The sequence below is a fragment of the Elgaria multicarinata genome, chromosome 2, assembly GCF_023053635.1.
Source record: "Elgaria multicarinata webbii isolate HBS135686 ecotype San Diego chromosome 2, rElgMul1.1.pri, whole genome shotgun sequence".
Taxonomy (NCBI): Eukaryota; Metazoa; Chordata; class Lepidosauria; order Squamata; family Anguidae; genus Elgaria; species Elgaria multicarinata.
In genome coordinates this window covers 82,892,557-83,129,120 of record NC_086172.1, presented here as the reverse complement: position 1 = coordinate 83,129,120, position 236,564 = coordinate 82,892,557, and the positions used below count along the sequence as shown (strand labels likewise).

The 236,564-nt window shown below is 43.8% G+C and overlaps 4 protein-coding genes across 4 annotated transcripts; 2 read left to right on the top strand and 2 right to left on the bottom strand.

Moving 5' to 3' along the window:
- Positions 1-5,253: 5,253 nt before the first annotated feature.
- Positions 5,254-46,285, bottom strand: LOC134391904 (thyroid peroxidase-like). Its single transcript, XM_063115828.1, has 13 exons — positions 46,257-46,285; positions 21,377-21,552; positions 21,150-21,282; positions 18,970-19,099; positions 16,872-17,078; positions 15,665-16,022; positions 14,116-14,276; positions 10,741-10,999; positions 9,012-9,182; positions 8,675-8,912; positions 7,039-7,250; positions 6,039-6,203; positions 5,254-5,420 (listed from the first exon to the last, which is right to left on the bottom strand). Exons 1-13 carry the CDS (start codon positions 46,283-46,285, stop codon positions 5,254-5,256), a joined length of 2,406 nt encoding a protein of 801 aa, XP_062971898.1.
- LOC134392586 (acyl-CoA (8-3)-desaturase-like) lies at positions 28,568-219,716 on the top strand. Its single transcript, XM_063117026.1, has 13 exons — positions 28,568-28,572; positions 177,525-177,752; positions 194,972-195,082; positions 197,674-197,871; positions 199,930-200,031; positions 200,585-200,713; positions 207,721-207,778; positions 208,059-208,135; positions 212,206-212,303; positions 215,529-215,625; positions 219,043-219,122; positions 219,315-219,440; positions 219,600-219,716. The coding sequence occupies exons 2-13, from the start codon at positions 177,531-177,533 to the stop codon at positions 219,649-219,651; spliced, it is 1,350 nt and encodes a 449-aa protein (XP_062973096.1). The 5' UTR covers positions 28,568-28,572; positions 177,525-177,530; the 3' UTR covers positions 219,652-219,716.
- Positions 43,903-81,139, bottom strand: LOC134392581 (acyl-CoA 6-desaturase-like). Its single transcript, XM_063117022.1, has 12 exons — positions 80,499-81,139; positions 73,560-73,670; positions 70,092-70,289; positions 67,898-67,999; positions 62,868-62,993; positions 56,087-56,147; positions 54,628-54,704; positions 54,310-54,407; positions 52,163-52,259; positions 50,709-50,788; positions 49,740-49,865; positions 43,903-48,985 (listed from the first exon to the last, which is right to left on the bottom strand). Exons 1-12 carry the CDS (start codon positions 80,700-80,702, stop codon positions 48,934-48,936), a joined length of 1,332 nt encoding a protein of 443 aa, XP_062973092.1. The 5' UTR covers positions 80,703-81,139; the 3' UTR covers positions 43,903-48,933.
- On the top strand, positions 110,034-133,641 carry LOC134392580 (acyl-CoA (8-3)-desaturase-like). Its single transcript, XM_063117021.1, has 12 exons — positions 110,034-110,284; positions 117,465-117,575; positions 118,774-118,971; positions 119,642-119,743; positions 119,889-120,017; positions 123,356-123,416; positions 125,302-125,378; positions 126,911-127,008; positions 129,776-129,872; positions 131,022-131,101; positions 131,703-131,828; positions 132,743-133,641. Exons 1-12 carry the CDS (start codon positions 110,060-110,062, stop codon positions 132,792-132,794), a joined length of 1,356 nt encoding a protein of 451 aa, XP_062973091.1. The 5' UTR covers positions 110,034-110,059; the 3' UTR covers positions 132,795-133,641.
- Positions 219,717-236,564: the final 16,848 nt, after the last annotated feature.

Genomic DNA, 236,564 nt, shown 5'->3' with positions numbered 1-236,564 from the left:
ATCCTTTACAAAAAGCCATGAAATTCAATGAACAAAAAACCTACGGTTTATAAAACAATGTTAAGGCCCTACACTTTTCCACCAAGCACCAAAAAGCGGGGAAATTGGGAGTTAAGGCTCGCCAGCCTTAACGCCACATCCTCCCTAAGGAGGCAGAAAGTACCAGTGAAATTCTCATTCTGCCAAAGCAGATAAACCATGAGGACAGGATGGAGAATAGGATATGCAGAGGTGACTGTGGGGTTGTGGAAAACTGATGACGAACAACTTAGAGCCACCTACTTCTTTTTTTGTTTAGAGCAGCCCTTCCCCAACCTGGTGCCCTCCAAAGATGTTGGACTGCGACGACGGAGCAGGTAAGAAACCCCACCCCCTCCTGCCTGGCTCTGCTGCCAGGTAAGCCCCAACCCACTTACGTGTTCCATCGTCACTGGGCCTGGACTTGAACTGAGCACCCTGGTCCATCCAGAACCTCAATTCAAGCCTGGGCCTGGGGACGATGGAGCAGGTAAGCAACCCCCTCCTGCCTTGCCCCTTACCTAGACCCACTGCCACTGCTGTGCAAACTGCAGCAACGGCTCCAGGCAAGCCCCCACCCCAGCCCACCCCACTTACCTGCTCCGTTGTCGCTGGGCGCCGGCTTGAATCGAGTGCCCTGGTCCACCCGGAAGCAAGTCTGCACCTGCAGCCTTGCTTCTGGGTGGACTCAGGGGCTCAATTCAAGCATGGGTCAGGCCATGACGGAGAAGGCAAGTTGTGGGGTGCGACAGTTTGTGCAGTGGCAGCTCCAGGTAAGGGGCCAGGCAGAAGGGGGGTTGGCTGGAGCTGCTGCACTTAGTGCAGCGGTGGCAGCAGGTCCAGGTAAGGGGCCAGGTGTGTGTGTGGGGTTCTTACCTGCTCCGTCGTCACCTGGCCCAGGCTTGAATTGAGCCCCTGGGTCCACCCAGAAGCAAGGCTGCAAGTGTGGCCTTGCTTCTGGGTGCACCAGGGCACTCTGTTCAAGGCCGGGCCCAACGACGACAGAGCAGGTAAGCAGGGTGAGGTGGGGGGGGGGCTTGCCTGGAGGCGCCGCCCTACGTTCCCCATCCTGCTGTCCCAGCATTCCTGACCATGGGACATACTGACTTGCAATGATCAATCGTTGCAGTCCAACACCTTTGGAGGGCACCAGGTTGGGGAAGGGCTGCTCTAAACAAAAAAAGAAGTAGGTGGCTCTAAGTTGTTCGTCATCAGTTTTCCACAACCCCACAGTCACCTCTGCATATCCTATTCTCCATCCTGTCCTCATGGTTTATCTGCTTTGGCAGAATGAGAATTTCACTGGTACTTTCTGCCTCCTTAGGGAGGATGTGGCGTTAAGGCTGGCGAGCCTTAACTCCCAATTTCCCCGCTTTTTGGTGCTTGGTGGAAAAGTGTAGGGCCTTAACATTGTTTTATAAACCGTAGGTTTTTTGTTCATTGAATATATAATGTGTCCTGGGCCCAAACAGTTGTCAAACCCATTATAAACTCTTATACAGCAGTAGTGTAGATCCTGCCACAGTCTCTCACAAAACGAGAAAATATGCGATTGTCAAAGTGCTTGAATAGAAAAACTCTAGGAGGTTCCTCGGTGAAACAGATAACACGCTAAGCCGTGGTGGTTAAACATTTTGAGCTAAACATTATGGCAACATGTCTCATGCGAACCATGACTTAGTGTGTTGGGTGAACCATTCCTAACCATGATAGCTACATAACCATGGTTTAGACAAATTCACCATCTGCTGCAAAAGTGTTACCGGCCAAACCATGGCTTAGCATGTTGTCTGAACAGGCCCAATGCATGCCTGAAGCTGGCATAGTCTGCTTTCCTTGTGCCTATCATGTGCTAAGTGGATGGGTGGATTGGCCATTAATTCCTCATAGGGAAAGCGAGAATAGTAATGGCCTTCACATTGCTTAGACTAAGGGCAAAACAAGTCGAGCTTTGCAGTGATATATATTGCTTTATGGAACTAATTTCCTGCTGAACTTTATGAAACTAATTTCTAAGGAACCACATACACGGTTGTAAAGCATTTTGCAGTGTTAACACTCATTATAAATAATCAACAAAAAACAAAACAATGACTTAGAACAAACGCCAGTGTCAATACAAGTGAGTTGTTTTCCAGATCATAAGAGGATTCATGCAAAGCAAAGAGTGCTTTGATTGTGAGCTGCTGATTTGATTCACTCGGCAGCTTTAGGCAGCTTCAGTAAGAGAAGAATGAGCAGTGATGTGTCTTTATGTTTGCCCCATGCTTTGTCCTCTTTGTTGGCAGTATTACAATAACTCCATTGGGCCAGAAATAGAACTATCAGCTGTTCTAAGGATTTCTAAATGCAACTCCTGCATGCCACTCTTTTAGGTCCAAATGGCATATTAGGAGGAACATGCAGGAGGTTTGCAATCTCCATGTCCCCCTGATAACATTTAGGTAAAGGCCCACAATGCAGATGTCCTTGTGCTGAGAGTTTCCCACCCCTTGCAAGAAGCAGCCAATGAAAGAGAACAGGGGTACTGAAACTGTCTCCTGTAAATGAATGTTGCCAGGAAGAGGATGGGGAGGGGATGTGGCAGCCACACATTTCTCACAACATGTAATCTGGATCCACGGCTGCAACGTATTAAACAATGAACATGCATCCCACTGACATCCATGCAACTTTGAGGAAAGTTCTGATACGCAATGTAAGGGCATGCGTTTGGCAGCAGTATTCATTTCCTCTCCCTGCACTGGAGAGAACATGCCTCTCCTTCCTTTGAGGGAGACCCAGAGGGGTGGTGAGAGGAAGCACAAGCCCCTCATGTTCTCTGGAGCGTCAGACAAGGCCAGAGGTCCGCTTATCCCACTAGGAAAAATCACTGGAGCAAGAAGTGGCCGACGGAAGTAAGAGTGAAGAAATTCAAAAGCCACAGCAGGCTTTTATTGCCCATGTTACCTTTATGTCAGTAAAATGTCCGTCGTTGTCCCCGGTTGTGGAAAGCCCCTTCCTTGGAGGCCCAACTGGCACTGATGTTGGCCTTGTTTTGGCACCAAAACATGGGTTGTTATCAAAGCTTCTGAGAGCTAAATGTGCCTAAAAGCTGCACATGCCTTAATTGTTTTATTGCTTTTAACTTTTCTACTGGTTTTAGCTTGTTAATAATTTAATATGTTTTTAGCTGTGTAAATTATTTATTGTGTTTTACTGTTTGAATTTATTTTATTTGTATGCCGCCCTGAGATCCCAATGATATAGGGTGGGATGCAAATGTTTTAATCCATAAAAAATAAATATAAATAAATAAAAATTAAGTGTCACAAAGTTGATCTTAATAAAGGAAGTTTTAGCCCGCTGTGGCTTTTGGACTTTTTTCTTCTCCTCCCAAATGGACCAACATGGCTACCTACAATTTTTAGAAGGCAAGACATTTCCAGAGGTGAATTCCGTCATACCTTCGGTGTACTGTCACAGCTACAGTGATGAAAGTAATGGCTCCAGCTACAACAGCTGCAGATATAGCCAATGACGTGGCACTGAAGACTTGACTCCCTAGAACAGAGAACAGCAGCGCTTTTAGGGCTGATTGTATGAACTTTCTGTAGGTCCACCGGATACAAAGAAAAGACCTATCCATGAACAACTAGGACCCCCAAAGGGTGCTGTTGTATTCATACCATTTTGCTACTGTAAGTCTAGGGTCACTGCAAGAAAGATAGTGGAGATATACTGGGAATTTACACTTGATCCAAAAGTGGGTTCCTAAAAGAACTGTTGGTCCTTTTATGGTGCATCTAAAGACAAATGTGCACAATTACGGTGGAATTTCAGGGTGCTTCCAGACAAGGCTTTTACTGTGCAATTGCCCTGCATCATTCATGGAATCTTATGGGTAGGTGGATGAACAACGTCTTCCATTTGTAAACCTCCCATGTTTTCCCACTGATTCTTCCACCTTTTTTCTTGCCATGAGATATCCATGAAGGAGAGAAAGACAGACTTGCTGCACAATAACTTTTTGGTAGAGCTAGGAGCCATCTGGCTGAAAGTACCCTTCATCTTTACAACAGCAAACCTACAAGAGGAGATTGCAACTCCAGCCCACGGCTTTTGGTACCTAACAGGGATGCGAAACCTCCAGCTCGCAGGCCTAATCTGTCTTGCGAGTTTCCCTGGATTACTCCAGGGGGGCAGAGCTTGGCCAAGTCCTTGGGTGCAGTGCCCCCACATGGACAGTGTCTCCTGCATAAAGTCAGGGACTGGGCCAACACTGGGAGGAGTGGCACCTCCTCCTAGTGCCAGCCAAGTCCCTTTCTCTGTGCTGAAAGTGGCATGGAACTTTGCACCTCTGCCAGCTCAGAGAAAGGCACAATGGGCAGAGGTTGGGGGTGTTGACTTCAGTGGAGATGGTTACTGAAGACATCCAGCCCATTTCAGGACAGGTGGGAGGCTATTCGGCCTCCCACCATGAAATCATTCTGCATCCCTGGTATATGGGGTGTTTCCATTGGGTGAAATTATCTGGGGATATGGGGTAGGGTGCTATCAGTACAATACCCAGCTCTCACTCATTCCCATTGTCCAATCCTAGAGAGGCAGTAGAAACTCTGAACCCTTGTTTGGGGGCAGTTTAGGATGGGATGAGGCTGAACAATCTTCTAAGAGAGTTGCATTTAGAAGGGTAGTGATGACTATTGTTGTATCAGGCCTTTCAGCAATGATTTTAGTAGTGTTGTCCTTGGATATATATGAATATATAGGTATTTGGGGGATGTTTTTATGCTGTATAATTTATTTCCTGTGAGTCACATTGGGTGTTCAAAAGTGCAGAAAGGTGAGATATAAATATTACTACTACCGTCACCAAAGTCCCAAGTGCTACTTTTTGCTGGCACTATAAAAAGCAGTACGCTGATAAACATAAACCTGGCATCTGCACAGAGGCAAAATAAGGGAAGGCGTGAAGCTGGTCTCTAACTGTAGGTTTTATCACACACACACACCCCCTAGCAATTCTTGCTGTGCAGGGACTATGACCGCTGAAGAATGGCTGGCCAGTGATGACCTTTATGCAGCCAAGTGTATGATTGTCTTCAGCAATACTGGCATGGAGTGTTACGCAAAAATAAAGGAAGAATGGAAAGCAAAGCTTGAATGAGGATGTCGGCCTCCAACTGGCATCCCCAGAGGAGGAAATGAGGTTTAGGGTTCTATTAGAATGGTCCATTTGCAAAACCTTCCGGCTTACCCACAGCCTGGCCCCTTGACCCCAGACCTACTAATGCAGGTGGTGCCATCCTGAGACAGGGTGAGGGAACCCTCACAGGCACATTCAAAGCCCCCTGGTAGGTTCACACAAATTCGCGAGGAGGGGCAGGGATTCACCCGGCTGGGCTCACATTCATCAACATCTGAAATGACATAATGGGTGGCAGAGAGAAAGATTCAGAATGCTGGTAAGAAAAGCAAGACTACTCAAATGAAGAGGAAGAAAAGCTCCAAAGGTCCTGACTTGGAATAGCATCATTGGAGCTTTTTAATTGGCATTTTTAATCCCTAAAGAAGGGCTCCTGTATTTTTCATAGCTGTGTGACATGGAGTTGTTGGACAGAGGCTCCAGCAATGGCAGAAACTACACCAGTAGAACATCTCTGCGACCCACAACTGTAAAGCATCCATCCATCTTTTCATTTCATTACATTTTCTTGATGAGTATCTGTAATCCAGCCTTCCCCAACCTCCAGACGTTTTGGCTGACAATTTGCAACATTTCTAACCATTGGCCCTGCTGGCAGGGGCAGATGGGAGTTGAAATCCCATCTGAAATCCCATCTGAAGGCCACCAAGTTGGGGGAGACTGTCTTAATGTATGTGAGGAATCAATGGAGGGTGGGGAGAGGATAGCAAAACTGTAAACAAAAATGGGGAAGGGCCATGAATTTAAGTGTGGGTGGAGGGTTAAAAATGTGTGTAGAAGTGTGACATGCTTTACGGATGGCCCTCAAGGCTTTTCTTGTAGCAGGCCTCACCTTGGCAAACAGGCAACACGGTGCTCCACTCTCTCGTCTCTGCATGGCAGGTAATAGAGGAAGGGCCCTCCAAGACATAGCCAGGGCGACACTCAAAGAACACAGAAGCTTTACAGTGGACGAAGAAAGCACCTTCAACCAGAGGGACTGGCCCACAGGGTGTGTCTGTGGTGAAAGAAGCACACAGCCAAGGAACTTAGCAGGAAACATGTCACTTTGAAAGCAGCTCAGTGTTGGAGCTAATTCCCAAATGCAGGCTTGCTTCTTAGGTGATATGTTCAGAAATGGGAATGACTGAATATATTACGGAAGAAGTGGGTGTGGGTGTAAATGAAGACAGGACATACAGGTGTCTCCATAAGAACATAAGAAAAGCTATACTGGATCAGGGCAAAGGTCCAGCATTCTGTTCATACAGTGGGCAACCTGCTGCCCACGGGAAACCCACAAGCAGGTCATGAATGCAACAGCACCCTCCAACCCCTGTTTCCCAGTAACTGGCGTACATAGGCACACCGCCACTGATACTGAAGGTAGCATATGGCCATCAGGACTAGCAGCCATTGAGAGCTTTCTCCTCCAGGAATTTCTCTAAACTAAACCTCATTTAAAGCTGTCTAAATCCAAGGTAGGGATCTCTCTCTCTCTCTCTCTCTCTCTCTCTGTTTGTTTGTTATATATTATATATATTTGCTACATGTCTGAAAGCAACTGTTAAAAAATATTTTCCCAAGTTACTCTTTACAAAATCTGAGTGACCAAAGATCTCAGACTGGCATTACTTGTTCATTGGAAATATTTCATACCACCTCTCCTTAAAAATCCCCAGGGCAGTTTACATTAAAAAAAACAAGAGAAAAAATTATAACATTATGAATTATAAAATTATATTACCTTCACTCCCCTCCTTGCCTCCAGGATGCTACTCAAGTTCCTGAATATCGCTGAGTGAGAATGGGCTTTTCCCTCTAGTTCACAAACAAAGAACTTCAGATTCTACCTGTTGGGTCCTCCTTCCATGCGGTCAGGTCCACATTTGAGATTTGGGGGCTCTTGCAGGATATGAAGTCATCTGGGAAGTGACTGGTTGAGAAGACATCTGCAGGTAGGAGATGGAGGTGGGTGTTCTCACAGAGGATCCCGAACAAAGTCACCTTTGCCAGCTCGTCTCTCTGTCGAGGGCTGAATACGCCTTCTTTCTCCCACCAGAACCTGCAAAGGAAAGGAAAACACACACATTGGGAAGCCAGAGCCTGTTCACGAACACATCATCTGGCCAAAAGTATTTATTTATTAAATCCCATGCAGCTTTCCATAAAGCTGTTGAACTGTGGCAGAAATCAAAGGAAGCTTATAGTAAGGGGCCTTCCCCACCCCCCACTCAGTTTTGAAACTGTGAAATCAGTTATGTGCATTGTAGGATCCTGTCAGGATCACCAAAACAACAAACCAGCTCCATAGTGACAACGTCACGCACATATACCAAGGAGTGCAGAACCTCTTTTAGCTTAGGGGCCGCGTTCCATTCTGGAGAAGCTCTCGGGGGCCACATTCTAGTGGTGGGTATGGCTGAAGGCAAAAGGGCCGGGGCCAAAATGCCAGCCTATGGTGGCTTAAAGTTCTTGCTGCCAGTAACTAAGCCTTAAGAAAGGCAGTTCAGCCTTCTAGAATGGGGTAGGGTGGGCGGCGGTGGGGCGGTGGGGAATGCACACAAGCCAACAAAACACCAAACTGTCAGTGGTTAGGGGTAACGGGGTGGAACCACATTCGGACAAATCTTGTAGCACCTAGTAGGGCCAGATTTGGCTCCTGGGTCTGATGTTCTGCACCTCTCTTTTAAATTACTATTACTACTTTGCAAAGCAGTAAACTGTTTGAAGGTAGACCTAATGAATGTTATTTCAAGGGAACCACTCTCAGCAACTGCATTCTTCCTTACCTGGTGCTAGGGATGGGCCCATTCGTTTTATTTGCAATCCATGTTATTTTGCCAAATATTCACCCATAAGTCCATTCCATTCTGTGTCCTCATTAATCTGCTTTGGGTGTTTTTCTTTTTACAAAAAATCTGCACGAACATCCACATTTAAACACATGCTAAAATATGTATACTTCCCCCCCCCCCCATACATATTTTTCATACTCTTTTCAGCTATGAATTTTGTAGGAACATTCAAGAAATGCCAGAGTTAGTGAATAACTAAGCACTGATCCATATATTAGGCTGGGGGCTTTTCTACATGAGTAATTTGTTGCACACTCCTGATTGGTCACTCATGGAGGTTTGCGCCGGTTCCTTTACATTACGGCTTCAGCCTCCTTTATTCCACTTTCATAAAGTTCGGAGATAATGCGAAAAGGAACATTCTTCAGATCTATCGGCTGTTTGAAATTCTGGCGTAGCATTATAATGACAGCACCATCTATCTAGTGGCTGTAAATTGAAACGCACAGAAATGTATAGAACTTTCCTCGATTCAAACCATGTGTCTGCTGTGTAAAGGAGCCCATGTAATCCCGCAAAGAAACCGAAAGCAGAAAGCCCTGTTAAAGATGCATTAAGAAGCTCTGAGAGGTGCAGGCTAAGCGCGTTCATATTAGAATGTGAAAAGCTTAAGTCCCTCCAGGCTCCCTACCTGTCTCCATCTCGCAGGGCCTGCAGCTGCCTTCCCAGCAGGCAAGCAAGCAGTTCCCCCACTCGGGCACTAGGTAGGAGAGGTTCCGCTATAGCACCAATCCAGACATCGATGTTCTCGGGCGTCCCATACAGCTTGAGCAGTTTGTGAGCCAGGTAGCTGCTGTTGAGGATGTGTCGCAAGTCAGAGAATGTGTGAGCCTCTTGGAGACCACAGAATCTCCTCCAGGAGTTGTAACCTGCAACAGGAAAAGGCATTTGAAGAGCTCTCAAGTGTCCCTTCTAGGGAGTGGTGTCCACTGCCATTGACCTCCCCTTCCCCCGGCATGGTTACACACCTTGAAGTCCATGGTCTCGGCCTCTTTGAAGGTTCAGAGCAGCCAGATCAAGGGAAAGTGCCTGTTTGGGATGGAAGAGCTTCTCCGTCAGCTCAGCTGGCATCATCTGAGTGGGTGTTTGGAGCTTGGCAAAGCTGAAGATCTCTCCCCGCAGGATAGGATCAATCCCTCCTAAAGTGGGAGATAGCACTGGAACTCCAAAGTCGGTGGAAACAGAGCAGTAGGCAATCATTATGACAAAGCTCTGGAACAGCCTTCCCCAACTTGGGGTCCACCAAGTGTACTGGACAACAACTCCCATTATCTCCATCCAGCACAGGCAAGCTGGCTAAAGATGGTGGGAGTTGTAGTCCAACACATCTGGAGGGACGAGCTTAGGGAAGTCTGCTCTAGAACAGAGTGACTTTTCACAAAACTTTTGGTATTCTGACATAGATATTGTGGCACAAAATAGATGCAGCCAGTCTACCACATCTGTTGTTAAGCCTTCTCAGCAGCACACAGATACACCCTGCTGATACTTTGTGGCCTGCTATGTCTGTAGGTAGGACATGAATGAGCAGCTTACCAGGTAAGGACCTCAACCTATGTTCACTTGCCCCAGTTTTTAGAAGGAACAATGGTCACCTAGGAAGGAGACACATGGTGGTGCAAGTATTGTCTCCTCCTACAAGGTCTTTCACATGGCCTTGGTGTGTAGGGAGGAGCCAGTCTAGAGCAACATGTGAAAGCACCCTAGGGAGAAATGTGCACCATGGGAACTCCTCTCTTGGTAAATGGTTGACTATATTTACCCACGGAATTCAGAAGTAGCCGTTTTATGTGGAATCCCTGGCAATGGCAATGTCTAACACAAACAGTATGCATTTCCTCACATCATTTCTTAATGTTGTCATCTGGGAGGGGGAGGCGAATCTCTTGACAATCTCTACAATACCATTCCTGGGAAAGGGTCTTATATAAATGTACTCCAGGATGATCTTCAGTCCTGCTCTCTGACAGGAGTCCCACGCACCCTGGCTTCTTTTCCTCATGCTGAGCTGCATTTCCCTCAACAACAACAACAGCTGAGGTATGTGTGTGTAATACCCAAACTCTCTATTTACATAGCGTATTCCTTTGGGTTATTATTTTTCCCAGAAATGAAAGGGGGGGAAATGCTCCCCCTATGATAGCCTTGTGACTCACTTGCCAGACTCCTGTCATGTGGAGAGTCTCTGGTAATTATCTGAAAATGTGTCTCTCTGGGATCTTAACAACTAACAAATGTATTGTGACATAGGCTCCCATAAGCTATGGAAGGAGTAGGTCACCTAATGTCCTCCAGATGCTATAGACTGCAACTCCCATAAGCCAGCATGTCCAATGCTTAGGGATTATGGGGATTGTAATTCAAAACACCAGGACACTTAGCCCTAGGCATAGCTGTACATCAGCTGTAAACTAGCCTTCAGGAATCAAAGTCACAACATATGTAAGATCCTACAGGGACACTTTATTGATTTTGCTGCAATAGACCAATTTTGCTGCTTTACTGGAATTCATAAATTTGAAAAATGGCTGCACTACAACCCTATCACTGTGAGGTAGTTCTCAGATGTTGCTGGTCATCGGGATGCATCTGGTTTCATTGGGGGTAACACAGGGTAATCTGAATAACTGTCAGTTGCTGTTACTGAAGTCAAAATGCCCTCACCACCCCACCCCAGCTGAGTTGTCCATTCTGTACCTTCCTCGACGATCCTCCATGGAGAGAAGAATGACTGATGAAGAGAGAGGCTAGGGTGTCTGGGGTGCTCCTCATAGTTTTCATCCAGGCGGGAGAGTAAAGGATTGATGGTGACGTGGGCAAAGCGAAATGCAGCTGTGGCAAAGACATTGGAGATACGGGGGTCAACAGACTCATTGTAACCAGAGTATGGCGGCAGGAAGGCCTCGGTGGCTTCTGGGCCAAGGATCTTTGGGACATAATCCCTCCAGTTTATAATCTACACCAAACATAAAAAGGAAAAATATACTTAAAAACATAAGTAGAACCATTCCAGGTCAGATCGAAGGCCTGTGTAGTCCAGCATTCTGTTCACACAGCAGCCAACCAGCGGCCTGTGGGAAATCCACAAGTAGGACATGATTGAAATAGCACGCTCCTGCTCATATCCCCCAGCAACTGGTATACATTGGGATACTACTTCTGATATTGGAGGTACCCTATTTCTTCGATTCTAAGATGCACTTTCCCCCCCCATATAAACATCTCTAAAAATGGGGTAAGTCTTAGAATCGCGGGTGTGTCTTGGTTGTTGTTTTTTCTGTTGGTGGTACTGAAATTAGTGTGCGTCTTACAATCGAAGAAATACGGTAATATATAGCCATCAGGACTAGTAGCCATTGACAGCCTTCTCCTCCATGAATTTGTCTAATCCCCTATTAAAGCCAAATTGGTGGCCCTCACTACGTCTTGTGGTAGGGAATTCCATAGTTTGTGTTCAGTGGGCTTGATCCCGTGAAACCAATGAAAGATATTTCAGCCTGCTTGGTACTGTGCTGAAAAATTAGATGAGAGCGTACTACATGGAGAAGATGAAGGGAAATGATCACTTCTCTGCCACAGAGACCTGGTTTGCATGACAAAAGCCCACTGTATCTTAATTCACCCATGGGGGCTGTGATGTCATGCCAGGTGCCCATGGCTGCCATTTTCACATGGTGCTCATGGGTGCCTGGCTTGCTGTACCTTGGAGTCTAATGTGTAGTGTGTAGTGTAAACCCTGACTTCCGGGTTTACAGTACACAACAAGTCATGACAAGTGGGCACCTGCAAGCACCATGCAAAAATGGTGTCTGTGGGCATCCGGCCCTGATGCAACAGCCCCTGTGGGTAAATTAAGCCATAGCAGGCTGTCATGACGTGTGAACAGGCTCTCTGGGTGCAGATAAGGGACGGCCATTTATGAAGGCATTTCCCCACCCCCTGCAGCAAGCATTGTAGCTGCTTGATAAAACGGTTGCCTGTTTTAGGAGAATTTTACCACACAACCTGTGCAGATCTGTGGTGATACAGCTTTGCGTATCCATTTTGAGTGCCTTCCTGAGCAGTGCCACTGTGACCTATCTGATGGGTGTCAGAGCAAGAATCTCAGACAAGAGGGCTATGTGCAGATGTTCAACTGAAGCAACAACCAAACAATTTACTCATTTGTGCTGAGGCTAAAGCGGAAGAGGAGCAGCCCCATATGGCAGCTCATTTACACAGTTGTACCATCAGAGATGCAATTTTGCTGGGAAATTAGCCAGTTGGTGAAGGGCCTCAGCCAGTGCAATGCATTAAGTAGGGTGACCATATAAGAAAGGAGGACAGGGCTCCTGCATCTTTAACAGTTGTTTTGAGAAGGGAATTTCAGCAGGTGTCCTTTGCATGCATGCAGCACCTGGTGAAATTCCCTCTTTATTGCAACAGTGGAAGCTGCAGGAGCCCTGCCCTCTTTTGTATCTCGTCACTGTAGTATCGCCCCTGTATTTACTCTATTGTATTTTTATTGCTGTGCAACACTGGCCCAGAATCTGTTGGGATGAAGGACAATCTGGAATTGTTTAAATCATATCATATCATATCGATCGGGGATGGGTAGGGCTGGGATTCAAGCCTGGGGTCCCAATCTAGCTTTCTTGGTTTCTCCAGATGGCCACGCTTCCTTACCCTGCCCCCTTTCCCTCAAACATGGTGTAATTTCCCAGCTTTGGTGCAGTTCCCCCCCCCAATTCTAAAAGGTTGTCCTGCCTCTTCTAAGGCTTAGTGACTGCCAGTAAGAGCTTTAAGCTACAATACCAGGGTATTTTATATTTTGGCCCCACCTCTTTTGCCTTTGGACCTGCCCCTTTTGCCTTTGGCCACACCCACCAGTGTAATGTGACCCCCAAGAACTTCTCTGAAATTCAATTTGGCCCTTGGGCTGAAAAAAGTTCCCCACCTTGAAACAGATGATCCATTTAAAACTGGATTTTTAAAAAGTCATCAGGGCCAGATCTACAATAAACAGGATATAACACTTTGAAAGCAATTTGAAAACGGTATATGGAATATGTCCTGGGCCCCAACCGTTGTCAGTGCACTTCAATGCCTTTATAAAGCAGTAGTGTAGATCCTGCCCTGGATTTATGAATCTGTCGGTGTTTTCTCTTAGGGTCCGTCATATTTGGCAGAATTTCACGCCCCACCCCCACCCACCCCCGTTCCTCGTATCAAGCAGCTGCAGTTCCTATAGAAGGAAGCGTGAATCCCAGGAGGGAATGACGTGTTTTGCAAGCTAAAGAGCTTTTCTATTTTCTTGCCAGCTGCAAGAGAATCCGATAAAAGCAGGTTCAATGCAAGGCAGGGCAGTGTGAGCCAAACTAGACGTTACACCCACCCACCAAACACATGGCTGATGCAGAAAATACCAGCTGAATGTTTAGGTCCCTTTCCTCTCCGTAACGTTTAGTAAAACTTATATCCTGACATATAACTTATAAACTGACATCACAATCATTGTGTATTTTCCCATCCCTGTGCTATATTATTGGCTATTCATGGGGGAACATGGAATATCATAGTGTCGGGGAGGCTCAGAGTGGCAACAAGGGAGGGAGGCTTCTCAGTGCTATCTCCCCAATTGTGGAATGATCTCCCCACTGAAGTCTGCCTGAAGCCAACATGGGTATCTTTTTGGTGCTAGATAAAGACTGTCCTCTACACCCAGGCATTTGATGACATATGATGGGATTGTAAAATCCGTTGTTTTATCAGGACCCAGTATCTCATTGTAACTGTTTTTAGCTGTTTAAATTGTTTTATTTATTTTTTATATAAAAAAGTTTTAATATTATAATATTATATTTTGTAACTTTTGTGAACCACCCAGAGAACTTTGGCTATTGGGTGATATACAAAAGAAATGAAATAAATTAAAATCTACCAGGTATTATGCAGGGGAGAGAGGAACCAAACACATGGCTGCCATTTTCAGTGACAGGCATGCATTTTCCATGTCATTATAGTTTCTCCCCCCAGAGGAAACTGGAGCCCTCTATTACAGGAACATAGCAGTGCCATGTTTGATGTCCTGACCTGGAGGTATGCACCAATGATTTTACGTGTCTCCTGATACAGAATTTCCCCACTCCATTGGGGGTTGAGCTGGTGGAGGGTGGCAGCAATTCTGTTGCTCTCCCTCAGGAACACCGTATGCAAAGCTTGCATCCCTAAATGCTCATTCGCCCGCGAGTCTCCTAGAAAGGAAAAGACAGAGTAAATGAGATAAAACCCATACATCTTTTTTTGACAGATTTAAGAGCTCTGCAAAATTAAAAAAGATGTTACACATTCAGAGTGATGAGACACAGCAGGAAACGTAACTGAATGTTTTGATTTCACTTTCCCACAGATGGAATTTTGGTTTTGCTTGGTTCCCTCATCGCCTTGGCAGAAGTCACTCTTCTTCCCAGCCCTTTCTATCACTGGCATTCTGATGACTCACTTCCAAAATAGCCTGATAGGCAAAGCAGGAGTTCGTTCCGGAAAGGGGAAGGAAACCCCTCTACAGCTATAGCCAGTAGGTGGCACTATTGGATTTATTAGAGTATAGAAAACACGAACTTGGGCATAATCACACCACTAATCTAGGGAACTGAAACACTCTGCACAAGGAGGTCCGTTCAGGTCTGCCCTCCTGGACATCACACATAGCCTTAGACAAAGCTAAGACCAGCTGCAAAGGAGGATGGGGCTCCTATATCTTTAACAGCTGCTTAGAAAAAGCTATGTTGTGTGAATGTCATGTTTTCCTGTTGCTGGTTTCATTTATCTGTTTAGTTGGTTAGATTCTGTTTGATCACTCTTACTCTTGTGGATTGTTTCTGTGGTTTTTAATTTTTATGGTTAACCGACCAGGGACATCTAACTGGGCTATGTACAAGTGACGAAAGCACATGCATAAAACAAAGAAGAGATTTTTGGCAATTGCAGCTCATCACAAAGGGGAAAGAAAAGTGACCTATGCCAAAAATGTTAACTTCTGTTAAAGAAACAGGAGTGCAGGGGGTGGATCCATTTAGTCATATCTAAAGGTAAACCCATTGGAATCCATGGGACTTGATTTAGTCATGACAAATGACTTCAATGGGTCTCCTCTAAGAATGACTAAATATGGATCCAAGCTCTGCTTTCTTTCTCATCTGGTCACAGCATAAAGCAAAGCCAGTGGGAGGACCTCTCACAATGCACCTAAGAACATAAATAGGGCCCTGCTGGATCAGACTGAGGTCCATCTAGTGCAGCACTCTGTTCACACAGTGGCCAGCCAGCCATTGGCCAAGGACCAACAAAGCAGGACATGGTGCAACAGCACTCTTCTACCCATGTTCCCTAGCAACTATTGCACACAGGCTTACTGCCTCGGATACTGGAGGTAGCACATAAACCATCAGGGCTAGTATCCATCGATAGCCTTCTCCTCCAGGAATTTATCCAACCCCCTTTTAAAGCCATCCAAATGGGTGGCCATCACCCTGTCTTGTGGTAGTGAGTTCCATAGTTTAACTATGCACTGTGTGAAGAAGTCCTTCTTTTTATCTGTCCTGAATCTCCCACCAATCAGCTTCTGAAGCCTTCCTCTTACCTGCCACAAAACAGGGCACATCGGATGCATTGGCAAGACAGGAGTTCCTTGTCAAGGCACAAGGGTTGGGGAATTTCTTTGCAGCAAAGGGCAGGAGTGGGAGGGCGCCGTCGGAGAACTCCTGGTTGACAGCCAGGAGCCCCAGCTCCTGGGTGAAATTGCGGAGCTTCCTGGCGAGGGAGGCCGCACTGCCATAGATCATGCTGCCGTCCACAAAGGAGGTGAGGCTATTCAGCTGCTCCCGAGGCTGCAACTGTCCCAGAAGAAAGCTGGACTCGCCACTGCCACAAGCTGGTGAGGAGCGGATAAAGGGCAGGCACTTCATACCCCTGCCCAGGCGGGTGTCACCATCTGGGATCTGGCACACAGAAGAGGCACTGTGTTGAATGTCTGGCTACTCAAGGCTGTTTAGAGAGATTTATTTATATTTATTTATTTATTACATTTTTATACCGCCCAATAGCCAAAGCTCTCTGGGCAGTTCACAAAAATTAAAACCATGAAGAGCATAAGATGTTAGCAGGGACCACATGACCTGCTCCATATTTAGAGAAGTTCATTTATCAAGTTCTCACAACTCTCCGTACAGAATCCAGTGAAGGCTGGTGGCTCCAAATTTCAGTGGGGCTGCGAATCTGCTCTAGGTTTCAGTCAGAACTCTAAAGGAGCTATCCAAGGTGCTGAACTTAATGGGCCCAGCGCCTTGGATAGCAACCCATCAGTTCAGCATTTTGGATAGCTCCTTTAGAGTTCTGACTGAAACCCAGAGTGGATTCGCAGCCCCACTGACATCCAAACCACCAGCCTCCACTGATAGAATTACAAGCTGAAGACAGCAACTGTGGTTGTTTCCCCCTCCAGAGCATTGAAGGTGACATGTTAACATGATAGACAGGAGCTAACCGTGTGCTTGGCAGCTTTCAGTCCTACTACCATCTCTTTTTGCAGAATTTTGCGGTGCTTCAAAAACCTGTCAAACAGTGGAGTAGTGGTAGATGTTGGAGTGCAGGCACTCCTCAGGGCAGCCCCCATAGCCCCACCTCCAAGAATGTAGGCAAGAAGCCAGTTTTCATCTCCACCAGGAGCAGGACTTTGGTCCTGAGTCCTAGTCCAAGACACTGACCGCTACACCAGACTAGCTCTAATATTCTTCTTCCTAGCTGAAGGTGAAATATTCTTTCATTGACTTTCAGCTTCATTTTGTTACCTGGATGGGGAAGCACGGGCTGCGGTTGAGGCAAGAGTGGGAGCAGTCTGCTCCACCCATGAAGGAAATGGTGCTGCCACTTTGGGGTGTGAGATCCATGTCGTGATCAATCCACTGGCCCCACTCCACCAGCATGTGGGTGTAGGAACTGTCCAGGGAGATGTTCTCATTCCGCGTGTGCAAGATTTCATGGGATACCTGGCGTACCTTGAAGAACAGAGGTGATTAGAGGCTTAGGCAATTCCTGAGGTGCGCTTTGAGCACAGGTGACAAGCTACAGCCGTGGCTTTTTATCCATTTAAATTTCAATCACTTTGAACAAATTGACACGAAACAGTCATGTGCTTGCATCAATTCAACTCAATAAGATGAGAAGTAAAAGTAAAACACATTAAGATGAGAAGTAAAAGTAAAACAAACATCAGAGTGCAGGAGTAAGCGTTGTGGGATTTTAAAAGCCTGCACTGCATAGTGCCAAGTGGTCTCCTCCAAAACTGCACTTCACTGAAGCTGTCTCCACTTTACTTGTGGGCAGAAAAATTGGAGAGACAATTTCACCAAATTTCTCCAGTGGGAGGACAAATTCTCCAACAGTTTCTTCCAGGAAGCGGTCACAATCGGCAGGGACTGCAGCACAGCTTCTTTCTTCTTTCCTAAGATAATTTTTTTTGCAGGGTAGGTGGGTAGGTTGTACTATCATTAAAATTGGCTGTCTGCCCCCTATTTTGCATCCTCCACAATGTCCCATACTTATTTGGGGGGATTCTGGATCATTTTGGAGGGGCAGGGGGAGGGAACACATATACACACACACACGAAAATTTGGAGAAAATTCTGCAAAATGGCCAGGAAGGGGGGAAAAAACTCAGAACATTGAGAAATATGTCTTCTGAGAAATTTTGGTTTGGCTCTAGTTGTCAGAATGTGGATATAATTTATCTCTCTAATGCAGGTGCTTGTATTACTGCTACATCCTTGAAAGTCCTGTAGCAAGTGTGAGGGGGGAGTGCAGAGTCCAGTTCCTGGAGTGGAGCTAATACTGCATCAAAACCTGTGCTCCAATTTCCTGAAAAATGTCTTCCCCCATGAAAGAGGCTTCCATTGTTCTGCCTCATTCTTGTGATGCTTTAGTATTTATTTTAAGAGAGCCAGTGTGGTGTAGTGGGTAAAGTGTTGGACTGGGAGTTGGGAGATCTGGGTTCTAGTCCCCACTCAGCCATGGAAACCCACTGGGTGACTTTAGCCCAGTCACAGGCTCTCAGCCCAACCTACCTCACCGGGTTGTTATTGTGAGGATAAAATGGAGAGGAGGAAGAGGATTATGTACGCTGCCTTGGTTTCCTTGGAGTAAAAAAGGCGGGATATAAATGCAATAATAAATAATTTTATTATTATTATTTGTTTTTAGGATGTTTTTAACAATGTATATTATGTTTTAATTCAGTTTTATGTATTTTATCATTTATTGTTGTTCCCCACCTCGATCAGAATGGAGAGGCGGGTGATAAATAAATAAATAAATAAATAATAATAATTATAAATAAATATCTCTCCATTGCTCTGCAGCCTCACAGGGTGCCTGTGCTTCCTGATCTAAAAACCACCTATGGAAGGAATTACCTCACAATGTTTTCCCCGGGTTTTAATTGAAGTGCAGGAAGCTGAGGAGGCTACTGGTTGCCGGAGAGCCGATTCGACAATGAAAGACAGGACACTTGCACACATTCCTCAGCAACCTCGTAATTAAAGTACGCACAAAATTCAATTTTCAAAAAGCTCTTTCAGGCCACATTCCAGTGGTGGGTGGGGCCAAAGGCAAAATGGAGTGGGTTGAAAATATGGAATGTACCAGCCTATTTTAGCTTAACACTTTTACTGCCAGTGAGTCTTGCGAGAGACATTTCAACATTTTGGAACGAGAAGGGAAAAGGTAGAGGAAACAAAAGCTAGAAAACTCCCAGGTAGACAGAGGAAAGGCAATGGGGCCAGGGGAAGGGGGTGTGGCCATCTGAGGAAGCCTAGAGGACTGGATTGGTATGACAGGCAGGCCAGTTTTGGCCCATGCTCCTGAATTCTGCATCCCTGCACCGTCACATACCAAAGGTAATGGGAAGCCATTATAGGTCTTGGATTCATTCCATCCTTTAGGCACAGAGAACCCATCTTCATAGTCTGCAGGGAGCCAGCGGGTGTAAGCTGTGTTGGCTGCTCCCCAAAGAGGGTTTTTCCTGCAAGGGGAAATGTTATCTCATGAATTGAAACAGGAGAAAATGGGGAAATAGAATTTTAATTCACATGAACAATAGGTGATGAGGAAAAGTTATTCCTTGATTCTACCACTTGAGAGCACAGGTGAGTTGAATCATAGGACTGAATATTCCTCCATATAAAAAACTGCCGTTTCACAGAACACATACATGTCAGGGAGGAAAAAGATTTCTACCCTTCCCCTAATATCCAGTTTTGTATGCTTTCTTCTTCTTTTTAATTCCTTTTAAATAGGAAAACTTTCAACCCTGAAATCCCAGATTTCTAAGTGGAGACATCCCGGTCTGGAGCAGTTTTACCACCTCATGTGTGTATGGTCACCCTAAGCGGAGAGGCTGGGGGAATGTATTGTTTGATATGGAGAGTTTTCTAAGTAACAGTAAATAGACACCTTTCTGTAGTGCAGGGGTGGGGCACATCAGGTTTACGGCATCTCAGGCGAAGCTCCAGCACGGAGCCCCCTGCCCCTCTGAGGAGGGAGAGGGGGTGGGAGCGACTCTGCCTCAGCCTCAAGGAGTGCCCCTCTGTGATAGGGATGGGCAGAAAGGAGCTTCGGCCATTGGGCGGTATAAAAATGCAATAAATAAATAGATAAATAAATAAAAGTAGCTCTCCAGACTTTTGGGACTTCAACTCCCAGAAGCCCCTGCCAACATGGTGCATGGTCAGGAAGGCAGGAAACTGAAGTCCAAAACATCTAGAAATCTACTTTCTGCCCACCCTTGCTCTAGGAAACAGCTCGGTCTCCCCTTTGCTCCTCCCTCATCTTCAAGAGCTGGTTGAGTAGGTTTGCTTCCTCCCTCACCTTCTCCAATTGGGGATAGGACCCTGTAGCTGGCTTCACCTGCTTCTTGACGGCCCTGGGCCCACTCAACCAGATTCACTCTTTCTCTGTGCAGAGAGAGCCCACCCAGAGACAGGCTCCGTGCCGCTTCCCACTGCCCAGAGAATGGGAGCAACTGATGCCAGGGGCAAAGCTTCAGAGGAGAAGCTTTGCCCCACCCCCTAATGTCATCCAGCCCTCCAGATTGGTCCCAGGAGGCAATCTGCCCCCCAGCACCAAACTGTTTCCCCACCTTGCTGTAGTGTATTGGTTTGCTGCCTATAGGAACAATAAAATGACTCTTCTCTCCCACCCCAAATTATACAGCTGAAATGAAAAACGCTTTGGGGAACCAGGAGGGGATTTTTTAAAAAAATGTCAAAGGACTGTGACTTGTTCAGTTCTGATTCTCAGAAAGTAAATCAATCCTGGGCTCAGAATTCTTCAATTCTAAGTATGTCTTTTGCACCAGCTGTGATCGCAAGATTGTTCCTGTTGCTTTTGCACTAATGCTGCTTTAAAATTAGCACGGAACGGAACCACCTGGCTGTGTGGTCTCTCGCTCCTTTTCTCTACCTATATTTATTCATATATAAACAGGTATTACGAAAAGAAGACAGGAGTCTCCAGTATTCTCTCTTTACCAAGAAAATGACCCTGTGAACATTTTCCAGAGGGGAAGAATGCAGGGAATTCGACGCTGTCACCTTTATTTTGAATTGAGATAGTGGGTTTTCTCAACACAGGTTGTGAAAAGGAGCAAATGAGCAGGCAGACAGGTAGTTTCATGCTAATTTTAAAGCAGCATCAAACACCACTGCTGCACACCCAGTTGATCCTGCCAACTGTGAGGGTAACATTCCATGCATCTGATGAAAAAGACTGTGGTCCACAAAAGCTTGTGCTACAACAAATTTGTTAGTTTTGAAGGTGGCACAAGGTACTTTGTTGTCTCGACCATGTAAAGATGCCCTGGAACAGCCTATTGCTAGCAGAGGGTGAAAAGTGTGAAACCATCTCTATGCTCTGTCTAGTTACTGCTCTGCATATCTGCTACGAAGAAGATGCAGCCAAATACGGTTGAGTTTCTTTGCAGTTGGCAGGCTAATGGGGCATTTAAATGCCCCATCTTGGTTATCATAATATGGCCAATGTTTCTGCGCATTACTGGACCGGGCCAGAATTACCTGTTGTTGCACGTCCCATCTATAGATCTGTACTTGTCAGCCAAACAGGTGTCTGAGCATTGGATGGGCCGGAGCTGAGCAGCACAGCCAGTTACATCCGCCAAGGTGGAGAGGTGGTGCCCACTCAGGACGCCTTGCAGAAGAAAAGAGAGAAAGAGGCTGCTCAAGATGGTCATGAGTGGAAGACTGGGACCCTTTTTGCAGAAGGGTGGGAATGTGACACACACCTGACATGTTGCCGTGCCGCTTCTCCTGGCTGTAAACAAGCTGCCGAATGAGTTCTACCGTTGTGTCCATCAACTCAGCTGCATGAATGGCCACATTGGTCTCTGCCTCGGGGCGTTTAAACAGGCTCAGCAGGTCGCTGGCACTCAGTGATGCCTTGGTCAGCGCTGCTTTCCTTCTATGGTTTTACAGAATGAAAAATGAGCATGGCTGAAGTCAAGAGGCTGAAAAATCCCACAAGGCCTGGGACATAGGCACAATTGTAGGGGGCATGAGTGCATGAGTAGGGAAAGGAAACGGAGTTGCCCTCACTGCTGCTTGCATCGCTGGAGATTTTTGTACCTGTTTCTAGAGCGACTGTAAGCTGAGGAGACCAGCTGTTTGGCCCGTGTCAGAACCTCATTCACCAAGAGGCCTTCAGGTTCGCTGTCATTTTCTGAGGCTGAGGGGAAAATAATAGTAGTCCTCAAATAAAAAGACATCCATGTGTGTTTCTTTGGACTAACTCAAACCATTTTGCTTCTGGGTTGAAAACAAGGTGCTGGTTATTGCTTTTGAAGCACTTCGTGGGTTGGGTTCAGCATAGCTGAAGGACGGCTTAGTTCCAGGTGAATCTGCCTGCCTTTTGAGGGCATTGCAGGCAACTCTGCTTCACACTCCATCACCACCTGAAGTGAACCAGGTAAGTTCATGGACAGAGCTTTCTTGACAGTGGTGCTAGGACTCCGGGACTCCCTCCCTTTCAAGGCAGGTTTTGCTTATTTTCTTACCATTTTCTGGTGGTCACTGAATGGAACTTTATTTTGTCAGGGCTTTAACAATTAATTGTTCCTTTCAGTCCCAATGGGCTTTTACTGTCTGCATTTGATTTGGTCTCTTAATTGATTTGTATCCATTCCTGATTTTAATCTTTGGATGGCTTCTTTTTAAAGAGGGGGGGTTTGCTGTGTGTGTGCGTGTGAATTTTGTTTTTAACTGCTGCATACTGCCTTAAGGCAGGTATGTGGCATAAAAAATAAACTGCAATAATGTTCCAGCAGTGCTAGATCTTTGCAGGGTATCAGTTATCAAAGTGGACTACAGATATTTGACATGGGCATCTGAAACACACACACAGGGTATTTGATTAGAGGTGAATGTTATTGTGAATTTGGGGGGTAGGTGGGCTGGATGGCCTTTTGGGGTCCTTTCCAACCCTGTGGCTCCATGATTGTAAGAGTGGGATCTGCCAAACTGGTCAAACCATTAGGACTGGTGGAGATGAACAGTCTTGAGGAGAATCTTCTTTTGTGGGTAAATCGCCCACGGCGATTAGGAATGGGCAGAACGTGTTCTAGAAAGAGGGGCTGCCTCTTCTTCCCAGCTTCCAACTGGAGCTGCAAGGAGTAATCTGTGTAAAGGAAAGTAGACTGGCAGTTTGAGTCAGACAGAGGGAGACTGAAAGCGGCAGGGGCCAGATCACATGGCATGAGGGTGGTTAATAAGCCACAGTTGCTTGTTAACTACCCTGCGTGTGCCAGTTGCATGCCTGCCCAATTTGCATAATTACCCTCACCAGGTGTGGCTTCTCATCTTGTCCGAATGTGGTGAGGGTGGCTGGTTGGGGTGTTAACAAACCACCCAGAACACATGGCCTGTTGTAGGTTTGTGGGATGTTTTGTTAACCACTCCAACAAGCCACCCTTGCTGGGTTTGGATGACACAAAAAGCAGAGGCAGGGATTTGAATTGGCTCCAAAGTGAGCTGCGGTGATTGTGCGAACCACATCAGAGAGGCAGCTGAGTTGCTCTTTGCAAGAATTGTATGATGATGGCTGTTCCCTTAGGTGAGAACAGAGAACTTCCTCTCTCTCTCTCTCTCTCTCTCTCTCTCTCTCTCTCTCTCTCTCTCTCTCTCTCTCTCTCTCTCTCTCTGTGTGTGTGTGTGTGTATACGTGTGTGTGTGTTAGTAGTGTTGGAGAATATCTTCTAGTGTCTAATACTGTACCTCCGCCCACTCTCAACTTGTATATATGTAAATAAAGCACCAGTAAACCGAAGCCCTGACATTTTTCACCTCTTGGAGAATTGAGGGGAGTGCAACAATATGAACACATAGGTCTCAAATGCACTAATAATACAGTATAGGTTACCTGCATGGATGAGATGGGCATGGGAGGTGAGCAGTGATGCAAACAAGATTGGCACAAGTCCAGGTAGCATCACTTGGACTGGGGAAACTACCATAGAGTGCTGTAGAATGAACACATACACAGGTTAAAAATGACAACAATGGTCAATCAGTCCCTTTTAAAGATATGATGCAGGCTTTATGTGGAGGATATGAAACTCATTTTTACGTATAATTAAAATATGCACATAAACATGGATAATTTAAAAATGTGATGTATGTACTGAAAAGATAAGATGCTTGAAACCAATGTTTCTAGAAGAAAGCTCACTGGGTGTACTGTCTAAAAGAAGGGGAGAAGAGAAGGGTGAAATAAACAAAACAAGGAAACAAAAGAACTGAGGGTGGGTGCTTTGGATTCAGCTTAATCATAAACCATCTGTTATTAGGAGTGAGCAGCGAAGTGGCCAAGTTTGCTTATGACACCAAATTATTTAGGGTAGTGAAAACAAAATAGGATTGCAAGGAGCTCCAAACGATCGCTCCAGACAGGCAGAATGTGCATCACAGTAGCAAATGAAATTCAATGTAAGTGTAAAGTGATGCACATCAGGGCAAAATAACCAAACCCAACTTCAAGTATAAATTGATGGGATGTGAGATATTGGTGACTGACCAAGAAAGAGATCTTGGGATTGGGGTAGGCAGCTTGATGAAAATGTCAACACAGTGCATGGCGACTGTGAAAAAGGCAAACTCCATGTTAGGCATTATAAGAAAAGGAATTGAGAATAAAACTGCCAGTATCTTACTGCCCTTATACAACTCTATGGTGCGAACTCATTTAGAATACTGTGTACAGTTCTGGTCACCACACCTAAAAGAAGATATTGTAGAACTGGAAAAAGTGCAGAAAAGGGCAACTAAAATGATTAAAGGGCTGGAGCATCTCCTCTATGAGGAAAGGTTACAACAGCTGGGATTGTTTAGCTTGGAGAAAAGGAGGCTAAAGGGAAGACATGATGGAAGTATACAAAATTATGCATAGTGCAGAGAATGTGGATAGGGAGGTCTTCTTCTCCCTCTCATAATATTAGAAGTCAGGAGGCATCCAACCCAAAATCAAAACCCTACATGGCTACTCACCATGGAGCAAAAATCCTGGGTGGAGAGGGCTATAAAACTTTGGGGCTTTGCAGGATCGGGACAAAACTTCACACACGGCTTTTCCTAATCATTTTTGCAGTAGTGAAAGTGCACAATTGCCCCCACAGGCTGCTTGCTTATTCACTTTTACTTCTCCCATTACATTCAAGGGCTGCAGCACTTGAGCACTGAAGCAAAATTGCACATTTCCCCACTATATAAAATTGTGCAATTACCTCCATAGACTCGTGGGCTTATTCGCTTTTACTTCTCCCAATATGTTAAAAGCCCAAAGCAAAATTGTGCATTTTCATTTTGTTTTAATGTGTTCCCAAGTGTTTATGGTGGCAAGCAGCAGAGCGGCAGCAGTTTTGACAAGTGCTGTGCTGAAAATTTCTCATAAATTTTTTTTGGCCATTCTCATTCAATTTGATAGAAAAGAAATTGCTTTCAAAAAGAAATTCTAAGGAGGAGAATTTTTGGAGAAATTTCTATCCATTTGATTCAGGATTCTCGTGCTTACCTTACTTATGAGATGCCTGAGGAGTGTGTGTGAGCATCCTGTCTTTCATCTGATAGCCTGTAGCTTTCTTGGCTTCCTCCTCTTCATGCCTAGGGGAAGACATCATGGAATTTTATTCTTCCCATAGGGCCTTTTCAGATCAGGAAGTGCAGGCAGCCTAGGAGACCATAGAGTGCTGGTGAGACGTGTAATAGAAAGAATAATACAGACAGTACCCTCAGCCATCTCACAGGGATTAGTTAAGGTCAAAAATAGCACTGACACATTCAAATAAATTATAAACTGCTCTGAGAATGAGGCAGAAAAATGGAAGCTCCTTTCATGGGGAAAGAAAACTTTCAGGAAATTCCTGAGAATTTTCTTTTCTTACCTTCTAGAAATAAAAGGACACTTTTCAGAATTTTCTCAACATTTTCTTCACCATTATATTTTTGTGGTGGCTGCATTCCCTCCCCTAAGCACCCTGGGTGATGCAAAATGGGGGCCAGGCTGCTAGCACAGTTGATGCTGTTGCCACTTACAGTGGCAGTGCAAAATCAAAACAAAACAAAACAAAAACTCTTTGGGAAAAGAAAGAAAGAAGGTGTTCTACTACCCTTGCCAATGGTGATGCTTACCTATGAGAAATGGTTGGAGAATTTCTCCTCCCCCTGGAGAAATTTGGTGAAATGGTGTCCCCTCCCCCAATTTCTCTACCTAAAAATAGGGTGGAGAATTTTGAGAGGCCACTTGTGACAAACTCTAGGTTTGACCAATCTTGCCGCACAAGTCTGTAGGCTACTGAAATAACCCACAGTGACTACAAAACACGATAACCCAAATGGCTTAAATAACCCACTCTGCAGATTTTGGCTTGTCAGAATGGGTTATTTTGGCCAAATAAGCCATCGTGGGTTAAAAAAAATCCAACCAGACAACACAATAACCCATTGTGGGTTATTGTTATATCTGAACCCAATCAGTATTTCTGTCCATAAAAAATAAACATGGCACACTATTGATCTTTAGGCTTCTGCATTCCCACGTAGCCATTTAACTTACCACTACTCTCTGTCCAGTCGTCCATATGTTTCTCAAAGCCTTTGAAGGCTTTCTAAGGTCTGAGGCTCTTCTTCACCATCTGCCTGTCTTTTATTTGGTGCTTTCTAACGAGGTATTTCCAGAATGTTATCACCTTGCCAGAACAAAGCCCTTTCAAGGTGACTTCAAAGAAACCTAATTAGTTTTAAGGAACACGGGCATATTCTATTAAAATTGGTGGGGGGCTCTCTTTCCAAAGAAAGCCATCTCTCTGGATTCAGGATAAAACAGCCCAAAGTTCAGAAACCCACTTCATATTTTAAAAGTGTCAGGTTTCAGATGTACCTTGTCCAAGTAGAAGAGGAGTTCCAGAGCCTCATAATGGCAGTCTCTTTGTAGTGCCAGTTAGTAGGAAGAGATTGAGCCAGCAGGGGTTAGAACACAAACAATATCATTCCATCCCAAAAGTATTAGACCTTGAATGATAGAATGTTAGAATTGTAATGGGCTACCTTGGAGGTCATCTAGGGTAACCCCCTGTTCAGTGCTGTGGTGCTGAAGCTTCATTTTTGTGAACCGCCCAGAGAGCTTCGGCTATTGGGTGGTATAAAAAGGTAATAAATAAATAAATAAATAAATCCTTATCTTTGCTTCTATTGAACCAAGATATGATGCATCTTTACACTTTGTGCCTTCACGTGTAAGTATGCATAGGGTGATATTCTCCCTGAGCTGTTGCTGGCATGTAACGAAAGCCAGGAAGATCCAGCAGTTAGCACGAGATGATCATTTCACTTAATAAGCTTAATAAGAAGTTGGTCTTAGGCTACAAGTTTTTAAGATTCAGCCCACCCCTGCCATAAATATTAGGACTTCCTCAAATTACTTCTGGGGATGCCTCCTTACTGAGGAGAATATCCCGTGAAGGACTAAGTTAAATTTAATGTAATAAATGGAAGTTTGAAGTGTGAAAAAAAGAGATTGGAGTTTTCTGCTTAAAATCCCAATGTAATGTAAACCTCTTTGAAATAGGAGCCTTTTTAGTAGCTAAAACAATGTTCAAAAGGCACTGAGCCCAGTGCTCTACTGCAGAAAAATGAGAGCTCAGTGAGAAGCCTGAGAGATAAAGAAAGGGGGATTATTTAGAAGTGCAGACAGCTGAGCTCTGTGAATGGAGGCAGCATGTTCGAAGGAAGCAGGTCCTGCTGTTAAAAGGAGACCCCAAGTATGTGAGCTGGAGCCAGATTAAAGGACCATTGGCACGTCTTCCTTGGACAAAAAGCCAAACACACAGGTGTTAGGACTTAAAGCAGCATTTTCATGCCCTTCCCCAGTGGTGCTTTTCACTATGGGCAGCCTCTTCCAACTTGGTGCTGCCAGAAGTGTTGAATTAAAACTCCCATTGGGCACATTGTCTGGGGAGGATGAGAGTTGTAGCCCAACACCAGGTTGAGGAAAACTGCTTAATGGAAATATTCACTAGGTGGCCAAATCCACTCTTTTTCCTGAGACCTCAAAGGTGTTAGGATGCAGGTTGGCACTGACTGCAGCTGGGCATCAGCATAAGGTGGGTGAGGTTAGCATTGGGTGGGCACGAGGAAGCTGTATCCACATGCTGGCCTACGAAGGGGCAAGGAAGGCAAAGGTATTTCATCCCACACCTCTTCTTTCTTGGTCTCCGCGTTCAGCTACACTCCCTGCAGGTAATCCTACAGCAGAGATGGAGAATGTGTACTTGGAGCACAACTCCCATGATCCCTCAGCATTGGTTATCCTTGCTAAGTATGATGAAAATTATGGTCTGACAACATCTGAAGGGCCACATGTAGGGATTTTGTAAGATCTGTTCTGTGTTTCTCAGAGTGCCCGGTGCGTTTCATTCTGTTGTTTGCTCATTGAAAGAACTGGATATTTTTCCATTTCCCGAATTTGTGCAAATTTGCACTTCTGAAAATATGCAAATCCCTCAAAATGTGCATCTTCATGCTTTAGCCAGTGGGAGAAATGCACATTTCAGCTGGTTACATGCTTTTCTACAGCTGTATTTACGTAAAATTCTGGAAAAGTAAAAAACAAGTCAATGGCTACCAGCCCTGATGGCTATGTGCTACCTCCAATATCAGAGGCAGTAAATCTAAATACACCAGTTGCTAGTGCCAAATCTCTTCTGCCATTTCATTGGCCAAACAGCAGTACTACTCAACGCTGATCCAGTCAAATGCTAGGCATCCTCAGCGGCTCTTTGCGTCCTTCAACTCTCTTCTGAAGCCTAATCCGCCATCTCTCCCCGCCTCTCTGTCTGCTAATAACTTTGCCTCTTTTTTCAATGCTAAAATCCAAACTATCCGCTCTGATCTGGCCAGCTCTGCTCCTCTTCCAGTTCCTGTTCCTCATCTGTCAGTTCCTCCTGCAAATTTCTCTGCGTTTCCTTCGGTCTCAGCGGATGAACTGTCTACAATACTGCGCTCTTCGAAGCCTTCCACTTGTTCTCGTGATCCGATTCCTTCTCGTGTCTTTATTAATCTTATTCCTGCTATCCTCCCTTCCTTGCTTCATATTATTAATCTTTCTCTGTCCTCTGGTTCATTTCCTTCTGCTTTTAAACATGCTACAGTCTCTCCCATTCTCAAGAAACCTACACTTGATAGACTATCTCTGTCTAACTACCGACCTGTCTCTTTGTTGCCGTTTGTTTCAAAGATCCTGGAGCGGGCGGTCTACTCTCGCTGTCTTGACTTTCTTTCTAGTAACTCTGCTTTGGATCCACTTCAATCTGGATTCCGTCCTCTGCATTCCACCGAAACAGCCCTTACTAAGATCACCAATGATCTCCTTACTGCCAAGTCTAAAGGCCATTATTCCGTTCTTATTCTCCTTGATCTAACTGCAGCCTTTGACACGGTTGATCATGATCTTCTCTTAGATTCCCTTCATGACCTTGGATTTTGTGGCTCTGTCTATAACTGGTTTGCCTCCTATCTAGCGGGTCGCTCTTTCAGCGTGTTGGCTAATGGCAGCTCGTCTTCCTCCTTTCCCCTTTCAGTAGGGGTCCCGCAAGGCTCGGTGCTTGGCCCGTTGTTGTTTTCCTTATACATGTTGCCCTTGGGCAAGCTTATTCAATCTCATGGCCTCCAATATCATCTGTACGCCGATGATACACAACTATATCTGTCATCTCCGGAACTTTCTCCTGATGTTCACGATCGTATCTCGGCATGTCTTTCAGATATCTCAGCTTGGCTGCTTCATCGTCGCTTGAAGCTTAACATGGCAAAGACTGAATTGCTTGTTTTTCCTCCTAAACCTTCTCCTCATCTCTCATTCTCTCTTACTGTCAATGATGTTACGCTTACTCCGGTCAAGGAAGCTCGTAGCCTTGGCTTTATCTTCGACTCCTCGCTCTCCTTTATTCCTCATATTGAGGCAGTAGCTAAATCTTGTCGATTTTTCCCGTATAATATTGCCAGGATTCGATCATTTTTGTCTGTTTCTTCTGCCAAGACGCTTGTTCATGCACTGGTTATTTCACGGTTGGACTACTGCAACCTTCTTCTCTCTGGCCTTCCTTCTTCTCACATCAGTCCGTTGGTTTCTGTTCACCACTCTGCCGCAAAGATCATCTTCTTGGCTCGCCGCTCTGACCATGTTACTCCGCTTCTGAAATCTCTTCATTGGCTTCCAATTCACTTCAGAATCCAATATAAACTTCTCCTGTTAACCTTCAAAGCTTTTCACGGTCTAGCTCCTTCCTATCTCTCCTCTCTCATCTCACACTATTGCCCCGCTCGTGCTCTTCGCTCCTCTGATGCCATGTTTCTCGCCTGCCCAAGGGCCTCTACTTCCCTTGCTCGGCTCCATCCATTTTCTTCTGCTGCCCCTTACGCCTGGAACGCTCTTCCAGAACATTTGAGAACTACAAGTTCAATCGCAGCTTTTAAAGCTCAACTAAAAACTTTTCTTTTTCCTAAAGCTTTTAAAACCTGATGTTGCGCAGACTTTATACTGTTAGTTTTACCCTACCCTGTGCCTGTTTGCATTCTCTTCCCCTCCTTATTGTTTTACTGTGATTTTATTAGATTGTAAGCCTATGCGGCAGAGTCTTGCTATTTACTGTTTTACTCTGTACAGCACCATGTACATTGATGGTGCTATAGAAATAAATAAATAAATAATAATAATAATAATAGGGAACATGGGTGGGAGGGTGCTATTACACTCATGTCCTGCTTGTGTTTCCCTAGTTGGCAGCTGGTTGGCCACTGTGTGAACACAATGCTGGACTAGATGGACCCTTGGTCTGATCCAGCAGGGCTCTTCCTATGTCCTTACGTCTGTGGAATCCATGCGACTTGAGAAAAGCTGTTCTGCTGCAGAATCCGCAGGTCGGATTCATAGAACTTCAAACTCATCTGTTTCCATTGTGGATTTCTTCGACTTCCCCAGCCACGCGTTCCCCATTTCTCTCCTATGGCATGGGATTACCAGAGGAACTGAGAAGGATTTCTTTTAGCCAGTAGACCTCCCCTCCCCCAGCGCATTTCTCCTCAGCTGAGTGACTTCCAATACCAAAAGTGTCCTCAGCTCAGCTCAAATCTTTGGGGAGTGAGGGGGATGGGGTCATAGGATGAAGCCAGTTCTGCATCCTTCTGCTGTGAAAAACGGACCTCCCACATCCTCGTTCTGCTTGGCCATGGCACATCTGTATTTAAACCCATGGAAACTGCTGCCATCACGCGTAGTTTGGCCCTACAAGCAAAGCCCCCCTTGCTGTAAGAGTGAAGCAGGCCTCTAATTTTTTTTATTTATTTATTTGAAAACAAGCATGTTCCTCAGCTGTCGAAAGTTCGAGAAACGGGCTCGGTCTCACTAGAAAGGGTTCTTTAATTCATTCTACGGCCAGCAGGCAAAACCAACAGGAATGCCGGCTTTGTTTTTTCTCCCCTCTTAACAGGCTAATCTTCTTTCCCTGCCATAAAGAACATTCTTATCAAGATTTGTCATTAAGATTGGGGTTATTATTGCTTTCTGTAAACCACATTTTATGCCACCAAGTTTGCCCACTGTTGAGCTTCTTAATAAAGAGAATTTGGGGTGGAATCTGCTTTGTTTAACCTCTTCCTAACAGAATTATAACTTTCTCTATTAACTTCATCATTTTTATCATCATCAATGTGCATTGTGTTTTACAAAGTACAATAGGATAGATTCCTTTCCCCCAGGACCTTGCAATCCAAAAACAATTCACCCTTCTTTCCTAGTAGAAAGTTTCTTGTTATTTAATACATTTTTATCTTGCCTTTTCTCCAAGGAACTCAAGATGGTGGTACGTGGTCCTTCCCTGCCCCTCCCTATTTTAACTTCACAACAACCCTGTGAGGTAGGTTAGTCTAAGAAAGAATGACTGGCCCAAGGCCCACCAGTAAACTTCACAGCTGAGATGGGATTTGGACACAGTCTGAATGTAGCACTCAAACCACCAGACCACACTGGCTTTTCTATCTTCGAAAAAAGGAATTGCTCTACTTTTAGAGCTACCTTTAATAGCAGCAAAGAGAAGACAATTTGGGCAGCTGCAGCTTGTCTTGTTTGGGTGAGAAAAGCTGCCAGAACTAATTCCAGTGGAGGCGTTCCATTTTATTTTAATTTTTAAAAGAAAATATTAAAGATGTGTTTTGAACAATGTGAAAACATTTTATGTATTAGCTAACTTTAAAATGGTGTTGGTGCATTTTAGATCTTTGCAATGCGGTTAACTTTTATCTTGGTTTTTTTTTTTTTTTAAACTTTCATTAGGATGGCTTTCATATTATGTTTTACTATTTTTTGAGGGGGCATTAACTTTTTTCTTGTGAACCCTCCAGAGAGCTTTGGCTAATGGTTGGTATACAAAATGAAATATGTAGTAAATAATATAAAAAAATAAATTTAATACTGCTCAGTGGCCAAGCACTCACTTATCATGCAGAGCTTCTGCATTTGATCCCTGACACCTTCAGCTCAGAGAATCTCAGATTGCTGGATTCTTGGCCTTTGACTATGGCTGGCTAATGCTAGAAGTTGTAGTCCAGCATATTTGGAGGGCACCAGGTTGGAGAAGGCTGCTTTATGGGTTTGGGGCCTTTAACGGTGCTGTGACATACAGAAATTCAACAGGTGAAGTTTCTCCATCACTGTGTCTCCCTGCCAGCAAACACTTCACCTGTTAAATTTCTTCTGGTCGTGACAACAATGGTAGTTCATATTCCTCAGCCCGTTCCCCAAGACCTATTTCCATCAAAAAGGTGAAGACACACACAACTACTTACACACTCTGTAGAGGAATTTTGCAAAACTGTTTCCAGCTGATATATGTTTGGATAGGGGTGGAGTCAGAGCTTACACGGCTTTGCATATTGGAATTCCTAGGTTTGAAACCTAATATCTTCAGCTAATAAGGGGCACAGGTCATAGGGATAGGAAAGACTGCACCCTGGACCAGTGTACTGATGCTGTATAAGATAGCCTCATATGAAAATCTTCCAAAATGGCATTATTTAGAGTACCCATATGGAAAGGAGGGCAGGCCTCCTTGTATCTTTAACAGTTGTGTAGAAAGGGGAATTTCAGCAGGTGTCATTTGTATGCATGCAGCACCTGGTGGAATTCCCTCTTCATCACAACAGTTAAAGCTGCAGGAGCCCTGCCCTCTTTTGTATCTGGTTACTCCAGTATAGCTCTTGCAACTTTAACTGTTGTGATGAAGAGGGAATTTCACCAGATGCTGCATGTATAAAAATTACAACTGCAGAATTTCCCTTTTCTATACTACTGTTAATGATACAGGAGCCCTGTCCTCCTTTCCTCCCACTGCCCAGATTATTCTTACCAAATTTAGGATGGTTCCTGCCAGTTATGTTATTCACACTTAAAAAAAAATCCTTGTTTAACCTGGCCACCTTTTTTTCTTTTTCTTTATGGAAACAAAAGTACCTGCAGGACCTTTATCTAGAACATGCTCCTTGTCTGGATGGGGATTCACACCAGTTTCCTGTTGAAAATCTCTCCCTCTCTCACACAAACACACACACAAACAGCGTCATTTGCTCCAAAGGTGCTATTTCCTACAAATAGCACATTTGGAGACAATGGCTGAGTTTGGATGACACTCTAATCAACGGTTGTTTCCCATTCTGTTCCTATCCCCCCTCCCCACTTGATTAGCATGTCGTCTGAACTCAGCCAATGTAGGAGACAGAAATTGGGTGGTTTTCAGCAGGAAATTAGTGCTGCTCCTCATCTCTCCTGTAACATTTATCCATATTATAAATACCCCCCTTAGGTTTCATGAAATGATCACTGCTGGATAATGAGGCTGCTTTGCTAGCAAGTTATGGTGTTGATAATAATTAGCATTTGAGCCTGGAAGCAATTATCTCACCTGCCTTGCCTCCCCGGCTCCCACACAAACACTTTCCCCTACATGTGGTTAGCAACCAGGGAACACTTTCCCTTTCTTGTGAACTCAAGCAGCTTTACAGAACAGGTGGAACATGGAAACAGCCTAGTCTCTTCAGTCCCTACTAATCCATTATTTTTTATCTCAAGACAGAGATTTATTTCTCAAAGGCAACAAAAATAACAGTCCTGAATGTGAAGAAGGTAATGTCCCCCTAGTTCATTGCCCTTGGCATTTGGGAATCTTTACTTCAAACATTTTTTTAAAAAATACTATGTTTATGAATTCTTGTGTAGAAAAATACTTTTGAAATGTGGTATTTAAATATGCCATAATAATTGAGTCTATAGAAGTGAAATTATTTAAAAACATAATGGGCCTGTTTGGACATAATGGTAGCAAATCATGCATGCCACCACCATTTTGCATATGCAATATATGATCAGGCCGATTGGAGGTTGTTCTGTGATATCCAAACTGAGGCACTATGGATTCATCTTAGGTTAAACAACCCAAAGTTATCCCAATTACTAACTGTAGGTTAACTGTGGGTTTTAAATTATTTTCCCAGATTACAATTGAACTGTAGTCTTACAGTTGCCACATCTCTTTTGGCATCATAAATAGGATGGCATTGGGGAAGAAGCCGGGGGGTGGGTGGGGGGAAGAAGCCCTTAATAGAACATCTATCTGAAGTCATCTTTCTTTACAGTAATACCATTCAAAGTTACACTGGGTTTGCACCTGCTTATTTAATGTCTGGAAGAGGGGAGAGATTACCAGCTGATATACTCCCCCAGCCTGATTCAGATCTGGATTTGGGATTCAGAAGAATCCAATGCTCGCCTCAAGTAACAGTTCTGTATGGAAAATAAGGCTTGGAACTGGACCACATTGGCTGTGAGAAATTAACCTCATTGCTTAAATATGGGTGTGAACGCTGTGCAAGGGAGCCGAAGGGGTTTGTTTTTGCATCGTGTGAGTATAGTGTGTGCATATGTAAACATGTGCTTGCCTATATATTTAATGTAGGTTTTAAATGGGATTCCAGGCCTGGATGTAGTAGCTGGTCATTGACACTAATCTTCCAGAACTGCCTTAGCTGCCCAGACTTCTCCCTCTAAATGATGCTGACGATTTGAATAGATTCTAAAGCAGGCAAGCTTTGCAAAAATAGGTCAGGTTGTCCTTGGAGACGCAGACCAGAGATTTGTGTTGCAAGGAAGCATCAGGGAAAGCAGGCTTGAAGTTTAGCTTATGGTGAAGGTGGGAGTGTGGGGGCAGGCAGAGGGAAGAAGAGGAACTCTGAATACTAGTAATAGTCATCAGTTGCTGCTGCTAAAACATGAAGGCTAGGTACAGGCTAGTTTTGAAATTGGAAAGCTACTAGTGCCTAAATTGGTGACTTTATAGTATCTAAAATATGATACTTGTTTGTGCTAGACATGTAACTCGAGCTGGGATGGCCAACCTCTGTATACTCATGGGCTGTTCTGTTCCCTAGACCAGGGGCAGGGAGGAGCTAGATTGGAATCTAATGGTAGATCTTTGGGTGATTTTCAATGGACAGGCAAAGAGTTTCTGATCCTCTAATGTTTATGGCAACAACCAAGAGAGGTATTAAAAATAAATTAGGCTGCTGAAATAAGACAACTTGATGGAAAACTACGGCTGGATTTTTATCTGAAGGGACAGTGAGCTCAGTTCTGGAACTGAAAACGAATTCCTGGGCTGAGCATGTGCTCAAAGGCCCTCTGTTCTTTCATTCTAAAGGTGTACCCAGACTCCCTGAACTACTATTTTGCAGCACCTGTCCCTGGTTGGTAGATCTCCAGATTCTAGTAAAAAAAGAAAACAAAATAGACCCTGTAAGCCTGAAGTCTGCCCACCTCAATGCTACTCTAGACAGGCAACCATTTTGAAGTCACAGGCCATGTTTCCTTGTGGGAAAGTACTCGGGAGCCCCTGACTGCTTGCAGGCAAGGCTGGAACTGGTGATGGGTGGGCCAATTCTAAGTGTAGGCGGGACAAAGTTGGAGGGAACACACCTTCTCCCTCCCTCTCCTTTCCACTTCTTCTTTCTCCCCCTCTCCCTCGTTCTCCCCTTCATCAAACATCCATCCATTCATTCACACACAACGCCATCCATCCATGTATCCTCTTTTCTATTCTCACTTACTCACTCAGAAACACAGAGAGGCACATCTTTCTCTCTGTCTCTCTCTTTCTCATCCCAACCCGCTTTCCATCTATTTCATCAGTTATCTGGTGGGTATCTCCAGCAACCAGTCTCTGGATCAGGCTGCCCGCTCTTTTCTTTCTCCAGCAGAAGGAGCAGCACATGAAATGGCTGCACGAAGGACCAGAAGGCATCAGACGCCAAACGACTGAGCATTGTGCTTTGAATGCTATTTTGGGAGGGCCTCTGCCCTGAGTGGTTGCCTGGAAATATTATAAATGACTGACTGACTGAATATTTTAAATAAAACAAATGATGTCACTCTAGGGGTCTACATTGTGTGGCTGGGCTATGTGTGCACCTGCCTACCTGCCAGCTCTTTCTCTGGTGGCATTGGCATGAAGATCTGGAGAGCATTGTGGGGCACACACACAGAGGCCTAGGGTCATGCCATGGGTTGCCCACCTCTGCTCTGAACAACAGGGCTCTGGAGCATTTTCCTGCCTTCTTGAGGCTATTGTATGGACAATCCGAAGAGAGATGCCACAATGGTAAGGGTGGGGTGGAATCTTTATGGGTGAAATAACAGGCAAGATGTTTACCACAGCTTAGTTAAATGTGGTTGAGTCACTTGCTTTATTAGGTCAATGCAGATCATGGAGTCCTAATAGCTATTCTTAATGCAAAAGTATTATAGCATTTAACTTGAAAGTGGATGCGAAGACAGAGATGTACATAAAAATGCATTAAAATGTGGGCTTTTGAATGTACGTGTGTCTCTGTAGCATATCAAAGCAATTGAAATATGTTGACTACACCATGAATCTTTTTTTGATGGACATCTGTCTCTTGCCCCTGAGTTGAGCTGTTTGTAGAAAAGCAAATTAGGGTACAATCCTATTGATTGCATCCTCACTGATTGTAAGCCCCCAAACTCGGAGGCTGACAGTCAGAGCCAATCTTTGCCTCCATGTCCTCCTGCCCTGTATTATTTGCTAGATGGGCTTTTTGCCTGTCTAGCTTCAGTGCTTTGGGGTGGGGAGGAGACTAGAGAGGCCTCAGGATTTCTCGTATCCTGGCCTCTCTAGTTTCCTCCCCTCCCTGCCCACTGTAATGCCCCCCTTTCGCCCACTCTGAGGTTGTTTGTCCAACCTTGGGCAGCAGCCAGTGTTCTGTGCCAGCTGTGAGGAGTCAGGGCCAGGATGTTGGATATTTGAACGTTGGAGCGCAGTCTCCGATCTTGGAGGGGGAGCTCTCAACAATCCTTTGGCCCCTCAGATGCACGGCTGGGGAATGCTGGGAGTTGTAGGACCTTTTTCTGGCTTCATATGCATTGGATTGTGTCCTGATTTTGTGAATGCAAATTGCACAAAGTTGGTCATTTTATTCCAAAGCAGAGCAGAGCCGCATTTAATTTCAGAAGAAAAGATGTCTTACAGGATCCAAAAATAATGCAGTCTACGCCGGTAGCAGCTGGTTGTTGCTCTTGAGGGAATTGTGTTTGGGTTAATGTTGTCCTGCTTGAAAAGAAAGATATATGAGTGTTGTAATAGTATATGAGCTCCCCTTTTCCTTCATTTCCAATTGAAGAGGTTTTTGATTGGGTTTGCTACTTAATCTACTCAACACATGCGGAACTCTGATGGAAGCTTATGCAGTTGCAACAATGCCATGGGGTAAAAAAAATGTTGGTGCATGGACTGCTGCAGCTACTGTGATTCAAGGTACCCTGGCTGCATTGTGTCTTAAAACAATGGATACCTAAATGAAAGGAGGCAGTGGTTGGGAATAATGCGACAAAAGCTGGGGTGGGACACCCTCCAACCACAAATAGGAATGAACCAAACAATTATAAAATCTTTTTGAATATATGTATATGTGAACATAGTTTGAGCAAGTGTAACATAACTTGTCAATAAAAATAAGAACAATGATATATACATATATTCAAAAAGATTTTATAATTGTTTGGTTCATTCCTATTTGTGGTTGGAGGGTGTCCCACCCCAGCTTTTAAAACAATGGATGCCATCTATGGATAAGCAGCAGTAAATATTTTGTCCTCCAAATCAGGGGACAGAGAAGTCCATGCCCAGAGTGAAAAACAATTGTAAGGGAAGAGGAAACAGATGGATGATTCTGTGAAAGAAAAAGGCTGCTGTATGTTCTGTCATGTTGGGAGGTGTGGTTAGCAGGGACACTAGACGGGGCCTTTCTGGTTGCAGCACCCAGCTTTTGGAATGCCATCATTACAGAGGTTCAGTTAGCCCCCCTTGGGCTTTTCTCTGACGACCACTTTGTTCTGCCAGGTGTTGGTTCTGCCTTGAATTTCTCCCCATTGTGTTGATGATGGTTTTAATGTTTATTGTATTATTTCTTTGATTTGTAATGTTTAATTTAGGCTCCCTGACCATTATTAGGGCCTTACAATGAGAAAAACCAGGATATAAATGGTTATATGAAGCAAACGAAACAAAAAAAATTTGAGCTGGAGGCCAGGAAGGGACAAACTCAGTTCCATGTTCACTAGGTTTAAGGATCCAGTGGCCCTGGCCCTTGTACTATCACTCTCCGTTGGAGGGAGAGGTTGATTTTCTCAGATTGTAATCTGGCATGTTTGCAAGGTGTTTAAAGAGGGCTATTGGTTTATTTATCTAGTTGATAAAAGACTGATTATTACCACGGAAATAGAAAGGCCACAGTAATGATCAAAGCAGCTGGATTTTGTGCTCTCATAACCTGGGTGGTTAAAATTAACCACTGTGAACTGGAATGTACATGAACAGGCAGTCACCCCATCCAAGTCAGCCAACAGCATCCATGCAAACGAAAGACAACTATGAGCCACAGTAACCTTCACGTTAGGATCATCACAGCAATTAAGTTGTTTTCTAAGAAGATAGAGAATTTAGAACTGGACAAGTTTGCTTACCATTTCAATTTATCTTCTGTCCCCCCCCCCCCCTCTGAGATCAGAGGTCAAATACAGATAGTAAAACAGCAACAGTACCATTCAGCACTTAAACTCACTGACCCTGTTCAGCTAGGGTGACCATATGGAAAGGAGGACTGTGCTCCTCTCTCTTTAACAGTTGTAGAGAAAAGGGAATTTCAGCAGGTGTCATTGTTATGCATGCAGCACCCTTTGAAATTCCCCTCTTCATCACTGCAGTTAAAGCTGCAGGAGTCCTGCCCTCTTTTGTATTTGGTCACTCTACAAAAGAGGGCAGGGCTCCTGCAGCTTTAACTGGTAAGCCTTGGTGGTTAAGCATTTTGAGCTAAAGGAATTGGAAGACACCAGGTTGCCTACTTCTGAAGTAGGCCTTCACAAACTGTGCAGGGTTTGTGAATGGGCGAATCCCATGGCTAGTACATCCCCTTGTACTAGCCATGGGATGACCTCTAGAACTTTTCCAAAAGTTATATTCCTAACTCTCGGGAAATCTCCTGTAGAGCTTTACACACAGTCTGCTACACAAAACATAGAAAACTTCTCCATGCAAGGGCAGCGATAATGTTGTTCAGGAACAGTCTTCCCGTGTCTTGAGCTCCCTTGTCACAATGTGATAATCGTTCTAATTTAATCGTCTTAAGAGAGTTAACCTTAAGATTATTCTTCAGTGGAAATGTCAACTGGGATTTAGCTGAATATGTTACCCTACTTCACTTCATGAGTAGGAGAAATATGTCCCATTGCTTCTAATAGCCTTCTCTACCTAACCAATAGAGAAACGTAAAGAAACTGAACGTGGCAACCCGCTGTGGGGTGGTGGCAACTGGCTTTCGGAACACAAGCATGTTCTGGGAAATGAGTGAGTTGGAGAAAACCCGAATTTCCACATTCAATACAATATTGACATTTTCTCCAGATGAATGATTTCACTCACAATTGATAATATATTTGGCTATTTTGCCTTATTCAATTGACTGCTAATTCATAATATTTAGGAAGTGGAAAAAATTGGACTGATATGTTTAATATGATACTGATATGTTTCACATGATATGTATACATCGGAATTGATATGTTTAATATGTTATTGATATGTTTGACATGGTGTTTATCCACTGGAAATATTAACTTCCTTTGTAATTTGGTGTGCACAATTAATTGCTTCGTATTTGTTTATATGCATGTTTATAAGCCACTATAAAATTACTTCTTTTATGTATTAATTAAGTGCAGTTTGGTAAAGTCCCTTGCACCTTGTGTTTTTTTCTTGAGTTCTAATTGGGGATCCTGTCTTTTTTTTCTTTTGTTACATTAACAGCAAAACAACCTTTCACTGTGACAGAATTTTAAACTGACTCTAAGAGCATTCCCATAAGAGGATTTTAATGTGCAATCGCTCTGCCTCATTCACAGAATTTTACAGTGTTGTTTGGACCCCCCTGTAAAATTCTGTGAATGAGGCAGAGTGATTGCACATTAAAATCCAATTTCTGTTGAAACTGATGCAATTCCTGTGGAAATTGATGCAATTTACAATGCAACCATAACCCCACTGAACTTCAGCTGGCTCAAAACTGATCTGTTCAAATACTCCAAATTAGCTCCAAAGTTCTTTTTTCTGATTGTGGCAGGATCAGCTCTAGAATTAAGGGCATCCTGCTATTATGACTGGGTTCACACAACCCTCTAAACCCCACTCAAGGCATCGCTAGACAGGGCGATATCCCAGGGATCTTCCCTGTGCGTCCACATAATGCACAGCAGATTCCGGGAGCAGGGAGGGATGATCCCTCCCTTTCCCCAGGTTATGGCCCTACACTTAAATCCCGATTCTTCCTGAACTCCCGGGATGATCCCAAGACCACAGGAGATGTGGCTGGACGTCCCGTTTTAATCATGGCTCCTCAAGAGTAACCGCTAGGAGCCGAGAACCAGGCATGGAGCATGGAACTCCTCGGGAGCTCCATGCCCATCAGGGGTGGGGTGGGGGGAGTGGGAGGTTGTGTTTTTTTTTAAAAAAAAAAACCATACCTTTTTTGTTGGAGTGCTCCTGCCCTCATTTTTGATTAAAAAAAAATGGTGGGCGCGAAGGCCTCTTCCTCCCGGGACATCACACTCATGTGTAGACTAAGGGGGAGGATCTCGCAATCATCATATCGCGAGATCATCTCCCTCCACCCCCCTGGTCTAGCCATGCCCTCAGTGGTTGTGTGTGTGTTACTTGTTGAACTGTCTGAACCCAGAACATTTTCTGCAGGGTGGCTTGTTTTTCTCGAAGAAGCCCCCTTGAGAACACCACAGCGTGTTCCTGGGTTGTTTAGGGTGATTAAAACGCCACATCACATGGTTAACAACCACCCTGCAGAAAATGTCCTGGGTTCAGACAACATGCTATGCCACAGTTCAAAAAAACCAACCCACACTCAACCACTGAGTGTGGATTAGCGTGTTTTGTGAACAGCCCCAGTGGCATGGAAAAAGCCCTTATTAGGTTAGTTAGGTAGAGCAGATCAATTCTCCCTAACTGGTTGTGTTAGAGTGTTCCTAGATGGAGGTCTCTTAGCACTAACCATTACAAGGTATTGTGCATCTATTCTATCTTTTCTTTCTCAATGGATTTTCTGTGGCAAGAAAAAAAAAGAGAGAGGAAATGGTGGGGAAACATGGCAAGATTACAAGTGGAAGACATCACCATCTCTGGATTCCCCATGAAATTCTGTGAATAAGGCAGGCTGATGGTGAAATTAAAAATCCTCATCTCAAAGTGAGGAAATCACAAGAGGCACATATATTCCTGTATTTTGGTATGTACATTAGATATTTTAATGTGGATAATTAAGGCACAAACCACCTTTTCTATTCAATGGCTATGATTTTATTGAATAGTAGATACTAAAAAAAAAAGGTAATTTGATATCCTAAAAATAGAATAGAAAAAAAAGCATTAAGGACTGATGCAACTTGATGCTTTTGTGTATAAAAAAATCCTTCTTAGACTTCAATTAGACCACACTGTAGGTTTAAGGGCATTGCTAGAATAACTGTCATTTAAACAACAACCTGATGTACAGGATTTAATGCGATAAAAATTTGTTGCCAAGAAAGGAAATCTTGCTTTTGCAGAGCATTTAATGATGCAGAGGCTTAAAATGTGATTTACCCACTGAAAGCTAACATTTGCATGGAAATTTTATGCTTAAACATGGGAACTGGATTTGGACGCTAGAACTATTAATAAAATATTATGCCAGCCTGCCAAACTCCTCCTGATTACAACTGACATTGTATCACACTTTTAGCCATATTCAAGAGATCTTATACAATCGATGTAAATACATCAAGAAATGGGAGCTTTTATATGTTTACTTATTATATTTATGTACAGATGGTAACACTAAAGGAGGGGAACTTCTTTCCTACATCTGGTAAGCTTTCTCTGTGCAAGAATGTTTTTGATGCAGAGAAGTAAGCAAATATAGAATCCTCCACCTGAATTCTGAGGTACTGCAGTCTTAAAACCTCAATGTGTCGTAGGGTTATGCAAAGAGTATTTAACACTTGCATAACCCCCAATGGCCAAGTTCAGATGACATGTTGCAACCTCATTGGGGGTTGCATATTCAAAATGGCGCCTTGCACATGCTATGACTCATTGTGGGTTAAATTACCCAATGTGTCATGTGAACCAGGTGTATACCATGGGTGTTTTTTTTTTTAGTTTTGAACTGGCTCTCAGAAACACAAGTTTATTGAAATCAGTGAAAACTTTTTTTACTTTATTAAATACCATGGTGTGCAGCTCTGACAGCGCTGGTCACCTGCTTGGGAAGTGGGGGACTGAATTTGAGCTGAAAGACAAGATCATCTGTTAAGACTTAGCCCCTAAGTAGAGTGGTATGCAACCTGCTCCTACGTAAGAGGAATTCTGGATTTGAACCATCTAAAACAGAGAATGCAACTGATTATTATATATATTTTTAGAAGTACCCTTTTTTTTTCTCAAGTGCATCCTTGCAACATTATTCACTAACTTGCTTGGCCAGAATTTGAAGCAATTTTGCTTCTCGCTTGTTCCTGTACTTTTCTTTTACTTTTTTCTCACTCACATTGCATCTCCCTCTCACATGCTCCACCTGGCTTCCCCCACACGTTCTTTGATCCATTTCCCCAAGGGTTCTAGAATGGAATGCTTGCATGTATTTAACTTTTGAACCCTCTGGCAGCTGCAAAAGCAGTAACTCACAGAAATTTTTCTTTTGGTAACATTCCATTACCTAATCAAATGGCTGAAGTATGGTAAATTTTCCATTCTCTACTTATTTAATAATTCTTCATGAAAACAAGTAATTAAAAAAGGGGGAGTATTCAATATGCCATTACATTGTATCTTTACTGGAAGGGAGATAGGGTGTGATCCCTCCCCAATGCATTTTACTTCTGTATAAACCAACCCTAAAGAGCCCAATGCCAGGGTTGAATTTACAAATACATTCAACTCGGTTAAAATCGCTTACTTCTGCCCGGTTAATGATCAATCCATTTGAAAGCTTGGAAGTCCTACATGGCTTAAACAAGCCCAGAGTCATATTATCCTAATCATTTTGGCAAGTCTCAATGAACATTCTAGGAAATCGAGCTAGAAAGACAAATGCAGTGTGGAAATTGCATACACTTCCACATATCTTGATTTCATCACCCAGCAATGGATTTGATCTTATACTATGCAGTTCTTGATGCTCAGTTTTCTTCAAGTGGAAGACTTTGAAATTAGAAAAACCAGAGGTTGATATTTCACTGGAATTGGGAAAATTCATGTACTTGTCGTAAGGAAATATAGTTTTCACACCATGTGGCTAAATTCAAGTAAACTTTTATGTTAACGATATGCAAGACTAGTTTAACCCAAAGGAAATGCCCAACTTTTAGAACATAACTGGATTAATAGCACCATGTACGTTGATGGCGCTATATAAATAATAATAATAATAATAATAATAATAATAATTTGAGAGGCAAACCAGACAGAAAGTGAACACAGGACTCCCAGAACATTTGGATTTACAAATTTACATGTGTGTGTATTACTAGAGTTGCTGCTTTGATCTTTTGGGAGAAGAAGGTTGTCTTCCAATGAGAGCAATGAAACAGAACACTCAGAATATATCCCAAATGCAAAAGCTAATGTTTATTTCAATTAGTTATTTTTATTTTTTTGCTTTTTCATGAACAAGAATGGTTTCAATAGAAGCAGCCATTGGGCTTGTCTTAGTCAAGGGAGGAAGAGAATCTATGATCATTCTCTTAATCGCTTGTTACATTTTCACTTCAAACATTTCTCTGTACAACTGAGTACTGGCCCATGCATCTCTGGATTGTCCCAGTAACATTGTTCTTTGTTCTAAATCAGCTTTCCCCAACCTGGCACCATGGTGGGAATTGGTGGGAATTCCCATGGTGGGAATTGTTACACTACAATTCCCATCATCCCCAGCTAGCATGGATACTGGAGGGCACCACTTTGGGGGAAGTCTGTTCTAAATAATGCTAACCAAAAGATGCAACTGCCATTTCCCAAAGACATTGGCAGCACAATTTATTGACATCTGACTTTTAACAATACACTAAAACTTTCCCCAAGCTGATGAGCATAAGGCTACTGACTTAAGAATTCCCAGCTTTCCAGGGCTCCTGCAAACTAAGCAAACAAGCAAGATAGGATACAAGGTTAGTCAGCTCGGGTGATCCAAGAAAGATAGAAAATTGCTGCAAGTTACCACAGGGGAAAAACATTGCTCAGGAACCAAAGCTGGGAGAACATCAAAGAAATCAGAAGACTTTAGATCAGATGAGCTGTTTGCTCGGAAGACTGCATAGGAGATGCTACAGTACACTTTTTTTGGTGCTCATTCTTGCTAGAGCAGAGAAAATGAAATACATTCACAGAACCAGAAAGAGGCAGATGGCATGACTCAGCCAAATTTAAGCACTTACAGGAGTCAATATTAAATTATGTGCCGAATTTTTTTTTACATTTAAATCAATGACTTAAAAATGCTTTCACTTGCCTAGGTCATGCCCACCGAGATTAAGGCAATATGTAATTGTGTTAACCCACAATGTCATTTCAATTCACTTCCTATATTCTATTCCAAAAAGCTTACAAAATGTGGAATGTTCTGGAATTCACAGTAGAAATGCTACTGAGCGAGTGTGGTCTAAAGCTACCATTATGGTAGCTACATACATTACGGCAAGCAAGATTTTATATTACTAGCCAAATAGTCAAGAGGCACTGGACAGGTGTTAGGAGCAGATTAGGAGTAATAGCAATTTCATTTATTAACATCTAGTCACCAAGGGCTAATCCACAATGTCTCTGTGTGTGGGCAGCAATAAGGTGCTTTTGCACTCCTGGTCCATTGAGATTTGAATTTGGTCTTAAGTCATATGAGTGAATGTACAATGCACTTTATTTATAGTTTTGGAATAGTTAGATGCATCGTGGAAAAGGTCCTACTAAGGGCTCATCTACACCAAGCAGGATATTCCATTATGAATGCAGTATATAAAAGGCAGGAGCCACACTACCGCTTTATAGTGGTATTGAAGTGCACTGACAACTGTTGGGGCCCATGGACACATACTGTATACCACTTTCATAGTGGAATATCCTGCTTCGTGTAGATGAGCCCTAAGATTCACCTCTCCTTCACACATGGAACTGTTCTGACACATCCCAGAGCTGGCTCAGAAGAATAAACATGGTTGTCCATGAGAGCTTATTCACATGGGCACATTTATTCTATTTCTATCTTGCACTACCTTCAAACTCAGGTTGGTATACTTGGACTTCTTCTATTGTTTCCCCTCAAAGCAGTCCTGTGGGCCAAGGTAGCTGAGTGAGATGACTCACCCATTGAGCATCATGGCTGAATAGGTGCTTGAACCAACATCTCCTCAACTTTCCCCACTAAATTGTTTCCAGCTCTGTGATCCCTCAAGTCACTTTTTGTCTATGCAGATGTCCTCCCAGAAAGGGTGTAACTCTCAGTATGGATAGGTGAGAAATATCTTCAGCCATTTCTGGAGCAGCCCAGGGTGAACACTCTCATTTATTGAAATGGGTGAATGGAAGAAGCTATCCAAAAAGGTGGAAGGATACTGCAGCTTTAACTGTTGTGATGAAGAGGGAATTTCACCAGGTGTTGCATGCATACAAATGATACCTGCTAAAATACTTTTCTATACAACTGTTAAAGATACAGGAGCCCTGTCCTCCTTTCCATATGGTCACCCTACATTTGTAGACAATAAACTACCAACTAGATGAAGCTGCCAAGGCCAGCATGATCATTTCTCTTTTTCTAGGGTTCCAGCAAACCTTGTGCCAAGTGTCTTGCAAATAATTGACAGTTGCTCAATCTTCTATCAAAGAAAACGGATGATGAAAATATTTCTGAAAGGATTGTGGAATTTCACATCAGATATAAAGCCAAAGAGAGCTTGTTCTCACTTACTTGGGAGTGGAGATGGCAAAGGAAGCCATTTCTCACTTTTTAGAAAACACCCCTTGCGCTTTCAGGCAGGTAAATGAAATAGATTGGTTTGAGACAAAGGCCTTAGCTAGACCAGGCTATATGACGGGGTGAACCCCCAGATCATCCCTGTGCATCCAGATGACGCACAGGGGATCCCGGGATCAGGGAGGGATTATTCCTCCCTTGCCCCGGGATATAGCCCTCCCCTTTGGGCCCACTTTTTCCGCGGTCTTGGGAGACTGCGGAATGTCTGGCCTGTTTCCACAGGATGTACCTATTGGGGTTAGGGTGGGGGGAGTGGGGAAACCAAATTAAATTTTAAAAAAGACTTACCTTTAGCACACGAGCATTCGTGCGCTACATTCTCTTTAAAATATAAAAAATGGTGGCCGTGATGCCTCTCTTCCTGAGGCAGTTACGCCTTACGTGTAAATGGGGCAGAGATCTTGCGTTAATCCCAACGTGAGATCTCCCCTCCTCTGCCCCGGAACAAAAGGTAGGTCTAGCTAAAGCCTTAGACATACTTGGAGTAAAACCCACTGAAATCAATGGGACAAGCCATAGAAATGAATGGAACATGTCATAATTGACTGAATTCCCTTTGATTCCAATGGGCCTACTCTAAGTCTAGTTCCAGTCCAAATACTGGCAGCATTGCTTGGAAAAAATGTTTTCTGTTTTCAGGCCCTTCTGTAGCCCTTTGCATGGACTAGAAGAAGCAAACGTCCTAAAAATCTGAACCCCATTCAGATAGTAACAGAGAAGGGAAATCTTGCAGTCTTGCAAAAAAGAAGGGAGTTAAATCCCATATGTTGGATGACTTCAGTTCTATATGGTAATAGTATACAAGAATTAGCAAGAATCTTATAACTGACTCTGAAACCAATCTTGATCTTTAAAATAAATCCCTGTCTTCAGCAGAGATGCCTTTCTATTTCATGCCAAGCCCTTATGAAAACTGGGGCTACCGGCAGAATGATAATGCAAGCTGCCAAATTACTGACCCAGTCCAAAATTATGTATGCACAGCCTTGGTTGGAGATTATAAACAGCACCAATCAGCTGTTCAGGCAGGAGAGAGTAGGAGAAGGCTAAATAGAAGCCACTGCTGTGGCCCATTGTGAAATCCAGTCTGCAACTGGAGCTGCATATGTTGGTGAATCACAGATGCAGCCTCTATTTATGTGCATGATTCCCTACCCATTCAGGGATGCACACATCTGCTTCCATGCATGCACAGCCCTCAGTTGGATCAGCCTCGCTGATCCATGGTGAATGGGCACAGCACAGATTTGTGCAGCCCCATTATAGAGAATAGGAACGGACCTGCAGAAAGTTCAATGCAAGCTCAGTACATGCTGTTGTGTTGAAGCATTGTGGCAATCAGAAAGAGGGAGAAGTCAGGAAACACACGCATGTGCAAACACATGTGCACACCAACACACACTTCCACATGTATGCAAAGCCCCAGCAGTGTAGACAGGCATAGGCTCAGTTCAGACAACATGTTAGTCAACGCAGTGTGAAAACTCTCCCCTGGTCCTCCTGATGGTAACCCATCAGCCATTGCTGCAAAAAAATAATAATAAAATAAATCCTGGCGGCTCTCCTAGAGCAGCACTCACTCCTTTTGCTGCTCTTGCCAGGAAACTCTGTAGCCAGTGGGAAATGTCAACTCAACGGAAAAGTCCACAGAGCCTGCCACACAACGGTTGTGTAGAAACTCATGGATATTCTGCGTGGAGTTTTCCCGCCAGGCAATAGTTTTCAAAAGTGGTGTAAAAACTCCACCGTGGAGTTCTAAAACCACCATTGAGAAATGTGTTGTCTGAATTGAGCCATAGACTTGCTGCTTGTAGCTGTGCCTTTGAATTCTCCGAAGAGTAGAGAATTTCCCCCAAGAGAATTCTCCATTAGACGGGTGACAATACTTTGTTCTGCAATTATTATTATTATTTTAAAAGGTCTATTTCTGGCATTTTTGGTCTCCGACTGTACGCCCTCAGGTGGGGCCTGTATTTTTCTGTATTGTTTAAAGCATCCACTTTTGTGTTTTTTAGGTGTTTCACAAATAGTAATTCTTATTATCATTCAACTTATCTTGCCTTTCCATCCTCTCTTATGCCAGCATTATTCAGGGGAATGGGACCGAAGTTCATTTAAGCTTATTTCTTTAAAGGGGCCATCCATGCTTCTTGTATTCTTTTTCTGCAGTTCAAACAGATGCAGAAGCTGCCTGAAGCTGGACTGTTTCTGAAAAAGCTGCACATGTGAACCTAGCGCCTGAGAGACTAAAGATGGGACTATAGTAATAAGTCTCAGGAAGGGGACCACGGGAGTCTCTGCCAATTTGCTTATTCACTCCCCTATCTGCCTCCCCTAAAAGCATCCCACCTACTGGGCCAATGTTCAGACATCAAGTGTTAAGAAGACTAGTGTTTTCAATTCATCCTCTATTGACAGTACCCCAATCTGAAACCCTCTCTGATTTTAAACAGGTCCCCCGAACCCACCCCAGCATCAATTTCACAATAACAGGAAATGCCCTTCAAACTGTGTACACCGATACAGACTGAAATGCAACAATAAGAACAGACATGTGATCCCACCCCACCACCCCTGCCCATTGCTAACTCCTTCCCCCTCCTTGAGATCTTCATTTATGGAGGTAGGCGTCCAACCAGAGTGCACCAGATTTCTTTAGGGACCTGAAGAAGAAGAAGAAAGGCATGAGATTACACCATTATCATGGACTCTAGGCTAGAATATTCACCCAGATCCGGCCCCAACCCCTTCTGGAGGCCAATATGACAACCCTCCTCCCAAATCTGGATTTTAAAAGACATGCTTACGGTCACTGCTATGGTGAATTCCACTGGTTCTTTAAAGAGCAAGGCCCATTCACTTGTCTTGAGTGACATCTTTTTTGGGAGTTCTAGTGTATTGTAAAGGGCCACCCATCTGCTAAAACGATTGGCATCAAGCAGTCCATGAGCTGCTTCTCTCTTCCTTTTCTCCTTGACATTCCTTTTATTAACAATGTATTTGTTGCATTTGTATCTTGCTCTGCCCCCCAAAACCTCAGGATAGTACACACACCATTCTATTATATTTTCCTCAGGAGCTCGGTGCCCATTGGAGGTGGGGTGGGGGAGCAAGGAAATTTAGTTATTTTAAAACATTACTCACCATTTTTGCCCGTACACTCCTTCGTCTTTAAAAAGCAAAAACAAAATGGTGGCTGCAATGTTGCGTGCAAACCGCAACGGATCATCCCGAGACCACGGAAAAAGCAGGGTAGAACTGTAGGGCGATATCCCGGGGCAAGGGAGGGATCATCCCTCCCTGCTCCCGGGATGCCCTGTGAGTCATTTGGGATGATCTCGGGGCGATCACTAGGATATCGCCCCATCTAGCTATGCCCTAGGTGGTCAGATGGACTTTCCCTACCATGGTTCTTACCCAACAATATCTGAGAATGCTTTCAGAAGAGATTTTTCTTCATATGGGACTTCATACTTTGCACATAGTGACTTCACCAATGGTGCTATCTTGTGGTAGTTGTGGCGCGGCATTGTGGGAAACAGGCTAAAATAAAAGGAGAAAGCATGAGGAATCCCCTGGAGCAGCAGTCATGGGGGAAATGACTGTGCCCCCTTGCACTCCTGGTCTACACCAGCAGCAGAAATGAGGCAGCAGAGTCCTGAGGTGGTAGCATAGAGTGTACCACTTTAGACTGTGGGTTGTTTATCATATGTTAGAATGCTGTTCTGTTTAAAAAAGAAAGAAAAACAATGTTTGCTAATACAAAACTAACACTGTAAGGGGCATTCTGGGCTAGAACATTTCTCGCTGATATACTAGTTCTTGTAGGGAAGTGTTTTTACATGGGGAAGTATTCAAAAATGGCACCCTTCCTGGAGCCAGGAATAGAACAGCCCAGTCCACCACCTTCACCACCCTATTCTGCTGCAGGTGTGCATGGCTAAGGGAAAGGGGCACCATCAATGGAGGCTGATGGCTCTGATGCCAGTGGGGCAGTAAATCTAGTCCAGGTTTCAGTCAGAACTCTAAAGGAGTTCTGACTGAAACCTGGAGTGGATTCACCCACTCCATTGACATCACAGCCCTCGGCCTCTACTAGTGTAGACCATCCAGCATTGAAACATTAGCAAAAGTTGTCCCATGCTGTGATGTCCTGAGCAACTGGTTTCTATTTTCTATGGCAAACACCTAAACTATGTGTAATGTGCTTTTTTATCGTATTTGTTGTTGGTTTGAGACACTTTGGGCACCCAGTGCAGAAAGGTGAGATAGAATCCTCCTCCTCCTCCCACTTTTGGGGTTCTGCAGTTTCCCAGAGAATTATGATTTCATCGCATGTGTCTACTCTCACTGAGAAAGCTTCAGCTCCAAACACTGAATACTTACTGGTGCTCTATTTGAAAATTCAGGTGCCCACTGAACCAGTCATTGAAAAAAGACTGTTCAACATTGCAGGTAGCTGCCAACTGCAAAAGGCAAAGAGACAAAAAGTTGAATTTTTATAAGGCCCAGATCAAGTGGACTTCACAAGCTCTGCGCTTCTGGCATTATCTGTAGTTCTAGTAGCACACTCTGCAATCTAGTACTCTAAGGCTGCAATCCAAAGATGTTATTATTATATTTATTTATATCCCACCTTTTCCCCAGTGCTGGGACTCAAGGCGGATACCTTTTAGATGTGCACAAAGGCTTCCATGGGTCCACCTGATTTAAAGGTGACAGAGGTCACATGAAATGCTTACACGCTAAGTGTTCTTCACATGGCCACTGTAATGTTTTAAATTGGTTTAGTGGGTTTTGAAACCCAAACGAAGAAATGTATTGTTGGAAGTGGTTCTGATATGTTAAATCCGGAGCCACTTCAAATGTATCTAGGCTTTTGATCATCAGGGATGATGGTGTCACCTGCCACCCACCTCAGACTTCTCTGTTCCCTCTGAGCTTAGCTGAAATCCTCACAGTAGCACCCGAGAACATGGATTTTCCCAGCAACAATATATTATTGTGAGCTATCCCTGTTGATGGCAAATTATTTGGGGGTGGCTTGATCTTGAATGGGTAATTAAGGTCCATTAGTTTACAAAAAGCATATGTAATACACAGACAGAAGATTCAACACAACTGCTTGCATTTTTGGACTCTCCTTGGATGTGTCATTACGAGCACTTGCACTTCAACATTCAGCACTGCTTGTAGTTGGCAGCAAAGAACTCCCAGGAAGGTTGTAGTGAAGTTGTCCAAAATCTCACACTGATCAACACCTGAATGGGGAATGCTCCAGTTTCCCTCAGAAATGAAATGTCAAAGGTTAGTTCTGGCAGAGATCGGGCTTTCCAGCTTCTTAGTTAGTTTTACTTTGTATGAAGAAGGTATTTACAGAGTTGGGCCTCATGGTCAGATATCCTATCTATGATCCTATCTATTCAACTCAACGGAAGACAAGTTTAATAAGCATTAAAGTTACCTTCTGTTGAGCTGAAGCCAAAGGCACCGTTACTCTCAGAGACTGGGTTTGCACATCACAATAAGCCATGGTGGGTTGTGAGCTGTGTTAGTGTCAGCATGGTTTATCATATGAACCTGGTGCAGGTGTTTCAGCATGGATTGTTTTGCGTGAATAAGACACCCTGAGAACCTATGGTTTGTAGTAGTGTTGTTAAGAATAGCTGATTCTCAAGACTTGTGCCAAGTGGCTACAGAGCTGCTTGGCAAGAGTGTGCCACTTTTTGCAATCTTGCCAGTGCCACCTCCAGCCTCCCTCGTAAGTGACTGTCCCCAATCGGCACTTTGGAAGGAACTCAGACTATATAATCTCTAGTAACTCAGACTACAAAGTTTACCTGAGCGGTGAGCCAGTCTCTGTGCTTCTCATTGTCAATTTCCATTGGAATATGATTCATCTGTGTGACCCAAACAAACCAGTGACTTTCCATAAACCTTTATTAAAAAAAGAAGACACAAACACACATAAGGACTCAACCTTATACATCTGGACATATTAATCCTGAGTAGTGATAGGCTCAACAACGGTCAAGAAAGAGGTTAACTGTATTTTGTCTCCTGTAGCTCTGATAATGTTGGCTTCTATAAGCTGCAGTCCTAAGCATATTTAGACAGAAAAAAGTCCTACAATTCCCACCACTTTTTCTGTTTAAACATGCAAACATACATAGGATTGCGCTTTTAGTTTCCTTATCTTTTTCACTTGAAAAGTATCTGGTCCTTTCTTCTAACTTTGTATGTCACAAGCCATTTTCATCCATCTACCATACTTAGTCATTTACACATTTACATTCTGTCTTAAATAGAGAAGAGGCAGCTGCCCAGATTGGATAAAATGCAAGAGAAGAGAAAAATGCCTTGAGTTTCATGTCACCTGTTTCCCCACTCACCCCCACCCCATGTTGGGAAAAACTTGATTGTTGTCTCTGAGACATGAAAGGAGCTGGGGGCACTCTGGACTCAGTCTGGTCAAGTTCTGCCCCACACTCCTTTATTCCTCTTCTCTTTTGCATCCGACTTAACAGAGGACTTGTTTTCAGACAGAGATGTATGTGTGAGGCTCTTTCAAAGCCCCACCTCTTCTCACACAGCAACCCTCATCATTCGTAGATGATCCAAGCCTTTTTTTAACCAGACAAACCTATCCACTACAAGGATACTTTCAGTGACATGTGAATTCCACTGAGCTCTAAATACCAGAGATATTGACCCTTCTATTAATGATGATTATGGATGCTGATTAGCCTTCTCTCTCTCTCTCTCTCTCTCTTTGCATTCTAAGGGATTTCATAATGGTGACAGAGATAATTCTGGTAATAGAAAATGTGTAGGGTTGGTTGTTATTGTTATTTCAATTTATACCCTACCTATTTACAAAATATCCTAGGTGGTACAGAAAGTTAAAACAATTTAAACAAGATAAAAACAATAAAATATTATAGGTAACGCAAAAATATTAAGAACAATTTAAAAAGATAAAACCATCAATAAACCCGTACGGCATAAAAATAATATATAATGGTCAGCAATAAGATTCTAAAAAGGGAAGGCCTGCCAGAATAATTGAGTCTTTAATACCTGGTTCATACATACTTGCTTCTTCACTTGGTAAGTTCAGCAATAAGTGATAAATGGATCATCACATATTGCTGAATGGTTCATCACAGATATAATATCAGAAAACAGGCTTTCATGTTGCCTCAAACACAGTGCTGTTTAATGGCGCCAGTTCAACTGATTCAGAGGACACTGCACAGTAAACATCTACAGAGAAATCCAGTGGAAGGTTTGCATGTGCAAGCCAGCCCTCAGGAAAAGAGGGCTAAATGGGTGAGACGAATATAAGGAAAAGGCGGTAGGTTGTAGGAGATGTTGAGGTAGGAGAACTCAGTGATGACTCCAGGGCAAAGCTGGAGGGAGGCAAAGACCACCTTAGGCTCCTGTTCCAATTGGACTGCCCCCCCCTTGGGGATTCTACCACCAGCTACCCTGTGGAAAGGATCCTTATCAGTTGCTGTATTTTAATATTATTGTGAATTTAGTAACGTTTCTTAATGTTACTTGTAAGCCGCCTTGGAAGGATTAGTACCTTGAAAAGCAGGTTATAAGTACACATGAATTAATAACACAGTGTAGCAAACCAGGGGCAGATCTATACCAGGCAGGATATAACACCGTGGTTTGAAAATGGTGTATGGAATGTGTCCTGGACCCCAACAGTTGTTAGTGCACTTCAATACCATTATAAAGCAGTAGTGTAGATCCTCCCCAAGAGTTCTGGCTATTGGGAAGTATAGAAATATTACTAACAAACAAACAAACAAACAAACAAACAGCTAACAGGAATGGATCTAGGGGTATGAAGAAGCAGGACATGACAAGAATGCAATTAGGTTACTCTGAGAGCACACTTCAGTTATGATGTATTCAGCCCACTGCTAGAAGAAAGGGGTTCAGAAAGAGGGTCACTTCTCCTCAATCCTACCTGACAAAGGTGAGGAGACACAAGGATCCCAAAACTCCATAGAATGGGATGTATGTGATGAAGTAGCGTATGTAATAACTGAAGGCCCAGGCCAGGTCCTAGGGAGAGAAGGAAGAGATTACGCATGGCAGGCAGTACATCTCCCCCTGCTTGCGCCTGGGCTCACTTGCACGCAATGTGCAGAGAGATACCTCTGCACATTGCGTAGGCATCTTCTCCTCCCCCAATAAGATTTTCTTGAAATGGCCCAGAGAATTAGGCTCCTGCGAAATGAGGTGTAATGAAGGCAATGCAGGACGTGGGGGATCTTTCACTTACCACCCATAACTTGTGTTTGAACATGGTCGTGAAGATTTGCATATGGAAGTAAACTGGAATGAGGAGAGGTGGAAAAACTGAAAGGAGAAGCAGAAGCATTAGAGGAGGCAGGCAAGCATGGGGCACAAAATGGAGGCCTGGGGAATAATAATAATAATAATAATAATAATAATAATAATAATAATAATAATAATGCCTATAGTGAAATTCTCTCTCAGGAAGAGATTCTGTTTGGGTCTGTGTTCTCTCCAACAGTTCAAGATGTTAAAGAGTTTAGGTTACCGCTGGACCATTCCAGAAAGGATTGCAGCTTGTATAGCTTCAGAAAAACAACAATTCACCCTTCTGGGGCTGTAGCACTTCAAAATGCAGGTGGGTGATGCCATGCTTGAATATTTTACTATATTAAAAAAAAGCACCTCAGAGAGAAACCTGTAGTCTAGCTTTCTCTTTGACATACTAGCTTCCCATGTACAGAGAATTTTTGAGTTGTGTGCTTATTTAAAGATGGAACCCCCACCTGAAATACTACCGTACCAAGTGAACTCTTGTCACTTGCTTTTTCTGAACTTTGGGATCAGCTCTTACATCCATTCACTTGATTTGCTTTGACTTGCTTAGCTTTCAAATTGCAACAACCGCTCTTGAAACCAGTTTAATTACGGGTTATAAACCAGCTAGATTTATTCTTTACATCTCAAGGACAACAAAAGAGCTGCATGACAGCCCATGTGACATAGTAGTTCCTGTTGGCTCAGGAAACCCATATTCAAATCTCCACTCAGCCATGGATCTCACTGGGTGACTATAGGCTTGTCACTACGTCATAGCCTAAGGCCTTAGCTAGACCGAAGGTTGATCCTGCTATCATCCCATGTAAATGACACACAGGATATCCCGGGAGCAGGCAGGGATGACCCCGGGATAAACCTTAGGTCTAGCTAAGGCCTAAGCTACCTCACAGGATTGTTGTGAAGATAAAACAGGAGAAGGGAGGAGAACCATGTATGCTGCCTTAAGCTTCTTGGGAAATGTGTGGGATAAATATGAAATAATGCTCTGAAAATATAAAGAGTCAAGAGAGAAATACATGGCATGGTCCTGACTGGATTCGGTGAGTTTTTAAACATGGAATGCCATGGAAACTCACAAGTGATTGAAAGGAACATTACCCTATTGCTGCATATTGGATATTTGCAAGGAGGGAACTTAATATGCACACCCAGAGTGGCTTGCTAGAATAACTATGGCCCTAGCTAGACCAGGCCTATATCCCGGGATCATCTCTGTGCATCCAGATGACACACAGGGGATCCCAGGACCAGGCAAGGACGATCCCTCCATTGTCCTCAGATAATCCTTAGGTCTAACTAAGGCCTATGTTTAAGCAGGAAGGAACTGTAAACATGCCCGCTGCCTTCTGCTTTCTCTACATGTAGGGAAGTGGAAAGATACTCACCTAAAAAGAAATATTCATGCTGGTGGTTGTAAGGGAGGAATCTCAGCTTCTTCTTTCCGTACTGAAGGAGAAGAAAGAAATAGGACCTTTTCAGTGGGGGCTCTGATCTCACTCCCTAGGGAGATTTGTCAAGCCCTCTCCACTTCCAGTTGGGGCAGGGTGGGGTGGGGGTGGGTAAAAAGTGACTAGATGGGGACTATCTGAAGACTTTTCTCATATTACACCTTGGGAGTAGTCTGAAGTAGTCTGATGTGACATCACTATCTAATCACTTTTTCCCCTCCCACCCCCGACTTGCCTTTTATGGCATCTTGCCAGATGAAGAGATCTGTGTATCTCAAAAACAATTTTGGTGTGTGTGTGTGTGATGTTTTGGTTAGCCTATTTATTTATTATTTATTTTATTTAATAATTACATTTCTATACCACCCAATAGCCGGAGCTCTCTGGGTGGTTCACAAAAATTAAAAACATTCAAAGTATAAAACAACAGTATAAAACCATAATATAAAATACAATATAAAAGCTCTCAAAAGGGTATTACAGCAACATGGATTTTGGAGATTTTCTTCTGGCTGTTTCGGCTACCTTTGCTTTGTTTACGTGGTGAAAGTGTGTTTGCTAAAACATTTCAGAACACCAGCATGTCTTATTACAAGTCTTTAGCAATCAAAAGGAAGGCAGGAGAATCAGAGGACAATAAGCAGCTGTTGTCCTAAGACCAATAAAAATAAATTATAAGTATAAACCCTGCAAGGTATGCCAGATCAAGAGCAGATAGCAACCAAGTGTTTAATCGTGCCGGAGGGCTTAAATGTGTTAAGAAGGAACCTGTCTGATTACCTAATACATGAATAAGGAGTGTACTGTATACAGGCCTCATGTAATCTTAACCCCATTCTTTCTGATGCTGCTGCCCTGATTCTTTCTACTTCCCTCATGGCACGTTCCTCCTCATGGGTCCCAAACTAAGCTATTTCCGAGGACCCCAAAGCGGTTTCCAGAAAGAGGGCTCTTTGCACTACCAAGCATTTGTTTCCCTGTAAACTACGAGCAGAATTGCCATTAGCTGCCCACACTTCAGGGGGTCACATGCTTTTTGGGGTGTGTGCATCTCGCTATGCTCCATCCCTCACCCACTCCTTCACTCGACATTTTGAAGCAGCTGTTTCTCAGCACTCCTGCGGAGAACCTTTCACCCATGCCCAAAGACCAAGCCCTTGGCATGGCAAATGTGTGCATCTGAGCAAAGGTAGCTTTTCAGTCCCGCTCTGGGCAGTGCCGCCATCTTCTCCTCCTCTGATCTTTTTGCAGTGAAGGAAGGAGCCAGAGTGGGTCTCTCCAGTGGGTTCTCCCCTTCTGCCCACCACCCGTACTAAACAACACTGGCTCCTTTCGCTCTTGGTGCGGATTCTTGCTTCTTCCGCTCCTGGTGCTGATTCTGGGAAACCTGGATTTCCCCTCCCTAGAGCACTGCCAGCCAGATAAAGGTGAACAACTTCAATCTTCCAGGTGTGTGTACAGTGTTTGAATGCGCATGCGCACACACACACACATATATATATGGTTAGTTGCGCACAAATAAAACAAAACAACTGCCTTGGATTACAGCACAAGCATTGCAGCTCTGCCTTATACACAAGGGCTTCATCACACCTCCTTTTTTTTCATGGTTTGCCTCAGTGATTTCCACCTCTGTTTCATTAGTGCGTCAAGCTAATGGCCCCTTTCACATGTATCTGTGGTATCGCCTTTTGCTTGTTTGCTCTCCCACTCCACCCCGCCCCGCCCCTTCTCCTTCCCCCTCCAGTTCATTGGGCGCCTCCCCACCCCTTGCTCTGACTTTGTTGTCTTAGCATTTTACCGATTTAATGTTTTATCGGCTGGGTGCTGTTTCTGTGGGCAATGAGAGTGGGGTTGGAGCAGCAAAAGATACAACTGAGTCAGCACAAGTCCGTTTGTTCAACATGGCAAGCTGAAGGAAGAGAACCGCCCCACCCTCCTCTTTCATCAGCAGAACACACACACACAGCAAAGGACATAGCATGAGGATGGCAATACACGGAGGCGGAAGGGCACTTTAATCCTGCATGGACTTTCCCCGCTCTAGAAAAACACAGAAAATGGAGGGGGAAAGGCGGGGTGACTGCAGGACAGACACGGCGTCATGTGAGTACTGTGCTGCAAAACGGCAAAGCAGGCATGATGAGAGTGCAATAAAACACTGGTGTGATGGAGCCCTAAGATTATTTCCAAGAAATAAAAGCAGTAGACTGCCTTTTCCTCATGTCCCCGGCTGGAAGACTTCAGGAGTAGGGAATTGCTTCCCTTCGTTTGCACTTGTGTTTTAACAGAAAGCCTCAGTGCATGTCCTTCTGCCCCCCACTGCATCTGCACACATACACTCAAGAGAGCACTAAGCAGTCACATATTAACGTTTCTCCCACAATACTTGTATTTCATTAGATCAGAATTCTGCAGCTATGCAATTGTTTTTAACACAAACAAGTAAGCGGCATAGTAGAATCCCTTAAGTATCTGACTGTAGTGAGGGAGTGTGTGTGATTAAGACAAATCTGTTCATTTCAGGAGAGAACAAAGGGTCAGGAAGCAATTCATTAAGGAGGGATTGAGAACCAGTGTAGAATGGGCAAAAGCAGGAGCTACTTTAAAATGACCTCAAATGCTTTCAATTCCATTATTTTTGTGAAGAAAAGGTTTAGAAGACGAAAAACAGAAAGAGGCAAAAGGTAGGGAGGGAAGTAAAAGCTCTTTAGAGAATTCGCTGTGCGAGGCACAAAATAATAATATTAATAATGACGATAATAATATATTTGTTTCTTACCCGCCTCTCCCTCTGCATCGAGGCAGGGTACAACACAAATAAAAATACCATAAAATACATACAACTAATTCAAACGTTTAAAACCAGTGCATCATTAAAAGCAGCACACCATTAAAAAGGCATCTTAAAATTCAACTGGGTAGGCCTGCTGGAAGAGATCAGGCTTTATGGCTGCAATCACCAAGTGGCATATTTTCTTATCCTAGGGTGACCATATGGAAAGGAGGACAAGGCTCCTGTCTCTTTAACAGTTGTAGAGAAAAGGGAATTTTAGCAGGTGTCATTTGTATGCATACAGCACCTGGTGAAATTCCCTCTTTACCACAACAGTCAAAGCTGCAGGAGCCCTGCCCTCTTTTACCTCTGGTCAAATGGTCAGGGCTCCTGCAGCTTTAACAGTTGTTATGAAGAGGGAATTTCACAAGGTGCTGCATGCATACTAATGGCACCTGCTGAAATTCCCTTTTCGATACAACTGTTAAAGATACAGGAGCCCGGTCCTCCTTTCCATATGGCCACCCTACTTATACACTCCTGCAAAAAGATTATGCTGGTATTCCGCTCTTTTCCTCCTTAACAGATTTTCTGGGATAAGAACAAAGATGGAAGCAGCTGTGGGAAATATGGGAGGCCTACAAATGAATGATCACATGGTCTGAAACCTCTGTACATTCCAAATTTGAGACCTGGCCACTGAACATTAAAACCCTCATCTAGAAGCACTCCATTGTTCAGAGAGGCCTTTCTGTAAAACAACGACAAAGCGGAATACAACAACTCTCTCCCTCTTTCTTCCTGCCCATGCAGGTTGCCAGGGAAGGGACAAACAACTCTTGCCAGGGGGTGAACTAATCATACATAGAAGGATTTTGAACTTAGACTGAGGGCCACAAGGAATTAGGCCCCATGTTGCACACCCCTGCTTTAAAATAGCTAAGTAGCCCCCTGCTCCCGAATTCCACCCCTGATCTGGTGTGCGTAAGAACCTAAGAATTGCTATGCTGGGTCCGACCCATACTCATCCTGGCCCAGCACTGTGTGTCTGCTAATGGTCAGCCAAGTATCACATGGAAACCCACAATAAGGGCATGATGGGGACAACCAACTTCTTTTGCTTCTCTTGGTCATTTGGGAATTAGAGGTAACCTTGGCCCATGAAACCTTAATTTCCAACTATTGTGGCTAATAGCCAATGGTAGACATATTCTCCATGATTTTTTCTCATCTTCTAAACAGTTTGGTAACCATCAAATGTTGTAAGGTAATAAATGCTGCAAGGGTGCAATCCTATGCATGTTTAGACAGAAAAAAGTCCTACATCTCCCAGCATTCCCCAGCCAACTATGCTGGGAGTTGTAGGCCTTTTTTCTGTCTAAACATGCACAAGATTATGTCCCAAATTAATTCTGCATTGTGGGGGGGGGGGGAGATTCAGTTCATTTCTAGAAACTACTGCCAATACGTTTCACAAGAAATCCTCTTCCAGAGGTTGTAGCAAAAGCAACATGGTCTTGTGGCACCTTAAGGCTGACAGATTTACTGTGACATATGCTTCTATGGAAAAAAGTCTACCGATAGTATTTTGAGAGTGATTTCTCTATCCTCCCTTTCATCAGACAGTTTGTCATTGTATAAAACACTATCATGCCTGCTTGGGTTTTTCCCTTTACTAAAAAACTCCAACTAGGTTATCCCCGCTTCATAAGAAAGATGCTTTGTCCTCCCAGTTACCTTAGATGCCCCTTCCCTGTACCTTCTTTGGCTCGACTCAATCCCAGGGGGTTTGTGAGGATGTGCAAATATCCCAAAGCATGTATGTGTTTTGGATGGGAACATCATTGCGTGAATCGGTCAAGGAAAGCTCCGAAGAATGATTTACTTCAGGGATCCCACACCATAAAACATGCATATTAAACAGTTATTTCAGACTGCATATTGAGAACGAACATCTTTCCTTTCTAAACTTGAGGATGTGCTGCCTGGAAATGGCACCAAAAGCATCTTACGAAAGGCTGACAGCATTTTTAAAAACAACTAACTGTTGTGTGGGGTGGGGGAGGTTTAATTCTTCCCTCTTATCCAAACCAGGGTCGCACATGTTTTGTCTTTTGTTTTACACTAAAGTAAAACAAAACATCATTTCTTTTACACTAGAGTGGGACCTCCCAGAGTGCTTCGGTTATTGGGCGGTGTGGAAATGCAATAAATAAGTAAATAAATGAATAAATAAGACAAAAGACAAGCTGCTGTGTAATTCATGTAACATACAGTTTGGATCTAAATGAAACAGCACTGAAGGTTGGCATAACTCCATTATTTATTTTGTTTGGACATGCTGAGTCAAGCCAAATCAACCTGTTGTTGAGGGCAGCTCGTTCTCTAGAAGCAACGATCAAAGAGCTTTCCTGCCCATCACAAAATACAGGTTGCATAAGGTTGCATCAGTTTTTTTTTATCATCCCTCAGTCTTGACTAGCTAGCTTCAAGCCTGTGTAAAAATGGTCAAAATATAACAAAGCACATACAAAAATCGACCACCCTCCCCACTGTTCACTGAATCTGGGTTTCTTATGTGGATGTGTCACATTTTGGGCATTCCTTCCAGGACAGGCCTTGAATAAGTTTTTCCATGCCAGAAAGGTCGGCTGAGACACTATTATTATTACCTTGCTTATTGTAGTTGTTTTAAGTCTTCTTCACCCACTGGCTGCTCTAGGATATTTTTATCCCAATCGTTGTGGAAAGTATGACACACGCTTTGATATGTATTAATTATTTACTTCCCCCAGCCTTTTAAAATATTCAGTATATCGCTGCTGAGATGTTGGATTCAATTGCAACATTTTCTTCCTGTGCACTGTAATGGCATGTGTTGCGGACTCAAGAGTTGCTGTGGCAACCATAATGCGGGTTTCCAGGGGATGCAAATCATCACAGAGAGCTCTGCTGAATGAGTGGAGGCTGGTGGCTCCAATGTCAGTGGGGCACCATGGATAGCTCCCTTAAAGTTCTGACTGAAACTTAATTAATTTAAGTTTAATTTGATTAATTAATTTGAAACAAATTAATTTTTGTGAACCGCCCAGAGAGCTTCGGCTATTGGGCGGTATAAAAATGTAATAAATAAATAAATAAATAAATAAATGAAACCTGGAGTGGATTCACCACCCACTGACATCCGAGCCACCAGCTTCCAACCCTAAATTTTGTATTTGTTTTCACCAGCGGGAGCTCACTGCACTTCTAGGCCAAGCCAACACAGACCACCGCATACTGCTGCGGTGTTCCAGCAACTTCCACAGGAAGTATCCAAGGACCAAAGCGTTACATGTTATTACCTATTCTTGTAGGTACCCTATTCTTAGCCAACTACAAAAGGCATAGATTTCCTGTTGTAAGAGCTGGTTCCCACATTAAAACCATGTGTGCTGGTTCAAACTGTGCATGTGTAGCTGAAGATAAGTGTGTGTGGTGCCTAGAGTGTTGGACTGGGAGGCAGGAGATCCAGGTTCTAGTCCCCACTTGGCCATGGAAGTTTACTGGATGACTCTGAGCCAGTCCAGAGGTTGCATCACCATTTGGCAGTAACTAGAGATGACAAACTCCACACACGAGTGCAACCGAGGTGAGATTGTAAGTGGCCACCACATGTCTCTGGGTCCAATATTTAATTGTTTAATCTGTATCTCCACAAAGTTCAGAAATTGACACGGTCACTATTACACCATAGAATGTGAATGCCAGCTGTTCACTACAGAACATGATTGATGTCACAAAATCTAGATGAAAAGGTAGACTCTGCCCCATGAAACTGACATGCCATTCTGTTTGCCATAGGACTCTGCTGTGTTTGCCATCGCAGATTACTCCTCTGAAATCTTGAAACTCAGGTGCTCCAACGTAAATGCAACTTGACTTCACATCCCCTCTTCTTACCTCAACAGGCTGTGTATCTCCCAGGACAAAGAGATGCCGCATGTTCACATCTGGGTCTTTCTCTAAGATGTTTGGTTTGGCGTGATGCTGGAAGTGCCGGTGATTCCACCAGTTTGCTGAGGCACCCTGTAGAAACATGTGGACAACTCTGATTTCTGTCAATGTCACATCTCCATACTGTAAAAGCCATTCATTCACACCCAAACAGAAGCTGCAATATAATAATATATATCCAACATATTTGTGGAACCTATTGAAAGAGTTATGAAAGTCCCTTAACAGTCTTCACTTAAGAGCTCTGCTGCCATGGTCAACAACTAATACTGGTGAGAAGTCAGGTGTGAATAGAAAAGCCAAGACGACACCGGTACGTTGATCAGGAGGAAACAAAGTAAAAACAAAGAGAAAACTCTCCTCTACTTCAGTGAACAAAGGAAAACAACTAGTAAGGAAACATTGACCATCCCTTTCCTAAGGAAAATTCACTGCTTGCTTTGAGGATTGTACCTTGGCAGAAGTGCTGGAGTCTCTTATAGGGATATTTTTCACTTGACTTGAGAGGACTCACATTAGTGAAACATTTTGTCACACATCTGCACCTACTCCATGGTAAAAATCTTCTTTCCACTTGGCTAGATGATAGACAAATGACCAGCCTATTCTGGGGTGAGAGAGAGGTCATTTTGGAGTGTTTAACATAATGGGATGTCTGGAAATACTATTTTTCACTTTCTAAGGGATAATTTAAACCAAAGGGTGGGCAACCTCATTTGGTCTGGGGGCTGGATTGCCCCTCCGAATGCAACTGGCAGGCTGAATGACCTGGCCCTTAAGCCCCTCCCATGGTATCATCAGGCCCCACCCACTTTTCCTTCCTCCATATCTCTCTGTGTATGGAGAAATGAAATTGGCACTTGCAGGATCCATCTCTTGCAAGCTCTGGCTGAGTTGGGCACCCCCTTCCCATGCCACTTGTGTCCCAGTTGGAGTGTGAATGGCATGGGGAGGGGCTTGGCAGACTCTTTCAGGACCAGCTCATGCAAGTGCCTGCAGACTAGGAGGCAGTGCCTCTCCCAGGGAAATCCCCATGTCATCTCTGATCTTTGATCAGAGACATGGGGATTTCTCTCCCTCGCCTCCTCCCCAAGCCCGCAGTAGCATCCAGGCCAGGGAGGTGAGGCTTGGAGAGGGTCCCCCCCCCACTAGAGATTTGAATATTTAGAAGCAAGCATGGAGGCTGGGAATCCTCACCACCATCTCTCTGTAGGGAAGTGGTACCATGGGAGAGGGACAGCTTGCCATTCAGAGGCAGTGTTAACCCCTCTCCCTGTCTGCTGCTTTTCCCCTGCCACCCCCTTCCCCCAGATGTTTGCTGCATCAAGGTGGGGAGAAGCAACTTAGGGCTACTTGTCTTTGCATGCATATGGGAAAAGCAGCATCAGGGGAAAGGTTTAAGCATGTGCTTCACTTCTCTGCAAGCTGTCTTCCCAACAGCCCCATGTTTGCTGCTGAGTATTGAAAGTGGCCCTGAGATGATGGTCCAACAGACCAGCCGTTCCTAACCTGGTGCCCATGCTGGCCAGGGAATATAGGGGTTGTAGCCCAGCACATCTGGAGGACACCGGGTTGGGGAAGGATGTCTTAGACAGTGAAAATGATTTCGGAAGAGTGGAGTGAGGGATACGCAGAAGAACATTATTCTGTTTGCTCCCTATAATCCTGCTGTTTTTCTCTCTCTCTCTTTGTGAGCTGAATACTAATTTGCCCCAGTGCCAGGGCAGAAAGCCAATTGGTTACTTAATCCAGGCACAGTAGATAGCTGGCTGTTCTTGCTGCTCCAGATTGCTCCCAAGAACTCAGGTCAGACAAGAGAGCTTTCCCTTACAAAGAGGCCTTCACCCTAGGCTGTGTTTATCAAAGGCTATTACAATGCCTTACTCATATTACCCTGAATGCTAGACTGAAGTAGGAGAGGCTACAGCTTGGAGCAAATGATGAGGGCATTGTTGAGAAGCTGGCACTCATCCGGGTAGCCAGCCCCAAAAGGCATGAGCCGTTGCTTTGATAAATTGCTCCAGGCTTCCATGGCCAGTGTCTTTGAGTTATCATCTGAAAGAAGGCACTTAAAAGGCTATGAGCAGGTTAAAGGTCCCTGAATGTTCATGCCTGGCCATCACAAGTATGTTAATCCTGTCATGTGATGCTTGCCTTGATTGCTAACCTTACTGCTCCTGTGCCTTTAACGTAGCCTTGCATGCAGCAATTAAGCAGGCAAAGTGTTTCCTGCAACTTCATCTCCATGCCAGGAGAAGTTTAATCTCTATGCCAAACTTGCCTAATTTCTGTGTGTCAGGCTGTTGCTAAAGGCACGGGAACAGTAAAAAAAAAAGTTGGCAACATTAAAAGAGAATTATATTAATAGCATTTCCAGGCCAGCGTTTCTTAGTAGTGATGGCTTAGGGCCATATGGTGGCATCTGTTGAATTTCTACCTGCCAGGCAAAGCACCTCTGCTGGGTAAAAAGATGGTAACTATTCTTGTCTCTGTCCTGGTCTTCTGCCATGTTCTTCTGCCCATCAATGGCTTCTTGAGAGATCTGATTTCTTGGATTTTGAACTCTTGCTCCTCTAGCAAAAGGTGGGCAAGTAGTGGTCCTCCAGATCTTTTGGCCTACATCTCCTATCAACCCTCACCATTGGCTATGTTGGCGAGAGTTGATGGGGGGTCTAGCCTGAACTCAAGGTGTTTACTGCCAACTCCCTTGGATTCAATTAGATTTTTCAGCTTCTGATTTCCTAATGCAATTCTTCACTTCTACTACAAGTACCTACTATCAGCTTCGGCTGATATACCAGCTGTGCCCCTTCCTAGAGTTGGAAACCTAAAGATGGTAGTGCACGCACTGGTAACTTCAAGGCTCGACTTCTGCAATGCGCTCTACATAGGACTACCTTTGTGCCTAGTCCGGAAACTTCAACTAGTTCAAAATATGGCAGCCAGATTGGTCACCAGTACACCTAGAGGTGATCATATTACACCAATTTGAAAATCACTCCACTGGCTGCCAATTAGTTTCTGGGTGAAGTATAAAGCATTGGTTATTACCTTTAAGGCCCTACATGGTTTGGGTCCAAGTTACTTGTGGGATTGCCTTCTCCTGTATAATCCGCCCAGCACACTCAGGTCCTCTGGGAAGAATTTACTTCAGCCAGTCAAAATTAGATTGACAACTGTTACCCAGAGGACCTTTTCTTCTGCTGCTCCCAGACTGTGGAATGGCCTGCCGGGAGAGATTCGCCAACTTAACAGTCTTTCTGAATTAAAAAAAGCTATAAAGACTGATCTCTTCCGGCAGGCCTACTCAGTCAAATTTTAAGAAGTCTGGCTGTTATTTGAACAATGTATTGGTTTTATATGTTTTAATCAATTTTATGTTTTTTATAATATTTTTGGGTTCTATGTTGTTCCCCGCCTCGATCTGGAGGAGGCGGGTAATAAATATATATTTTTATTTATTATTATTTATTATTATTATTATTGATTAAACAAGTGGACTTACTCCTGCCTAAACTTACAGTTGGCTTTAATTCTGCAAAGTTTGTCCATGTCCTGCTTAACAGGCTTGAAAGGAATAATAATAGTCACTCAGATTGGTGGCTAGAATTTACTATTTTTACATTTGAAGTGTGAAATCCAGTCAACTACCGGTGTGCTTGAACCTTGCCCTTCATGGCTCATTACACTGAAAAGGAGGGGATCGCTGGCTGGGTCCAGAAGGTTGTAAATTTGTCCCTGAGGGAGGGAGTGGTGCTGGATTCTTTAAAAGAGGTGGTAATCAGACCACTCCTGTAAAAGCCTAACCTGGACCAAGAGGACATTAACAATTACAGGTCAGTGACTAACATCCCCTTCCTGGGCAAGGTACTTGAGTGGGTAGTTGCAGGACAACTCCAGGCACTCTTGGATGAAACGGATTATCTAGATCCATTTCAATCAGGCTTCAGGCCTGGTTTGGAACAGAAATGGCCTTGATCACCTTGTGATGACCTTTGCTGGGCGAGGGACAGGAGGAATGTGACCCTGTTGATGGCAAAGAACACCTTTTATCTGCTTAGGCTGATATACCAACTGCATCCTTATCTAGACAGAGATAGCCTAGCTACAGTTGTCTAATAACCTCCCGTCTGGATTACTGCAATGCGTTATACATGGGGCTGCTTTTGAAAATGGTCCGGAAACTTCAGCTGGTACAAAACAAGGCAGTAAGACTGTTAACGGGGACTGGCCAAGAAGACCACATTATGCCAATCCTTTTCCAGCATCACTGGTTGCCAGTCCATGTCGGAGCCTGATTCAAAGTGCTGGTATTAAAATTCAAAGCCCTAAACGGCTTGGGACCAGGTTATCTGAAGGAATACCTCCTCCCATATGTACCTTCCCGGACACTAAGATCATCTTCAGGGCTCCTTCTTTGTGAGCTCCTGCCAAAGGAAGTGAGGCAGGCGGCTACCAAGAGGAGGGCCTTCTTTGCTGTGACACCCCAGCTGTGGAATGAGCTCCCTAGAGAGGTTCGCCTGGCACCCATGTTATACGCTTTTTGACACCTATGAAAACCTTTCATTTTCCAGTATTTTAACAGTTTATCATCTTAAACTTTACTGTTTTAAATCTGTATAAATCTCTGCATTGTTGCTCGGTTTTATCCTAGTTGTGCTTTTATATTGTACTTTTATATTGTGTTTTTATACTGTTTGTTTTATAATTTGAATTGTATTTGATGGTTTTAACTTTTGTGAACCGCCCAGAGAGCTTCAGCTATTGGGCAGTATATAAATGCAATAAGTAAATAAATAGAACCCAGCAGGCCCCCAGGTAAGATTGTCCTGTGCCTTTAATGCCACACGACAAGCAGACATTCAACAGGTCTATAGCATGATCTCCTGGGGTTTTCACCTATTAAAGGGGCAGGAGCCTGGCAGAAACAAAGATGATAAACCTTTCATCTCTTGCTTAATGAGAACTGGCCTTACCTTCAAGTGTCCAATCACAAACTTATGAACTATATGGTTCCATACAGACTTCTTAAATACAGAGAGGTGTCCAAAGTCATGCTGTAACCATCCAGCTTGGGCCTTGGGAGGAAAGAGAATGATCATAAACCAGATAAAAGGCACACCTAAAAGAAACATTATATCTAAACCTCCTCGTCTTCAGCTATAAGGGCTTTCTCCTCAATTTTCCTTATATCATTGAAAATCTAGACGTCCGCATTCGTAATCCAAACAAACATGAGCAGTACTACTATTACTGTAGCAGCTCCTGTCAATGCGAAGGAGAATGCCTGGAATACCAACGGCCATTTCATAAGTAATAGTTTTTCTATACAAACTGCAAGGAGGAGAAATAGCAGTTATTCCTCTCCCCTCTCAACATTCCAAGCACCATATTATGAACTCCCGTAGGCTTTCATTAGCAAATAAAAATATTTTTTAAAAAAGCGAATTGAAATAAAGAAAAGAAATCCCATTTCACCAACTACAATAAAAAGGGGATAAGAAAACAGCAATCTTTAAAAATAGAGAGCCTATATTGTTTTTACACATTATGGGCACAAAGGTTGCTAACACATGTTTTCAGGAACACCTCTGTGTGCCCGAGGTTTTTTTGTTTCTTTCTGTTAACTGCCCTTTCTCCCTCAATTTTTAATCAACATTCCTGAAATTTTCAGGTTATGTAAAATAGTTATTTCTTTCTGGCACATGCAATTTTCAGAAAGATTGGTGAAATCCTTTTGATTTTATTAAGGTTAGAACAACCCACCCCCTGATTCCCATTTAACCTTATGGACGCCTTATTTTACTGATGATCTTCTGAAATACACCTAATTGATTTAAAAAGAATAAATAAAACCAATGTCTATGCTATTTGAACCCTGCTGCTGGAATCTCAGTTTGGGGTGGGTTTCTGCAGATAGCATAGAAACTTCTTGGTCTGATCCAGCATGGCATTTCTTATGTTCTTAATCCCTTAGGGTCTGTTTCAGCCCATCCAATGCCTGGGCATTCCATCACTGTGCTCTAACGTGGAAGATGCCTGGGCCTTGACTGCAGTGGGCCCCTCAACTAAAGCTTTACAATAGGGGTGAGAAGCCTATGGCCCTCTAGATGTTGTTGGGACTCCAGCACAGCACATGGTCAGTGATGATGGGAGTTGGAGTCCAACATCAACTGGAAGGCCACCAGTTCCCATGCCTGCTTTAGAATTCAATCCACAGAGAGAAGGATTGCAGCAAGAGGTCAAGGTACAGAGGTTCTGAGCTAGTGACAGGGACAGAGGCTGGACTGGCTCACTCCTCTCAACCTTTTCCTTTGTGAGCTGATCAGTACATTAGGCAGAGAGCCCCTCCCACTACTCACAGAATGGCACTTTCTTTCTAAAAGTGACTGGCAGCTTTTGCTTATTAAATTGTATGTTATTTGGCTTGCACTTTGGTACTCTCAAAAGATACATTAACATTGAGATTTTGATAAAATGCAAGCTTGTTTAAATAAATTCAATATATGAATGAACTAAGAGACAGTGACGCACTTTGCATGAGCACTGCAGCTCACTGCGGCATGCTGGGTGATTTTTGAATATTCAATCTGCAACTATGGCTTGACATGATGTCCAAACCTCGCGAGGGTGGGTTCCTGGCATGGTTAATAAACCACCCAGAATCCATGGGCTGTCTTAGAGTTGTGGGTAGTTTGTTAACCATGCCAAAAAACCACCCTCGTCAGGTTTGGATATCATGACAAGCTGTGGTTGTGGCATGAATATTCAAAATGGCCACCTGCATGCTTTGCAGCCCAGTGTGGCTTAAATAAGCCATGCTGGGCTGCTTGATCATGTGAACTAGCCCAAATAAAAGATGATTCATTCAATGGGTCAGTTCGGACAATCAAAATAAGCAACCGTGGCTCATTTAATTTGTGGTGTGTCCTGTTGGAGGTTTGCTTCCCCCTCCAATAAGTCATGCGGAGGGAGAGGCGAGTAATAAATATATTATTAGTATTAGTATTAGGCCACCCAGGTTTGGAGGACATGACAAGCCACACCTGGGTGATGACTATGGAAATTGCACCCCTCATACTCCCAGAATGCACCATAATTTAAAGAAGTAACTATGTTGGCTCATTTTGATCATTCTAACCTGGTCAATATTTATGGATAAATTTTCACCTGAGAGACTGCAAGGATGATGGAAAGGATGAAGGTAGTGCTCCAGCCTGTACCACAGTATGAAACCATTAACCAAGCCAGAGCTTCCATCACAAGGATATGACCCAAGCAAAGGGAAAAAAATACAGGGCTAGCTTTGAATAAGTCCATGTCCTCTGCTGTCTTCCTCAGGGCACGGAAATCTTCCAGCAACTGAGCCTGCAAAGTGGAAATACAGAATAATGAAAGAATCCTGAAGATGCCAAAGGGGCTTAGGCACACACATTTTCTCTGTATTGCACCATGGGAGGCTATATTATATTCAGTTCCACTGTTCTACCCCACCCACCCCATCAACACAGAGCAACCCAAATGATGAGCCAAGGGGTCCCAGTTCTTAACTATTTGGCACGCACTGTGTAAAATAAAACCAATTATGTAAAATAAAATCAGATTCTGATTTTTAAAGAATTTGGGAGCATTCTGAGCAAAAGTGAGATAACAATAACTGTAATAGAGGGAAATGAAAGCCATGGAAGACAGAGAAAGGGATTAAAGGCATCCCTTGAGTTTTGTCTATTTTTGCTTCCATATCTCAATCTTCAAAGAATAGGTCTCAAATATACCCATGCGTTTCTATAGAATCATGATTGAAAGAAGGGCATTGTATAAAGAAACACATAGGATTGGAGCCAGATTTAGGCATACTTAGGGTAGACTCAGTGAAATCAATGGGACTTTAACTGAGGTGCCATTACTTTTAACAGGTCTACTCCAAGTATAACTAAATCTGGGTTCAATCCATATGGTGCAGAATGATGATGAAACAAGGCACTGGCCAGACCCCAAGATGTCAAGGCCATGCCCCATCACACAATTAGCCCACAGAGGACTGGTTGGGAAGTCATTCATCCACCCCCCCCACCAAATCACTTGCCCACCCCACCATAAATAAATAGATTCCCAGGATGCCAAATCCTGGATCTACATGCAGAATCTTTCATGCCCTTTTTTAATATTAAGAGTTGGATCTGAAGTGCAGTGTCACAGACTGTGCATAGCAAACCTGTGTTGGCTAACAAGTGTACACTTGACCGGGAGTTGCAGTGAATCCTGGCTTCCTGGTGTTTGCAAGTAAATATTTGTCACATTCACACATCTTTTGATGTCACTATACCTAAAACATGAAAAGCCTCGAAGCGAGAGCAATCCCAAGAAATAGGGAGAGTGAGCATTTGCCATAAAGCAATCAGAACACATCTGTATGCCCAGTCCACAACACACTCCAAACTGTAATAGGTGCAGTAGCTATCGGGTTATGGGACGGGGGACTACAACATGCAACAGAATATCACAGAAACTGAATTTTGAGAAAATGTTGTGGTGAAATATCTGTTGTGATTTTGAAGGAAAGCAAAAGAATTTGGATATTATTATTATTATTATTATTATTATTATTATTATTATTATTTATATAGCACCATCAATATATATGGTGCTGTACAGAGTAAAACAGTAAATAGCAAGACCCTGCCGCATAGGCTTACATTCTAATAAAATCATAATAAAACAATAAGGAGGGGAAGAGTTTGTTACTTCTCCTCTCATTGAGGTTTTGCCCATCTTTTTTTTTTTTAAACCTATTTTCTAATGAATTTCTAATTGAATGTTGGGAACATACAATTTCCCCTGCAACAGACAAGTAAGCTGGGAGAGAGGAAGACACTACGATCCCCCACAAGCCACAACTGGCAGCTTATTGCATGACAAAACAAATCCCTGGAAAGGCTCATAGTGGAAATTGTAGTGGCTGCACTGAAATCGACACAACCGTGGCAATTGAGACTACTAATTCTGGCTAAAACTCTTTTGGTTCATCAGATGTCTGTTATGCTTCTCTGTATTCCTCCCTAATTAGTCTCATGTGGGCTACAGGAGACAATTAAGGCCACTTAAGTATCAGCTGGCGCTTGCCCCCACCCCTGTCATTCTCCTTGGGATGTAAAACACTGCGCTGCACAGAATACTGTCCCTCAGGAAAGCAGCTAATGAGGTATCTGCAGGTTAATGTTTAGGCGCTGGCTAGCTGTCATAAACCCAGTCGCCCAAGAACAACAGGGCCTGGAAAGGGCTTCCCCTTGGAATCAGCCAAGCAACACAGAGTGCCTGAATAATTGACAACTTTAACATCTGGGATTCGAGAGATCCCAAGTGACATGGCGACAGGGAGGGCAGATGGGAAAGTTGGGGCAGGGTCTTGTTTGCGAATCTGCTCTCTGAACCGGAACTCACGAGGCCTTCAGACTATCAGAGGCTCACGCATGGTTTCCTATCAATCAGGGTAAACTAGGTCTGGTCCCAAGAGGTGGGGGAATATATGACTGGCTTGATAAACAGACAGTTGTCAGCAGTCTGGAGAGCAGAATCCTGGCAGGCGGAACGGAAGCCCATGAAAATTCTCTCAATGTTTTCTCCTTTGCCAATCTACCTTTAGTACTCCTCATTTCTCTGCAACATGCCCCCCAACGGCAATGTCGCCTCTTCTGTACCAAGGCCCTGTGTGAGGTTTTCCCTTCAGAATATTCTGTGACACGAAAGCAACTTAGCTAGTATTTTGGGGTGAGAAGAATCAAAGGTGTATTTCCAGCTGCTCCTTTTATTACAGCTTCAGTAGTTTACCCTAATCCCACCTTCCCTCAGAACTGTGTCCTCTCCCTCCATCTTTCTCTTATTCCTTGCTTCCCTTCTCTCTTTTCTGAGATCCCCCCTTCCCTCGATCTGTTTTTTCTTGCACTTCCTTCAGGCCCTCTTTTATCTTCACATTAAAGGCATTGTGAAGCACCCCCTAAGCTTCACATCGCTCGACATTTCCCAATTTCCCTTCCAGGCTTATGTGATAACAGCTCATCTAATAGCTATGTGCCCCCTTTTTCTATTAAAATCAAGTTTCCCTTCTTTCTATATGATTTGGGTAGATCTGTATTTAAACAGATCTGGCACTGTGATGGCTACTTTGGCCTTAATGAAGTGGTCAGTGCTTCTCATCTTCAAATTCCCTAACCTTTGCTTGCTTTTGGCCTATCTAGTTATACACAAGGAAACAGCTGAAAGAGCAGAAACAATGCTGAGCTGCATACATTGAGTAGCAATGAGGTGGCTGAACTGATCTGGAAAGATCTAACTAAACATGCATCAACTTTACACAACTATATAGAGGCATGCAAACAAAACGTACATCCAAATTCCCCACAATTCTCTGGTAGAGCAGGTGTGGTGGGCAACTTGTAGCCCTCCAGATGTTTTTGGACTTCGATTCCCATCATCCCTCTCCGTTGGCTATACGGGATAGGGCTAATGGGAGTTGAAGTCCAACAATATCCAGAGAGCCACAAGTTGTCCACACCTGTATGTACAGAGTGGGGCTTGCATATTACAGATGTTTGCACTGCCCACAAGAACAATGTGCAGCTAAATGTCGCTTTTACTCACATTCTTGCCTCTGTCTTGACTGGGTTCTCCTGGGGCAAGTTCTCCAATCAATAATGGCTTAAGAAACTTCCGCACAAAAGTTATATCAGGGTGAAAGGCTCGAAATGCATCCTAGAATGAAGAAATACAATTCAATAACAATTGCTGTCCAAAGAGCTTTTAGCCGCTTCTTTATAGCTTTCACATTCATCTCTGATTCTCCCCTCTGCCTCTATACTGCAGCAGTTTCTTCCCACATGTAGAATGTTTCTGTCTACCTGGAAGATCCAAAAGGCATTCAAGAACCTAACCACCAAACTCATCAGTGCTGATCTACAACCTAGATTTTCAATTAGCATATTTTAGCAAACCAATTAATGAGATGTTCATGAATTACTGAAGGAAACAAAACGAATACTTTACAGAATCCCAAAACATCTACAGGTACTAATAAAATATGATAAATTATCTTCAACTCCTAGCAATATTATATGCAGATAAGCAAAGTGAACTGCGGACTGAACAACATGATATTCTCATTGTTGAATGGTGAATGGCTGGTAGAGCTAGGAATCTTAATCTTGCGCTTCTCTATTCCTGGGAATTGATCAGATTCAAATCACTGGCTGTGTGAGGACTTCACAATAAATTATGGTAATACCCCTGGGCTCATGCACTCCCCTTTGCTCCCCCTCAGGGATAGCCATGGAGAGTTTGGAAGCTTTTTCTTCTAGTTTTGATTAACCATAGCTTGTTGTGTTATCAGAAATCTGTCAAACTGCAGTTAATCTTAACTATGGTTTGTTTGAAACAAGTCAACTTCAAGTCATGAGTTATGTTGTTAGCTTGTTTCAACAAACCATGGTTAAGATTAACCACAATTTGGGATTCAGATGACAAGTTAATCAAAAACTGAAGTGACAGCCTCACAGCTGTGTCGGGGAAAACATGAAAGGGGAGGGGCGTGTGAACCCGCAACTTGTGTGGCTAGGCTCATTCTTCTCATTATAAACCATGGTTTATCATGACATTTGACTACTAGCATGAGCTATAATGAGCCTTTTGTTGTCCTTTACTTATGGAAAAATGGGAGAAAGCTGTGTATAATCAGTGAAAATCTGGGAAAGGAGTGAAGCTGTTAGTCATCAAGTAATGAACATGTATATGCATAACTCAGGCCTGACATGATTATGTGAAAATGGGGGAAATCTCCTTTTGTCTACCCCAGATCCTCCCTGTACTTCTAGCAGATAAATCATCCACTGTCCCAATAATTATGAGTTGCTAATTTCCTTCGGGGTGATATAATCTGACATGGTTAGGCCTCATCTTGAGTATTGCATCCATTTCTGGGCACCACACTTCAAGAAGGATGCAGACAAGCTGGAGCGTGTTCAGAGGAGGGCAACGAGGATGATCATGGGTCTGGAAACAAAGCCCTATGAAGAGAAACTGGAAGAACTGGGCATGTTTAGCCTGGATAAGAGAAGATTGAGGGAAGACATGATAGCACTCTTCAAATACTTGAAAGGTTGTCACATAGAGGAGGGCCAGGATCTCTTCTCGATGCTCCCAGAGTGCAGGACACAGAATAATGGGCTCAAGTTACAGGAAGCCAGATTCCGGCTGGACATCAAGAAAAACTTCCTGTTAGAGCAGTACGACAATGGAACCAGTTACCTAGGGAGGTCGTGGGCTCTCCCACACTAGAGGCCTTCAAGAGGCAGCTGGACAGCCATCTGTCAGGGATGCGTTAGGGTGGATTCCTGCATTGAGCAGGGGGTTGGACTTGATGGCCTTATAGGCCCCTTCCAACTCTACTATTTTATGATTCTATGATTCTATAATACCAGCACCATATCAGGAGTGTGGGCAACTGTTATGCAGTTATGCCTTTCTTTAACATTCCCTGCCAAATCTTTCACCTTTTTTTAGAGAAGTATAAACCCACCCTTTCTTATAGCCAAAGAAGATTGTGGGGCAGCTTATAAGAATTAAAATTTGGGGGAAAGAAACTGTGGAAGTTTGATGCTGGCTCACACAACGCTCATAGTGATTTGGCACAAGCTATTGGCAGGCAAGGCCAACAAAAGAAACAGGCAAGCTTTTAGGAGATCACAATGAACCTTACAAAGGATGTTACAACAGCATCATTTAATGCTGGGGAAAATATGAACTTTCTGGGAACTGGCTCATGCCCTTTACTACAACTCAGTAACTGCAGGAACTCCAGCAGCAAATTAAAGGGCATAGAAAGCTCTTTGTTGTCATCATATTCTGGGACCGTATGCTTTTGATTTATATGCCTGATTGATGCAAACACACACTATACTGTGTTTTAGCAGTTGCATGTCATGTTTCAGTTGCAAGGTGGTTTATAATGCAGTGAATAGTCATCCCTTTTTAAGTTCTTGAACACCTAGTAAATTATGAACAACAGGTGTCCCAGGATGGAGATTGAAAAGAACAGTTTGTGCAGTTTAAATTTGGCCAAGGAAAGAGGAAACAGTTCTGTGTTCTTGGAACTGGTTGTCACTAGCACTATCTGCTTGCTTGCTACCTGCTCAAACAGTATATTTATAGAGAAATATTTACTACACAAGGCACTTTACATGTGTGATTATAATGACATCATTTTAAGTGTGGCCATGCAGATACTGTTGGGCTATCATCAGCACTATCCAGCATAGCCAATAGTAAGAGATAATAGGAATTGCAATCCAACAACATAGAATCATAGAATAGTAGAGTTGGAAGGAGCCTATAAGGCTATCGAGTCCAACCCTCTACTCAATGCAGGAATCCACCTTAAAGCAGATGGTTGTCCAGATGTCTCTTGAAGGCCTTTAGTGTGGGAGAGCCCACGACCTCCCTAGGTAACTGGCTCCATTGTTGTACTGTTCTAACAGTCAGGACGTTTTTCCTGATCTCTAGCCGGAATCTGGCTTCCTTTAACTTGAGCCCATTATTCTGTGTCCTGCACTCTGGGATGTCCGAGAAGAGATCCTGGCCCTCCTCTGGGTGACAATCTTTCAAGAATTTGAAGAGTGTTATCATCTCTCCCCTCAATATTATCTTATACAGGCTAAACATGCCCAATTCTTTCTGTCTCTGCTCTTAGGGCTTTGTTTCCAGACCCCCCTCATTGTCCTCCTCTGAACACACTCCAGCATGTCTGCATCCTTCTTGAAGTGTGGTGGCCAGAATTGGACACAATACTCAAGATGAGGCCTAACCAGTGCTGAATAGAGGGGAACTAGTACCTCACGTGATTTGGAAGCTATACTGGAGGGCAACACATTCCCCATCCCTGGCATAATCCTATACATATCTACTCAGATGTTAAGTCCTATTGAGTTTCTGAGACTTACTCCCAGGTAAGTGAATTTAAGACTATAGCTCAACATTCCTCCATCCAAAAGAAATTCAACCCTGTAAAAGATTGCTCTGGAACATCTAAGGTATGTGACCAAATCTGAGAACTTCAAGATCCCTGAAGACCAAACACAAGTATTGTGACAAGCAAGCAATGAATATTTACTTTTCACAATACACTTCAAGGAAAAATATGCTGCTGCTGCGTTCATCCCCACCACCACATGGCAAGCATGGTAATGTAAACACTAACACTGGAGCAGGTGCCCATGAGATCAACAGCCATATAGTGGACATACAGACAGTGCAGGAGTACACAATGTCTGAAAGAAATGGCAGTTCATGGAATCCTATAGGCAGGTGGAAGGGACCAAAAGGCAATGTAGTCAAGACAGGGATAACTGACAGGAGTCACCAGTCCCCTGACCCCATAGATCATTCTGTAAAATGAAAAACATGCTACACTTTTGCAACTTGGCCAGTTGTGATTGTCATCTCCCTCTGTGCTTGCAAGATCACTATTTATCCTGGGAGCCAGAGTAACTTTAAAGCTGTTAAAGTGGCTCATTAATGAATAAATGCCCATGAATCTGCAGTTTTGGACAGGACTGGCTATTGGCAAATGCTGGAAGGTACACTTCTCCACTCCCGCTAGACTAGATTCTGATGTCCCAGGACCTGGCAACATTGCCTGATCTATCCTGGCCAGTTCTATGGCTTGCTGGATATCAGCAGTGTCTTCTGTCTCTTCCTTCTGCAGCTTGCCAGATAGACACACCCACCATATGTCCAGTTTCACACCTTCCCTCCACAGCTTCCTGCTAACAAGCTGTTGCTGTGGCTCACCCACTCCTCATCTTTGGCTCCAAACTTTGGCTTTGCCCTGGATTGCTTCAGAGTTGCAGCTGCATCATGTAGATCAGCTGCCGCCACTCCGAAGCAACCAGTGTAGATGAGCCCCCAGTGCTGGTGACTTTTTTCCACACCATATACTAAAACTGATCGAATAGTAAATCTCTCTCCCCTAAGAACTACAATTCTTGGGTGGGTAAGGGGATTCAGGACCCTCACCCAATTACAATTCTAAAGATTTGTGGGGAAATGTTGGAGGGAGCTATGATCCTCCAATGTATCCATAGCATAGATTTTTTTAAAAAAAAGCAGGATGGGAAAAGTGAGTAAAAACAGCAACTCTCTTTGGTGGCAGAATATCATATAATTTAGGGAAACTAGGACTGGCAGATCCCCCTTCCTTTAGGAGCATCGTGTGTTTCAAAGCGTGCTCCCTCCATCTCCCCCTCTCCAAATTAAAACCCCACAAAAAGTAAAGAATTACATTTGTTTTAAAATCCTGCTTCTCCATAGAACTTTACTCCAGCCTAGACACTTCTTCTCAGTGTATCTCTTCAGGGTTTTTGTTTTTTTTTGAAATGTTGCTTAAGAAAACCTCAGTGTGATTTGAAGAAACAAAGACAATAGAGTCACTGTGTGTTTCCCAGTTCAGACATCAGAGATGAGTGGAACATGGAAAGTGCAATTTAAACAATTTAACAACTGAAGTTGCAGATTGGGGGGACATCCGGACCAATGTATTTATCACACACGCTTTTTCAAAAACAACAGCTATAATGAAGACCTTGTTTCCTTCATCTGAAGACCAACTCCACCGCCATCACCTTAGAAGGTGCAGCTGATTTGAAAAGAAGCATGTCTTCTGAATTACCCAGGGGGCAGTGAGCTCTTTATGGATGCAGCCCAAAAGTAACCACAAAGCCAGAAGGCAAACTGCTCAAAAGACTGGTTCCAACAACTCTTAATGATTCTTTACAACACACGCACACACCCCGATCTGCTGAGAAGTTCCTCAAAGGCTTAAATGAAGCCAACACTCGGTGTGGATTCACATGTTCTCTTTATGGTAGAAAGCTGGCAGTTGCTTCTGGCTAGCATGCTATCCACAGTTATGTTCACAAGAAAGATGGATCATACATGTTACCAGTGCATGTGCATATAATACGTTTGTGTAAGAGTCAGGAACAAAATGTATAGCCCCAAATGTGGACTTTGGTGTTTCAAGTGAATGTGTGAATCCACCCAGGCATGTATTAGTTACCAGGGCTTAGGTTTATGAAGTATGAATGATGACAATGACCCTGAGCATCTCTAGAGCAACCACAGCCAGTTAACACAGCCAATGAGTCTCCATGCCTTTTATGTAGGGGCCTTATTTTGTGCTAGAGTCCAACCTTAGAATGGCATTTCTCCCTCCCTCCCCTATTCTAGCGTTCAGCTCCTTCCATCTTTTCTTCACCACTTTGTAACCACTGTCTGCCTTACATCTGGGCCTCAAGGAAAGGGCTTCTGTGAGGCTGTCACCTTTCATCCCAGTAGGCCCTGACGCCCAAGGGGCTCATCTCCCTGTGCTTTCCACCTCCAAGAAGAGCCCTGCTGGATCAAAGGCCTATCTAGGGGAAGCCCCACGCCAGGACGTGAGCGCAACCGCACCTCCCCCACCCCAGGGTTCCCCAGCAGGCTAAGTGAGATTCACAGGCACTCTGCTCCTGAAGCCGTGCTTAAATACTGTTCCTCAGGCCCTGCTGGTGCCCTCAGGAGAGTGAATAATATGCCCTCTGGCTGCTCTCCTGGAGCCCGGGGCTTTAGAAAGCGTTCAGATACTAATCTTACACAAAGGCAGCCTGAATTTGCTCCTTTCGGCTCAGCTGCAGCTTCCCCTCCCTCCCCCAACTCCCCCTCCCCCGTTGCTGAAGCTGAAACTGAAACAGGAGGCCGGGAAAAGGGTGGGGGGGGGAATCAAGCAGGCCAACCGCGAATGGGTGCAGAAGCAGCAACTGGCCGGACAAGAACAAGACGCGGCCGGCTCCTTTGCTTGCACAGCAGCGCCTCCGAGAGCAATCCAGTGGAGGCTGGTGGCTCCTATGTCAGGTGGGGCGGTGACTCTGCTCTGGGTTTCAGTCAGAACTCTAAAGGAGCTCTCCCTCAAGTAGGTTCAGCACCTTGGGTAGCTCCTTTAGGTTTCTCCCTAAAGCCCAGAGCGAATTCGCCTCCCCCTGACATAGGAGCCACCAGCCTGCACTGGAGCAACCGGCTCGGAGAAAGAGGCGCCCGAGGCGAGGGATAAACGTCTGCAACCACAGCTTCCCTCGCGTCTCCGCCGTTTGCAGCGAGTGCTTCCCCTCCGCCACCCCCTCTCCCGGGTCCACGCTGCTGCAGCCACCTTCCAGCTTCCAAGCGCCACCTTCTCGACCCCGACGCCAGCCAGTCTTTTTGCATGGGGGGGGATACCCCACCCCACCCCGCACCCCTTGCAGGGCGCACACAACGTAAAACGCGGAGCAACGTGGAGCGGCGGCCCCGTGCCATTCAGTGCGGCTCCAGCGACCTCCCAGCCGAGGTGGGGCCCCGCGAATACGACCCATTTCCCGGTGCAACGATGCATTTCCTCCCCCCTTAAAGCAGCAGGTGACAAGAAAGGGCAAGGCGCGCCGTGCAGCGACCGGGCCAGGGGAGCAGCCCTCGCCCCCGTCAAGAAAGAGCCGCCGCCGCCGCCGCCGCCGGACGCCTTACCGTGGCATCTTCCCCGGCGTAGTGGCTGATCACGCGCAGCCCCCCCGGGTGCCGCTTGACCCACTGGCTGATGTTGTACACCTTCCGCTCGATCACCAGCCACTTGTCGGTGCGCAGGTTGTGCTTCTGAACCTCCTCCCAGGTGTACGCGCAGGAGGGGGGCTGCGCCTCCCGCTCGCCGCCTTGCTCGCCGCCTTTCCCCATGAGCGCCGAGCCGCTTCTTTGTCCGCCGCGTCGGGCTTCCCGCGGATCCTGCAGGGGGCCGCCTGGCTGCAACGCGAGCGAGCGCCTCTCTCCTGCCGCCGGCTTTAATGCATAGGATCTGGCGCCACCTTTGCCTCCCCTCGGCCTTCTCTTTGTCTGCCTCTCCTTCCCCCCACCCGCGCCAGACCTGCGCCGGCTGCTCTGAAGTGCCCCCTAGGCTGCGGCGACGGTCTTCTCCCGCTCGCCTCTAATCCCTACGCCCGGCGCGGGAACCTCGGCGTCTCCATCTCACACCATGAATCACCGAGGTGGTTTCCCGAGTAATCAGCAGAGTCCGTCCGCCAATCCCCGCGCGCCCACGGCGAAGGGCTGCTCTGCCATTGGCTGGCGGTAATCTTTCGAAGGTGAAGGCCGGATGACTTCGGCTTAAACTTGAAGAAGACCCGATGACCACCAGCGTGGATTGGTGCTGGGCTGGCCCGGGGCGCTGCAACCGACGACCCTTCCGAGGCGCCACGGGGGCAGTTCTCGCCAGGACGTGTGCTTGAAATAACCGTGGGTGTGTCCTCCCCCATTCAGTTTTTATTTCTAGATTGCCGCCCTCTCCCAAAAGCCACTGTTAAACTGAAGGGAGCCGGTTCCTTAAAGGATGTTTTCCCCCCACCGCCCCGATATGTGATAAGGATTTGTCCAAATTTGCCTACTTCATTTCTTGAAGAAACCGAGTACCAATTACACACACAGACACGCAACCGAATGCCCTACGGAGGACTTCACAATTCTTCCAACCCATAGAATTTTCACATGGCCAGGTCAAAAATGCCAATTTGTAATATTTTCTGCAGGGTATAAGGTTCTTTGCTGGATTGAGTATCTGAAGGCGCAAAATGGGGATGACTCAGGCTAAGATACAGAGTGAGATTAATGAGTCCCTGCCAGAGAGGCAGGTGGCTACCAGAAAGAGGGCCTTTTCTGCTGTGGCACCCCTGCTCTGGAATAAGCTCCCTAGAGCCGTTTGCCTGGCATTGTACTCCTTTCGGTGCCAGGTGAAGACTTTTTTATTTTATTTTAGCATGCTAATCTTTCAGCTCAGTTGTTTTAAATCTGAACTTTATATCTCTGCATTGCTGCTAGGTTTAATTTTAGTTGTACTTTTATCTTTTTAAGCTTCCATATTTGTGAACCGCCCAGGGAGCTTCAGCTGTTGAGTGGTATAAAAATGCAATAAATAAATAAATAATGTTTATATTTTATGCTGTCCCTTATGGTTTTAATTTTTCTGACCGCCCAAAGAGGTTTGGTGGTATGAAAAATGAAATAAATAAATAAACAAATAATGTAATCATATTAGACTAATCTTTTGTCAATGTTTGCAAAACCAAAATAGGCAAGACAGGTTTTAATGAAACTAATTTTCAGTATGTTCTTAGACCAATAAAACAAAGAATTCTTCTTCCTAGTATTTTTTTTTCATACGTAGCTCTCTGTATCATGTACTTGTATCAGATATCTATGATCACCTTCACATCTACTCCCCCCCCCCCCCCGGTGGTTTCCTCTTCCATTTCCTTAGTAAGTTTAGTACTGGGCACTTTCATGTCTGTGTTGTTGCACTATTTCAGCTAATGTATCTTTTCACCTGTATCACTACATCACTACTGTGCCAGCAAAAATTCCTGCCCCGCCCCCTACGTTCTCCTTCCCCCTGTAGTTATTTTTAAAAATATATTTATATTTTCTTTCTGTGCAAATACAATGGTACGGCAGCCTGAAACTGTGCAATTACAGTAAAACAACAGACTATGCTTTCCCCTAAGATCATATAAACAATATAAGTGAAGTGAAAGTATTGCAATTAGTTTTTGGAGAAGTCTGTGGTCAATATTGGCATGGCAACGGGAAGCCGATATTGTATTGGTCAGAAAACCTTGACATGCCTACTCAGGAGTAAGAACCATAGAGTTGAATGGGACTGAGTCCTGGGTACAGGCGGCGGTGGCAGCCACACTTTCTTCTCCGCGGGGTGTTTGGGCTTTCTCTCCCCCCCCCCCCACCTTCATGGCTTAGCAGTTGAACGGAGAACCACCCCACCCTCCTCTTTTGCCAGTGACACTGCCCTTCGACACACACACACCCAACAAAAAATGGGATGGTCTGATATAGCACAATACACGGGATGGAGGAGTGGCTTTATTGTGCATGGAGGGAGAAAAACAGACTTTCCCTACTCCAAAATAAGACAGAAAAGGGAGGGGAAGAGGCGAGATGAGCACAGGACAGGGACAATGTCATGTGAGTACCACACTGCAAAAACACATATCAGGCAAGGTGAGAGTGCAATAAATCGCTGGTGTGATGGAGGTCTAAATGCTTCTTTTCTTTCCTTTTCTTTTTAAATCATGGCCATTAAAATCTCTGACCAGAAGTCTCTGCCCATAGGTTCTAGTCTTAAACTCAACACACAAGGGAAGAGATTATGGTTGGGGAGAGGGGGAGGTAATAAATGAAGTGGAGACTGTCAGAGAAAAGACATGAAGTTGAAAATATTTCCTAAAGTTGACTCTGGAAACCTGCAGCACATTGGGGTAGAGCTCTTCTCATCTGCAGGTGGTTTCACACATTCACTTGAAGCACCAAAGTCCACTTTTGGTTGGCACATTTTGTTCCTGACTCTTACACATGCATATTAGATGTGTATGCACTGGTAACATGTGTGGCACTTTCCCTGTGAACCTAACTGTGGATAGCTTGCTGGCCAGAGCAACTATAGACTCTGCCACTATGCTCTGCTTTAAATCCTGCATCCAGAGCAGTCCTGGACAGAAAATTTGCCCCTATTTCAGCATCTGAGAAATTAATCAGTAATAGTGTCTCCCAGATGCTGCAGGGGGGGCAGTAATGACAATTCCCCAAACATTCTTCCTGAGCCCCCAAGCCATTCCCCTAGGTTGGAGGATGAAGCTGTGTGCAACACAGCCTATCTTGTCCCCCTACCATATCTCCTAGTTTGGGGGCTCTGAACTAGTAGGGAGACTCAGATTCAGACAGGTCACAGGTTACCTCATGTCAAGGAGAACCATCAGCACCCCTTTCTATGCGGTCTCAACCTGAGGACATAGCAACCCCATCATCTGACTCTGAGGCTGACTTCCCTGCAGCCTTTCCTGTCCTCAGCCAAGTAGGAGCATGAGACTGAAGAAACAGATACTGGCTCTTTAAGAACAGCAATCAGCACCCACCAAGGATGGAGCCACTGAAAGACCAGACCTTCTTAAGGCTCAGTTGACCACAGTCCTTTGTTGGGTCAACAGCTCCTTATGGGGTAATGTTTCAGTCAATACCTTCTGTAATGTGCTATCCAAGGTCCTGATGTGACCAAGAGCAGACGAGTATTAAGTTGTAGTCTGCTTCCCCTGGCCCTGTTGTCTAGTCAGGCGAGGCCCTCAAATGCATTGGAAGATGCTACACCATTGTCGAAGTAAGATTCAGTGTTCAGTTAGCTTCTTACATGGAATGGAATGAGGTGGGGTTGGGAGGGGAGGGCCATTCTCTTTTCCGTTGTTTCAGGCAGCAAACTGTCTTGGTCCAGCTCTGTTTCCAAGACATCTGAACTGTGCCTTTACTTTTTTCAATTTGTCTTCCCCCTTGGTAACCATTGCATGTAATCTGGGCACTCCATACTGTAATGATCTATTGATTCCATATTAGCTCTTTTGCAAGAAATTTGAACTCCTGTGCTCCAAGGAAATCCAAAGCTCCAGTAGTGACGTGTCTTGAGAGCCAATGTGGTGTAGCAGCTAAAGTGTTGGGCCTTTGTTAGACCTACCTTAAAAAGTGCAACGGAGGAGGGGAGAGACCGTGATGCAACTATCATGGGCTGTCACGCTAGTCTATACGTCAGGCACGACGAGAGCCGTCGCGCCTGCCATTTTTTTTTGTTCTTAAAGGGTTGGATGTGCATGAACGCTTGTGCACCCAGTTAAGTTTTTTTAATTCATTTTCCCTGCTCCCCCCACCTGTCCCTGATGGGCGTAGCCTGGGTCAAGCCACAAAAACAGGCCACACGCTCTGCGGTCTTGGGGTCAGCCTGAGACCGCAGAAAATAGCGGGCTCAAAGGGGTAGGCTATATTTTGGGGCCAGGGAGGGTTGATCCCTCCCTGAGCTCGGCATCCCCTGTGCGTCATCTGGATGCATAGGGGCGATCCCGCGTATCAGCCTGGGATATAGCCTGGTCTAGCAAAGGCCTTGGACTAGGAGTTGGGAGATCCAGGTTCTAGTCCCCACTTGGCCATGGAAATCCACTGGGTGATGTTGGGCCAGTCACAGGCTCTCAGCCCAACCCAGCTCAAAGGATTGTTGTTGTGAGGATAAAATGGAGAGGAGGAGGATTATGTACGCTGCCTTGGGTTCCTTGGAGGAAAAAAGGCGGGATATAAATGCAACAACAACAACAACAACAAATAAGGAATCTGTGTTTTCAATAACTCCGCCTGTAATGCTGTATGGAAGTGTAGTCAACAAAATGCTGTTTTGTAACTTAATATTGCTGATACAAGAGAGAAGGAAAAGGCAAGACAACAATGTTGAGGACAGCAACCTACTTCACAAGGTTGTTGTGAGGATAAAATGGAGAGGAGGGAGATCCTGTACAAAGCCCTTGGCTCCAGGGAGGGAAAGGCAGGATATAAATGTAAAAAAATGAATGTAATTATATGTAGCACCTCAGTGTATCCCAAACATCAATTTTCCATGTAATGAGATGTTACTTATGCTGAGGACTTTGGGTTCAAATGCTAGGAGAAGACCACTGATTACCACCATACATTGTAACCCAATACACTCTTCTAGATTAACAGGTCTTTCCAATAAGCATTTTTCTGAAACATGGCTGTAGTATCCACAATTCTCTCTTGCTGGTACCATTGGCAAAAAAGCATCACTTGGGTCCATAGAGTTGATTTCATCAGAAAAAGCTGGAGAATGTCCCTTTTTCTGGCATTCTTACAGAGGAATAGTATTATCAGAGCCATTATACAATCCAGGCTTCTGGCTGCATTTGGGAAGCATTTGCAGCTCTCTCCAGTGTCAAAGCCTTCAGTTTGGCACTCATCCTCAGTAGCAGAAAGAATTAACAAGAGGAGGAATGAATTCACCTTATTTACTTTTGAGCAGGGTTTCAGTGGCCAATTAGGCAAAAGGGTACACATTGTAACTGCAGCTTGGGAAATGAGTATGGTCTGGAATAGCTTTAATTAAATAAAAGACTCTGTGTATTACAGAGGAGGAAAGGGATACAAAGTTGGAGGGTTGTGTGTGTGTGAAATAAACTGAGAATTACAAATAGAGACAGAGAGAAAGAATGAAAGATACAGAGAGGAAACAAAAAGATTAAAAATGGAGGAAGCCAAATACTGAGAGGTTTATTGTTTACAACACAGAGAGATATTCTATACAATATGATCTTTCCCCATATGAATACAGATTTGTCTGTATAAAAAGAACCCTGCTGGATCAGATGGAAGGCCTAGTTAATCCAGCTTTCTGTTCTCACAGTGGTCAACCAGATGCCCATGGGAAGCCCAGAAGAAGGACATGAGTGCAACAGCACCCCCTGACTCATGTTCCCTAGCAACTGGGATTCAGAGACCTACTGCTTCTGATACTGGAACGAATATATAGTGGAGAGGTGCAGTGATTTATGTGGAAGGGGAGCAGTGCCGGCACCAGAAAAAAAAAATCAGTGGGGGCACAGAAGGGGCAAATTATATTTCACAGAATCATAGAATAGTAGAGTTGGAAGGGGCCTATAAGGCCATTGAGTCCAACCCCCTGCTCAATGCAGGAATCCACCCTAAAGCATACCTGACAGATGGTTGGGCGGGCTGTATTCCACATGTTAAGATGTCTGAAAGAAAAATAACGGTGTATCTCACACCAAAACTGCCATCCTAACCATATATTCTAAAATAAGTCATATATTGATAAATTTAGGGTTTTTTGATTGTTCGTTTGTTTTTAAATATAGCATGTATTAGCCAAATTCAAATTACTGTAAGAAAAAAGGCTTCCAAACAAGGTTGAGTCACTACACAAGCATTTCCTTGACATACAGATTAAAAAGACAGAACACTTTCTTTTAGAAAACAGTTACTTTTGAACCAGTGCAGGCAGAACCAGGCCTTAGCTAGACCTACCTGTTATCCTGCAATGGAGGAGGGAAGATCTCGCGTTGTGTTTAACACGAGATCCCTCCTCTGTTTACACGCAATGCGCGATGACTTCAGAAGGAGAGGTGTCGCGCCTGCCATTTTTATTTTTAAAGGGGCAGCAGTGCACGAATGCTTGTGCGCAAAAGATAAGTTATTTTAAAAATTAAATTACTTCCCCCGCTTCCCCCACCCTACCCCCGATGGGCACAGCGTTCCTGAGGAGCGCTGCGTCCCATGTGTGGGTCCGGCTCCCCGCGAGGAATCGCACAGAGCTGGGTCAACCCACGGCACTTGGCCACATGTTCTGCGGTCTCAGGCTCAGCCCAGGACCGTGGAAAAACCGGGGCCAAAGGTGATGGCGAGATCTCGGGGCAAGGGAGGGATCATCCCTCCTTGATCCCGGGATCCCCTGTGCATCATGTGGATGCACAGGGACAATCCAGGGGTTTTCCCTGGGATAAAGCCCTGTCTAGCTATGACCTGTGTGTAAGGAAAGAGCAAACTGAGACACCTGGGCCCTGTACACCTAGGAAACCCAGTGCATGTGAAGTACTAGTCTAAAGATCCAAAAGACGTATCTTTTGAAGATGAAGCTCTTGATGAAGCTGGGTGTTGTTGTTTATTGCAATCCATTGCCGTTGTAATAAGGAATAAAAGAAATAACAGACATTGAATATGGTACAGATTAACTGAGGAGTAAACATTCGTAGGCTTGCACTGTGAGCAAATTCTTCCCACCACACACTCCTGTCCTAATTCTCTGAGGAGGAAAAAAGGAAGTCATGGAGAAGGTACAGATTAATTCTTCCCCCCTCCTCTCATATTTCCTGACCTACTGTCCTGAGGAAAAAAAGGAAGAGATCCATGGAATAAGCAGATTAATTCTTCCAAGGGTGTTCTGGCTGCTCTGGCTGCTGGTGCAGGAGAATAGTTTGGAGAACTGCCAGGAATAAGTTCAAGCATCAGGGGTTTTAAGTGTGATACAGTTATGAGTGCCCTCACCCCAAACCTCAGTTACCTAACCCTAATTGGTGGGGCAGAAAGTGGTTTCAGTGGAGGCAGAGCCAAAGGGATCACACACCCTCCCAGATACCTGTCCCGAATAACACAGCAAAAGCAGTTTGTGGCAGAGCCCACTTATTGAAAGCAAATGGAAGTGGGAAAGGAAGAAGCCCATTTCGCACAGGCAAGCTAAGGCAGTAGGCAAATAAAAGTCAATGACTGCAAGAGTGTGTGTGTTTAGGTTACATAACTACAGCATACTGAATTCCCAGAACCAACAGAGATCAGGCCCAGCAATACCTTAAAATTGCGGCCTGGTTCTCAGATGTGGCATCGGTGATGGCGAGGGTGGCAGGAGCAATGCAGTGGTGATGGCAGCAGGAGTGAGGAGGAGGCAGCGATGGTGGCAGGAGCAAGGCGGCAGTGGCAATGGCAGCAGGTGAGCAGGGAAAGCAGCCCAGTGCATCTCCGAAGTGGCCCGATGTACCCCGAACCTTTGGTGCCGATCAGCGTTGAGGCGCCTCGGGCTGACCCAGAACCGACTCAGAATCAAGGCAAAGCAGCTGCAGGCCAAATCAGCCCACCTCGCCTCGGTTTCAGGGGCTCGGCCCAAGGCGGTGCACAGCCTTACTCTTAATACCTATTGGCAGTAACTTCTGAGTAAACATGTATAGGATTGTGTGATAAATCCTAAAAGCTGGCACAAATGAAACTCTCTGGTCAGTTCACAACAATTAAAACCACAAAGCACATTATAGATTACAATATAAAATGTAAAAGTGTAAAAGTTTCCCCCAAAGTTCTGCCTTTTATTTTATTTTAAAAAAAATGAAAATAAGTGGAAAGTTGCAATTAGGGAGGAAGGAATCTTGGTAAGGGGTGTTTACACTGCCAGCTATTGTTCCTCTAAACCAGTCTTCCCCCAATCTGCTGCTCCCCAGAGGTTTTGAACTTAAACCCCCATCAACCCCAGCCAGCACAGTCAATAGTTAGGAATGCTGGGAGTTGTGGTCCAAACCATCTAGACAGTGTCAGATTGGGCAAGGTTGCTTTTAAAGTTATTCTCTAGCAGCTACCCCCAACCAACCCACCAAACATGGTGGTGGTGGGGGGAGAGAAACTAGTCCACTTTGTATGTTCACCAGTGAGGGCAAAAGGCAGGGTTTGGGGCAAGGGGGTGGGGTGAGAGCAGCAACGGCTGGGGAGCTTTACAAATTCTTCCCCCACTACTAATTTCAGCATGGGATTTTACTGGGATTTAGTAACAACATTTTTTAAAAGTCTGTATATAGCTTGTAAGTGGAAAATACTAATAGCCCTAACAACTTTTTTAAACTAATGATGGAGTATAAAAAAAATACTATTACCTGTACCTGGAAAGTGTAGATGATTCTCAGCAAAAATCAACTGGCGTCTGGGTTTGCCTGGCTCCCTAATCATGAGTCATGGGGAAAGGGCTCTAAGAGGCTGAAGAGGTGCTGCTCTAGCCTCGATCCTCTAAAACAGCTGAGATTTGCCTTCGAGAAGGCAGCCGCAAGCCGGGCCCACGTGGCTCCTTCTCCCTCCTTCTCTGAAACCGGAGGAGGCAACAGCGCAGGCGCAGGGCTTCGGCCAGGCTAACTGTTAACCCTTGCCGTGCCTTGACAAGGCTGCCTTGTTTGGGAGAGCCCTCCTTCTGAAGCTGGCTCTGCCAGCAACTGGGGTGACAAACTCTTTGTTTGGGGGGGGGCGCATGCCCCCCATGCCCCCTCCTGGTGCCACCACTGAAGGTTTGGGGTGGGTGATTTGCTTCCCTTCTGTTTATTTTTTTTGGGGGGGGGGGGCAATTTGTATGAAAATTGCACACATCATAGAGATGTCTCCAGACAAGAAAACTGCATTTTCAGAAAGATAGGTGCAGCGGCTAGATAGCAATGTTTATTGATAACCAGTTTAAGACTCCCCCCACCCCCTCATAATGAAATATGGTGGAATTGAAAGAATAGCCATCTTATGGTCCCATTCTTGCCCTCCCCTCAAGCACAGTGATTTTGAGGGGGCCCTGGTAAATTGGGCCCTATGATCAGAACATGGACCTATCAGTCATTCCATCCATCCCTCACATCAGAATTATGAATATTTGTGAATATTTATGCCAGTTCTAATTGTTATGAAAGATTGACCTCAATGGAACATATGTGAATGTAATCGCACAAGACGACAGCCTAAGGTCATAGTTGAGCACAGACATGAATCCAGAAAAAAGTGGACCCAATCTAGATGCATTCAACCCATTGCACTATACTGGCCTTGCAAGGCCAGGCAGGAAAGGAAGGAAGGAAGGACAATAAGTGAAAAGGAATTAGATACCAATGATGGATCATAATACATAATAGATAAAATGCAATCTTAACATGCTTTAAACCAGGGATGGCGAAACCCAGCCTATGGGCCAGATGTAGCCCCCAAGGTTGTCCCATCCAGCACTAAGCTTCTTTTGATGTCATCACCAATTGCAGGTCAGATATAAGAGAGTATTAAAAGTTAATAAATCTTTAAATACCCTGCAAAGAATCTAGCCTAAGATTTTTGAGGTGTTCATTTTGCAGGCAGCTGAGCTGCTGCATGGACCTAACGCGAGGATTTGGTAGACAGGTAACACGCTTGCTTGTGACTAGACATGGTATTTGGAATGCTCTTTAAAAGTGCTGCTGAGTGATTCAGCCCTGAGCAGGCTTAATATGGAAATTATCACAATTGTCCCCACGTACTCTGCCTTTGACCCCTGGAACCTTTCCCATTTTGCAATTTGGCCATCAGGCTAAAAAAGGTTACCCATCCTTGAAGGGTTGCCAAAGCTCATAAAGCCCATGGACACCCTTTTCTTCTCATTCATCTGGGAACAAATAATACTGCCAAGTGGAGATATCATGTCAGACTTTGAAGCTTTGGGAATAGGGTGACCATATGAAAAGGAGGACAGGGCTCCTGTATCTTTAACAGTTGCATAGAAAAGGGAATTGCAGCATATATATGGAGAACCTGATGAAATTCAATCTTCATCACAACAGTTAAAGGTGCAGGAGCTATACTAGAGTGACCAGATTTAAAAGAGGGTAGGGCACCTGCAGCTTTAAATGTTGTGATGAAGAGGGAATTTCACCAGATTCCCCATATATACAAATGACACCTGCTGAAATTCCCTTCTCAATACAACTGTTAAAGATACAGGAGCCCTGTCCTCCTTTTCATATGGTCACCCTATTTGGGAAGGAAACTCAATAACTTTGGGGCCCAGATAGTTTTCTCATCCATCCTCCCAGTTCTTGGAAGAGGAACAGAAAGGGAAAGAAAAATACTCTGAGTGAATGACTGACTATGAAGGTGGTGCTGACATGAGAGATTTGAATTCTGGGACCACGGGCTACACTAGGGTGACCTTATGAAAAGGAGGACAGGGCTCCTGTATCTTTAACAGTAAAGTGGAAAAGGGAATTTCAGCAGGTGTCAATTGAAGAGGGTGAAATTCCCTCTTCATCACAACAGTTAAAGCTACACTAGCTATAGTAGAGTGGCCAGATACAAAAGAGGGCAGGGCTTCTGCAGCTTTAACTGTTGTGATGAAGAGGGAATTTCACCCTCTTCAATTGACACCTGCTGAAATTCCCTTTCCTACGTTACTGTTAAAGATACAGGAGCCCTGTCCTCTTTTTCATATGGTTACCCTAGGCTACACTATTTGGAAGATGGACTACTGGCAAAGGATGAGTTGCACCTCACAAGGGCTGGGAAGAATGTGTTTGGCCACAGCATGAAGAACTTTATCAGGAAGGCTTTAAACTAAATCCTATGGGGGAGGGAGATGTAAACTTGGAGGCAACAAAGGCTTATGCACCATAACAGAGAGAATGGATCAAACAGTGCCCCCAAATAGTCTTCAGAATAGTATAGGAATGAAGCCAGACTATAAAGCACATGGTCTTCAATGTCTGTATACTAATGCACAGAGTATGGGAAACAAACAGAACGAACTTGAACTCTTAATACATGAAGGCAAATACGACTTGATAGGGATAACAGAAACTTGGTGAGATGACTCCCATAAGTAGAATAAAGCAATTGAAGGGTATAACTTGTTCAAAAAACCTCCAGAAGAAACAGAAAGAGAGGCAGAGTTGCACTATATGTTAAAAAGACTTATCCCTGCTCAGAAATACAGGAGGATGAGCCTGGTAGCCCCATTGATAGCATCTGGATAAAAAATTAATGGAGCAAGGAATAAAAGGAGCATGATAGTTGGAGTCTACTACCAACCACCCAATCAAGGAGAAGACGAGGATGAAACTTTTGAAAAGCAAATTGCCAGTGTTTCAAGAAAGTGTGATGTAGTAGTGATGGGGGATTTCAATTACCCCGATATCTGTTGGGAGACAAATTCTGCCAAAAGTGGCCCTTCCAAAAAATTCCTGACATGTTTGGCTGATAACTTTCTCCTACAGAAATAGGAATGACTTAGTAAAGTGGCAGTTGTGGGAACTCTGGGGGAAAGTGACCATGTCATACTTGAATTCTTGATTTTAAAGGAAGCAAAAGTGGAGTGTAGCCATACACATACTCTAGATTTTAGGAAAGCTGATTTTAATAAACTCAGAACTATGATAAGTAAGGTCCCATGGCAAGTGGTCCTAATGAGAAAAGGAGTCCAAGATGGGTGGGAGTATTTAAAAAAGGAAATCTTAAAGGCACAATTACAAACAATTGCAATTAGGAAAAATGATAGAAGACAACAGAAGAAACCAATGTGGCTCCACAAAAAGCTTAGAGATGACCTAAAAACAAAAAAGGACACATATAGGAAGTGGAAGGAAGGCCAGGTTACAAAAGAAGAGTACAGACAGGTAGCACAGAAGTGCAGGAATGGCATCAGGAAGGCTAAAGCTGAGCATGAGCTGAGGCTAGCGAGGAAGGCTAAAAGCAGCAAAAAAGAGAGAGCTTTCTTCAGGTATGTGCATAGTAAAAGACAGGAAAGAAATAATGGTTCAACTGCTTAATGAAGATGGAAAATTGCTAACAAATGACAAAGAAAAGGCCAAAATGCTGAATTCCTACTTTGGCACAGTCTTCTCCCAAAAGCGGGGTCTATGCCCCCCTCCCCCCGGCAAAAGTACAAGCTGAAGGGGAAGGATTGCAGTTTGAGATTGATAGACAGATGGTCAAGGAACACCTAATTTCTTTGAATGAATTCAAATCTCCAGGGTATGATGAACTGCATCCTAGAATAGTAAAGGAGCTGGAAGAAGAACTCTCAGAACAATTGTCTATTATCTTTGCAAATTCATGGAAGATGGGTGAAGTTTCGGACGACTGGAGGAGAGCTAATGTTATCCCTATCTTCAAAAAGGGCAAAAAGGAGGCACCTGGGAACTATAGACCAGTTAGTCTGACATCAATCCCTGGGACATTTTGGAGCAGATTATAAAGAAGTCAATCTCTAAGCATCTTGAAAACAATGAAGTGATTACTAGAAGCCAGCATGGATTTGTCAAGAACAAATCCTGTCAGATGAGCAGCGTCTCCGAGAACTTCAAGAATTCAGAGCATTCTAAGTGTTTTTTCAAATATTTTAATCACTTTTAACTAATGACTTTGTCCTTGAGGTGAAAGAGCTTTTCAACCGCAGTCTTATCTGCCAGCCGGACTTTTGTTATTATTTTATCCCCTCCAACAAACTCCCAAGGTCTTTTGGTGACTGGCTGAATTTTTGATTTAATGACTATCAACTGCGCTATTTTGCCATTGGATTCTTATCGAAAACGGACGGTAAAGTCAAAATGAATAATTGCCTCCAAACTGGAACCTTCTCTCCAACCTTCTCTCCGACCTAAGGAGCCGTTTGGATTTGGTTACCTGTTATTTACTACCCGAGGAGTTTATCAGGGTCTCGACCTGTTGGACTGTTTGTTGTTTTACCTCTGCCAAGCCAAGCTGCCTGACACCATTTATCTTAACTACGACAGGACGCCGAGTAGAGGGGGTGAATTGACAAGACTCTTGGCTGTTTTATGCCAATGCCTTTTGAACCCTCATGCAGTTTACTCCTTGGAGATTAAGTTACAAAGTTATCCATCTGGAAGCTGAGAAAATTCCTTCCTGAATTTGCATCGCTGGTTTCGCACGGGTCAGTTTTGACTCCACACTTGTAAGTTAATAGTAGCCCTTGGGATAGGACAGGCCTGGCAGAATTTCTGAATTTCACTCCTGCTGGACCTTTCCTCAAGAAAAACTCAACCATTAAAGGAAGAGGGAAGTGAGCCAATCTAAGAACTATTATTGCTTCAGGATGCTTCATACCCGTCTAGGACTCACTTCAGTTATAATTGTCAGTTTGCGAGTATGGAAATAAGGTTAATGTACACTTAGAAATGCATTTTTAATTTTTAACTTCATTTTACATGACATATTCCTAAGATTAGAATTCGAGTTTTAGCTGTGTTAAGACTGTGCTAAGGCTATTATTATTATTGATTACTGATATTATTGATTCTGTTTATTTTGGGGTTGTTTTTTTTTTTATCGGCCACGCCCCAAACTTTGAATTGTTAGTGTGGTCGTGGTTCAAGACTTTCTAGTCCTATAAATTGTCCCTATTCAGCTCCAATTCAGAAGGTTTCTAGTGTTGTTTTCCCTTCTCCCCTACTTCCTTCTAATACTGAAAGTTGATAACTGATAAATCAGTATTAAAATACCATCATATAACATGGTCAACACCCGAGCCCAGCTTCAGAAAGCCTCATGTAAGGAACCTCTGCCCAACCTAGTCCAGAAATCAATATTGGATTATTATGACTTTAAGTCAGGAGAAACAGAGTCAGCTGAGAATGAGTACTGGATAGATCCAGATACCGCAGCCTCATTTTTAAACGAAGAAGACGGTACACCAAATGGTGCCTTCAGAGAATCAATGGTAGGGGACATTACCTCTCAGGAGGAAGTCTCAACCGTATATTCCTCTAACGAGTTTTTAATAAATGAGACAAATGATCCCGTACTCATAGAGAGAGGAATAGAGGGTATTTCACCCTCAGAAATACAAGCTCCCTTATATAAAGAGGCATTAAACACGCTCAGAAAGAGTTTAGGCAAAGCTGACTCAGTAAACCCAAAGAGTGACTCCACCACCTTGTGTGGGTTATTAAGAGATCAATGTTTTTTATCTAAACAAACAGCAGAGAAAATATTCCTCAGAATGAATGTGCTAGAACAGGAAGTCTCTGGCCTGAAAGCCATTATTGGAACTTTGGTTGGATTAGTAGAGCTTGGTATTCTGGCTGCAGCACCCCAGACGGGTCAGACGTCCCAGGGAAGGCAGATGGAAGACAGCCTGGAGGACTACCAGGGCAGAGGCAAGCAAAAGGATGACAGGCTCACCACCGACTTAGTGACTAAAGAACTAAATAATATATTTCAAGATTGGAAAACCAATGCAGAAACATTTTCCCACCCCAATCAAATGGAGCACGAGGCCAGCTCTGATAGCTCCTTCTCCATTCTCCATTTAACTCCATCCGATCCAAGACTGCTGCTAATTGATGAGTTTCCCGGTGAGGATTTAGACATTTCCCAAGTGAACAACAGTACCATGTTGCTAGATTTGACTCAATTAGGCCCAGATCATACATCATTAGACTTGGATATTTCACAGGAGCCTCTCTCCTTCTCAGCCGAGAAGGTAGGGCAACCAGCTATACCTCAAATCTTAGAGAATAGGGGGACAAATTCTCCCCTGGAAAATGGCTCTCCTCGGGAGAGATCTCTAGATGATCTGCAGGTAGTCATACACAATTGGCCACTCAGGAGCTCAGGGCGGATAACAAGATTAGAACAAGAACTCATAGCAGAAATTCAGTCTATTCTGGGGACATCACTGGACATAGGAAGTAATGTACGTTGTAAACGTTTGTCACAATATGGGGATAGTGGCAGTTTGGAATTAACTTTTTCGGACTCTGATATCCGGAGTAAATTTTGGTTCTTACTGCACAGGTTCACTGACAAGGAGCTATTGTTTGAACTAAAACAACCTCGATACGATTCAGGTGGGCTAGAAATGAATTTCACACCATCTCTACAAGAGAGAGGAAGAGAAATCCACCCAAGAGCTGGAAATGAGGGGTTCAGGAGCTGGGAGAACCACAGATATAAGATCCCTTCCTTTATCACCTACCCAAATAATATACAAATATACGACTACAGAAATGGAAGGAAGATCACACATTCCAACTCAAACACAAGCCATGGGAGATATCTGAAGAGACCTGAGGATCAAAATCATCAGCTCATATCAAAATCTTCCCACAGAGTCTGGGCTGATCCCCATAGGCCGAAACCTCCAGGAAATCCCAGATCTTGGGATAGTTACAAAAGAACAAACTTTCAAGAGCCAGAGACTTATAAATCAGTCCGAAGACATCAATTCTGACTAGGCACAAATCAAAAAGGGCTGAATATACTATCTTGGAATTTAGCTGGCTGGGGAAATAAATTGGTGGACAAAGAATTCGTTAGAATGCTCCAACAATATGACATAGTCTGCCTGCAAGAAACTTGGTGCCGCGAACATAACCCCCCTCATCTCCAGGGCTATATATCCTTTAACCAACCAGCCATAAAGACAAGCAAAAATGGCCGAGGGAGCGGGGGCTTAGTAACCTTTATTTCGACAGAATTGGCAGGAGAATCTCAGATGGTGGACTTTGGAGTACAAAATAATCATCTTTTACCCTTACAAATTAAAACCGAAGATGGAAATATCCTCCTCTGTATAAATATTTACTTCCCCTCTACAAACTGCCTACTGGTAGTCGACAAAACATGGAAGGATTTAACATTCCTCCTGGAACAGATATCCCAGAAGGTTCCGAGTGCACTTATCTTCATCTGTGGGGATTTTAATGCACGAATAGGAGCAGTCTCAGAGGGGCTCCTGCAACCACTCGGTATAGAGTTGGAAGATATTTTTCTAACAGCTCACAGTTCCATCGATAGTAAATATAACAAGCAGGGAGTAAAGTTCCTAGAATTCCTATATCATCACAACTTCTACACTCTCAATGGGAGCCCCTTGGACAAATCAAGAGGCCACTTCACTTACCTGTGCAGAGGAGGAGGCAGTGCCATTGACCATGTAATGGTCTCTCCAGCATTGTTCCCTTCAGTAAGCTCTTTCGAAGTGCTGGACTGTCCTGAAAGTGACCACCTCCCAATACTAGTATCATTATCCCCACTAATTGAACGAGCAGCATTGACCGAAACCGTAACTCTAACTGGAGAATTGCTGGGAGAGAGAAGACTAAAATGGTCCATAAAACTGAGTAGTGATATCCAAGAAAAATTACACAGTCAGCAAATGATAAACCTATGCCAAGTATTCTGGGATAAATCTGCAAATCATTTAGATGCTTTCCAACAAATTACTACAGAACTGAGGGCTTTTCTGGTAGCACCGGCAAATAAAAGCCAACCGACAGCCTACACTGGCTGGTTTGACGCCCAATGTAAAGCGGCTAAGAAAAACCTGTCTAGGGAAATAAGGGAATTCCGCAACAAACCACCTGAAGAAGCCTTAGGAAGCCTTATAAAATGTAGGTCAGATTACAAAAAACTGCTTAAAAACAAGAAAGAACAATACACTAAAACTCAATGGCAGAAACTAGAACAGGCAATTTCAGAGCGGAATGAAGGCAAATTTTGGGACCTAGTTTCTCGGGGCTCAAATGAGATAAGGTCAACACTGGACGTATCTATCTCTGCACCAACTTGGGTCAAGTATTTTTCTAATATATTTGATGCCCAACCCTGGCAACTGGGTGAGCCAGGGGCACATCAAGAACTATCTAACCCACCTGAATGGCAACCAGTCACTAGCAGGGAAATAAAGACTCTTGTCTCACGTTTGCAACTTAAAAAGGCTCCTGGGGAAGATCTCTCACCTCCGGAGCTTTATAAAGAACACTCAGAATGGTGGATACCAATCCTTGCTGCTCTGTTTACCAGGATTAATAACACTGGACAAATGCCCCCTGGATGGAAAGTGAGTATCATCTCCCCAATTTATAAGAAAGGAGACAGGAATGATCCAAAAAACTATCGGCTGATCAGTTTGCTGGACGTCTCCTCAAAGTTATATGCAAGACACCTACTTCAAAAATTACTTGATTGGCTAGAAACGAACCAATTTATACATGAAGAACAAGCTGGTTTCAGAAGCGGATATAGCACCATCGATCAGTGTTTTACTCTGAATTACATCATCAGGAAATATACCAAGAATATCAAGAGTCATCTATATGTAGCCTTTATTGATTTTTCAGCCGCCTTTGATTCAATAAATAGAAGTAGATTATGGGAAAAACTACAAAACACCAATATTGACCGTAGACTATTGATGCTGATAAAAGAGCTATATAGTAACACTGAAATGAGGGTTAGAGTTGGCCTAAATGGCTTTCTAACAGAATCCTTTAAAACAACCCGGGGAGTTAAACAAGGATGTCTCCTGGCCCCTTCCCTCTTTAACATCTATGTTAACGACCTAGTGTCACAGTTAGCCCAAGTAAACTCCCCTTCCCCAGTAATCATGAACAGAAAGATCTTTACTCTAATGTACGCAGACGACATAGCACTAATCTCTCTCGCGTGTTTGGGCCTGAAAAAGCTTTTAGGTACTCTCAGCTCTTATTGCAAATCTGAAAACCTGGCAATAAACTATACTTAGACAAAGATAATGGTCTTCGGCAGCCGCAGACCTACACACAAATGGACTTTGGACCAACACGTCATTGACCAGGTCCGCTCATTTAGATATCTGGGTATTCTCTTTAGTGAGTCCCTCTCGTGGAAAGGGCATAGGGAGGCAGCGAAATTGAAAGCACAAAAAACTATAGGGGCTCTAATGAAGTTTTATTATAATAAAGGGGGACAGTTGATCGAACCTGCCCTAAAAATCTTTAACACCAAAGTAATAACGCAGCTGCTTTATGGGTCTGAAATCTGGGGGTCTGACAACACCACGACCGAAGCCTTGGAGATTGTGCAGAACAACTTCCTTCGAAAACTTTTCTCTCTTCCATCTGGTACCCCTGCAGCTTTTTTGCGCACAGAAGCTGGTAGTCCTTCAGTTAGGGCAAGAATTGAGAGTGCGCAGCTAAAATATTTTAAACGAATCGCCATCTTGCAAAATGAGCATCTTCCTACCAAGTGTTTTCTAGAAATGGATAACAATTGTCATTGGACAGTAATATTCCAAAAGCTCTTGTATAGTTATCATCTCCCTGAATTGAAGTTTGCTCTAAGCATGGATAAGAAGCAACTAAGGGATTGGTGTTTTTGGGTAGATTCCAGGAGGGACCTGCAACTTATTAAAAATTCTAAATTCTCTCGGTGGTTCCCTCTTCTAAAAACAGAACACTATAGAGCATGTTATCTGTCCAAATTGAGGCCACTGCCCCTGAGAAATGCTTTTTATATAGCACCATGTACATTGATGGTGCTATATAAATAAATAATAATAATAATAATAATAATAATAATAATGCTTTCATTGAATTGAGGTTTCAAGTGATGCCAACTGCAGTACTGGATGGACGCTACCACAAGGTACCATTTGAATCGAGATTATGTATCTGTGGTCAACAACAAGTGGAAGACATAACACACTATATGTTAACTTGCCCTTTGTATAGGGACCCAAGAGAGAGACTCCTGAAACCGCTGCTGACATATGGAGGCATGAATGCCCAAGCAGAAACAGTTCTCTTCCTCCTTAGCGATTCCAACAGTTATGTCACTGGCAGCGAAAAAGATTAGGAAGAGAGAACTAGATAAAATTGCTATAAACTGCCACGGAGACTCAAAGTGCTGAGTGGAATGAGAGCTTTAGTCACAGTAAATTTAAGCTTGTCTGTATGATTCTCTTGGCTATTTTAAACTGTTGTGTACTTTTATAGTTGTATGCTTTTCTATGGATGTATTTGTCATGGCCTTTGGCTAGCACAATAAACTGATGATGATGATGATGAAATCCTGTCAGACTAATTTGATCCCATTCTGTGATCGGGGAACCTCCCTTGTGGACTGTGGGAATGTGGTTGACATAATATATCGTTACTTCAGCAAAGCTTTTGACAAAGTACCACATGAAATTCTGATCAGCAAACTAGTTAAAAGTGGGCTACATGGAACAACTATTACTGTGATTCCAGTAATAGCCAGAATTCTGTAGCGATTCTGGCTACAGAATCGGACTCAAAGAGTGCCAATCAATGGTACCTTCTCAAACTGGGGGAAATTAACAAGCGGAATACCACAGGGCTCAGTCCTGGTCTCAGTGCTCTTCAACATTTTTATTAATGACTTGGATGAGGAGGTTCAGGGAACACTTACCAAATCTGCAGATGACACAAAATTGGGTGGGATAGCTAATACCCTGGAAGACAGATGCAAACTTCAAAGTAATCTTGATTAGCTGGAGCACTGGGCTGAAAACAACAGAATGAAATTTAATAGGGATAAATGCCAAGTTCTACACCTAGGAAAAAGAAACCAAAGGCACAGTTACAAGATCGGGGATACTTAACTCAGCAATGCTACAAATGAGGAGGATCTTGGAATTGTTATAGATGACAAGCTGAATATGAGCCAACAGTATGATGTGGTTACAAAAAAAAGCAAATGCTATTTTGGGCTGCATTAATAGAAATATAGCTTCCAAATCATGTGAAGTACTGGTTCCCAGCTATTCAGCACTGGTTAGGCCTCATCTTGAGTATTGTGTCCAGTTCTGGGTACCACACTTCAAGAAGAATGCAGACAAGCTGGAGCATGTTCACAGCAGGACAATGAGGGTGATCAGGGGTCTGGAAACAAAGCCCTATGAAGAGAGACTGAAGGAACTTGGGCTGTGCACCCCTTACCTGAACTGCTTTGGAACCCGATCCAGTCTTTCTGGATTGGGCCCGAAATGGTTCAGGTCGATCTGAACCTCCCTGATCTGCTCCGGAACCAGATCTGGAGCAAGATCCGGAGGTCAGGATCGATATTCGGCTCCTATTTTGCTCCCCTTCCCCACTTACTTGCCTCCACAGTGGATGGCGGAGGCAGGTAAGTGGGGAAGGGGGGACAAAATGGGGGACAAATAAGCCCCCTCCCCCCTTACCTGGCTCCGCTGCCGCTGTATGGACTGTGGAGGTGGAGGCAGCGCCAGGTACACCCCTCTCCCCCTTCTCCGGGTCTGCTGCCATCACTGCACGGACTGCGGCGGCAGTGGACAGGGGAGCCAGGTAAGCTCCCCTCCCCACTTACTTTGCTCTGAAGCTTCGGAACAGTCTGAATCGCTTCAGATCATTCCAAACCACTTCAAGCCGAACTGGACCTCCCCCGATCCGCTCCGGAACCGGGCTTCAGAGGTCCGGATCGGCCTGCTCCACTTTGGATCCGGGGATCCATAATGGGGTGGAGTACACCCCTAGAAAGAACTGGGCATGTTTAGCCTTGAGAAGTGAAAGCTGAGGGGAGACACGATAGCACTCTTCAAATACTTGAAAGGTTGTCACACAGAGGAGGGCCAGGATCTCTTCTCGATCATCCCAGAGTGCAGGACATGGAATAATGGGCTCAAGTTACAGGAAGCCAGATTCCAGATGGACATCAGGGAAAAAATTCTGACTTTAAGAGCAGTATGGCAATGGAACCCATTACCTAGGGAGGTCGTGGGCTCTCCCACACTAGAGGCATTCAAGGGGCAGCTAGACAGCCATCAATCAGGGATGTTTTAGGGTAGATTCCTGCATCGAGCAGGGGGTTGGACTTGATGGCCTTATAAGCTGCTTCCAGGAGGGGATCTACACATTGTCGTGAAGGCGCTTGTGTGCGCCTCCAGTGCGCCCCAAAACGTATTGTGTAGATCCTGCCCTACCTGGCCAGAAGAGGCGGCGGAGGAGGAGGCATCGCCCCTCGCGGGGACGGGGTGAAAAGTTTCTGGGCTCAGCGGCTTCGCTGGGGAGTCCTTGCCGCCGCCTCCCCCCCCCCCGTGAGGGGCGATGTGGGGCCGCCGCCGCCGCTGCCGCCTCCTCCTCCTCTTCTGGCCAGGTAGGGCAGGATCTACACAATGAGTTTCGGGGCGCACTGGAGGCGCACGCAAGCGCCTTCACGACGCTGTGTAGATCCACCCCAACTCTACTATTCTATGATTCTATGAACTGCTCTAAACATAACCTCCTACATTGTGTTTATTTAAAGCACTTTTAACCTGCTCTATGGCTGGAAAGGGCTTCTGTAGAAGCTTACAAAGATCAATACTACAACCATCTCTGCCCTCAGCCTTACAACCTAAAACACACAACACAAAAGGAAAAGGGATTTGGAAGGAGGAGGAACAAAAATCAAACTCAGGCACTAGTTCTTAGTTACAAAGGTATTATGCTGTTCTTTTTGGCAAGGAAGGTTGAAGCAAGCACCCTGCAGGCACTCCTTTTCTTGCTGCTGTATGGCGCCATGTTTGTCAACAGGAAGGAATGCAACTCCAAAACTCCCTGCAGCTTCTCCTTGTCTGAAAGGTGTATGGGGCCATGTTTCTACATGCCGCAATACAGATCAGCCACAAATATTAGGGAAGCTTTCAGATGAGGCTTTTTCGCACCATCACCCTGCTTCATTCACAGAATTTTAGGGTGGTTGGGCATTCCAGAGGGCACTGTCTGCAGTTCATAGCCCTCCTGTGTTTTCCCACCATTTCTTCCGTCTTTTTTCCTACTGAAAAGAAAAAGTCAAAGAAAACAATGGCTGCATACTGGTGTGTGTGTGTGTGTGTGTGTGTGTGTGTGTGTGTGTGTGTTTTGGTAGCCCTAGGAGCCCTCCATCTGGAAGCAGCCTTGGACAATAAAGCAACAATGGAGTAACTGATATTGGATACAGTTTTATGAGTGTGATGAGAATCATCTCATGGAGAACGCTTAATCTCCAAACAAAACTAAAATTCCCAGGGGGAGAAGTCTTGGTAATCTGGTTTCTGTTTAGAATAGAGAATGTAGAAATATGACTTTTGATCTGGAGCAGTTTAAAAATCTGTGCTGGCTAGCATGGAAATTTGATTTAAAATAACTCTGTTCACATTAATAACATCAACACATTCACACAAATAGCATGTGGGAAGCAGGATTTCAAGGAGGATTTCTAAACAGTCTTTTCACAAACATCAGCAAAGCAGTGCACAACAAATCATATAATACTAACACCAAGACATAAAAATCAACAATAAAATATATTAAAACACTGAAACAACATTAAAACCACTAAAAGCAATTTAAAAGGCCTAATTACATATTTTTGGGGTATGTGTAAATGAATTTTCAGAGCCAGATTTATGGGAAACATTATCTGGAAGGCAGTCTTTTCTTTTACATGGAAATACATGCTATTTCAGCAAATGTATGTGTCCTGTCCCCTCCCTCTGGTGAGGGGAACAGCTGTGGAGTGTTAAGTGGTGGGTTCAAAGCACCCATCCACAAGCCTTTTTTTGTTCCCTGAATCATCTGGCCATCCCTTTATATGTGATTAAGCAGACCTGTACTTTTAAGAGACATCTTTATCACCACCATCTCAACACACACACACACACACACATACATACATTTTTTTGCCCTGCAATTGACTCTGGTCAAACAGTTTTTGCAGATCTTTGAAGTGCAACAAAAATGTGCAAATTCTATTTACCTGCGATTGTGATGCAAGTTCACATCATGGGTAATAGTACTTTTATCCCACCACTCTGAAAAAAAAACCTAACTTCTGATTGACTCCAATCTATATACTTTACTCAGAATACTTAGGTTTAAAAAAGAGAGTACCTTGTTAAAAATCTGTGACAGGGAAAGGGGTAGAATTTTCAGTGTAAAAATTCTGGTAAGCATACAAGCTGTGTTTGTCTTACATCAAGAAACCATTCAAAATGTAATATAGTTGCATATATAGCTTTGGAGTTTATTTTTCCTTGACTGGGAGATATATAAAAAGGAGTGTGGAGTAATACTATAATGTAGCCATTGTTAGTGACTCTTTGCATGTTGCAGAGAGCATCAGTTTAGATGCATCTGTGATGGAAGATGTGTTTCATAGACCAGCTTCCGGAGTTCCAAAGAAGCAGAGCTCTGACCGCCTGTCTTTCTGTCCCCTTCCTCTGTTCATGGAAAACAGGGACAAGTTTCAGAGCATCTAAGGTTAATAATTTGAACGCAACCATTCCCAAGAGGCAATAGGTGCATGGGAAAGAAATGCAAATTCAGCTTCTGAGGGCTGGCTGGGCTGATAAGCCATAAGGATTTATCCCTTGCGCCTGCTAGCTTAAGTGGACATGCTTTGCATGTAGTAGGTCCCAGGTTTGATCCACAGCTTTCTCCAGATAGAGCAAAGAAACAATCCTGCCTGAAACCCTTGAGAGCTGCTGCCAGATGACAAAACTGGGCTAAATGGACCAATGGTCTGACTCAGTATAAGGCAGCTTCCTAGGTTCCTAATTGCTCTGAGAGGTGGAAACACAAACAGGATCTTCAACCTTGATCTCAGAATTCAGGCAGGTTAATATGAGTGAAGGTGGTTCTTCAAGTAACCTGGACCCAACCTGGAAGGGGGGAGGAGGAGGAGGAGGAGGAGGAGGAGGAGGAGGAGGAGGAGGAGGTCAGTCTGGCCTTTCTGAGGGTAGTTCAAATGCCTTGCCAGATGTTCATGCTGGTTTAAATCAGAATGTATTGTAGAATGAGCACAAATGATCAGATAGATACAGCGGGGGAGTTGGGAGAAGGTTTCCAGGCAACAGGGAGAAAAAAAGGTTGGCAGCTGATGTGGAGAGAGGGGGCGAGAAGGAAGAGCTGGCGTGGCTGACAGAGAGGGAAGTGAAAGAAATTCTTCATGAGGCAGAGAAGGAAGCAGAGAAAGAGGGCAAGCATGAGAACCCAACAGAGGAATGAGAGTAAAAGATTTGAATGGTAGAGAAAAGCAGTTACTGTTAAAAGAAGAAGTATCTGTTCCTCAAAGCACTAGAGATTTGTGCTGTGTGTCCAGCCTGATTGAAATTGAAGGGATAACTTTAGAGGGTTGTGTTTTCTGAAGGGACACTTCCGGAGATCAGAGAAAGGAGAGACAGAACCATAACAAGTTCACTGTGGTATAAGTGTTACTGTTTGTTGAAACTGCATTTGTTTACAGTCTGGAAGTTCTTCTTTATTCTGGCATCATCATTATATGTGTTGATTTCCCCCTATTTCCTATCTTAATTTGGTACTTACCCTTTCTTTTATTTATTAATTTGTGTTAATCTTGTGCCGTTGTTTAGATCTAATGACATTTCTATGACCCTGGGGTCTGCTACAGTATCATAATGTGCTCTGTAACACTCATTCACTGGGATATTGCTCTGAAAATGTACTTTGCAAATGCAAGCATCAGTTAGTATATTTTGTCATCTCAATGAAGGTATTGACATGGAAACTGAGAGAATCAGGATGGGGTAAGTCAATCAGGAAAACAGGGACTGAGAAATTCTGCTGGAATAGCAGAATTTATTGAGTGGCCTGTTCTGGTATGTTTCTATTACTTACTTTTCACCGGAGATGAACTCACTATAGATACAGATGACTACCCACAGCAGGATTTGGGATGCTAGTGAGTATATAATAGCAGCTGAGCAGCTGATTTTCTTCTTCTTGTCTAGCTAGCTTTCATAACAATGACACTATTCTTGAGGACTTTGCTGATCTTGGCCAAATCTACGCTAAGCAGGAGATAACACTTTGAAAACAGTTTGAAAACTGTATATGGAGTATGTTCTGAGCTCAAACAGTTGTCACTACTGTTATAAACTGTTTTAAAGCAGTAGTGTAGATCCTGCCCAAGTGTATGAGGAATAATCTACCATTTATAGAAAGTCTGATGTTGGCTAATAAATCATGTCACTAAATGATTTAAATTATATATCCTCCCTGTGGTTTTTCAACATTTTAAAATGAATTTTGTTTGCAAATGGTAATCCTCCACAGAACTCCAGAGCAACTGATTTGATGCCTGCATTTTTTTTTCTTCATTTGGCTATATGGACCCTACTTACTAAGTAGCAAACTGCCTTAGGTTGCCTAGCAATGAAGACAGGCCTGCAATTTTCCATTCCAGCCACCAGCTCAAATGCAGTCTCTTTCTGCTCCCTCAGCCACTAACACAGAACATTCACTCATTCCTTAGAGTGGCCATTTTGCTTTTCATTGTCCATGTTTCCTTCTTTGCCCTTGGGTCAATCAAAGGCAACCTTTCATCTATGGTTGGTTCATATTACTCTGTACATGCAAAGTAGCACTTCCTGTAATTTTTAGTGCAGCTTTGTTTCCTCCTTGGGCTTTGAGAGTTGGAAGATGGTTGCTTAAATGAGCATTGATGGCTGGTGACTGCTAGTTACTGAGCCTACCCACTTGCTTGGTTGCTGGGGGGGAAAATGGATTGGCAGTTGGAATATTGCCAGCAAAAGAGAAAGAAGTCTGAACGTTTGCAGCTGACTGGTAAGATTCAGCATTGGGGGATTCCAAAGGTACATTTGCGATTATGAAGAATTGATGCTGCTTTAAACCATTACTAGGTGCTTGTCAGAGAGCTTCGGCTATTGGGCGGTATAAAAATGTAATAAATAAATAAATAAATAAAAATTGTCTGCTTCCTCCTGCTCAATCTGTATATCTGTAAATAAACAGTTTTTAAACCAAAAATAAAAGTATGGCACCATATATCTTCAGTACCCTTTCCTCAAAAGAAGCACAAAAACAAAGGAGCTATGAGAAAAATTCCAAAATCCATGGTATAGCAATACCTTCATTACAGGGCTCACCATCCAACATATAACAAAATATGGAGCAAGCTTGCGAGTTCTCCAGAACTCTTCATCAGGCTGGATGTTAAAGAAATGGTGTACGTGTAGGGGAGAGCTGGCTTGGTTTTAGAGCTGTAATGTCTGCACTGGTGAGTCTTTAGTTGGAGTGTAGGGAGAGATGGCAAACTTGAAGGACATCTATACTAGAGCCCCTTCCATGTAGCAGTCACTGCTGTAGCAATATTTCTTCAAAGCACAATCTTTTTCATTGAGGCACACACTAATAAGCATGGTGGCATATCCACAGTGTTTATAATGTGCTTGAGTATTAGGCAAAATTGCAAAGTGTTCTAATTTCCCTAACTAGTGCTCTGCCTTGCAGAAAAAGAAACTAATTGCAGGTTAACAAAGTGCTTTATTGTTTGTGAGCACGATCTCTTAGTAGCATCAATCATTTTAATCCATGTGACTTCTGTTGAAGTAGGAAACTCAACTTGCTGCATTGGAAAAGGGAATGGGAACCCCCTCTTATTTCTGATCAGAGATGGGGATTCTTAGTGGTGAAGGCAGTAGGAAGCTGTGGCATAATATTACCTACCAGGCAAATGCATCTATGTATTTCATATATTTGTGAATCACCCTCCATTCAATGGGTGCTCGATGCAATTTACAATAAAACCATTAAAAACAGTAAAATGCAACAATTCCAAACAAACAAAAATAAAACGGATGCAACAACATGCAATGCAATAAAAAAGAAGGAACAGTCTAAATAAAAAAAACAGTATTAAGCACTAAAAGTTCAATGGAAGAGTATACTTTTCCTCAGCCATATAAAGGTTAATAATGAGAAAGCCAACCTAACCTCCTTGGGAAGAAAGTTCCAAAACTTGTTTCTATTCTCCAGAGAGAAAAGTTACATTATTTGTTTTAGTGGATGATCCTGATAAGAATTTTGGCCACTGCTTTGTTTTGTGACCTCCTACAATGTTCTTATACTGTGAAACATCATTACCACCTGTGAGAATTCATTCCACATTCTTTATTGATAAAAGTCCAGTACACATGAAACACAGCATCAATCCATTTGCTTTGATGGCCTTCTAACAGAACCCTTCTAAACACATATGCTATATCACAAAATGTGATCTTCATGTCATCCAATAAACCTAAGATAAGGTCATTAGGGTATCCCAGCCCCCTGGAGGAGATTTTGAGGCTACATGGAAGACTGTGGGAAGGGTAGACCTCCACCCTCATGGTTCCACTTTCAAAACTACTTCGATTATTGGAACAACAGCATTGGATACAGTAGAGGGCTGATAATGCCCTTTTATGATAAGTTAAAATGCCTTTTGAGATACATTTCTCCTGCAATTATGCTATTTTTGTTGATCTGTGAATGCTGGCATTGTAGCAGCATACTAGCTTAATAAAAGTTATTGCCACGGAATCAAGTTTTATTTGATGTCCATCTCTTTGACTTTTATTTCACATAGAATACTGTACATTCATCAGTGGTTTTGTTGCCTTCTGCTCACATTTGATTATTACATGTTTTTAGCTAATACGGTATCTTTTTGATGAATACTACACATTACCATTGGATATCAAGGAAAATAATTTTACTAGGGCCACTGACTCCCTCCACCCCACCCCCAAATGAAGTACTTAGTTTGATCCTTCAAAGTGGAACCATCAAAATATGGCAGCCAGGTTGGTCACCAGTCCAGTACACCTGGGGGGGTGGGGGAAGCATATTACACCAGTTTTAAAATCACTTCACTGGCTGCCAATTAGTTTCCGGGTGAAGTATAAAGCGTTGGTTATTACCTTTAAAGCCCTACATGGTTTGGGTCCAGGTTACCTGCGGGATCGCCTTCTCCCATACAATCTGCCCTGCACACTCAGGTCCTCTGTGAAGAATTTACTTCAGTCAATGAAAACTAGGCTGACAACCATTACCCAGAGGACCTTTTCTTCTGCTGCTCCCAGACTGTGGAATGGCCTGCCAGGAGAGATTCACCAATGTAACAAACTTTCTGAATTTAAAAAAGCTGTAAAGACTGATTTCTTCCGGCAGGCCTAGCCACTCGAATTTTTAAATGTCTGGCTGTTATTTTAATAATGTATTAGTTTTATATGTTTTTAATCAATTTTATATATTTTATAGTATTTTTATATTTGATGTTGTTCCTTGCCTTGATCCAGAGGGAGAGGCAGATAAGAAATAACAACAACAACAACAACAACAACAACAACAACAACTCTGCCAGATGAAGGGAGTATTGTTTTACACCAGGAATGTTTCCTCAATAGAGATATGATTGGTCACAGATCAGTTTCCAATAGCATTCTACATGAACAAAATAATTTGCAGACGACAGACCAAAAATTTCTATGGGCAATTTTTAAATAAGTAAAGCCTAAAAGAGAGTATCCCTCCCCCCCATGCATGGTTTACAGATTTTGCACCATGTTCAGCATCTTTTCAGTGATGCTCCCCGCCCCCAGATTATTGCAAAAACATTGTGGGTCCTTTTCTCATTAATTTGAGCCCCCCTTGGCCCTGATTGGGCAGAAAGGGTGCTTCCAGACTGAGAGCTCCTAGTTCCAACTCTGAATCCACTGTACAGCTTTTCGTGGATTCGTCCTTAACGGTTTTTTTCTGGTTAGAAAAAAGACTGAAGAGGTGGTAGGAAAACATGGGGCGGAACCTGGAATGTGTAGCTTATAGCCCCAACCTGAGCATTAGAGAGTTCGGGATACTTTTTACACAATGTTTTGTGTACAGGCGGTTTTCTGTGACACCTGATGGCCAACATGGATAATAATTTTACTAGGATCATGGGCTGACTTCATTTCACCTTTCTACAAACCTGAGACCACGTATTTTTATTTATTTATTTTCTTTTAGAAGCACGGCCGGATGGATTTTAGGTACACGGCTGCATTTTTCTTGGCCTGAGCTTGCGAGAGATCGTCAAGCTCAACAAGGGCGCTAGCCAATAGGATTCCGCGGAGTAAATCCGCCACCCCGGGGGGAAGATGCGGGTATCCAATGCGCGGGGGGAATTGTATTTATCCTCAAACCGGCGATCTTTCCCTTGCGAATGAGCTGGCGGCGGGGCGGGGTCCACAGCACGAACGGGGCAATGAGGAGCCGAGGGGGCGCGGCCCAGGCAGAGGGTGCTCTCGGCGCGGCGCTCAGCCCCGGTGGACGGTGGCGTTACGTGGGCAGCCTTTCCGCGGGCCGGCCACTGTGATGCCTGGAGAGCCGCCGCTGGCGATGGCGGGGACGGAGCTCCCCACGACCGGCTCTGCAGACCCTCGGCGGCTCTTCACCTGGGACGAGATCAAGCCGCGCTCGGGCCGGTCGCTGGAGCGCTGGTTGGTGATCGACAGGAAAGTCTACGACATCAGCCGGTTCCACAAGAGGCACCCGGGCGGCTCCCGCGTGATCAGCCACTATGCCGGGCAGGACGCCACGGTGAGAGGCGGGAGGGGGAGGGGGAGGAGACCTCCCCGTGCAGCCCGGGGAGGGGCGGGGGCAGGGGGCTCCTTTTGGAGCATCCTCCTGGGGGAGTGGAGGGTGCGGCGGGGCGTTAGCTGGGGGAGCTTCTTGCTGAGAGCATCGCTGGGTTGAAGGGATGTGCCGGTGGTGCGAAGATGCCTCGGGAGAGATGCCTGCCTGGCGGATTCAGGAGGGGGCGGCAGCCTCTGTTTGGCGGCCTTCTGGAGCGAGAGAGGAATAAATGACTTGCGTTTGTAACCCGGATCCTAAACATGTTTACTCGGAAGGAAGTTCAACTCTGTGGAGGAGGTTTTACGGGGCTCCCCAGCATGTACCTTTAGGCTTTTCTAGGACTCCCCACCCCAGCCTAAACCAACATAAGATTTCGCTCTTAGGCAGCTGCATTGGTGAATCCCCTGCAGACACACCCAGATGTCTCCCTGGTGTGGCAGAATTGCCCAGCAGCTTCCTGGTTGGATAGGATGTACTGTACTTTATGCTCACTGGACTGGAGTTCTGTTAATGATTCATATCTCAAAGAGAGAGGTGGTCGGGATTGAGTCTGCACTGTGAGTCCAGGCCCAAGATGTGCAGGAGTTGGCTGGAGCTGCTGAGTGGTGAAAGAAAAAGTGTTCTGCACTTGTTTAGAAACACTATTTCATATAAGGCGAAGTTCGGACAAGCACTGCTTCAGATCAAGAGGTTCCCTCTTTTCTAGCAATAGAAACTTGTAGAACGCTCACACTTTTGTGGAGTAGATGCATCTGATGCCATGGGCTCTGCATCACAAAAGCTTGTGTCAGAAAAGTTTATCTTTGTTGTAGATTGTTTAACTATCTTAGAACAAAATATGAGACTGGCAAGAATAAAGAAGGCTGTTTATACATTCATGCATATAATTGCCTGGAGATTTTACTATCTCTAGCACATAGAGATTATATTAAGCATTATATAAGTATTACTAATATATGTGTGGAGACTCTTCGTGTCAGAGAGCAAAAGTGGAAGAGGGGAAAGCCTGGATTCTGGATCAGAGGTAAACGTCCCGAGAATATGGTTCACTAGTGGCTGAATGCCTCTCTAAATCAGAGATGCCTGGAGTGGACTGGATCCTTACCTGGAGTTGTAATGGTTTTGTTGCAGGTCTGGAGGCTTCGGTAATATGGTAGGCCTCTGCATGTGTGCCTTGAGGCTTATTGCAAAGCAGAGTTATCAGAGTTGCTGAAACTTGTTGCATTCCGGCAAGTTGACTGGCATAGAAAAGGGAAGAGAGCAATTAAAGCATCTCTGGTTTTGTGCAGGGAAACACTATTGGAAAAGAGCAGCAGCAGTTTGGAACCATTTTAGAATATTGGGGCAAGTGGTGAGCAGTCCCCGTCCCCCCACAAACCCAGTGTAAATATCCCTGGATCTTCTGCTAGGGATCATTCAGCCCACTCACAGGTTTTATCTAGTGAGGAGAGGAAAACTTTGCCTGCTTCAGGATCCTGTCCCTTCGTTGAACTTTGCACCCTCCTTTCAGGTGTTCCGTGCCCCACCTCCCACCCCAAAAGAAGCCTGCGCTATAACTACTAATCAACTATATGATTCCCAAATTGATTGTAATAAAGTATGTTTAACTGATATAATGGTGTATTTTCCCTTTCTACCCCTGCCTTCCATTTCTCACTCTTGCCTCAGGCCATTGCTAGACCTAAGGTTTATCCCAGGATTGTCCTGGGGTCAAACCTGTTCATCTAAGTGCCACACAGGGCATCCAGCACTCAGGCAGGGATGATCCTGGGATAAACCTTAAGTCTAGCTACGGCTTCAGTCTCCCCTGTTGAACTAAGCCGCTTGGGGCAAGTATCTGTCCTCTTATACTTTGTAGGGGTGGCTACAGAGTGTGGCAAGGTTGGGCATTTGCCAGAATGCCAGACTAGCAGAGTGCTCACTGCCCCAACAGGGCCACCATTAATTAGCACAAGAAGATCAGATGCACCCTAAGAAAATTCTCAGTGTGGATGTTCTACCACTTCTAGGTTAGGGCCAGCATTAAGGATACTATGGCCAAGCACCTCCAAAGTCCTAGAGCCAGGCACTGGCATTTTGAAAAGTGCCATCCGTAGTGATATAGAAAAGCCAAGAGGGCTGGTGCAGAGAAATATGGGCATTTGTACGCTACAGACTTTGCTGTTATGCTATTTTTCCATGTACCCTCCCCCAAAGATCCCTGGAAATGATAATTTAGTCAGTTGCTGAGAATTCTGTATTAGAATTCATGGAAGGAATATATGTTGTGTACATAGAGACTTTGTTTTGTGTCCTTGTTATCCATAAGATTGCAGTGTTCTCAAATAATCCAGGTCACAGTTCTGGGTGTTGTGTTTTCTTGCCTGTTAAAGCAATGATCCTTCATTTTACATTGGCACTGGTAGTATGGGCTGTTCCTCTGTAAGACATGGCTATCACCACTTAGGAGGATTGAATGTTGCAGTTAAAATGTTGAAGATAAAAAGATGCACCACTTTACATGCAGGTTAGCTTGTTTAGTGAGTGTCCTACTATTGGTGCCTCGTCCCCCCACCCCCTGGATCCTCGTGTGGGCACACAGCTTGATGGGTTGGGTATAACCTCTGCTGCTGCTGCTGCTGTCTTGCGTGGGCAGAGGTGTGCCTCAGTAGGTGTCTGGCCTGGTGTCAGCAACCTGCCCTCCTTTGCTGCCAGCCCTGCTTGCACATAGAAAGCTAACATGTAAGTCCCACTGAACTAAGTGGGACTAACTGCTTAGATATGTGTAGGATTCTTCTGTAAGTGGCCATTTCATGCAGGTATTTCATTGTACCTGGTAAGATAAAGTAGCACTTTCAGTGCTCTCTAGCATCTCTGTTATGTATTAATGCTTCAACTACAGCTGTTCTTGCAAAAAAGTATGTATGTTTGTGCAGCTGTAACTCACTAAATGGTAACAAAATTTGGTGGAGTTGGAAGTACCAAAGTGTGTTAAATTAATCCTTTAATTATAATTGACAGATTTTTTTTAAAAAAATGTAGTGTTGGGGGTTAACCCATGACCTCATAAAGGAGCATCATTATTTCAGTCTTGGTTATCTATGCACATAACATTTGTTGCCCTCCATATCACCCTTGTGGCAATTTATCTGGAATGACTCACATTCTGACCGAAGAGCAATAATGCAACACTTACGTGCAAGTATTGTATCATACCTGTATTTTGTGGGAATGCTGATCTGTGGTTATTAATTTAGATACTTCTTGGCTGAACTAGTTTGTTTCAACCATTTTTATTCCTTGGTAAGTTCCCACCCTCTTTTAAGCTTCATTTGTGACCAACTTTGTAAATGTGCAATCTAATGGCAAATTGCTGAGCTCTCCTGATGCTGCTATGGCTAGCTTCATGGGGAAAGGGACACATATTTGTACGTGTAAAGTCCTGGTCTATTGAAGTCACTAGGGATTCTCCAAAGGATCGCAGTCCTGAAGTTATGGTTATAAGCAATCCATCTAGGCAAAATGGGATCAAGAAAGGTGGAGTATCTGATGCTTTTGCTCCATGCAATATCTGCTATTTTTGCTCTCTCCATACATGGCCTGGCCATTGAAGTAGGGCTTTTTCAAGCAGTATGAAACTTTGTGACCCCTTTCTTAATGATAAATACCCAGGGAGATAGAAATAGAGCCTGGACTCTTCTGCCGCCATTTTTTTTTAATAGATAGCAACCCAAGAAACTAAAGGGCCATCACACCATGATAAGGCTAATTTATTTCTTATCAATCGTGTTTCTGGTGATATTAACTCAGATGTATATATCCCAGGCTGTCCCAAAGGGCTTATCTAAGGGTAACATATGGATGCATGTAACAAAATACAAAATGGCTATTTTTAAGAGAGTGACCACTTCAGGTGAGGAGTGCAATTTGTAATGAAGTTGGGGAGTGGGGGGAGAGGATGCTTAAACTTCCCCCCAATCCACTCCAGATGGCTTTTCCATTCTTGATGCCTTCTCCAAGGGGCTCTCAGACCCCACAAAAAGGGATTCCGTGTGCATGTTCATCTGTGCAAACATGTCTTCATAATTCCATGGGAGAGAGGCAGCTTGAGGGGCTGACCTGGAGTAGAGAAGCAGTGAGTGGAGGAAAGATTATGTGCTCCCTCCCGTGGCTGGTGCTCCATTCCAAATTGCTTCCTCCTGAAATGTCTTTTGTCTTTAAAAACACAAACAACACCTGGTGTTGTGATTTTGTTACATCAATTTGTGGCTTCCTGTTCAGGCCCCAAGTCTCCAGTTGTTTATTTCTCCCTGCATATCCTTGCAATCACCTTGTCAGGTAGGTTGCTGTTATTTCCATTTTTGCTTTTGAGAGCTGAAGATGAGAACCTTGGGAGGTTTTGACTTGGGTTTAAAACCCAACTACAACGTAGATTCATTGCAGCCATGGCTGAGCACAGATTTGGAGAGAGTCTCTAGCTTAGTGGCAGTGCATCTGATATGCAGAAGGTCCCAGGTTCAATCCCCAGCATCTCCAGGTAGGGCTAGGAAAGAATACTGCTGTGTCAGCAATACTGGGCTTGATGGATCAATGGTCTGGCTCAGTAGAAGGCAGCTTCCTTTGATCCTATTTGAACCCAAGTCATGAATTCACTTCGCTGATGGGATCTGCAGCCAGGTCTCGATTCAAGCTTTTGCCTATTGAACAACTTAAATTCTAGTAACTGAGGGCCAGTTTTTATACTGTTTATGTGGCTGGATGTTTTATGAAACTCAGATATTCAGTGAGCCTGCTGTCTGAACCAATCCTCATGAGCTTACAACCATCCATGCAACCACTCTGGACTTTTTAGAAAGATTAGTGGCGGAATGCAAAAAAGCAATCTGTGTTTGTGGATGAATGCTTCTGTTGTCTGCTTCGTTATGTATGCAGCAGCACTCTCCAGACACAAAAATGTGCCTGGCAAAATGTGCATCTTCCGTGATTGTGTGAGAACTGGCTCTTAATAAGACACTCACAGAGTGATGTATTTCAGTCTGAATTTAGCAGCCTAAGGGCATGCTGGAAGCATAACACTTATTTTTGCAATCAGAAACAATGCTGAATAAAGCTAAACTATTGCTCATTTGAGGAAAGAATTGGAATAATTCCATTTTTTTTTTTAAAAAAATGATTTTACCTGGCAAATCTAAAAAGCAGTATGTTAAATTGTTGTTTCCTCCTTTTTATGTCCTGCTGATTTGCTGAGTATTATGATTTCCCTTATTGCAAGCTCCCTCTCAGTCACTTCCCTCCTCTCCTATTTCAACATTATTATTGCCAGGTTTTTACAACCACCATTGTGAGGATTGGTTGAAACTTATGGTACCACCATCTACTGCTCTGCCTCAGAACCACCCCCCTTTCCGCCTTCCAATAAGAAAACTGAGAGGAAAATACCACTCTCCCCCTTCCATGTATTCAGATAAGCTTTGGCACAGAGGATGCTGTCTCTCTCTCTTCCTGATGAGGTACATTGAATGGAGCTGGAAACCACTATTTCAGCTGCAATTTGAAGCATTCTCCCAGCTGCAAATCAGTTAAAACCATCCAACACCATGCAATAGCAGGTCAGCATGTGCTGACCAGTTTGGTGGAAATGATGACAGAAAAACTAGTGTAGAGATTGTTTGGAAAAGGGATCATTTTTTAGTTATGATCCTGGGATAGGCATACTATCCAACAAGGAGAAATCAATTCCTTTCCTGCGTTCCTCAAATCACAGAAGTAGGGATGAAAAGAGAGAGAGAGAAATGTGTGATATAGAAAAAGGGATATAGAGAAAGGCAGAGTCAGCTTGGGACTTGAAGAGCAGACTGAAATAAAAGGTATTTCACAAGTGACACTTATTCAAGAGCTCTTGAATCTCTCTCAATATTACATATTGGGAATGGCTTTTAATTATTTTAACTTCTCCTGGATTGAGCTCTGTCTTGGTCACTATTAACAGGCATGGTGGGGCTCTGTGACCTTGAAAATCTGTGACTTGCAGGCTGTTCTTTTACCATTCATGGCTCAATTCTACTTTCTTGTGAAACTGACACAGCTGGTGGAAAGCTGTGGTCATTTATGAATAATAGCAAGAATCAACAAGACCTTCCCAACCTCGTCAGTTTCACTGGAGATGTCAGACTGACACCAACAACATTATGGTGTGATTGTATGTAAGGCTGCTTCCAGATGCACAGCTCCTAATGCTATGCAAGAGTGTGTATTCTCCATCACTAGCTGGGGTGGGGATGTATGATGGCTATCAGGTGGCTATTCTCAAACATAGAGTGGCAAAGTGTCCTGGGAAAAATACAAATATGTTTCCAAATCAGCATCCAGAAGTCAAAAAGAATAACTGTACTCAGGATCAAATGGACTTGTCTCCTCCAGTCCCTCCAGAAAGTCTCAGAAATAGAATGGTTCAAATCAAAATAAAAGGGAGAAGCCAAGGAACCAATGTTGTGTCTGGGGACTAGACTAAGGACTATGCAAGTGTCATGCTGATAGACCTAAAATGAAGATGCAGTGTGGGGCTCCATACATGCCCACTCTGAAATGTCCCTGCCTCCTAAACGGCTGCCTTTGTGCTAAATGCATGAAGACCAAAAAGAGGGCTTATCAGCATGGTCCGCTGAATGTGCTTACAAAGCTCCCACGATTGGGACCCCAGATAAGGGCTGCAGGGGTGAGCTTGCATGCACTCCACATCCCATCCCTGGTTTAGGTCTGCTTAAGTTTCAGCCAAACACCTGCATAGATCTTTGGTGAAAAGGCCTTTCGGAATAGACCGTGTTTTTGTTTTTTTAATGGTATCTGATTAAGAGAAAGTCAAGAGGTGACTTAAAGTTTACCATGCAGTGCAAATGATGAGATTTCTATGTTGAAACATTTCTGTACTCCTAGGAAAATGTTATTGGAGTAGTATGTCCATTTCTGGGTTGGAAAATATTGTGGGGACCTAAAAGTGAAACTTGTGGGCCCCATTTTTGTGGATTTTCCCCATTGAATTAAGGAAAGTCACAGGACCTCACACCTCCTTCTTCTATATTCATTTCTTTTTAAAATGTACACCCTGCCATTCTGTTTCAGCTTGAGACAGCTGTATTATGACTTGCCAAATTCTGTGGTTTTACAGGATCCCTTCATGGCTTTCCATTTAGACAAGAATCTAGTGAGGAAGTACATGAAGCCATTGTTAATTGGAGAACTTGCACCAGATCAGCCTAGCTTTGAACACAGCAAAAATGTAAGTCTTCCTGAATAGCTGAATGTGAGAAAGGATCTTTGCTGATGTTATGACAAGTCAAAGGTGTGAACCTTGAAGTGAGTTAGTCAAGCCAATGGGTGGCCTGTCCCAAACAGTAAAAGACAGCTATGGGGAAGGCAGCTATAAGCCGAAAGCTAGTTTTTGGATGGGGAGTGCAGTGGTAGAATGCAAGAAGGCCAATAAACCAGGCAGAGCTTTAAAACATTGATGATATACAGTAAATATTTTAATAAGAGGCATGAAATGCTCAGAAATAAAAAAAATGCTCCATGCATTTCAGTATACAGCTCCAGGGGCAAAGGGTTATATCTTGGTAGATTACTTCAGGAGAGCATGTTGTCTAAAAAACACACTACATAAAGTATTCCTGAGGAAGATGTATCCAGAAACACGAGATATATATATATATATATATATATATATATATATGCATTTGCAAGTGTGAGGATATTTATACGCTAAAAGAACTTGACACAAAAAGGGTTGCAAGGGCTAATGAATGGCTCAACAGCCAAGACCTGTTCAGATGTGTGTCCCAGCATGTGCACTTCCTTGCCCCACCCTTTCTTAATCTCTACAGCCCCCCACATAGTAGGGGCTGAACCTCTGCAGCGGGCGCCTACATGACTATGACTGGCAGTGTTAATTCAGGACTCAACCTGCAGAAGGCCGAAGGGCTGGTGACGGTGATGTAATGGAGGGAGTGGGGCCAGGAAACGTGCCCCTGCTCTGCACCCTTACACATTTGGAAGGGCTACACATGCTCCATGTTCCCATCTTGAAAGAGAAAAAGGATACATTGGCATGTTCTTTTCTCTCTCTGCTACAATGACGTTTCAAGCCTTTTTGCTTACAATTGTATCTGATGAATTGTAAGACTGCCAGTCAGCATTCTGACAATAGGCCCTATGTCCCCTTTATCTGATATGGTGATGCCAATTTTGGATGCATTCTGGAAGCAGAAAAGCTGAATTACATCCCACTTCCTTTTTCTCTAGATCAGCTTTCCCCAACCTGGTGCCCTCCAGATGTTTTGGACTATAACTCTCATCATCCCTGACCATTGGTCATGCTAGCTGGAGCTGATGGGAGCTTATGTCCAAAACATTTGGAGGGCAACTGGTTGGGGAAGGCTGCTCCAGAGCAGAGGAAGGTGTAACTTTGTATATCCCCACAGAAACAGATCATCCAGGATTTCCGTGAGCTCCGTGCCACCGTTGAGAAGTCGGGACTCCTGAATCCCAACCATCTCTTCTTCTTCATGTATCTCATTCACATCTTGCTGCTGGATGTAACAGCTTGGCTCAACCTGTGGTACTTTGGATCTTCCTTGGTACCTTATCTCATCTCTGCATTGCTGCTTGGCACTGTCCAGGTAATCTGCCCTTCAGGTGGAATAGGTGAATGAATAAGGCGGTTGTTGCAATGGGTGCTCAGATGTGTTGGACTATAACTCCCATCATCCACAGCAGCATGGATATGGCTGGTAGTGCTGGGAGTTGTAGTCCAACTCATGTGGAGGGCGTCAAGTTGGGGAAGGCCAGTCCATAGAATGCGCAAGAGGAGAAAAGTGGCACCCATTTCGCCTTGCCCCCACTCTGCCATTCTGCTTGTATTTCTCCATAGATTTGTGCTTGTATCTTTAATGCCCTTGGTTGCCCAAACATTTCCAACTCTCAAACCTATTCTGGCCATTCCTCCATGCTTCAATTTTGCTATGAACTCCCCTTCAAAGCACCTGTGGGATGACACTGTTCCACCTCCATTCACATCTCTCCTCCAAAGCCACCTTCTCTACCAAGGCTTATCTGCTCAGTCATCAACCCCAATAACAACAAAGTCTACAGCAGATTAATTTCACTTGCTGGACCCCATTATCTGAGCCTTTCCCATCCCTCTCCTTTCTCCCCAGTATCAAGCTTCAGACTGTAAGTTCCCTGGGGCAGAGACCTGTGTATTTTTATTTTTTTATTTTGCTTACACTGTAAACATGCCATGTGTATTGATGGCATTGCTTTACTACTCATAATACTGATATTTTCCAGGCCCAAGCTGGTTGGCTGCAGCATGATTTGGGACACCTTTCTGTCTTTGGCAAGTCTAAATGGAACCACTGGGTGCACAAATTTGTCATTGGACATCTGAAGGTTAGTAAAAGTGCTGGCATTGTTTGTTGGCTTTACATTGGGGGTCGTGAGCAGTTGAGTTCCTTGGGCTGAGCGTTTATGGTGTCCTCTAAGACAGAATATCAAGGTTTGAGATTAGACCCTCTTTATCTGTTACCCTCTGCAGGGAGCACCAGCCAGCTGGTGGAATCATTGGCATTTCCAGCATCATGCTAAACCTAACTGCTTCCGCAAGGACCCTGATCTCAATATGCATCCTTTGCTTTTTGCATTGGGAAAGAAACTCTCTGTGGAGGTGAGTCTTGTAGATATTTTGGGATGGCATGGGCCATGGGAAGCATGTAATGCTACAAAACAGCCTTCTCCAACTTTGTGCCCTCCACATTTCGAACTTCAGCTCCCATCTCCCCCAGCCAGCATAACCAATGGTTGGGAATGCTGGGTGTTGTAATCCAAAACACCTGGAGGCACCAGGTTGGGGGAAGTTGTTATAAAGATTGAAATAAGACTGGAATCTCTGTGCCTTTTGGTACAGTAGGAAAGGATTGTATGATGCAGATTTTTCAGCTGAATTGAATTGAAACTAAAGTGAAGGGAGCATGAGGGCCATAGCATTAAAAAGATGAAGAGGTATTTATAGATTTTCACCATAGCCAAGTGGACAATATAGTTTATTAAAATATATAGACTTGCCTTGGCTTTATGTTGCTTTGGGAGGCTGTCATTTTTTGGAATAATTATCAGATTTCTGGCTGGAGCCTAAGAGCATTAACTTAGAGGTATATGTGTGTGTTTCTGGAAAGCTTTGAGTAACAGATTCTAACCTGGTTAAATGTTGTTGTCTAAACGACTGATTGGTCCTGGCCAAAATTCTATTTCACCCTCGGTTATGATTCAACAATTGCCTCACTATCTTGCATGGATTTAATTGAACAGTGAAACCATTAAGGCCAGAATGATTCATCATGAATGACTTTGGCCTAAATGGTGAACATCAAAAGAGTAGAATGGCATCAGTGCATTCTGTGATTTGAAACTGAACTCGAGCCAAATACGACTCTTTGTTTCACTACTTCTTCTGTAGTTGAAATAAAATGGGAATATAAATAGTGGCTTTATTTGGTTAGTAAAGTGTTGTTTTTTAAGAAGTAGTTCTAGTTCTCATGGAAACAAATGACCATCAGTATCCACCTTGTGTGTTTAGAAAGGATATGTGGTTCAGTCCTCTCTGCATGTATAAAGGCTCTGGTTTGAGGTGTCTGTATCATGCTTGCATACTACCCCCACCTCCAGCAGCTTCAGGCATAGACTGGGGAAAGAGCCCTGTGGAGAAAGGTTTAAACACCTTGTGGCATCACTACCCTCTGCGACACTGCCACCCCCTCTCCCTTTTAAGAGGGAACTGTAAACCTTTGTGTGTGCATGTATCACAAACCTTCAGCAACAAATAAGACCCCCAAAGGTGTGGTTTTAAAATAACAAAGTACTGCAAACTTAATTTACAAGAATAAGGATGTTTTACTACAACTTAAGTTTCATGGTGTTAAAATAAATATACCTCCCTCCACCTTCCAGGGAGAACTAACCACCACCACCCCACACACATCTATAGCCCAGATTCCCTAATCCGCTGTGAAAGCCAGTCCTTATCTACCTCACAAAGAAAACCCAGTGACAGTTATACTCTCTCTCACTCTTAACTGAAAAAGAAACAGCCAATCAGACGACACCATTCAAACAGCTCAACATGCTAACTCCCCCCTACTTAGTACCATTGCCTTGAAAGAAAGGATTTGATAAAGCAAATCAAGCCTGCAACCAAAACAAACAACAAAATAAAATACCTTTTCGCCAGACATACACCATCCCCACACATGATTCCTCTCATAACTGGAATTTCCTCTCCCAGCTGATTTAAAGTAAATTAAATAATATCAGGACATCTGATCTCCTGTTTTGACCATGATAGAATTTCAACTATGTCCTGTTAGTGTTTTGTCTTCCAGGTTTATTCATAATTTCTTTGGCCCAACCGCCACCCCCCCCCCCAACCCTATTAAAAGATTCCATTTCTTCTGGTAGCTAAGATGAGTTAGCACTGCAGTGCCCCCTGGCCCAGCAGCACCTGCCAAGACCCCTTCTTCACCCCCTCCTCCCTAACCCTCAACCTTACTTTTGCTGCTGTTTCTCCCTACCAGCCACGAAGCAGGAAGACAAAGCCTGCATGGCAACAATGAGGGCACAGTACAGTAGCAGTGGCAAGCAAGCAGGCAGGAGGAGCAGAAGAAACCCACTTGGCGGTGGGGTGGGGGGAAGAGATGGCAGAAGGGGATGGCAGAGGAGGTGGCAGAAGCAGCTGGTGTGCGTGTGGGTGATGGTGGTGGAAATCTAGAAGTGGAAGCAGCAGGGAAGGAGATCTGAAGGAGGAGGCCAAAGCATAGGCAGGAGTAGCAGAAGGTGGAGACGAGAAAGAACAAAAGATGCATTTTGAGAAGAAGAAAGGGCTGCAAGAAAGAAGAAGGTGTTACTGGCAATGGGAAGGAGGGCAAGTCCCAGCAAGAAAAGAGAGAATCCCAGCAGGGGGTCGAGGAAATAATTTTGGCTGTTGGCCTGTATAAAGATGTAATACATAAATAAAATAAATAGAGGATCCCAGCAAGGGGGTCATTTGGGCCTGCAGTCATTTGTGCATGGACCAAATGACCATGGACCCTGTAGGCCCCAAAAGGTACATGTGAAGGAATTCATGTGAATCTTTGCACAGTTGCTCCTTTGAAGCCCAATATTCCTTTGATTACTTGGTAACGTGGAAGTATTCCAAAAGGCTTACATTGCCTGAGACATTCCTTTCATTCATTCAACTGGTTTGCTTGCCAAAGAAGAAAACTTCATCGCAAAACCATATTGGTTGCTAGCAGTCACCTCATTTCCCACTTGGTGCCTTGTTCCGACAAGCTATAGAACAACTGATAACTGCTATACGTTTCCCTCTTGCCAGAGTGGTGAGAAGTTGTAAGGGTTGCTAGCGGGAAAAGATGCTATCTCTTGCCAATCAAAGAGAAGGCTTGAATGTTCCTATTAAAATTCATTCCATCTAGAGACCAGATCAGTTTTTTTGTCCTGATCTGGGCCTATTATCAATGGGCAAGTGCCAACGTATATCTTAGTGCAGTTCTTGAAATTTGAGTTCGTCGGTGTGCGCATGGTGATAAGGGTATGCCGCCCGGCAATGACTTTCCTGAAGAACCTCATTCTGGTTAGATTCTACTGCCCCTTGCTGGGATAGAGTGTTCATTGCAACCTGGTAGTTGCATTTTAAAGGTTCCTGTTCATCGTGGGCATTATGGGTATCTTCAGATGGAACACAGAAGCGGAAGCATGAAAGAATGAACAAAGCAGCAGGAGACACTGCTGAGATCACATTTGCTCTTTGTTGTGCCGGCACAGAGACACTGGCACAGCAGAGATATTGTGCAGGAGCAAAGCCTGAATGGAACAGATGGCAGGAGACATTCGGGGGGGGGGTAGATTTCAATTTAAAAGTAGAGGTGTTTGGTTGAAGGTTATGTATCTGGGGCGTGTCCCTTCAGTTCTTACTGCCCCTGTATTGACTTGCTCTCCCATCCCTTACAGCTTGGAATAATGAAAAAGAAGTTCATGCCTTACAACCACCAGCACAAATATTTCTTCATCCGTGAGTATCATTTCCTTTCTGCAATACTGCAAGTACTGCCCCCCCCCCCAAAAAAGTTCACCAATGTTGTTGGCTCACAAACATTTTAATGTAGTAGGTTGCTTGCCTGCACATATTTAGGCTAATCATTTGGAAAATGGAGATGGTTTGATTTAAAATTACTGAACCAATTGTCTTGTAGGTGTTTGGTCACCTATAGGTGATTGATAATTTGCCATAGGAAACCAAATGACTAACTATTGGCTAGAGTTGGGCCCAAATATTGTACACAGAAACATGTGTTCCAAAATGTGTGTCACTCAGAACATGACCCCTGAACCTCCCCCCACTACCTTATTGAATTTCTTCTGGGGCGTTTTGCAATCCTCTGTTTTGTTTCCAGTGCGGGGGCATACTTGCCTAGGTTCCAACATGACTGAATATTGCCCGATTGCCTAGGCAAGATGGGTTCCACTTGCGTTCTTCCTATGCTGTGCTGTGAGGCTGCAGCGCAGGGAACTACACATTCTCACATGTGGCCAATGCTAGTTCATCTTAATTTATCATTTTAAATTTTGTTTTCAGAATTGGCAAGATGTGTTTGCTTTGGCCAGTGTCAGATAGTAGTCCAGCAGTTATATTTTCGATAAATGAAGATGTATGAGAAGTCTTCAGTGGCAGCCCCACATATAATGCATTGCAGTAGGTACTCTTAAGCAAAACGGTGTGTTGCTTAAGAGTACCAGTCTTGTGTAGCCGCCTAGGCAACATGGGGGCATGCTTCTTTCCCCTGCCCACGCTCAATGGGCTGACTTCAACCAGGGCCAGATCTACACCAAGCAGAATATGACACTATGAACGCGGTTTGAAAACTGTATCTGGAGTGTGCCCTGGGCCCCAACAGTTGTCACTACTGTTATAAACCATTTTAAAGCAGTAGTGTAGATCCTGCCCACCTTTTCGTTCTCCCTGTCTTCCCTCAGAAGAAGAATCCACAAAATTACTCTTTTATTCTTAGGGAGAAAACTGTTCCTATAGATATGTGTAGATATGGGCATGAGCCATGCCAAGCCAATTTGCCCCTTTCTGATTAAAGGCAGTCGACTTCTGATTGCTTAGAGCAAATATCAGGGCAGTAGTATTAGACTCCTGCATGCTCTGCCTCTTAGCCTCCCGGTGGCCCTGCTGAACCACATGGGCTCTTGGTTTGATCCAGTATGGCCACCCTTCAGTTCTTACTGAAGATTCAGGGACTAACAGGAATTGGCCTCATTGCTTTATGGCTTACAGCACAAGTAGGCAATGCACCCATGGACACTTTTCTTGGTGCCCAGCAAGATGCCTTACCCCCTCCCACTTAAAAAAAGAAGCCATTAACACACCTTCTTACCAGGAACTGGAATTGCTGTAAAATAGCTTCCTGTTGGTGCTGAAAACTGGGCTCAAAGGAGTTATTTCATGTGTGGGGGATTCAGCCCCCACCTCTGCCTTGTACTCAGTCTATTGGGCAGGTTAATAACATATGAACATAAGAAGAGCCATGCTGGATCAGACCAAGAGTCCATCTACTCCAGCACTTTGTTCACGCAGTGGCCAACCAGCGGTTCTGTGTTCTTTGCCTTGCCTCTCTTGGCACCTATTTTGTGGTGGTGTCTGAAACAGTTTCTCAAATGTCCAAATGTGCCCATAGGCCAAAAAGAGTGCCTACTCCTGGTTTACAGAAACTGGCTGGGTTGCATCAGTGTATGTGACCTGGGACGCCGTGCACTACACACTGAGCAGAGAGAGAAGAAAGTGAGAGAAGACGGCATGCATAGGCAAAAGATCAGAATGCCTATATCTCTTGGTGCACTCATTTGTTCTGCACTAACTTCAGTTATGACTATGTTGCTGCATTCTTTCCTAGTTGGACCACCAGCTCTGGTGCCTTTCTATCTACAGTGGTACATCATCTACTTTGTTGTCAAGCGCAAGCAATGGGTGGTAAGTAGTATGCCTGTACTCGGCTTCTCCAGGTCAACTACCTTGGCATCAATGGAATGGACTACTTCCCTGAAAGCCAGTCCCTCAAAGATGATACATAATGCATCAGTGAATAGGTTTATAAATGGGTTAATTACTTTCCTTTTCTTTGCACAGGTGCTTAACTTGCCTGGCTGCTTTCCATGCTCCTCAGCCTTTTGGCTGCTGGGGCATACTTATGCTCACAGAGCTGGGCTCCTTTGCAAGCCAGCCCTAAATATCTCTCTAGAGCAGCCTTCCTCAACCTGGGGCGCTCCAGATGTGTTGGACTGCATCTCCCAGAATGCCCCAGCTGGCTGGGGCATTCTGGGAGTTGCAGTCCAACACATCTGGAGCGCCCCAGGTTGAGGAAGGCTGCTCTAGATACTAGTGATGGCTGTTGCAGGGAACTCCAGCCCACTTCAGGCTTGCGGGATTTCCCTGGTCCCCTGGCTCAGCTTGCACTTGTGAGCTGAGCTGGGGGCAGTTTCCTGAAATCTGGGAACTTTTGCTGACTTGCCATTTATTTTATTTATTTATTTATTTATTACATTTTTATACCGCCCAATAGCCGAAGCTCTCTGGGCGGTTCACAGAGCTGTTCAGAAGAATGAGAGGGGAGTTGCTGTCTTACTCCCCCCCCCCCCCACAAACACACACCACACACATACCCCTGCTGCTGTGGAGGAGGCAGTGACAGGGAGAGACCCTCGGTCATTTTACATAAGTGTTTCTTTCTCCCTGAAGGGGCCCGCTACCATGGCGGTGGAGGCGATGGTGGGGACAGTCTCCAATCCTTTTGCTTCAGGGTGTGAATGGGACATGTAAAACGGCTGGGGCATGTCCCTGTCTCTGCTGTTGCGGCCACGGGCACGAGAACAGGAGCGGAGAGTGGAGCATGATAGCAAAGGCAGGAGGATGTGTGAGAGGTCTCTGCTCTCACGCCTGCCCTTGCTGTCGTGCCACCGGAAAATCCACCTGCTGGCCTGACAACCAGCTGGCAGATGGTTTTGTCGGAGTCCAGGGTTCGTTGTGTTCCGCCCCCAAACCGGATTCCTCTGACGTTCCTGCTATACACCCCTCCAATTCCTGTTGTAACCAATTAGAGCAGGAGAGCGTAGTTACAAGAATGGTGTGTGACTTGGGCTGCACAAGACTATACCTTGTAGTGCTTGGACTAGATGAGTGAACAATGAGTGTTAATAAAGGAGGATTAGCTCAGTTATGCCACTCTGGGAACACAATGGCTTGACCTGCTTCCATCCTAGCTAAACTTGCTAACACTGAACTTGAATGGATGGTTAAGCCTACACTTCAGTTTCAGAGTTACCAAGATAAATGTAATCAGTTGGACACTTTCTAAAGGCCTTGGGAGATATTTGGAAAGAGGGGAGGTAACTCAGGTTTAGTGGGCTGAAGACTACACCGGTGGACTGTAGGGCTCATGCCCTACCTGTGCAAATTGGGAATACATGGTGCTATATAGAACACTTCCTTCCTCTCCTTTGTGACAGGATCTGGCATGGATGGTGACCTTCTATATCCGTTTCTTTCTGACCTACTCTTTGTTACTGGATCTAAAGAGCCTTCTTGGGCTTTTCTTCTTGGTCAGGTAAGCTTCATTTGCATCCATACCTTTCTTAGGCCTTAGCTAGACTGGGCTTTATCCCGCAGAGAACCCCGGGATCATCCCTGTGCATCCATATGATGCACAGGGGATTCCGGGATCAGGGAGGGATCATCCCTCCCTTGCCCCGGGATCTCGACCTCCACTTTGGTCCCGGTTTTTCCACGGACTGAGCCTGAGACCGCAGAATGTGTGGCCCGTTGCTGCAGGTTGACCTGGCTCCGCGTGATTCCTCACGCACAGCCAGGAGCGCTGCGCCCATCAGGGGTAGGGTGGGGGGAGTGGGAATTTTATTTTATTTTTTAAAAAAACAACCCTTACCTTTAGCGCACGAGAGTTCGTGTGCTCCTTCCGCTTTAAAAAAAATGGCCGACGTGACGCCTCTCCTTGTGAGGTCGTCACGCGGCGCATGTAAACGGAGGAAGGATCTCGCGTTAAACACAACGCGAGATCTTCCCTCTTCCATTGTGGGATAAAAGGTAGGTCTAGCTAAGACCTGTGTTCCTTGAGTTTACCATATAATGTCTTCAAAACATGATTGCTTACACGTATATAAATCTAGCAATATAGCTGTGGTGGGGAACCTCTGGCTTGGGGCCAAATCTGACCCACCTGCGATCCCAGTGCGGTCCTCCAGAAGTCCCCAGATGTTCATGCCCCCTTTCCCTGGCCTACATTTTAGTTACTGGCAGTAAGAACTTTAAGGTAAAAGATGCCTGCAATTGTTGCCTCCCCCCTTTTGCCTTTGGCCCTGACCACCACTGGAATGTGGCCCACAAGAACCTCTCTGAAATCAAATGCCGCCCTCAGGCTGAGATAACTTCAACACCTCTACTCACTAAATTGTGGCAAATGTCCCATATCTGGGCTGCTAGGCTATTAGTACAGACATTCACACGTGTGTGCTCTTAACTGATAAGAGAAGAATTCAGAACAAATTGTGTTAGCTCATGCACCAACAAAAAAACCAAAAAGAGGAGAGCATCCAGGTCAGGACAGAAAAAAAGGGGAGAAATGGGTTCTCGGGATGCTTTAAATACTTTATTTCAAAGCCCGTCGCTTTTCGGCCTGTGTTCTTTCAAAGGCCTTCCTGAAGGGGTTGATAAGAAATGTCTGCAGAAATACTCCTAGCAAGGTGATCATCTCCTTTGATAATTGATAGTCGCCATCGATTATTGAAGGAGGCGATCACCTTGCTATGAGTATTTCATCCCCCTGAGGAAGGTTGTTGAAAGAACACAGGTGGAAACATATTGGTCTTTGAAATAAAGTATTATAAGCATCCTGAGAACCTGTTTCTCCTCTTTTTTCTGCCCTATATACCAGTTGAGCCATAAAACAGTTAGGGTAATCCTAAAGTTAGGAAAATGAAAAGCTAAAGAACTGAAGAGACTTTCAAATCATAAATAGAGGACCTTTGTTTTGAGACACAGACACGTGGACAGCATATAGTAAGGAAAAATAATTACTTTGTCACAAACAGGCCTGTTACCTGTCATGAGATTCAAGAATATAATTATAACGTTCTTGTAATAATGATATTTAGAATGTGGAAAATGGAAGACCTTTTAGGGACACCCCCCCCTTTAATTGAATACTGGGAAGCTGCCTAGATAGTTTTTGCTCTGCATAAGCCTGATCTCATAATGATTTTGAATGTATGTTGTGTTTGAATCTATGCATTTATAAGATTTGTACTGAATATTGCTATTCTGATATTTTTATAGTCAAAGAAGGGCAAACCTAGTCTAAGTGAGAATTTCTTGATAAACATAGAAGTTTGTATGTCTATATTTAGGAATTGAAATTACCTCCAAACTGAGATGACATGAAGTGGTGGAGGAATTAAAATTTGTTTAATTAAACAGATTATCTGCAGTCACCAACATACAGAAAGCATATTTTGAGAGGACCGCTGATCAAAGACTGATATGTCACAGCAAAATCCATGGTTCCATCTTTTGTCACACTCAAGTATCATGTTCTAGTGTGAGAATGTGTGGTGCAGCCTTCACTGAGAAGGACTTCATTCTGTCTGTATGTTTTGGCATCCACAGATGAATTGTGCCTTCTCCGGGATCACAATGGCCTTAGCTAGACCTAATGTTTATCCCGGGATCATTCCGGGGTCGTCCCTGCCTGCTCCTGGGATATCCTGTGTGTCATTTACATGAACAGGGATAACCCTGGGATGATCCCGGGATAAACCTTAGGTCTAGCTAAGGCCAGTAATGCAGCCATTCCTCACTCCATACTCTTTTACCTGTAATGATGACATATGTTTTGCCAGTGGAAGTGCTAATCTGAAATAGTCGCCACTCCCAAAATCTATTCACAGAATTAGTAATATAGTCTGGAACACCCTACCCATTTAATGCCAAAGCTTGCATCAAAAGAACACTCTTCTGTTCTTGTATCAAGGTGTTTTTGTATTAAGAACATTCTCTTATCACAATACGGGTAATATTATAAAGGCTGTTTAAGATTAATTAATCTGCACTGAGTGATTTTGGGCATTTTTCCTCAATAAACCCTAAGAAAAAAAAATCTCTTTCCCCTCTTTATGCACTTATTCACATCTGTTTCGGTTTCTTTTGCCTGGTGTGGTGCTGCAGTTATTCCAATTCTGGCTCTCTACTCTCCTTCCTGATTGATTATCAAACTGCTTTGATCATGTTATGGTGCTTTTTGGTATGTTGTCACTGTCTTGGTTGGGTGGAAACATGATCACTAACTTCTTCGTTTTGTGTAGAATCGTAGAGAGTCACTGGTTTGTCTGGGTGACCCAGATGAACCACATCCCAATGAACATAGATTATGACAAGAACTTGGAGTGGCTTTCAACCCAGGTGAGCTGCTGATCCTGCCAAGTCATTGTGCTTACGAATTTGATACTTCAGAGAAAGGGGGTCAAACAAAACTGGAGTGGGCTGTTCAGCTTCAGCGCATCCAGACCCCACAAGTGTTGTGGTAACTGCCTCACTTTTTCTGCTGATCCTCTCTAGGCCGCATATATCCATACAAACGATTGGAGAAGACAGTAGTTGTCAAGGTCAAAATTACACAGGCACCCAACTACTAATGTATATAATTAGATATCAAACTGGGGAATGCAATTCTTGAATTACAAATTTTTTATATATATATATATATATATATATATATATATATATATATTATAAACACTGTGACAGTGAGAATACAGAAATACAATTGTTATTACCAAGCTGAAACAGCTGAATAAACGATATTTGAAACAACAGTTAATCAGAGCAACAAGCTGTATCTTCAGTCTAATGAAGAAATTATAACAAAGTTCAATAGACTTCTTCAGTGTTATAAGGAGGCATCCGGTATATTTTCACCGTTTCACGAATGGCTTTGTCAGCCATTCATATAACAACACCATCTAATTGGCAATTGCCATGGATGATAAGAAGGAAATATTCTTCTACTCCATATGGAGAATCACTTGAAGTCTTCTGGCTAAAGTACCAAATCAGCAGGGGAGGATTTAGGCGTGGGCAACTTTGGGTGGTCAGAAGTCTGCATTGCCTCGTCCTGCTGGAACTCACTGAGGGCACACACACAAATACTGCCACTGTCACATTGGGGTCCAAAATCCCATGATCTTGCCAGTAAAAGGGGCACATGGGGAATGCATGCCTTGTTTACAAGCAGAATTGTCGCAGCAGCAAATTTGGTAGTGGCAGGAGCACTGGGGTCAGCAAAATTGGCCAGGTAGTGCGGCATGTAGCTTATTGAGCCTTCTCCTTATCTTTATTTTTTGCCCTCCTCTTCCAAGGACCAGTAGCCACAAACCCCTGCATGGAATATGTGGGGGTTTGTTTGTTTATTTATTTATTTATTTATTTATTGCATTTCTATACCGCCCAATAGCCGAAGCTCTCTGGGCGGTTTATAGAATACCCAGCTAGGAATGAAGCAAGCATATCCTGATAACAGTGATTTGCTTATATGTCTCCACCCCCGTCCAGCTCCAGGCAACGTGCAACGTCGACCAGTCCTTCTTCAACGACTGGTTCAGTGGGCATCTCAACTTCCAAATTGAGCACCAGTGAGTACATTGAACAGGAAGGTGAGGGCGGGGATGGGCGGGGCAACATCACAGCTTTGTAAAATCAGCTAATACGAAGAAAAATGGGATCTATTCCCTCGGAAGGGGATTAAGGGGGCTGAAGTAGGCAGAGGCCTCATGGGCTACCAGGCAATTCAAGAGGCTGGGATTCTTCATGGTATGGATGTGGGTTAACTGCCCTATAGGGACTTCACACAACTCCATCAGCTGACCTATAGCAGCAGCATCCAAACAGGCTTTGGGTATAATCAGAGCTGAACAGGTATATTAAAATGGGGGTGGGGGGATTCCAGTGCGAAAACAGCCTTGCACCATGGTAGTGTTTCATCTCTGGCTGGTTGACCCAATACTCTAATCAGGCCAGGCAAGAGATGCTCATGATGTAATTGAGTTCTTATTCTGAGGCCCTGTAGAGTTCTTGTGTAGTTTCCAGGGAATAGTTTTTTGGCTTGTCAGCCATAACATCTTGTTGAGCAAGCTTCCCAATGGATTATTGAATGAGCCTCCTGAAGGTCAAGAAGCTCTGGAGCTCTAAGGAAGGCAGGAGACCCCACAGCTCAGTCTCTCTTTCTCTCTGCAGCCTTTTCCCCACCATGCCACGACACAACTTCTGGAAGGTGACCCCCTTGGTGAAGTCCATATGTGCAAAGCATGGCATCGAGTATCAGTCCAAGCCTCTGCTCACCGCTTTTGCTGACATTGTGTAGTAAGTGCTGGTCAATGTGAGAGGCCCAGAGCTTTTCAGCTCACAGAAAAGGAAAGTTCCCTTATATGTGAAGAAGCAGCAGATTGACATTGCAAGATAGGGCCACAGGCTGCTCCATCCTGTACCAGACCCGATGTCAGGGGTCAGCATGGCTGGATTGCTACTGAGGCCCTAGAGGTTCGCTTTGGTGGTGGCCAGGCAGCTTTAGCAGATGGGTAACTTTGGCGGCAAAGGGGCCCATCAGCAGCACTATGCTGACAGCCCACTGGAATCTTGCACAAGCCCTGACCTGGACTGTCTTAATAGTTCTTACCTTAATATGCTTATTCATTTAATAGCTTGACTCGCGGCAGTATTTTATTACTCAGTATCATAAATTTCTTTATACACGTTGGGGCGGCTGCTGCATTTTTCCAGGCGCCCTTCCAAGCCACTCAGCCCTGCTCCCCCCTCCCACTGCCCCCCTGCTCACTTGCAGCTTCTGCCCCATGGGATGTACCTCTACCTTAAGGTTCTTTGCAATACTAAATCTATGACAGCACAGAGAGGAGGTCGGGTGGCTTGGCGCCATCTGTGGAGGCCTCAGGTAAGTCCCGTGGGCAAGCGAGCATGTGGGGCAGCAGCTAGCCACTGGGATGAATCGGCCCGAAGCGGTTCGGCTGTTTCAGCAATAATATGTTTAAGTGCTTTATCGTGTTGCTTAGCAATGCAACCAAAGTTCTTCTCATAGCATGGAACCTCCAGTGTGCCATGCCTTGAAGTAGTGTTTATATAGAGAGAGGGAGAGGGAGAGGGAGAGAGAGATTCCTTGCCCTCAGAATTCCTTGATCTATATCAAGTCACAGAGAGATTTTTTAAGAGATTCACATTTTCCATGCTGGCCTAGCCTGACCTGTTTCATCTTCTTTTTCCAGCTCTCTGAAGGATTCGGGCGAGCTCTGGCTTGATGCATACCTGCATAAATAAGAAGCAAGCAACGTCTTGGGGGAGATTCTCTCACCCTTGCCACCTCTAGCAATTGAAGAAAGCAAGGGGGTGTTGGCGGTTGGGTGGCAAACTGGGTAGGCAGCTGAATGCTCAGGGTGATGTTTCAAAGCCTCTTTACTTTTCTCCTCTTTTCTCATGTACTATCTCCCACTCTTCATTCCTGTTCTTGAAGATACTGACTACTGAGGTGTGTGTGTACACATCGCATTCAGCAAGGCAAAACTCTTCAGGCCAGGGAACCTATGCCAGGAAATTTCTTTACTGCCATTTCACCTTCTTTGTATTTAGAAGGGGAACTCTTTGATGTAGGAATCTCTAAAGACTTCTGTTGCCTTGGTGTCCAGCTTGCCTTACTCCATCCTAAAGAACCAAGGATGTGGAAACAGTCTGATGAATGAGGTAGAGAGAATTAGATGGAGGAAAAGTGCTGGGAAAGGAGAGGAAATGTAGAAGTTGAGAAGATGAGCTACTGGTAAGGATGATCAGTTTAGGGCACTGAATCCCAAAGTTGAGGAAACAAGGCAGAGGAAGCAGTAGAGAACACTACAGAAACCAAATTGGTTTGGAAACAATTGTGAGACGAGAGCAGCCAAATTCTGACCCAGGCCTGAGTTTAAAGGCACCACTAGAGAATGGCTAGAGGATCCTAACTGTAGAAAGAAATCTGGGATAGAGTCCATGATATTCCTGGCTGTATGTCGCACAAAGACAAGCCATAATTATCTATGGTCCTCTATTACCACTTCGTGGGACCACATCTCAAAAAGAAAATGAGTTTTGATGATGTACTGATTATTGATCATAAAGAGAAATTGGTGCAAGTGAATGCTCTAGTCCTTTTGTATAGCTACTAATATGCCTTCAGAGGTTTAGAAGGTGGACCGAATGTATTCATGCACACCTGGAACTTTCTATATTTCTTTAATTGTTCAGTCACCAAGGCCTCTTCCTATGTTGCACAGTTGAATTTTCTTAATTCTGGCCTATGCATAGGACAATATCACTGGAGCATCTGTTGCTAAAGATGCCCCCATTGGAATGAATGAAGCACAATTTATATCACTCATGCAGATTCTTAAAACTGGCCACAGTCAGTCTGTCTAAGGGCCTTGCTAGACCTACCAGATAATCCGGTGGGGAGTAGGAGCGACGCCGTGCTGCAGCTAGCGCGCGCTGTCGCCCTTTTCTAGACGTAACACGCGACGGGGTAAGGGAAAGCCCCGTCGCGTCCTCCATTTTTTTTAAGACTTAAAGGGCCATGTGCGCAGGAATGCACCAACGGAACGGTAAGTCCTTTTTAAAAAATAAATAAAGGGTTCCCCGCTCCCTCTGCCCCTGATTTCCCCCCACAATGCCTGATGCCCCCCTGCCCACTTGCTCGCCCGTCCTCCCCCCGCTCGCCATGCCCGTCTCCTGCCCGCTTGCCCGTGCCTGCTCGCCATGCCTTGTCCCCGTCCGCCATGCCCGTCCCTGTTCTTCTCCCTCCCGCTTGCCATGCCCTGTCCCCGTCCGCCATGCCCGTCCCTGTTCTTCTCCCCCCCCGCTCGCCATGCCCTGTCCCCGTCCGCCATGCCTGTCCCTGTTCTTCTCCCCCCCCCTCCTACCGGGTCTGCTCTTTCCCCTGGCCCCCATTCCCCCGTGATTTCACCCCCCAGCCCGATGGGTACAGCGCTCCTATGTAATGCTGTGCCCAGTGCGTGGCTTCTCCCAGCTACTTGTGAGTAAGCGAGCAGCTGGGAAAAACCACGGACCCTGCTAGACCTGCCGCAGCCCTGGCCTCAGCCCGGGGCTGCGGAAAAGCCGAGCCATAACCGCATCCGGTTATCCCGGGTCAAGGGAGGACTTAGCCCGGCTTGACCCCGGGATCCCCTGTGCATCATCTGGATGCACAGCAGGGAGACTGGGCCTCACACCGCACTAACTCCTCCTCTAGCAACGGCCTAAGTCAACTTTCCTTAACCTGGGCTTCTCCAGATGTTTTGGACTACAACTCCAAAGATTTTTGGCCATTGACCATGCTGTCTGGGGCTGATAGGAGTTGTGCCTTCCAAATGTTTTGGACTACAGGGTTGGGGAAGGCTGACCCTAGTATCTGTTTACATAATCAGTTTTATGGGGAATCCCCCCCCCCCCACGAAGTGCCTTTTGCCTATCATTCACGCAGATGCCTTCCTACATTGTAAAACTGAGTTACAGTCTTGAGACACTTCAGCTACTGGAAATGAATGTCCTCTGATGGGATATTCCTTGTGCCAATTATCCCTTGTGCCAATTGATAATACCAGCTGAGAGATGGATCCACTGGGTCTTCCTCTTATTCCTGGGCCAGGAGGGTGGAGAGCCAGATGTGTGCTCCACATTTCCTGAAGGAAAGACCACATGGAAGCAATACCCTGTCCCCCAAGATTGGATTGCCTTACATTTCCACAAATGGGTGACCACCCTTATTATCTTTCATTTTTGCTTTCTTGTATAGCAGTGATTTGGAGAGAGGGAGCTAAGCTGTGAGCCAGAGTGAAAATCCAATCACAGTGGCAATGGTAGGAAAGGGATCACCAAACTCTCAGCAGTTGTCTTACTGTTTTTCCTTAGGGAGGCCTGCCTAGTGCTTTGAGACCCATATCTCTAGACAGGGGAAGGCACCCTCTAAGAAGGTTTAACATTTCATCCCAGAGAGAGCAGCAGTGCTTCCATCCAGACAAACCAGTATGGCCCCATTCAGACAACACACTAAACCATGCTGCTTAACCACAAACTGGTTAACAGAATGCATTAACCTTAATGCATTCCATTAACCTTTTTGTAGTTAAGCAGCATTGTTTAAGTGTTGTCTGAACGGGGCCAAAATTGCATTTCTGATTCTCCCCTGTGTAATGTGCCTCTAAGCAATACTTTGGGGTAGGCGGCAGTGGCGGCACATTGTAAAGATCGCCATCAGAAACTTATGCCACTCGGTAGCATCAGTACATACTGGCCTCATTAAGATGTCCTGTTTGTCCACGATGGCTTAATGAGCTATGCACAGTAGCTTATTTTAGAAATAGTCCATGATGCATCGCCACACGCTCGGGCTAATGAGCTAACTGTGTCTAATGCGATCTGTCCCTGTGCCCCAGTTCCACTGCAGTCCTGCCGCCCGAGCAATGGCGCTGTTTCACCCATTCAGTATACCGGAGCATGGGCTACAAGGAGCAAAATCCTGGGTGCACCAAAAAGGAGGTCGCACAAATAAACCCTTGGACGTTTGCGGGATCAGGACCAGACTTCACACACAGCCTCTCCCAGGCAGGAGGCACCTCATCCACCATCAAACCCTGTGCAATTACACTCAAAGAAGAGGAAATCCTGGGTGCACCAAAAAGGGAGCGGCACAAATGAACCCTTGGAGGGTTGCTGTATCAGGACCAATCTTCACAGGCTGCCTCTCCTAGTCAGGAGGCACCCAATAGTCCTTCCTTCAAACCCTGCGCAGTTTCACACTTCAGCAATTGGGCTGGGGGCACAAAAAGAAGTACTTCCTTTTTTTAAAAAAATGTATTGACTTAGGGCACCCTTTTTATCCCTCCTATTTTTTCAGGTGTGTTTCTATGAACCTCCTCCCACATTCCATAAATGTGACAGGAGACAGTAGGAAATGCCTGCTGGCCACACACCCATGACAGCTACTGAGAAAGGGCTCCTGTATCTGTATAGCTTCGGCATCACTAGTTGGGCAGGTCATCTAAAGAAGTTTGAAGAATATATTTCCCCATGTTTAAATTGGGTGACGTTACGAGGCCCTGGTCAGAAGCTGTACATACTATTCCATTATAATGTACACATTATATAATGTATAAAGATGCATTTGGTCTGAATTGGAAAGTTGGGACAAAAGCCATCATCAAAGGTTTTCTTTGCAGCTACAAAAATCTGGAAGGTGAACGTTATGGCTTGAGTAAGCCTATGTGCCCAACCCACTTTCCCATTTGAGTTGAGAATCCTTCTCTTGATAGAGGTTTTGAAGGGTCTTGATTCAAAAGGCAAATCATGATAATTATAACAAAAGTGTCTGGGTGGCATAAAGAGAAACCCGATACCTAAAGCTCAAATGCTATGAAACATCAAATGGTGTCAGCTTCCCATACAGCACTACTGCCAAGCTACCTAAAAGTCACGCAGCACCCAGGACCTTCATGAAGTAAATTTTAGGGGTGTGCACCACCTCAATCCCGATCCCCAAATCTGAGTCAAAGTGTGCCGATGGTGAGCCACTGCCCCCCTCCCTGCCTGCAGGACTTACTCATACTGGAGACCCACCTGTCCTCAGGAAAGCCTCCATCTTTAAGAAGGATAATGGGTCTGATCTTTGTTGCAAACCCATTCCAGTGAAGGGTCTTATCAGGGCTCCAGCCCCACTGCTTTGGGGGAGGGATATTGAAGTAATAAATTGCAGGACTGATCTAGTGTTAAGTGTTGTTTGCTAGTTCTCTTTCCCAAGAGCAGGAATGTTAAAATAGGTTTGGTGGGGCCTGGACAGATGTTTGCTTGGAAAATGCGGGGAATCCAACTCTTTACCTCTGCCATTGAATGCTACACCAATCACTCTTGTCCTGTTGCACTTTCGCTGTCTTTGGGGCCAGCTGAGCATGACACAAACAAACAAAAAAGCCTTCAGCTGTTTTTCATTCATCATACCTCACTAGTATTTATTTATTTATTTATTTATTGCAGTTTTATACTGCCCAATAGCTGAAGCTCTCTGGGCGGTTTACAAAAATTAAAACCATAAAAAACATTCAAAATATAAAACAGTATAAAAGCATAATATAAAATACAATATAAAAACACAACCAGGATATTTTGTATATTTGTAGGCTTCTTGCTTAGGGATACCTCTGATGCACACTGTTTGTATACAAATTGCTCCCCCCAGAAAAAAAAAAAAGCATGGGGGAGGGAAAACCGCACTCCTTCCCAAAACCACGGCACTTATTCTTGTATTTGTTTTCTCCCAGAGTTCTTAGGTATATCATTTTAATTAAAATGTATATCATTTTAATTATGTAAATCATTATGTATATCATTTTAATTAAAAAAAATGCCCAGAAAGAATGTAAGCAAGGAATTGCCACATAAGCATATCCTGTTTTGGAAATCCCTGGACTATAAAGGCTGCTCTTTCCCACAAAAACCTGAACCTATACATTTTATTTATTTATTGCATTTCTATACCGCCCAATAGCCAGAGCTGTACATCTGAAACCTGACAGGTATGATCCCCTCAGAGAGGGCAACTACACCTACAAAAGTCATCCTATTTTCCCAAGACATAAATACAATTATTCCAAGAAAGAAAAATGATTGGCAGATTTTTTAAAAAAACAACACCTTTTTTAAAGGGATCTAGCAGAAACCCCCTGCACCTATTTGCCTTAAATTTGTGTGATTTTTTCCTCTCACATGGTGATACCATGATGGCAAATGTCATCCAAGTGTATGAAAGAGTAAAGATGCTATAGTCGTTTCTTATGATAATCGGTGGGAGGCACAAAACTCTGGATTTCTGAATTCAATTGAATTGAGCAGCCACCCCAAATCAATTCAAGGTGAATCAAGCTGTTTTCCAAATTGGTGCGTATCTGGTTGGTGCATATCTGTACCAATTATATCACTTAACTCATTCTTTTCAGTGCCTGTGTTGCAACATAGATTGATCTGCTAAATGAGAATTTGTTACTAAATAGTAGGGGTGTGTATTCCACCCTGGAATTATCTGGTAACCATGAACATCTGCGCAGTATTTGATCTTCTAGAGCGTAGATTGGCTGCTTCCAAACCCATCAATTAATATTAGAACATGCCCAACTGGAGCTTCTAAAGTCTCCAAAATTATCTGGCTGTTTTCCAGGAATCAATGGTTTGTGGCTGTGTGTGTGAATTGAATATCTCCATGTTTGGAAGATGCTGAGTAGGGTGAGGGGTAGCTTTGATATTGACATCTGTGGATAACCAACTAGGAATTGCCACAGTGCTGTCCCTGACCATATACTCCAATCACAGTGTTTGGGGGAGTGGGAAACACTAACTGGCTGCTGATTCTGGCAGCAGGGGAGGGGAGGGGAGGGGAGGGGAGAGGGGCACATTTCTGCTCATACTCATTGAAGTCAATCATCCACATTTCCATAGTGTGAAAGCGCTGCTGGGCTGTCTGGCATGGTGAGTGAGAAAGCTTCTACACCTGAGTCAGGCACAGGCAGGCTGTTTATTTCTGTGGCTGTGCTTCTAGTGCAGGGGAGGGGCGGTTCCATCCAATATAACTGGAGGAAACCAGGTTGGAGAAGGCTGGAATGAGGCATTTTTTAAAAAAAATCCTTGAAAATCAAGGCATGAATGGATCTAATTCAAACTTGGCATGGCTAAAGCCCTCCTTAAGAGCTATCACCTTGCCATGTTTCATCTCTTTATCTTAAAAAATGAGGGTGCTGTAAGCATTTGATTAATTTCCATTGATTAGAGTGGTTGTCTGAAAAGGGGTGGTTCTCTGACAGGTAATCCAGTGGGGTGGAGTAAGGGGAGCCACTCTGAAATTGGGGCAAAGAATCGCCTCAATGGATCTCTGGCTTGAATTTTGAGGTGGAGATGACCCACTTTGCACACTCCTACTAAATAGAACACCATGTTCATCTCAAATACAAGGCAAGCAATATAGCCCTGAAAATTCTTCACAACCTTGGATTAGTGAAGTCCTCCTCTCTCCCTCCCACACACCTCTGAACCCTTTCTAATTTATAACAGGAAGTTTCTAGGTTTTTGTTATTGAATGGTGTACAGAAAGCTGGAAGCTGAAGTTTGCAGTAATACCTTCTGTTATAATCAATGTTTGCTTTATGTTGGAGATCTGGGGTTTGATCCCGAACTATCATGCACCAGCAGAAGGATACTACTTCCCTGTCTTCCCCACTCCAGCCCTCTGTGTACCCTCCAGATCTGCTCCAGAAGATTTATTAGTGGTACCCTTCCACTGGCAGAATGATGGTTCTGGAACTACCCAACAATTGATAGAGATAGTTGCATCACTAGTTGTGAATATAGGTTGTTTCCTGGCAAACCATTCACTCAGAACTAAACAATTTTTGAAATGCATGATGATTGCATTTTTGTTTACATTATTTTTTTGTGGGGAGGGTGTTAAATGGTCACTGTGGGATTGGGGTCTAGATCTTTTTGACACCAATAGTAGCATCCATCCTCTGGCAAACAGCAAATATTTTCCTCCTGCAGCATATAGCATTGTATAGGATGGGATTTTCATAAAGATTGTGATGTGAGGGAAGAGTTAACCCCCTTCTTGCATGCTGCATACAGCCCCAATTCTATTTGACAGGGAAGGCTATGGCTGCTATTTAAGAATAGCTACATCACCACCTGATACATGAAATGGGATTATCCTTTTCACATATTGACTAATTTGGCCATAGAAGTCGCTATTGGTCAGATCAGTTAGTACTGAGCATGAAAATCAGCCAAGATTAATTGCTGATTATTATTCTGTTTTTCTTCCACCTGGCTGCATGTGACGACTGAGCGAATGGAGCAACGTGGATATCATGGGAGGTGTGCACAGACTTCCTGTTCCCCAGGCTGTAAGCTTCTCTACACAAGCCAATTATTACACATTTGTGATTTGTCGCTCAGGGATGCTTGCAGGCCTTTTCCATGATGTTATCAACCTCCAGGAAGTCTTGTGCACATTTCCAACGTTATCCAGCTTTCCAAAAGATTGGAGATAAGCTGAAATAAAAATTAATGTGGCATATCGTGCAGTGTGAAATACCAGCGCAGCGCAGCCACGAGATGGCAATGTTTCATTGAAAATATAGGCCATTGCTGAGAAAGGCAGTTTTTCATTCCAAATTGGTACCACCACCACCAGAGACACATCTGGAGGGAACACGGGAGAAGGCCTTCTCGGTGGCTGCTTAAAGGCTCAGGAATTCCCTTCCCCGGGAGGCTAGGGTGGTTCCCTCCTCGCTATATTTCCAGAGGCAGGCAAAAACTTATTTTGTTCTGGCAGGCCTTTGAGAACAGTCTGAATCTTTGTTAATGCGCTGGATTCTTTCCTTTGATCCTTTGCCTTTTAATCTTTAAAACGTTTTAATACTGTAAATGATTTAATTATTTATTTAGCTTTTGTATATTTCTATTCATATGTTTTAATTTTGTAAATCTGGCTTGTGTCCCAGTATTGGGGGAGGGGGGGAAGCAGGATAAAAATAACGACAACAACAGTGTAGGGAAGCTCCATTTTAGCACTTCCACACTCAGGTGGTGGGTGGGAAAATTGGCTCTGCTTTTAACCCTCGCAGAGGTCTTTTCACACATGGGAGCTGCCCCTGTGTGGGGAAAAGTTTTTACTTCAATACGTGTGAAGCAGCCTGAAAATGGTAGCAAGATAACAACAGGCCCCTTTCAGAAGACACCTTAAACTACAGCTTTAACCATGGTGGTTAAGCCAGAAAGCCAGGCTGTATTCAGAAGACATCTTAAACCACAGCTTTAACCATGGTGAATACGGCTTTTTGCCTTAGGCCATGGCTAGACCAAATAGAGGATGCTTCCAAACAGAGGACAGTCCCTGTGTAAAAAGAGAATACCCAGCCACTATGTGACCATACAACAGCTGAGGACAAGGTTCTAAAAAACACTTCTCCTGTCTGAGGAGTGTGATGGAAATGTTCGATGTTCGAAAGGGACCTAGTGAGCCTCTTCCTCAGTCAGTGCAATGCTATTGGGCGTAATGGTTGCGGCACCAAGCACCTGGTTCTGGCCAGGACCTCATCATAACATCCTAGAGGGTTGCTAGGCAGGAGCATTGTGGGAAATTAAAAGGGGAGCTGAAGCTAATTGCCTGGCACTGCCTGGAATAAAAAGGCAGGGGGGAAATTAAGAGGGAACCATGGCAGGCGACAGCAGAGGGCCTGTCAGTGTGCTGGAATCCTAGCACCAGCCCAAGCATATTCGGTACAGATGCTAAGGCTGTAAATGAATGTTGTTTATGACCATTTTATCTGTTTTGTCTGGCTAATTTATCCAACATGTCTTTCCACAAATAATGTTGCAAAAACTGTAAAAATACTGACGTTCACTGGGACAAATGTATAGTTTAACTTCACATTATGTTATCTGAAGTAATCTGTCGTTACATTACTGGGTAGAAGGCAAGAGCTTTGTAAACTGTGGTTTTGCTCTCCACCTCCATATGCTTTTGAAACTACCTTCAGAAGATATGAGAAACATTTGATTGGTTCCTTAGGATTGACCTGATCTTAAAGGAACCCAACCCCCCCACCCCCAACATGTTTTGAGTTGTGACCGGAGAGAGAGAGAAAGGGAAAGGATTATCCAGCCACCCCTCAGTAGACGTGAAATGCTGTCTGCCTTCTAAGGAAAGAACTTGGGCTTTGGGGTTTCTCATCATAGCCCCCCCCTGAATTTCATCTAGACTGACTAAAGCTCTTTCTACATGTAAGGATTATCCCAGGAAAATGGAGGGACCGTCCCTGCCTGCTCCTTGGATCCCCTGTGTGTCATTTGCATGCACAGGGATGATCCTGGGACAATCCTGGGGGAAAAGGCTGGTGTAGAAACAGCCTGAGTCACCAAAAAAGAGAAAATGCATCATCAAAACAAAGGGTAAACGTTTGCATATCATTGTCATGTACTAATTGATATGTATAGATGCAAATTTAGAAAGAAGTATTATAATTTTAGTAGGGATACAGCAAATCTCACCATTGTGTGGAAGACTATGACCAGCTCATCTGTGTGCCTGCCTACTTAGTCTGTTATTCAGATGCTAACCTGTAACTGTCGTCAGTACTTAAACTCTTTAAACTGGAATTGGACAGGTCAGTCCTTCACCTATGGCAGTTCTTCAAATAGGGGACATGGCCACCCTAACTTCACTTCTCCTGGGAGGGTAAAAGGCTGGACCAGGATGAAGTCCAACTTCCATTTTATGAACATAGCTGTACAGAGAGAAAATAATTGTATGATGTGTGAGACATTCAAGAACAATATTTAATGATTAAAAAACCCCTGCCAGTTTAAGATCAGAGTTAAGGCTATGACATCTTGGATCAAACTCTACAAACCCTGGAAGCTAAGGTTGGTGCCTTCACAGATGTGCCCCATGATCATTAATGATGATGTACAGTGTCACAAAACATTACTTCAAAAGCAAATTGTTTTTCCAGGAGCTATGAAATCTCAATTTAATGCTTTTGAAGAAGCAGGCAAATTGTCCTTTTTCTACAGGGCTGATGAAATCATCATTGTGACCTTGTTCAGGCTGGTGTGTTCACCTGAGATGTAAAGAAGCCACTTTGTTCATGTAGAGGGCCTATAACTTTTTCATTTTTCATGATACATACATGAAATGTGGAGACCTTAGAGCCCCTGTAGAGATGATCATGTCTACAAAATTCCAGAGATATTGGTACATTAGTATTTGTGTAATCAACGGGTAAAATCTGCTTTTTTCAGGGAAATCACTCAAAGCAAAGTATAACTTTGTATAACAATGTATAACTTTTACAATTTTCATGTTACATACATGAAATTTGGAGACCTTACCGACCCTGTGTAGGTGGTTATGTCTGCCAAATTTCAGACAGATTGATGCAGTACTTTGTTTGCAAGCAACAGGTAAAATGTGGTTTTTGAGGAAAACCACTTAAAGCAAAGAGCGATTGAAGGTATTGTTTGGTGAAATCATTAAGGTCACATTATCCCTAATCCCTCTGTGTTTTTGAAATGCAAATCTCCCCTACTTCAGTTTTCTTTTGTCTGTTCTGAATCTGACACATGTCCCCAGGCTCTTCCCATTAAGAGAAGAAAATGGGAAAGTTAAACCCTGCTGTAGGTGTTTTCAGTCTAAACTCACTGGATAGTAGAGTCAAAACAAACCTGCCCTGGGCCGTGACAGGGTCACGGCTGTAGGAGGAAGTAATTCTACCCTTGATGTAAGTGACCCAAGGATTGTGTTGATTCAAAGCCAGAAACACAAACCGGCCCTCCAAGGCATGCAGGCACACAGATGTGCATTGAGCACATATGCAATAGACTCATGGCACTGTTCCATGAAGTACAGCTTCTTCCCAATGGCACTAGGTGGGCATGCAGGCTGGTAGAGGCAAAGAGGCAGGCAGCTGTGGACGAGGGTGTGCAGTGAGCAAATGTGCAATAGACTTATGGTGTTCAGCCACCAAGTCCAGCTACTTCCCAATGGCACCAGGCAGGCAGACCGCTAGCAGGCACAGAGGCATAGGCTGGCAGGCAGAAAGCAAAACAAACAAAAATGCCCCAGTGCAGATGTATGTGTCCTGAGACAAAGCAGGGTGTGGAGAGGCAGATCAGAGCAGCTGACCCATGCCATGTCGCCATATGTCCATTGGCATTGGAGCGGATGTAGAGCATCCCTTTAATCACACATGCTAGGAGGAGGATCCCTTCAGGTTCCCTCAGTGTTGTCTTAGTGCACTGAAAGCACAATCATGATCATGATCATGATCATCATCATCATCATCATCATCATCATCCTGACTCAAACATAGGAAAAACTGTTTTGCATTGATACTATTATGTGTTTGGGGGTCAGTCTAAATTACCTCCAGGGACACCCTTATAAGTCAGGGTCTCTGTGTAAAGAGGATTCCCCTCACCCACCCCCATGCACACTGAAATGGGCAACCTTACAAAGCCCTACAAAGCCAGAGGGGATAGGAGGAAATTAATCTGGGGAAGGCTGAACCTCACCCAAAGGAGAGAAGCTTTTGTTTTGCAAATGCAATGAGATCTGCTGGGCAGCTGATGAAGCAAGATTTTGCTTGGAGCTGCGGCATTGTTGTAGGCCTTGATGCTGTTCAGAAATAAACTCTCATAAAAGAAACCCCAGAAATCTCTAGTGTCCTCCGTCTATTTATTTATTTATTGAGCTTCAGCTATGGGGCAGTATATAAATGTAATGAATAAATCTATGAAACTGAAGTCTGAGCAAGTGCTGAAGCCCCAGCAAGTTCACCCTTCCCAGGACTGGGGTGCAGGAGTGTAATTTTTCTCCCTCTCTCAAAATACTAGAACCAGGGGTCATCCCATGAAGCTGATTGCTGGGAGGTCCAGGACAAATAAAAGGAAATACTTCTTCACACAGCGCATAGTTAAATTATGGAACTCACTACCACAAGATGTAGTGATGGCCAACAATTTGGATGGCTTTAAAAAGGGGTTGGATAAATTCCTGGAGGTGAAGGCTATCAATGGCTACTAGCCCTGATGGTTGTGTGCTATCTCCAGTATTCGAGGCAGTAAGCCTGTGTGTTGCTGGGGAACATGGATGGGAGTGTTACACAAATATGCTTGGACCAAGTGCAACATAGTGTTCAGATTTGTATACACTTGGTAGAAAGACTACGGAGGCTTCTTGGGTTTTTCTCATTTTACTGAACTACAGTTAAGGGTGAACACTGCCACTGACGCAGAAACAATGTAACGCCCCTCAAACATGGAGGGGTTGTTTTTATACATTTATGTTATCAACACCATCAGCTTACATTCATTGGTCCATGTGATTTACCATGTGGTTAGTAATGTTGATATGTGCTTAGTGCAATCAAACATTTATTGAGATAGTAAACACGCATGTGCAAAGGCAGCTTATGGGTTAAGTTGGTCAGGTTAGTATTCAAACTTTATTGGTCCATTTGATCACTTTCGTACCCTTCTTTGTCTTCAGCCCGTGGGAACTCCTCCCCAACATCACACCATGTACTGATTTGTATCTCTTCTTCGTGTGTGTGTGTGTGTGTGTGTGTGTGTGTGTGTGTAACTCTTACATCCTCGTATGTGGAACCTCCCTCTGGGAGGACTTTCTGGGTGGTGTTATTGGTTAGTAGCTTTTATTTCCTGTAACAGTGGAAATCTGTATAACAGGAGGGTGCTGTTGCAGCATGTCCTGCTTGTTCATCCCTGGCCGATGGCTGCTTGGCCACTGTGTGAACAGAGTGCTGGACGAGATGGACCCAGCATGGCACTTCTTATGTTCCTAATAATATGACTCAACACAGCTGCCTGAACAATAGTCATAGAGGCAAAAAGGCTGAGAGGAGGAGAAGCAGCTGTGACTCCTGCCAGGCAGAGAGATGTGTGCAGAGAGAGGCAGGCACCATGCTGGCAGCGGAGTAAGGCAGTCACCCTGATTACACATGCCCTCAGGCAAATCCAGAAACACACAAACCGGCCGTCAAGGCAAGGCAGGGCCTTTGGTGCAAAAACTGATAGAGATGCCACACCATCCCCTTAATTGAAAAGGCTAGGAAAAGGATCCCTTTGGGTTCCTTCCTTCAGAGTTGACTTTCTGCACTGAAAGCATAATAATACTAATATTAATAACAACAACGAATGAGCCTGCCTGACTCAAAAGAAAACTTATCAAAGACATTGCGCAATGCTGCAGCATTCATTTTGTGCACTGCAAGCACAGCCAAACACACCATACTAAATAATGTTGATGATGCCTGATGATGATCTTTGATGATGATGATTTTCTCTGAGAAGAGGACCCACAGAAAGACACAAAGAAGATGCTAGGAGGAACATCACGGGCAGGTTCCTTCGGAGTTGACATTGCACTGAAACTACAGCTGTAGTAGTAGTAATGATGAAGAGACATAGAGATGCGACAGCATCCCCTTAAGAGGCTAGGAGGGGGAAAGCGTAAGAAAGTTCCAACATCCAAAAGCACACACAAACAACAAACCTAAGCTAGCCAGCCCCAAAAAATCTTACTCAAGTCAAACCCACAATTAACAAGGACAAAGAACGCTCCAAGGCCTGATTGTCCTTAAGATCTCCACCACCATTGTGATTGAAGGCTGCTGGAGAGAATTGGGAGACTTCAGGAGGATTGGGTGATGAAGGTGTCACTTAACAACCAATTCCCCTCTTCAAACTCCTCCTCCCTACTTCAGCAACACCAGCAAAAAATGTTGCAAGCACAGAGACGCTGTCTGGTCTTGGAAAAAGGCTCTGAATCATGCCGAGTTGCTTCAGATTGCACCAATTTGCTTTGGACTGATCTACCTCACCTCAGATCTGTTACGAAGGCCCCTGAATCACCTCGCCTCACCCCAGATCCAGGATTCAGATCCGAAGCGATGCACAGCCCTAGTTATTGCAATAAAACAGGTGGAGAATTGTAGCCTTCAGGAGTTTCATTTCTTTCTATATAGAGCAATTATGGTGATTACAAAGGCTATGACGCCCTGTGACTCAGAGCAATGTTTGCAAGTATGGGAACTCACAGGGGACTGTATCATTTTTTTTTAATTTTATTTATTAAACTCCATTTAACAAAGCAGTTTTTAAAAAAGTTAAAAATATATATAAAAACTTACAAGTCAGACAGCGTTTCTAATAAATACACAAACATGATTTCTGTAGTTGCCGAACCGAGCTTGTTTCCTTCAATTTACTGTGGTCAGAGGAAGATCTGTTAAACCAGAGTTAGATGCCACATCTATACCATTGATGTAATTGAGAAAAGGAGACCATATTTCATTGAATGGGTCATAGCTAAGTTGGCCTGATGAGACTCTGCGGTGGTAGGTTAATTTTTCAGAGCAGGCTATATCCCACACTTTCCCTTTCCATCCAGTGAGCGTAGGGCCCTTCGGATCCTTCCAGTGTTCGGCTATTTCTAAACGAGCTGCCGTAAGGAGGATAAATACCAATTCTTTATGGGTAAGGGAGGGGTTTAGAGCGTTGGGCAGGGACAGCAGCGCCAGGCTTGGTTCTGGGAAGATTATCTGATCAGTGGCCTTAGAAATTATATTGAAGATAGTTTCCCAGAACTGCTTCAGGGCCTTACACTCCCACCACATATGTAAGTAAAAGCCCTTTTCATCGCATCCTCTCCAACACAGTGGGGAGATTGAAGTCGTTGCATGCGAGAGTATCATGTAAAAAGAAGAAGAGGAGATGAGTAGATAGAGAGATAGAATCCTCAAGGGCCAGTGGATTTTTTGCAGAAACTTATGTCTCAGGTTCAAAAAGAAAGGAATCCTTGGCAGAACTGCTCAGGGGGCACCGAAAGTGCTGCGGTCACCCAACAGTGCAACTACATCTTTGCAGATTACTTACCATTTTTTTTTCTGAATTGCAAAGTGGAATATGCAAAGTGGAATATGATCAGATGCACAAACATAACAAATGTCATTGGAGCTAAGGCTATGTTGAAAACAGAAATCATGAATAATACAAAAATGTCTATTTTCCTTCAGTTGTAAACTGTCTCAATTCAAATCAAGTTAGATTATTTGTGAGAGATTCCTCTTCCAAGTCACACTGGCAAAGTAGCTCTTACTATAACATTAGCCCTGTCCATCCATCTGCCCACCCTGAACTTTTATTGAAACCCTCCAGGCCTTGGTCCTACATCATTAAGGCATATGGCCTTAATAATGGTAGCTAGGGTGACCATATTTGGGAAACCAAAAAAGAGGACACCTAGGCCACAGCTAGACCTAAGGTTTATCCTGGGATCATCCGGGGTTCGCCCCTGGGGTTCATTCTGCACCACCACCATCCACTCCAATTGGGGCCTTTTCTATAATGTCCACGAATGACCCACTTTCCCTTTTAAGACCTCAATTGGAGCTCGGGGTGGGGGAATGATGTGCCTCAAGAAAGCATGTCATTCCCTCCTGCCATGCTAATGGCAGCCTTAAAGGGGAAGGTGTGTCATTCCAGGACATTATTGAAAATTATAGAAAATCCCCCCTGACACCATGGAAAGAACAAAAACCAGGACAAATCCGGGGAAATCCTGACAGTTGGTCACCCTAATGGTAGCAAACAACAGCTAGATTTTGGATCCTGTGCACAGTGGCAGAGATACTCACGGACAAAGTATTTGTGCCGGTGCTGGTAAGGCATGTATTTCTTTTTCTTCTTCCCAAGCTGCAAATGGGGACCAAAAGCACAGAAGTTAAGCTAAGGCCAAAACATACCTCACAAAACATACTGGGGGCGGTCTCTTTTTCACAATTCGGGGAGGGGGGAACACTCCCCTAAATGATTGCCTGTCTAGGCATTCAGGAAGATGTCCTACAAATCCAGGCCAAGTCAGGCACCTCCTTCCTGTGCTAATTTCAGTGCAAGTGGCACTTGATGTGATCTGCCAGGGCCTTGCAGTCCTCAAGTCATGCTGGGAAACACCCATGTTATCTCTGCTCTCTGATTGGAGAGGATAAAGGGATTCCACTTCATGCTGTTCACCCTCCAATTGGAGGATGAGCAGCACAAAGCAGGATCTTTTTGTTATCATAGATTGGAGGTAACGTGGAGATTCCTTTCTCCTGTGTCCTCTGGAAGCCTCCAGATCAAGAGCAGGGCTAAGGAAGGGGGTGGGTCCATGGGTATATCACAGGTTGGGCACCTCTATGGGCTGGATTAAGCCCACAGGCCAGAGTTTGCTGGCCTCTGTTATAGACACTAGAAAGTCAAAGGGGTCTCAGTCAAAAGCTACAGTACCAGTCCTTCTCCATCATAAGCAGCAATATATTGAACAGAAGAACTGCATGGCAGAGAAGGCATGCTTCTCCGTTTCTCTCACTGCTCATGAGGGGCAGGAACGCTTGAGGAATTTAGAATGATGAAATCCATTCAAAAATATGTACTGCAATGCTAATTGGCATGCAGATGGTTTGTTAAAAAGAAATCTCAGATTAATGTAGAGAGACAGGGCAGAGTGGATTTATGAAACTCACTTGCAAAACTCACGTGGATTAGAGATAGACTGATTAGGAGTATGGATTTTGTTGCCTCTAGAAGGCTCCTGTGTTTTCTTTTCTGTGGCTTGAACCATTCCCATACATCCTACTTACTCCCCTCAGTAGAGAATGCTTTGCCCAAACTGAACAGGAGTGGGTGCATGTTGAGATTAGGGTCCTTGCGAAAGCAGTTGTATTTGGCCACAGGTGCACATTGAGATTAGGGTCTTTGCGAAAGCAGTTGTATTTGGCATGATGCCTGTTATGCAACTGGTTCTACCAATTAGCTGTTCCACCCCGCGTATGTAAAACCACACCTTTTTCATTTATGCTTGGGAAGAACCAAAGTGTATGGGTGGAGGGTGTGAGCTGTATTGCTCCAATCGCTTCAGCAGGCTTTGTATACATTTAGAAGGCTGTGCATATATAGCCCCTCAAGCTCTGGACACTAATCCAGCTCATTCTAGTAAACGGAACACCTCAGGACTGTGATAGGCACATAACCACCCACATTTGGTGGTGATGATTAGCAAGATCTGAGTGTAATCATTCTTTAGCCTTCATTATGTAAGCTTGCTTGTTGTTAATTACTAACTATAGTTCGCATTACTATTTTTTGCCTTCAGAAGGCTCCTGTTTGCCTTCAGAGATGGTGCCAACCAAAGATAGTGTGATACTCCACTCCAGAAATATCAACTGGGCACTTATTTGCAAACTTTCAGATGCCAATTCAAAACATTTTTTTCTGTATGTTTTGGGCCTGCATGTAATGCAATTCACATTGCTATTTTAATGTTTCTACTATATATTTTTATGTCACGTGAGATTTAACTGTTAGTCTTTTAATTCATGCAGATTTCATTGTAAATTGTTTTATTCTGGATTGTAAGCTATGTTGTTAGCCTTCCAAGGCTGAAAGGTGAGATGTAAATATTGTAAGTAAATAAAGTGGATAGTGTGGCAATTGGACTGTTACTTGCTTTGAAATCAATGGAAGAAACAACCTCAAATTTGGGCATGATGTGAAATGATAATGGAGACATATGCTGGGGAATGTGACTGGGTATGAGAGTTATTGATGAAAGGAATTTTAAAAGTATATTAGTGCAAAACAATGTTTGATACCTCTTCACCACAAAAAATAATAGAAATCCAAGATGTAGTGAAAGTGTGTCTTTTTCATTCAATGTTCTGTAGTGAAAGTGTGTCTTTTTCTTCCACTGTTCTATAGAATGATTACAGAAAGTTTAAAAGATGAATTCCTATGCTAACTATAGCATTCCCGATACTGCAAGGGACATCTGTGCATATGAGCACCATTCTGCAGCTAGGGTGAGCCCTGCCATACAGCAGTGTGAAGCCACTTGCTTCAGGTGGCAATGTTGTGGGTAGGATAGATAAAGGCAAGTATGGTGCAGGGAAACAAGTATTTGCCCTATCAGGGTGGTGCCAATTGGGCTCTGCTTCAGGCAACAAAATGTCTTGGTCCTGCACCGTCTACTGCTGGAACAGATGTATATCCTTATCCATCATCATGCAAATCCTTCTGGGTAGTTTTCCTCCTCAGAAATACCACCCACATGGAAAATTGTCATGTATGAACTAGCCTGGTGGCCCCCCAACTCATGATAAAAAGAGTATACTTAAAAAACATGGTATGATGTTGCCTGTCACCTTGAGCAAATAATTTTCTGAGGTTTTCACCAGTGAGGCTAAAAACTCTGCGTGGACCCCCTAAAGTTGCTTGAGAAGCCAATTCAGAGCTTCTGAATAAGCCCCGATCCACCTTGGACCAGTTTGGACTTGCTCCCACCCACTTCAGATCTGAATCAAGATTTGGATTGCTGAATTGTTCAGATTTACTTTTCAAAGGTGCTTGCCGAACAGCTGCGCCTACTCACACACCCTGGATGCACCCAACGAGTATGCTAACCACCCTCCAAGCTACATGAGCCCCCTGCTCCTTATTCGGATCTGTCCACCTCTTCCAGGAAGAGCTGCCTGCTGAGCTGTGCGAGCTCCCTGCTCCTTACCTGGACCTGTTGCAAAAGCCTGCAGTCACCATTTTGTTTTACAATGGCGACTCCTCTATTTCCATATATCAAATTGTGTGCAAATAGCGGCTGTAAAGTAGCTTTTACACAACATTTCCACTGTAATGTGTAAATGGAAACTTCACGACCACCATTTGCACAGTATTTATTTGACAAAAACACAAATTTTCTCCCTTGAAGAAGCAGACGACTGCGGGTGCTCGCCATGGGTCCAGGCCGTCCTCTATATGACAGCGCCATTGTTCCTCATTAAATAAACCCCCAATTTTTCATTGATTCAAATGTAGATAAAGAGCGTCACACTGCAGCAGCAACAGCGATTTATTTCCTGAATTAATTCTTTTATAGTGAGTTTTTAATGCTCACATGCAAATTATTGCATTATCCCATATACGATGATAAAGAGTAGAAGCCAACAAAGCTATAAATCTTATCTGTGGAGCTTTGCAGACTAATATAACACACAAACCTAGTGGGGGGGGGGGAGGAAGGAGGCTACAGAGGGAAAGGAAGGAGGCTGGCTGCCTGTTTCCTTCTTTGTTCCCATAGCTGTTCCTGTCACATCATTGCTCCCCATAAGGAAATGCAAAGAAACAGCCTCCACAAACCTGGAGTGGGGGGACGGGGACGAGGCTACAGAGGAAAAGGAAGGAGGCAGCAGACCACTTCTCCTCGCCTGGCTGCCCATTTCCCCCTCTTTCTTTTTGTAAACCGCCCTGAGGGTTTCGTATATTGGGCAGTACAGAATATATATATATATATATATATATATATATATATATATATATATATATGAATAAATTTGTTTTAAGCTTTCTGTGCGGAGCTCCACAGAGAGACTTCAAACTAAAATTGGCACAAACGAACGAAGGAGGCAGCGGATTGGTGCAAAATCGGGAAATGGTCCAATCACGTTATCCCACCCTCAAAGCTCTGCCCACATGTCAAAACCCGACATATACTCCCCCAAAGACATACAGCCATAATGCGGTGCAAACTTGGACCCGATCTAAAAGTCGCGGTAAATCGCGAATGCAAATATGCACATTATTGCAGTTAAAACTTGGCGCTGAGGCGAATGGACGGCTGCATCATGTAACCTAAAATGTGAATATGCGCATTTAGGTCAGGGTAAAGAAGCTGTATAGACAAGCCCCAGGTAAGGAGCAGGGGGCTCACATGTCTCACCCACTCATTGGGCACATTCAGGGGAAGGGGCGTGAAGAGGGGCAGCTGCTCGGTGGGTGCCTGGGAAAGCCAGGCGTGAGGCCGCCCATTCTGAATCATCCAGATTGATCCAAAGCGACCCAACCCACTTCAAACTGATCTGGACCTGCTTCAGAACTGGACTAATTGGTCCAAATCACCCCACTTTGGTTCAGAAATCACATCTGGATCAGAGCTTGTGCACAGCCTTACTAAAAACATCTTTCGAGCTTCTCTACATTAAAGCAAAACCCCCACACTCACACCCTTACCAGCCGTTCTTCTTGCAGACTCTTTCTGGGATTACGATGGGTGCAATATATTGTGCATGCCTCCCCCTTTCCTCTCCCCACCCTTATTTGGTTGTTTCCTTTGTGGGGGAGTTCCATACGCTCCAACTATATTTCAGCAATATAGTACTATCCTATACACCAGCTCTTCGATGGCAGAGTATATTTGTTACTGCAGTTTCAGTGAGTTACATCATAGTAAAACAAAGCCTTCCTGGTGGCTGCTCCAGTGCTCTGGAAAGCTAGACTGGCTCCCTGCCTGATGTGCTTTAGGGGGCAAGCAAAGACTTCTTTGTTCCAGCAGGCCTTTGGGGAATGATCTGGACCTCCATATGTGCCAAGGACTTTAAAATTGTCATTTTAAATGTTTAAATGTTTTAATATTGGAATATATTTAATATAGTTTTAACTTTTGTATATCTCTACAGGTTTTAAACATATATGTTTTAAATTTTGTAATGCCACCTTGTGGTTCAGGATTGGACAAAAGGTGGGATATAACAATAATAATAATATGCGGATGACACCCAGCTCTACCTTTCCTTTTCATCAAACCCAGGTGAGGCAGTGACTGTTCTGAACCAGTGCCTGGGCACGGTAATGGACTGGATGAGGGCTAACAAACTGAGACTCAATCCAGACAAGACGGAGGTACTGTTAGCGGGTGGTTCATTTGTCCGGCGAGGTGATGTTTGCCCTGTCCTGGACGGGGTTGCACTCTCCCTAAAGGATCGGGTCCGTAGTTTGGGGGTGCTCTTCGATCCAGAACTGTCACTTGAGGCACAGGTGAACTCAGTGGCAAAGAGCACCTTTTATCAGCTTAGGCTGATATACCAACTGCGCCCTTATCTGGACAGTGATAGCCTAGCTACAGTTATCCATGCTCTGATAACCTCTCGTTTGGATTACTGCAATGCGTTATACGTGGGGCTGCCTTTGAAAACGGTCCGGAAGCTTCAGCTGGTACAAAACAGGGCAGCCCGTTTACTAACAGGGACTGGCTGGTGAGATCACATTACGCCAGTCCTTTTACAACTTCATTGGCTGCCAGTCCAGGTCCGGGCCCGATTCAAAGTGCTGGTATTGACATTTAAAGCCCTAAACGGTTTGGGGCCAGGTTATTTGAAGGAACGCCTCCTCCCATATGTACCTACCCGGACCTTAAGATCATCTACAGGGGCCCTTCTCCGTGAGCCCCTGCCAAAGGAAGTGAGGCAGGTGGCTACTAGGAGAAGGGCTTTCTCCGCTGTGGCACCCCGGTTGTGGAACGAGCTCCCCAGAGAGGTCCGCCTGGTGCCTACACTGTACTGCTTTCGTCGCCAGCTGAAGACCTTTTTATTCACTCAGTATTTTAACACTTAATTTTAACTTAAATTTAAATTATACTGTTTTAACTCTGTATTTTAACCTTATATCAATTTTGCTGCGTGGTTTTATCCTGGTTGTGCTTTTTATATTGTATTTTGTATTTGTATTTTTAACTTGTTGGTTGTTTTATGATGGTTTTAATTTTTGTGAACCGCCCAGAGAGCTTCGGCTATTGGGCGGTATAAAAATGTAATAAATAAATAAATAAATAAATAATAATAAATAATTAGTGGGAGAGGCACCAAACGATGACGCTGATGAGAAAAGGACCCACAAACTTCAGAGAGTAATTAACCTTGATTGCACTACATTAATTTCCATGTAAAGGAGCCCTTAGTGTGGGAGGAGTAATTGATGAATTATGTTATTGCATTATAGGACCAGAATGAAAGGCACTTTTAGAATTCGTTAGCCTTTTAAGGTGACACACTACATGATGGTTTTTGCTGCAATGGACTAACATAGCTACCCTATTGGAAAATGCTTAACTAAATCTGTTTTCTGATCAAGGTGAAGCTTTCATTTAATTTTCAATAGGAAATGGCAGTGCTAACGTCAACATCATTTTACGAAAACCTCTTCAAGGGGGCTTCCACTGAGTAGGCCTTCTCCCTCATTGCTGCCTTCCAAGCCCCCCTCAGAGGAGGCACCCAGAGGATGAATTTAGATGCTAACAGAGGCCATGGCTAGACCAGGCCTATATCCTGGGATCATCCCTGTACATCCAAATGACACACAGGGGATACCGGGAGCAGGCAGGGACGACCCCTCCATTTGCCTGGAATAATCCTTAAGTCTAGCTAAGGCCACTGTTGTCCTTCAACCAGGGATTTAAAGGCTCGCTTCCCCGGCGCGTTAATAGCCAATCAAACACATGTGGCTGGAGAATACACTTAATCTATTTACTTCCAATACTGCAGTATGGGGGTGCTCTCCGGTTCCACAAGATGAAGGCACCTAGAACAAAGGAATCTCACAGTATATATAGGCCCTGACTACAAGAGGGTGTTAGTCTCTTTCTAACCCTTCTATTGGTGAGTTCTGGATTTGCAAGATAAGTTACATTCAATTTTCAAGTTAAGGTGCACAATCTCAACGAGTCATAGGTTACATTCGATGCTCTATTGGTCAAAAGTTTTTCCCTTTGTCTGCTAGGACATGATGTCCACCACTAAGGAATGCAAATCTGGCATATAGCCATATGTAGCCACCCTTTGGCAAAGAAGCCATCTTTAACCCTTGGCACATTACATTCATCAGAGAGATGAAACCTTTCCCTGGGGACATCAACTCCCCCCTTTCGAGGGTTTTAACCTGCTTACAGAGCAGACTTTTACCCCTCGACCAAAGTATTTCATCTCTATGAATTTCTTCACTTCTTCTCGATTCTTCTGGATTGGGTCCTGGGTAGCTGACATTACAAGCAATACATGGTTAGATGAAGTTGGCAAGTTGGCAACATTTTCTTAAAGACATTATAATATTATGTAGCACAGTTTGTACTGTATAAAACTAGGAAAACATTGTCTTGTTCTGTACAAAGTAATACACGAGTTCTGGTGTTACATGGGTTAACTATGGAGCTTCTTTGGAAAGAGGAATCAAATAAAGTCTTATTGAGATAAACAATTGTCTTTGTCTAGAATGATGTTCTCTTGGCAGCAGGACAAGTTTCTTATCAGCGATGAAGGTACATGGTGTTAAAAACAGTTCCAACTTTCATTTTAGCTTTTGAGAAGCGACTTTTTGTAAATTACAAAGATTGTCAACTGCTCTGGGAAAATTATACTCTGTACATGCTCAGAGTACACAGTCCAAAAACATGTAATTCTAGAAAGAACAGGGAAAACATTTGCACCACACTTTTTTGTAATGAGGCCATAAAACACTCTAGGGCACTAAGAAATGCTCTATGGGTGAACAACACATTTTAAAACTTTTTCTTCTTGTTTGAATAAAAACTTAAGTGTTATTAGTTTGTCTTGTTTGTGTCAGCTTTGGGAGTGACACTCTTTTCTTTAGACAACATGTCTGGGGCTGCTTTCACTCTGGTATGATACAACTTTTATTCCCTGGATTTTTACTTGCTGCATAGGTGGTGAGGATTACAAGGTACAGCTCTCTCTACAGGATCAGGACTTCATCTTTAGCCTGGAACTTATGGATAGACGTATCCATTGACAAAGCAAGCTGCTCGTGGAAATATCTGTGGAGAGAAAAACAACACAGCAGACAGGGACTGCAAATAACTTTTGACCCATGTTTCCCCCCTTTACATGCATTTCGCTCTCTTGCACCACCATTGGATTCTTAGGATAGGGTTTCTTATACACAACAATTCAAATGGGCTAACTCCCAATTTGGCTCTAGGGGCTATGCAACCCCTAAGTAAAGCTAGGGGCAAAGCTTCTGGCCATTTCAAATGAGTCTCTTGACAGATTTTTGCTAATTGTCTTTTCAAGGCTTCTGTTTATCTGGTTAAAGTATACATAAGTACTAACAGGTACTTCAAGTGTTTTTTCTTGGGGACTTTGGAGAAGTCAACTTGCTACGATTCACTTGCTAAGAGTCCATGCTTCTCTGCTCCAGGAGGGAGCTTTGGAGAACCTTTAGGATTGTTGGCACAACAGACAGGGCATCGCTGCACTCTTTGGTCAGCTATCTTCTGCATCTTGGGTCTCACCATGACTCTCTGGAGACTTTGGGTCGGGACATCTGCTCTTAGGTGAGTGCTCTGATGACGTCTCTGGATTACATGGCTGAGTGTTAGTTTTTGCACCAACACTTGTTCTTCTGGCAGGATGCAAGATCTATCTTTCTTCTCTCTTGCTCTCAGTTTCTCTGCAAGCTGATTTTCTTCGGTTGTATATGCTGGTGGTTCTTCTGGTAACTTCACTTGGGGTACAAGGGCTAATACTGGAGCTCTTGAGGTTCCCTCTCTTGTTGCTTTCTGTGCTGCTGGGCCTTGCAATGCACTACTGCTGTTTGAGTTGGCCTGGTGACAGCTTCAAGCAAGTTCAAGATTTTAGTATCATGTTTCACAGGGAGGCAGACCTCTTGCTTCCACGATGTCCCACAGCGTGACTACTGCATACTCTGATCTCCTGGTTCTGTTGTCTATGAAGCTGCTTTTATCTGGTGCAGGTGGTTTTGAGGGTTTTGGATTAACTCTCAAGCAGGTTGTGATGAGTTCAGGAACTTCTCTCTAGTGACATCAAGGATCTTTGGAGCTCCATGTGGCATGTGCACTTTTATATCTGCATGCATCACGATTTTCAAAGAAAGCCTTTTCTATTTCTTTATTCTATCTCTAGCTACTGATATTTTCTTGGTAAGGGACTCATATAAAGGGTTAGCTTTCCCCCCATAATCTGGAATCTACAGCCTACAGAAACCAGTAAGTCGTAGGAAAGCTCTCTGGGCTTTGGGGTTCTCTGGATGGGGCATTTGTTGAATAACTTGCACCCTTTCACTCCCCAAAGTCTGAGTCTCTTTTGTTAACTGGTAGCCCAAAAACACAACTTCTTTTTGGCACAATTGGGCTTTTTTTCTTGATATCTTATAACTTTTTTTTATTTAGGGTTTCTAGCAAAAACACAGTAGCTTCTATACATCTTTCTTCTGAATTCGCAGCGATTAGAAGGTATACTGGAGCAAAGCCAAATCCTGATTGGTCTCCTTCAGTCGCCCCCCTCTTTTCCTTCAGCTTTTTTGCGAATGTCTGGGGCTGACTGGGCCATGAACATGGTGTTTAGCATCCTGGAAATTTCTTTGGCTTCTGGGTTAATGTCACCGTAGCACCTAAAAGCATCAAACAATCTTTGCAAGAAGGTTCTAGGGTCTTCTGTGGCAGTTTGCTTGAATTCATACAAGTTTGACAAATTGGTGGTTTTTGGAATGGCTGTTTTAAGGCCTTCCATGATCAGCTTTTTATATTTGACAAGGGTGTTTCACTTTGCAACTGCATTTTGGGTTTCAGTCAGGTTCCTTGTCAGGGAGGGCTTCAGCCAGAGCTGGTCCCGTTCCTGGCAGCCTCTCTGCCTCTGCTTGTGGCCTAGCTCGTGTTTCCACCATGTGTCTTTAAAAGTTCATTTAGCATGGTCTGCACATCTCCCCAGGTGGGTGATGGCTTCTGAAGATTGGGGCAAACATCCCTTGCATTTTTACGGGATCTTCTCTGAGAGAAGGGTTCTGGTTTCACTAATTAAACTAATCAAACGTGGTAAAGAGGACATATATCAGTGTCTTTTCTTTATCTGGGTTAAAAGTCTCTAGGAGTGGGAACATTTTCTTTGGAATTCTTCCCAAATATCTCTCTTTTGCTGGCCCTTCCTTGGGGAAAAATTCATAACTTAAATCTTGCTTCAAGTTTTCAAGGCCTTTTCAACATTCCGCAGTCCATTGTAGTACCCCTTCACTGTCCGTGGTGGCATCTTGCCAGGACACTCATTTTTTTCTTTTTAGTGCTCATTCTGCCTACAGATGACGCACTGGGTACATCTCAAGGGAGGGGGTGATTTCCCCCTCTTCCTTTTGCTACTCTTCTTCTTTCTTTACGTCTTCCTGTCTTTAACGAAGCAGTCTCCACCCCCGGGACAGAAGGAGACTAAAGCATCTACAGCAGGTGTGGCTGGTAAGAAATCTGCAGCTGTAGAAATGTAGTTTGGTGAACGCTGACAGTGAATTCTTGCATTGAGCAGGGGTTGGACTCGATGGGCTTGTAGGCCCCTTCCAACTCTGCTATTCTACGATTAAAAATAGCTGGCTGAGACAGGCGGGTGGGTGCTTGCTACAATTTTCGTGAAGTTGCTCATCTTCTTATTTTTTCTCTGTGACCTGTGCCTTTTAAACTTTTGTGACTGTTGACCCCGCACTGGACTTTGGACTTCTTGGCTTTGTCGGGTGTGTGTATGTCTTTCTTTTCCTCTTTCCTGGAAAACTGTGAGTTAACTTCTCACTGCATAGCAACCAGGAAAAGGAATGTCTGGCTATGTTCCCACAAGACACTGATAACCTGGCCAGAGTCCAAAAGGGCAATATAACAGCGTGGAACACAAAATTCTCTTTTTATAGGGGACATTTTCTCTTTGTTTCTCTGGATCTTGAGTTACTGTAGATTCATAGCGTTCACCTTCTCACTCTAGTGGCCACTGGGAGGAAGGCTTTCTGAAAGGCTTTTTCTACTTCCCAATTTTTTCTAAACTTCTCAATATTTCTCTATCTGCCAGCTCCAGGGCCAGGGGAGGGGGGCTTTGCAGGCTCTCCACCTCCCTGCCTCTTTGGTGACACAAGGTTTTACATCAAAAGCAGGGGGCAGTGCCTGGGCTGCAACAGGGCGGCCAGGCAACTGCCAGGCAGGGGCTGAGGAAGGAGAAACTAAGAAAGCCATGTTCTCTTCCCCCCTTCCTCCCCCTTGTAACTCACAAGACATTTGAGTCGACTTCATCATGTAACAAAAACATGAACGCACACACTCTTTCTTACATGTAACACATTTTTTCTTATTTTTTTCTCTATGCTGGCAAAACAAACTTAACTGCAACATTACATTATAACAAACTACTTGTTTCTGGCTAAACTTCTTCACATTCAAGTTTAATTACTGTGGTTACACTCTAGAACACAGGAATTTCATTTGCTTTTGGACATTTTGGTCACTTCTAATCTAGACCAATTTCTTAAAATGCACTTCAATGGGGTTGGGGTTGAAAGAGGAATTCTTCTTGACCAAGTAACTCCCATTTTTTGACTACTGGGTGGCAGCTTACACTCTTTTGATCCAATGCTCTCCAAGGCAACTCACAGGACTGGAACCTGTTCTTGATGCCTGTTGCAAGTGGATCTTTTCACAGTTGCCTCCTTACTACTTTCACACACTTTGTCTGATTTTTAACCCAGGGTAAAAAGAAAAACTTACTAGTCTCAGAAGAATTCCCTCCTCTTTGTTGGATTTCAGGCATGCCCCACCACGCCTGGCTGGATTAAGCTAATTCTCCTGCATACGCCTTTTGTACCCCTTGCTAGCCCCAGCGCGGGAATGGTCTGATGGATTAACCTCTGGTTAAACGTTCCAGTGTGCACTGGCTTTTCACGTCTTCTCAAAACAACACAGGAGCTAGCAAGGTGGACCTGGGAGGCTACATGGAACTCAGTGAAGCCGTCCCTTTGTAGTCACCAAATTGTTGTCCTTCAACCAGGGATTTAATGGCCCGCTTCCCCGGCAAGTTAATAGCCAATCAAACACACGAGGCTGGAGAATACACTTAATCGATTTACTTCCGATACTGCAGTATGGGGGTGCTCTCTGGTTCCACAAGATGGAGGCACCTAGAACAAAGGAATCTCACAGTATATATAGGCCCTGACTACAAGAGGGTGTTAGTCTCTTTCTAACCCTTCTATTGGTCAGTTCTGGATTAGCAAATTAAGTTACATTCAATTTTCAAGTTAAGGTGCACAATCTCAATGAGTCATAGGTTACATTCGATGCTCTATTGGTCGAAAGCTTTTCCCTTTGTCTGCTAGGACATGATGTCCACTATTAAGGAATGCAAATCCGGCATATAGCCATATGTAGCAACCCTTTGGCAAAGAAGCCATCTTTAATCCTTGGCACATTACATTCATCAGAGAGATGAAACCTCTCACTGGGGACATCACCACTGTGTATGGGCAAGTTCATGTTGAGAGAGGTGCTCCATCAGGTCCTAAGCTGTGTCGGGCTTTGTAGGTTAAAATAGGGTGACCATATGAAAAGGAGGACAGGGCTCCTGCATCTTTAACAGTTGTACTGAAAATGGAATTTCAGCAGCTATCGTTTGTATATATGGAGAACCTGGTGAAATTTCCTCTTCCTCACAACAGTTAAAGCTGCAGGTGCCCTGCCCTCTTTTAAATCTGGTCACTCTAGTATAGCTCCTGCACTTTAACTGTTGTGATGATGAGGGAATTTCACCAGGTTCTCCATATATACAAATGACACCTGCTGAAATCCCTTTTCTATGCAGCTGTTAAAGATACAGGAGCCCTGTCCTCCTTTTCATATGGTCACCCTAGTTAAAACCAACATCTTGAATTGAACTCAGAAGCATGTAGTTTTGCCATGATTCATGAAAGAGAAATAACAAACAAGTGGGTGGGTGGGTGGTACTACAAAAGCAGCAACTAAACTGAATAGAATAAAAAGTTCCTGTATATTCATATAAGCAAAGTGCTTTTTTGGGGGGTCGGGGATCAAACTCACTTTCTAAACAATAACAACACATTTTATTGCAGCACACCAAAAGTTATGTACAAAAAGACTGAGCATACATTTAGCTATTAAAAAGACAAGTAGTCATGGAGGATCTAATACAAATGGCCAAGTTAAAAAATTTGGCCACTTGCTCGGTGGTTGAAGTAATAAGGTAATTAGGAATTCAGTTGGGTGACCAGGAAAAGATTGTAAAATGGGATTCACTTTCTATACAGAATGCATATTTCTTAACAGCTGTGCAAAGGCAGTAATTCTCTGCACACTTATGGAGGTGCGGCCCAAATATCATTAAGGGGATTTTTCTTTTTTAAAATATGAATGGCAAAGACATCACATCTTATTCTCCTGTACCTCCTATGGAAAGCTTTTAAATATTTTTGTTTTAACTGCAGCATTTCAGTTTCTTTTGTGATGTATAATTCAAGATGTTGGTTTTGTAAACAGATTGTTTTATTCCCAGCTATATCTAAGTAGATAAGAGATTCCCAAGGCCCCAGGATATAACACCTATATCTGTTTTTTAATCAGCTTCTGCTGGCTTAAATTTTATTATCAGGATCAGAGCTGATCAGGATCACAATTGATTTCATTCTGGGAAAGGTTTTGCTTGTTTAAGAGTTTTTGTATTGCATCACTGTGCTGTTTCTCAACCTATTCCCACAATAGCAAATGAGGACAGAAATCTCTCTCTTTCTGAATCCTGCTACACCTCCCTTCTTCACTTTACTCCAAAAGACAACATTCTTCCCATTTTCATACTTTCACTGTCTACAGATTCACCTCACTCCCTATCATCCTACCTTGCCTTCTTTAGCAGTTCCCAATCTAGCTAAGGCCACAGTGAGATTAGGGGGTGTTTGTAAAGTGAGATTTAGAGAAGGAGAGAGAGATCTAGTAGATATTATCTATTAGATCTTCTGTTGTGTTGTTTGCAAAGCGAGAGGACTGTTTCTTTGCAGAGAGAGAGGAGAGAGAGAGGGACCTGTTTTGCTTCATTCATTTCATCTGCTCTACCCTCAGTGTGTGTGCATCCAAAAATTTTAAGAAATCCTTTTCAAAAGCCGTTTCTTTGATTTGTTCCTTCAAATATTTTTTTAAAGTCTATTCAAGGCAGCTGTGTCTGTGTTCTTTGACTTAAAATCAGGAAAAAAGAAGCCATTTCAATTGAAACCTGTTGTGTCCTTATTATTTATTTGTTATAGAAGGACCAGGAGTCAGGCTTGGAGCTTCAACTATACATCTTGATTAAGAAGCTACTGGAACCCAACTGACAAAACGGTAAAAGGGGCTTGCCTGGCAACTGCTTGTTGGCAGCCCTGAACAATCAAAACAGGAGCAATTGATACCGTATTTCTTCGATTCTAAGACACACTTTTTTCCCTAAAGTAACAGCTCTAAAAATTGGGTGCGCCTTAGATTCGATGGCGCCTTAGAATCGAAGAAATACGGTAATTACATTTGTCGAGTCTGCAGCGGGACAGGCAGGGAAAGAGGGTAGGGGGTGAAGAGCAAGTGAGAGAGAAGGGAGTGGAGAGAGAAGCGGGGGGGAGAGGGGCAACGTCTCGGAGCATCTCAAACATTGCTGCCGGGAGCTGGCTGGGAGGGACCCCAGCTCCGGCAGGCCAGCGAGCTTCCAAAGAGCTCAGCCTCGCCTCTGTTAAGGAGATGGGAAGCGGAAGAATCACCTGAGCAGCGCTGGTTGGGCTTGCCCACCCACCCCCTCCCGTCCATGTGAATGGTGCAGACCAGCTTTTGAATGCATGTGTGGCTGTCCGTTCCCAGGCAGGGGACGATTGGTTCCTGCTTCCCATTCATGTAACCTGCCTCTATGCATGTGCGTGTGGGTGCGCACATGCATGTCTGTGTCTCGCTTGCTCCCTGTTCCTCTCCCCCTCCGCTGCGTGTATGTACCGTAAAATTGCTTTGCTGGCTGATTGGAGAAATTTATTTTTTCTTCGAATCAAAGCTTTTTTCCCCTGTTGGTGGCACTGAAATTAGTGTGCGCCTTAGATTCGATGGCGTCTTACAATTGAAGAAATACGGTAGTAGGCACAGCCAATCAATCAATCAGTCATAACAAATACATTACAAAACTCTTTTGGAAATATTGCTGCCTGTTCTGTTCAAGGTTTTACCTCCAATGTTATTAGTTCCCTTAATGGTTTGACATGCTGTAGGTCTCCTTCCTAAAAAAGCCTTCCCAACTGCACTTGGTTTCAAAGTTACAAGTGTCTTCTTGTACATGTATTTTTGCGTGTTTTAGGATTGTGCCATGCACACAAGCAGTACACAATTAATAAAGCACACTTTGATAACGTACCATCATGAGGCATGAAACACTGCTGCTGGTGGTTCTGAGTCTGACTGTGTGGGGAGAGGGAGTGCGGCAGGGCTGGTTTGTTGCATGTTTTTGCTTGGACTCATGAGTCAGCCTCAATGTGAAAGTGATGCTGGGCTTGCGTCTACACCTGAGTCAGGCAGGCTCTTTATTATTTCTGTTAAACTATGGGCATGGCTAGATGGGGCGTTATCCTGGGCATCGTCCCTGTGCATCCACATGACACACAGGGGATCCCGGGAGCAGGGAGGGATGATCCCTCCCTTGGCCCAGGATATCACCATACCATTTAGGCCGCATTCCTAATTACCTCCAAGCACAAAGGAGCATAAAGAAGCTGTCGTTGTGAAGAATCCAAACATGGGAGATTAATATAAGGGGGAGGGGGAAGCATCCATAGTTTGCTCTGATATCTCGCTACCAGTTCTAGACTCAAAAACAAAACAAAACTGTGAGTTTATATTTATAGGAGAAGTGTATGCTTTATAACTCTCATTTTTAGTGGTTAAAATTAGATTTTTGGTGTTGTTGTTTAAGACGGTGTGCAAGGATCTTTCTAGGACATTCATCATTTCCCTAATATACTTGTCATAAATGAGTCAGAAGGAATTTCTCCTGCTGTGAGAGAACATTATTTAATTCATGCTTAGCATTCTGCCACTCTTGATAGAGTTGTACAGTAGGTAGGGTGACCAAACGTCCGGATTGGCCCGGACAAGACCGGAAATCCCACCCCCAAGCGGGATCTGGGGGGAGATTTCAAAATCCCCCCAAATGCCCGGGAAAATCGGGGCCCTGGCCCAGCCCTGCGTCCCCCAAGGGACGCTCTCCCCCTTCTCCTCTATGGTGGCGCAAGTGCGTCAGCACAGAGGAGAAGGGCGTCGTCGCTGGGGGGAAGGAGCTGGGAGACACGTTCTCCGAGAACAGGCTTCCCAGCCCCCGCCCCCCAGGGATGCTCTCCCCTTCTCCTCTATGGTGGCGCAAGCGCGTCAGCACAGAGGAGAAGGGCAGCGGCGCTGGGGGGAAGGATTTGTGAGACACGTTCTCCAAGAACAGGCTTCCCAGCCCCCGCCCCCCAGGGACGCTCCGAGAAGGGAGGGTAGGGCAGATAAGCCCGGTCGGGGGTTGGGGAACCAAGCGTGGGCTTTTCCTCCACGCAGATAAAGAGAGGCGTGGAGAAGGCGTTGGGCCCTGAATCGGGCCAAAACCTGCAGCCTAAGGATGAAGAATAAGCCCCGGAGCTGCTGCGATGCTCCCCGCTCTGCAGCTGGGAGCTGATACTGCCGCTCCGAAAAAGACGCTGCTTTTTTGCTCCGTAGCCCCACGGAGAGGCTGCAGAAAAGCGTCCTCCAGCCCCACATCCCAGCACTCGCCACACGCGGGGCTCGCCTCAGCTGGGCCCGGGCTTCCTCCCAGCACCCGGGCCTGCAGCCACACCAGTGTCAAGTGGGGACTAGAACCTGAATCTCCCAGCTGCCAGTCCTTTGGTGAGTGTGGGATGGTGATTGTGGGATGGATTTATTTGCCTTTGGTGAGTGTGGGATGGATTTATTCCCCTCTCCCAGTTAAGTATGTATGGAGTTTTGGTTTTTTCAGATGATGATTCTTTTTTCTGTCCTTTTGTCTTAACCTGCGTGTATTCAATATTTGATTGTGGATTAAACCATGATACAGGTTTGCCTTGCCTTTGAGAAGCTGATCTTCAAACACTCTATCTCACTGGGAAGCCTAACACAATAATTATCATGCTTAAAATGCCTGTCATTATCCACTTCCCTTTTAAAACTAATTATAATTACACATCACTGCCATTCAGTATCCTTAAAAAAGAATTGTTAATCCCCCAGATGTACATAGGTTACGTACTCCTGCATGTACGTTCACTCCTGCTTTCACTATCACCTGCCAACTTTTTATTTATTTATTTAGTAATGCATACCTTTTCCTAATTCTGGTGGATTATCCAGATATTAGAGGGCAGCTTTCGGTAAATAAATAAATGCTTTCTCCTCATGGAATTTCAGGCTTGGATATTTTCTCTGCCCCTTAAAATACTGTTGAATTCAAATGATTGGATCTGTGTCTCAAATGCACACCAGATTAGATCAGACATGTCCAAAGCTGCAGAGAGGGTGATCCCTGAGAGAGAGCAATGAAAAAGCCCAACTCTGGGATTGTATAAAGGAGCCAGCTGTAGGTTTTGCTAGAAGTAAGTAGCAAAAGAAATCAGAAAGGGTAATTAGGAGTCTAGCTGCATTGTGAAAATTAATCTCAAACTTGTATTTGTTCCTTCATCCCAGCAGTACACAAGGCAGGCTCAGGTGCAATCTGAACACATAATGTGACCAGGTAAAACATAAATTGAATATCTGAAACCTTCTCCATATTTCATCTTAAGACTCTGACAATGACATGGCTTCAACATCAAGGGCGTTACTAGACGAGGCTCTAGCGCGAGTTACCTTCCGCAGTCACATCGAGGCTTCCAGATGACGTTCACCAGGATCCGCCGTTATCCTGCGGTGAAGCCTCTTTCTCCCGACTTTAAAAAAGTGAGTTCTAGTGCGCCTTTTCCTGCCGTCCCACGGTAATTTGGAGTACGTGTGGGAGGATGTGAGGTCACTGCGGTCCGCACTGGGCAGGAAAAGGCGTGCTAAGGGGGAGTGGTCAGCGGCTTCGGTCAAGCCGCCTCCGCCATTTGCACGCAGTCTGCCAGCTGGGGCAGCGCGGCGGAGCGGCTTTTTTTTTTTACTCCCCCAGTGACAGTTTGCGCAGGAACGGAGGAACGGAAAAGTGGCTAGTGTGCTGCTGGGGTGTATGGGGGATGGGTGGGGGATGTGCGCCTGTTCTAGTGGGTTTTTTTTTATTCCCCCAGTGACAGTTTGCGCAGGAACGGAGGAACGGAAAAGTGGCTGGTGACTCCTTGCGGTGGGCAGCTACCGTGGCCGCATACCGTGGTACTGTATGCTGCCTGTTAGTGTGGGTACCAGGCTGGCAGAGGGCAGAGCTGTTTGTGGGCTGCAGCCATGGCTACAGCCAGATGTGGGTTGGCTCCTTGGGATGGGGCACAGGGCACAGAGGCGGTCATCGCCACCGACACCTCAGAGGCATGATGGGAGATGTAGGCACAGAGTGCCCATGCAGACGATTGACCTCAGGTCATATGACACCCGCCACGACCCCCATCAGGAAGTGAGCGCATCAATGTTGACCCTCAACAGCACCAGCAGCACTTCAGCTGGCACTGCCACTGCCGCCGCCGCCGCTGCCTCCGCCGGGGCCGGCATCGCTGACAGCTGCGCAAGTTTGCGGTCTTTCGGACGTGCGCAAACCGTGCAGCGAGCGAAAAAAAGCCGCGGCAATCAGGCCGGTGTGGCTGCGCAACCGTGCTCACGGCGGCAGCAGCAGCACAACCGGCGCAAACTTCCGCCACAAATCGAAGGCAGGTGTGGAGCATGAGGCGTCACGGCTGAATGGGAAAATCCGCTTTCACCGCTCCTCAACGACGGAACACCTGGTAGGTCTAGCAAAGCCCCAAGTCAGACGTTTTAGTTTTAGTTTTAGTTTTCTCTCTCTCTCTCCAACCCCACCTGCTTTTAGTTATATCTTACCTGAACATTTTTGTGAACTTTCTACTGCTGGCCTAATAAAGGTATTGCCCTACAACAGAACTTAATAAAACACACATTTTTAAAGTTTCAGTAAATAAGGCAATCATGAGGAGCACAGGCAATTGCTTGTACAAAAACACAGATCACTCACAGGGTTTTCCTGGTAGTGGTCCTAGTTTTTGGAACAGTTTGCCCACGTGGGGCAGCCTGAGCTCAAGTCTGAGGAATTTCTGTGTCAAATTAGATGTGAAGTTACACCAGTGTGCACAATGAAGAGATTCCCACCCCCCCCAAAAACAAATATTAGCTTCAGAAGAGGGATTTTCTTCAGGCCCACATAAGGGAGGAACGGGCTAAATAACCCCACCATACCAGCTCTGATACTGATAATTACCAGTCTCCTCCCTCCATCTGGTGTTATTTCCATTTTAAAAAATTTCACTTTAAATGCAAAGCCACATTTAGTCACGTCTGGTTTGGCTCATAAAAAAAAATGCAAGGTGAGATTGTTTCTGGAAGCACTTAGGGCTCTTTTGTTCTGTTTGATTTCTATATAGCTCCTTCAATACAAAGATTACCAGGGTGTTTACAGTAAAACATACATTATATTAGTTATTATTATTAATATTATTATTATTGGCCATCTTTCAGGGCAGAAGCCCAATTAAAACAACATAAAACAACAAATTAGTCAGCTGTGTAAAAGCAGTAATAAACTAGATAATAAAACACCTCAGACAGTAAAAGCTCATAAAAATAAGATCTTTACCTGGTGCTGGAAAGATATTAATGTAGATGTCAGGCAATTGTCTTGGGGAGAGTGTGGATTTTTTTCCATGCTGGGTGAGTGTGTAGGGATGTGTGGATTTTAATTTTTATTACCTTTGATGAGCATATGTGAGCTGTGTATTGCTGTTGTTATTTTACCTTGAGTGTGTGTGTGAATGAATTTTTATTTTTGACTTAAGGCTCATCTACACCAAGCAGGATATTCCACTATGAAAGCGGTATATAACATGCAGGATGTACACTACTGCTTTATAGTGGTATTGAAGTGCACTGACAACTGTTGGGGCCCATTGACATGTACCATATACTGCTTTCATAACTGCTTTTATAATGTAATATCCTGCTTGGTGTAGATGTGTCATGGGCCCCAACAGTTGTCAGTGCACTTCAGTACCACTATAAAGCAGTAGTGTGGCTCCTGCCTTTTATACACCACTTCCATACCACTTTCATAGTGTTATATCCTGCTTGGTGTAGATGAGCCCTGTGTCTTTGAGATTATGGTTATTTTACAGTATGGCTTTCTTTTTATTGTACTAGATTTTTCTGCTTCATTTGTTAATATGAATTTTCTGCTTCATTTGTTAATAATGCTCCTTCTCTTGCTGGTGATGGTGATAATGGATGCTGATTCTAATATTAATAATGCTCCTTCTCTTGCTGGTGATGATGATAAGGGATACTGATTCTAATATTAATAATGCTCCTTCTCTTGCTGGTGATGATTGCTGGTTGTAGTTGTTTATTATGTTATAAAAATAAAGAAATGGTTTTATATAAGTGTTAATTCTTTTTTTAGTATTTAGTATATTATTATAGTAGTTGTGTGCCTTTGGCACTCATTGGTTGCTATCATTTACTTTTTGTGAACCACCCAAAGAGCTTCGGCTATTGGGCAGTATAAAACTGTAATAAATAAATAAACGTGACCGAGGCCACGCCCCCTTGGGGGCCGGACATGTTGAGTTGGCTCCGCCTTGGGGTGGGCATGTTGGGGTGGCCACACCTCCTGAGGGCGGCCATTTTGTCCTCCTTTTTGGTTTCCAAAATATGGTCACCCTAACAGTAGGAGGGATGGCAAACTGGGTTATAAGAGATTTCAACTTCTTATGTAAATATGTGTTGAATGCTTTCAATTTCTTTGTTGATAAAGAGGCATAGGCATGTGGGTAATATGAAAATAGTTTGATAAGTTCACAGATGGGAGTTGCAATAACAGTCTGTCGAGACTAATGGTCATGGCAAAAATGATAAAAGCTTTATTCCAAGTAAAAAAGATACAGTCATCTCATCGTATGGAGATAAAAACAAACAAACCTCATTGAAAAGTGTGGTGGTAAGAGATAAGAAAGGGAGGTGCCAGATTAGAAGGGAAGTGGTCAAGATGTAGGAGCGGAAGAAAACAGCAGAACCAAAATCCAATAAAGGAAGGTTAATCAAGTTAATCCCTTAGTTACCAGAGAGCAAATTAGTCAATAAGAGCACAAAGACCACTTCAGTCACTGGCCATGTCTACACCTGTTTTTCCAGGGATCATCCCGGGATCATCCCTGTGCATGCAAATGACATACAGGGGATCCCGAGAGCAGGCAGGGACAATCCCTCAATTTTCCTGGGATAATCCTTAGGTGTAGAAAGGGCCACCATCTCCCACTGGCCCAACCAGCATCATTGCCCATTTCCAGCAATGCAATGATTAGGCCCCTAATAAAAGTTTTACTGGCCTTCCTCTTGATGGTGAATGAACCAGCTGTACTCTCATTCATTTTAAACTAGCTAGCATCTGAGTCTTAAGCTTCTCATATATAAGAAAAGAAACATTAAGGTGCCATGGACCGGGTGGGTGGGGCATTGGCATATCAGGAAATTGCAATTTCAAACATACTGGAGCATTGGCGGACACTACCAATATGTCAATCATGCAATCTTTTATTTAGCCTATGAAAGATGTAGAAAGCAAAAAGTAATTTAATCTAAAGCAATTATGATGAACCAGTGAAATGAAAGTATACTCTCTTTCAGCAGGATGTAAGCATCAATTAACCATATTCCATCATATAAGCCAAAAGTGCCAGTCTTACTGCTGTTTGAGTCTTAGGAGGATGTGTACTCCTATCTAGCAAAGATTCTGAAACCTCATTAAAGTTCCTACCCACAATCAAATAACTACCGTATTTCTTCAATTCTAAGACGCCATTGATTGTAAGACGCACACTAATTTCAGTTCCACCAACAGAAAAAAAAAACACCTTTGATTCTAAGAAATAATAAATGCACCCGCGATTCTAAGACGCACCCCGTTTTTAGAAATGTTTATATGGGGGGAAAAGTGTGTCTTAGAATCGAAGAAATACAGTATAAGCAATATAAACAAGTTTGCTAAAACAATCATGAAACATAACCAGATAATCAGTATTAGGCCCATATACATTGATCATAGCAATTAATTTATTCGTATACTTCTCAAACAGAATGAAAAAGTCATCATCCCCAGTGTCAGAAATCACCTGTTGAACTACAATGGAAAGTGGCTTATGAATTTAAATTGCCACTTTTGACCCCATCTTTTTGAGATGAACGTCAATCAAATCTACTGACCCTTGGATATTATTGATGGAATACTGAATCATTTTCAACTGTTCTAGCTTCTTTGACTGAACAGATAGCTATAAATTAATGGTTTTTAGCATAGCAAGCAGCTCTCCTCCTTCCTCCACAACTTTAGAAACCTTTGGGGTGGGGGGACAATGGTGGCATAGGTGGCATCCCAGGGCTTTTCTTTTCTTTTGATGTAGCCATGGTCATGCTCACCTCCAAAGCACAACAAGAAGATATAAATGTAGAAAAATTAAGTAGTAGCTTAAAACAAAGTTTATAGTAAATACCCAGATACTGCAACAATCAATTATTGTAGGTCTTAATATTTTTAACTGTAAGCTCCTGAGAAGGGTGTTTCTTTAAAAAAATGTATCAAAAGTTGCTTTGAGATCAGGGATGGACAATCTATCTGGCTTCTGGGTGAAAGAAACAGGAATGCTTCTTCTAAGCTGGTGCCAGGAGCTCATGTTTAAGTCATTGAGCCAATTTGCACGATTGCAGTGAGTGAAATAAGCCACAGTGGTTTATTTTCCCCTGCCATGCATGATTTCCTTTGCTGGTGAAGCTTATTGTGTCACTTAAACCCAGGTAGAATGGATTGTTTGTAGGGAAGGAGCAACTCTCAAATAACCCAACAACAGCCCATGGGTTATTTGAGGGTTGCTGATAAGCATTAGCTTTCTTTTTTTGGATACAGTGGTATATCGGGATCAGAATTGACTATATTTAAAAACATTTTAAAAACCTACAGATAGAAATTCTCTCTTGCATTTTTCATCCTGTCATTCATCCCAGTTGCTCAAAAGTTTACCATACAGCCAATATTTGCATCTTAAAAGGATCCTGCTCGTGCTGAGGAGTATTCCAAGATTACATTCAGGTTAAGACAGCAGCTCATGGATAGGGGGTATCCTAGTACAGTATTGCTGAAAGACAAGTGGATGCAGTTCCAAGATCCATTTTATTACAGAATCGTGTGAGGAATCCTGAAAATAGAATCACATGTTCTTTGACACATTCTCATTTGTCTTATGCCATAATGAAAACTTTTTTTAAAAAAATTGCATATTCTGGGTGATCTAACTGGGTGTAATTATACACCACAAATTGGACTCAGACAAACAAAAAATCTTCAGGAATTTTTGGTCCATTCTGATATTGACCCACCCCAAATTACTGCATGCACCATTCATGGTCACTTTAAATGTAGCAGATGTACTGTAAGTACATTATCTTTGCAAACTGTTTGAACATCCATATGACCACCAACTATTTAAACTACATCACTTTTCTAATTGCACAACAAAATGGGTTATTTATGTTATCATTTGCCCATGTGGACTTCTCTGTAGGAAAAAAACCTCTCCTAGTGTGAGAACACGTATAATAGAACATCACTCTAAATTAAAACATCAAGTCTTGGATGCACCATTGGTATAGCATTTTACGGACAACTCTCATAGATATGATGAGTTCAAGTTTTTGGTTATTGATAGTGGATACCCCCATAAATACAACTGAATTAATCATGATAACCTTCTTTTAAGGAAGGAAGCAGAATGGATTTTTAAGCTTGGCACTGTACAATTGTATGACCTGACTGTTAGTTTGGAATTGGCATCCTTTCTTGGAAAGTAATGTCGACGGATGGTCCTTTTTCACCAGCAGTCCACCATTGCTATTCTAGTTTGTACTATATACAGTGAATGTTCCTATAGCTTTAGGATTCATGTATAAAATAACCTAATAAGGTAGAAGGAACACACCTGTTCACAGTACTTGCTGTGTTGAAGCATTTTTGGATTACTTGCCTGGGATTGAGGTTTGAATCCTTCATGATTCTTCAGTCATTGTGTTTATTTTATTATGTTTCTAAAACCTACCTTTATCACACAGAAAAACCTCCTTTTGAGGGCTTAAACTAAAAAACAGGACAGAAGGACTGTTGAAAGTTTTCAAACCCCTATATTCCCAAGGTATTGCTTGTTCATGACAGTGAGTGTTTAACACATACTAAAATATTTTTGAATTTTTTGATGCTTTCTGAAAATAATGATGTAACACTGAATTGTATTTAATTTGTATCTTGTATAAGTTTATTGGTCTTTACAGATTGACTGCAATACACACTACCAGACTGGGAGCAATATGGGGAGAGTAATATTGAGGGGGAAATCTTTTAAAGATTCCTAAAATATCAGGGGATGAACCGATATGCTTAAAACTTGGCATTCCTAAAGCCCTACTTAGGACCTATCATGGTGCTGAGTTTCCTCTCTTTATCTTTAAAAATGACAGTGTATTTTGAAAAACATAATTTAAAAATCTCAATTTTAAAAAAAATCCTAAAAATCAGATAATGAACTGATATGCTTCAAACTTGTCAGAGATGAAGCCCTACTGATGACCTGTCATGGTCCCAATTTTCATTTCTCTATGTGCTTGGGAAAGGGTCCGAGTCTCCGAATCGGTCCAAATTGATTCAGACCAATCCGATTCGCTTCAGAGTGATTTGGACCTCCCCCGACTTACTTTGGATCTGTTTTAGGGAGGTCTGAATCACCCCAATTCACTTTGGATTTGGGATTCAGATACAAAGTGGTGCACAGCCCTACTAAGAATGCAAAGATGTTCAGGAACAAGGCAGGAGGAGGAGGACTACAATGACCAAACTGTATGGGAGAAAGATGATGTTACTGCAATCCAGCATGCTTCAATTGATGGGGAATAGTAGGGCTGTGTACAGCACCCTCCTGTCCTGAGTCACTTCGGAGGCAGATTCAGAGTTTTCAAATTGTCCCCAATTTGACTTGGGGTGCCTCAGTGATGCCTCAGCCCACTTTGGATTTGGTTCCAAATCCAAAGCAGGTCAGTTGTTACAGTTTCCTGGCCAGCCATGGGCACCCAGGATGTTAGATCAATGTTCTTTTCACCCAAGGATGAGATCCAAACAGCCCTTAAGCACGACTCCACCATTCCAGCGACAGAGGGTTCAAAAGCGCTTTATTGATTAGTAATCAAGGCCTGGTCTCTTCAAAGGGAGCAATCAGACAAAAGACATAGGGAATATGGTACAATATTAAAGCTTTCAAGGGGCAGGGCCCAGTAGCAGCATTAACTAATCAGAACATAACACTGAGGCATAGCTAATTATGCTAAACAGTCCTGTAAACAATACCTTTGGCCTGACAGTAAGTTTTAGAAGTTAACTTCGACACAGACAGCTGGAGCCAGAGCTCTTGTTTATATTAGTAATCAAGGATGCAAGGACGCACACAAGGACACATTATCATACAGGGCATTATGACATTTTGCTTGGTGTGCAATGGAGATTTTACAGTTTCCTGTTAAAAATGGAGGTGGTTATGCTAACAAGGAAAGCTAGGCACAAGGCTGACTGAGAATGCATAGGATTCCCCTACTCTCCCACTTGCCCCCAAAACCCAGTGAGTTGCTGCCTCTTGCCTTCAGGACTTACCTGAAGGTGCTGCTCATGCTGGCTAGCCATCTGTTCTCCAGAAGAGCCACCCTGGCCTGTCATAGACCTACTGTGGTAAACTGCAGCAGTGGGAAATGGCATGCTGGCATGAGTGGAGGCTTCAGGTAAGTCCTGTGGATGGGTGAGGGGAGGCAGCAGCTGGCCATCCGATTGAATCAGCCTGAAGCGCTATGGCTGCTTCAGGCTGACGTGGCCCAATTTGATTCTGAACTGGATTTGGGTTGAGGCAGGCCAAATCACCTGCTTCAACATGGATTCAAGGGTTGGGACCAAGGCAAAGTACACCTGTGGCGTTACATCCCACAAGTCAATTCCAAATGTATGTCTGCGGTTTGTAAGTCTGTGGGTTTTAGAATGTTGGCCTGAGTGGGCGGAGTTAGAATGTCTTGGGAGTGGGGAGGAGTGATATATATATAAGGGAATGACTGAGGGGATTGTGAGTTCTGTTCTAGTTCTTGTTCTTTCCAGGGAGACTTGTTAGGGACTCTTAGAGTCTGTAGTGCTCTCTGTATTTATGGTACTTAAGTTCTGGGAAATTTGAGAGTCAGTGTAGTGAGTGGTGTCTTTAGAGTGTGGTGTGCACGTAGTGGAAGTATATTAATCAATACCGATAATAAAGAAAGTTCAAGAGTGATTGTGTGAGAAAAAAGAAAGCGTGAATGTGAGAGTGACAGGATTGTATGGAAGGTTTCAAAAAGGTTTTTAAATGTTGTTATTTGAAACAAAGCTTATGAACTTTTAAAAATAAATTTTGATTGTTTGTTTTAAAACTACCACAAAAATCCCACGTGTCTGTTTGGCGTTTATCATCTTAAGTTTACACATTCAGCACCCACTCTGACAATCATTCACCTAAGCAGATATAACTCACAGCGTATTATATATATATATATATATATATATATATATATATATATATATATTAAAATCCATTCTCCATTTTAAACCCCTTTCTCCACATAGTTTGGAGGAAGGTGGTTATTGTCCCTTGCCTCAGGCATACCAAGTGGTGGTGCTTGGCTTGAGCAGGGAGTAGCCTCAGCCAGGTCTGTTGTTCAGAGCCTGTGTCGTGGCACACCCCTAGTGAGCAGTCTTAATACCCTGCTAATGACTTATGCAGTGACTTGTAAAAATGTTTGGTTAACAAGATGTAGACTGATTTTTTATAATGTTTGGTTTTTGTTGCCCTTGACATGTGATACTGCCTCTTTCATTTTCAGACCAAAATGAAGAAAGGCCATCCACTTCCCCTCTATATGCTGAATATAGCTGTCAAGTATTTTTGGTGTTAAAGTTTGCAGTAATACAACTGGCAATAGCATTATACAGGCTCCTTTTCCCACTGATAAAACTTTGGGTGCAGGGAAGCCAACTCCTGGGCTTTTTCTAGGGCACTGCATCCTGGAGGATGGAAGCCCTCATGACGCCATTCGGTGATCAACTCATCTCCCGAAGTCTTTAATTCTGTAGCCTCCTCAGAGTACAACAGGTAAGGATCACATAAGGACAAGAGTTTTACATCTTTGTCCATGATGGAAATAATCATTTGCAAACAGTGGCCAGCAAAATGCCTTTGGAAGCTCACCAACAAGAAATGAAATGACATTACTAGTTGTTAGAGGCAAAATGCTGTTTACCTTCAGTAACTGGTAAGCAGCAGAGGCATAATGCCTGTGAAGATGGAGTTCCATTTCTCATGGCTAACACTTAATGATAAATTGATTTGTTGATTCCTTTAAGATTTTAATGGATTTTTTGATTCTTTAAAGCCATCTAAGCTAGTAGCCATTGTATACATTCCACATGTAAATTACATGCTGTGTGGAGAACACTCCTCAAGCTCCAAATCAATTTCGTTGCATGACTCTCGGCTCTTCTAGTATAAGAGAAATTATTCTCTCCCCACCATTTATTTTATATAACTCAATCATACTATCCTTTTGGATGCAACTCTAAGCCCCTTGAAGGTGTGTTCTGAATATCCTATTCTTGCCTCTCGATGTCCCTTGCTGTTGCTTATTCACTCAATGTGTTCTTCTGAGCCTGTCCTGACAGGTTGCATTACTCGGGATGGGTCCAGGGCTGGAGAGGTCACAGAACACTGCAAAACCCAACTTCTCCTCTCCTTTACGAACCCACTGGAAAGCCCCCTATTTTACCCCCCCCCCCGAAGTTGCAAGGGAGCGGGGTGGGGGGAGGTATTGGAATGCAACATCTCCCTCCTGAGGTTATAGGAGTGTCTATGGTTCTGAGAGGGGGGACTCCCAAAAAAACTTATGGTCCCTGTGATGGTCTCCCTGGGACCATTGGATTGTTCCATCTATCATGCTTTTTCCTAAGCTAAACTGATGAGGATGAAGAGGAAGAATCCCAAGGCACTGCTGGAGGACTGCTATGGCTCTTACACAACAAATAGCACCAAAGGGCAAATGGTTTGATAGGTTGATGTATTCGTACCTTCCCCAACCTGGCACCCCCCAGGGAGGATGGACTTCAGCTCCCATCATCCCCAGACAGAATGACCATGGAAGTTATAGTCCAACATCTGGTGGATATCAGATTGGGGAAGACAGATGCATTCAATAGTTTATTAAAGATGAATAACATACTAGTTAATCCAGTTCTAATGACTAGTAAGAAACCTCATGAGTAGACAGTAAACAAGGTTGACATGTACTTCACAGCAGAAAATAAAGCAGGTGGGAGGAGCAGGAGAAAAAGCAGGAAAGAGAATGCCTGGGGCAATAGAACATTGAGGTGAGCAAAGTGGATTGCTGCAACAGGTGCATATAAAGCTGGCTGACATGTGAAGCAGGATACAAAGGCACAGTTGCTTCATCTTTCCACCAGAGAAAGTGGCAGCAAGGTAGCTAGTTGGAAATTCCTCTCCTAGGTGAGAATGCCTCCACAGTCAGGCACCAGTGTAGGAAAGCCAGAAACTGATTCAGATCTTGCACAGCTTTTCACCTGGGAGGAAGTCGGACTTCACTCAGGCAAGAAAAACTCCAAGCAAGAGAGATGGCTGGTCATCGACAGAAAAGTCTATGATGTCACCCAGTTCTATCGGCGGCATCCTGGAGGAAACCGTGTCCTCAGCCACTATTCAGGACAAGATGCTACGGTGAGATCTTATTGTAGGAGCTAGAGCAGTTAGAAAGGACCATAACCTGGGGCAAAGCATGAGTCTTGCATGCACAAGGTCCTAAGTTCAGCCCCTGGCATCTCCAATTCATGTCCAAAGATCTTAGGTAGCTGACTTGGAAAGACCTTTCCTGAAGTCTGTCCAGGGGGACCACTGCACTGCAGGGCAGACCATTCCCGCAAGGATGTGGGGTGGACATTTTTCTAGGGCTTCATTTTTCCATGGAAAATTTTCCATTCAGAAATTCAGTAGTACCAATGAATGGATGCCAATTGCACATACATTCATATTACGTGTGCTTCAATTTTCCTCCTCAGATATTTCAGGTCAAATGCTTGTGATGTATCAGAACAAAAAACAACAACCTGAGGTACTTTTAAAAGCTTTGTTGTTTACTAAATAAACATGTGGAATTCAAGAACTCTCTAGGACAGGGTTGGACAAGTGCGGGATGTCTGGGGGGGGGCATTTTTGCCCCCCCCAGACATCCCCACAGGCTGCATGAGGTAGAAAACACTTTTAAATTGCTGAGATTTTGTTTTAAACCACTTGATAGCACTGAGAAGCCAAGAGAGTTTCGATAACATCAGTGAAATTCCTCCGACTTTTAGCTTTTGCTCTTCTTATTGAGTTGAATGTGTTCCTGGTATGTATTTACAAGAAATGAAATATTCTAATCTGTGTTATTTCAGGGAAGTTGCCTGCAGTCAAGGGTTGAATAGCAAAGATTTTGGGCTTGGGATTTATTTCAACTGATCCCTTTGGGGGATGACATAAACCTTTATGCAACATTTTATGTTTCATCATCTCAAGCATTTTTAAAAAGAAACAGCTAAGAATGACTTGTGAATTAAGGTTAACCTTCAGGAGAACTTCTGCATGGCATATTTTTCTAGCACCCCTATGAAATTCAGGTCAGATAACTATATATAATGGATATTTTCTGTTCCCAACAAAATTAATGTTCTATTTCCTACAAAGTAACAGATTTATTCAAATTATTTACAGCTGGCATTGATCTTAATTGACATTTATTTACATAAAACATTATTAATTTTGTCTGAGACTTCCTATTAGTTTTGTGAGAAAATTCCCATGGCGAAGAACTGGGGAGGGAAAAATACCAAGATACACAGAGAGAAAATTAGCTCAAATTATTGGGAAAGAGATAGGAGGGGTGGCTCTTAATGAAATCCACAAACCCTCCCCTGACTCCTCCCCAAATCTAGTTAAATCATGTCTCCCACACACCCTTCTATATAGAGCAATCTAGGGGACTGGTGCCTCATCTCCCACCCCCACCCCCAGGTAATTCAAGCACTGGCACAGAGTAAAAATATGCAAACCGTTGCACATTTCTTACTTGGCAGTAAGTCGTATAGGCAGTACTGTCCTAGGGTAGTAAATCACATTGGCAAATGCATAGAACTGGGCTGTATATGTCTTACTGGCAGATTAATTCTTCATGCCTGCATGTACTTATTCAAATATATTTGATTTCACATCCTCTTGTATCCTCCTAATGACTCCAACACTGTTGAAATATAGACTGTAAACTCTTTTAGGCAGGAACCAATCTTGTTTCTTCCAATTTAATTACACTGCTATTACTACTACTACTAATAATAATGTTTTTACAATTCCTATAAATTGAATAATGATTAATAGGGAGCACATTTTATCATCCACTTTCAAATAAATGGGCTTCATGCATATTTTCGGTATTAACTATTTCATTGGCATTTTGCATTTCTGTAGCTGGTTTCCACCAGTCAGGGTACTAAATGAAAAAGTACGAATGTTAAATGCTGAATCTAAATTATATTTTAAATTAATTTACGAAGAGAAGTTCTGATGTCTGCAATCCAATATTCACATGTGGGAAGGTAGCTACCATTTCATATCTCCCTTGTTTAAGAACTGAGTATCAACTTGCATTTTCATGCACCACACCTCAGATGTACATCTCTATATGCCTGCAAGGGTTTAGCATTCATCACTCAGTGGTACATGCTGGAATACATCATTAAAGTTAACACAGCCACATTAAAACCTAATTAACCAGTAGAATTTCTCTTATTCACTGTTTTCCCAGTAGCACTTACTGGAAACACTTAACCATAAGTTACACATGCAGACACTCAATATGACACATAGTAGCAGTCGGATCAAAGATCTCTTTCCCAACAGAGGAAGGGATTATCCATTAGGGGTGTGCACGGACCCCCCGCTCCGCTTCACTTAGAGATCCGCCATTTTCAGAGCGGCCCGCTTCGCCCCGCCCCCGCTCTGCTCCGCTCGGAGCTCCGGATCCGGATCCGGAGCTCCGTTTTCCCCCCCATAGGGTTGCATTGAAAGCTAAAAAAGTATACAATTTTTTTTCTGTTCAAGTTAGAAACCTCACGTTTGGCACCATGACACCTCATGGACGTATACACACACGCACGCCAAGTTTCAAGCAAATCCCATCATCCCCTGATTTTTGGCGAATTTTGAAAATTGGGCACCCCATTCACACCCCTTGGGATAGCTCTGTCAATTTGCATGTTAGAAACCTCAAACTCAGCACCATGAAAGCTTATCCATGTGTCCACATGGATGCCCAGACTCAAGGCAATCCCATCATCCCCTGATTTTTGGCGTGGCTCTAACCTCTAACGCACCACCCATCACACCCCTTTCGATAGCTCCGTCAATTTGCATGTTAGAAACCTCAAACTCGGCACCAGGACAGCTTATCTATGTGTCCACATGGACGCCCAGACTCAAGGCAATCCCATCATCCCCTGATTTTTGGCACCCCAAATCAAGTCCCATTCTACAACTACGTCAATTTGCAAGTTAGAAAACTCAAACTCGGCACCATGATAGCTTACCCATGTGTCCACATGGATGCCTAGTTTCAAGGCAATCCCATCATCCCCTGATGTTAGGGGAAGTTTTGAAAATCGGGCACTCCAGTATGTCAGGCAATGCAGACAGCTCAATGGGGCCAGTTCAAAGGAAATCCCAACATGCCATGAGATAACCCTAAATCTTCTTCCACACTTGAAAAATGGATTTTTGAACTTGATAAAGTCTAAGTGAGTGCAGGAAGGACTTCTCCCCTGAGTCAAAGCAAGACACATACACCATCCCTGCAAGGCGGGAAGGGGAGAAGGGAGGGCAGGCAGGCAGGCAGGCAGGCAGGCAGCATGCATTGTAGTGCCGCAAGGATAGCTTGAGCACTAACGCATAGCAAACCAACCCGTAAGCGGGCGCAAGGAGCAAGTGAGGCAAAGATGGCTGGTTGTTTCTTTCTAAGCCAGCAGTTACGCATTGAGGGGCACAGAGGAGGACGACTGGGAGCAAGCGTGCCGGAGGGTGCTGGGCACGAACTGCAAAGCCCATTTCCCAGGCACCAGGCGGGCAGAGAGGCAGGCAGAGCAGGCGAGGAGTCAGTCCTGGCAGATGCCCCACCACAGCAGCACCCCGGGGGAGGCGGGCAGACAGGCAGACAGGCAGGCAGGTAGGCAGCGGGCATTTCTGGGGGCACAAGGAAGTGAGGCCAGGATGGCTGGTTTCTAAGCCAGCACTGCAGTTAGTCACGCATTGCAAACGCAAACCATCCCAGCGAGTCGGTCACTGAGGAGGACAGGCTAGCAGAGGGGCAGGCAGAGTGACATGTCATAGATCTAGTATTGGGGAGGAGTCAGTCCCGGCAGATGCCCCACCACAGTAGCACCCTGAGTGGGCGTTGGAAAACGCCATCTTGTGGGTTCATATTTCCCCCACCCCATGTCCTGCAGGGTTGCCTGCCTAACCCTTGTGGGGATGGGAGATGGAGAGCTTAGAGTGGCAGTGCCAGCAGCAGCCTTCGGCTTTCCCCTGGAACTAGTCGCCTTGCCTGCCTCTTTCCCCAGCAAGACCGACTGGTGCTTCCTCTAAAGATGCATCTTCATGCTGCTGGTTCCATAATGCCCTGTAGATGAACCCCTGCTTAGGCTGAGTTTGCAGTGGCGACAGACAGCAAAGCGGGGATCCGCTCCCAACTCAAAGTGGTCCCACACTATGCTTGTCTTTCGCTTCCGTGGTGACATCACCAATTGCCCGCCTGAGCTCTCTGGTGTGGCCACAGAAACAGGGGTGGCAGCGGAAGAGGGGTGGGATGAGACTGGGGAGAGAGCCTCGGCCTGCTGCTGCTCCTCCTCAGCCCCCACATCCTGGAGGACCACCACCTCCTCCCCCTCCACTGTGCTGAGGACCTCGTCTAGGTCCATCAGTGGGCTCATGGGCTCAAAGGATAATGAAGGAGATACTCCTCCTCCTCCTCTAATGGCACTGCTGCCACCTGCCTCTTGCAACCTGCCTCTTGCTGCCACCTGCCTTTTGCCACCTGCCTGCTTACTGGTGCCAGCCTGAGCCTTGCTGCTTTCAGCACGCCTGCTCCCTCTTCTCATGATGACTAATAAAATATTAATACTACTAATAATATGTATAAGGTACTACTAAGAATATGTATAAGAAGAATATAATATGTTTAAATGTAGGGAAATGGGACAAGAAGTGTGTATGCTGTATAAACCGCCCAGAGAGCTTCGGCTGTGGGGCGGTATATAAATGTAATTAAATAAATAAAAATAAATAAATAAGAATAAAATATTAATACTACTAATAATATGTATGAGAATATACTAATATATATACTACTAAGAATATGTAAAAGAATATAATAATATGTTTAAGAATATTACTAATAAATGTAGGGAAATGGGACAAGAAGTGTGTGTATGCTTTCAAAAGAAAGCTTTCACAAAAGCAGAACAGTCAGGCTTTAATAGAGGGAAGTGGGGGGGACAACCAACCAACCAAACACACACTCCAAAATTTAAAAATAAAGTTTATATTAAATCAAAGTAAGGGAAAAACACAGGGCAAACTAAGCTAAAAGTCAGAAAGAAGCAAACAAACACACGCGCCAAGCTAAAATCCTAATCTATCTCCAAGTACACAGCAGCCAGCAGCTAGCTAAGTAGACCTCTCCCAACGAAAGCTAAACCCACAAGACGCTGAGAGCTCAAAGATCTCAGAATGACTCTGCCTTAGTCCCCCCCTCCAACGCTGGGATTGGAGGATGCGATCAATTCTCATCAGGATTGGGAGTTGAATGTGCCTGTCATCGCTTCAAATAAACCCCGCCGCGCCGCAGCCGGTTTACTCTATCGTTTGTATTGTAAATGTACCCGATTTTTTTAAAAAATTTTGCACGTGAACCACAGGACGCAGAAAGTTGAGAGTAGTCTCAAAATGACCCCCATCCACGACTCTCTGTGCACAAGAATTTTCAGAACGATAGCTTAAACCCCCCCCAGTTATCCCCGATTCTTTTCCGCAATGCAATCCTATGGGCGAAAAGCCGAAAATCACCGTTTGAGCCGCGCTGTTGACCCGATTTTTTTAAAATTCTAGCACGCGACCCGCACGACGCAGAGAGCTGAGAGTAGTCTCAAAATGACCCCCATCCACGACTCTCTGTGCACAAGAATTTTCAGAACGATAGCTTAACCCCCCCCCCAGTTATCCCCGATTCTTTTCCGCAATGCAATCCTATGGGCGAAATGTTTCAAGATGGCGACCGGAGCGCTCCGCCTGAAAGAGGAGCTCCGAAAAATGGGCGCTTCTCTTCACCTTGCTTCTAGGGGTATGCGGTCCGCTTCTACTCCGTCTCTGGGTAAGGCGAAGCAGGACAATCCGCTACTGCTTCTACGCTCCTAATCGGAGCGGAGCACATGCCTATTATCCATGAGAAAAAATGCTCCGATCATGGAAAGTCTCTCTGCTTAATTTTGGGGGTTCCCCCTCCCCACAGGCACCACACCACACCTGACCATAACCCATTTACCAGCATTTTCTGTGTAGAATTTCCTGAGGGCTATACAAGCTGCTATGGGAAGGAAATGAGGTGGAGGGCTTCTTTAAATAAGTGATGTATTGCATGCTCACGACTGGCCACTCATGGAAGTTTGGTTGTCAATTACATGACATCGTCAACAGCCAGGGTGTCTCCCACCCTTTCCCCCATCCCATTTTCAAAATGTTCAGAGATAAGCTGGAATAAACCCCAATTGGCACTAAATCGGCAGTGTGTAAAGCTGGTGTTGCACTATGAACTTGCAAGGAAGAACTTTCTGTGTCTAAGATCTGAGAGAGAAGAGGGTAAAATTAAAATGCCTCTTTGCAACAAAAGGAGACAGATCTGATACCCCACCCTACCAAGAGCACCCCTTTAAGTTTAATGGAGCTTATTTCCAAGTAACTGTATTGAGGGTTGCAGACTTACAGCGTGATTTTATGTCTACTCATAAGTAAGTCCTATTGTGTTCAATTAGGCTTACTCCCAAGTAAATGTGCTGAGATTTGCAGACGTACAGCACAATCTTACATCTATTCAGAAGTAAGTCCTAGCTTTCCTGGGAACTGCGAGGAAACAATACAGCACAAGTTACATGATGAAAACAAGATCCCTCTCCTTTGCACACATACCAGGCAGGCTGTCCATCTGTCCGTCCATCCATCTGTCCATCCAATCCCTTAATTCAAACCATGTGTTTGCCATATAAAAAGACTCATCCTAATACTGCAAAGAACCTGAAAGCAGAAAGCTATGGTAAGGATGCGGGATTTTGCGGGGGTTTTGTTTAACATAGAGACACCCTAAGTCTACTTCTGCCAGCACAGTTGAGCCAGCGTAAAACTGCATCCAACCCTCTGAGCTTCTCTACACACAGGAAAAAATAGGAAAAATCCCACATCATTGCCATAGCTTTTGTCCACACAGTATTCCCACCATTGCAATATCCTCCTTCATATGTGACCATGTGATTTGGAAATGATAACTTCCCTTCTCAGAAAGGGCCCATTAGACAGCACCATCTAGTGATGGAGAGATCCTGCGATGTCCCTGGATAATATCACATTATCTCTCTGTGTTTTTTAATGTATGGTTTCCAGGGGATAACGCTGGAGACATTCTGCTGTTGATGGCATCATGTAACGAATCCACAAATTTCCATGAGCAGTCAGTTATGACTAGGGATGTGCTCCGCTTCTAATCGGACCGGAGAAGCAGTAGCGGAGCGGGGGGCTTCGCCTGCCCTTAAGGCGGAAGCGAAGAGGATTGGGGGGCCGGCGGAGCGTGGCGAAGAGGATCAAGGTGAAGGCGGATCCTTCGCCTCAATCCGGAGCTCCGCCGGAAAGGTAAGTGGGGTTTACTGGGCCCTGCCGCTGTCGCTGTCGCCCATGCGGCGACAGCAGCAGGGCCCGGTAACGGCCCCCTCCCTCCTCTTCCTTACCTGTCTCCATCCGCGGTCCGTCAGCGTCTCCAATTGAGCCCGTGGTTCCAGCAGGAAGTCAGGGCCGCACTTGCGGCCCAGACTTCCTGGTGGAACCGCGGGCTCAATTGAAGACGGCGACAGACCGCGGATGGAGGCAGGTAAGGCCCCCCTCCCCCTTGGTCCCTTACCGGGCTCTGCCGCCGTCGCCGCATGGGCGGCGATGGCGGCAGGGCCCGGTAACCCCCCCCCGCCCTCCTCTCCCTTACCTGCCTCCGTCCGCAGTCCGTCAGCATCTCCAATTGAGCCCGTGGTTCCAGTAGGAAGTCTGGGCCGCACTTGGAACCACGGGCTCAATTGAAGACGGCGACGGACTGCGGACGGAGGCAGGTAAGGCCCCCCTCCTCCTTACTGGGCTCTGCCGCCGTCACCGCATGGGTGGCGATGGCGGCAGGGTCCGGTAACCCCCCCTATGGGGGGGGACCGGAGCTCCGATCCGGATCCGGAGCTCCGAGCGGAGCGGAGTGGGCACAGGCGGAGTGGGGGCAGGGCGGAGTGGGCCGATCCGAAAATGGCGGATCTTAAAGTGAAGCGGAGTGGGGTGTCCGTGCACACCCCTAGTTATGACCATGCAATAAGCCACTTGTTTGGAGATGTTCTCTCTCTGCAGGTCTTCTTTACATGCATCCAGAAACTTGTGGCCAAGTCATGCAATTTCAACAGTTCTCAAGGTGATGCCTACCAGATGCATTGGACTGCAACTCCCATCACCCCAGTTTAGGGAGGATGGAAGTCCAGAACATCTGCTACTCATGAAGTTTGGGAAGACTGTGCTATGTGAATGTACAAATTCAGCATAAAGATATTGTCTTTGAAGGGGTAAGACCATGTAGACTAGAACATTTTGCTATAAATGCAGCTGCTTCCCACCCCTTTCCCCCCATCCCTGCCTAGGAAGTGAGTGCCTTATCACCTGCACACTAGGAGGAGAAGCAACACAGCATTAGCTAAGAGTCTCAGACAACAAATGTATACTTACATGTCTAACAATGTTGCAGATCACAGAACTAGTTGCAACAGACTTCAAAGGGGCTATTCAGTGCCAGTCACATTTAGTGAGAGTAAGACAGGTAAGATGGGTACTATTAAAGGACAGCTAATAAACAGGAGCTGGCATTTATTGGAGTGCCACTTTCCCATTGCACTCATGTTTCCTCCATTGTCTTTTCGTTTGGATTTCCACAATAGTTCCCTTTCCCTTTGCCTCCGATGTGGCTTAAACAGCCAAGTTCTAAGCCATGTAGGGCGCAATCCCATGCATGTTTTTTCCATTTATACATACTTAGGATTGCCCCTTAAGATGAACTGGCTCTTAACAAAATGTCCCAGTTGAAGAGGAGCCATCTATTATGGGCCAACCTACTACCACTCTTATTTATTTATTGCATTGATATCCCATCTTTTTTCTGCCAAGGAACCCAAAACAGTATAATAATCCTCTTCTCCATTTAATCCAAGCAACAACAACAACCCTGTGAGGTAGGTTGGGCTGAAAGTCTGTGACTGATCCATAGTCACCCATTGAGCTTCCATGGCCAAGTGTGGACTAGAACCCAGATCTCCCAACTCCCAGTCCAACACTCTAGCCACTACACCACGCTGGTTCTTTTGCTGGGCTAATCTAGGAATAAGACTTATAATCAGCACAGGTGAAGAGGGAACTAGTGTGAACTGAGGAGGACAACAATATGGAGAGGATCACAGAGGACAATAATAATAATAATAATAATAATAATAATAATAATAATAATAATAAAAAATTTATTTCTTACCCGCCTCTCCACTTAGATCGAGGCGGGGAACAACAGCGAATATAAAACACATAAAAACGGATTAAAAACATAGTATACATGATTAAAGCTAGGGATGTACTCCGCTTCTAATCGGACCGGCGAATTAGAAGCGGAGCGGGGGGCTTCGCCTGCCCTTAAGGCGGAGGCGAAGAGGATTGGGGGGCCGGCGGAGTGTGGCGAAGAGGATCGAGGTGAAGGCGGATCCTTCGCCTCGATCCGGAGCTCCGCCGGAAAGGTAAGTGGGGTTTACCGGGCCCTGCTGCTGTCGCTGTCGCCCATGCGGCGACAGCGGCGGGGCCAGGTAAACCCCCACTCCTCTCCCTTACCTGCGTCCATCCGCGGTCCGTCAGCTTCTTCAATTGAGCCCGCGGTTCAACCAGGAAGTCTGGGCCGCTTGCGTTGAACTGCGGGCTCAATTGAAGAAGCCGATGGACCGCGGATGGATGCAGGTAAGGCCCCCCTCCCCCTTGGTCCCTTACTGGGGTCTGCTGCCGTTGCCGTAAGTGGGGTTTACCGGGCCCTGATGCTGTCGCTGTCGCCCATGCGGCGACAGCGGCAGGGCCCGGTAACCCCCCCCGCCCTCCTCTCCCTTACCTGCCTCCGTCCGCGGTCCGTCGGCTTCTTCAATTGAGCCCGCGGTTCAACCAGGAAGTCTGGGCTGCTTGCGGCCCAGACTTCCTGGTTGAACCGTGGGCTCAATTGAAGAAGCCGACGGATCGCGGACGGATGCAGGTGAGGCCCCCCTCCCCCTTGGTCCCTTACCAGGCTCTGCTGCCGTCGCCGCACGGGCGGCGATGGCGGCAGGGCCCGATAACCCCCCCCACCCTCCTCTCCCGGCCTTACCTGGCGCCACTCCCCTCCACTGCGGAGCTCTGATTCAAAGCCGGAGCTCCGCGGCGAAGAGGAGCGGAGTATGGGCGGAGCGGGGCGGAGCGGGGGGTCCGTGCACACCCCTAATTAAAACATCCTTAAAACATCCTAAAAACATTCTAAAATTCCACTGGATAGGCCTCAGTAGAGCAGCTCTGATAGTATTTCGTGTTGTTGGCATTTTTTAAGCAATTTTCTAAATACAAAGACTAACTAAGAGGGGGGATGCGTCAAATTTATATCTAATTATTGACAGAGGGTAGTACATTTCCCCCTTAATGTTAAAGACAAAAATATTGGTGGAATCCATTGGCTGCTTGGAGGTTTTCCTTACGGTTCTTCAAAATAATAAATCATATTTAGTCTCTTCATAATCCGAGGAAAGGCTTTGAGAAATATTGCTGCATCTGTCCCTAGATTGTATATATATAATAAAATAATAAACCAAAGCCAAATTTAATGAAAATGTATACCTCAATATTAAAATTAAAACCTGCATAGATAGAGCTTAAAACCATAACGTAATAGGCCAAACACGTTTTGACAGAAGTCTTCAGCAGTAGCCGAAAAGAACTGCAAGACATAAATCAAACTCAGCAATTGCAAAATATCAAAATGTGAATGAGTGATTCATTTTATACAGAATTAAAGCTGAATCTGATAGCAGCCTTGAGAAAATGATGTCAACTCCCTTGTTATCTATAGAAGGAATTTCTTTGCTGCTGTAAGATGTATTGTGGGTTAGGAAACTTACCATAGTAATTAAAGCAACATTGCTCAGAGAGGTGTGTATTATTTTATCGTGGGACTCCAACTTCGATCAGCCCCATACAACATGGCTGGCTATTGCTCAGGGATGATGGTAGTCCAGCATCTTCATCACTGCTCTATAATGGAAAACATTTTCTCTCCCAGGTCTGTTTTCCATGGAAGAAGGCAAAATACCATGCACAAAGCTGGAGCCCCTCCATTTCTTAGTCTGGTTTCTGAGACTGCCCCAGGCATCTGCAAACTTTGCTTTTCAGCCACAGGATCTAGACATTTGCTTGATGATGATGATGATGTCTTCACTGAAATTTTCATGATGCTGAATTCTGAACTCATCACCAGATTCCATAGAAGTGTAGAATACACACAGTCCGATATACAGGCTACACTGGGGGCGGGGTCCTCTTCATCAAGCCAGTTCAGATGAAAGGCCAAACCATAGCTTGGCTGTCCTCAGGCTGATGCACTCCTTTCTCCTCTGCAGCCCCTGTGTGCTCTGATTCCTCCATGACTTCCTTGTTTAGGCAATCCATACCTTCCTGCCCCATCTGAATCAGTGAGGCTTGTTTTCCTGCTTTTACTCCAAAAGCAAGCACAAACAATATTTTCCTGGTTCAAATGCAATGGTGAATACTGGTTCTTCTTCGTGGTCTCTGTGCATCACACATATGGGCTCTGTGCCTGCGCAGGGCCAGGTCGGAAACTTCTCAAGCTGAATTCTTTTTAGGTGGGAACCCCTCCCCCACCGTCCACTGAGCATGCTCAGGGGTTCCCGCCTAATCCCCTCAGTTCTCTTCAACCGCCTGTGGGCTAACAGTGTTTGGAGACTTCTCTGTGGTATAGTGCGTTCTTATTATACCAGAGCTGAAAAATCTATCTATTTTTCCTTCTTTTTCTTACTTCTACAGTTTTCTATTCTTTCCTATCCAATATATATATATATATATATATATATATATATATATATATATATGTTTTGTCTTGTCTTGGTGCCTATGGCCCACCAAGGCCTGTTTAAGAAGTGTTCCAACTGCGGACAGAAGATTTCACAAACGGATGGGCATTCCTTCTGCCTGCTCTGCTTGGGGGAGACTCATGTCGTGGAGTCCTGTGCTTTTTGCCTAAAGTTCTCAAGGCAAGCATGTAAAAACCGCGCAGATCGCCTTCGGGCTATTCTCTGGGAAAAGGCTTTGGAGGCAGTAGATAAACCGAGAGCGGCTCGCGTTTCTACATCTCCACACAAGATGGAGTCTATGCCCCAAAATCCTCCGACAAGGAGTGAAGCCTTAGCGGTTCCCCCCTCCTCCTCTCAGTCTGCAAAAAAGGCGGCAAAGAAGATCTCTAAGAGAGCGAGAGAGCACTCTGAGGCTGAAAACCCTCAGAGTAAAAAGAGCAAATTGAAGGGCAAAGATGGAAAGTAAAAACCATTGAAATCGATCTCGTCGGTACCGAGGAGCCCGGTACCGAGTACTTCGATACCAAGGCGCGAGACGGGGCATAAAAGCCCGATAACGAGTCTCGCATTACAGAGACCTTCCTCGCATGCTATAAGCCCGATACCGAGGTTTTCGCTACCGACGCCTTTCTCAATACTGAGACGGACGACTCTATCCTCACCGCCGGTACTGAACCCTCCACCGCCGGTTGCTAATTCACCAGTCCCGCCACCGCCCCATATTGTTACGGTCCCGACGGAAGAACCCAGTGTGAGGGCATCAATTTCTGAAGGTGAAATCAGAGGTTCCTCGTTGGATAACACTGTGGCGGATCAGATACCTCTTTCCCCTCGGTACCGAGCAGAACCCATCGATACCGACGGACGTCAGTACCGACAGCAACCATATGGCGATACCGAAGGCTTTCGATACCGACAAACATCTCCGTATGGTTACAGCCGTGATGGTTCACTGGCTTCACTTCATTCAAGTCGACAATACGTCGCGTATAACAAAAGATCAAGGTCCCCACCGAGGGGTCGGGACCATTACGCCGATTGGTACCCTCCACAATTTCCTCCATGTTACTATGAGGATTGGAGACATAGAGGGCACCAAGAATACTACTATCCAGAACACCACTATGACCCGTACCCGCGTTTCCGCCAGCCTCCTTCCGAGACGGTCTCCCGTCCACCGCCTCCGGAGGATGTCACAGACATGCCTCAACCAGCGGTACCGAGGTGCACGTCACGACCGACGCAAGCGACGGTACCGATCACTACGGTACCGACTCAATCGTCACAACCACGTCCGAGCCTGGATCTGATGCCACGCGTTTTGGATGTCTTATCGGAGGAGGACTACCAGTCTGATTCCTCCTGAGAAGCTTCACCGGTACCATCCATTCCCTCCCCTGATGACATTGTAGGGACTTCAGATGTGGTCTCCCCTTCAGAAGACCTATCGCACTTTGCCGATCAAGTGCAAAGGATGGTGAGATCATTGGGGATTGAAATGTCTCAACCCATTGAAAAATTGAACGACCCAGTTTATGATGATGCATACTGTGAGTCAGCTACTCCAGCAGCTATTCCCTACTTGCCCGTGCTATTACGCACAGCACAACAGTCGTGGAAGCTGCCCGCCTCTATGCCACCAATGTCCAGGAGGCTAGATAATACATACAAAATACAGGAAAAGTCTGCTCCTTTTCTTTTTACTCATCCCAAGCCTAACTCCATAATTGTAGAGGTGTCTCAGGGACACACTCATAAGAGGCACAATGCGCTGGTAGATAAGGAAGGTCGTCGGCTCGATGGCATAGGTTGAAGAATTTATTCTTCAACTGCACTGTCATTACGAGTGCATAATTACCAAGCCACCATGGCAAAATATCAACTCTTCTTATGGGAGAAGATGGCATCCCTGTCTGGTTATCTGCCAGATGACCAAAGGGAACTGGCGACCGTCTTTTACATTGAGGCCATGGCACTATCAAGGCAACAGCTCAACACAGCTCGCCACGCGACAGACTGTGCCTCAAAAGCCCTGGTAGGGTCCATAGCCCTACGAAGACATGCATGGCTAAGGTCAGCAGGTTTGTCTCAGGAGGCACGCTCCTGTATCGAGGATCTGCCATTTGATGGAAACGGTCTATTCCATTCTTCCACCGACGAATCGATGGAGAACATCCAAAAGGCCAAGAATACGGCTAAAAAGATGGGAATTGGGCAGCAGCAACAACAACAAATTCAAAGAGCATTCCGCCCAAGACGTTGGCCTAGGGCTCAACAGCAGTTCCAGCCCAGACAGCAACAGCAATTTCAGGATAGACCTCCTCTGTACCAACCCCAAGGTCAGTACAAGAGGCAACAATTCCCGGGACGCTTCAAGCAAAACAGAGGCAAACCCGACCAGAGTCAAAGACGGCATTTTTGACTGTCCTATAAAATTAATTTCCACACCTAAATTTGGCGACATCCTTGCCCCCTTTTATAAAAGTTGGACCACCATTACTACCGACAGGTGGGTCCTTAATATCATCTCCGGGGGTTACAGAATTGAGTTTACCACCCTCCCTCCCTCTTCCTAATGCCCTGCGTTTCATGCCAGCACCATGGGGCTAAGTTACAATAGATGTCTCTGGGTTATCTGTGCAGCCTCTGTTGTCTCTCACTCTAAGTCATGGATTCTAAGTCCCAACGGTCCAGCCAGGCTGTGCACTTGTACCCTGTGGCTGGGGGTAGGGCAACAGCTTATAGCTTGGTTGCATCCAGTGACTCTTGTTTTTTTTAAAAAACTCCACTGTCAGCCACCTCTGCCTGCACCAAAACTGGACTCTGAGACACTCTTAAAAAGGCTCTGTGTGGTACAGCAGCCTCTCAGGGCTCAGCTACAGCCATCTCTGAGATGTGATTTCAGTCTAACTCTGTCTCTAAGAGATATGCCAGCCAGCCAAAGCCACAAATCTATCTAATTTTCTCTGGTATGCATTTCAAATGTTCTGCATTGCATCCCAGCAGTGCAGTCAAAGCCTAGCTCACAAGTGTACAAAGTGAAGTGGAAGGGAAGTGGTAGCAAAGCAAAGCAATGATATGCCGGGTTCCAACATTCGCAGCAACAGGGCATCAGCAAAGAAGAGAGCCTCTCTCTCGACTGGCACCGTACTGTTGGTCATGAGAGTTTTTCTCTAAAGATGACCCTTCATTGCCCATGATGTGGAACTTTGAGAAAAAGGCCTCTGGCCCATTCTGTTTTGCCCTGTGGGTTGCTTTGACTGACCTCTCCTTTCCCACATTTTGATTTGTGGATGCCTTGACTCTGCTGAGCTCCAGGTACCCGACTGCACACCAAATCTGCACCAGGAAAGGCGCCCTGCTTGCCCAGGACTTTTTACCTAAAGACTGGAGATCCCCTTAATGCCAAGGGCTGAAACTGCTTAATGTACAACACCCCAAAGAGGAGGTTTGACAACCTGAGTTTGAAGAATATGGCTCCAGCAGATTTAAAAAACAATAATTTTTAAAACTTTGAACTTTTAAAAAACTCCTTTAAAAAATGGATGAACAGACCTGATTCAAACTTGGCATGGCTAAATCTCTCCTTAAGAGCGATCATGGTGCCAACTTTCAGCCCTTTATCTTTAAAAATGTCATTTTTAAAAAATAATTTTAAAACCTCAATTTTTAAAAAAAATAATCCTAAAACTCAATGGATGAACAGATCTGTTTCAAACTTGGCATAGCTAAAGTACTTGTGAAGAGCAATCATGGTGCCAAGTTTCATATCTTTATCTTTAAAAATAACATTTTTTAAAAATAATAATTTTAAAACCTCAATTTTAAAAAAAAATCTTAAAAAAATCAATGGATGAACAGATCTGTTTCAAATTTGGTTTAACTAAAGCCCTACCTAAGACCTACCATCGTGCCAAGTTTCATGTCTTTATCTTTAAAAATGACGGAGTTACAAGCATTTTTGTTAATTCCCATTAGAGCTGCTCTTTGGTTTGGGAAGATTGGAAAAAATCCAGATTTCCCCTCCCCCTCCCGGATTTGTCACCAAAACCCCAGACAAATCTGGGCAAATCCGGTCATATGATCACCCTACTGAGATTGACAAGTGCGTGACAGATCACTCTGCCCAGCTCTGGTGGCTCAGAGCAACCTTTCCTGGGACTTTGTTTTAGGATATTGGCCATGTTCCAATTGAGGTGCCAGCAGATGTGGCATCTGGAGAAGCTCAAAGCAGTTACTGGCATACTCTATTCACCCCCCCTTCCGAGTGTTTGCCTTAAGGATTGTTTCAGAAAAAAGAGCCTAAAGGTTTCTAACCTTGGGCCCGTCTACACTTGTCTAGATGAAACGTAACAAGTTGGCAGAGATGACGTCAGCAGTCACGTGATGCTGTTGTTGTTACGTTTCTTCTGACTTTTAAAACCGTTCCACTTTCTGTTAAAATCGTTTTAAAACTAACAATGTGCCCCAATCTTTCGTTGTTTTCAATGCCATCTTTCAAAGTCATGTCTCGTGACCATGGTCTTTGCTTCCTGATTAGGACAAGTGAGGGCTTTTCTAGACAAGGGGAGGGAGAGCTGGCACAACGCGATGAGGGGGAGGGGGAGGGGGAGGGGGAGGGAGGGCGGTGAAAGAGGGGACAGAGGCTTAATTTTTTAAAAAAACTGCTTATCTTTCGGGGCGCACGTGGCCCCTTTAAGACGCTGCAGGGCTTCCCTCGTCCCTACGCGTCGCCCCGCCTCCCTGCCGGCTTATCCCGGCAGGTCTAGCTCAGAGTCACCGGAAGAAGGAGGTTTACTTCAGAGCCGGTATGAGCATAATGAAGAACGTTCTAAAGAAGAATGTGCCGGGGTAAAACGATAGAAGAAAAGGTATTTCGATTGACTGGGCTCAAGTTGCATTTTGTAACGTAGCAAGGGAGGACGCAACAATGCACTTAAACAATGGTGTAATGAATAGTGTAGATCCTGCCCTTCATTCAGCTTTAAGTGAGTTTTGGAGACTCTGTAACCATTAAGCTGGTCTACCATGTTATTTCCTCAATAAAAGAAGTCTCACTGATGTGAGTGTTTCATGTCAGCTTGCCAGCATGTGGGACGATCCCGGGTATCACCCTGGGATATAGCCTGGTCTAGCAAAGGCTGCAAACTCCTTCCCTTTTCCAACTGCTCTCACTCCACTTTCTTTCCTTGGACCATCAACCCAAGCTGTCCAACCAGCTCTGTAACTCTGAAATCACAGACACATGTACCTGAACCGCTGAGACCCTTCTGCCACCAAGAGGAGAGAGCCCGCCTTAAAAATGATGGTCTTGCTCCTTAAACAATCAGAAAGTTTCATCTGTTGCTAAAAAGAAACAAATCTACATGCCTTTCATGTCCATCATTACTGCTGCACAGTGCTCTTCTCCTCTCATATACTATTTCTTTATGTGTTTCTTAGGATGCCTTCTCCGCTTTCCACAAAAATGAGGACCTAGTGAAGAAATACTTGAGTTCGCTGCTAATTGGGGAGCTGGCGCCTGATCAACCCAGCTGTGAGCCCACCAAAAATGTGAGTTTTTCCTCAGAGCTGCCATTAAAAAAAAAAAGAAGATCTGATGGAGTGTGTGTGAAAATCCGTTGGCTTGCAGTCATACTACACTGAAATTCTTAGAGTGTGCTCAATGTTGGACTTGAGCACTAGATAGATCAGGATCTACTGGTAGATCTCTGGGTGATTTGCAGTAGATCTGCAAGGGTTCCTGATTTCCCCTTGTTTAACAACAGCAACAACAAAAGTGCTCCTCCATCCCCATAAACTAGGCTGCTGAAATAAAGAAAGCTTGCAAGGGGGAGAACCAGGACTGGATTTAGGGATAAAGGGAAAGCAAGCTCAGTTCAGATGCTGAAAACAAATTGTTGTTCCTTAAAACAAACCCTGTTCCTTAATTCCACTGAGCCAGTGTAGTGTAGTGGCTAGAGTGTCAGTCTGCGAGTCAGGAGATCTGGATTCTAGTCCCCACTTGGCCATGGAAACCCACTGGGTGATGTTGGGCCAGTCACAGACTCTCAGCCCAACCCACCTCACAGGGTTGTTGTTGTGAGGATAAAGTTGAGAGGAGGATTATGTATGCTGCCTTGGGTTCCTTGGAGGAAAAAAGGCAGGATATAAATGCAATAATAAACAAATAAATAAATAAAATGTTTGCACCTGGCTCCAGTTGGTTGATGCTGAGGTCCTAGGGGGGAAAACAGAGTTGATCACAGAATTCTGCAGTCAGCCCACCTACTCTGCAGGTATTGAAAAATTTTGCTACAGGATTTCCTTTGTGATCACAGAGCCTGGGTTTTAAGCTAGGCTGACCGTATTTTGGAAACCAAACCGAGGACAACATGGCTGGACCCCAAGGGTGTATGCCCACTAACATTTATTTATTTATTTATTTTTATTACATTTATATACCGCTCCCATAGCCAGGGCTCTCTGGGAGGTTTACATGTGGTGAGGGGAGGCTTTGTACCTAGCCATTATGGAGGAGACAGAAAAAGTTTGTGCAGCTGGCAGCAGATGGAGTGAGCTTGCTGAATCCCTCATTCACTTGGCACATGCCCATTTGCCTGGCTGATCACCACTTAAGTTGCGGGGAGGTAGAATTTCTCTTTCTCCATGAGTCAAGTTTGTCTGGGATGGCTGGTGTTGTTGTTCTTATTCACATACTAGACACTGACTTGGTTCACATGATCATTGCAGCCCTTTGTGGCTTTAATAATAATAATAATAATAATAATAATAATAATAATAATAATAATAATAATATATTTATTAGCTGCCTCTCCCTCTGGATCGAGGCGGGGAACAACACTAAATAAAATATAATACATGAAATTAGTTAAAAGAGCATATATATGTTGTTTTTATACTGTTGTTCTTATATTTTAAATTTTGTATACTTTTAATGTTTACTGTTTTTAACTTTTGTAAACCACCAAGAGAGCTTCGGCTATGGGGCGGTATATAAATGTAACAAATAAATAAATATAAATAAATAAATAAATAAATAAATATAAAACCAATAAAATATTAAAATAACAATCACAATATCTTCAAATTCTTAGGTTTAAAATAATTCTTATGCTTAATAATTACCCTTGCTGGACTGTTGTAGGGTTGTGGGGTGTTTTGTTAAACACCCCAACCGGCCACCCTTGGTGGGTTTGGACAACAGAAGAAGCCATGATGGGGGGCTTGAATTGGCAACCTGGTGTGCAACCCATTAGTGTAAATTTGGCCATTTGTAACTGGCATGCAGAGAATGGTTAACAAGCCACCATGGCTTATTAACCACTCCCATGTCATGTGAACCAGTATTATAAATCACCCAGTTGTTAAATATAGACTATTTGGCAGGTCTAGTATGGGTAACCAGGGGAGGGAGATAGAAGATGAAAAGAGGTTGGTGAACACTCTAAGGCAGGTAGGCAACCTGGTGCTCACCAGATGTTTTGGACTACAAGTCCCATATATACAATGGCAATGGATTATGGGACTTGTAATCCAGCACATCTGGAGGCCACCAAAGCACCTACCACTGCTTTTGTGAATCATTAGACTGGGAGAGGGGGTTATTCAGACTTGCCATTCAAGGCCACAAGGTTCGAGGGAAGAGGGAGAGATTACAAGTCCCTTAATCTTTTACCATTGCCCATACTGACTGGGGAATATGGGACTTGTAGTCCAAAGCATCTGGAGAAAACCAAGCTTCCTACCCCTGCTTTTGGGAATCATTAGAATGGGGGAGGGGTTTATTCACAGTTGCCGCTCAAGGTCATAAGGCTCAAGGGAATGGAGACAGAAGCTCCTCTTGAGAATATCCATCTCACCACCCAACACCATGCAAAATGTGGCACAGAAGATCCTTCGCATGCCTCCGAAAACCAGTTGCTGGGGTACCCAAGTGGGAGGGACACAAGAGAACACAAGCTATTGCCCTCATGCCCTGCTTGTGTGGTTGCCATGGCCCTCGGCTTGGTCTCTGTGGGAAACAGGACACTGGACTAGGTAGGCGTTTGGTCTGATCCAGTAGGGCTCTTCTTACGTTCGAAGGCAAAATGAATGACATCTATTGGGTGAAGAGGGAGCTTACCTGTCGACCCTTCTTACAGGAAGCACTGGTACAGGATTTCCGTGAGCTGCATGAAAAGGTGAAGAGGATGGGACTCCTGAAGCCAAGACATTCCTTCTTCGTCTTCATTTTTCTGCATGCTTTCCTGCTAGACATTGCAGCCTGGCTCACTATCTGGTACTTTGGAAAATCCTGGGTGCCCTTCCTTATCGGGATAGCTATGTTCACCACTGCACAGGTAATGTATCTGTGGGCACTTCCAGATAGCTTCAAAAGGTGTGAAGCTATTCCATTGTTTCTTCCTTAACTGTTTCTTTTTTCTGATAAGAAAAAAGATGGACAAAGCAGTGAGAGGGCTACAAAAAAAAGATGGTGGTATCTGGACCCTCTGTAAAATACAGTACAAGAGGAGGGCAGCTACAGGATAAAAGTCTTATCTGGAAATACCCTGCTCACTAGGGGTGTCATCAGATGAGCATTTTATTGCATGCTCATTCCTGGGCACTCACAGATTTGTGCAGGTGCTATTCATGACGTTGTCTGCATCCTGCACACCTCCCACCCCTTCTAGGCTTCTTTGCGGGACAAAAAAAGACACCAGTAAATCCAAATTATTTTTGAGATGGAAGTTGCCGCTATCTCCTGCTGTGTGCAGGAGAAGCAGCGCAATCAAAACAGCCCACTGAATGGGCCACGTGCACATTGTTTGCTTACTTCCTCTTTTGAAAGAGGAAGTAATGAGGGACAAACGCTAGGCCGGAGTAGCGACGGTAAGGGAACACGATTCCCCCCCATGTGATGAAGCTCTAGGTGTAAGAGGATTCTAGACTATCATTCAGCTATACATAACCAGTTAACAGTCCCAAAGTGTGTAGGAGTGGAATTGCAGCTTCTTTGTACATAGACATGCACCTTCATTGCACACAATAGACTTCAATGAAGGCTCGCATAAGAGTAAATTATTCCCATTGTCAAGAAGACATGGAGAATGCACACAACTTCTTCACTGGTGTGGCAGTTATTCAGATAAGACTTGGGGACTCTGCCCATTGGCTGGGCAATGTGTTAACCCTCTAGATGAATTCATATTCTCTGATATCCCTGGGAACCTGTACATATTGAGCATGAAATGGATCCTCCAGTCAGGATCCTTGCTAGCCTCCTTATTATAGATAAAGAGGGCAGATGTTAACAGAGAAATATCAAAGGACTGCTACATTCAAAAAGAAACGTTAGTAGCATTTAAAGATTCTGGTAGTGCTGTATGAGATGCTTTTCGAAGGATTCACCCCACTGCACTGCTGTAACATTTAAAGTGGGGGTGTTGAACCTCAGGTCCATGGGCCAAATCTCTTAATTGGCCAAAGATGACTAACTCCAGCCCTCCAGGGTTCCCCTGATGACCATGCCCCCGTCCTCTGGCTCCACCCCATTTCTCCCAATCACCAACAGTTTAGCGGCTTCCCAGCTGTTGTGCAGTTTTCCCCATTTGTAAAGGCAACGTTGCCTTTCCTAAAGCTTACTTATTAAGAGTAAGTGCTTTAAGCTAAAACATGCTGTTGTTTTTGGCCTCTGCCCCTACCTCTTTATCCTTCAGCCCCACCCACCACTGGAATGCAGCCCCGAGAGCTTCCAAAAAATAGAATTTGGGCCCTGGGCTGAAAGAGGTTCAGCAACCCTGATTTAAAGGCTGGCAACCCCCTATGGTAGGGCCAGTTGTCTATGTCCTCCCCTAAAGTTGAGCGCTGGCTGGGATTGGAGGTCATGATTTCTTGCTGAGGATCTGGCTTTGTCCACATGGCCGTGGGCTTTTAAACCTTATACCACCCCTGTGGGTTGAATCCATGGAAATGTAGTGCCCATGACCCTGCTTCCATTTCACTGGTCAGTTGTGTTTGGATTTGATATGTTCTGTTTGTAGGGCAAGCCTTTTCATGTGCCAGTGCCACTTGAAAAAGGGGCACAACTGAGCAGAGGGACAGAGCGTCCTTCCCTATATTATTGTTAATCCTTTGGGAATCAGGAAGGTTTAGGATGAAGGTCAATGGTTTTGTACAGCTTCATTTTCAAATGTTTGGGAGCCTAGGCCAGGGGTGGGCATAAAATACATGGATTTCAGTTCTCAGTATTCTTGACCATTGTCCAAGCTGGCAAGGACTTCTGGAACCTGAAGTGCAAAACATCCTGAGATCTACCTTCTGCCCATCCCTGGCCTAGACTATAATCTTGTGCATAAAATAGCTGCTATCAATATCCCTGAATCATCCCTGTCTTGATATTGTATTTTGCTTTCCAGATCCAGTATGGATATTTTCAGCATGATCTTGGGCATATTTCTGTCTTTGAGAAGGTCAAATGGAATAAATTGTGGCACTTCATTGTGTTGGCAATACTTAAAGTAAGTGTCAAATACTGAGATGATGATGATGATGGTGGTGATGGTGATGATTTGTATGCAGCAACCTTGTTGAAGCAAAATGGGTCTACATCTGGTCAGAGTCTGGATGGGAGATTACTTGTGAACTCTGTTCACATTGCCTTGTCTTCCATGAATAAAAGGCAAGATATAAATGTAATACATAAATTTAAAAAAATGTAGTTGCTGCTGGTGACATCTAAATAGCACTGCCCTAGTTGCATTCTAATAGAGCCAGAGGGATGTTCTCTCAGGCTTAGATTGTGGTGGTGGTGGTGATGATAATGATAATAAAATAAATAAATAAACAGATGTAGTAGTATGTATGCAGAAAATTTCCATCATTCTATGCGTTTTAATTAGCGGATCTCATCCAACCTTACAATAGCTCCTTCAGGTAGACTGGGAATCTCATCCCAATACTGCTTCTGAGAAAAACCGTGCTTGAACAACTCACACCCTTAGCCACTACACTATGGTTATGATGTTGTTCTTCCCTTGAATAAATGAAAAAGCTGTGGGTTTATATATGCAGGGTGGACCAGCCAGCTGGTGGATTCATATGCATAACCAGCATCATGCCAAACCCAACTGCTTCCGCAAGGACCCTGACCTCAACATGCACCCGTTCCTGTTCAGCTTGGGGAAAGCACTCTCTGTGGAGGTGAGTAAATAGAAGGTTTGGGATTACTACTACTACTATTATTATTATTATTATTATTATTATTATTATTATTATTATTATTATTATCATTTATATACTGCACCATAGCTCACGCTCTGAGGGCGGTTTACAAAGATTAAAACATTGAACATTGAAAATCAATATACAAAATTTAAAACCATAAAAGCACGAAATTTAAAAAGCATAAAAGTAGGGGTGTGCACGGACCCCTCGATCCGCTTCTCTTCCAGATTCACAACTTCTGGATCGGGTCCGCTCTGCCTATAGTCCGCTCCGGTTCGCTATAAAGCTCTGGATCCGGATAGGAGCTCCGCTTTTCCCCCCCATAGGCTTGCATTGAAATCCAAAAAAGCCTACAACTTTTTTCTGTTAACGTTAGAAACCTCAAACTTAGCACCATGATACACATGCATGCCAAGCCTCAAGCAAATCCAAGCATCCCCTGATTTTCGGGGAATTTTTGAAAATCGGACACCCCATTTTCAGACATGGGATTTACTCCAACATTTTGACAGATAAAAACTTGGAAGCAGGCACCCTCACAGATGCCATCTAGATCCACATTCATGGCAAGTTTCAAGCAAATCCCATCATCCCCTGATTTTTGGCAGGGCTTTAACCTGTAACGCATCACCCCTAACCCCAATTCACACCCTTTTCGATATCTCAGTCAATTTTCACGTTAGAAACATCAAATTAGGCACCATGACACCTCATGCATGTATACACATGCATGCCAAGCCTCAAGCAAATCCAAGCATCCCCTGATTTTGGGGGGATTTTTGAAAATCGGACACCCTATTTTCAGACATGGGATTTTCTCTGACATTTTGACAGATAAAAAACTTTGAAGCAGGCACCCTCAGAGATGCCATCTAGATCCACATTCATAGCAAGTTTCAAGCAAATTCCATCATCCCCTGATTTTTGGCGGGGCTTTAACCTTTTAACTCGCCCCAAATCAAGTCCCATGCTAGAACTCTGTCAATTTTCACGTTAGAAATGTCAAATTAGGCACCATGACACCTCCTGCATGTATACACATGCATGCCAAGCCTCAAGCAAATCCAAGCCTCCCCTGATTTTTGGGGAATTTTTGAAAATCGGACACCCCAGTATCTCAGGGATTTAAAGCTGCAGACAGCTCAATGGGGCCATTTCAAAGGAAATCCCAACATGCCATGAATTGGGGAGTAGATAACCCTAAATATGAATCTTCTTCCACACTTGAAAAATTTATTTGGAACTTCAAAAAGTCTAAGTGAGCGCAGGAAGGACTTATCCCCTGAGTCAAAGCAAGACACACACAAACCATCCTTGCGAGGCGGGCACAGAGGAGGACAGGCAGCACTTGGAACAAGCATGCTGGAGGCTTGTGGGGTTGAACCACAAAGCCCATCATGTAGTGCAGCTCCCAGGGGGAGGAGGGAGGGAGGGAAGGCAGGCAGGCAGCAGACATTTCTGGGGGCACAAGGAAGTGAAGCAAGGATTGTTTGTTTCTTTCTAGGACAGCAGTAACACATTGCAAACCAACCCTGCGAGGCGGGCACAGAGGAGGAGGACTGGCAGCAAGCATGCCAGAGGCTGGTGGGCACGAACCACAAAGCCCATCATGTAGTGTAGCTCCCAGTGGGAGGAGGGAGGGAAGGCAGGCAGGCAGGCAGACAGCAGACATTTCTGGGGGCACAAGGAAGTGAGCCAAGGATTGTTTCAAAGCCAGTAATGTAAACCATCCCTGTGAGGCGGTAGCAGCACAGAGAGATGCCTTTTCTTTTGCATTCCATAACTTGGAGGCTAGGAGGATAAGAGTAAAGCTTTGTGATCCTTGCTTCAGAGTTGATTGACTGCACTGTGATCACAGCCATTATTAAACAACAACAACAATAGTAACGTTAATAATAGCAGTACTAATTAATATTAATAGCAATAACAACAACAACAACAACAATAAGGAGTTGACCCACAATGAAAGCCTGCCTGACTTCACTGAAGAGGAAAAGCCAGAAGAGCTTGGGCTATGGGGTGTATAAATATAAAATGTAATAAATAAACAAAGGAGGGGTGGAATTAAAAGCAGCAGTGTTGCTGAATAAACAAGAAGATTTTTTTTAAAAAGGCTATGTTTGTCTTTTACCAGTAGGAGGAAAGTGGACTTGGCCAGGGGGAGGGCGATATGCCAATTTGACTGGCCCTAAGTAAGTACCAGTCTTTAAGAAGCTACCTGTCACCAACTCATGATAGGCATTAGCTTCTCCAGTCTCCACTGGTTACTCTTTGGAGGGCTCTGATGATCCTCCAAGGAGTGCACTGGGCACGTCCACATGCCCTAGGGGACCTCATCCCCTTGCACCACATCTATTCAGTTGTTCACCAAGGTTAGGGTGGGTAGCAGTGCTGTGTTTCCTATCTGCTATTTATTTTCTTAGTATATGATTTCAGGTTGTGTTTGTGTGTTTGGTGGGGCTACTGTTTAAAAAACACTGGGAAAAGTCCATTCAGAGACTAAGAAAGAGAAGTTTCCCAGTATCCCATTTTGCCTACCCCCCACTCCAACTTTGGGATTGGAGGATGCTTCATCAGGTGATCATGACTGGGAGTTGAATCTGCCTCTCAGCACTTCAAAAAGGCACCTCTCCCGTTTTTTTACCCTATTTTTTAGAAAATTATAGCAAGCAAACCGCACCACACAGAGTGCTGAAAATAGGCTCAAAATGACCCCCACCCATGACTCTCTAAGAACACCAAGTTTCAAATAGTTAGCTTGAACAACAAAAAAGTTATCCACTAATCTTTTCTGCAATGCGAAAAAATTGCGGAAAATTTTGGGGCGAAAAAATTCCGAAATGGCGGGCGGATCGCTCCGCGAAAAGAGGAGCACTCCGCTTATGGTCGCCTCTCTTCACCATGCTTCTCCAGCCATCAATTTGCTTCTCCTCCGCTTCAGACAGAGGAGGATCACCCCAATTCGCAGTTGCTTCTCCAATCCTAAGCGAAGCGGATCACACCCCTACATAAAAGCACATTCGACTATGTACTCTCAGCAGATCCAGGGTCAATTAAAAACTCAGCATATGCTGTTAAATGCCTGGCGTCGAAAAGATAACAATGTTGGTTCCAGGCTGGCCTCGTCAGGGTGATCATTCCATAATTGGAGGGCCACCACAGAGAAGGCCCTCTCCCTTGTTGCCATCCTCCGAGCTTCTCTCGGAGTAGGCACTCAGAGGAGGACCTTAGATGCTGAGTGTAGTGTATGGGTAGGTTCATGTTGGGAAAGGCGTTCTGCCAGGTACTGTGGTCCTGAGCCATGTAAGGCGTTATAGGTTAAAAGCAGCACTTTGAATCAGGCTCGGAAACATGCAGGCAGCCAATGCAAGCAGGCCAGAGTCAGTCTTATATGTTCAAACCTCTTGGTCTTTTTTATTAATCTGGCTGCCGTATTTTGCACAAACTGCAGCTTCTGAACTGTCTTCAAAGACAGTTCCACGTAGAGTGCATTGCTGTAATCTAACTTGAAGTTTACCAGAGTGGAGACAACTGAATCCTTGTTTGCTCTGTCCAGATAGGGGTTTAGCTGGGCCACCAACCAAAGCTGGTAGAAGGCACTCTGTGACACTGAGGCCACCTGAGCCTCAAGTGACAGAGATGGTTCTAGGAGAACCCCCAAGCTACAAACCTGCTCCTTCAGGGAGAATGCAACCCCATCCAGAACAGATTGAACACCCTCCATCCAGTCAGCAGAACCAACCACTAACAGCATCTCAGTCTTGTCTGGATTGAATTTCAGTTTATTAGTTCTCATCCAGTCCATTGTTGCAGCCAGGCACCAGTTCAGCACATCCACAACCTCACCCGGTGAAGATAATAATAAGAAGGAGAGCTGCATGTCATCAGTGTACTGATGACAATGCACTCCAAAACTCCAGCTGACTGCACTCAATGGTTTCATGTAGATGCTGAACAGCATTAGGGACAAAACTGACCCCTGCAGAACCCCATACTGGAGGATCCATGGAGTGAGCAATGTTCCCCAAGCACCTCCTTCTAGAGCTGACCCACTAAGTAGGAGTGGGACCACTGCAAGCCACAGAAAAGAAAACACAGTAGATTAAAGGAATCCTTGCCATCCTGGGCAAGGTCCTTGAGCGGGTGGTTGCGGGCCAGCTCCAGACACTCTTGGATGAGACTGATTATCTGGATCCATTTCAGTCGGGCTTCAGGCCTGGTTTTGGCACAGAAACAGCCTTCGTCGCCCTGTATGATGACCTACGTCGGGAGAAAGACAGGAGAGGGAGTTTGACTCTGTTGATTCTCCTTGACCTCTCAGCAGCTTTCGATACCATTGACCATGGTATCCTTCTGGGATGACTCGCTGAGCTGGGAGTGGGAGGTACTGCTCTTCAGTGGTTCCGCTCTTATTTGGCAGGTTGGATACAGAAGGTGGTGCTTGGGGAACATTACTCGGCCCCGTGGACTCTCAAGTATGGGGTCCCCCAGGGGTCGGTTTTGTCCCCCATATTGTTTAACATTTACATGAAGCCGCTGGGTGCGGTCATCCGGAGCTTTGGAGTGTGCTGTCATCAGTATGCTGACGACACGCAGCTCTATTTCTCCTTTTCATCTTCAGCAGGAGAGGCTGTGGATGTGTTGAACCGGTGCCTGGCTGCGACAATGGACTGGATGAGGGCTAATAAACTGAGACTCAATCCAGACAAGACTGAGATTCTGTTAGTAGGTGATTCCGCTGACAGGATGGGGGGTGTTCTACCGGTTCTGGATGGGATTGCACTCACCCTGAAGGAGCAGGTTCGTAGCTTGGGGGTTCTTTTAGATCCATCATTGGCACGGAGTGCCTTCTACAAACTCCGGCTGGTGGCTCAGCTACACCCCTATCTAGACAGGGATAACCTGGCTTCAGTTGTCCATGCTCTGGTAATCTCCAAGTTAGATTACTGCAACGCACTCTACGTAGGGCTGCCTTTGAAGACGGTTCGGAAGCTGCAGCTCGTGCAAAATTCAGTGGCCAGATTGATTTCGGGAACCAGAAGGTTCAACCATATAACACCTGCTCTGGTCCACTTGCACTGGTTGCCTGTATGTTTCCGAGCCCAATTCAAGGTGCTGTTTTTGACCTATAAAACCTTACACGGCTTGGGACCACAACACCTGAAGGAACGCCTCTCCTGACGTGAATATACCTGGTCACTACATTCAACATCTAAGGTCCTCCTCCGGGTGCCTACTCGGAGTGTGGCAACGAGGGATAGGGCCTTTTCGGTGGTGGCCCCCAGACTGTGGAATGATCTCCCTGACGAGGCTCGCCTGGCACCAACGCTGCTATCTTTCCGGCACCAGGTTAAGACTTTCCTCTTTGCTCAGGCATATGGCGGCACATCTTAATCACCCACATGTTGAGTTTTTTAACGGTTTTTAATGCTTTATGTACGTATGTTCTGCATTTTAGAATTTTAAATTTTGTATACTTGTTTTTATCTCAATTTTAGAATTTCTGTAAACCGCCCAGAGAGCCCTGGCTATGGGAGCGGTATATAAATGTAATAAATAAATAAATAAATAAATAAATAAATAAATAAATAAATAAAATATTCTTAATTAGGGATAGACAGATCAGTCTATCTCTGATCTATCTGAGTTTCGCATATGGGTTTCAAGGGTCCGCTCCATCCTGTTTCTGCATTGGCAGAATCTGGACAGATGGCAACAAGGGAGAGGGCCTTTTCGGTGGTGGCCCCCCGACTGTGGAATGATCTCCCCGATGAGGCTCGCCTGGCGCCAACACTGTAATCATTTAAGCGCCGGGTAAAGACTTTCCTCTTCTCCCAGGCATTTAACACCATTTAACAACACTAAGTTTGTTTTTTAAGGACCTCCAGAACTGTTGTTTTTAAATGGACACTGTCGTTTTTATACTGTTGTTCTTATGTTTTAAATTTTGTATACTTTTAATGTTTACTGTTTTTAACTTTTGTAAACCGCCCAGAGAGCTTTGGCTATGGGACGGTATATAAATGTAACAAATAAATAAATAAATAAATTGACATATGGGGTTTTCTTTTATAAACCATCTGCATAAAAAATAGCAATTGAAATACATATTTTTGAATGTATTTTATATGTATTTCTAAATGTATTTTCTTTCAAAGTACACATTTTACATGTATTGTATCCTGCAATATGCATTTTTATAGTCACATCCATTTTTTCAACCAAGAATTGCATCAGAACATCTGCCTTGTAGGCTTAATCCAGCCAACAGTGGTGCCCAAGCAGCGGCACATCTATAGGCTCCCCCTTCTGCAAGCCCTGCACTCTCCCCTAGCCCTGCTCCTGATCTGGAGGACGCAGGGAAGAGGAATCTCCATGTTATCTCCAATTTATGATAACAAACAGATCCCCCTTTGTGCTATTCACCCTCCAATTGAAGGGTGAACAGCATGAAGCGGAATCCCTTTATTCTCTCCAATCAGAGATAACAAGGGTGTTCTCCTGCATGACTCTGGCTATTGAGTGGTATAGAAATGTAATAAATAAATAAATAAATAAATTACTTGGGGACTGCAAGGCCCTGCCAGATCTCATCAAGTACCGCTTGCACTGATGTTGACAGAGGAAGGAGGTGCCTGACTTGGCCTGGGCTTGCAGGAAAACTTCCTGAATGTCTTTCTGCCCATCACTGTTCAGTTTTTAACTGACCCCAGAATAGTTGTTTTAAATGAATATTGTCCGTTATGCTTTTTATGGTTTTAATTTTTAGTATATATAATTTCCACTGTTTTTAACTTCTGTAAACTGCCCAGAGAGCTTCGGCTATGGGGCAGTATATAAATGTAATAAATCATAATCATAATAATTTAGGGGAGTGGGTTTCCCCCCCACCCCCCTGAATTGTGAAGAAAAGAAGTTAGCAACCCTTAGTGTGAGGTACGGTTTGTTTTGCCTTTAGCTTAACTTCTTCTCCCCATTTGCAGCTTGGGAAGAAGAAAAAGAAATACATGCCTTACCAGCACCAGCACAAATATTTTGCCGGTGAGTTTCTCTGCTATTGTGCACAGGATCCAAAATCAGGCTATTGTTTGCCACTATCAATAAGGTCAAATGTCTCTTTGTGGAGTTAGACAAGAGCAGGTGGAGGATTTTGGTAAAAGGGCACGATGAGCAATTGGATGGGCAAAGGTCATGACTTTGCCAGTATGGCTTGGAAGAGGAATCTCTTAGAAATAATCTAACTTGATTTGAGTTTAGACAGTTTTCAACTGAAGGAAAATACTCATCTTTGTTTTATTTATGTTTCCCCTTTTTACCATAGTCTTAGCTCCAGTGGCGTTCGTTGCATATGTCCAGATGATTATCTTTCACTATGCAATTCAGAGGAAGAAATGGTTTGTAAGTAATCTGCAGAGATGTAGTTACAAAATGCTCCCTCCTATGGCTGAGCATAGAAGGGGACTGATGTATGTCGGAGTGGAACATAGATGACTGTGTCGTCATCACTGCCCACTGGGGGTGGATTAGATAATCTTTTCATTAGTTTACACCCAGCTCATAGTTCAGGATGAAGAGCCTCTCAAATATTGGGGAAGAATGCAGTGCCATCACTATATGCTGCCAGGCACTGTGAATATTTAAGGGTTAAGATAGCATCAGTTATTTTCACTGTATCCATTTCTAGTCTATCTCATCCCCTGATCACCTTAATCCCAGTTGCCGCAGCCAGAACTCTATTTTAAAGAAATATGCTGACAAGACAATCTTTGGCAAGCTCCCTGAGGAAAACCTTTCCACTGTTGTGTTTAAGAGCTTCATCCCACGTACCTGCTTCCCTCGGATTATCCCCGTGGCACTTAGCTTTCGTGGTTGTTCTTGTTTTTGCTACCAGGCGACAGTGATCCTTTGCATACCAGGAAGTGAGTTTAAGGGGGGAAATGTAAAAAAAATCATTAAAAATCAACGGATGACCCAATTCAATTCAAATTTGGTATGCTTAAAGCTCTCCCTAATATCTATTACTGTGCTAATTTTGGTGTATTTATCTTTAACGCTTACGCAGATGTAAGCATTTCTTTAAAATCCTGCTCCTGCGCTCCGGCGGCGGCTTGGAAGATATGCTCAAAAAGTAGGGGATAAATACAGCAAATCTTTTGGCTTTATAGCACAGTTAAGGCAGGATGCATGGGAGTACTTCACAATCAAAGCAGATTATAAGGTGGAAAACTTCTGAGTCCTTTGCATGAAATTTGCAGTGATTGCACAGTATAACGCTAGTGTGATAAAGCTCTAAGACACAAAGAATGCCTAGATTTGACCCACAAACACTTTCCGGACATTTAGATCTTGTGGCATTGGAGGAAGCAAGCTCTTAATAGGGCCAAGAATGCAACAGAAGCAAACTGTTTTCCCAGAATATTTAACTTACATGGAGATGGCTGCTACATTCTAGAACGAATGATGGTTCCCCGAAACCATCAAGGACCAGTTTCTTCACCACAGCTTAGGATGAGTCTGAACAATAAATAGTTGTGACTGGTTTGGGAGCAAACATTTGTTCTAGGCTGGTTGTTTTTTTTAATGGAAATACAGTCATGTGAAAAAGAAAGTACACCCTCTTGGAATTGTATGATTTTACGTATCAGGACATAACAATAATCATCTGTTCCTTAGCAGGTCTAAAAATTAGGTAAATACAACCTCAGATGAACAACAACACATGACATATTACACCGTGTCATGATTTATTTAACAGAAATAAAGCCAAAAAGGGAGAAGCCATGTGTGAAAAAGTAAGTACACCTTATGATTCAATAGCTTGTAGAACCATCTTTAGCAGCAATAACTTGAAGTAATCGTTTTCTGTATGACTTTATCAGTCTCTCACATCGTTGTGGAGGAATTTTGGCCCACTCTTCTTTACAACGTTGCTTCAGTTCATTGAGTATTGAGGGCATTTGTTTCTGCACAGCTCTCTTAAGGTCCCGCCACAGCATTTCCAGCATTTCAATTGGGTTGAGGTCTGGACTTTGACTGGGCCATTCCAACACCTTGATTCTTTTCTTTTTCAGCCATTCTGTTGTAGATTTGCTGGTGTGCTTGGGATCATTGTCCTGTTGCATGACCCAATTTCGGCCAAGCTTTAGCTGTCGGACAGATGGCCTCACATTTGACTCTAGAATACTTTGGTATACAGAGGAGTTCATGGTCGACTCAATGACTGCAAGGTTCCCAGGTCCTGTGGCTGCAAAACAAGCCCAAATCATCATCCCTCCACCACCAAGCTTGACAGTTGGTGTGAGGTGTTTGTGCTGATATGCTGTGTTTGTTTTTTGCTAAACATGGCGCTGTGCATTATGGCCAAACTTCTCCACTTTGGTCTTGTCTGTCCAAAGGACATTGTTCCAGAAGTCTTGTGGTTTGTTCAGATGCAACTTTGCAAACTTGAGCCGTGCTGCCACGTTCTTTTTAGAGAGAAGAGGGTTTCTCCTGGCAACCCTTCCAAACAAACCATACTTGTTCAGTCTTTTTCTAATTGTACTGTCATGAACTTTAACATTTAACATGCTCACTGAGGCCTGTAGAGTCTGAGATGTAACTCTTGGGTTTTTTGCAATTTCTCTGAGCATTGCGTGGTCTGACCTTGGGGTGATTTTGCTGGGACGGCCTCTCCTGGGAAGATTGGCAACAGTCTTGAATGTTTTCCACTTTTGAATCATCTTTCTCACTGTAGAATGATGGACTTTAAATTGTTTGGAAATGGCCTTATAACCCTTCCCAGATTGATGGGCAGCAGCAATTGCTTCTCTAAGATAATTGCTGATGTCTTTCCTCCTTGGCATTGTGTTAACACACACCTGAATGCTCCAGACCAGCAAACTGATGATTTTTTTTGGCTTTTATAGAGGTGGTCATACTTGCTGATGATCAGTTAATCACGGGCATTTGATTAGCAGCACCTGTCTGCTACTTAGCATCTTAATTCCTATGGAAGCAGTAAATGTTTACTATTTTAAAATGTTGTAAACCGCCCAGAGAGCTTCGGCTGTGGGGCGGTATATAAATGTAATTAAATAAATAAATAAATAAATAAATAAAGGTGTACTTACTTTTTCACACATGGCTTCTCCATTTTGGCTTTATTTCTGTTAAATAAATCATGACACGGTGTAATATGTCATGTGTTGTTGTTCATCTGAGGTTGTATTTACCTAATTTTTAGACCTGCTAAGGAACAGATGATTGTTATTATGTCCTGATATGTAAAATCATACAATTCCAAGAGGGTGTACTTTCTTTTTCACACGACTATACATGCTTTAGCCCATCCCATTCCACACGCACACACACATATATATTCTGGTTTTACAATGCTTGTTTTCTTCAGTGAAAATTGTTTACTTGAAGTCACTATATTACCAACTAGTGAAAGGAGACAACCCGTTAATCACCAGAATAAAGTGTTCCATTTAACAAAGCCCAAGATGCTTCCAGAAGATGCTTTAATTCTGTGATCACTCTGCCACATTCATGGAATGTTAAAGAGGTTTTGGATGACAGCATAATCCATTTTCTCGCTGCATCATCCATCTCCACAGGCAGATCAATTTAATTATTCTGATTCCAGTGGCAATACAGAGGGTACTTCTAGTTGGGGCTTTTATTTCACTATTGCCCTGCCTCGTTCATAGAATTTAATGGATGACATCACCTAACATGTGTAGCCTTCCTGTGTTTTCCTACACCACTTCTTCTGTCTTCCATCTTTTTTTCCTATGGTGGAAAATCAGTAAAGGAAAAAATTGCTACACAATGCCTTCTACTTGGTAAAGCTAGGAGCTTTCCATCTGGAAGCACCCAGGAAGTCAGGGATTTTTACTTTTAGATGGAACAAATATTTTCTCCATGCCTTCATTCATTGTGACTAGTTTTTCTGTGCAAGGATAAAAGTGAAAAATGTTTCTGGGGAAAAGAAATTGGAGCCACTTTAGATCTGGGCAGTGGGGGAGAGAATAAACCAATAGTTATCGTGGAAAAAAAGCCCCCAATTTGCTCCAAATAAATGCCCGTAGTCCTTATGTCAGAAGCCCTATGGGGAAACAAATCTGGGTGTCTGCAGCACTATTGGTGCCCCCTGAGAAATTTTCAGTTTGAAGTGATACATTGATTTCTGCAGAAAAATCCCCTGGAATTCTATCTATTTATTCCTGTCTTGGTTTTAAGGTATTTATATAATATCCATTCATAATACCAAGCTGACCGTTCCATCTGTACTCTTACTGGAGAGCTTCATGCCACCATAGCAGTTCTTCTTTTTAACATGATGCAGTCCCCTGTGTGTTCCCATAGCTGCAAAAATTGTTCTGAGTCATATGGCATCATTACCTTTGTAGTCACCATAAATGCTCCATAGAAATTGCAACAATTATTCACTTGTTTTATTGCCATAACACTGTTTTCTCTTGCAGGAGCTCACTACCACTATGTTCTACAATGTCCGCGTCTGCCTCATGTACATACCTTTAATGGGATTTAAGACTTTCATGGCCTACTACTGGCTGGCCAGGTAATAATCACTGTGCAAAGCTCTCATCTGGACTGCTGCTCCACATGCCTCATAAATTTATGAGGGTTATGAATTTGTGGAGTGTGAGATTAAAAGAGGTGGGCCTCTGTGTGAACAAAGTGGCTTCTTTGCATCTCAGGTGATCACACCAGCCTGAACAAGCTCAGAATTATGATCTCATCTGGCCTGTAGAAATAGCCCATGAAGGTTTCTCAGCAAAACTGTGCCTCTCCCATGTGGTGGTGGCCTAAAGGAGGTCAGGACTCCTGAATCTTTAACAGTTAAACAGAAAAATGAGTTTCAGCAGGTGGCATTTGTATGTATGCAGTAACTGGTGAAATTACCTCTTCATCAGAACAGTTAAAGCTGTAGGAGCCCTGTCCTCTTAACCAGATGCAAAAAAAGGGCAGGGCTCCTGCAGCTTTAACTGTTGTGATGAAGAGGGAACTTCACCAGGTGTTGCATGCATACAAATGACACCTGCTGAAATTCATTTTTCTATACACCTCTTAAAAATACAGCAGCCCTGTCCTCCTTTCCATATGGTCACCCTACTCTAAAGTGTCTTTGATCTAATGACTTCCAAACTATAAACAAGACATAGGACCGTGACATATTTTGAAACCATTATCCACAATCAGCCATACAAGGTAATCTCTCAATTGATAGTCATTAGTTAACTGCTCCTGCTTTTCAGTATTTTTAGCTAATGAATTAAGTCATTGCACTGATTATGACACCCACTATCAGGTAGGGGTGTGCACTGCACCCTAGAATTATCTAGTAACCACAAACATCTGCGGAGCACTCGAACTTCTGGAGTAGAGATTGGCCGCTTCCAAACCTATTGATTAATATCAGAGTGGAGACATGCCCAGTTGGAGCTTCTAAGGGCTTTGCTAGACCTGCCGGGATAAGCCGGCAGGGAGGCGGGGCTATGGTGCGTTAAGTTTAACGCGCGCCGCCCAGCCTCCTAGACGGCCGACCCGCAGGGACGACGGAAGCCCTGCAGCGTCAGCCATGTGTTGTTTTTTTAAAAGGGGCCATGTGGGGCCCGAAGCCGCCGGAGAAGGTAAGGTTTTTTTTTATTTAATCCCCCCCATCTGCCCCCCTCGCCGTCTCCTTCGTCGCCCTCTGCCATCCCGTCACCATCTCCTTCGTCGCCCTCCACCCCCTCACCATCTCCTTCGTCGCCCTCTGCCATCCCCTCACCATCTCCTTCTTCGCCCTCCGCTATCCCCTCACCATCTCCTTCGTCGCCCTCCGCCCCCCTCACCATCTCCTTCTTCGCCCTCCGCTATCCCCTCACCATCTCCTTCGTCGCCCTCTGCCATCCCCTCACCATCTCCTTCTTCGCCCTCCACTATCCCCTCACCATCTCCTTCGTCGCCCTCCGCCCCCCTCACCATCTCCTTCGTCACCCTCTGCCATCCCCTCACCATCTCCTTCGTCGCCCTCCCCCCCCTCACCATCTCCTTCTTCGCCCTCCGCCATCCCCTCACCATCTCCTTCGTCGCCCTCCGCCCCCCTCACCATCTCCTTCGTCGCCCTCTGCCCCCCCTCGCCGTCTCCTTCGTCGCCCTCCGCCCCCCCCCCTTGCCGTCTCCTTCGTCGCCCTCCACCATCTCCCCCCCGGATCACCCACCCCCTGGCACGATGGGCACAGCGCTCGTACGAGCGCTGTGCCAGGTCCGTGGCTTTTCGTGGCTACTCGCGAGTAAGCGAGTAGCTGCAAAAAGCCGCGGACCTTCCCACACGTTTCGCAGCTCTGGCCTGAGGCCGGGGCTGCGAAAAAGGCGCACCATAAGCGACTTTGCTTATGGCGCGTTGGAGGAGGCCTCACTGCGGCCTGGGCCCGGATTCCCCTGTGCGTCATCTGGACGCACAGCAGGGAAACCGGGTCTCAAGGCGCGCTAAGGCCTCGTCTAGGACGGCCCTAAGTCTCTGAAATTATACCTCTCTCTCCCTCTCTCTCTGTGTGTGTCTCTCTCTCTGTGTGTGTGTGTGTGTGTGTAAATTGAATATCTCAATATTTGGAAGACGCTGAGTGGGGTAGCTTTGATATTGACTTCTGTGGCTAACCAATTAGGAATTGCCACAGTGCTGTCCGTGACTGTGTTCTCCTCCAATCACAGTGTTCAGAGGAGTGGGAAACACTAACTGGCTGCTGATTCTGGCCATGGGGTGGGGGAAAGAGAGAGGGAGCGCATTTCTGCTTGGACTCATAGAAGTCAATCATCCACATTTCCACAGTGTGAAAGTGCTGCTGGGTGGGCTGGCTAGCATGGTGAGAAAGCTTCTACACCTGAGTCAGGCACAGACAGGCTCTTTATTTCATTGGGTCGGCTTCTGGTGCAGGGCTGGGGCTGGGGGCTCCATCCAATATATCTGTATGGCACAAGGTTGGAGAAGGCTGGAGTGGGGAATTTTTTTAAAAAAAACTTCCTATAAAATCAAGGCTCGAACCAATCTGGTTCAAACTTGGCAGGGCTAAAGCCCTCCTTAAGAAATATCACTGTGCCAAGTTTTATCTCTTTATCTTTAAAAATGAGGGAGCTGTAAGCATTTCTGTTAATACCAGTTACCTGAATACTGAACTGTTCTTCAATGGGTAATTCAACGAGGGGCAGAAAGGGAACTGCCCCAGAAATCAAGGCAGAGAAAGCTCTATGGAGCTCCAGATCGAATTCTGTGGCAGAGAAGACCCACTTTGCACACCCCTACGATCTGGGTTTGTTAAGCCTTTTTGGGAGGTCTTTCCTATTAGGAGGTAACTGAAGCCTCATAAAACCAATTTAGAAATTCAGGAGTTTGGTGTAGCTGTGTGCGCAGTTGTGTGTCTATCAAACAAACAAAAAATGTAATAGTAAAAACTTTTCATGAACTTTCTAACTCTTGGGTCTTGTTGATATTTTTTCTGAGTTTATAAAATCTAAAAAAAGAAAATCCTGACAATGTGTGCACATAAAGTTCATCATTATTATTATACTGCAGGAGGGAGGGCTGTGGTTGAGAAAGTATGGGTTACACTAGTACTACAAAGTAGCCCAATGTTGTTGGTATTCCCATTTTGCTTGGGTTACAGTAGTGTAAGTCTACTCTGCAGTGTAGTTCAGTGTTGTTTTCCAATCTTCTGGTGCGTTGGCATTTGGGGGAAGAGAGTTGACCATCTCTAATTGAATGTTAATGTTTAGTGTATTTTGCGTCTGTGTTTTGTCTACACAGGTTGTTAGAAAGCTGTTGGTTTCTCTGGATCACACAGATGAACCACATTCCAATGAACATCAATTATGACCAGAATTTGGACTGGGTTTCTGCTCAGGTGAGATAATGTTCACTTCTACTTAGAGACATTAACTTTCTTTCCTCCAGTAAATCCATAAATGCTTTAGGGCATGTGGTCTGGACATAATCATAGGGGAGCGGGCGGAGGGGAAGGCAAGAGTTTTGGGGAGCTTCAGCTACGGGGCAGTATAGAAATTAATAAATCATCATATCATCATTTTATTGATCAGTTTGTTGTCTTGACAGCTGGGGACACTAGAGCAACTACAAGGTACAAAATGGAAGAAGATATAAACAAAGGAAAGAGAGAGGGGACCAAAGAAATACCTTCTCAAGCAGTCTTACAGGAAGCAATTGTGGCCAAAGAGGGTGTATGGGAGAAAGGAGAGAGGACAGATAGCGAGTGTGAAAGTAGCAAAGATTCCTAAATCTAAAGAACAGGATGTTGGTGCTGATGCAGACAGTAATGGGAGGCTATAAGATAGACTTTGACCATATCTACAGAGGAGTCCCTGCCACCCCTCTCCCTCCTGATTTGGCGCTAAGCCAAAAGGGTGAGACTAATAATAATTAGTAGAATTATAATAATTTAAAAAGTTTGGAGTGCTTCACATATATTACTTCAGGAGCCATGTAAGATTGGCTATTATTATTATTATTATTATTATTATTATTATTATTACATTGTATAGAATAATAGTTTTCATTATGCCACTGACTAAGAGCTCCATGAGATGAGCATTTTATTGCATGCTCATTCCTGGGCCCTCACAGATTTTTGTAGGTCCCTCTCACAATGTCGTCTGTCTTCCATCGCCACCCACCCTTTCTATCCTTCTCGTGTGACAAAAAAGACTCTAGTAAGTCCGACTTAATTTTTGAGACAGAAGTTGCCGCTATCTCCTGCTGTGTGCAGGAGAAGCAGCGGGATCCAAATGGCCCACTGAATGGGCCACGTGCACGTTGTTTACTTCCTCTTTCCTCTCCCTTGAGAAAGAGGAATTAATGAGGAACAAACACATGCGTGGAGAAGCAACAGTAAGGAAACACGATTTTCTCCTGTGTGATGGCATTCTAACCACACTAGAGAAGTGATGTGAATCAATGACATTATGGGTGATGACTCAGGCTGCAGTCCTATATTTATTTATTTATTTTTATTTATTTATTACATTTCTATACCGCCCAATAGCCGAAGCTCTCTGGGCGGTTCACAATATATATATATATATATATATATATATATATTACAATATATAATATATATATTACAATATATAATATATATATTACAATATATAATATATATATTATAATCAATTATCAGGAAATTCCATTGAACTCAATAAGGTGTATTTCTGAGTAGACTTGGGGGCTGTCTTGATGTTGTTTTCGCCCCGGGGTGGCTCTGAATCTGCAATGCGTCAGGGCAAAGAGGCGAAGATGTATGGCTGAAAAGTCGGGACTTACCCTGACTTTTCCAACCAGAGGGAGGTCAGCCTGACTCTTTTGCCACTGTCTTTGCACAGAGCCATTCTGGGGGCATTCCTGGGTGGAACATGACCTCCTGTTGGTTGCCAGAAGCCAGGGAAAGGGGCAGGCCCAGTGAGCCTAATAGCTGCTGGAAAGCCCGGACACCCTCCCCTCATTAGGACAACTTGCTGCCACCGTGCACCAGAGAGAGCGTGGGATTTGGCGGTGGAGTAGCACCAACCAGGTGCTGTGAAGACAGCGCTGTGAATAGCATTGCATTATCAGACCCCTAGCCACTATGCTACAAGGTCAATAAAATCCCATAATACCATCACTCCTCTAGTGATGTAAAAAAAATATGTCCCACCTTCTCCATATGAATTTCATCCTTTTCTACTGTCTGCTTCAGACAGAAGTTATTGACTGAAGCAGCCACTATATATTACTTCATGGTTATCCTGACTTGAAGGATAACAGTGATGGGGCCTGCATATCCTCCTTAAGGAGGGAGTTCCAGAGGACAGGTGCTACAACTGAAAAAGCCCTTATCGTAATAGACACAAGCCTAGCTCATGATGGCTATCACCCTTGGAGAAGGCCCTCAACAGACATGGACTCCTGAGATTATCTAAGTAGCATTGGTGGTGGTGGCTCATATAGGAGAAAGCACTGCCTGAGGTATCCTAGGTCCAGGCTACTCAGGGCTTTAAGGCCAAGAAACAGAACACTGAAATGTGCACACCACCTCACTGGCAACCAGTAGAGATGCCCAGTATTTAATCCCACACAACAGTTGGCCTGTTTATTTTGAGCCAATGGTTCCACACTGATTTCAAGCACTTATCATAACAGTTCAAGTCATTGAACCCTAGTCCTTAGGTGACTAATCTATGTGTGCTCAATAATCACTCCAACTGGTATATAGATAGATGAACATGGAACTGCCACCAACTGAAAGATCAGTACCATGTGGATTGTATAGGCCAGACACATGGAAAGATCACTTCTAATCCCTGGGAAAATTACCAACAGAGATGTGACCTCTGCAGAAAGGGACAATAATATAATCAGAGTGACAGTAATAAGAGATATTTTCAGAGATACTCTGAACTGACACAAGCAGAGTGAGGAGGAAAGGTTACCTTGTTCAGCTCATCATGTTGTCTGAATAGTTATACTTGTTCACACGGTGCATAGTGAAACTTTGGAAGCCCCTACCTCAAAATGTAGTGACAGGCCACCAACTTGTACAACTTGGAAATAAGATTAGATAAATTTAGGGAGGATGAGGTTACCAATGTCTACCAGTTATGATGGCTATATTTCCATCTTTCTTTATCTGTTCCTGGGGGAAAACAGCAGGAGTTGCTATTGTGCTCATGTTCTGCTTGTGGACCTCCCATAGGCATCTCTGCTTGGCCACTGTGGGAATGAAAGGCTGAAGTAGGCAGGTTTTTGGTCTGATACACCAGGGGTCATCTTAGTTCTTATACTGTATAACATCTGGATACACACACACATTACTGCAGGAAGGTATGGGGATTGGCAGTTTCTTATGAAACTTTCTAAGCAGTAGTTCTTAGTGCACTATCAAGGAGGAAAGCGAGTTCACAATGAGGATAATAGAGGAAAATGGAAATGAGTTAGGAGTTTCTTTGAAGTTTCCACCACATGCTGAGGAGACAACTTACTTTCCAATGAAAGGCAGCTTGCCTCTTCAGCTTGCCACTATACCAAAAGGAGGATGGTTCTCCTCCACTCATGCTTATAATTTGATTTTAACGTACTCACATGGCACAAAAATTGAGTGCTATTTCAGAAGCCATTCAAGGAATGTTTCATGAAGTGTCTCTAAGGTAAGAAAACCCACAACACAAACAAGCAAGGAGGAATAGTTTACAACAAAGTTTAAGAACACCAATGAGGAAATACAGTAGTAACAGAGTAACTGTAGTTCAACACATTTCTTTTTTTCACTTAGCTCGCAGCTACATGTAATGTGGATCAATCCATGTTCAATGACTGGTTCTCTGGGCACCTGAACTTCCAAATTGAGCACCAGTAAGTATGAGATATTTGGAGAGAGAAGGTGATACTGAAAAATTATATAGTTTGGAAAAGTCCTTCATGGAAATGACAGGCCACACTCCTATCGGGTATTAAAGGGCTTGGGACCTTCAACAGAGATGGGATGCTTTTGACTCGCTGACAGCTCTCTGATCCTCACTGAACATCCTATTTCCCTTTCCACAGCCTTTTCCCGACGATGCCTCGCCACAATTACTGGAAGGTGGCTCCGCTGGTGAAATCCCTCTGTGCCAAGCATGGGGTTAAGTACATCTGCAAACCCATGCTCACGGCCTTTGCAGATATACTGCGGTAAGTGCCTATTAACTTGTGTGTGTGGGGGGGGAGCAGTTAGAGGAGCATCACGGGGGGAGGACCAGTCAGGTATTGGACAACAGTATGGTGATTGGGAGGAAGAGAGAAGCATTGTGAAATATTTCTGATTAATGAGACCTCTTTTCCTCTTTGTAGGTCTCTGAAGGTGTCAGGGGAACACTGGCAGGAGGCTTATTTGCACTTATAAGAACAGGAAGGACTTTGGGATGGAATCTACAACAAACCCACCACACAGCAAATGGATTTGATAGGTTAAGATGAGCTTAACCATCCAGAGAATAGGAGAATCCTAACAGCAAACTGTGAATAGCTTGGTTTCCCCTTCTCCTGCATAGATATCTTGTTTTGTTAATCTCTTCGGCTTTATGAATGGAAGGCTGAACCTGAGACAGAAAGATGTTCTCAGAAAGCAGGATGCTTCTCAGATGCCATGTCACTTTATGTTTTACATCAGGGGTCCCCAACCTTTTTGGACCCATGGGCACATTTGGGAATTTGAGATACTGCTGTGGGCACCATCACAAAATGTCTAATCAGTGGATAGAGAAAGGGTTTTTTGATGGCTGTTTCATGTGCCAGTGTTTTACTGTTCTCTTGTATTCATTTTTATTGCTACCCACCTGAGAGTCTTCACAAGTAAATGGTTGGTAAGTCCACTAAATAATTGACTGCATGTGCACGTTGAAGCAGATGATGAAGATATAAGGTCACACAGAATATGCACAACTAAATATAACTTCAATAATTAATGCTTACTGAGAGCATGTCACACACAGACTGCTGCAGGCAACACAGAACAAAAAACTGAAAGCACAGCGCTTAAGAGCTAGTTCAGGCATTTCCTGGTATGGCAAACTAGGAAGGGCAAAAGGCTACACAGATATTCCTCTCTATTTACTCTTGCCTCTCTCTTACCTCCATTGCCCCCTTCTTCTGTTGTCTCCACAAGCAGGACGTGACATGTGAAAACTGTATATGAAGTGTGTCCTGGGCCTCAACAGTTGTTGCTACTGTTATAAAATGTTTTAAAGCAGTAGTGTAGATCTTTCCAGAGAAAATTTAGAATTTTTCAGTGATGACATCCAGTTTGTGGAATCCCCTCTCCAGAGAAGTGAAGACCATTTTATTCTCCCAGGCCTTTTAAGAACTTTGTTAAAAAATGATTTGATACTTTATTCTGCTGTTGTTTTTAATTTGGGTTTATGTATTGTAATGGCTTTACTATTTGCTGCTGGTTTTAAATTCTGCACTGCTCTTATTCTTTGTTTTAATGTTTTTATGTTCGATTTCTAATTTATTGTATGCCTTCCAGAAAGTTCCAGTTATTGGACAAGTGTATTTATAAATAAATAATTAAATAAATAAATAAATAAATATGAATTTTCAGGAAGCAACCTGTTCTGTTGTTGTTTATGTTATTCCATAAAAGCTCTATATATGGTTATATCAGGAAATCTAGCTTCCCTGCTCAACTGTAGATTACCTTAGTGGGAATTGTACCATTCCTACTGTTTTTGTCTGAAACCCAAAAATTCCATTCTATCCATTCCTGTAAGACAAGACAAATTTCTTATCTTTCCTATTTGATGCAATGCAATGCAATGCCGCCTCTGCCTTAGGCTATTTGTACTGCATTACAGGCAAATAAATCCAAAACATTCAATTGTGCTATTATTGCTATTTTGCAACAGTTACATTGTTTACTTAATACAAAGCGGAGATTAAATCCATTTTCAAACAAGTTAGTAAAAGGATTATATTACATAAGAGGGCAGGGCTCGTGCCGCTTTGACTGTTATGACGAAGAGGAAATTTCACCAGGTCCTGCATGCATACAAATGACTGCTGAAATTCCATTTTCTATACAACTGTTGAAGTTACAGGAGCCCTGTCCTCCTTTCCATATGGTCACCCTTATCCAAAGGAACGAAACACACAGCAGTTGAACCTCATGGGAACCTCATTAAGAGCAAAGCATTCTGCCCTTTTACTGGTTATTTATATCTGTATATTATTGAAACTTCACTGTAAGTGATTTTTTGAGATATTGAAGGAAGCATGAGAAAATGTTAAAAAGCAGCTATCTGTTGGACAGAAAGGCCATCTTTTAAAGTTTCTTGTATAGTAACTTTTTAGGGAGTCTTGTACATTAAAAGAAATGAGGGAAATGCTATAAAGTGTAGCCTGAAGATGCTATATGACTGCTAACTGTTGCCACATAATTTGCATTTTTGAACTTGCTTCAGGGTTACTAGAAGCCAATATAAAGTCAATATATTGTGTGAAACTAGGGTACTAAGGTTTGTTTGTTTTTAAAGATGCTGTACACTTCGCTATCTTTGTGAGCCCTTTAAATTATTTAGGCTGCGATCCTATGCTCAGTTACCTGGAAGTAAACTCAATGCAGTAAACTCAATTGAGCTTACTTCTGAGTAGGATTATGCTTCACTGTCTAGTCATAACTACAAAGTTAATCAGAATTAACCTGAACTTCACATTGAGTAATAGCCAACGAGTGCCAAAGGCACACAACTACTATAGTAATATACAATATACTAAAAAATACTAAAAAAGGGGGTCAACATTTATATCAAACAAAAGTTTATATAACATAATAAACAACCATAAACAGTCATAGTACACATTAGAATAATGATATACAATTGTAGAAACACAGAATTACAAATTATAAACACAGTCATCGTATTTGTGAGAATGATCATTAAAATGTTGCACCAGTGGTGCCTCCAAAACATTATGTTTTAATTTAGAACGATGTTCACATTGAGTATCCATAGAATATTGCTAGTATATTAAATCTGAGTTGTGGATTGTGGTATAGTGGGGCTAGAGTGTCAGGCGAGAGATCTGGGTTCCAGTCCCCACTCAGCCATGAAAGCTCACTGGGTGACTTTGGGCCAGTCACAGACTCTCAGCCCAGCCTACCTCACAGGGTTGTTGTTTTGAGGATTAAATGGAGAGAAGGAGGATTATGTACACTGCCTTGGGTTCCTTGCAGGAAAAATGGCAGGATATAAATGGAATGAATGAATGAATAAATAAATAAATAAATAAATAAATAAATAAAATGTAAACTCTGTAATCTTGTAACTTGTAGTCAAATGTTTTGATAGCAGTATAGTAACAGGGTTTGGTAGAAACTCACCACTAAGGCCATACTGTGGGTGCTTATCACCATTTCTCCAAATAGTATGCACATACAAATCTGTAATAATAATAATAATAATAATAATAATAATGAGAATAATAATAATAATAATAATAATAATAATAATAATAATAATTATTTCTTACCCGCCTATCCATCTGGATCGAGGCGGGAAACAACAATAAGTACAAAATACATAAAATACTGATTAAAAACATAGTATACACTGTTAAAACATCCTGAAAACATCCTAAAAGCATACTAAACAGTTTTGGCATATGGTGCATCAGGAATTTTTACAGATAACAAAGGAATATATTCATTTTATCACAGAATTATTTTAATTATCCTTGTACTTTAATAAAAATGAACCTATTGTAGCCAAACAATTAGTAACTTTCTTAATAGCAGCTGCAAGACAAACAATAGTACAACAGTGGAAAAATTTGGATCATCTTGACAAAGAGGCATGGTATAAGAACATCTGGTGTGCTGCAGTTTGTGGGAAAAAAATAACACATAAGTTACGAGTACTACAAGGCAAAGATTAGCCACTATTTAGTGCTATATGGCGGAAATTCATTTCACGCACAACTGACTCTGAAATGTTGACACATATATGTCGAACACAGCTAGGGATATATGGACTATAAATGGTATGAAATTTCCGATATAGAATAAATTTATAGTAAATTTATAATAATATCAAGAATTAAAAAATTTAACAAGGGCAATAAGCTTCACTCCATCGTTGTTGCTGTTATTATTATTATTATTATTATTATTATTATTATTATTACTATTACTCATTTAGGGGAGGGAGATATATTATACTATATTATAATGTTTGTGATATGCTGAATATATGAACATCTTTAATAAAAACATTATTTTTTAAAAAAAGCAACCTAAAATTCCACTGGAGAGGCCTGCTGGAAGAGATCAGTCTTTATAGCTTTCTTAAATGCTAAAAGACTGTTAAGTTGACGAATCTCCTCCGGCAGGCCATTCCACAGTCTGGGAGCAGCAGAGGAAAAGGTCCTGTGGTTAACACCTGTCAGCTTAGTTTTGGCTGGCTGAAGGAAATTCCTCCCAGAGGACCAGAGTATGTGGGGCAGATTGCGCAGGAGAAGGCGATCCCACAGGTAGCGGGTTATGCCTGGAGCAAGTCATTTAATAGAAATTGACTTGTGAAATTTAGTTTATATTACATCTCAAGTGTTACAGTGTTTTAAAACTCTTTCTTGCATAATATTAAATCACTCTGAATAAGCCTGAGAAAAGATTGCTACAGTTACCCAATAATTCTTTCTCCACCCTTACCTGGGAATAAGTCCTTTTATACTCAGGGAGGCTTGCTTCTGGTTAGGTCACAATCCTATGCTGGGAATGCTGGGAGTTGTAGGACTTTTTTTCTGGCTAAAGGATTGCACCCTTTGCCTCCCTTTCTAATTTTTCTTTATCACATATCCAGGACCTGTTTTCTTTAGAAAAATGGAAAATAATAGACTTTCTTTTCTATTGATCTTGTATGAGTACAGCAAAAAGAACCCTACCCTGTGCCTGCTTACCCTACCCTGTGCCTGTTGGCATTTTCTTCCCCTCCTTATTGTTTTACTATGATTTTATTAGATTGTAAGCCTATGCGGCAGGGCCTTGCTATTTACTGTTTTACTCTGTACAACACCATGTATATTGATGGTGCTATATAAATAAATAATAATAATAATAAAGAAATTTGTATAGCAACTAAAAATACATGTCAATTTCAGATACATTGAATGTCTCACTTGTTCTTTATTTCAGTGATTTTAACATTAACATATTTTGTAGAACAGGTTTGTCTTAATAGTGAGCAGTAGAATCAGACATGTGACCCAGGCAATGCCCCCTTGGGGGCTGGATGGGCCCACCCCTTTGGGGGCTGGGCATGTTGGAGAGGGCGTGCCTCTTTAAGGGCAACTATATTGTCCTCCTTTTTGGTTTCCAAAATATGGTCAGCCTAATGTAGGCCAAAAAGGGGAAGAGAAGAGTTTGGCATCACACTGAGCCCCACCATTGCCACCATCTCCAGAGGCTGATGGCAGCATTACTTGAGGGTGGAGGGAAAAGGGATAGAATGGAATGTGGGGGAGCAGAGTAAATGTTCAGGCCTTGGGGGCAAGGCCCAGGTTGAATTCACCAGAAAGCTTAGGTAGGCTGACCATATTTTGGAAACCAAAAAGGATGACAATATGGCCGCCCTCAATGAGGTGTGCCCACCCCAACATGCCCAGCCCCCAAGGCAGATCATCTTGACATGACCGGCCCAAAAGGGGGCATGGCCTGGATCATATGTCTAATTCTACACCTCACAATTAAGACAAACCTATTCTACACAATATGTTAATGTTAAAATCACTGAAAGAAAGAAGAAGTGAGACATTCAATGTATCAGAAATTAACATTTATTTTTAGTTGCTGTACAAAATTTAAAACTCTTCCTCCCAATGTCCCCAGGAATATTTTTCAGTGGATCTTATTTTTCTTAAAATGGGTTGGGTGTTAAGCAAGAAACGATGGAAGTCCTTACAAGATATTTGCTTATAATTTTATTTCACCTGTAAAATCCCTTTCAGTGTCTCCACAGACATCTGTCTCCTTTCTTTTGTCTACTGCGTTTGCATCAATGAGAAAACACACTCCACATTGGCAATGTGGGAGGGAACCACAAAAAAGAAGTGGGCAATCTCAGCAGTTCTGAATGGAAGTCAACGCTTTTGGAGCTCTCAGGTCAGATCACCTGTCCAATTGCTAGTCCCCATCAGAGCAGACACATTGAAGCAATGTAATTTAGATAAGTGAGGCCCAGTATTGGGCAAAAGGTGGGATAATAATAATAATAATAATAATAATAATAATAATAATAATAATAATGTGTGGACTTACCAAGTTCCCATTGATTCACTGTGTCTACTCCAGTTAGGAGTAGCAATTGGATTTAGGCCATTATCTCCCTTTCAAAACAGAAACAAATAACAGAATAAGGATGTTTCTCTAATGTACAAATATCATGACTATCAGAGGTTGCTACATTGCATACACTAATGAATAAAAAGCACATTGGTAGTATCTTCCTTTCCCTTCCAATATTTTTGAATAAATCAACTGAATAAATCAGCACACATCTCATAATTTCCCTTTACATAGATTTCAAGTATGAAAAATGATATAACTACTGGTCTCAGGCAAAAAGAATCTGGACATACTCTAAAAGCTCCATCACACCTACACTTTTGCCCTCGTTATTATCCCCCTTCATTTCCATAGCATGTGAAGCCCTGATCACGTACACCTGTGTGCTTTTAGGGTTCATGCATCTTTACATCTCTCCTCCCCTGCGTATCTGTGAATAAGGGAACCAGCAAATCTGTAGTTCATGAACTTGAGGATATACACAGCTTTGCATGATCAAAGCAATGGAAGATCGACCTACAATCCTTCGCACTAGTGCAAAACAGAGGGGGGAAATTTAAGGGGGGAAATTTAAAAAATCATTAAAAAAAATCAAGGGATGACCAAATCTGATTCAAATTTGGTATGAAAGCCCTCCTTAAGACTTATCACTGTGCCAATTTGGAGCTCTTTATCTTTAAAAATGAGGGTGCTACTGGCGAGAGTGCATGTTCCATATTTCTTTTAACGTGAAAATGCCTAGTCAGGAGTAAAAACAAAGAGTTCAATGGAATCTCTTCTTTCTCCAGAGGGACTGCTTATAACCCACATGCAAATTTAATCCATAGATTAATTGATTAATCAACTAAAACTCCCTTTTATTGAAAAGGTGAGAGGGAAAGGGGAAGGGAGAGAAGCTACACAACCCACTGGATAAAAGGCACACCCCTCTCTTTTGTCAGCAATACCGCCCCTTGAAAACATGCCCACAGAACATCAGATTGAAAATGATGGATGAAAATACATGTTGAAGTCTGAGCAGTGTGCTTTCGCATTGCCGAAAGAACCAGATTTCACACACTAAAATACATTGCTGGGGGGGGGGGGACCGCAATCATAGCAGGTCATGTTCAGCATCACCTGAGTCCTTTGCATGCAATTCACCATGACAGCAGACTATAACACTGGATTGATGGAGCTTTAATTCTTAATTTTAAAGTTCAGTTGTATTGAACACAAAAGTATCCCCATTAAGTGTATTACTATGTTCAACGCACTAAAATAAAACAACGTTCAGAGCAATTAGCTAAATTTACAGGCAAGTTCTTTTTAAGTGTATCTCAAAGGCTTCGCTTATTTCAAATTTATATATAATTATTTTTTATTTTTTATAACATACAGAAATAATAAACAGAAATAGAAATGAAAATACAAACAGACATAATTATCCCACCCCTCATAGGAAATTAATGATACTATTATATCTATTACAAAATATATCTATTACAATATATGCATATAGAATCATAGAATCATAGAATAGCAGAGTTGGAAGGGGCCTACAAGGCCATCAAGTCCATCCCCCTGCTCAATGCAGGAATCCACCCTAAAGCATCCCTGACAGATGGTTGTCCAGCTGCCTCTTGAAGGCCTCTAGTGTGGGAGAGGCCACAACCTCACCAGGCAACTGATTCCATTGTCATACTGCTCTAACAGTCAGGAAGTTTTTCCTGATGTCCAGCTGGAATCTGGATTCCTTTAACTTGAGCCCGTTATTCCGTGTCCTGCACTCTGGGAGGATCGAGAAGAGATCCTGGCCCTCCTCTGTGTGACAACCTTTTAAGTATTTGAAGAGTTCTATCATGTCTCCCCTCAATCTTCTCTTCTCCATGCTAAACATGCCCAGTTCTTTCAGTCTCTCTTCATAGGGCTTTGTTTCCAGACCCCTGATCATCTTGGTTGCCCTCCTCTGAACACGCTCCAGCTTGTCTGCATCCTTCTTGAATTGTGGAGCCCAGAACTGGACACAATACTCTAGATGAGGCCTAACCAGGGCCGAATAGAGAGGAACCAGTACCTCACGTGATTTGGAAGCTATACTTCTATTAATGCACTCCAAAATAGCATTTGCCTCTCTTGCAGCCATATCACACTGTTGGCTCATATTCAGCTTGCGATCTACAACAATTGCAAGATCCTTCTCGTTTGTAGTATTACTGAGCCAAGTATCCCCCATCTTGTAACTGTGCATTTGGTTTCTATGTCCTAAATGTAGAACTTGGCATTTATCCCTATTAAATTTCATTCTGCTGTTTTAAGCCCAGCACTCCAGCCTATCAAGATCACTTTGAAGTTTGTTTCTGTCTTCCAGGGTATTAGCTATCCCACCCAATTTTGTGTCATCTGCAAATTTGATACGCGTTCCCTCCACCTCCTCGTCCAAATCATTAATAAAAATGTTGAAGAGCACAGGGCCCAGGAATGATCCCTGTGGTACCCCACTCGTTGCCTCTCCCCAGTTTGAGAAGGTTCCATTGATAAGTACTCTTTGAGTCCGATTCTGTAGCCAACTGTGAATCCACCTAATAGTTGTTCCATCTAGCCCACTTTTAGCTAGTTTGTTAATCAGAATATCATGGGGCACTTTGTCAAAAGCTTTGCTGAAGTCAAGATATATGACATCCACAGCATTCCCACAGTCCACAAGGGAGGTTACCCGATCAAAAAATGAGATCAAATTAGTCTGACAGGCCTTGTTCCTGACAAATCCATGTTGGCTTCTAGTGATCACCGCATTGATTTCAAGGTTTTTACAGATTGACTTCTTTATAACCTGCTCCAGAATTTTCCCAGGGATGGATGTCAGACTGACTGGTCTGTAGTTCCCAGGTTCCTCCTTTTTGCCCTTTTTGAAGATAGGGACGTTAGCCCTCCTCCAGTCGTCCGGCACCTCACCCATCTTCCATGATTTTTCAAATTTAATAGACAAAGGTTCTGAGAGTTCTTCTGCTAGCTCCTTCATTACTCTAGAATGCAGTTCATTGGGCCCTGGAGATTTGAACTCATTCAAGGAAATTATGTGTTCTTTGACCATTTGTTTATCCATCTCAAATTGCAATCCTGCCCCCTCAACTTCTGCTTCACTTCTCCAGGGGGGTCATAGACCCGCTTTTGGGAGAAGACTGAGGCAAAGTAGGAATTGAGCACTACAGCCTTTTCTTTGTCATCTGTTATCAATTTGCCCTCCTCATTAAGCAGTTGAACCACCATTTCTTTCCTCTGTCTTTTACTACTCACGTATCTGAAGAAAGACTTTTTCTTTTAGCATCCCTCGCTAACCTCAGCTCATTCTCAGCTTTAGCCTTCCTGATGTCTTTTCAGGACTTCTGCGCCACCTGTCTGTACTCTTCTTTTGTAGCCTGGCCTTCCTTCCACTTCCTATATGTATCCTTTTTTGTTTTCAGGTCATCTCTAAGCTTTTTGTGGAGCCACATTGGTTTCCTCTGTTGTCTTCTATCTTTTCTCCTTGTTGGAATTGTTTGTAACTGTGCCTTTAAAATTTCTTTTTTAAATACTTCCAACCATCCTGCACTCCTTTTCTCATTAGGCTCACTTGCCATGGGACCTTACTTATAGTTCTGAGTTTATTAAAATCAGCTTTCCTAAAATCCAGAGTACGTGTATGGCTACACTCAACTTTTGTCTCCTTCATAATCAAGAATTCAAGTATGACATGGTCACTTTCCCCCAGAGTTCCCGTAACTGCCACTTTATCCACTAAGTCATCCCTATTGGTCAATAACAAGTCAAGGATTGCCGATCCTCTAGTTCCTTCCACCACTTTCTATAGGAGAAAGTTATCACCCATACATGTCAGGAATTTCTTGGAAGGGCCGCTTTTGGCAGTAATGGTCTCCCAACAGATATCAGGGTAATTGAAGTCCCCCATCACTACTACATCACACTTCCTTGAAACACTGGCAATTTGTTTCTCAAAAGTTTCATCCTCGTCTTCTCCTTGATTGAGTGGTCAGTAGTAGACTCTGATTATCATGTTCTTTTTATTCCTTGCCCCATTTATTTTAATCCAGACGCTCTTGACGGGGCTCCAAGTCTGATCTGCCTGTATTTCTGTACAGGGATAGGTATTTTTAACATATAGTGCAACTCCACCTCCCTTTCTATTTCTTCTGTTCTTTTTGAACAAGTTATATAAATATATAAGCACATATGTATAATTCTTCATCTCTTAAACATTTTCTTCTTCTTTTTTGTAAGTAAGAAAAATAAAAAAGAATATAAGTTAACCCATCACAAAAGATATATCTTTCATTATGTCAACCAAAAGGATTTGAATTCTTTTGGAATTTTATTCTCCCATTCTGACGAGGTTGTGTATACTATGAAACAATACCAATCTTTATTAAATGTATCTTTGAATTTTATTCCTCTTATTAAACTCAATTTATTTATGAGTTTCTCCGTTAAGGCTACATGCCAAACCTTACTATACCAATTTGTTAGCGTACTGCCAACCAAATCTTTCCAATATCTAACCAATCTGACAGCAACAAAAAGAAATCCTATTAATTGTTTAGATTCAACTTTTTTATTCCCCTCCTGAAATAATCCTAACAATGCTAATTCTGGTAATTTAATAACTTTTTGCCCCATTATCTTTTTAATTTCTTTAAAAATTAAGTCCCCAAAAACCTTTATTTTAGCACAATACCATGGCATATGCTGAAGAGAGCCTACTTCTCCACATCCCCTAAAACAGTATTGCGAATTAGATTTATTAAATCATGCCGCCCTTACTGGAGTTAAATACCGTTTTTCCAAAATCTTTAACATTGTTTCCTTTGTTGACATTGAAACTGATTTGAATGGGAATTTGCTCAGCAAATTTGACCAATCTGTGCCCTTTACCTTGATAGACCAGTCCAACTCCCATATTTTCTTTAGACCTTCAGAACCACCCACCTCTAAATTAAGAAGGATGGAGTATAGTTGCGACCCCAAACCTGTGTTAGTGCCTGTAGCGGACTTGATTAAAAGTTTGAATTGTGTAAGAAGATGGGTGGCACATTCCTTAACATGTAATTGTTGTATAAATGTGCCCACCTGGCACCACTCCAACCATGTAATATTGAAGGCCTTCAGATGGGTTCTCCACAAATCCCTAGCATTCCAGGAGCATTCTATACAGTGCTATACGGTGCTAGCCCAGGAGAAGGCTAGATTGGCACTGGGGTGGGGGGCTGGATGATGCATTCCGGAAGTCCGGGAACATGTCCTCTGGCCCTTTCCCCCGGTTAATTGAGGCCCAGTCCCAGTTGCCCCAGAGATCCCCATTTTTCCAGAGGTCTCTGGGGTTTCCAGGGTCATCTGGTCACCTTACAATAGCATATCATTCTGGCACGATTCAAGCACCACATGTAACTTCACTTTCCTGGAATTTCCTCCCATGCTGGTGAAGATGTATATCTTGAAAGAAAAAAATTAGAGACAAGTGGTTATACCTCCCAATAGAGAGCTTCGGCTATAGGGTGGTATAAAAATGTAATTAATTAATTAATTAATTAATTAATTGGACTCCTGGTGCAAGAACCAAGGTGTGGTCAGAGTCATTACCAGCCAGACCTCATGCTCAGACAGAGTTATCTGACTAGTCAGAAAACTTGCGTTGGTATGCTTGAGGCCAACACCCTATTTTCAGCTCAACATATCCTGGGCATGGATAACAAGATTGCAGATGCCCTATCTCAGTTTCCGGAGAGATTCCAATCCTTGGCACCAGAGGCAAGAATCAGTCCAGGCCCATACCTGGAGGATCTGTGGGCACTTGGGAGTGAGGAACAATGCAGGGAGTATTGAAATCAGTTTCAACATCCACACTGTGTTCATACATGTCAGCATCAAAACACATTTAGCTCCTTCCCTGTTAGCAACAGAAACAGGGACACCTGTCTTCCCCCCTTCTGAATTAATGATCCTACAATATTAGGCATAGCTATGGGACCAGGGCCTTCCTCCCAAAACCATGTGCAGCCATCTCCTTCTTCAGTAAGGCACATGCCCCACCCCTACTACTATGCTGTTTTCTGCCCATGAAGGGCATTAGAGGGCTGATGCTGGGAGAAACCAGCAACTCCCGATGGGAGGAAGACTGCTGGCCAGCTGTGCCAAAAGGCCAACAAGTTGTGCGGGTTGGAATACAAAGCCAGGTTATTCAGGGCAGCCTCCACCTTGGCCTTTTTGGGCGGCTTTATGAGTAAACGAACTGATGGTCACATCCAAGTCAGATGGTAGAGATTGGGGCCTAGATGTCCACAACGTGGCAATCCTTTCACAAGGCTTACGCCTTAGGATCAGACATTCAAAAACTGATCATAAGGGGAAGTGTTAGATGATGGTTTAACAAATTGGCCCTGTTCAGAAGACGCCTTAAACTATGGCTTTAACCATGGTGAAGAAGGCAAAAAGCCTTATTCACCATGGTTAAAACTGTGGTTTAAGGTGTCTTCTGAACAGAGCCACTGTTTTAGATATGTGTTGTCTCTCTCTGGTTCACCTAAGAGTCCCTGACAGAGGGCCCATTCACAACCATGGCTGAGTGAGGGTTCTGAGGAGGTGAAATTATAGGCAATCCAGAGGTTGGAAATCATCTGCCTTCAGACCATATACTCAAGTTAGAGCTTCTCATCATGGATTTCATCTATTTTATAGCTGCAGAACAACAACAAAAAAGGTCAAGATTGATTTGCAGATACAGCATCGTACATTGGGTATGGTGGCATGCACTCTGGAATGCTCTGGGCATCAGTTTGGGCCTGCATCAAGGGATAAGGCTTACCTCAGTGTGCAGGAGGGTGCATGCTCTGGAATGGACTGAGACCAATGGTATTAGGCCACACCACAACGCGTAGCTGCCCAGATGCCGTCATCATCTACTTGGGTGAGAACAATCTGGATAGGATGACCATATTTTGGAAACCAAAAAGGACAACATGGTCGTCCCCAAGGAGGCGTGTCCAGTACCAAGGGGGCGTGCCCACCCGAACATAGCCTTGGTCACATGTCTGATTTTACAGCACACATTTAAGACAAATCTGTTCTACATAACATCTTAATGTTAAAATCACTGAAATAAAGAACAAGTGAGAGATTCAATGTATCTGAAATTAACTTCACTCACTCCTACTTTTGTAGGTTTTGCTGTACTTTGAAGCTTTTGCTATACTCTGTGTGTTACATTCTCCCCTTTCCTCAAATATCTTTTCTGACTGTATCTTCACTCATTGCAAGCTGCTGTTGTTGTTAACAGGGTTTGCTACTGCCCCCAGATCTGTTTCAAATTTGGTACGGCTAAAGCTCTACCTAAAAGCTTTCATGGTGCCAACTTTCAGCTCTTTATCTTTAAAAATGACAATTTTAAAAAATAATAATTTTAAAACCTCATTTTTTAAAAATTCCTAAAAAATCAATGGATGAACAGATCTGTTTCAAATTTGGTGTGGCTAAAGCTCTACCTAAATCCTTTCTTGGTGCAAAGTTTCATCTCTATCTTTAAAAATGGTGATTTAAAAAATAATAATTTTAAAACCTCAATTTTTAAAAAAATTCCTAAAAAATCAATGGATAAATAGATCTGTTTCAAATTTGGTATGACTAAAGCCCTTCCTAAGAGCTACCATTGTGCCAAGTTTCATGTCTTTATCTTAAAAAATGACGGAGTTATAAGCATTTTTATTAATTCCCATTAGAGCTGCTCTTTGGAAAAAAAAATCCGGATTTCCCTCCCCCTCCCGGATTTGCCATCAAAAACCCGGACAAATCCAGGCAAACCCGGACAAATCCAGGCAAACCCGGTCATATGGTCACCCTAAATCTGGAGGCATGAAAGGGGTTCGATTTGATCAATGCGGCTTGGAGGGACATCCTTGAGTTGCAGTGTTATCTGGCAGGCATAACTATAATATGGTCCATCCTCGCAAAAGTGCATGGGGCCAGAAGGAAGATGAATAAGGCCATGGGGTGTTTTGTGGAAGCTCAAGGAGAGTGGGTCATTGGGCAATACAGAAGTGCATTGATCTGGGAAGAATTGTCCAGGCCTGATAGCATGCACCTCTCTGGCATGGGCAATTGGCTCTGGTTAGAGGACACCTGGAATGGCATCAAAAATTGGCCACGCCTGGCACCAACATTGTTATCCTTTTGGCACAGATTAAAACTGCCCTCTTCTCTCAGGCATTTCACAGCATACAATGAGTTTGAAATTAGGTCTTGGATTGTCTTTGGCTGATGGTTTAACAAACTGTTTTTAGATATATGTTGCCTCTCTGTGTGTTATCACTGTATATGTTTTTATGTAATCACTTTTCTTTTTGTACTTTGTAGAATGTGTTTTAATGGTTTTTAATTTTTGTGGACCACCCAGAGAGCTTCAGCTATGGGGGTGGTATATAAATGTGATAAATGAAATTGAATGAATAGATTTGGCAGCGAGGTGGCAATGTGGTAAGACACACACACACACACACACACATATATATATATATATATATATATATATATATATATATATATACACACACACACACACACACACACACACACAGAGAGAGAGAGAGAGAGAGAGAGAGAGAGAGAGAGAGAGAGAGAGAGAGAGATGCACCCACCCACACCTTGTTGCATGATTGGCATTGGGTTGGATCAATTTGGGAGTGGAAGTGGGACTGGGCATCCTACTCCCCTGCATTGGGATCCCCTTAAAGGATCAAGGGAATGTGGCACCTAGGGATTATGTAAGATTTTTTCTTCATTTGAAATTTTACTAAATATGTGTAAAGCAGGGTTTATAAGAGTTTGTTGGCATAGCATAAAGAATGAAGCTTTTGGGGGACATAGAATGGGTTTAAATGGATGTACAAGTGATAGGGTAATGTTTTAATATTAAGTGGGGGAAAGTAGGCATACGCACAGAGAACACTGTATCAAGAGTTAGATGCTTTAATTTAGATAAGGCCTGATGAAAAATGATTTGGAAATATGTTTTGATATTGCTCAAAGACCTTGCAACTTGGTATTGCTCAAAAAACATTACTCACAAGAACTTGTGACTTGTGCAACTGTATGTATTTTTCTTAAGGGAACTAGGTGAAAGATTTAGGGTTATAAAAAGGTGCAGTTGTGGTTTGAAAAATCCCCATGTCCATAAGAACAGAGAAGTAGACCAGACAGCTGACCACATGAAAAGTGGAAGTAATGTCCATCTTTGAATTAAACAAGTATTTCAGAAGGAATGAAATATTCTGGGAAGAGGATGATCTAAATTAATGACATGGACCAAAAAAACTTAGGTATTTTAGAATAATGCAATCATACTTTGCTTTAATTCCATGTATTTAAAATATTTATTATGTGTTTTCATATGTTTTATTGGTCTGTTGACTGTAATAAAAAGAAATTGAAAAAAATTGAATAAATTAATATGTATTAGGAGTTGAATAAACTAATTGAATAAACTAATTGAATAAACTAATTGAATAAACTAATATGTATTAGTAAAAAAATTGAATAAATTAATATGTATCTTCATCTTTGAGTCCACTTAAATGATGAATCAGTTTTGTGTTTCACTGCATTCTCATTTAGAAGATCAATCTATGCTGCAACAGAAGCTCTGGAAAGAGTGAAGTAAAGGAGCATTATGAGTGGGTGTGGGAAACTATGGCACTAGTCACGATTTTTTTGGCTCTTCTATTAGGGTGTAACATTCAGGATGTGCTTTGCTGCCAGGCTTTGTTCCAGTTTAGTTACACAAACTCAGCTTTCCCTAATCTGGCGCCCTCCATGTACATTGGACTACAAGTCCCATCATCCCTAACTATAGATTAGAGACCCCTTGAAATTCACATAGGGATCAACAGAGCCATTTAACTCTCTTCCCTGCTAGCCACACTCCAATGTGCCCACATATTATGTGTAATGGGAAGTCAATGACTAAATACCCCATAAAGAACATCCAGTCCTAAAAATGCCAACTAGGAAGAACACATCTCATTTTAGCAATCGTATAATCAGCACTGTTATGTACTGACCACAACATTCAATTCACACTCCAGTTTGGAAATTCAAGCCAGATTCACCATGAATGGATTTGAGGTGGCTACCCAGTTACATTGAATTCGGAAATACAGAGTTTTGTGCCACCCAATGACTATCATTAGAAATTACTATAATAGTTTTGCTTTTTGACAGAATTGGATGACAGAGAGTGAGCGAAGAGAGAGAGAGCTAACAGGAGTTTGACAGGGGGAGTGTAGGGGAAGAGGAGACCAAGGTAAGGGGAGAAGAAAAGCCTCAAGGAAATCCAGGAGGCTGCCAATTTAAAGAGGCCGTGTGCTTGCCATGTGCTCCTGAGTGCTGAGTGAAGAAGGGAAGGGGTGGGTGAGGAGAGTTGCTGAAGGGGGTGTGGCCTGATTGCTGATTGTTCTCAGCAATCAGTGGCCTGATTGCTGTTGGCCTCCCAGTGACCTCATTCTGTTTCCTGACTTGGAACTGAGCAGAAGCAGGGAAGAGCAGCTGGCTCAGCTGAAGTAGAAGTTAGAAAAGTAAGCCAGTTCCCAGAGAGCGAGCTAACAGGAAGAGCAAACAGGAGTTTGACAGGAGGAGTTCAGCAGGGGAGGCCTCTAAGAAAAAAAAGAGGGGGGGGGAAACAAAGAAAAACATAAATAGAAACACACAAACCCAAAACACACACATACAAAAAAAAAAAAAAACCCAACCAAAAAATCTTATTTTCTCTTAAGACATACTCATATAGTTGTGTACCTTCAGAGAGGACAGGACAAAGCAAAGGCAATTCCACTATAATCAGAAAGCAAAAAAACAAAGCAGAAATAGACAATATGGATGGAAAGGAGTCCCTAGAGGTGGTGACCTGCAAAGGGTGTGCAATGTTCATGTTTCTGCCTGAGCTCAACATGGCGTAC

Bases quoted from the DNA above. Each gene is read 5' to 3' on its own strand.
- LOC134392580 (XM_063117021.1), top strand. From the start codon at position 110,060: ATGCCTGGAGAGCCGCCGCTGGCGATGGCGGGGACGGAGCTCCCCACG. The intron at 120,018-123,355 runs GTGAGTCTTGTA...CATCCCTTACAG, and splicing joins GAAAGAAACTCTCTGTGGAG to CTTGGAATAATGAAAAAGAA. The intron at 129,873-131,021 runs GTGAGCTGCTGA...ACCCCCGTCCAG, and splicing joins TGGAGTGGCTTTCAACCCAG to CTCCAGGCAACGTGCAACGT.
- LOC134391904 (XM_063115828.1), bottom strand. From the start codon at position 46,285: ATGGCTTCCTTTGCCATCTCCACTCCCAA. The intron at 11,000-14,115 runs GTCAGGACATCA...TGTTTGGTGTAG, and splicing joins TCATTGGTGCATACCTCCAG to ATTATAAACTGGAGGGATTA. The intron at 6,204-7,038 runs GTAGAATCTGAA...CTTTCACCACAG, and splicing joins ATGGAAGGAGGACCCAACAG to ACACACCCTGTGGGCCAGTC.
- LOC134392586 (XM_063117026.1), top strand. From the start codon at position 177,531: ATGCCTCCACAGTCAGGCACCAGTGTAGGAAAGCCAGAAACTGATTCA. The intron at 177,753-194,971 runs GTGAGATCTTAT...TGTGTTTCTTAG, and splicing joins ATTCAGGACAAGATGCTACG to GATGCCTTCTCCGCTTTCCA. The intron at 200,032-200,584 runs GTAAGTGTCAAA...TTATATATGCAG, and splicing joins TTGTGTTGGCAATACTTAAA to GGTGGACCAGCCAGCTGGTG.
- LOC134392581 (XM_063117022.1), bottom strand. From the start codon at position 80,702: ATGGGGAAAGGCGGCGAGCAAGGCGGCGAGCGGGAGGCGCAGCCCCCC. The intron at 70,290-73,559 runs GTGAGTAAAAGC...TCCACTTTGCAG, and splicing joins GTCAAGACAGAGGCAAGAAT to GCTCAGTTGCTGGAAGATTT. The intron at 49,866-50,708 runs GTAAGTATTCAG...CTTTTATTTTAG, and splicing joins AATTTTCAAATAGAGCACCA to CCTGTTTCCCACAATGCCGC.